The sequence below is a fragment of the Ictidomys tridecemlineatus genome, chromosome 3 (assembly GCF_052094955.1).
Source record: "Ictidomys tridecemlineatus isolate mIctTri1 chromosome 3, mIctTri1.hap1, whole genome shotgun sequence".
Taxonomy (NCBI): Eukaryota; Metazoa; Chordata; class Mammalia; order Rodentia; family Sciuridae; genus Ictidomys; species Ictidomys tridecemlineatus.
In genome coordinates, this window is record NC_135479.1 from 28,237,129 (window position 1) to 28,525,486 (window position 288,358).

Consider the following 288,358-nt stretch of genomic DNA (forward strand, 5'->3'; position numbering starts at 1 on the left):
TATTGCAAATTGTGCTGCTATAAACATTGATGTGGTTGCGTCACTGTGGTATGCTGTTTTTAAATCCTTTGGTTATAGACTGAGGATTGGAATAGCTGGGTCATATGGTAGTTCCATTACATTTTTGAAGGAATCTTTATACTGCTTTCCAGAGTGGCTATACCAATTTGCAGTCCCAATGTTTAAGTGGGCCTTTTCCCCTTCATCTTCACCAGCAAGTATTGTTGCTTATATTCTTGATAACTGCTATTTTGACCGGAGTGAGATGAAAGGTTCTGATTTGCATTTCTCTAACTACTACAGATGTTGAACATTTTTTCATATGAAGACTCATTTCTTGAACATAGAATTAAGCACAGATAATTGATCTGTACAAATTTATAAAGATTTATCCCAGATTACATAGTTGGAATAGGGCACGAAGCATTTTCTGTGAAGATGTTAAACTAAGAATATTTTCCATTGAGGCACGTGTGGTTACAACTCAATCTATTCTCTCTTGCTCCCAGAATCCACTCTTCCCAGTGTCCTTTTGCCGAGTTTGTAGTTATTTCTTTTTTTCCTGATGGATGGGAATATCTCTCATAGTTTTACTTATTCTCAACATTGTGAATAAGAAACCTCATGGCTAAATATTGTAGAAAAAAAAAGAAATTTCCAGGAAAAGAACAGAAAGGTTATAGGGAGGGAAAGTGTATCAGGAGGTATTTTAAAATACTATTCTATTAAAAATGTATTGTACTGCACAATGGTAAGAAGAGTTACTGCTCTATAATGTTATTTTTCTCTCCCCTATTAGTTTATCTAGTGGAACAGTGTACAACTCTAAAGCCAGACCAACTCTGTGGACTTTGGAAATTTACTTTATCTGATCTGTGACTCACTTTCCTTCTTTGAAATAAAGACCAAGATGGCATGGATACCTATTTTATTGTTCTTGTACCAGCTGTAATGTATATTAAGATTATTACATGCAAGGTTCTTAGGACAGTGCCTAACATACAGGAGGTACTTGTTAATTCTCTGTGTATATAGTTGTATGAAATTATCTTCATCAGCCTAGATAGCTCCAGGATACTTTTCTTCCATTTTCTAGTTCAAAATATTTCACGTTTTAACATTTTTCATGACAAAAAGGAAATACAGCCCTCTAAGTGTGTGATAATTTAAAAATGCAAGGGAATATGCAGTGAATGTGTTGCTTGCTTTTCATTTCTCATCTCTGCTGCTTGGTGCCACTCTCCTCCCTTGTGTACCTTGCTTTGTGCAAAGGGATGCTAAACCCAGGTGGAATGCATCATCTGGATGCCCTGGAAGGCTGACTTCTATTGCATTTGGCCAGTGGAAACCGCCAACAGCTACTCAATAAAAGGGGAGGGAAGAGAAGTTGGTGTACTTCCTCCTCTGTGGCTTCCCTTCTCTAGCATTGTCTCTGGCAAGGAGAGGTGATAAGTTCAGGATCTGGTTGGAGACGAGAGGCAGTCAGGTCGAGTGTGCCAACTCTTCCACACTCTACTCACCACTGGCACCTCGACAACTATTTTCTTTCTTGCATCTTTTACCCTTCAGGTGAAAACAGTTTCTCACAGTTTCTGGTTTGATAGAAGTTCATTCAAAATGCTTATCTTCATCCACAGTTAGTAATCCCTTTAAATTCTCTTCGTTTACATCATCTGGGACATTATATCTCTAATGGTCTATTTTTAGGTTGTAAGATTTTTGTGTCTTTTTTTTATATCATCATGTCAAAACCTATAAGTAAGTGATTTTTAAATATGCAATTGAATATGCTTTTCAGTTGCCAATTATTGTTTACCAAAAAGACTTAAAAAACCACATCCTGTTCCAACCACCAGAGCTGGATAAGATGTGTTTGCAACCAAAAACATCCTTCCAGTGTAACTTCAGACTTACTTATGTTTGTTATTATTTATAGCTATGCATACAGGTCACACTGGCAAGGGTATGAGCTCAACATTCAGAACTACTCATTATAAGAATACAAGTAGGGATGGGGGCTTAGCTCAGTGGTAGAGCACTTGTCTAGCATGCTCAAGGATCTGAGTTCAATCCCCAGCACAGGAAACAAAAAAAAAGTGCTTTCATTATAAGAATACAAGTAATAAGAACACAAACTCAGTTTCAGAAATGGCAAAATGTTATTCAGCTGAAGAGTGTCTGGAAGGCATGGTATTAATCCAGAGAGAAGGTTGATCTCTGGGAAGCTGCACATGAATTGTAGATCACAGATGTGCTGAACCTAGGAAGAGTGGTAATATTGAAAATGGACAATCTGTCACTCAATAGGGTGCTAGGATAATAATCCAAAAGAAATCCATCAACAACTCTCATAAATTCACAACTGGGAATTAAAATCTGATATGAGGCTGCTGAAAGTGGAAATGAGATTGTCCAATGGAAAGCAAATGCCTTGGCATTTGTGAAATTTCTATATTCCAAAGAAATAAAGATAGGGAGTGTGAACGAGGTACGGATTGACTTTTCAGAACTGGAATTCAAAATTATAAGTGGGTCAAAAACATATGAAAGGACTTGAGATTTAGCTCAGCAGATGAGTGCTTGACTAGCATGTATAAGGCCCTGAGTTCAAGCCTAGTACAATGAACACAGAAAAAAAAAAAAAAACAGAAAGATCCCAACATGTATTTTTTTTTTCTGGGTATTTGGGATTGCACTCAGGGGCACACGACCACTGAGCCACATCCCAAGCCCTATTTTTTATTTTATTAGAGACAGGGTCTCACCTAGTTGCTTAATGCCTTCTTTTTGCTGAGGCTGGTTTTGAACTCGCAATCCTTCTGCCTCAGCCTCTGGAGCCACTGGGATTATAAACGTGCACCATCATACCGGGCTCCAACATGCATTTTTATTATATTGATACATAAGATGAAGAAAAAGAGGTATATAAATATTTAGTAAAATAAATCACCTTCACCCGAGTGAAGAAATACATTTCTAGTACCCTAAAAATCTCCCTTCTACCCCTCACCAATCTAGCCACACTACCAAAATTCTGAATTCTAACACTATAAATTGGCATGTATTGCAGATTATATAAATGCACTCCTGAAGTATATATTGTTTTTCCTGTGACTTCTATTAATATTACATTTATGATATTAATTCATGGCTTTGAATGTAGGAGTAATCCCCTCAGATTCAATGCCACACAATATTCCACTCTATGGCCATATTAGAAGTCATGTATGCAATTTTATCTGTTCTATTATTTATGAATGCTTCTTCTTTTTTTAACAATGTTGAGCTATTAATAATATTTTGGCTGGACATGTGATACAAGCCTGTAAATACAGTGATGTGGTAGGCTGAGGCAGGAGGATAGATAGCAAGTTCAAGGAGAGCCTCAGCAATTTAGCAAGACTCTGTCTCAAAATAAAAATAAATAAATAAAAAGATCTGGGGATGTAGCTTAGTGGTAAAGTGCCCTGGGTTCAATTTCTAGTATAATAATAATAATATTATTATTATTGTAAAAATTGTTTACATATGCATTGGTTGAATTAGACTTAATAAATCTTGTATGCATATGAATAGCATGGGTGGTTCATTGCATATGCACATGTTAAACCACAGTAGATAGACTAGAATGTACTAATTTCCAAACACACCAACAACATATAGATGCTCTATGTTCTGAGTCTTAGACCTTTCTATTTTGATAGAATATTCTGATGAATTTGAATGGCATCTCATTGTAAATTTGATTCTTATCAAATAATTAATAAAGTCAATCCATGTTCCATTTTCTTATTGGATATTTGAGTATGCTCTTCTTTTTCAAATTGCCTATTCAAGGCACTTACCTATTTTTGTATTTATCGATTTCTCTTCTTTACTCATTATTATAAGTCCTACATATAAATATTCCCTGTGAAAATGTTGTCACTTCATGCATTATGATAAACATTTCACCATCATGTGTCTTGCCTTTATGATCTCTTCCTGGTTGAGGCTTAGTGAATTATCTCGAGGTTTTTAACTTAAATATAATCTAATTTTTCAGCAGCTTTTATTATGTGAAGATAAAAGTTATCCAGGTTCAAGAAAGAAAATGGGGAAAAAACAGATTTGCATACATAACCAGCCTCATAAACAGAGGCTAGTTAAGGAACTCCAAGTAGCCATTACAACACTCCAGCAATTTGCTTACATTAGAATGCTGGCCAGTCCCTAAGGGGACTCTTGCTGCTACTTTCACTTTTAAACTCAACCAGTGCTTGGATGTTGCCTGTGATTCCCCCAAGACTCTCTAGAGGAATCCTTTGATCTGTTCTGCATAGACACTTCTCCCTTGCCTGGCAAACAGCACAGTCACCTTGGTTTCCCATTCACTTGAGGTGATCTCCCTTAGCTGTAGCTGGCACTTATTGTGACGTAGCTGAGAAGTCTGTCAAGTATAAAAGTTACCATTCACTCATAACTTTGCCGGAAGCAGACTTCTAGCCTCATAAGTTGGTGAGTGACAAAAATGGGTGTTGGGGTAAGCTTTCCATTTCCAATCGTACACCGGGGAGTTTCTCTGATAAAATGAGAACGAGTGGAAGCATATAATTTATTCTTCAAATGGAACTGCTTTTATTCATTTTTAATTTTTTAATTAGTGGGGACTGAATCCAGAGTTGTGTTACCACTGAGTGACATGCCCAGCTTCTTTTAATTGTTACTTTGAGACAGGGTCTCACTAAGATTTTTAGGACCTCACTGAATTGCTGAAAATGGCCTCAAACTTGTGATCCTCCTGCCTCAGCCTCGCAAGTCACTGGGACTAGAGGTGTGCAGCACTGTGCCTGTCCTGACCCACTTTTAGACTGAAAGGAGACCTTCAATGATTACAATGGGATTGAAAGTACAAACTGAGACTATCTCTGTAAATCTGGAGTTTTGGCACCCGCTAATTGTAGTTTTGCTTACAGATTCTGACCTGATTTCCTTCTTTCCTTCTCCATTCAAGTCGTCATGGAGGATCTTTATTAGATTAGAGGGAAAGCTGAAGGATCCACTTGATCTATTCTGCTGATCTGTACCTCAATTCTTATTTACCTTTCGGGCATATACCTATGCCAGTATGAAGAAAAGGGAACTCTCTATGCTATTGGTGTAAATGTCAATTAATACACCTGTTGTGAAAAACTGTATGGTGATTTCTCAAAAAGAAAAAAAAAACCCTTGAAAATAAACCTAACATGCAATTCAAACTTTTACTTCTGAATATACAAGGGATTAAAATCAGTATGCTACAGAGATAGCTGCACTTCAATTCTATTGCAGCAATATGTGAAATAGCCAAGACATATAACCATTGCATGTCAATACAAAATGGATACAGAAAGTTTGGCATACACACTCATACACACACACACACACACACACACACACACACACACATGCACATATACATATATGATGGAAAACTATGCAGCCTTATAAAGGATACTGTGACAACATTGATGAACCTAAAGTACATTATGCTAAGTGAAATAAACCAGACATAAAAAACAAATACTGTGGGAACTCACTTATATGTAACATGCAAAAATGTGAAACCCACAGAAGTAGAGATAGAATGGTGGATCAAAGGTGGGGACAGAGAGGAAAGAAGGGTGTGTTGACCACAAGGTGCAAAGCTTCAGTTAGGCAGAGGGAACTCACTCTGCACCTGTTCCACAGCAGAGCAATGATAGTTAAAAACAATTGTCTATTTGAAAACTGCCAAGACAGCATATTTCATGTTTTCATCACAAAAGGGTAAGTGAAGGGAGAGATAAGAGAATTAGCTTAACGTTTTCATTTCACAACCAACACAGGCATATAGCCACCGGGGACATTGTCCCCCTGGGATAGATACAGCTATTACTTCTCAATAAAGGATGAGTTTTACTGACTGAATTAAAGAAACACCCCATGACAATTGTTATGAGGTATGTTCCTCTTCATCTCTGGATCTCTTATTTTATATCCTGATATCTCATTTATCAGTTACTGTCTCCCTCTGAAACACAAGCTTCTCAGGGATATTTTCTGTTCATTATCACATTCCTGGTGGGGAAATAATTACAGGATCCTTGGAAGGTGTACCTTGCATTAAGGTTTTGGTTGAATAAATGAATGTTTTAGTGTTGAACTTTCTTTCTGTTCAATGTTTTCAATCAACAAGTATAAAAATGAGAGGAACTTTTTGACTTCCAAATTTTTCTTCAACTCCAAGATCAAAAGAAAAAATAAGAAGTAAACCATTTTTAAAAATGAGTCTGTCCAATGCTCCCTCTTTAAGCTTGGTCTCTCCTGTTACATTAGAAAAGTATGTCTTCATAATTATTTTCTCTCATTTGAAAAAGTAGTTATTCTTATCTACTCTTCAGGCTTGTGTAGGATTAAATGACATGGTTATACAATGTACCAGGTCCAAGGCTGGGCAAAAATGATTATTCAACACATATCTTTGTTTAATAAATATTTCATATGTATCCTCTATTCCCAAACAATCTTTTTTGGACTAAACAAAATAATGCCATTACATATTAAAAGAAAAATTTCAGTATTTTCTGTATAGATTTCTTTAGGTACAGAAACAAAAAAAAATATGTTACTTCTTTTATGATGTCTTTGCTGAACATAAAGACCCATGCCATCGTTCCAATCTTTGAAATCCAAGAACAAATTTCCATACTGATTAATTGGCAGTTTTGTCCTCTCACACTCTAATCATTTTTTCCTGTAAATTCGTTCAGCCTCCAACTATCCCTCCCATATGCACACACCATCTTCATGTTTTAAACACCTCATGGGAAAGGACATTATTTTATTTGGTCGTCAGCTCTGACACTCAGCAAATTGTAGGTGTTTAACACTTAGGTCGATTTGTTGACTAAACTGGGATGGGGTTCGGTTACACATTCAGAAGCAGATCATCAAAGGAAAGCGAGTATTTAGAAAAGAAGGAAAATGCTCACTACCTTTAAAGTTTCCTTCAGATTTTGTCTAGATTAATTTATATTTGAGACCACTTAGCGAGCCTATCTGGGAAGTTTCCCCTGTAGTCAACATAATGTGTAAGTTTCTTTGACACCATGAACAATTATTCATGCAGTGAAGACAGGTGGAGCTGTTTGGGGAAAGGGCAGTCAGCTCATTTTTCTTTCTTTCCTACTCTAATTATACTTTGGGCTCAGGAAATGAGGAACAGTCTTTTGAACACTCTATATTCCCCTGACAATTGAAAAAAATCCCAAAGATTAAATAAGAAAAAGGAAAAAAGGCATTTTTCCTATTTCTTATTTTTTTTAAAAAAATTATCATCTTTAAAAAGAAATTTTATCATCTTCCCTTTCACTTTCTTTAAATCTGCTGGAAAAACTAGAAAACAGAGAGGTTTCTCTGGTTCTATATAATAGAGCACTAATTCTAGAAGATGGTACCTGAAGATTATAGATGAATTTTATTTTCAAAATAATACACCTTTAAATATACGTGACTGCATGACCAATGTGATTCTGCAACCTGTACACTCAGAAAAATGAGAAATTATATCCCATCTGATTCAAAAGTGTGATGTGTCAAGATCATTGTACAGACATGTGTAACTAATAAAAATCAATAAAAAAAATCTAGATCTACATTTATGATCAGAAATTAATTCTGTTGGTACCATTTGTATGATTTTCTTTACGCTATTCCTAATCTGTTTTGCCCATATATGCCCTATCTTCAGATTTAGATATGAATTAAAGGAGATGGAATCTACGATATGAAATCTAGATGTTCTAGATTAGCTTGATTCCATTTCATAAGGTGAATTTAGGGATCATATAAGAATCCCTGGAGAGTCACTTGTTAAATTTAGGTAGTAATTTTTAATGCTTTGGTGAAAAAGCTTCACTGAACACTTCAATTTTAAGCATTCTTTTGAAATTTTCTTTCCCTCTGGTTAATAAGATGTAATCATATAATGCTTCTATTTTGTTAAAAGTGCCAAGAACAATGATCTAACTTAATATATATATTAGACATTCATTCCCAGATCTGCACAATAAATTGGTTTTAAATCTTTAAGGGGATGGGGTGGGGTAGGAGAATACAATAGATTTTTAAAAAGTTGTACATTTTCATAATGGAATATTATTTAGCCATAAAGTAAATGAAATCCCATCATTTTTAACAGCATGAATGGAACTGGAGATCATGTTAAGTGAGGTAAGTCAGGCACAGGAAGACATGATCTCTCTTGTGTAATATAAAAAAGCGGATCCCACAGAAACTCGGAATAGAAGAGTGCTTAGCAGAGACTGGGAAAACACGGGGAAGGGAGGATAGGGAAGGTTCCTCAATAGATACTAGGTGGTACTTGGATGGCGGTAAGAAGTTCTGTTGTGCTATTGTGCAGGAGGGTGACTACAGGTAGAGATTTTGTATTATCAGTCTCTAAAAGATAGAGTAAAGGATCTTGAATGTTTTCACCATAAAATGTGATAAAAGTTTGAGGAGATCTATCCTCTAACCTGACATAAAACCTATGCACATGCCTTGAATCATCATAGAACCCATTGGCACACATGATTTCTGTTGTTATGCATTTCTTAAAAATAAATTTAGTTGGGCTGGGGATGTGACTCAAGTGGTATCATGCTCGCCTAGCATGTGCTGCAGTCTGGCTGGGCACAATTCACGAGCCACTTATCGAGCAGAAATGAACTTTATTTTTAGAACCACACATGCTACACCACACGAGCTCTTCAGGAATTCCCTCAGAGCCCAACTGCCACCACCGGCTTCCCACAAGCCTCTCAACCCCGCCCCCACTCCTCCTGCTTTTGAGGCCGATTGTCTGGGTCGTGTGGGCGGAGCCAAAAAAAGTCCCCCAATGAGCAGCTTCATGGTCTGAAAGGGTGGGGAAACAGCCCAATGAGCATCACCGCAGAGGAGCCAATCAGCTGACAGCTAGAAGTTTGCTGGGGCTTCTGTGAGCCAATCATCAGCTGGCAGCTGGAAGTTTGCTGGGGCCACTGTGAGCCAATCTTCAGCTGGCAGCTGGAAGTTTGCTGGGGCCCCTTCGGCTGTGGCTCTCAACATCTTCCCCTCTCTGTTTAAACAACAAGCATGTGGCGTAGGGACCGTGCCTGCCTTAGGTTGTCCAATAGTACATATGGTCCTTACCCGTTATTGGATGAGCTGACCTCAAGGCGTCAGCCTCCTGTCTTAGATTGGTACCATTACAATTAGATCTCACCCATCATTGACTACCAGTCAAGCATACAGCCACACCTGTGGATAGGTCTTTGTACCAGCAGGGGGGGGGTGAGGTTCTTTGCTTCACCTCTGTTGGCCCCCAAATTTTAGCTGAACGACCATCACAAGCAGAAGGGAGGAGGATACACCAAGCCAATTGACGGCTCCTTTTGGAAAAATTGTACCACCGATGACACCATCAGCAAAAATACCCCAACACTACCACAAGTCGCTGCACCAACAGATAGTTCACAGTACATACAAGTGATTTCACAATGCATACAAGTGATACATAGTCCAGGCAAGTTCTGCAAGCAGTTCAGTGATAGCTATTGCAGAAGTTGCAGATTGGTTTTATCTTTGTCTTCACTGGCACTGGGATGAAGATAGGAATTCTGGCAATAATGGCTAAAGAAAAAAATTATGTCAGATTCCAGAAGGCACTAAAAGAAAACAATTTTCTGAACAATTTACATTATCTTGAACAAAATTATTAAATATAATGAAAAGGAAAGGTGAAAGTAAACAAACAGATCTGTTAACCTTCTTTTTTGTTCACATATTAAAACAATCCTCAACAGCTGTTTACCCAATTTAAATTAAACCATTTAAATCATGTGAATAAAAAAAAAATATTTGGATCAATTTTTTCATGAGCGCTCATCATATATGATAAATGGACATACGTACATACAAACATACAACACAAAACAAGTGTGCACACATAGTATAATACATACAACACATAACATAATAGTAAAGGCCTTATAACTTTTTACAGGTGAAATCTCCATTGCAATGTTTAAAAACTCTATAATCAAAAAATAGAACTGATCAGCAAAACATTAACCTAGGTCTGTATGAGCTCAAAAAACAAAATAGAACTTCATGATGTGGAAAAGGGCAATAATAAAATAGATATTGAAAAAAGCATTCTGATTCTGTTGAAGATGTAAGGATAGCCAGACTGGAGTTCTGGATATCAGCTGTTATGGATTTGAGCCAAATCATCATCTTTATGGTCTGTAGAAATCGCTTTAGTTAATCTCTCTGGAATCCAAATTGGCTGCTGTTCTCCCTGTGGAAACACACAAACAGGCTCCCGACTCCAGACAATCACTGGATCAGGACCTTTCCATTGTCCTGTTAGAATATCCTTCCAAAGTACCTTGGGCTTATGTACATTTTTTGGACACATATGCCTTTCCGCAGCACTAAGCCCTGATGAATCCAAATTTTAAAAATTTAGAGTAAAAAGGGTTATTTTAAGTTTATCTTTGGGGAATATATACCCCTTCCCAATTCTGTCTTTTTGCTTTAATAAGTACATATTTTTAATAGTTTGATGAGCTCTTTCAACTATGCCTTGTCCCTGTGGATTGTATAGGATTTCTGTTATATGAGTAATGCCAAATGATGAGCAAAATTGTTTAAAAGAGATAGAAGTATAACCAGGGGCATTATCTGTTTTTAACTGTTTTGGAACGCCCACAGTGGCAAAATTTTGTAAGCAATGAGCTATAATATCTTTAGTTTTTTCTCTGGCATGAAGGGAGCCCATCAAAAATTCAGAAGAAGTATCAACTGTAACATGCAAATATTTTAATTTTCCAAATTCTGGCAAGTGTGTGATGTCCATCTGCCAAATATGGTTAGATATCAGTCCTCTAGGATTGACTCCAAGATTAACTTGTGGTAAAAAGGTCACACAATTTTGACATTGTTTTATTTTTTGTCTAGCTTGTTCCTTAGTTATTTTAAAACACTTTTGTAAAGTATTAGCATTGACATGAAACTTTTAATGAAAATTTGTAGCTCCTTATAGTGTAGAGAAAATATGTATGTCATGTGTAGTTTTATCTCTTAAATCATTGCCCAAACTAAGGTCTCCAAGCAATCCTGTATGTGCCCTGATATGTCCTATAAAGAATGGATCTTTTCTGTCCCGGATTAGACTTTGTATAGTGGAAAGCAAAGAGAAAACAGTAGAGGAAATTTCCCCTAGCATCTTCAAGGGATACTATAGCATTAACTATATACTGACTATTGGAAAATAAATTAAATACAGAATCTTTAAACATCACAAAAGCTTGTAATACTGCATTAAGCTCTACCTTTTGAGCTGATTGTTTGGGTACTAAAAATGTAAAAGTTTGATCAGGTGTAACTATTGCTGCTGTACCATTATTTGACCCATCAGTGAATATATTTGGAGCATTCATGATAGGTGTTTTTCTTGTCATTTTTGGAAAAATTACAGGATGCAATTACCAAAAAGACAATAAAGGATTAGATGGTAAGTGGTTATCAAATGAAACATTAGATTTGCACATGATTATTGCCCAAGTATTTAACTCATTAGCTAACTCATCAATGTGATCCATAGTATATGGAGTAATAATTTTATTGGGAGAAATTCCAAACAGTCCCTTTGCTGCTTTTATTCCTTTGAGTATTAATTGTCCTACAGCCTCAGGATACCTAGTAAGAATAGTGTTAGGAGAATAAGATAAATGTATCCATAATAATGGACCTTCTTGCCAAAATACTCCTGTATGAATATTTTTTGTTGGTTGTACAATAAATAATAAAGGCAAACTTATATCAATTCTATCCATATGCATATTTTCCATATATGTTTCAATGATTTTTAATGCCTTTCTTGCTTCAGATGTTAACATTCAGGGTGAATTTGAATCTGATGGACCTTTTAGGATATCAAATAAAGGTCCCAACTGTCTTGTTGGTATACCTAGATAAGGCCTTATCCAATTTATGTCTCCTAATAACTTTTGGAAGTCTTTAAGTGATTTGAGTTGATCTACTCGTATTTGAATTTTTGGTGGACGGACCATGGTTGAGGATAATAGAAATCCTAAACAATTAATTGGAAAATTTAATTGCACTTTATCTATTGCTATCTCTAGATTATAATTTTTTAATAAGTTTGTAAGTGTGGCATAACATTCTAGCAATGTGTTTTTAGTTTTGTGTGCTAATAATACATCATCCATATAGTGAAATATTTGTAGTTCAAGATTTTGATTTCTAAGTGGCTGGATTACTTTGTTAACATAAATTTGACACATAGTTGGGCTGTTAGCCATCCCTTGAGGGAGTACTTTCCATTCATATCTCTGATCAGGACCTTCATGATTCAGTGCAGGGATAGTAAATGCAAAACGTGGACTATCCTCAGGATGAATTGGAATTGAAAAAAAAAAACAATCTTTAATATCTATATCTAAAACATACCAGGTTTATGGCAAAGCAGACAATTGAGGAATCCCCGGTTGAGCAGGTCCCATAATGACCATCTCATTATTAATGGCTCTTAAATCTTGCAATAATCTCCATTTACCAGATTTCTTTTTGATGACAAAAATGGGAGTATTATGGAGAAATACAGAAGGTTGTATATGTCCTTCCGCTAATTGTTTTTTGACCAGGTCATGAGCTGCTTGTATCTTTTCTTTAGTCAGGGACCACTGGGGAACCCATACTGGTCTTTCTGATTTCCAAGTAATTTTTATTGTCTCAGTGACCCCTCCTGAAAATCCAATCCATGTCTGTCTGTCCCTTGATATATTTGTATTGGTGCTGCTATACCTTGTTCTTGTTCTCCTAATCTTTTTCCTTTCCTAAAACCTTGTCTAGCCATAATAGTGGGCGCATTTGGATTGATGTTATTTGTTAATGTTTGTCCTAATTAATCTAGGACATCTCGTCCCCATAAATTTATACGAAGGTGATCCAATACGTATGGCAGTATAGTTCCTTCACATCCTTTAGGATCCTTCCAATCTAATACCATTGCATTTCTATGGGGATTAGTCGCCACTTCTAGGCCTCAAAGCATTTGAGTGGCTTGTTGTAATGGCCAATGTTTTGGCCATTCTTGACGAGAGATGATGCTAAGGTCTGCACCTGTATCCAGTAGCCCATTAAATTCATGTCCTTGAATATTTAGTTTTAGCATGGGGCGAGAATCTAAATTTAAAGAAAGCATAGCCCAATCTACACCTGTACACCTGTGGAGCCTAATCCCCTGGAACCACTTTCTACAGTACGACTGGAAAATTTATCATGTAGGCTGAGTATTATTAGTAACTGTGCTATTCTATCTCCTGGTGAAATTACTGATATACCCTTTGGAGAACTGGCTATAATTTTTATTTCACCTTCATAATCAGGATCAATTATCCCAGGACTTATCATAAAGTCCTTTTAGAGTAGAAGAACTGTGTCCCAATAATAAGCCTACTGTTCCTTTAGGAAGAGGTCCTTTTACCCCTGTGGGAATGATTTGAACTCCCATCTCTCGAGTTAGTACTGTTCTGGCAGAGGCATAGATGTCCAATCCTGTGCTTCCTCTGGTTTGTCTAGTAAGGGATCTAATGGACAATGTATCCTGGGCACTACCCTGATAGGGTTGCTGGGTTCCTCCAGTATATTTGTGGTTTGGGCCCTGGAGCATTGGGCCCCCCTGTCCATTTTTTGGCAATGGAGCCTGATGCCTTTCTCCACGATATCATGGATAAACACCTGGTCCTTCTTCATTTTTTGATAATGGAGTACTCTCTATGATGGTTTGAGAATAGCATTCATTAGCCCAATGTCTCCTTCTACGGCATCGTGGGCAAATACTCAGTATTCTACTCCTTTGATACCTGGTTTTGTTAAACCCTCCTCCTATGGGGCAATTCCTTTTAAAATGTCCTGTTTGTTCACAATTGTAGCATGTTTTTGGTCTGGCATCTAAAATCTATTGTACTGCAGCTGCCAAGACTTGCCCTTGTTCATTAATGCTCTACATAATTTAGTATATGTGTTGAAATCTTCATGTTTACATGGTCTAATGACTTCTCTGCACCAACGATTCGCTTGCTCATAAGCTGGGTGTTTTATTAATAGACATGTACCACCACACCTGACTTTGCCATGTTTTCACTGTAATATTTTGGTAACCTCCAATTATTTTAATCTCTCATTTTTACTCTTATAACATTTATGCATTTGTGCACTCAAAGAAAACTTCCCCCATGGTTACTCTGTTGGAATTTCAAGCTCTTATTCTGACTATGTTTGTCTCTCCTCAAATATTTTCAAAAACTCCTCAGTTCCTGAAAGGCAAATCTAAAATGTATCATATAACCATAGGACTCTGTGATTTGATGACTTGAAGTTCAGCAACACTGAACTTCTAATGTTCCACATTTATGCCAAGACATGACAATGCCTTCATTTACTTTACCTTGCTATCTTTTGCTTCAAATGGTCTTTCTTGATTTTTTTCATTAAACATACTAAACTAATTCTTTAACTCTCACCTTAATTGTTATTGCCTTTGATGAGTTTTTTTACTTTCTCTAAGGAAATGTGGATCCCATATACAGTTTTGGTATCTTCATTAAAACAAATAGCATGTAATACTGGAGGGCTTGATTACCTGCTTACTTCTTTCTTCTGGATTTCATGGGGTTAATGGAGAGTTCCTTTCCTCTTTTTTTTTTTTATATTCCCAAGATGTAGCACTTAATAGGTGCTTTTAAAATATTACTAGAAATAACATGGACATAAATAGATGTTCAAGAATCTGTCCAGAGTGCCAGCTTCTCTTTTCTTTAGATTAGTTAAAAATGAGTTTCTTTTTCTCTTTCTATATAGAGAATCCTATAAATATGTTTTAATCATGCAAAAATTAAGAATGGGGACACACATTACTTAAGTTTGCTATACATTTTGACTATGACCAAATTTTCCAATTTCCTGATAGGTTAATTCTAGATATAGTGAAAGAAGCCAGAGAAGATGGATCATGATATATTTTAATCTACAATTCCCCACCACTCCCAAAACAACTTAAAGAACATTGTTTGTTTGTTTGTTTGTTTTACAATGAACCTGAACATAATCTTTTGGGAAGATTCTTCATCATATTTTAGATTAATTCCAAATGTATTTTCACTGGGAAATGTCTTATACTCATTATGCTGAATTTAAAAGCAGTTATCATGTTATGACAAAGTACTCCAAAACTGTTTGAGCACAAGTGTCATTAAAATTTGCAAACTGAGTGCTGAGCCTTTAGAGATATGGATGAACCATCTCTTCAAATTTCCAGAAGGCTCTGTTCTCCTAATAAAAAGGCAAAATGTGCAAATAATAAAGGAGTGATGTGCATATGGTTGCTATTTCAAAACACATATTGGCTTTTCACTCAAACAAAATGTAGTAAAGCAAGCTAAACCAGATAGTATGGTAAATACTTAAAACGTGTCCAGGGTGATCCATTCGGAAAGCAGAACAACATTTCAGTTTGAAGTTTGACAAAAGGGTGTTAAATGGAAACACGGATATGCGTTTATTCATGTGTAGAGGGATAGTTGAAAATCTGGATGTAGTACCAAAAAGTCATCTGGAGAAAAGGATACTGGTGAAATAAATAGACATAGAGATCAATGGAACAAAATAGCCAGCCCAGATATAGACAGAGAAATGTATTCAAGTTTGTAAAAAAAAAAAAAAAACACAGAAAATTGAAAAGAGGATAGTCATTTTAACAAATTGTGCCAAAATAATTGCACATATACATGCAAAGTAGATAAGCTGGGTGGATGAATATATGACACACATAAACAAATCTAGACACACTTTATACCTTAAAAAAAAAAGTAACTTACATGGAAGGTAAATCTAAATGTAGAACAAAAAACTCTAAAATTTCTGGAAGAAGTAATAAGAGAAAATTATGTGATGTTTCTATCTAAATCAACAAAATTATGATCTATAAAAGAAAACTGGTAAGGTACAACTTATTAAAATTTAGAACTTTTCTGAAAAATACACCGTTGAGAGAATAAACTAACAAGCTACATAATGTTTGATTATATTTGAAAGACACGCATTTGTTAAATGTTTTCTGTATAAAACACACACACAAAAACTACTCGCGTATAGCAATAAGGAAAACAAATTTAAAATGGGGAAAAAATGGACAGACATCTCACCAGTGAAGGTATACTAGTGTCAAACAAGCATATGAGAAAATGATCAATATAATTCATCATTAGGGGATTTCAAACTGAACAACAATGAAATAACACACTTATTATTAAGCAGGGCTGTTTTTAATGACAATGCCAATTACATTATGATGTAGGACAACTAGGACTTTCATACATTACTAGTGGGAATATAAAATGTTGTATTAGGGCTGAGGCGGTAGCTCAGTGGTAGAGCACTAGCCTCACACGTGTGAGGCACTGGATTCGATCCTCAGCACCCCATAAAAATAAATAAATAAAGAGATGGTTTCCATGTACAACTAAAAAATATTTTTAAAAAATGTTTTGTTAACTTTGGAAAACAGTTCATCAGTCTTTAACAAAATGAAGCATCTTCTTTTTATATGATCCAGTAATTGCACTAAGTGATAGAATTAAATGTAATGGTATGTTCATTTCCTGCCCTTGCTGTATCAGGTTCCCCCAAACGTGGGTGGCTTAAGACAACAAAAATGTTTTTGTTTTTTGTTTTTTGTTTTTTTTTTTTCTCATGGTTCTGGAAGCCAGAAGTCTGAAATCAAGGTATTACCTGAGCTCCACTACTTACAAGGCAAGAGTGAACACTCAACCCTGCCTCTTTCAACTTCTTAAAGATCTGGACATTTTTTGCCCTGTAACCCTATCACTTCATTCCTTGCTTCAGAGGCAGCATTGCTCCCTCCTCTTCTCTGTCGTACTCCCTTGGTTTATTTCTGGAAGAATATTTGTCATTGGATTCTGTCTTGATCTGGGTTGTCATGACACCCTTGTCAGAATTAATGCTCATATATTGGTTTCTACATCATTTCCAATAAAATAAATCAGGACTCATGGGAGAAATTTTTGCTTCCAGTACTAGAGGGAGAAATATTGAAATCCTTTAATTATTATCTGTGAAGACCCTTTTATCAGATATGTAGTATTCAAAATTTGGTGCATTAGAGCAAGGATATAAATTTGAGGAAGGTCACAATTGAACTCATAGGGATGATAAACAGTGATTACCAGTGGTTCAAGGAGGATAGAGAGGGTGCCTAGCTGAAACACAGGTGATTTTTGTAAGATCATAAAGCTGTTTTAAGATAATGGAATGGTAAAAAGAAAACACTATGTATTAATAAAAAAATTCATAATATGTAACAGTTCAAATAGTAAACCTTATGTGCAAATTAAAAAAAATTGAGGTTGGAGAATCTCAGAATGAAATGAAAAAACTGGGGTAAACTGATCAAAAAAGTTCATTAAAGACCTAAGAAATTTTAGAGATGAGTGAATTCTGTAAAACTAAAGGCATAAGCATCTTTACATGAGCTTTGTACTCTAATTGTTTCACATTTACTATGAGTTAATGCTGATATCACTGTTCATGGACACTGGAATTGAACAATTATACGTATGATAGTGGATTATTGGAACAGAAGAGCTGGAATAGAGAGCTAAATTGACCCCTCCTATAATAGAGTTGGACATATCAGTTTGAACTAATGCCTGCTTAATATAGGTACAGTGATGTATGTAAATATTTCTAGATGTATCTATATACATTAATGAGTAAACACATATATGTTTCCTTGCTGTTTTTGCTAAGAGACCATAAGAGTCACAATACTCTAGTAAGAATTACTAGTAGTCATATCTTGATTTCTAAATCTGTTTTCCAATAAAATGACTGAAGACTCATTGGAAAAATGTCTGCTTCCAGAACTGGGGCAAAAAATATACAAAATGAGCTTGGAGCATCTAATAGTACCCAAAAGTGATGAATTTCCAAACAAAGAAATGAAAACAAAACAGCAACAACAAAACTACTTTCCCAAAAAATAATTATGGTAAAATGCCAAGTGGCACAGGAGCCAACTAAAAAAGTTCCCAGTGGTCAAATCTGAGACAAGGAAAACAACAAAATTAATTTTTTCATTGGTTTATAATAATATATATCATGTCCTAGAGTCAACATTCATATAAATAAATGATTAAATAAATAAATATATATGAGAAATGGACAAGTCTGCCAGGAATAATTTCAAATTTATGTATATGCTATACCAATGAAAAGTATAACTCTCCACCACTAACATGGGTGGTACATAGTGACTTTTGTCACCATGTTTTGTCACTTGCTGTTTCCAAAAAGTACTGTATGGGGGGAAAAAATGACAGTATGATAGAGAAATCTAACAAATGTTACCTTGGCCATGTGATAAAGACTAACAACAGTGATAGGTCATGTTGATAGGAGGGTTGATAGTGGGTATATTTGAAAGGATATGATTCAAATGGTATTATGCTTCTGTGATCTTGCTTCCAAAAAATACATAAGCTCAATCTTATTGTGAAACTCAGATGAATTTCATTTGACAGACAATCTGCAAAATATTGGGCCTATACTCTTCCCAACTGTCAAGGTCATCAAAATCAAGGAAATTCTGAGCCTCTCTTACAACTGAGAGGTAGGTGCCTAACAAGACATGATGGCTGAATGCAGTGTGGAATCCTAGATGAGATTCTAGGACTGAAAAGTATGTTAGGTCTCAACAAAGGATGTACTTTCTGCAATGACCAACACATCCACACCAGTTTAAATTGGAACAAATACACACACTAACATATGGTACTGATAGTAGTAGAAACTGGATGCAAAGTATATAGGAGAGGGTTCTTTACTTTCTTGACAATTTTTCTGTAACTCAAACTCTTCTAAACTTTCATATGGTTTTATGAGTGCATTGTAATTATACATAATAGTGGGGTTTGTTCTGGTGTATGCACAAAACATAATTGCTCCAACACATTCCGTTTCAAATTGGTAAATAATTGAAGGAGGTTTACTTAAAAACAAAACATGGTGGAAGAATCAAAAAGAACATAAAACATGTCCAAATTGAAGGACATGCTGATCATTATATAGTGTGCATGTCCACTGTGATGTCACATTGTACCCGTGAATACATACAATTATTAATGCTAATTTAAAATAAAAAATATAAAACAATACAAAATGTTGACAAGAAAAATAAAAATCCTCATTGAAAGAATGCCAGCTATGTCCATGGATGTATACATTATTTTGTATATCAACACATGCTCAAGAATATGATGCCATCTAACTTTTCACAAACAGCTGAGTCTCTTACTATTGCCAACATTAAACTTTTTAAGTTTTTTATATTTTAATTAATCTCTGATATGTATATGATACATTATATTTTAATTCAGGTTTACTTTGAGTAATAATCAATTCAGATAAATTGGCATATAATCACCGTAAACTTTTATCATTTCTTTATGGTAGTACCTTTGAATTCTTCTCTTATTTAGAGAAATATAATTCATCATTGCTAATTATATTCACCACAGTGCTCCACAGAACACCATAACTACACCTGCTACCAAACAATAACATGTGTCTGTTGCCCAACATTTCTCCATTGTCGCTTCACTCCACTTCCCTCCATCTCTGGTAATCGCCATTCCACTCTCAACTTCTATGAGACCAATCTTTTATTTATTTTTTTAAGTATTTTTAAAATTCTAATTAGTTATAAATGACAGTAGAATGCATTGTGACACATCATATATAAAGGGAGTCTAATTTCTCATTGTTCTGGTTGTACATGATGTAGAATCCCAGCGGTCATGTAGTCATATGTGTACATAAGGTAATAATGTCTGATTCATTCTACCCCATAACCCACCCCGCCTTCACTCCCCTCTACCAAATCCAAAGTAGCTTTATTCTTCCCTAGCTGCCCCCTTATTATAAATTAGCATTTGCATATCAAAGAAAACATTCAGCCTTTGATTCTTTAAGATTGGCTTATTTTGCTTAGCATGATATTCTCCATCTCCATCCATATACTAGCAAATGCCTCAATTCCATTCCTCTTTAAGGCTGAGCAATATTCTCTTGTGTATATATACCACATTTTCTTTATCCATTCATCTGTTGAAGGGCACCTAGTTTGGTTCAATAGTTTAGCTATTTTGAGTTGAGGGGTTATAAATATTGATGTGGTTTTGAGTCACTGTAGTATGTTGATTTTTAAGTCCTTTGGGTGCAAAGTGAGGAGTAGAATAGCTGGGTCAAATGGTGGTTCTATTTCAAGTTTTCTGAGGAATTTTTATATGGCTTTCCATGAAGATTGCACTTATTTGCAATCCTACCAGCGATGTATGAGTGTCCCTTTTCCCCTCATCCTCACCAATATTTATTATTGCTTATATTCTTGTTCAGTTCCATTCTGACTGGAGTGAGATGAAATCTTAGAATAGTTTTGATTTGCATTTCTTTAATTGCTAAATATGTTGGACATTTTTTCATATATTTGTTGATCAATTGTGTTTCTTCTTCTGTGAAGTGCCTGTTGAGTTCCCTAGCCCATTTATTAACTGTGTTATTTGCTTTTTTAGAGTTAAGATTTTGAGTTCTTTATACATCACCTCTATCTGATGTGCATGGGTACAGATTTTCGCCAATTCTGTAGGCTCTCTCTTCATGTTATTGTTTCATTTGCTGAGAAGAAGCTTTTTAGTTTGAATCCATCCCAGTCATTGATTCTTGATTTAGATTTCCCTTATGATAAAGATCATGTGATGATGGCTGTTCTGTGCTTAACTTAATTCATTCAACACAATATCTTCCAGTTTCATCTGTGTTGTTACAAAAGACAGGATTGCATATTTTTTTTATATTGAATAATATTCAATCATGTCTATTTACCAAATTTTCTTCATCTATTTTTCCTTTGTGGATATTTAGAAAAAAACCAACCATATCTTGTTTATTGTGAATAATGCTGAAATAAACATGGGGGTGCAAGTGGATGAACTCATCATATTGAATGGCAATATTATCCCTTTTATTGCAACTATTATTTTTTGAAGTTCAACTTATTTTTTCAGGATTTAACAAAGACTTTCTGTAAGGGCTTTCATATTTACTACCTATAAAATTGTTATCTTTTCTTTCTCTGCATCCTAGGACACTCTGCTTATAAGAACACATTGTATCAATATGTGCAATTTTTCTCTCAAAGTATGAATTCTGAAACATGGTGCATTTCATGGAGTTTGGCATAACCCAAAGGTTAGAATATGGCACTCAAACAAAAGGACCTGGGTTTTCATCACAGTTACTCAATTTTCCAATGCATGATACTGGGCATTATCTAACTTCTTTGTGCTTTAGATTTCGTACTTATAATATGGATTTAATGAGTCTAATAATAGTTTCTTCCTATAAGAATTTTGTTGATAAAAATACATACTCACACACACACACACACACACATATATAAAGAAAAGATTTTGAAACAAACTATACATGGATGTCTATTATTATTAATAATATCATTACTTAAAGTATATTATTAATTCTTAGTTTATTGCTTACAGCACTATATACCATATATTAAAATAAGCAAGGTGTATTAAACTCAAGTTTAATAAGTGCCAGAGAGAGTATGATATAGTCAGTTCATTGATTTCATGAACCAATAATGTGACTTTTTTTTTTTTTTTGTATTCGAGATTGAACTCAGGGGCACTTAACCCCTGAGTTTTTTACATATGAATTATACCCTCTGCCCCTTTTATTTTTTATTTTGAGGTGAGGTTTTGCTAAATTGCTTATAGCCTAGCTAAGTTCCTGAGGTTGGTCTTGAATTTTTGATTCTCCTACCTCAGCCTCCTGATCCACTGGGATTGCAGGTGTGCACCACCACACCTGGCTGCAATGTGAACAATAAAGAAAAACAATAAAGAATTGGAAACTCAAACCTAATCCATAGACTAGGTTTTTCTGCCTGCTCCATTAAAGATAAAATATTCTAGTAAATAATTCCTTTCAGCATGAGTGATAGGATAATGATAGAAGCTGTTACATAAACCAGACAGGTTTCTATATTTTAAGTAACAATGTTGTTGGTAATTTGACATGATACCTTTCACATAAGTAAAACAATTGCCTTTAGTGAAGCAAAATGTTAATTAGCCCACATATCCTTTATACTTGGACATAGAATATACAGTATCTTATTCTTCAGATGCATAAGTCCTTCTATCAGAATATTAAAAACACCTAAATTTCTATTCCATGGGTTTACAAAATTCACACACACACACACACACACACACACACACACACACACATACACACACTCCTTCAAAATATCAGGAATTAGAAATGTATAGAAGTGTTTTATGTATCTTTTAGTATAGCAAGGGAGTAATCAGAACTTAGTCATACTAAAATATTTACATTCCCTTAAAGTCCTAGAGATATCATCTGAATTTATTTGTCTTGTCATTCAGTTATTTACCTTGGAAGAGCCAGTATGTGTATGAGCCTCTAACAAATAAACATTTACAAGGAGAATTTGTACTGCAACAAAATAAACTCCAATAACATAGAAAATCAAGCACTGTTGAAAATATTTTTATATATGACATATACATTTATATATATATACATATATATGTTTTAAATATAATTCAGAGAAAAATAGAGGCAGAGCAGCCTATTGACAGAGCATACAAAGAAGAGGAAAATGATAGATACAGTGACATTAAGAGATGAGAGCTTTGTGTTCATAGTATAATCTCTCCTCTCCCGTGTTTATCCAGCTGAGACTGCTCTTAACAGGCCTACACACTTAGACACATGCACACAGAGACACACACAGGTTCATATAAGTGTACAAACACACAATTTTCATGACTCCTCTTTTCTCTAGAACAAAGGAACACCTTATTCATTCAATACTCTCTTGCCATTTATTGACCTGCCATGGAGAGGATTGAGAGGGTTCTTCACTTCCTTAAGTATCCATTTCAACCTATGAGTGAACTAAAAGGAATTTCTCCTCAGGAATGTGGGGAGAATTACCAGAGGTCTTTGTGTTAAATTTCTTTGAAGAGAATATAAGTTACTGTTATTGATAAATTTCCTAAGATAAAGAGCAATGGATCATTTTAAACCAGGATTTATTTCTTAAATTTCTTTTGATGATAGCCACTTTGAAAATAGGAAGAAAATCATAAGCCATCTCTCCAGAATTGCCAACATACAAAACACAATTTAACAGAAATCCGGGGTATTTATGGATCACCTGAAGTTGTTTAGGGACTCAAAGATTCCAAATAAGAACTCTTGTTGAAAACGCTTCACACACATAAAAATCACTCAATGGAGAAGGGGCAGTATGTGATTTGTTCATCCTGATTTCATATATTCCTCACATTTGCCTTGGCTTCCAATACTCTTATTCAAAATGCAATATTAAAATGCAAGGTGTTCTTGGTTAGATTACAATTCGGTTCAGAATTTCTAAGCCCACTAATTTACTGGCGACTTTGACAGATTTTTTTGTATCTATTTTGTACAATATCTTACTCCTCTTACATATCACTTTTGACTCATGGTAGAATGAAAGAATGGTTTAGACCAGCAAACAATAATATATCCCCCAAAATAATTTGTTCTTCTTGACAGTTATCATTTCCCGAGAGCTGAGAGAAAGCATCATACACAGGAGTTAACTTCAAGATCTTCAGAAAAAAAAAAAAAAAACAAGCTACCTGTCTTTTTGAAAAAGAGAGGAAATGGAACCAACAGCTGTTCTGCGGGGCTGACTTTTAACTGCTGCCCCTTTTTTTATAATCAGAACATTTTGCTTATTGAATTTGCAAGTTGTAATCTGGCAGCACTTATGTAGGTTCTTGTAATGCGTAATCCAGAACTGGTGAGAAACCATGTAAAGATTTACAAAGCATTTTATAACATCTTACCCTGTGATTAGATTTGCATGTGTTCATATTGTGATTATCCCAAATGTAATTAGCTTTTTCTGTTTACCAATTATCTAGGAAGATTTGCCAAATGCATCTTGACAGTGTTCTGATGGGAACTAACAGAAGTTACAAATTATTCACCAAAAGTTCATTTACACCATAGTGTAATTCCATGCTATGTGAAGAATGAACACTATTTATTTGTGTGATAGCAGAAACACTCTAAGGGATTTCTGTCAACCAGAATTAGGTCATTATTTGTTGGAATGAACAAGTCATTAGGACATGGAATATATGAATCTCTACCAAGAAAAAAAAATGTTTTCTTTTCAATTATATCTCTACGACTTAAAGGTTTTGGAAATTAACAATTAATTTAACAATTAATCTAACAATTTAAGATTATTTTTACCAAAGCAAAGAATGAGCTATTCAGCTCTTGACAATCCATATTAGTAGTGAACAGTGCCCATATTTAAAACAGGTGTATGCTGAACGTTAAAGATCATGTGAGGATGTATATTTATTTAATTTTTTTTATTTTTTAAAGAGAGAGAATTTTTTAATATTTATTTTTAAGATTTCAGTGGACACAACATCTTTATTTTATTTTTATGTGATGCTGAGGATCGAACCCAGGGCCCTGTGCATGCCAGGCGAGGGTATTACTGCTTGAGCCACATCCCCAGCCCAAGGGTGTATATTTAAATAAAGTATTTAAATAAAGCTCCCATGGGAGCTCATGCCCATTCTCTTTACTTCCTCTAAAAACTGAAGATGCCAACAGAAAATAAGCTTAAGGATAAGCCAATCTTGTAGCTAAGTCCTCTTGTTATCTTTTATTTTTTTGAGTGAAAAATAATTGTTTATGTTTAAAATGTATTTTTTCTTATTGTACTCTTAAAAGAATTGGATAGAGGATGATATTTTCATGCCAACATACCATGTAGTTAGATGGAATGAATGACAGCAAAATTTGTTGTCAACAAAAGGAAAAAGGGTAAAAGAATGAAATGTGAATGGGCAATAAACCAGTAAAGGGTTCAAATTCACCAGTAACCAACAAAATACAATTTCATAAGACAATAAAATTCCCGGTTTACCTCTGGAAAAGACAGTTGTAGATAACTATATGAAACTATTCTAACCTGACTGTGTATCTAAGTCTTTATCTAACTTAATGCAGAATTTGAGATAGCCTAATAGAAATGTAAACTATAGAAGGATAACTTACATATGAATTTTAACATACATAAACATTTAAAATATAAAGGAGAAAAGTATTATTTACCAGAGAAATTAGTTACAAATATTATTATTCTATAGATATACAGATGATATAAACTTCTCTTGCCTTTAGGGTCACCTTTTACTCTAAGGATATTTGGATGGTGATATGTAAGATCCTATAAGAGAGAAGTATTAGTTGGGTTTGGATAATGGGCAGTTTTAGTTTCCAAGAACACAATTAGATAAGGAGACAATTAGAATATGCCAGGTGAAGGGATAGGTCCTTTGATAAATGCTCCATGCCTCATTTAGATCCCTAAAAAACAATAACCCCTAAAGATAATTCAACTTAAAAGGGAATGGCCATCACAGACACTGAAGAACAGTTTCAAATCAATTGTCTAATTAGTATAATCAGGATTGCTGATGCTCTAGCCACCTGCACATAAAGAGTTAACATAAAATTTATTGGGAGAATCCTAAACCTACCATAGTTTTTTAGATTTTTTTTCACTTATGTAACAAAATAACAAAACCATCAGGCATAAGAGGAGACATTATTTACAATGAAAATCCAAAAGAAGCTGTATGAATTCATTTAAAAAATATGATCAGATAGAGACTCCAACTGCTCAGATTAATATCTTCAAAGAATTCTTAAAATAATTTTTTTAGGGAATTGGAAACAATATAGACAAATGGAAATTTCCAGAATAATACAATAACTAAAATTAAGAAATTAAAAAATAGACCTGGGATTATAGCACAATGGTAGAGCTCTTGCCTAGCATGTGCGAGGCACTGGGTCACATCCTTAGCACCACATATAAAAAAAATAAATAAAAGTATTAAAGATAGAACAATAGCATGAAGAGCTAAAAGAAATAAATTTAAAAATAGGTTTGTTCACAAATTAGTGACAGTTGAAGAGAATTAGAAAAGTAAAAATATGAAATTAAAATATACAAATAGAGCAGTACACATTAGTTTCTATGGCTTCTATAATAAAAATACCAGACTAGGTCACTTAAACTGCAGAAATGTATTTTCTCACAGTTCTGGAGGCTAGAAGTTCAGGATCAAATAGGAAAATAAATGTGAAGAGAGCAGAAAAAGAAGACCATCTATAAGCAACATAGAAAGGGAAAATATATTTTTGGGAAAATTCAAGAAAAAGAGATCATGTGCTACTATCATACAGAAAAAAAATATATATCTAAAAGAAAGATGTGAAGAGAAAAATAGCCCTGTTTTTACTTTTAAAAAAGTACCAGGAAGGTATAAACTTTTAAATATTCATGCATTTAAAATCCCCACCTCAAAGTAAATGAAACAAATATTGTCAGAAATAAAGAAGAAAGGAATCCACATTTTTTTTCTGGAAAAACATATTACACCTATCCCAGTATTTGATATATAAAATGGGCATTATTGCATTACTAAAATAAAATGTTTTAAAAAACAAATTAACAATGATAAATGTGTTGCTACTTGTGAACAACTGAAGCATACATAGAATATATAATTTGTCAGTACTCAGAGAACATTTCTATATTGATGTATCATTTTCTGTAATTTTGACAGAATGCTCTTAACCATTTTAGAATTAGGCTAGGAAATCCCAATGTGTTTAAAAAATAATCAACACACATCTATACACCTTGAAGACAATGTGCTAAAATGATAAATTATTTAAAGTAAATATTAACCCACATGTGAATTAGTAAGAAATATGAGATAAAGCCATAGCAGGAATTTTAAAAATATACACTTATAAGAATTATATAAAATATATAGATAGATATATATGAGATAAGTATCTATTTTCAAAATAATGACAAAATTGAGAAAGGGAATTGCATGGAAGGTGGAAGGAGACTCTCATCATTATACAAAATACATGTGTAAAGATGTGAGAAAAAAAAGATTACGTCACCTTAGATTAGGTAGAGAGAAGTGATGGGAGGGGAGAGGATGGAGGGAAAGGAAGGACAGTAGAATGAAATAGATGTTATTATTACTGTGGGTATATACGTGACTGCATGACCAATGTGATTCTGCAACCTGTACACTCAGAAAAATGAGAAATTATATCCCATCAGATTCAAATCTATGATATGTCAAGGTCATTGTACTGTCATGTGTAACTAATTAAAACAAATAAATTTTTTTAAAAAGAAAGTAAATGATATACCTATGACTAGAAATTTCAAAATTAGAAATGATAACAAAAATAAGTAGACATCATAAAATAAGGCAAAAGTTATTTCTTTCAAGTTAGGATATTGAATAACTCCAAGTAGGAAAGCAGTAGCAAATGTCAGAGGTGACAGCCTTATTCTGAGGTGCTAGTAATATTGTATGGCTTGACATGTTTCCTTTGTAAAAATCAACTTGGCTCTAAAATCAGTGTCCATATACCTTGGTGTAGAAGTATAGTACTTTAGTAAAGATGTTTAGATTACTAAAAAAGAGGATTTTAAGTGTTCTTACTACCAAGAAATTATAAGTATTTGAGGTGCTGAATATGCTAATTGAGCAGATTTCATCATTCTAAAGTGTGAACACATAACAAAACATCATATTGTACCCTAAAAATATACAACTGTCAATTAAAAATAAACCATGTAAAAATTTTGCCCAGTAATGATTTTAATAAATATGAAATTGTATTTTAATATTATTGCCATGGCAAATTAATCAAAATGAATTAATTATCCTATTCTTCTTTTACCTAAACCATTCTTGATTATCAATGTAAAATTTTAAGTGCAGTGTCCAAGAGTCATGTTAGATAAAGTCATAGTTAAGACATTTGTTTTCCTGAAATATCTAGAGAGAAAAGGACATTACCACAGGCATGATGAAATCATGATTTTCAGGTGGAAAGATCAAAATACTGTAATAACAAAAAATTATTAGTTTTAAATTAAGAGTTTTGTGAATATGCTGTAATTTAGGCCATGCACCAATGGATGTATGATCAACATCTAGACTGCCTGAGAATAAAGGGAAAAACAGTACTCTGGGTTAGAATACAAGAATGATGCAAATGGATAGATCAGAGTTTCAAAAGAAAGTGGCAAAGCTAAAAATGTAACATTATGAGAAGGAAGATCTTGGAAGATGATAGTAAAATGTCATTTAGTTCTCATCACCATTGGACTTGATCAAGACAGAAAAGGCACACTGTCACTCTTGGCAATACATAGCTAATAATATTTAATAGAAGAAGATTATATATGCCTACGATATATATATATATATTATTTTTAATATGTAAGATATGTCTAACACATAAGAATATATTTAATTTATAAATTGTAAATTTATAATTTTATTGGACATACACAGAATGGATCAGATGGCTACAGAGTATGGCCAGTACTCCTCTCTCTAGGTTGTATATACTGGCTGTTTTCCAGTCAAGATTTATTGTTTAAACAGTAGACATATTTTTATTAGATGTAGAAGTAACAAAGTGCAATGGAAGTATGCCAATGAAATGTGTTTTCCAGGAATAAGAAATCCAAGGACAAGATCCACAGTATTGGTCATTTACTGAGGACACTGCCATTTGGGCCTCTACCACCACATGCTTCCTGAATTGCTGGACTCCATAACTCTAGACAAATGCTACCATGTCAAGGAGCTTTTCAATCCATAGCATCTTTGTATTATTAAATTCCCAAGCGGAAGCATTTAGTTGGCCATACTCTGGTTATATTTAAAGCTCTGGCTCCCAGCAATTGTATAAAGAAAATAAAAATGGGAAACTGAGTCTCTACTTTCACCAAGCTTATGTTGCAACACCATTAAAAATATATATTTAGATTCTGGTGTAAGAATGAACAAACACTCCTATAGTTGTCTTAAACCTATAAAACTTTTTATACTTTGGATTCCTACACACACACACACACACACACACACACACACACACACACACACAAATGTGTTCACTTAATAAAAAGCTAGATTTATCTATCTCTCTATCTTTCTAGTTATTTATTTATTCTTATCAGATATACATGACAGCAGAATGCTCTTCAATTCATTGTACACAAATGAAGCACAATTTTTCACTTCTCTGACTTTACACAAAGTAGTGTCACATCATTTGTGCAGTTATATATGTACCTAGGGTAATGAAGTCCATCCCATGTCACCATCTTTCCCATCCTCACATCCCCTTATTTCCCTCTCCTTTGGCCCATCCAAAGATCCTCCACTCATCCCATGCCCCCACCCCATTATGGATTAGCATCCACTTATCAGAGAAAACATTTGACCTTTGGTTTTTTTTTGGGGGGGGGGAGGGGAGATTGACTTACTTTGCTTAGCATCATATATAACAAGAAAATGCACTCTTCTCAAGTGGAAATAATAGTGATATTATTGCATACTATCCACGCCCAATATTTTTAGATAATTAGGAGTTTTAGAAGTTAGATAATATAACTGTCTCTTTAAATTCTGTTATCCTATTCTAAAAATTTTAGAACAATGCTTTAGCTAACTACAAATTTAATTATAATTTATAAATTTAATCATCAAAATATACAAAGTAATGAAGGAGAGGGAGCAAATATGAAGAATTTGCTGAAATATATAAATATACTTACAACACATTCTATCAACTCAGTTATTAAGAGCATGTTCTGATTTGGGTAACCTCAAAAACATTCTCAAAGGCAAAGCATTGGTGGGACCCAAAGTGACATGGTCTCAGTCATTCTTTTTTATCTGTTCTGTCAAGAAATTCCACTAAAATATGCAGCAGAGGGGTCTCCAGCCACAATACAACCTCAGCCTCAAAATTCAGCTGTTATCACAGCATATGGTGTTACATAAAACAACTGAATAGGAACTTTATTACACCAACAAAGAGCTCTAAAGAAATCCACATGAGCCGTGACTGTGGGCTGAAGGAGAACTAGTAGGACAGGAGAAACTGGCACCCAGAGAATGTCAGGAACCTACTTATGTGCATTACCCAATTAAGAGATACTTGGGTTCAGCCTTTTACATAACTTACATCCTTCTGATGGGAAAGTGCTACTGGAATGCTTGGTTCAAAAGACTGAGTAGATTTTTATGCATTTAGTTCGGGATGAGCTACTGAGAAAAATAGTCAGTTGATACCTCCTGGACATATGCTTACTCTTTAAAATGGTCCCTAGCAAGCCAAGAGCTATTTTCAAAGGATTATTACATAGTTACTTCGCTAAGTAAGCACTACAGAGTTTCAAAGCCTGAGGGACTCTGCTTGAGTTCTCTCGTCTTGGCTCATCATCAGTTGGCATAGAAAGCTGGAGCCTTACTGAATCCTTAGGATCCTAAGGGAAAAGTAAGTACAGCCTGAACAAGCTCAAAAGTCCTTCTGGAATGGGCTCCCTGAAGAACAAGCTGCATTTGGGGTAACTCAGATATTATGTTGGTGTATTCCCCTAAAATATATATTCTAGCAAAAGCAATCAGGGGCCACTTTCTCAGTGTTTGGGGGGCACAGGGTTAGATAACTTTGCTCCATTTCCTCAGCATAAAAACCCTGGCATATACCAAATCCTTAGGTCTTCTGAAAATTCCCCAAGGTGGCAGATTCCTTAATTTCTCTTTCCATCTCAGAATCCAAGCATGTTACCAAGCCATCAGAAAACTTACTGTTTTCTGTAATCATGTTCTTGAAATATGATATCATTTACTGGATGATGTTTTTGTTAACCAGTACAATGCTCAAAATCTCAACAGTTTAAATTATATTAAATAATTTGGTCTATCACATATGGTCGCACAGTTTGTGTACTGCATACAGGCACCGAGCTAAAAGAGCAAGAGAAAACAAAATTCAATCAGCACTGAGTTCTCCCATCTTTGGGCTGGAATTGGGATGCATCTGTCTAGAAAAAGGTATGCAAAAGTGTATATCTTATCAAATTGTCCCCTTCCCCTTAGGGTCAAACTTCTCTAGTTGTTTATCCCAATGATCAAATTTTTCTAATTTGTCAACATTTTTTCCCCTAAATTAAACCAATGGTAAATTAAAGACGAGTGGTAATCCTGGATAGAGGGTGAATCACCCTGAAGCAAATGACAATATTTTATTGCTTGGCTTGTAGGGTAAAAGCGATCCTCTTGTGCTGTTTTATCTTATTGAAATGGAGAAAAAGTATTTGTCAGGTCAATAGCTGCTTGCCAACTGAATTGATCTGTTCCTGTTATAAGACCATATCTGGAAGAACAGCTGCATTGGAATGATGATTAGATTAGACTGAAGATATTCCACTGTGTTTCTCCAAGATACATTTATCTTTTGTATTTTCCAAGATGCGGTGTTAAATGAGAATGTGATAAGGATCAACATTCCTGATTCTTTAAAGCATTCATGATGACTCTAACATCTGTGATACCTTAGTATGTGGTTTTGCTTTTTTGGGGGGTGGGGGGGTGGTTTGAGTGATCAGGGGCACTTGACCACTGACCCACATCTGCATCCCTATTTTGTATTTTATTTAGAGACAGGGTCTCACTGAGTTTTTTAGTGCTTTGCTTTTGCTGAGGCTGGTTCTAAACTCCTGATCCTCTTGCCTCAGCCTCCTGAGCTGCTGGGATTAAGGCCAGCACCACCACACTGGCTTGATTTTGTGTTTTTAATTGTGATTTTCACCCATGGTAGCTTTTACTTTGTGTGTCAGTGAGCTATTATGGTAATTCTTTCAGATTCCAAGGGTACAGGTTCAGATTATAATTTGGTTTTATGGATCTTATCAGGAGGAAGATTAAGGCAGACATCCTTTAATCATTTGACCCATTAATCTTGACTGCCAGACTGGTAATGTTTAGGTGTCCCCATAATTCATATTTACCAAGAGGTGATATCCAATACTACTTTCCCCCCATAGGCACAGTTACTGGATTGAATTACCTTGGGTCATTTGGGAAGATCCAGGAACATTTCCAGTACATAATGGGAATCATGCTATTGCAGTATTCCTCTTCAAGAAGTTCTGGATTTTTCTTTATTTGAAGAGTATTGATTATGATCTGACCCATACCCTGGAATAAGGAAAGTTACCAGGACTCCATTTTTATGATTTTTGGTTTTCTTTATGCCAAACGTAGAGATTTCTTGTTACAAACTGCAATATCAACTTTAGTGGGCTATCCATTTATTTTAGTGCTGGGAGCTAATTAATTATTAACCATCACTAAATGAATCTGTGGATCAGACTGTCCTGAGTACCACATTGGCGTTGCCACATGCAACAAAAACATCTGCTTTCATCTTGCCTCCTCTGCCCTCTTGATACTGTTACTGGTCAGCACCAGCATCACCCAGGGGGAAAGAGGCTGCTCTGCAAGGCTAGCTGTTCCAGAAATATTCAGTCAAATTAGTAGGAAAATAGGTTTTATTCAAAGCCATCCTTGAAGGAAGATAGGAAAAAACTTAATGCTCCCTGAAGTTTCATCTTTGAAATTCCTGAGCAGAACTTTTAAAGAAGTGACAGCAGAGAAGTGAGACAAAACGCAGGAAATGAGCATCTGCAGATTTGATTGGCCCATGTTTGACAGGCCGGAGAAGGGAGTATTATCTGTGCCCTGCTACTTTGGTACTGCCAGTCAAGATGGGGATTACAACTTCAGTCTAATTTTGCAATTAGAGTGCTAGGGGTGAGAGTCCAAATTCACTCTGTTTAAATACTCTACCCCCATGCCCAGCCATAGGCTACACTATGATGTTCAGTAAATGAGGTATATTAAATGCATTTTAAATTTCTAGTGGACCTAATCCCACTGTAAATCAAGGAGCAGCTATATATAAATTGATTGAAAACCATAAAGTTTCTGGCACAAAGAGACAGTTTCTTGATAAGGAAAAGAGAAAGAGAGGATGAGGCACTTGTATCTATGAACTCCAGTGGCCAAACTCCTGACTTACCCCTGAAACATGCTTGCATGGGGTCAAATTTAACATGCAGATTAGAGAGAGAGGGGGGGGGAGAGAGGGAGAGAGAGATCTGAACTGCTTCCCAAAAAGCCCATTATAATTTTTGTCAAACAAGTTTAAATACCTGCTAAAATAAAAGGAATTAGAAATCATTACCCAAAATATAATAATCACAATGATAAGGATACAAGAAAATTCTCCAACAAAGAATATAAGAAAAGTCACCAAGTACATCACCTGATATGCCACAGATGTTGCAATAGACAAAGATTATAATCTTTTCTGCTAAAAGAAAAGATATAGTCACATTGAACAAACATATAGGAAATGCTATTAGAGAAAAGACAATGATCAATAATCAAAATTACAGAACTGGAAAAAATAAATAAATTTAATTATGCACGCATAATGTCAGAATGAAGATGAGAGAGGTAAGGAATTAAATTTTTATCCTGAGAATTATTATTTTGAAGAACAGAGAAAATAATTTTCAGGGATATATGGAACAATGCAAAATATATTATTAATCAGAGTCAGAGACAAAAGAAGGAGGAGAGAATAGAAAAGATTTATTTCCCGAAACAGTAGATAACATACTCTATAGTTGGAGAAGATGTGAAGTGAGAGTGAAAGAAAGTTCTGGGAACCTCCAGCAGAATAAGCATGAGGTATCTGTAGGTTCCTCCTAGGAAGGAACTTATAAACCCCTGTATTTTATTTTCATGTATATAGCGGTCAGTTGTCAGCATTCTTCTTAGCAATGCCTATCAAGGTGACCCCAAACCTCCAGGTGCAGTTGTCCAGCAATTCTGGCATCCTGGAATTCTTCATACCCTAGTTTTTAACTGGGTTAGGCAACAAAGAATGCGCACCACTTCACTCAGACTGGTTATTCATAATGAGTCATATGCTCCAATCCAAGTGCACAGATGACTGGGAAATGTCTGGGAACCCATGGAATATTTGGTAAGCACAAATTGCCCCAGATTTGAGAGTTTCAAATGGGAAGAAGACAGTATCAAATTCTTTGGAAGAGATGATGAATAATAATCACAAATGAAGTATTTACCATTAACTAATAGTTTGCAATAATAACTCAGAGGCCAAATCCACCTGCTATATATATTTGTAATGTTTTACTGCAATACAGCCATGCTCACTTTTAAAATATTTTGTCCATGGCTGCCATAGTTTCAGAAGACACTATGACCAGCAATGACTAATATTCATATTGTCTGGACATTTTTTGTTAGTAAAACCTTGACAATTCTTGAGTTACGAAATGAAAATAAAAATTATTAATGATTTTTAAGCTCATAGTAGGCATTATAGAAAAAAATGAGCTAATAAATGATAGGTGAGGAAGCAGATTAATAAAGCAGAGGTAACTTGTTCTAAAAGTTTGCTAGAGAATACAAACAATGTATTTTTGAGCTTTTTTGTTAATTCGATTATTTATTTGTTTTTAATTTTATTTTGCCAAGTGTTTGTCAACTTAAGGACAATTGGTAAACTATGATGAAACCTTGAACATGCAGGCACATGATGAAATAGTTGAGTAATTAAACTCTGGACTACTCAGTATAGAAGGAGATCAAAATTGTCCCTGGAAGGACCAGCCTAGGGAAGGACAACAGAACTAAGACTACCTGAAGTCATGTTTACAAAAGAGAAGAAAAATTACGAAATAGTAATTTTATAAATAATTTTTATATCTACAAATTTAATTCAGTGTATATTACACAATTGAATACTACCAAACTTTAGTAAAAGAGAAAATTAATTTCTGCCTTAATGTCCCTCCGGGAAAACTGTGAATAAAAAGTTGGCATCCTTTTGTCTGTATTTTCTGGGCATGCATTAGCATACCTAATTTGTTACTATTTAATATAAACAGGATCACACAGGTACTATTCTTTGCTTTCTTAACCATGACTTATACTTATGTATAGATCTTTCTTTTAGGAGGTTCACAAAGGAGAGACTTCACACAGTTATTCCAAGTTTTATCTCAGCAATTCAAATTCTGTGCACTTATCAAAATTTTGTTATTATTAGGATACTACAATTAGTAGGCATGTGTATAAGTGTAGCTTTTATTAATATTTCTATAGAAAAGATACTAGAAGTAGAATTCAGTATAATTTAAACAACGGAGGAAAAGTTGTTCAGCTGCACCTGAAATAGCACTGAGACTAACCAGGATGAAGCAGCTTCATCAGCTACATGTCACAGAAAAGGGCTGTGTTATGGTTTGGATATGAGGTGTCCCAAAAAAGTTTACCTGTGAATCAATTCAAAAAAAAGGCTCAGAGGAGAAATGATTGGGTTGTAAGAGTCTTAACCTTATCAGTGATTTAGTCATCTGATAGGGATTAACTGAGTGGTAACTGAAATGGTAGGGTGTGGCTGGAGGAGGTGAGAATTGAGGCAAGGCTTTGGTTATATATTTGGTTCTGGTAAGTGGACCCTCTCTGCTTCCTGATCCACATGTGCGCTGCTTCCCTCTGCCACATTCTTCCACCCTGAGGTCCCGCCTCATCTCTAGCCCTGGGAATGAAGCCCGCCCTCTGTGGATGGTGAGCCCTCAAATAAACCTGTTCTCCTTTACAATTGTGCAGGTTGGGTCCTTTAATCACAGCAGTGGAAAAGCTGCCTAAAACAGGTTGTGTTCAGGACTTGAAGACAAGAGAGAAGTGTTAGAACAACTAATGCCATATGACACTAATCTTGCAGCATTTCAGTTTCAAATTCTAATACTGTTTTATTCTTTTACTTTGAAATCCTTACGTAGCTTCTGGATGTTCCATAGTTAAGCACAAATGTGTTTTTCATTGCTATAAAAATGTGATGATGAACAGCACAGCTAATCTTGTCACAGTCCCACTGGCTGCCTCTCTCTGGATACCATGTTGAGTTACTAAAACAGCCCTTTTAAAAGGCTTGCATACCATTAATCTGAAAGTGTCTGGTTGACCTGAATGGAAGAGATATGCACTGTTCAAAAATCTGATATTGTGACACTAGTAAAATAAACTCAAATAGACTTAAGTTGCAATGAACACCTTAACATTTTTTTTCCTAATATTCTCAAGTCAACCTGCATCAACAATTAGGAAAAAAATTACTAATTGATTTTAGCAGTCTTTGCAAAATAACCTTGCAACATTCAAAGTCTCATAGTAAATGTTTTTAGTTCATTATTTTCGTTTAATCTAATAGCTACATAGCTTTAATACCCTTTGGTTTATGCATTTGTTCAATGAATGTGTTCTGAGAGCCTACTGTGTGCTACAACTAAGAAGATGTGTTTAGGATACAGGATGGTTTATGAAATTTCCAGCCTAGTAAGAAAAAGATGCATTCCAAATACATTTTTATCATACAGGAATTCACGTAGTCACTGGGTCTTATAGAAAGTTAAAATAGGTAACATAAAATTAGAAGATTGAGTAGTTTATTTCATTGTTTTTAGTTTTGAAAGTAAGTGTGGATCACTTATAGAATGAGAATAGTTCAGAACAGGAAATACTATAAAAGGAGATGAGCAAAGCAGAGCTAGAAAAGATGTGGAATAGGACTTAATTTTACCTTATTTCTTCATGAAAATAATATACATCTCATTTATTTGAGGAAATTAAAGGATCTATGCAAATTTTAAACAAAAATTTGGAATAAAAGGGAATTTATTGGTATTTTTATAGATATTGAAAACCAGCGTGAGCATTTTTATTTACATTTGGCATTGATAGGAAAAGAGCAAATTAATTTAGTATTTTTTCAAAGCCCTATGCTGCCAGAATAGACAATTATAAAACAGGTTGTAAATCAGATGTGTTTTCTAATATACAGGTTTAGAGAAAAATTTTCTTGCTATTTTTCAAGAACACACAACACAAAATCCAAAAATTAATTAGGTGCAATATATAGCCATTTACAATCTAAAAGTAAAGCTACCAATAAACTTTTTTTTTTTTTTTTTTTTTTTTAGTTTTTTTTTTTTATTGATTGTTCAAAACATTACAGAGCTCAAGACATATCATCTTTCATACATTCGACTCAATTGAGATTTGAACTCCCCAAATACATAATACAGACTCACTTCTGTTACATACTCACGTTTTTACATAATGGCATATTAGTGACTGTTGTATTCTGCTACCTTTCCTATCCCCTACTATCCCCCCTCCCCTCCCCTCCCCTCCCATCTTCCCTCTCTACCTCCTCTGCTGTTGTTCAGTTCTCTCCCCTTTTTTCCCCCCACCCCCTTTCCCCTCATAACCTCTTATAATTTTGTGTATCACTGAAGGTCTCCTACCATTTCCATATGTTTTCCCTTCTCTCTTCCTTTCTCTCCCCCCATTCGTCTTAGTTTACTGGTAGTCTTTTCCTCATGCTCTTCCTTCCTGTTCTATTCTTAGTGGCTCTCTTTATATCAAAGAAGACATTTGACATTTGTTTTTTAGGGCTTGGCTAGCTTCACTTAGCATAATCTGCTCTAATGCCATCCATTTCCCTGCAAATTCTATGATTTTGTCGTTTCTTAGTGCTGCATAATACTCCATTGTGTATAGCTGCCACAATTTTTTTATCCACTCGTCTATTGAAGGGCATCTAGGTTGGTTCCACAGTCTAGCTATTGTGAATTGTGCTGCTATAATCATTGATGTGGCCGTATCCGTATAGTGTGCTCTTTTAAGGTCCTCAGGGAATAGTCCAAGAAGGGCAATAGCTGGGTCAAATGGTGGATCCATTCCCAGCTTTCCCAGGAATCTCCATACTGCTTTCCAAATTGGCCTCACCATTTTGCAGTCCCACCAGCAGTGAACAAGTGTGCCCTTTTCCCCACATCCTCGCCAACACTTATTGTTGTTTGACTTCATAATGGCTGCCAATCTTACAGGAGTGAAATGGTATCTTAGGGTGGTTTTGATTTGCATTTCTCTGATTGCTAGAGATGGTGAGCATTTTCTCATGTGCTTGTGGATTGATTGTATGTCCTCCTCTGAGAAGTGTCTGTTCAGGTCCTTGGCCCATTTGTTGATTGGATTATTTGTTATCTTATTGTTTAATTTTTTGAGTTCTTTGTACATTCTGGATATTAGGGCTCTATCTGAGGTGTGAGGGGTAAAAATTTGTTCCCAGGATGTAGGCTCTCTATTTACCTCTTTTACTGTTTCTCTTGCTGAGAAAAAACTTTTTAGTTTAAGTAGGTCCCATTTGTTTATTCTTGTTATTAACTCTTGGGCTACGGGCGTTCTATTAAGGAATTTGGAGCCCGACCCCACAATATGTAGATCATAGCCAACTTTTCCTTCTATCAGACGCAGTGTCTCTGTTTTTATATCTAGCTCCTTGATCCATTTTGAGTTAACTTTTGTGGCTGGCGAGAGAAAGGGATTCAATTTCATTTTGTTGCATATGGATTTCCAATTTTCCCAACACCATTTATTGAAGATGCTATCCTTCCTCCATTGCATGTTTTTAGCCCCTTTATCAAATATAAGATAGTTGTAACTTTGTGGATTAGTCTCTGTGTCCTCTATTCTGTACCATTGGTCCACCTGCCTGTTTTGGTACCAGTACCATGCTGTTTTTGTTACTATTGCTTTATAGTACAGTTTGAGCTCTGGTATCGCTATACCTCCAGATTCACACTTCCTGCTTAGAATTGCTTTTGCTATTCTGGGTCTTTTGTTTTTCCATATGAATTTCATGATTGCTTTATCTATTTCTACAAGAAATGTCTTTGGGATTCTGATTGGCATCGCATTAAACCTGTAGAGAACTTTGGGTAGTATCGCCATTTTGATGATGTTAGTTCTGCCTATCCATGAACAGGGTACATTTTTCCATCTTCTGAGATCTTCTTCTATCTCTCTCTTTAAGGTTCTGTAGTTTTCATTGTATAAATCTTTCACCTCTTTTGTTAGGTTGATTCCCAAGTATCTTATTTTCTTTGAGGATATTGTGAATGGAGTGGTTTTCCTTATTTCCATTTCAGAGGTTTTGTTGCTGATATACAGGAATGCCTTTGATTTGTGCGTGTTGATTTTATATCCTGCCACTTTGCTGAATTCATTTATTAACTCTAGCAGCTTCTTTGTAGATCCTTTTGGGTCTGTTAAGTAAATTATCATGTCATCTGCAAATAGCGATAATTTAATTTCTTCTTTTCCTATTTTTATGCCTTTAATTTCTTTTGTCTGTCTAATTGCTCTGGCTAGTACTTCGAGAACTAAATTGAATAGAAGTGGTGATAGAGGACATCCCTGTCTTGTTCCAGATTTTAGAGGGAATGCCTTCAGTTTTTCTCCATTTAGGATGATGCTAGCCTGAGGTTTAGCATATATAGCTTTTACAATGTTGAGGTAAGTTCCTGATATCCCTAGTTTTTCTAATGTTTTGAACATAAAGGGATGTTGTATTTTGTCAAATGCTTTTTCTGCATCTATCGAGATGATCATATGGTTCTGGTCTTTAAGCCTATTGATGTGGTGAATAGCATGTATTGATTTCCGTATATTGAACCAGCCTTGCATCCCAGGGATGAATCCTACTTGATCATGGTGCACAAGTTTCCTGATATGTTTTTGTATTCGATTCGCCAGAATTTTATTGAGAATTTTTGCATCCAAGTTCATTAGAGATATTGGTCTGTAGTTTTCTTTCTTTGAAGTGTCTTTGTCTGGTTTTGGGATCAGGGTGATGTTGGCCTCATAGAATGAATTTGGAAGAGCTCCTTCTTTTTCTATTTCTTGAAATAGTTTGAAAAGTATTGGTATTAGTTCTTCTTTGAAGGTTTTGTAGAACTCCGCTGTATACCCATCAGGTCCAGGGCTTTTCTTGGTTGGTAGTCTTTTGATGGCTTCTTCTATTTCTTCCTTTGTTATTGGTCTGTTCAATTTGTGTGTGTCTTCTTGTCTCAATCTGGGCAAATCATATGCCTTAAGAAATTTATCGATATCTTCGCTATCTTCTATTTTATTAGAATATAGGGTTTCAAAATAGTTTCTAATTATCTCCTGTATTTCTGTAGTGTCTGTTGTGATATTGCCTTTTTCATCCCGTATATTAGTAATTTGAGTTCTCTCTCTTCTTCTTTTTGTTAGCATAGCTAAGGGCTTGTCTATCTTATTTATTTTTTCAAAGAACCAACTTTTAGTTTTATCAATTTTTTCAATGGTTTTTTTTGTTTCAATTTCGTTTATTTCTGCTCTAATTTTAATTATTTCTTGTCTTCTACTACAATTGCTGTTGTTTTGTTCTTCCTTTTCTAGGTTTTTGAGGTGTAGTGTGAGTTCATTTATTTGTTGGTTTTTTCTTTTTTTGATGAAAGAACTCCAGGATATGAATTTCCCTCTTAAAACTGCTTTCATTGTGTCCCATAGATTCCGGTATGTTGTGTCTGTATTATCATTTGACTCTAAGAATTTTTTTATCTCTTCCTTTATGTCTTCTGTAACCCATTGATCATTCAATAACATATTGTTCATTTTCCATGTGGTGTAGGATTTTTCCTTCCTTTTTTTATCATTGATTTCCAATTTCATTCCATTATGGTCAGATATGGTGCATGGTATTATCTCCACACTTTTATATTTACTAAGATTTGCCTTATGGCATAATATATGGTCTATTTTTGAGTAGGATCCATGTGCTGCTGAGAAGAACGTGTATCCACTTGATGATGGTTGGTATATTCTATATATGTCAGTTAGGTCTAGGTTATTGATTGTGCTGTTGAGTTCTATAGTCTCTTTATTCAGTTTTTGTCTAGAGGATCTGTCTAATGGCGAGAGCGGTGTGTTGAAGTCACCCGTAATTATTGTGTTATGGTCTATTTGACTCTTGAACTTGAGGAGCGTTTGTTTTATGTAGATTGCAGCTCCATTGTTTGGTGCATACAAATTGATAATTGTTATGTCTTGTTGGTGGATGGTCCCTTTTAACAGTATATAGTGTCCTTCCTTATCCTTCTTAATTAACTTAGGTTTGAAGTTGATTTTATTTGATATGAGTATGGCCACTCCTGCTTGCTTCCGAGGGCCATGTGAGTGGTATGATTTTTCCCAACCTTTTACCTTCAGCCTGTGTATGTCTTTTCCTATCATATGAGTCTCCTGAAGGCAGCATATTGTTGGATTTGTTTTTTTGATCCAGGTTGCTAGCCTATGTCTCTTGATTGGTGAGTTTAGGCCATTAACATTTAAAGTTACAATTGAGATATGATTTGTACTTCCAGTCATGCTTCTTTATTTATTTATTTTAGTTTGGCTAGTTTTACTTTTTTGGTTATTTTCTTCCTCCTTTACTGAGATACCTCTTGTTGTTAGTTTTGGGCACTATTTTTCAATTCCTCTTCTTGTAGTATATTGCTCAGAATGCTTTGCAGTGCTGGTTTTCTTGCTGCAAATTCTTTTAGCTTTTGTTTATCGTGAAAGATTTTAATTTCGTTGTCAAATCTAAAGCTCAATTTTGCTGGATACAGTATTCTTGGTTGAAATCCATTATTTTTCAGCGTTTGAAATACATTGTTCCAGGATCTTCTCGCTTTCAAAGTCTGTGCTGAGAAATCAGTCGTTAACCTAATTGGTTTACCCCTGAATGTAATCTGTCTCTTTTCTCTGGTAGCTTTTAATATTCTCTCCTTGTCCTGTATGTTGGCTATCTTCATAATTATGTGTCTTGGAGTTGGTCTATTATAGTTTTGAATGTTTGGGGTCCTGTAGGCTTCCAGGATTTGGCAATCCATTCCATCTTTCATCTCTGGGAAGTTTTCTACAATTATTTCATTTAATATGCTGTCCATTCCTTTGGTTTGAATCTCTGTGCCTTCTTCTATCCCGATGACTCTCAAGTTTGGTTTTTTAATGGCATCCCATATCTCTTGAATAGATTGCTCATGGGATTTAAGCATCTTTTCTGTGTTGACTATACTCTTTTCAAGTTGATAAACCTTGTCTTCATTATCTGATGTTCTGACTTCTACTTGATCAAGTCTATTTGTAATATTCTCGTTTGAGTTTTTAATTTGGTTTATAGTTTCCTGCAATTCTAGGATTATATTTTGATTCTTTTTTAAGATCTCTATCTCCTGGTAGAGCTCGTTCTTTGCCATTTGAATTTGTTTGTTTAACTCATTTTCAAAATATATTTTTATTGCTTGGACTTGCTGTCTCATGTCTTCTCTAATATTCCTTTCCATTTGAGTTAGGTATGCCTTGAGTTCTTTCCCTATCCCTGCTTCTGATGTTTCTATGTCCTCTTGTAGAATTAAGTTGTCTTGCATTGTTTGTACTCCTTTTTTCCCTTGTTTTCTCATGTTGTCCCCGTTGCTTTCCAGCTCTATTTGATTGTCGTGTTTCTGTTCTCTTCTATAGATTTGTTTCGGTTCTGTATTACTCTGATGCCTCTCCTTAGTGTTGTTAAACTATGCCTGCTGACGTGGGTTCCACTGTGAAGGCAGATCCGACGTCCGAGCTCCAGTGACGACACTACTTCGCTATGACTGGCCCCAGTTCCTTGCCGGGGTGTCCTGAGGAGGTGGTATGACTGAACTGTCTCTGTTTGATTTCAGCTCCCAGTCGCGGCAGGCAGGCGGTCTCCAGCCGCCCAGTATCACAGGCCGCAGGCGGGTGATCAGTCACCTGCGGCCGGGTGTTCTCCTACCGCCCACCTATGCGGGCAGTGGGTGAACTGTCGCCGGCGGGCCTGCAATTTCCAGCTGCCCAGTCTCGAGGGCCTTGCCTCTAGCCTCCTGGTTTCTCCTGCTAGCCTTCTGTAGCTGCAGGGCAGGCCGCACGAATCAGTCGGCCTGGATCTCCGGGGTCCCACAGTTGGCAATTGGGATCCCAGGCACTCTGTCCTTTGGATTTTTCGTGCTTGCCCCTCCCCCAGCTCTAGCTAGACAGGTTTCCTTTTGGCTGCAGATGTGTAGGGGGGGTTGCAGGTCAGGTGCCTCTAGTTCCCCCCCTAGTCTTTATGCAGGCTCACTCTGATTCTCCCTCCCCGGCAAGCCTAGGAGAGATTTTATGCGAGTTCCCAATGTATGGGGGATGGGCTGAGTGCCACACACCTGTTTTGTTGTTGAGATCTGTCGGAGAATGGCGGTGGATATTTCAGCTGTTCAAGATGCTGACTGCTGATTGCCTTGGCGGAGTGTCCGCTGTGGGGGATGGGACTGTACCGCTTCCTTCCCCGTCTAAACTCCCGAACTCAGCCCGGGGGTCAGTGTGGGCTTGGCTGGCGGGATTCCACCTGGTCTCAGCCAAGCCTCTCCCTGCTTGCTAATTAATGGCTTCCCTGGGGCGCCACGCCTTCTGTAGCCGCAGGGCAGGCCGCACGAATCAGTCGGCCTGGATCTCCGGGGTCCCACAGTTGGCAATTGGGATCCCAGGCACTCTGTCCTTTGGATTTTTCCTGCTTGCCCCTCCCCCAGCTCTAGCTAGACAGGTTTCGTTTTGGCTGCAGATGGGTAGGGGGGGTTGCAGGTCAGGTGCCTCTAGTTCCCCCCTAGTCTTTATGCAGGCTCACTCTGATTCTCCCTCCCCCGGCAGGCCTAGGAGAGATTTTATGCGAGTTCCCAATGTATGGGGGATGGGCTGAGTGCCACACACCTGTTTTGTTGTTGAGATCTGTCGGAGAATGGCGGTGGAAATTTCAGCTGTTCAAGATGCTGACTGCTGATTGCCTTGGCGGAGTGTCCGCTGTGGGGGATGGGACTGTACCGCTTCCTTCCCCGTCTAAACTCCCGAACTCAGCCCGGGGGTCAGTGTGGGCTTGGCTGGCGGGATTCCACCTGGTCTCCCAATAAACTTAATTAGTCTAAAGACTTGTTTGATTCTTACTGCTGACCTTAAGGAGCACATATTTGGGGTTTGTAGGTTTTGTATATTTTGAGCAAAGGGGTTAGTGAAGCCAGTGAAACAAAGAACACCATAGCTGTATATTTAAAACGTTCGGAGACTGCTAAGACTTGATTATTGTATAAACAGGAACAATGTACATAAAGACTGCTAGGACATTATGTAATAATTGTAATCTGCTTTACTACCACATTTCCCATCGCAGTGCAATTACATTTAGAAGACTATTTAATCACATTTATCTATCTACTGTTAAACTGGGCATGACACTGTCAGCTCTGCAGAATCTTGTAGTGGGATTGTGGCTTGCTCTTGGAATTTGGGAATTGCCAAACAGGTTGAAAACATTTTTTTTTCCTATAAATTAGTGAGGTTCAGATCATCTGCAGTCCTCATCTCCATTGAACAACTACCCAAAATAGCAAAAACAGCAAAGTGATAATGGTTCTCAATGTTGTATATTAAGTTCAAATCATAAGGTACAAACAAAACCACAAAAGACTGAGACAGCTGTTAAGAGATCTAATATACAGCAAAACATAAAGTTTGACTCTGAATAAGTGCATGCAAACTATCAACATTGTTTCCACTAGATTCTTATGCAAAACAATTTGTTTTTGATACTTAGGAAAAGAAACACATGTATGTAATTCAGCCAAATTTATTGTTTTAATTTTATTAAATGCCACTGTGTGAAAAACAGCTTGCTAGGCACTGGGGATGCAAAAATAAACAACCCCTTGAGGATATTAACATTTCATTTAGGCAAATTGCACTCTTAATAGTTTTCCTCTAACTTTTAAGAGCTTACATATTTATTTGCTTACTAATTCATATTCTGCTCCCATATAGGATCTGTTTTTTTTTTTTTTTGAAACAAGGGAATACCTAATACTTAGAAGTTTCTCAAGAACTTTCATGAGAAGAGGAGGAAGGAAGGAAACTGGGGGCAGGAGGAGATGTGTTTAATGGAATTTTGTTAGGATTTGTATGCAAAGATTTCCCAAAATCTAAGAGAGAGCATAGGATGACATCTAGTCCCATCTGGGAAAGATTTAAAAGGAAAAAAAAACTCGATGGAAATAAACTGATAAGATTTTACATTTATGAAAATATTCTTATTTAGTCTTCATTTGGACTGTTAGGCTACGTATAATATAACATTCTAGGCTGGGAATGAAAAAGACTTTATTGTATTTTTCTACATTCCAGTCTTGTTAGAGAGTTCAGTGACACTCTGCAATCTTGAAATGTGTATATTTAAATGTTTATCTAATTTCTGTGACAGAAAACTTATAGATAAAAACACTTTGGGGATGGTCATCTTTTTCCATTCTTTAGGGACCTTAATAGGTATTTTTAATCTGGGAATACATTTTAATTCTAGAAAAATGTTCTTAAATACTTCAGTTGATAATCTTCTCCATTCCAGTCTGGTGTAGCAGTTAATAGCACACAATTTGCAGTCACAATGCCTGATGGGCTATACAAACTATGTCCTTATTAACCACTGGCCTAAGGACCAATCAGCTTAACATCTCTGTACTTAGAATTACTCACCTGCCAAATGCAGATCATAACAATAGATTATCCACAGAAATTTTTTTATTTGAATTATTTCTTTGTGTGAAATTTTACACTAGTGAGTTGTATTTGGCATCTGCTCTACAAAGGTATGTTAGTATAATTCAAATCTTTCAGAATGATTTCTGCACTAACTTGTATTCTCCTTGTTTTCCATATATGTTTCTTTTTTGTAGCTGCACTTTCTGAGAGATTTTCTCAAATATATATTCTAGACATTTTATTGTCTGTGTCTTCTAGACATTTTATTTGCCTTTCATTTGAATGATCATATTCAATCTTGAACAAATCTTTCCTACCTGATACTAGCATTCTCTATTCATGTTGCACTTGTAATATCATTGATCTATCAGGAGATTTTAATGGGATATAATTTTGCATGTAGTTTTATGTAGTGCAGGTTCATTAGGAAAAAAAAAATAGCCATCTTCTTACATATCTCTCCCCATCTCTCACGTCACGAAAATTGCTTACAATGCTTTTAGCCATTTTTTTTATATTTATCTATGTATTTCTACTTAATATGATTATACTGCCCTCCTCCCCCTCCTCCTCCTCTTCCTTCTCCTTCTCCTCTTTCTCTTCCTCCTCCTCCTCCTCCTCCTCCTCCTCCTCCTTCTTCCTCTTCTTCTTTTAGAAATTTCCCACTTATTTACTACACAGGGATATAGAAAGTTATCTTTCCTTATGGTCAGTCCTCCACTTCTTATTGAACATGCACACACACATATGCACACACCCTTCCACTAATCCTGGTATAGTTAAATAAAAATTGTGTATGGTTATGCAAGTTCTACTCTTAGGTGATCCATATAATATTCTATGGTTATTTTTACTTTTAAGAATAAATGCTTATTCTCTCTTCCTACACTTATTTATCTTTAAATTTTGGTTTACTTGATTGTTTAACTGTTTTTTGATTATGACTAATTATTTTCCCCAATTTCAAAAAGCACCTTTCCAAATTTCCCAGCATATCATGCACACCTTCAGTTACTTTCATAGCTCTCCTGCAGCCCTATGGAGTCTTTCATTGTGGAGATATGACTGTCCAGGCCTTCCACAGAGCTGTGATCTGGGAACATTCCTTTATAGCTATCCTGGGGCTTCTGTTCAATCTATGACAGAGATGAGCTACAGGTTTAAATTTCACAATAAGCCTAAAATCAAAACATAGCTGGTTCAGACTCAGAAATGATGCCTGTTCTTATGAAACTTTGAGCTTTCTGTATTTCCTTTCGGAAAATTAAATCAAAATTGTGAGTTAAAAATTAAGTACCACAAAGAATACTTTGTTGGGATAAGAAATGGGAGACCATGCAGGCTGGAGTTGTGACTTAGTGGTGGAATTATTGCCTAACATATGTGATGTACTGGATTCAAGTCTCAGCATTGCACATAAACAAATAAATAATATAAAGGTCCATCAACAACTGAAAAATTATGTATTTTAAAAAAAGCTAAAAAAAAAAAAAAAGAAGAAGATGATACAGGAGACCATGTAAAGTACCCAACCAAAAGAGAGGTCATGAAACTATATTACCTTTAAGATTAGACAGTATCTGCAAAGCATGTTATTTAGAAATATGGAAAAAATATAAAGATAAACATGTAAAGAGTCAAAAACATTTGCTTTTAATAGGGAGGAGGAGGAACACCTGCTTTTTGTAGAAAGTGCTGAGTAAGAATCCACATCTTTAAATGATGCACACATTTAACTTTGATGTAAAAGCAAGGATAAAATGTATCTCTTAAGGAAACGACTAGAACATGTAGTTAAGCACACAGTAATATCCATCTGTGGCAATTAATCAAAAACAATTAAGTCCAGGGAATTCATAAAATGTAAACACAGTGAGGAAAGTGGTCAGTCGAAATGTTTCACAGGAAAACCCTAGTGCTAGAGTCTTTTCATTTTGGCCTTAACCTTAATCTTTATTGACTGATGATGCTTTTAAATCCTTATCCAGGAGTGGCATAGCAGAAGTTAGAGTCCTACCCTTTTATCTGAAAGCAGACTGTCCATATAAAAATCATTAGAATGCATTTGTCTTGCTCTTCCCTGAAAAGGGAGCCCATGATCCTTTTCCAGAAAAGGGATCAAAATGCAAACACTTAACAGGACATTAATTTGAAAGGCAGAATACCACTTGTCAAAAAGTAAAACCAACTCTAAGCTATGACTTGATGGTTTGTTTTTAAATCTATACATATAAACCTCAAAACAGTTCTTTATTAACTGATTAAAAGCTAAGGAATTGCTCAATAGACTTTCCCTGTCATACATGTGTAAGCTTGAAAGATTCAAATTTAAAACTTTGTAATAATTTTTTTAAAAATATGAGTTCAGGCTTTAATTCTAGTGATGAATTTCAAGGAATTTAGCAATATTTTTAATTTAGTAATAATTTTACAGGCATCAATGCTTACTATAATCTGTAACCTAAACAGAGAAACAAGAAATTTTCAATGAAATATCAATGTTAAATATTTCTAGCTGCACTTTGAAATGCCAAAGTATGCCATTTATATATAAGTTTTTAAAATTATTTTTTAGTTGTAATTGCACACAATACCTTTATCTTATTTATTTTTATGTGGTGCTGAGGATCAAACCCAGGGCTTTGCACTTGCTAGGCAAATGCTCTGCCGCTGAGCCACAACCCCAGCCCTATAGATCGGTTCTTATGATATTAATATCCTATCATTTTATATGAAGCATTTTCATTGATTGTTTTTCATACTTAAAAAATAGAGTTCATTTGCTCTATGTTAATATATATATACTAATGCTACCAATGGTGGTAGTCTAAGTCTTCTGATTTTTCCTTTTGAGAAGGGTGAGAGGATAGTTGGTTCCCATTTACACTGACTCTTGCGTTTCCCTCTTTGAAAGTTCATGGAGCCCATGAACATTTAACTATGGTACAAAAGTATTAAATGGAAAATTCCTGAAATAAATAATTCATGTTTTAAATTGTACATTATTATAAGTAGTGTAATGAGACCTCATGCCTTCTTGGTCCAAAACTGAGAGCTGACAGTCCTCCTTCTCATGTATCATCAGTACATCAGTAATAGCCTAATGCCACTACTCCTTCTGGCATGGGCATTGTATCATCAGAGGTCATCACAAGACAGGAGTACAGTACAAGTAATTTTGAGTGCGAAAGAAAAAGGTCATGTTCCCATAAACTCTATTAAGGTGTTATTATCATTCTATTTTTTTTCAGTAATTATTGTTAGTTTCTTACTGTAATTAATTTAGAAATAAAACTCCATTAAAGATATGTATGTAGAGAAAAAAAGTGGTGTTTACAGGGTTTGGTGTTATCCTCAGTTTGATGCATCCACTGTGGATCGTGGAACGTATGCCTCATTTATTAGTGGGCTATTCTATACCTTTTATTTGAATTTCCACTTATGTTCACAACTAGACCTTAATCCAAGCAAGAACTCCATGATCAGATTCACTGTTATGGAATTTAACAAAACCAAAGTCCACAATCTGTATATAACTATTGTCTTTTTGTTGATCTCTGGGTCTCCTTTGTTACAGATTTTTTTTTTCTGGAAACAAAGATTAATTGCCTGATGCCTAATTTTTCCCCCAATAGTCTCCTAAATCATTCAAATATAAAGGGCATCCTATGAACTGTTAAATAGACTCTAATTTTAAAGAGTTTTGAAATCATAGCAAAATTGAGCAGAAGGTACAGAGATTTTCTTTATGTTCTTGGCTCCTATATATACACACAGCCTCCCTCACTGTCAAGATCCCACACGAAGATCATATATTTTCACCATCAATGAGCCCATGTGGACACATCATTATGACCTGAAGTATGTCATGGACACAGGGTTCCGGCTTGGTGTTGAATATTCTACAGGTTTTGACAAATGTAAATTACATGCTTATCAATCTTTGTCCATATAGTTGCTTCTCCCAGGACACTATATGAGTGGCTGATTTCTACTAAGATCCCTGGAAAGAAGACCCCTTTTCTAATCTTGGATTTCTAAATCCTGCTTGCTCAGTATTACCTTGCATGTACTCTCCTAACCTGCCAAGACCCTGAAGCTTCTTTGTATGATGACTTTTGTAGAATTAGAGTTCATATTCGTATGTCCTTTGAAAATTGTGACTTAAATTTCTATCTCTATCCCACCTTCATACAGTGCAAACGGGTCAACTTCTGTGTTCACTTATCTAACTCCATTGATCTCAGTGTTTGGGAATGACCTCCTTTGTCAAGAGCCATTCATGGGCTGTGTGGACTAGATGGTACATTGTAGCCTAATGAATCTGAGAATCTGGTGTCTGGGAATTCAATGGATATTTCCTCTTGCTGACTACCCAAACACATTGTGAGCCCTATTCAGCTTTGCCTTGTCCTACACAGCACTTAAGATAGGGTGACCTGCTATAGCCACACAGCCCCTCTGAGATGGGCGTGACCTGCCAAGATGCCAATCAACCTGATGACTTTAAGACATCAAGAAGCAAGACTCCACCCTGAAACCTTATCCCTGCCTTTGATGTACCCCCTTAAATAAACCATGGGTGCCATTTTCTAATGTCTAACTCCAACTCCTGTGTGAACTGGACCTATCAGGGGCTCTACCTTTTTGAAACTATCTTTCCAACTCTGTCTTTTGTTCTTCACTAATTATTCTACACTTTAATTTCTTAGTTGGCTTACACCCTCCTGAGCAGGAAGAAGAATCCCTTAACGAGGTGCAGGCTGCCTCCCCATACTCCTTTTTAATAATTCATTGTCAACGCTGCTATGAGGAATACTTCTTTTCTGAATGATAATCTGATTTATTGCTTGAGCATACACTTGCATTTGATGCAGAAAAACAGAATAAAAATCTCTCATTTATTCTGAAATTAAACTTGCATGTCATCTTTAGATTTTATTGTAATCACTGAACAAAAGAGCATACATTTGTTTTAGTTATGAACATTAAAGACTCAGATTTTGTTCTAGTTACTGAGGGTGTGTTTAGATGCTGTGCCATTTTTATGAGCTTTCTCATTCGACATTGAGTAGCATCATAGAATTGTGGAACTCGGGTCTTAAAGATTATGTAGCTCTGTATATATGAACTCCATAGAAAAAGACTGAAATCCCAAGGCTAATGGAAGTTGCACAGTACCATTCAGATAGTGGATGGCAAAGGTCAGACTAACATCTAGCTCCTCTTATTCATAGTTTATTGTATTTGTCTTATATATTATCTATGAGGCGAATGTTGAAGTTTGAAGGTGAATGGAAGTTTGAAGGTAAATGGAAACAGATTGCCAGGGGTTACCTTCTAGAAAGCTTCATATTAGAACTCGGTTGTTAAACTCACCACATGCAAAGTGTGACTCAGAATTTTAGCTTTAAAACTTAACTTTAGCAACACCTCCTCCCAAAGTCACATTTTACGATAGTACAACACTTAATAAAAATTATCAGACAGTATAGCATGTGGATTTCTAATTTATAGCAAAACAATTGTATATTTGTCTTAAGTATCAGGTACTCTGTATGTAGGATTTCAAAGCATTTCTGAATAAAATTTTTAACAAGTTGTTTTTTAAAAAGTTGACATAGTGAGTTCTTATCAAAATGGTAGTTACTGTTGGCCTTCTTTATAAAGTAAGTGATTTCTCATTAAAAAATACCTACCCTGGGCAAAGTGGCTTAGTTATACTAAAGTATATAAAGATGCTGTTTTATTAAGTTTATTATAATGAAGAATTAAAGTCTTGGATATAAGGATACAGGCAAAAATTATTATAACCAAGTTCAGATATATAAATACAGGCACAATTGCATTGTGTCATTGCTTCTATTTTTATCTTTAACCACTGTGATTATGAGTAAATATTAAACCAGACTCTTTTTCTGTCTTGCTATTGAGCTCTGCAGTGGTTCAAAAGGGGAGGGGGTGTTGTTTGGTTAATTGATGATCATTTAATGTAAAGCCCTAATAGAAGATGGTACCAATTGCCAAACAGATTTCCTCTAGGCACCTGGAAGCAGCAGAGGTGCCAAAACATCATTAACAATGGAAACATACCAATCAGTGTGGCATGCTTGCCAATTTACCCCACAGCCAGGGATAAGCTGAGGAGCAGCACTGTCTCATAAACAAACCCCGCCTAAGACTCCATACAGAGCTCAACATCACATATGCAGAACAGAATCCCTGTGAGAAAATATTTTTTTCTTGAATCTAAACCAATTCACTTATTTAATAAATGCCCTAAATGTAATTAAAAAACAACTTCTCTTACATGAGCAATGCAATCTCCTAGCAGGCTCTCTGGCACTTTAACATACCCCAGATCATTTAAGGGTCAGTGGGATCCTTCTTAAACATTTTGTCTAACATTGCATACACTGCCAAGAAATGAATAGTAATTCCACAGTGATGGGTGCTGGCTCACCCTCGACACTTACTCCCTCCCTCCATGAATAAATCCAATTTGTCATCCACGATGTGGCTAGCATTTTTTAATGCATATTTGATCAAATCTATTTACCTATTTAAAATTCTTTGGTGCTTCCTCCCCCTTTCACCCTTACATTACCTATGGAAGAGTTCAGATTCCTCAGGCTTGTTAATGAATATCAGAAGCTGATCCTTACTTATTAAGAAAGAGATGTAAAACCCATCTGAAAAGCAGTTAATACCATTTATGTACAAGCATGGAGTTAACCATCCAAATTTTTGTGTTTACAAATCTTTCCTTCAATTAGGCTCGGATGCATTTCCATAGACTTGGTAAATTAAATGCCAAATGACACGCCATTTCAACCATTCTTCCTTTCTTTCTCACTTCTATTCATCCAGCTACTTATCTACTGCATCAAAATAAAGGATCCTAAATGTAACTATAAGATGTTATATGTTCTTGATCCTAAGAATTGTAGTACAAGATAGTATAAGAAAAACAATTCTCTTAAATGATATGCCTTTGACCAAATTGATATACACAGTATATGTAGAAATAATCAGAATGTGCACTCAACATCTAGAAGTTCTTGGTAGACAAATAAAAGCCAAAAAAAAAAAAACCAACATTCTGTAATATTCCCATGACAAGTTTAATCAATAATCACTTAAAGAGATTGATTAAATACCTACTCAAAATGTTTTACTTCACGTTATACTTTATAAAGCCATTGTATCATTCAGAGATTGTTATGTATGTTTATAAGCATCTATACACACGTATGTGTATGTATGTATATAATTATATGAGGGAATTTATTAGATTGCCTTATACTCTCAGAGGCTAGGTAGTCACACAATGGTGTCTGAGGCTGGAGGGATGAGGAAACTATTAGCTCCTCAGTCCAATAACCTGAAAGCCTCAGAAAAAGAAGGACCAATGAATCACTCCAGTCTGAAGCAGAAGGTCTGAAAGTTTCCTGGAGATTAGCTGGTGTGTCTATGCTCAAAAGCAGAAGAATCTGAAGCCATGTAGTGGTGCATGCCTATAATCCCAGCGGCTCAGGAGGCTGAGATAGGAGGTTGCAAGTTCAAAGCCAGCCTCAGCGACGGTGAGACACTAAGCAACTCAGTGAGACCCTATCTCTAAATAAAATACAAAACAGGGCTGGGGATGTGGCTCAGTGGTTGAGTGTCCCTGAGTTCAATCCCTGGTATGCCCCGCCGCAAAGTGGCAGAATTATCTGCTAGTGAGGACAATAGCAGCAAAGGTGCCCACTAAGGAAGAACTGAACTTTCACACCCAAGCACACTTTCCCCTTCTTCCACTTTTGTTCTCTCTGAGTCCCTAGCCTATTGTACAATGCGGTCTTATATTCAGGATGGCCTTCCCCTTCAGTTTGCTTACCTACATGCCAATGGTCTCTGGAGACACCTTTACAGATACACCCAGAAATACACTTTACCAGTTTCTAGGTGTGTGGCAATCCAGTCAGGTTGACAGGCAAGATTAACCATCATAGTCATAACTGCAAATCCATAAAAGATTTTATGCACAATAATATTTAGTTCATCAAAATTAGAAATGTCTTAAAGTTCAACAGAGAATGAGTTATATTATTGTGCAATCATAGAATATTATTAATTCATTTACAACTGAAAGCTATTAAAATAAGAATATGATACTACTTCAGTTAAAATAGCTTAAATTTACATATAAAGTATAATCTCAACTTTGCTAACAAGTATAATGTGAATTAACTGATAGAAATTATATTAAACTATGAGCAATGGTTACATTGGGTAGCGATGTGAACTTTTTTCTTGTTTTTATCATTACTAATGTTTCAAATTCTCTTAAGCATGTGTTTAAATGCCACAGTTAAAAGAATAAGCTTTACTTTAAAAGGAGAATGAAGCAGAACTTAGAGGATGTGGCAATTCTGCAGCCCAGTTTAGTGGGTCTTAACATTATCTGTTCTAGTCTTCTTAAGATTTTACTTTCTTAAATTATACTTGAACAGTTTCATAAACATTCAAAGTAAGCTTTATGACCTAGTCACAAGGCATTACTAGGTCTGAAACAAAGCAGCTGGCAATTAAGTTTGGCATCATGCACTGGCTTCTTTACTGGTGGACAGCTTCTTAAGTTGTGTTAGCAAAAGTTCTCCCAGCAAGTTAAAAACATGCCTCCCTTGCCTCATCTATTAGAATTTCAAACATAATCAGAGACACCATGTTTTCCAAACAGACAAATCAAAGGAATACTGAAATTAAATTTTATTTTTCACTTGAGGCTACTTTTCGTTTGAACTTTCCAAATTTTGGAAGTAATTGAGATTTTGTGGAGCGTTTTCTTGTTAAAAATTGAAGAGTTCACATAATATTATTTCTCTGCAGAAAATCTCACCAACATTAACCGTCAAATGTTATGACACTTTGCATTTGAAATATCTGAAGGAGCTTTGCAGATGTGTTGATTCAACACAATTTCTGAGTGTTCTTAATCAGCTACTCTTCTCCGTGAGGCTCAGTAAAAGTCCCAGTTAATAAGAAAAACAGACAATAAACTTATGCCACTAAATCATTCCCCAAAAAGCAAACTTTTGTAAGAGACAAATTGTACATTGGGATTAAATGGTAAAGCCCAAAGCTTTGGCTCAACCAATAAAAATAAAATAGAAACAACTCCACTTAAATTTTACAATTACGTAAAACAGTTTTCTTTAGAAGGACGGCCTGCGAGTTTATATTAAATCAAGACATAAAATAACAATAGTAACAATGACCATGTGCAGAGTGATTTCTATGTTTTCCTATTATTAGTCAGTTTTTAAAATAGTAAATGTATCTTTCCATTTAATTTTAAATAAGCACCTTTGAGCACAACATAACTATGTATATATACACATGTGTGTATATGTGTACATACATACGCAAAATCAGAAGAGCATAAATCAGAAGTACAAAATGCATAAATCAGAAGTGAAAATGTTGACATTTTCACAAAATGAAGATTTCTTACAACAGTCAGTGATATTAATAAATAGAACAGTTTTAACAGCAGCCTTGAAGGACCTTGATTGTCTCTTTCAGTCATTGTCTTCTCTACAGAAAAAAACCTACATTGTGCCTTCTATCACCATAAAGAGACCTAAGTGGTATATGTGATTGTGTGGCTGACTTTTTTCATTTATCACTATGTTTATGAGGTTCATCCATGTTTCGAGGTTGAGGCATAATTTGTGAGTTTTTATTACTTCAAGTATTTTGCTACCTAAAATACCTATTTTTTTCATTTTCCTGGTGATGAATATTTACATATTTCTAGATTTTTTTACTGCAACAAATAGCATTACAATGAATATTTATATATGCCCAAGAGATTTCTAAGGTGGTTGTGCAATTTAAGATTGCAAGGATGGTATGTACCAACCCTTGGTATTGTTTTTTTGTTGAAGAATTTGCATCCTTGATGGTTAATAAGATTGAGAACATTTATCCTTTTTTGGAGTATGCCTCTACAGTTACTAGCAATGCTTCTTTTGGTTTGTATATGTAGTACAGATCATATTCCCGAATGTTAAATCCTATAAGATTAAAGCCTATTATTTAAAATCCCTAACAAACAGGACCCCCAAATAAACAATTCCTAAAGATTAAAATCTCACCTTTGAAATCCTTAAAGCTAAAATCTTCAAAACTGCCATTCTATTGAAAAAGACTCTGTAGGATAGAAAGCCAGACCCTGGCCAGGGGATTATTGCAATTTGGGTTGTATGCAGGGGAGCTGTATAATAGAATGATGTGTACCACACAAAACGTAAGCATAAGAAAATTGGTGGGGCTTTATTAATATTAATTAAGTTGACTTTTTGATAGGCTATTTCTAGAAATAAAAGACATATTTCATGAAGATAAAAATGCAACCATGACGAGTATAAATCAAATTCAGAAAATAAAGTTTTAAAATACATGAAAAAATAACTTGACAGGTATCTCACTATGAGTTTAATTTGCATTTTCTGCTGACTTCCAATGCCTCTATTTTCATACTCACACACAATTCTTGCTGCTTCTTTTGTGAAGCATGTATTCAATTTTTTTGTCTAGGAACTCTTAAAAATAACCAGTGTTTTGCCATTGCTGGACGTAGTTTTGTATATATCAATCCGACCACACAGTGTTTGATGGTGTTATTTAGATATATATTTGTTCTAAATATATTTTATATTCCACTGTCCTATCAGTGGTTCAGAGAAGGGATTATAATAATCACATACAATTGCAGGTTCATATTTTTCTCATTAAATTTTGTCCGGTCTGTAAATAATTGTGTGTGTGTCTCTGTGTGTGTGTGTGCGTGTGTGTGTGTGTGTGTGTGTGTGTCTGTTCCTGTGTCCCTGTGCTTCCAGGTTTATGACTGTTTATGTCAGGAGAACTTATCTGCTTCCAGTGACTTTATCATGCATTATGTCCTGAACTGTAGTGGCACCCCCTCCTCCACAGAAAATCTTAACTAAACTTCTCCAGAAATCTTCACCATAATTGATTTTAGGACTATCAGTAAAAGAGTCTCTACAAAAGAATTCAATATAGTTAAAGTTTCTCTTTTTCTGTTTTTCCATTTTATTTGGCCACTGGCCTGGAAGAGATCAGCACTCCAGGTGCTAAACACTCCTTTACTATTTTTTTCCAAATATTTATCCAGCATAATAGTTTGTAGAAGTGTGCTTACAAATGCAAAGTACAATAGAAAGAAAGAAAGAAGAAAGAAAGAAAGAAAGAAAGGAAGGAAGGAAGGAAGGAAGGAAGGAAGGAAGGAAGGAAGGAAGGAAGGAAGGAAGGAAGGAAGGAGACAATGCTTAACAAGGTCTCTGGCCTTGAGCTTCACAAAGATGTCTACATTTCTTTCTTTCTATGCAAAGTGCAATAAAAAGGAAGGAAGGAAGGAAGGAAGGAAGGAAGGAAGGAAGGAAGGAAGGAAGGAAGGAAGGAAGGAAGGAAGGAAGGAAGGAAGGAGGAAGGAAGGAAGGAAGGAAGGAAGGAAGGAAGGAAGGAAGGAAGGAAGGAAGGAAGGAAGGAGAGAGGAAGACAAATCTGTTAACAAGGCCTCTGGCCTTGAGCTGGAGCTTCACAGAGATGTCTCCATTTCTTTCTTCATTTCTTCTTTTTCTTTTTTTTTTTAAACCATGCAGTGAACTATTTATTGCAAAATAGTACTACAAACATAACAAAAATATTTAGGATGTTATTATTCACATTATAGAATTCTTCTTGTTTACTAGGCAAAGAAAAGTAATTCTGTTTTTTTTCCCCACACCTCATCAGGGATCTGTAAGTAATTTATTTATTTTTTCATGTCTTTACACATGTACTTTTTTGTTGTTGTTTGCATTGCAATTCTTATTACACATATATACCACAATTTTTCATATATCTGTTTGTATATAAAGTAGGTTGACACCCAATTCGTGTCTTCATACATGTACTTTGGAGATGTCTACATTTCTAAGATAGGAGAAGTTATGGGCTGGGGCTGGGGCTCAGAGGTAGAGCACTTGGCTGGCATGTGTGAGGCACTGGCTTGGATCTTCAGCACCACATAAAAATAAAATAAGGGTATTATGTCTACCTGCAATTAAAAAAATATATTTAAGAAATAAAAAGAGAAGTTACCAATTTGGCTCCATGGTAACAGCTGGTAGGGAGAGGGAAGAAAGGGGAGAAGAAGCTGATTTGCCCAGAGCAGTGAAAGAACAAGCTGCTTTTGTGTGAACTTCTGCAGACTGTAAACTTCTGAGCTCCTGCCCTTACATGCTCGGTGTAAAGTTCTGAAACTACCTGAACTTGGGGTTCAGGGGGATTGATTGATGACAGGGAGCCTGGCTATAGCTAAATAAGCCTGATTCCTGTTTCTGTTTGGTGTCATGCCTCCTCTTTCCCCTGCAACAGAACCTCCATAGGAAATGGAATATATGTCCTTTGTTTCTACTATTTAACATTATGTTTTACTCTTTTCTGTGTTGATGGCTTCTTTATACTTACTGATTTGGGGCTCTTACTGAAAGAGGAATGTTAATATTTCCCAAAAAGACTACAGATTATGTTATTATTCATTTAATTTTTGCCTGATGTATTTGAGGCTATGGTGTTAGGTACATAAAACTTGAAGTTATATGTCATCGATGGACATCTTTATCATCAAGAAATAAATATACCTTTGTATTTCCAATTTTTCCCTTTTATCTCTTCAAATACTGCTCTTTCCAATTCATTTGCTTTCAAAGATGATAGAATTAAAGCAACAGTAACAACAACAACAACAAAATCCCCTATTTACTTCACCATGTTCCATCTGATTATTTTCTGCCATTTTTGGTGTCTGTGTTTCAGTCAGGATATTTTCTACTGAGCTATCTTTTACATAACTAATTCTTTCTTCTATTAAGTCTGCTGTACTAAACCTATTTACTGCATTTATTTTGTTTGTGAAATCCATTTCATAACTCATTTGAGTGCAATTTGACTTGCTGTTGTGTATTGTTTTTACTCTTTCTTTTGATTTCAGTACAATTTCAAAGTTTTAGAAAAGTTACAGGAACAGTACAAAGTGCAATTAATCCCTAAAGGATTGGGGAACAGATTCCTTGCCGTCCTTGTACTCTGTTAGCACCACATACTTGTGCATGTTTCTCTACAGATATTTTCCGTTGGATCACAACTGACATTAGAAACCCAGAATTAGTTCAGTGCTCCTACCTCATTGATAGTTTCTCAAATAATACTCTCTGTAGGAAGTTTCCAAACCTGAATGAGGTTTTGTGTTTAGTTTTTATTTTTCCCTAGCCTCTTTCAATTTAAAGTGTACTTCTATCATGCTAGGAATTATATAACCTGGCCATAATTGAAAATTATCCAGCCATTTATTTTAAAGTATGTCCTTCAATCAGAATTTGTCTGCATTGGATTTATGATATCTGCTCTTGACAACTACATGATAGAAATAATACTGTGTCTTCCTTTGGATTTTTTTGCTAGTACACAATTTTGACTTGTCTCACTGATGATGTTGCCTTTAATCATTTGATGAAGGCAGTGTCTTACCTAGTTAATCCAGCATAAAGCTATGCCTTTCACTTTGAAATTAATGTGTGTTTTGTGGGTGGTACTTTGAGACTCAGTAAATATACTATTCCTCATAAAACTTTAAATTGATTTAATCACTAGTGTTTCTAGGCTGACCAAATTGCTTTTTTTATTGTATTCCAACATGTTTTTCTTTATTATACCACTCTTATTATGTTTATTAATTGCATTCTGCTTTAAAGAAAAATTCACTCTTTCCAATTCACTTATTTATTTTCACCCATGTAAAAAATCTTGATTCCTCTTTTATCCGATAGGTTGAAATTCAATAACATCATTACTAATGTTAAGGTTCAATTTTTTGAGAATGGGTAACTGGAGTCTCTTTCACACTGTTTTTGTGTTCTTTTAGTACTTCCTACTTTCTAGCACAAAATATTTCTACTTCATCTTCTTCTTGCCCCTGTGCTAATATAAACTATTTCTCCAAGAAGTGGATAGAGATAAGGCAACCACACATACAAACACACAAACACACAATGCATTTATATTTCTGAGACACACACACAAGCACATTTAAGAACAATGAAACCGAGTGCAAAGGTGCATACTAGTGCACAGCTCCAGATGGAAGGCAGGAGAATTGCAAATTCAAAGCCAGCCTCAGCAAAAGCAAGATGCTGAGCAACTCAGACCCTGTCTCTAAACAAAATATAAAATAAGACTGGGGATGTGGCTCAGTGGTCCAGTGCTCCTGAGTTTAATCTCTGCTACTCACTCACTCCCCCAATAAAAAGAAAAATGAGCTCACGCCCACACCTCCAATTTATAAAACACCTCCAATTATAACTATTGGCATCAGATCAATATTGGCATTAGATCCTCCATTTTAGCTCAGGAGCCATTTTATCTAGAGACTCCTAAATTTCAATTTAGGAGCTATTTTATCTAAAGATCCCAAGGCAATGCTGCTTAGCCTCCCATTAGAACATGTGCCTTGTAAAGCAGGGACCCCACCCCAGCCCCTGACATAACCCTAAGCCCTAAGCATGCTTGTGAAATTCCTCTTGCGGGCTATGAAGCTGCTCTGTAAGTGCCCACTTGCTGCTTCTCTCCTGGGAGGGACAGCCTTGTCAGTTTGCTCCATGCTCTGACAATAAATCTCTTGAGTGGAATTCCAGTGTGTGGTGTGGTCCTTGGACTTTGCATGGTCTCTGCGATTTCAATAACAATTATTAAAAAAAAAAAAAGGATTCTTTCAGATTTTCCTCTTTCCACCTTTGTGATTCCTTTATCTGGCTGTGAGCACCCTGCCTGCAGCTCCCCTCCATCTGCTTTCCTCATTGATCCCTCCGCATGGTATTTAATGAAACTGCTGCCCTTGTTGCTGCCTTTCAGTGCAGAGGCCTCCTCTCCCTCCTCAGGCACTGACAGCTCTGGTTTGCCCAGGTGCCCTTCTCAGCCTCTTTAGGTTCTAATGTGTCAGGGAGGCTGCTAGGAACATGGCCACTCCCAGAGGCAGCCAGGCTCCTGCCCTAGATCTTTATTCCTGGACAGACCTCCTCCTGAGGGCTCACACCCACCACTCTTTTGCCGCTTCTGCCCTCTATGAACGCCCCTCCCTCTGGTTCAGCCTCCCACATCTGCTCTGGGCCTTGGCAGCCAGAATCTCAGGAGGCACATGCCCCTCTTACTTGTCTTCACTTGTACGTTGCAGTCTTGGAAGAGCATTTAGCCCAATATGGCCCTCCTCCTCCTGAACTCCATTTCTTTTCTCTGTAGGAGATGGGGCTATTAAAACTTCAGTTCAGGTTTTCAGCCATTTCTTCAGGATTTTTTACTCTCCACCTTGCATGTTAACCTGTGGCAAACACCTTGAGATTCAGGCTCACTTCTCTGCATCTCTCTTTTTCCAAGCATCTTTGCTTTTCAAGTTCAGTTTGTCTTAAAAGACACAAATTCCAATATTTGGCTTTTTGGCTCTATGAAGTTATCAAAAGTTCTGCTGATTTTTCTTCCTTGCATCTCAGTTTCATGCAATCTACTGATTATGCCCGTGAAAGACTCCAAGGCACAGCATCATGTAGAATTCAGGGGTCCCCTTAATGACCTTCTTTCTGATTGGGTCTTGATTCTCAGTCCCTGATTCCTTTAGCATCTTTCCAATATCTTCAAAAGGATATCTTTTATTCCATTTTTCCCCAGGTGTTATTGCTGGTGTGTTAGTCTGTTACAATTTACTCCATCATAGCCTTATTTCTATTAATGTTTCTAAGACCCAAATGAATTTTTGTCACAGACACTTAACAGGTAAGGGGACTCAGACACAGGAAGACAATTGCCGCAGTCTGGCTGGGCACAAATCACGAGCCACTGAAGCAGGAACAAACTTTATTTTTGAACTGCAAGAAAAAAACCTCACACACGCTCCTGGGGAATCCTCCCAAAAGTCACACGGCTCCTGCAGGAACCCCCAGCCGGAAATAGCTCCCCGCGAAATCCCTCCTCCTGCACTTCGCCAACCAATGGGAACTCCCGGGGAATCCCCAGAAATCTCCATGAGAACTCAAAATAGCGCAAGAACTCAAAAGTAGCGGCAGAGGCGGATATTAATGCCTCGCCTGTCAATCAATACTTTTGGCAAAATGCCCAGGAGCCATACAGACTCGGCTGTGGCTCTCAGCAGACAATCTAACCCCAAGATCACACAGCCAGTGGGCAGCATCTGGTTCCCAAGTTTCAGGTCTATGATGTTAGAGCATTTTAAAAACACAGTGTCTTTTATTGTCATAATTTAGCGTTTCCAGTTACCTATATACACTGCCCTTTTTACCCTTGCATTACAAGTAGTCCGTAATTAATAGGGAGAATTAATAAGAATTAAAAGATTTTTGGAAATCTTCCACCTTTGAAAGGATTCCGAAGAATTGCCTCCCAACACAGTGTTGTTGAGGCTGAGGTGGAAGCAAGACCAAAGGTCAGGCAGTGTACTTAGTATAGATGGATGAATCCTCCGGTCAAGTCTGGAAGATGGAAGCTGAACAAGGTTGGGAAGGTAGAAACTGGTTCAAAGGGGAATGGAATGTTAATATCTTCAGGACACATCCCCCTCACTCAAGGCCAAAGTCACCAGCTTCTGGGGTATTGGAATATTAATACCTTCAGTACACTTCCCCCCCCACCCCCAAAAGTCACCTGGGAGATCCTCCCTCCCAGCAGGAAATTATTAATGAGTATTCACTGAGCTGCTCCCCCTGAAGGGGGAGACAAGAGAACTAAGAAACCTGGTAGTTATGAAAAAGGACAAGATTCACCTATCCCACGGACACCCAGCTATGGGCTCCCTTTCTCTGCAGAGAAGCCTGGGTTATATTCTTTAAATAAAACTTTTTTTTTTTTTCTATGTTTGCCTCTGTTTCCCAGGTGTTCAATCTTCACATCTGGGGAAAAGGAACTCCTCATTATGGGTAACCAGCCATATCAAGGTTAGCTGTTCTTTGTGGAAAGAGGGCTATCTCATGCACTAGGGTGAGCTGGGATGGGGGGGGTATTTATCTCATACCTTCTAGATGCCACAGTATCCCCCAGTTTTGACAACCAAAAATGACCCTGGGCAGTGGCAGACATCTGGGAGATAAAACCACCCTCAGTTGATAACTATTGAGCTACAGCAAAAAAGTCATCCTGTTGAGGTTATGGCACTAATATATGTCTCACAATTTCCCCTCTTTGTTGGATGGAATTGAAAAGTGCAATTTAATTTGTTTTTCAAATTCCCACCAACTCCGGAAAAGGATAAACCTTCAGTTGACTAAGGCACATGCAGCAGGGTCTGCCCATTCAATAAGACAAAATGGATGGGAAAGGGTGGCTAGTGTGTTCCTGGTTTTGTTCCTCTCTGAATAAAAATCTATAAAACAATAAATAAGCTGCCAAGTTCAGCATAGCTTAGCCTTGTCTTTCATAATTCTCCACAGTGTGCTTAGAGAAAGAGTTTTAATTCCTATTGAACTTTTATCCAAATTTAGTAAAAAAAAGCAACATCAGTCTTTTCCTAGTCCTCTGCTACTCCCCTGCCTGTCACATTGTCACTCTCTCTTCCCAGTGTTGAGTTTCACTTTCTATTTTCAAGAGGGTTGGAAACTGTCACTTAGGTAGCAATTATGAAAAATGTGCTATGAATTTATTTCAACAAAGTAGCAATCCTCGAGACCCTGACATGGGTAAGAACATCTCAGTTTAGAATTAATTCAGTTGCCACTTAGTTACTTCAGGGTAGAAACTTCTGTTCACCTTTCATATCTAACTCTCATCACAGTAACAAATCTAGTGCTAGCTGAAATCTATCGAGCCCTTTCATAACTAAAATGAATGAATACATATGCAAAGAATATATTTTCCATATTTATTTCCAGAAAAAAAATGTATTTGAATACATATACATAAACATACCTAATACACTGTGCCACACCTCCAAATTCCTCTTTTGATGATAAACTTGATATCTCAGGTATAGATCATTGTATTATAGAGGCATCCAGTACACTGTATTTAGAGTTTCTATCATATGATAATACCATTATGTTAGTTAATCTTTTATTCTCCAGTAGATATCCAGTTGTAATTTGTAATTGTTTTGGTACCAGGGATTGAACATGGAGGTGCTTAGCCACAGAGCCACATCCCAAACCATTTTTTTTTTTTTTTAAACAGGGACTTGCTAAGTTTCTTGCTAGCTCAGCTAAATTGTTGAGGCTGGCTTTGAACTTGGTGATCCTCAACCTCCGTAGCCACTGGGATCATCAATAAGCACCACTATGTCTGATCCCAGTTGTAATAATTTAAATAAATTCAAAACATAAGGACAGAAGACTATCCAGACAAATTGAAACAGGCTGTGCTATATAGCTATGGCAAAAAAGAAATGTCGAAAATAGATACAATTCACTTTATTTGAAAGACAAAAGAAAAAAACTCATATAAAGTCACTGTCACTGTACAATGAGCATGAAAGGCAAACTTAATCAACCCTAAGAAATAATTAACAGACTCATCACTTACATTATCCACCTGTGTTATGTGTCTCTAGTGAGGGTTTGCTTTTGAATCAATGGAGAAAGTAGAAATTCATGGTTAAAGGTGTATAATTTGGCTCTATCATCCATTTTTTTCTTTCTGTTTTTAAACTTCAATCTGCCTTTTAATTCTAATAAAATAATTAAAAGTAAAATTGAAAAGCGAAGTCAAATAATATGCAAAGTTTCACTATATACAACATGATTCATACATAGACACCATTTGGATTTGTGCATAGGCATATGCTAACCCTTGCATCTAATTTATATTTGCCTTTTCCTGTCTTTGCCTATATTGTTGTCCTATTTGGACACATGTTGCGGCTTATGATTTCATTATGTTATTTTCATTCAATTCATGTTTCAATGGACTGTCTTGATAAATTTTCTGACACGATCATGTTGAGTTGGATTTCTTTCCTATGAATCCTCACTGCTTCCTCTTCAGAAATTTAATGTGGTGCCCACTGTACTGAATTACAATTGGCAGTTTACTTGCCTGCCTCTCCAAAGTCTCTGCAGATTCCATCTGGGCAGGTATCCCTATTATATAATAAGGGCTTAATATATAAGGTGAAAAAGATAAATGAAATGCTAAGTGCTCAGTGTGAGTGCAGAGACAGGCCAATGTGTGTTGCCAGAAAAACCCAGTGTAACATATCTCCAGAGGTCCTTTGGGTTTAATGAACAAAGATAGGATGCTCTAAACAAAAAATTCTTCTCTACCTCTTTAAACATTTTTTTCTTTATATTTCATATGCATCTTAAAAGGAAGAAAATAATTGAAATGTATTAGTATATGCAATGCCCCAGGAGCGAAGATGATGCTAGTCATGTAATGCCATCTAAATTCTCAATCTAGCAGCATCTCTGATTTCCAAAGAGAAATTTAGCCCTCCAGCTTTAGAACTTGATATTTTGCCTAAAATGCATAATTTCTGGATCATTACCTGACCAATATCAGAACCGATTCATTAAATCCTCCAGTGAAGGAGTGTTTACACTTAGACATCTACAAAGGTAATTTGGCTCGTTGTGCAGTAAATATTTAGCAGCAGGGGTCTAAAATTGCCAATGTTTATAGACTTGTGCATTTGATGTCACTTCTTGCTTGCTTTCCGGTACTAATATTGTGCAGTGTAAGCTGAATTCTTAACTACTTGATTCTTTCCTGAATTTAAGATAGCTTTGGGGCTATACCAAATCTAAGAAGGAATGTTGGTGTTTGGAACTCCTCATATTAACCAGAAAATCTTTCCTAGTGTTTAGTAAGATTAATGCCCCTGTAACCTAATTCACAGCTGATGACAGCTTTAAAAGGTTCTTTTCTCCTGCTAGTGGAAGGTTTCCAGATTGCTATGGAGGAAACTCTTAACAAAATAAATGGTACTAGTCAGGAATTTTTAACCAAACTATTGCCTTTTGGGTGAAATATTTATACACTCACTTTTTTTTCCTGCCCAAATTGCAGAATTTCTCTCCTTATATTTAATTAATTTTGGGCGAAGCTCAGCAGCTATTCTAACAACATTTCTTTCTTTCAGTTGCAATTCAAAAGCAAGGAACACTTTTCTCTATCCCCGAAGAAACAGAAGAAGAGGAGAGAGTACAGTAATTTTGCAATTGCCATTTCTGAGACTCAAACATCTCTATAACTGGCTGCAGTGATTCATTCTTGTGTGGATGCTCACATAAATGACAATCATTTTTATTATGGACCTTGAGAAAGCAGAATTCATATTTATCTGACATATTTAATTCAGCATCTCACACAGTGCTTGTTCACAAGCCTCTGTGACACATTGCCACATAGATTGAAAACCACAAGGTACCTGGTGCCAGACGGTGCATACAACTACATTGGATAGGAACTGCTATGGATTACCTGCTGAAGTCCTTCAGGAGGTACTGAAATGTGGTTTTAACTAGCTTAGTTCCCTCAACTCACCAAGAGGTGTGTGAACCCTTATTTTTTCTTAGGATCTCCTTTATAATTAAGTGACTATGAGGCAGTATTTATTTAAGCTAAGCTAAAACGACTCTCTTGAAAACAGCGTAAGTCTTAATAATGCAATATGTTTCAACACCTTTAGAACTAGGATGCACCTGATACAAACAAAAAAAATTGACATTATCTGTACAGGTGAACTCTGAATCTAGTATTTTTTATTGCTTTAAATAAATCCCATGTGCACACTCAGAAACTAACATTCCACATCAATTTCAAGATACACTGTAGCTCAACAGGAGATTAGTGAGCTTCTATATGTGGGATACCTTATTGCCAGTTGTAAATTTCTCTTAAGTTTCATGTCTGGAGAAGTGTAAAACCACTACCACTAACTATTCATTTTTTTAAGAGAGAGAGAGAGAGAGAGAGAGAGAGAGAGAGAGAGAGAGGGAGGAGAGAGAGAGAGAGAGAATTATTTTAATATTTATTTTTTAGTTTTCGGTGGACACAACATCTTTATTTTATTTTTATGTGGTGCTGAGGATCAAACCCAGTGCCACGTGCATGCCAGGCGAGCGCACTACCGCTTGAGCCACATCCCCATCCCACTAACCATTCATTTTAAGAAATGTGTGTTGCTTCATGTAACTTGAAATGAGAAACTCTAACAAATAGGGAAAGAAAGAGGGGGACAGGGGGAGAGGGGGAGAGGGTACTTTGTCACCTCTAGTTATGCTTACTAAGCAAGTGGAGATATTCCTTTGTTCTAATAGCCAAAGTATATGATTTAGATAATGTTCTTCAAATTAAAGTATATAATAGGAAAACCTGATATAATATTGAATTGTTGGAAATGAAATTATACCAAAAACAGTTCCATAAAAAGCCTAGGCTAGAATTTAGAGAAAAGGGAAATATGTGAAACCTAAAATAATTTTAGTTTCCAATGGCTTTTCATTTTATACAATAAAGAGTCATAATCCTATTACATATGGTTAATTTATAAAGGGGTCCTTTATAGCCTAGTGTAAATATTTATGTGTACCCATCTATGTATGCACACATACACATAGTACTCATTATAGATTATGACTATGATGGTCTTCACTACATGCTTTGGACATAATCCCTAAAATCCTAAAGTAAAAACAAATTACCATAAGTTATGAGTAACCACACATGTGCTCATATGAACATGCATACACACACACACACACACACACACACACACACACACACACACTCCTTACTTTGGTTGTGCAGTATTTGTGTATGTGTTGAAGGATGAAGCTTCTGACTGCCTATGTTGGATAATCTATATAGCTACTACCTTTCACAAAAAGCATATTCAGGGATGTCATCACATCTATTATTGCTTTTTAAATTTTTTATTTGTTTTAATTAGTTATATATGACAGTATAATGCATCTATGGACTTTGATATATCATACATAGATGAGATATAATTTCTCATTTTTCTAAGTGTACATGTTGCAGAATCATATTGGTCATGTAGTCACATGTGTACATACAGTAATAATGTCTGTTTCATTCATATATTGGTTGATCCATTGTATTTCTTTTCTGTGAAGTGTCTAAATAATAGAGAGAAAGAGGAAGGAAGGGAGAGAGTCAGGGGGAGAGAAATCGAGCACAACTGTGCAAACTTTTACACAGTTACTAAATACATGAGCTCTGTGTATATTTAGATAGACACAGTGTTCTGATACATTTGGAATATACCAGCTTTATAATTTTTGAAATGATTTTTTTTTCTAATTCTTGATGTCTAGTCTGTAAAATGGGGCTAAAGATATACCAAACATCCTAGAACTGTCATTTGGATAAAAAGAAATAATGTTTGCAAAATACTTAGAGCAAAACAAAGTAATTAACACCTGAAGTAGAAAAAATATTCAATAAAAGTTTAATATAATAATTATAATGAGAGGACTAAATATAATAAGAAAGTAATTTGCCCTAAGGAAAAAAAATCACCATGAACTTGAAATTTTATCTTCAAATATGTATTTTTATTTCATTCCTTTAGTCTTAGGAAAATTTATTGAGTCCTTCCAGTTTTCCTGGACTGTGCTTGCATTGAGAATTCATGGTAGTCAATAGTGACACAGTACTTTCCCTTTGGATCCTACAAAGTAGAAAGAAGAATGACAGTATTTAAGTATGATTGTAATACATGATATTTTCCAAAAAAAGAAATAAAGAAAATGCTAAAGGAGCATTTAAGAAGGTCTTACCCAATCTGAGATGTGGTGACCAGATAAGATATAGGATACCTCATAAAATATTTGGGACGTGGTAATACTAAAAATACCTGCTATTTATTCTAAATTCAAATCTAAAAACTGGTTGATATTTCTGTACTTTGCATATTAAATCTGGTGATCTAATCTGAGATTCAGTCAAGATTTCCCCAAGATAAACTAGGCACCACACTGAGTATTAAAGATGAGCAGGCATTGACAAGATAAAGGGGCTCAGAATAATGGAGCTTTCCTAAGGCAGAAGAGACAGCATTGAAATATATCCTGAGTTGGGAAGGAACATTAGTGCCTTTTAGAAACTGAAAATGCAATATAGTTGGAGCTCAAAGAGAAAGAGAGTGAAAGGTGGTGTTCCACAGAGCTGGAGAAGTAGGCAGGTCTAGATAAGCAAGAGTCTTGATCCATTTTGAAAGACTGGCAGTCAGGGAGAGGTTTTAACACAGAAAAGTAACATGGGATTTGCATTTTAGCTGTAGGCACTTTTCCAACCTCACTTTTCCTGTACAACACTACTTGGCAGGGCTGCTCCAGTGTGCACTTTTTGGGGAATTCAGCCCCTGCGAGAAGGAAAAACACAAAATATATGGACATAAACAGCCTCTTGGAAAGGGTCAGCATTGTTGAGGTGCTGTAACGAGAAGGTAAACTGCAGAGTTCCAGAGGTAAAATGATGGCGGGTGGCAAGTACTCTGGACAACTGTGAGATGACGGTGGCTAAGCATTCATGATTTTATTTTATTTTGCCAGTAAAATTGCCCTAATACATACATTAGAACTGAAATCTCCAGTTTTAAGTTTCTTGAATTGAAGGTGAGATGTTTGGGCAGAAGAGTTTTAGAATAAATATCTTACTGTCAAAGGGAAAATATGTTTGAAAGACTGCCCTACTCTCAAGAGGAATGCATGTTTGATAGAATTTTGATTTATATCATCATATTCTAAGGAGGTGAATTTTGGTGTTAAAATGGCATGAAAATTAGGTTGGTATGTTTTGTCTTATTTTTAGCTTATAAAAGGATTTTGTTTTACTATTGCGTGTCCAGAAACAACTAAAAGAGTATTAGAAAGAGGATACATTTTTCAAAACACTATATTGAATTTAAATTTCAGGTCTACCTGTTTTTACCCCTATAACATAAGAATTAATCCCAGCTAAACTTACTCTTAGTTCCAACAAAAAGATTATTCCTGTCCCCTCTGCTCCTTTGCCTAGCTCACTTAGTTATGGGAATTGGTCAGTGAATTGTTTTTGAGATTATATGATGTAATAAGTATGCTGTGTCAGCTATATGGATACAGTGGATACTCATTTGTGTTTTAAAAATATAAATTCAGAACATGAGGGCAGAAATTTGCCCAGATAAAATTGCCAGATAATCTAAACAGGGAAAACATGATATGTAGAAAAAGAAATAATCTTGAACAAATCTACAAATAGTTCACTTCATTTGAAAGAAAAAAAAAACAAATAAACAACAACAACAAATCCTAAGATGTAAAGGTATATTCATTCTATGATGACCACACAAACTTGACTATTTTGGAAAGAAATTAATGGATACATCACTATGCTATAATCTTTATCACTAGTGAAGGTTTGCTTCTGAATCAATGGAGAAAGCAAAAGTTAATAAAGAAGTTTGTATGTCTTGTATATACAAATATATACATCTATTTGTATATGTTGTGGCAGTATTAATAAATGTTATTCATCAACCAATATGATATTTAAAATCAATTTTCACGTTAAAAATATGATGTTATTAAACATTTGTCTTCATTTTATATCCTTAATACAAAGCCAATTATAGAAACTCAGTAAATGTTGGTTAACAATGAATGAGGCAATGGATGACTGAGGCATTACTGAGTTAAAGTCTAATAAATACACAACTTTTACATAGGTAGAGCTGACATAACATGCAGTGGTTTTAATGATCCCTAAATGAATGCAGTACTCTCAAACTGGTATCTATCATAATATCTGACATATGTGTATTTGCTCATGTGAGTGCATAGCTCCTGATATTCTATGCCCTAGATAGACTCTGCTCCAATTTTAAGACGTGTTGAAGTTTCAAGTTCATTAGGCTACTTCCTTGTTATTTAATAATACTTTCTATTAAATACAGCCTAATGAGTGCTTATCCCTAGAACACATACAACACTCTTCTATTCATCTGGTGAGAAGATTATGAACTAACATTTTTGTTATGTTGGTCCTGACATCTCTGTGATGTGAAGGTTGAAGGTTACCTTAACTGAGTGCCTAGTTAGGTAATTTGGACATCCTAGGGCCAGGCCTCAGTGGTTGTCTTTGGAGAAAATACTAATATCCTATAATGAAATAATGAAATATGAAGTGAAATAAAATAAAATAAAAATAAAGCAAATGTATTAAAAACTGAGATTCCTGGTTATAGCGGTCTTGAAATGAAAGTGGAATGTTTTAAATAGAAGGATTTTAGGAATAAATATTCTACTTCTATTTTGGAGACAAGTTTCCCATTTGGGTGGGGATTGGAGATCTTTGGACTCAATCCAAATACATTAGTATTCAGTTGTCATTCAACATAATTAACTCTAGAAAGAATAAAGGTCTGAAAAAGCTAAAAAGTCCCATAAAAGTAATCAATACAATGGTACCACCTGAAATGAAAAAATAAAAGATTTTTTTTCCCTTTGGAGACCTGCCGATGGAGATGTATATGATAATGACCACCATTTAAATTAACAAGAAAAACACAAGGGATACCAAAACAGAGTATCATTATGATAACTAGGTCAAAAATGACGATTTCAAAGGCTATTATTATAGTATCGGCAAGATGATACAAATGGCTCATGGTTAATCCATCATAGCTTTGTGGTAACAACAGAAAATTCACATACTTCCAAAGATAGTGGACAAAGAACTAATGATGATGTTAATGGCCATACCTATCCTAGGGAAGAGGTGAAATGTGAAGGACAAGAGCTTCTTTGGTATGATGCTCTTCTTAGAGGTAGATTTTGATATGACTTCTATCCTCCTTGACCTAAACTTCCTAAGTGCCAAGTGGAAATTAGAAAGACATAGTCTTAGATTTCATTTTCTGTAACTTGATTACAAATGTTTTGTGAGTAAAAGAAAACCAAACTATAAGGATTTTTATCTTAAATTTTTTTGTGGGGCAGATTGCTCAGAAAACACACCAAGTCCCAGTTATGTCTGAATTGAAGAGTCTTCATTCTGACCAGCTGGGACTGCTCCCTACAGGACCAACTTGTCTCTGCAGGAAACAGCCTGAGTCTCAACATTTTAGGATATTTAAATGCAAAAAAACACATCTTGGTTGACTAGTTGCAAGCAAGCAGGTGCAGAAGCTGAATTGGGCAGTTATGGAGACAATGCAATGGGTGCATTGGTATTTCTCACAGAACTTTCCAGGTTGGCATAGCAGCAGGCAAATAGAAGGGAAGTGGGTCAAAATGACCCTAGTTGAGTACCAGTTAGAATGGTTCTAACATCTAGACAATCAATATCTGACAAGGTACATTGCCCAAGAAAAATGGAAACCAAAGAGAACAATTTTACATTGTATAAGAATTGCTATTTTGTGTTGCCAAGGACGCTATGCTAGGTAACTATTAGAGGCGGGGCTTTCCCATGGGAGAAACTTTTTTTACATAATATGGAGTCTCAGGGTAAAATAGAGTCTGTTTGGTCATTGCCCATATAGCTTGGCCCATAACAAAATGTCTTCATGTAAGCATTATGTGGGTATGTATATATAATACCTATATATAATTTCAAAGAATGTTTCTGTTATTTCTGCTTGTCACTTTACATAAGATAATAAACTTAATTTGCTTTACACATAGGAAGTACCTAATAAATGTTAGTTAATTTTCCCTGGAAGTATTTCATATTTTATATGTTCTTAATATTAACATGCCTTTATATATTATAGTCTACATATGTGAGTGTTAAATAAATGCATCCAGGTGTGAATGATAATAGCTAAGTAAGTTTATTTCTCATTAACCAAACCTACGGAAGCAAGAACAAATGTGTTAAAAACATGCAGAGCAGAGATGGCTTATTTGGATTATATGAGTCCACGAGGGTTTTCCTGTGAAGTGATGCGGACTATCACGTCTAACTGCGTTAATTATATTCAGTTTTGTACAGCAGATAAATAGAAAGCCATCAGTGATCCCAATTTAATGTGGTGAGTCCAACATCACATTCTGATAAGTATCTATTTGTGAATGTGTCCTGACAAGGTGGAGAATCTCATCTCTGGACACATGTTGCATGAAAAGGGCATAATGGAATCACTGTGTTTCAAAATACATGCAAATTGAAAACTTGGATTTTTTTTTACATGCTACTAACTGAAATAAACTTCCATGAACACAAATTTCATTGGTCCATTTTATTTAAAAACACACCCATTGCTCCTCAGTACCCATCCAAGTCTAGACTTTGTCTTTGGCTATAGAGCCATACCTGTCTAGCCTTGATCTACTCTGTTAACCTTGGCACTACCATATTTTATTTAAAAAAAATCACTGAGTCTTAAAAAACCTTTTGGTTTATGGACCCTTATGAGAACCTGATGAAACATATGGACCTGTTCCCCGGAGGGTGTCTACTTATCCAGATTTAGCTCTGTGGCCATATTTACGACCAGACTTTACAACTCCCACAGGCAGAATACATTCTCATGACTTAATATGTACATATATTATATTGCACAAGAAAATAACCAAAACTGCACATGTGACTTTGAGTTCTCAGAGGCAGGGACCTGGTCTTGTCTTTAAATCCTAAGTTCCTATCAGAATTGTTTGCTAAAGTAAAGATGACCTCTGTGTCTTTATTTGAGCTATTTTAAAACAGTAAATTAAAAAAAAAAACAGATCAATGACAATGGTAGATGACCCCTTATGGTATGCCAAACTATGTCTTTAGGAAACAAAGTTACTTTTCAGCAGTGAATATAAGAGAGCTACATTCCAAGCATGTTATTTGCCTATCTTTAGCAGATATCTACCTGTCTTTAATGATTTTCCAAATATAAAAAGGTAAATAGAGAAGATTGGTCTTTTAATATTACTCTCCCTTGTGGAGGCATTTAGCTTCATGAGAAAAATAGGACCACTTATGACAGCAAGCATATATTTGGGGGTTCAGTTTCTTCTGTGTGATTTCATATAAGGCCTGCTGTTGGTTACATGTTTAATTAATTCATACATAAGTTGGAGATAATGGTGATAACCATGGCTATAATGTTGATGCTAATACCAATAGCAGTAATTCCATCTTTCTTTTATATCTGAGTGAATTCTTTTGATGACAAAAGAGGCTATAGAAAATAAGTATAAATTTAAATGATAGCTATCATTAAATCCTAGTGGTTATGAAACAATATATCAATCCTTCTAAATAAAGGTTAGTAAGCAGAAGAAAAATCCTTGTTTGACCTGATTATGTTAGAGAGAAACTATTTTAAATCTACTATAATAGAAAAAGAGACAGGTTATGTCAAATTTTAAGATGATTAACTTTTAAAAGAAGAATAAAAGGAAAACCCAAATACTCAATGTCCTATATATAGATAGACGCAGCTAATATTTAAGGATTATTGCATAGTTAAAACTTGATAGGAGTGTGTTGATTTTAATATAAATCAGTGAAGGATATTCTCATGTCCTTAAAACTGGAGATAGAGGCACGTAAAAGAGATGAAGTAATTCTTTTTATTTTTAAGTAAACTTTACAGTTTATTACATAGTGGAGTTTTAGTTACTCACAACTAAGGGGCTAATTTTTAAAATAATGAAAACATCCCCTTAGCTGTTTTCACTATTTTATAATTTTCTAAATGAATTTGTAGTAAATATGATAAGTAACAGGTTAGATAATTTTGGAAATAATCAGTGATGACTTTCTATATACCTAGTTCATGTTAAAATAGTTTGGACAAATTACTATTGCATATGAATTGGTGTTTATGAGGCAGACAGGGTATTTACACCCTAGGACATGTATTATTATTCCCATTTTGTAGCTGAGAAGGTAGAGGCTCAGGTTACTTGAGCATCTTGCCTCCTCCAGCACAATTGCGGAGCAGAAGCCTGGGATTTAAGCTCAGACCTCCCTGGTGCTGGCAAGAGTCCTCCTCCTCTGTCACTTCCATCTCAAAGAGAACATCCAACAGGAGTGTAAGTAGTTGTTCCTTAGTTCACATACTCTTTTCTGCAGGAAAATCAGCTGACCCTCTCTAACAGAGTCTGGTGATAGAGAGCAGAGCAGCAGTTTCCAGAATGCTCCGCCAGCCAGAAACTCAAAAGGGTTCAGGGTGTCAAATCACAGCTACTACACAGCCATGATTAGGAAGGGTTTGCTGCTGGTTAATAAAAAGGTCCAGGGTCCATCTTGATACCCTGGAGGTATGAACACTGAGGGAAATGTTTCAGCAACCTGCAGGGAATGTGTTATATTTGTCTTCTTGCCCGAGGAACTCACCAATTATGTGAAAATGTCAACGGGTCTCCTTACTTGATTTGAGTAGTATCACTCAAGAAGAGAAAAATGTCCACAGACAATTTACAAAAAACACAGGAGATGAAAATATGGAAAGATTTTTGGGAGGTCTTAAAGAGGTAGAGGCAAATTAAAATATTTTGAGAATTGGCAATTAAAAAAAACATGAGAAAAACAGAAATGAAGAAATAATCTATTCCTATAGAAGCAATATAGAAAATTTGAGATCAAACATCTTGTCTCCGTATATAAATAGTTAATCTAGAAACCGAGGATAAGAAGCAGTATATAGTATGATAAGCCATAAATATACCAGGACGGACATGCATATTCTTTCTACGATGACACCATATACACACAGGCATATCCATCTACAAGACAAGCCATTCACCTGTACTCATTGTCATTTGGGTGTGGTGGGATTATTTTTAATTTTCTCCCCCTCTTTGCAAAATTGCCTGTTTACTATTTCTACAATGATAATAGAACATGTACTTGTAAGAGAAGAGTGTGCTTCTTTCCAGAGATGCTTCCACAACCTTCTACAATGTGTGGAAAGTCCACAACAATCATAGGTTTAAGGAAATGTGTTATATATAACAAATGTATCACCTGTACAAAGTTGTGTAGGAATCCTCTTTGGAGAGAGCTATGTACAACATAGTCTGTATATCTAGCCTAATGGAGGAACATAGCTTGATTATAAAATTTTTGATCCGTGTTTTTTTTTTTTGTGAAACTACTTACCCAGAATCATAATATCCCTCTTCTTTGTGTACATACTTTATTTAGATGTGAATAGTAAACATTTTTCTTTTGTCACCTTCACCCCCTTTCATATTTGAAGACCTCTTCCATTATAAACCTGTTTGGGTAGAAGTGTCTGCCTTTAACTCAGCCTTTTGTCATTGGATGTAGGTATAGGACCCGGATTTGGTCACTCAGAAGAGTCCATCCCAGTAGGTGGCAGTAAAAACAAATGGAGTTTGCAGGGCACCGGTGTCAGAGCACAACATAAACCAGTACCACCGGAAGTGACACAAACACTGTGGTTCATTGTTCTGAGTGGATGGTGGTAGTGCTCACCCTCTATCACTTTTGTGGTATAATTTTGACTAACTGGCCTTCCTTATCCATTTGCAAAACTTGATGATGAAGCTTTCCTCTCATTTTGTAATGTGTCTGTTATGACTTTAATAAATTAATTTAATTCTTAATTACACTTAGTTTCTGTTGCTTGCAGTTAAGAACACTGGACTGATAATAAGTGCACGGAAAAAGTTTAAAAAAAAATTTCTGGAATGTTCCCTTTGTCATTTTGAAGCTTGGGGTTGAAATTTAAAGATTTTTAGTACACAGGTGGTATGTTATGTCTTTTTTCCAAGTGAATGTTGTGATTTTGGAAAAGAAAGGAGAGAGATTAATGTAAACACCCCAGACACACAGATGGTGTTGGAAAATTGCATTTGGTTTTCTGGACCATACTCTGTGGTATTATTACTGAAGTTTTTGGGCAAAAGGAATAGTACATACTTCAACAGAGTTGGTAGGAATGTTTGTATAGTTGCTCAAAAGTGTGAAAGCTTTAAAGTTGTTTTAGTCAGCATTCGTGGCCCTGTGACCAAAGGACCCAATAAGAATAATTAGAGGAGAAAAAGGTTATTTGGGGTTCTCATGGTTTCAGAGACCTCAGTCAATAGATGGCTGGCTATGTTCCTCAGGGCTGGAAGTGGGGGCACAACATCATGGTGGAAGTGTGTGGTGGAGAAAAGTAGCTGGGAACATAGTACTGAGAGAGAGAGAGAGAGAGAGAGAGAGAGAGAGAGAGAGAGAGAGAGAGAGAGAGAGAGAGAGAACACACCAGTTCTGCTCAACAAGGACAAAATATAAACCCGCAATGCACACCCCCAGGACCTACCTCCTCCAATCACACCCTACCTGCCTACCACCAACTTAATCCCTATGAGAGGATTAATGCATTGACTTGGTTAAACCTTTTATAACCAAATCTTTCATCTACAAACTTTCTTGTACTTTCTCTTATAATGAGCTTTTGGGGGACACCTCATATCCAACCCATAACAAAAGTTGACAAGAAAGAAAAACATACCTAATTAAATGATACATGATTATGAGAAAAAAAATAGATGTTCAGTCATACAATATGCATTTAGTGCTTTTCCTGTGTCAAGCACTATGCTGAAGAGAGGAAAACAGTTATCCCTAACAGTAGTTACTTGTACCTCCATAATTGTATTTTATTCATTTGCTTGCATCCTGTTCATTTAAGAATTCCTCTTGGAGGTGAACCTGATCTATGGCTTTATATTCCTAGCTTAGAACATAGTTTCTGATGTACAGTTGGCTTTCAAGAACTGTACATGCACTGAAAAAGTGAATGAGAGGATAAATGAATAGAGGAAAGTGACATTCCCAGAGAGTGGGCTGAACAGTCACCGTCTGTGAATGAATGTTCTTTGCTTGACTCAGACATAAGAAAACACAGAAGGCAAGCTTCTTAAATTCACAGATGCTGCGTAGGTGTGAGGAATATCCAAAACATTCAGTGACAATCAGAGAACTCAGTATTTATCATCTAGTGTAACTCAAGCAAGGATTTCAAAGAGTTCAAAGTACTCCACTGTGTTGTTTTTTTTTTTTTTTTTAAGAAATCTTCAACAGCGAAGAAGGGCTGAGATAGAAGAGGCTTAAAAGCAGGAAACAGGATGAAATAAATCAGTCAACCAAAAGTGGGGTGGGGGCAGGGCCAAATGGACAGCGCACTTAGAGTAAGACACCATTGCCACAGGAGTCCTCAGATCAGTCCTGTAAGGTGAGGAGGGGAAGAGCAGTCCACACCACCACACCAGCCAGGTCGTGATGAGACAACTGTTCTTAGCTAGTCTGAACTTGAAGGTCACTGGAAAAGTACAGCATATTCAGAAAAGGGCGATCTTTGCGGTGGAGGGTCTGAAAACCATAATGCGTAGTTTAAGGACCTGAAGATCTGGCACGTAGGAATTAATTATCCTTTATTGTTCTAAAAGGTCTGGCTCCTTTTCCAGATGAGGCTTGAGGCAGATATCAGGAAGCAAGGCACCAAATTCAAAGTTCAAGGAGGAAAGGAGAGAGGAGCAAGGATAGAGGGTAAACAAACAAATGATTGGACAGCCTGCGATATGGACTATTGGCAGTGTGACAGTGGCTTTGACCTGTTTTCTGTGCTTTCATGATTCGCCAGTACCACATTTATTTTTTTATTCACTCAAGTTTTTGGTGCATCTTAGACACATTTATTCATTCCACAAAGCAAAGGGTACTCATGCAAGTGTACAGCAACCTTCCAGTCTAGCAAACCTTCCCAACTTACATAGCTTCCTCAAATTGACAGATACAATGATATTTTATCTGATTTGCCCTCTGAGTAAAGCAAGTGCAATACTTGAACATTTCAAAGCTTTACTTTTATGAGTACGCCTGATATTACACATGAGTAAACTCATTAACCAGCTTACTCCACATTTCCTGGTAAGTTGGGATACAGCAGAATATCATGGGGTTCCTAACTTATTTATTTTTTTTTTAGTGGTACTGGGAGATCAAATCCAGGTTCTCACACATATAAGCAAGCATATGCTACCTGTACTATAACCCAAGCTGGATCAACTTTTTTTTTTTTCCTTTTACTGGAATGAAACCCAAGATTGCTTTACCACTCAGATGACATTTCCAATTCTTCTATTTATTTTGAGACGGGTTCTTGCTACACTTTGGAAACTGGTCGCTAAACTTTCATTCCTCCCTACCTCAGCCTCCCAAGTTCCTGGGATTACAGGTAGACTGCACCTTGCCTGGATCAAACATTTTTGGGGGAGTACGGGGGATTGAATTCAGGGATACTAAACCACTTAGCCACATCCCCAGCCCTATTTCATATATATATTCATATATATTTTTTCATATATATATATATATATATATATATATATATATATAATTTTTTTAATTTAGAGAAAGGGTCTCACTAAATTGCTTAGTGCCTCACTATTGCTGAGGCTGGCTTTGAACTCACGATCCTCCTGCCTCAGCCTCCCAAGCTGCTGGGATTACAGGCCCAGTTCAAACATTTTTAATAATACTTTGAAGCATCTCTATGCAGACCCAATGGCTCAGGACACTTTGAAGCCCTCTGAGAAAATCTATCCAATGTGCAGGTTCCAGGTGGGGCCTGCCAGTAAGGTACAGGGCATCACATTTGAAAGCACACATAGGGCAAAGGCATATGTAGAACTAGAACAAATAAATTAAAATCTTCATGGTAAATATTTTTAAAGCATGTCTTTTTTTTCTGTAGACTTAAAAAATATAAAGTGTTTATTAATTTCCAGAAATTATTGCAGTAGAAATATGGCACTGAACCCAGGGACAGGAGAGTCTAGTGTAATTCTTTGCACTGAAACTCCTTTGCAGTAGAAGGTAGATCATATCAGGAAGGTCATGGAAGGAAACCCTAGACTGGAGAGTTTATAATAGGAATTCATAATGTCACTTCCAACCAAAACACCTGTTTAATTCCTCAGTTTTTAGATTTTTTTGGAGTATGAATCACAAATATACTCTGAAATATTTTAAAAATTGCCTTAAAGAATGTTGAAATAAAACAGGTTTTGTGCATTTCTGTGTATCCATGGAGAAAAGCTAAATAGCATCTTCTAATATTTAAAAGAAAATATTTTCCCTGTTAAGAAATAATACAGACTTTTTATCTTCTTGAAATAAACTCTGAGCTTCCATGTAGTCTAGGCCTGTGATCATTAACAAATGAGCTAACCTACCTTTGCTTCAGTTTCCTTATCAGTTAAAACAGTGTAATAACAATACCCTAAATTGAGTAATATAAAATGTTGAAAAATAGATGGCATGTGGTAAGCATGGATGTTAGAAGAAATTGTCATTTTAATATGAACAATAGTATTTTAGTAATTGTATTTATGTATCTGAGAAGTATATTTGGTACCGCCTATGCATATTGTCATACCTATCCTTATATTCTCTGCATAGATAACTTACTGTGATGTTCAGCAGAAGTAGTTTTCATTTTCCTTTCTAATGCAAATATACTTTATCTTTTATATTCAGTTCAGTTGCCTTACTTTACACCTTCTAAGTGTATTTGGTTGGTTTACTGGTCAGATTTAGGGATGTTTTTGTGGATAAAAATAGACTTAATTACACTGATGCAGAAAATAGCAAATACATTAGCATATTTATGTTTTTAGTCAGTGTTTTGTTATACCAATTCCAAACACACACAAACATATTTTCAAAATCATTTTCTTCTATATTTAAAATCATTTTATATTAAAAAGTTTAACAAAGTAAAGTATACATACAAAGTGCACAAATTGACAGTGTATAGCTGGATGAATTTTCACAAACTGAACACCCTTCATGTGACCATCAAGAAACTGAATAATCTCAATGCACCAGCAATTCTGCCCCAGCACCTCCCAGTCACAATCTCCCCAAGAGTAGTAACTATTTTTGAATCTTACAAACATAAAGAATTCTTGTTTTGTGACTATGCATTTGTACTTAACAATTTGCTTGTTATATTCACTCATATCATTGTATTTATAAATATTTCATTCCAACATCTCTAAGGTATTTCTCTACATGCATTTGCTTTATTTTCCTTTCTACTGCTGAGGAAAATTTAGGTAGTTGTCAGTTTGAGCTATTATTATGCTGCTATGCTTATTCTTATACATAACTGTTAATGAACAGTCACTTCTAAATATTTCTAAAATTTCTAGAATATTCCTAGCAATAAAATACTAAACTATAGAACATGCATATGTACATCTTTCATGGATATTACCAGTTTTTCAAATGGTTTTGCCAATTAACACTCCTTTAGCAACTTATGAATCCAAGCTTGATGTCCCTGTGATAGAGATTACATTTTTTTCCACAATGTGGGCAGTGGATACTTTAAAGGGTGATATAACTTAGTGTACTTTGGCCTCAGGTTTAGAAAACCCCACAGATTTATTATTTTCTAATGTGGCTTTCTTTCCATCAATACAACTTCCCAGTCTCTGAACTTGACCCTAAGTTCCTGTTTAATTGTTCACAGTAGCACATGTAGGTCTCTCTATATATTTTTTTAGATTTAATATGCTTCTATTTTTATGTATTTTGTGGAATTTATAAAGTCTATATTGTTTACTTTGGTATTTCAATGAAACAAAATAATGGAAGTAATAGAAATCCCACAGGGAGCTATTGTGTTCCTATGGGAATTTCTTGACTATGCTAGATAACAGTTATAACAAGAATAAAAAAACATTGGAATTTCAACCTTCCTGAATGAAACAGTTCAGAAAAAAAGGTGATTATAATTGCAATAATTACAATAATTCTCATGATGAAATACAGTGAATGATAATGGCAAATCTATACTAATCGAAGATGGAAAGAGGGAAAGAATAAAGAAGGCTTTTGGAAAGAAGGGAGTGAGCTGAATCTGAAGAGCAAAAAAATGTTACTAAGTGTGTATCTGTCTCACCTTCCCAATTATATAAGTTTCCTTTTCTGTTGCTCTCCTGTGACATTTTTTTCAAACTGCCAATGTATGAGTAATGCTTGTTATACCAAGGAGATAACACAATAGAAATGTGTACAAAGCACAAGAACAACAAAATCTCCCCTGCCCATTACTTTCACTCCAGCTTATTCCCAAACTCCATTTAGTGTTTAAGACCTCACTAGACTCCTTCCCTAACTCTGCTATGTTCATGCATTGCATAGTAAGTAGAAACCTGCAATACTTGTAGCTTGGGTCTATACGTGTGTGTTGACAAGTTTTAAGTTTCTGTTTGCCTGTTCCTATTTAAAAATGAATCAAGAATACACATCCCTTAGTTGCTTGCTTATATATAACATGTAAAAATTTATTCTAATATTACGGTGTGTTTCTCATATACAATGCAGTATATAGCACTCATATATAATATGTAAAATCAATAACGTTATAACACAGTTGATAGATTTGGAGACTTCAAGTGCTCTTCTTCAATTGCATCCCCTACCTCTTATCTCAACCCATAGCCACATTGTTCCCGAGAGAGAGCCACTGTCTTGAATTTTAAGCAACTTGCTTTTGTTATCTTGAGTGTAAAAATATATATACCCATGTGTGTAGTTATTGATTAATTCCTTTTTCCTAACTTATAAATGTATATGCACTGGCACATGTATTGTTAGTTACACAGCATCATACTGTATACTCTATTTTATTCCTATGTTTTTTTCCTACTTACCTCTTACTCCCCTCTTTTCTTCTCTTCCACCAACTTTTAACTCCCCTCATCTCACCAATAATGTGTTCTAAAATCCTGGTGTCCATTCTTCCATTTTTCCATTCTTTGCCCCTAGCTCATTTAATCATATGAAAATATGGTGAAATTACACATTGTGCTAATATCCATATTTATTAATAAAAATGATATTATATGTTTACATATGCATATTATGTTGGAATTTAAGTGATTATACACACACACATAAAAATATATTATATATATATACACATATATACATACACAAATTATCTCTATACACACACAATTATTTGTGTTTTATGTTGTTTATTCAGTGGTTACTGAACAACTGATGGAATTTGCTCCTTGTCAACTGATACAAATATTTTATAATAGCTACATAACAATATTCCCTGTTATGGGTGTACACTATTCATTTTGCCATTTGGGGTTGGTAATTAACCACTATGGGTGTGTGGCTTACAGTGAGTATTGCTTGATGTACATACCACTGGATAAAGCCCTTGACTACAGCCATTATCTCCTTGAGATAGATTCTCAGGAGTGGTATTACTAAATTTAAAGGTAACTTTATTATAGTAAGTATTGCTTAAAAATGGGTTAATGTTTATATAACCAAAGGGCATTCATGAGAGTACACTTTTTTTTAATATCTGTGGCAGCTATAGTTCTTATTTTTCTTCTTTTAAATATTGCCACTCTAGTGGGTAAAAGTGATATTTCATTGTTACTTTAATTTATAAGCCCCTGATCAATACCAAATTTGACCATTATTATTTCTATTTTTATGATTTTCTTCTTCTCTTCGTTGTTTATTCTTTTTTCATTTCCTTTTGGCTCATTTACCTATTTCTTGATAATTTGAATCTTTTTGTAGTATAGATAGTATCTCCTTATCTGTCATTTATTTTACACTTTTCCCCTCAATAGTATTATTTTCTGTCAGTGTATTGTTAGAAAAAAACAGACAACACCACAAAAATGAATGAAAAGAACATGAAACTATTGTGTCATGTCTTCATCTTCACCACTCACTAGCTGTCTCCAACAAGGAAATAAAACAATTTCTGAAAGCATTCAAAATCTTTTTGTGGTTTTCTAATCTCTCCACAAGGGGAATTGTCTTTTGTGTCTGAAATAAAAGATTTAAAGATTAAACTTTCTGGACAGTTAACAAAGGAGATTTAGTTGTTTGCAACTGCTGAGTTTTCAAAAGAGAGCCCTTTGCTCCTGTTAGCAAGGAGATGTGCCCTTGAACAATATACCTAATCATCACAGCTGGAATTAGCACAACTCATTGTGCTGGTGAAACCACAATTATAACATTACTTGACCACTTGGAGACTCTCACTCTTAAGAGAATCAAAAATTTAGAATTGACTAATCCTTATGAATAGTATCAAAATGAATTCCCTAAAGCAGATAAATTTGGATATCTGCTACTTGGAATCACTTTATCTGTTTTATATCCAGGTCACATCCTTGGCCATTTTGGAGACTAAGTGGCCTCTAAGAAAAGGAAATTTAAATGACATCAAACACTAGGTGAGAAATATTTAAACACAGTCCATTAGAAACCACAAAACGGGATATTAATTGTACCTTACATGTGCCCTGATTCTTGTAGGGTTGGCAATTCTATTTCCTGGGAACCAACATTGAGCACTCTGCATTCTATAGACCTCCTAGGTCATTTAATGTTGAACCATCCACCCAGATTAGTCTTTAACAACTACAGAAGTGAAGATGAAGAGTTTTGAATAGTTTTAGAAATTACTAGAATATATAAAGATGGGAGAATGTCACTAAAGCCAATAGGTAAGGCAAGAGAGTAACCTGATCTGACCTGACAAACATTATTGAGAGGTGTTTTTAGAAATTGAACTCTGGCTCACTCTAGACCAAGTGTTTGGCTTCCGCTAAACTTAAAATATTTGATTTTCCTAAATGCTTTCAGTGCATCCAATATCCCTGTTTAAGCAAAACTTTATTTTATATAAACCTAATAGCCAGAAGAGGTATATTTAGAAATAAACTGCACACTTATCAGAGTAGGACAATTTACATGATGGATATCTTATTTAAGCCATACAGCAGGCCTGGAAATGAATTATTTCCACTATTGTACAGAAGAAACAACACAGCAGTGTGAGATTATGCAGCATGCCCAAAGGCCCACAGCTGATAAATACTGAAGTCGTGATTCCAGGCCAGGGCTTTCTGACTCGGGAGGCTATGATCTATGAAATAAGGACCCCTGCACATGCACACGTGAACCAGTATATTCTGGTCTCTTAGCTGTAATTAAAAAACCATTGGGAATTAAAGGAGATCATGATTTATGTGAATTTAGATGAGAAGTAAGAAAAAAAGTATAGAAAATTCAAGGTGACAAATTTGGACAGGGCATTGAGAAAAGGGTTGGAATGGATTAAGCAGAAAAAAATGGCACTAGTACATGGTAACAGTATTGCATAGAACACAAATGGCAGATGGTGAAGTTGCTCCATCTTCATCATCAAAGATATGAGATTTTCGTTTTATAAATTCTAAAAGCCAAGAAAATATTTAATTTAAAGTTAATAGAGAGTCTGGTTATAGATCTTCCAAGTTCCTCATACAAAGACTAAAGTCAGCTCATCCTGTGCTCTCAAAAAGTAATTGCTTGCTCCATATCTTCATAAAGTAGTCACAAATGAAGCATAATGACTTTTAAACTAGAGAATAGGAAGTCAATCAAGAAGAGGAGCCATAACACATGAAATTAATAGCATGTTGTACTTATGCAGAGAAGATGGGTAAAATGATCCCCACCTTTCAAATTATGTAGAAGCAGCAGTATCTGTACCTTTATAACTCCAAAGGGGAAACAGGCAAATAGGTACACACACACATACACACACACACATATATTTTACTAGAAATCATATATGCTAATATTTCCATTTGATAGAGATGCTAAACAAATGTTTGCATGTAGAAGTGGAAAGAAATTAATGGCATTCATAAGCATGGAAATACAAAAATTGTCTTCAAATCTAACATACAACGTTGCTCCAAGTTTCTGTGTCTCTGAGGTTGGAACATTTCTCACATTCTCTTTTCACATTACAAATACAAATTTCTCTACTATTTTTTTTTCAGATTTAATTGTCTCACTCTTTTTTGTTCTTGAATCCTCATGGCATCCAGATATCATTTACTATTCATAAAATGAGTGAAAAACTCTCTGGAAAGAAAGTTGATAATATATGTAGAAATGTTTCTTTTTAAGTTCACATTCTTTTTTTACTTATCTGTCCTTATCCATCTCACTCATAAAGAAGGTATTAAGGTATTAAATCAAAAGTGTCAAACACTTTTTTTTTTTTGGTACCAGGGATTGAACTCAGGATTACATAATCACAGAGCCATATCCCCAGTTCCTTTTATTTTATTTTTATGTTTATTTTTATTTTTGAGACATGGTCTCACTAAGTTGCTGAGGCTGGCCTCAGATTTACAATCCTCCTGCCTGGGTGTCCCCAGCCACTGGGATTATAGGTATGCACCACAGTGCCCAGCTTAAACACATTTTTGAAAGAAAATGATTGCAGGGGGAAAAAAAGAGAGAAGGGAGGGGGCAGGCAGGCAGAGGGAGAGAGAAAGAGAGAAAAGAAGAAGGAAGAAGGAAGGAAGGAAGAAAGACTCATAAAGACAGGAACATACTAACATTTTTTTAAAATTTTAACTCGTATTTATCAAACCAACCTTCCTTCCTTTCTTCCTTCCTTCCTTCCTTCCTTCCTTCCTATTTCTTGTGTTTTGGACTAAACCCAGAATTTGCTCATGCTGCTCAAGTGCTCTACCACTGAACTACATGCCCAGCTCTCATCAACTTCTTCTTTTTTTTTTTTTTTTTAGTTGTCGATAGATCTTTATTTTATTTATTTATACATGGTGCTAAGATTCAAACCCAGTGCCTCACACATGCCAGGCAAGAGCATTACCACTAAGCCCCAGCCCTAGCCCCTCATCAACTTCTTTATAATAAAATAATATAGATTTTTTTGAGGGGTGGGTACTGAGAATTGAACTCGGGGTCATTCGACCGCTGAGCCACATCCCCAGCCCTGTTTTGTGTTTTATTTGAAGACAGGATCTCACTGATTTGCTTAGTTCCTCACTTTTACTGAGACTGGCAGTCATCCTGCCTCAGGTCGCCGGAGCTGCTGGGATAACAGGAGTGTGCCACCGCACCAGCAATAATATTGATTGTTAACCCGAAAAAAAAATTAATATCTATGCAAACCTCTCAAAAACAGTACACTAATCAAATTTGTTCTTTTTGTTTGTTTGTTTTCATAGTCTCAGTACTAAGTTTATTAGAAGGGGTGGGAAACGTGACATTCCTCAAGGAAGAGGGTGAGTCTTCTCAGAAAAGGAATCTGAATAATCTTATTCCCACTGGAACACCACACAAACATTTAGTCATTTCATTTCCCGAGTCTTCTTTAGTACGCAATGTTTCCAAATGGTAAATTTAACATGAGCAGAAATTTGATTACGGTTCACATTCCCCTGCTTACTATGGGTTATCTAGCATCTGTGGTCACCATCCTCAAAGCACAGTAAAAGCCTTACGCGCATCGTTGGAAACCAATGGTCACTGGTGAGAGGCTGAATAATGTGGCATCAAGAGTATGAAACCAACATGAAGTAAATGATGTGAGAGACTGGACAGGCAAGGAGATGTATGTGTTTCAATAGAAACAGTCTCCAAGAAACAGTGTCACACTGATCAATATCACTGTGTGAGAAATAATAATATCGCTACCTTTCTTTTAGGGAATATCTGAAATTAGCTAGAAACTGTGTAGTTGACCATAAAGAAAATAGAGTCCATTCCTGGACTAGAAAAGGAAGAGATCTTACTTGGACACATGTATTACTGATGGGACATATACAAATGCCACTTTATTCATTTTGCTAACTCTTCACCAGTAAGTCATTATGCCTCAGATGGCCCCTAAATTTTATTATACTTTGAATGATCAAAATATTTATGTAGTCAAGGGTCCCCACTGAAAAGTTTACTGGGATACAGAGAATTTAGGCAGTTATCCTTTCTTGACTCTTCTCTTTTCTCCTATATATAATTCTAAAATGCTATATATTTTAAGGTAATTTGTGTGCAGTATATTATGGTTTTGTGTCCAGCTCAGTGACTTCTAATAATCTCCAAAATAATGATCAGAAACAAGAGAAAGAAAGGGAAGATGGCCTGCTGTGTTTCCCTCTCTCCCTTTTTTCCCCAATAGAACTGACAGGTGAGGGTCACTTGTTTTTCCATTAAAAAAAATGCCTGAGGGTTTCTTGAGGTTTGACACCTTGTATTTCACTGAAGGAGAAGGAAACCACTATCCTTATTAGAGAAACCTCTACTGAGTTGTGATGCTGGGGGTGATGGGAATGTGAACTCCTGTGGAGTGTTAGCCAGCTGTTGTCCTTTGACCAAATCCAGGCGCAAATGGTCTTAGAACACTGCTTTTTCTGGTGAAATCCTGAAATTCTATATGTGACCAACTCATGCAACCCACTTGTAATTTTATGCACACTGTGTTAGATAAGGAAGGCAAAGTATATGCAGAAACTTATAGAGGGTAACTCATACTTTAAAAATTAACCTTATTAGTAACCCAAACAATATAATATATAAGGTGTTTTGCCTGTTGCTTTGGCAAAGTATAGTTATTTTTTTGTTTGTTTTTTTTGTTTGTTTTTTTAAAATCTAGCAGCTGGGCTTCTAGGAAATAAGGTCAATGTTGCCCAGAAAAAGTTAAGTGCCACGTAAATATATTTAAATCAAACCAAAGGAGAAATAATAAAGACATGAAAATAATGTAAACATACCTAAAATAGAGGTGATATAATACATATATCATTAAATAAAAATAGTAAGTTTTCCTAGCATGATATAACATTATTAGAATACATATGGAATATATATGTATGTGTATATGAACAAAAAGATTATTTAGAAAACATTATGACTCATTATTTTGGTGATGGGATTTTAAATTTTTATTTCACAATTTTTCTACCATGAAAATAACAATATAATCAAGGCGAACTATATGTTTTAAGTCTGTCACTTTCTCACATACTTGGGCACATTGTCTTCTACCTGCCCTGGATCATTTTTTAATACTCTCTACTAGAATATCAGTTTTATTGAGATGATCACCCTGATGTTTAGGGAAATGGAAGTCAGAGGAATGAAGTGGTAATACAATGCTTTCTCACACAGCACACGTTTTAAATGGCAGGATGCCGACATCACAGCTCAATGAACTTTAACATATACTTAAATGACTCAGGTCAAAGTGCAGAGCATTTTCTAATTTCTAATAGCATATCTATATTAAGATACAGAACACAACTATCACCTCAGACAGTTGCTTCTAACACCTTTTGAGTAATTAACTACACATTGAACTTTAATGATGGGTCCTACTAATTTTCAGAATCATAAAAATAACAGCACCCTCTGCCATTTGTTCAACTCTCGCCATGTGTTTAATTCTGTACTAAATATTCTTATTTATTGATAATAGATAAGATAAATTAATAGATACATTAAGATAAACTAATAGATAAATTAAGACACGAGGGATCATCAGTATTACTTGACTCATCCATCCAAGTTGCAAAAGTGGTTAATCAAAAATAGGACATGAGCTGTTCAGTCTAACTCCAGATTTGAGAACTTTTTTTTTTCCAAATTTTGTGAGTTCTAGTTTAGGTGAACAATGGAATTCAGCAATGACTATGTCCTCTAAAAATGGCTTGCAAGTGACACCAGCAAGAAAGCTGACTAGATGGTTCCTGCCCATCTGTCTTTCCCCGAAACAAAAATTTAACAACGCTCCAACAAAAATTGCTCCAGAATATCACTTCAGCAAGTGAATGCAACAACACTCACCACCCCCACAACAAAACCTTACCCAATAGCACAAACAACAAACCCAAGGCTGGCAGCATATGAAAAGGTAGAAATTATTTTACATGTGTCCTCCCATACTGGATACGAACACAGTATCAAGAGGGATCCAACCAGATATGATGTCTCTCAGAGGGGTGAAAGGAGAGTAGGAGTACTCCAGCAGCCTCTGTCCCTGAAAACCTAAGCAGACCTTGCCAACCCATGAACACTGGTCCACAAGCTGCCACAGAGGACGCCTGGAGCATTTATAAATGCTACAGCAGCTGACAGAGCTTCCTAAGCCCAAGCTGCTGAGTGCTCACCAGCTAGAGCTTCCCCTGTGTCCACTCCGGGAGCTGGAATTGACTCCAGTTGGAGCCCCAGAACCACCTGACTGTATGTAAGTGCATACCCTGGGATCAAATTCTGCTGCACACTCCATCTGGTCTGCATTCCTCTAGGGGTAGCCTCATCTATCACAGGTAAAGAAAGTCTGGCGTCATCAGAGCCAGTCCATAAATTGAGGAAGATGGGACTCCTTCATTTCCATGGACTCCCATATAAGACTATAGGAAAGAAAGGCAGGAAGAAGAGAGAGAAAGGAAGGAAAGAAAGTGTTAAGTCCCTAAACATTAATAATTCCATTTTGGTTTCTGGGACTCTATTTTGACCTGAAACTACAACTTATAAACTGTCAGGAAAAAGAAAAGAAACCTGTTCCTATAAACTCCCTTCCCTCCTACACACCAACAAGGATCCTAAACACACACAAAGAAACTGTAGTCACCCAACCACCTTCACCCAAGGTCAAATCTAGCTGGCTCTTGTTCTTTGTGCAAAAGATATATAAGCTTCCATTCAAGTGATACTGGCTGCTGTGCCTTGCAGAAGGGCAGCCTGGCAGATATTCTCTGTCAATCAACCTTTGCTTGAACTCAGGGCTGTGTCTCTCATGGATAATGGAAAGAAAGAAGGAAAGAGAAAGCAGAGAGGAGAAAAAAAAACTGAACCAAACGAAATATAATAATTCTTGAGTAACCTGCTCCAAAGAAATGAAGATCTGTGAAAAGTGTAAAAAAGAAATAATGTGTGTATTTGTTTGCAAGTGTGAACACATATTTGTTAAAAAAGCAAACTCCCCAGCTGAGGTAGGAGGATCATTGAACTTATAAGTTTGGGACCAGCCTAGGCAACATCATAAAACCCCGTCTCAAAACAGCAAACAAAATCGAAACTCATCAAGCCATAAGAGCTCACAGAAAAGCAACTCAACAAAAGTCAGGAAAATGATATGTGAACAGACGAAGCAGCGTTACAGTGACAGAAATCATAAAAGTGAACCAAACAAATTTGGAGCTGAAGAACACAGGGAATTACATGAACTTTGAACTAGCTTCCACAGCGGACTTGATCAAGCGAAAGAAAAACTCAGCACACTCAGATACAAATGACTCAAAATGATCCTCTCAAAGGGAAAAGAAGAATAAAAAAAAATGAAGAAAGACCACATGATCTTGCAGTTCCACTCTGCATATATATATATACAAAGAATATGAAGTCAGTATGTTAAAGAAATAGTTGCTTCTCATGTTCTTTGTCATATTATGCATGATGGCAGGACGCGCAAACTAAATGTCAATCAACAGAAAAATGGCAAAGAAAAATGTGGAGAGTGTGTGTATACACACAATGAAGTATCATTCAACCTTAAATAAGAAGGAAATTCTGCCATTTGTGACAATATAGATGAACCTGCAGAACTTCTTGCTAAATGAAATAAACCAGATACAGAAGGTTAAATGCATGTTCTCACTTTGTTTGTGAAATCTAAAATAGTCAAACTCACAGAGGGTAGAATGGAATTTGCCAGGGGCTGGGAGAGAGGAAAAATGGGAGACATGAGTCAAAGGACTTAGAGATTCAAAAATTATGAATTTCTGGGAATCTAATGCACAGCAGTTTCACTATGATTAGCAATATTGTATTGGATACTTAAAATCTGCTAATAGATCTAAAGTGTTCTCACCACAAAAAGATAAAATGGTAATTATACGAGGTGATATATACATTTAATTTTCAAATATTCTGATTTTTTATGAGGACATTCATCAAAACATCAAGTTATACACAATGGAATATTACTCAGTAATAAAAGAGAATAAAATCATGGCATTTGCAGGTAAATGGATGGAGTTGTAGAAGATAATGCCAAGTGAAGGTAGCCAATCCCCAAATGCCAAATGTTTTCTCTGATATAAGGAGGCTGATTCATAGTGAGGTAGGGAGGGGGAGCATCCGAGGAATAGATGAACTCTAGATAGGGTAGAGGGATGGAAGGGGAAGGGTGAGGGCATGGGATTAGAAATGATGGTGGAATATGATAGACATTCTTATCCAAAGTACATGTATGAAGACACGAATTGGTGTGAATACACTTTGTATACAACCAGAGATGTGAAAAATTGTGCTCTATGCATGTAATATGAATTATAATGCAGTTTGCTGTCATATATAACAAATTAGAATTTAAAAAAACGTCAGGTTACACAGCTACAATGTATACGTTTTTTATTTGTCAATAATCTTATAGTTGGAAAAAAAATCCAAAAATAAATTTGGACATGAAATACTATGGGGGAAAAAGAAGTCTGTAAAACGAATTGAAATGTCAAATAATATAAAGCTGACAGAGCTAAGCTCTGGAAACCTCCGAGTACCTGAGGATAGATAATCCTAAGGTACCCTGCCACTCAGGGACTAGTTTGAAGAGGTTTTAGGATTAAAGTCACTATGGTACATTATATTGTTCAAGAAGAGCCCAATCCTCAAAAATAAGATTATACATTCTTCAGGATTTCCTGACAATGCTGTAGCTTTTAGAATGTTTTATTTAAAAGATAAGAAAGTTTAAAAAATAACAGACACAGCCAAAAGGGGAGAATTTTTCAAGGGAAACACCCATGCTGTGGATTTACCCTGTTGTCAAACTTAAGAATTTATTAAAAAATCCTATAGAAAAACGGAACAGAACAAAGATTAAATTAACAGGGATATTATGAATCTGAAACTAAATTAAAATTCATTTTAACAACTGTGTATACACAAGTCCTCAGTTCATTACTCTTCCGACAGTTTCATTACTCCACAGAGCTTCGTGGAAATTTGCATTTCCCCAGGCTGTGCTTCTGTCAGTAACTGACCAGGAGTGAGACCTACTCTTGGACTTCCAACTAATGGACCACACACCAATTAGCAGCCAGAGCCAAGTAGCCTTTACAGGGAATGTTAATTAGGTCCACTATCAGCAAGCTTTTCATCTTATCTAAAGTCTTTCTATAGGAATTTGTACTCTGGAAACCTTCTCTCTATCCTTTGCTATAGAAAACAAAATTAAATTGAAAAGAAAAGGTGATTCACCCTCAATTTCACCTCGGAGATAAATTAAAATGGCTATTGCTATCAGGTGGAAAAAAGAAAGGGCGATTTCCCACATCAGGGAACCACCATTAAGGATTCAGAACTCTCTCCTCTGGGTGTGTTACTCATATTTATTTCCTGTGGGTTTAGAGGAGCAAGAATTAGCAATGAACTGCATTCTCTCCTGCTCAGGAGGGAATCTCCTCAAGCCAAACTCCCGCTTTGACTTTACATAGAGATTTTTCTTCCAGATGATGCATTTGAGACTCTTCTGTCAGAAATCTTCAGAGTTGTGGCAGACCCCCCAACAATGAGGCAGGGAAGTCATACAGGTTGGGAGGGAGAAGCAAGATGAAACAGATACTAAAGGCCCAAGGGACTGGATAATTCCAGGAGGGGAATGTTAGGAAAAGAGGGTGACCTATAAAGACCATCTTGCTTTCCTTGGACCACGGACAGCTCTCTGTTACAGTCAAAAGGACTCAAGTCCATAATCAGAACAAGCCAGCTAACCAACCTCTGAATGAAATATTGCCACTTTGGATGATATATTCTATATTCCAAAAGCAAAAAAAGACTCATCTGTATTTCAGTTTAGTCATACCCTGAGAGTAAACATTCCAAAGCTTTGACCTCTGTTAGAATCAAGGGATCAGGCATGCAAATTAGCATTGGCCCACAGGCCCTTAGCTAAATCACACTCAAGCCAAGTGCAATGTTAGAGTGGACTATAAAATACCAGAAATGACTTTAAATATGCCTAGTTTTTCCTTCCACTCGGTTTAATGGAGACTTTCATACAGAAATCTTGCGTGTAATTTCTACTTTGGGAAAATTTGAGATTCTAAAGGGTTTCACCAAATTCTCCATTCTCCTACTCTACTTTTAATCCCAAAACATTTTTAACCTACCCACTGTTGAATACTTTCTTCTCTGCTTTTCATGTCATTGGATTATCTTCATTTAGCAAATCTTGGAGGAACTTTTTTTAAAAATTATTTATTCTAATTTGTTATACATGATGGCAGAATGCAACTCATTTCATATTACACATATAGAGCACAATTTTTCAAGTCACTGATTATACACAAAGTATTTTCACAGCATTTGTATCTTCACACATGTACTTAGGGTAATGATGTCTAACTCTATCCACCATCATTCTTACCCGCCCCCCGCCCCATTACCATTATAACTCAGCATCCTCATATCAAAGAAAACATTGAGCCTTTAGTTTTGGGGGGATTGGCTTACTTCAACTCCATCCATTCACCTGCAAATGCCATTATTTTATTCTCTTTTAATGCTGAGTAATGTTCCATTGTGTATGTATACTAAAGTTTCCCTATCCATCCATTTTCCGAAGGGCATCTGGTTTGGTTCCACAATTTAGCTACTGTGAATTGTGCTGTTGTAAACATTGGCTGTGTCCCTGTAGTATGCTGTTTTTAATTCCTTAGGGTAAAAGATAAGGAGTGGGATAGCTGGGTCAAAGGGTGTTTCTATTTCTAAGGAATCTTCAATCTGCTTTGGGGAAACTTTTTGAAGCAGTTTGGGTCTGAAGAGGTGCTTGTCAAACTTTTGAAGGTGTTCCAAAACCTATTTAGCCTAGCCCTCCTCTGTTGTTAGAACAATGAATCCCAATCCTGGCTGCACATGAAGTCCTGCTTTGAATATTACCTAAGACCAACAGGATATCTAACAATGAAACCTTGACACTGGAAAAACTCCCTAGATGATATTCATCTTCGCCTGTATTCAGAACCCTGCACTAAAAGTTTAATGCTTATATCAGAGGAAAAGCAACAAAATACATCTGACCCATGGATCATTTTGAACTGACGATTCTTCCTTTGTTGCCCATCACAGATGAAAACTTTGGGCATTTTGAACAAAAGTTTCATATGACAAACTAAGCAGGATACAAGGGAGCATCTCAATGCCAGGGCTCTAATCCCTGAATCACTCTGAGAGATTACAAACTATACTTTTATCTCTTTGTAGATCCCCACCCCAAAAAAGCAATTTGGAGGATGAAGCTTCAAAACAGAAATAATCAAAATGCTGCAGCAGGAAATCTGATAGGAAACATCCTGCACAAAAAAAGAAAAATATCAGGTGGCATTCATTAAATTCCCAAAGCCCTGAGAAACAGTGATTTGAGAACTAGAAAAATACTATCAATTATAATGGCAGTATGTCTTCTAACCTGAAAGGAACTAGCATACTCAATATGATGCAAGCAGGCAGAGTTTCTGGGGTTTGTTGTAAGAATATGTATTTTTCTATAAAAACATCAAAGTGTTAACACGCAAAAATTTGCCTTTTGAAACTTCTTACTCCCAAGTCTCAAGTCTCAGAGCCAGTGACCTACTAATGATGAATAGCATTGTTATCTGTGGGTCGGAACACCAAAGATATAGTCCAGCTTCTTCACATTATAGATAAATAAATGGATGTTTGAGTTTTTTTTAGGACAACTATTTGTATAAGGTTTCATGTTGACAGAGAAAGTTAGAGTAAGCACAGGTTATTGATCAATAACACAACTCACCTGGCAATATTTCGGTGCAATATTGCTTTCTGGTTTTGAAAAGATGCTGGCCTATTCTTCACAGTAGCTATACCAAAACATATGCCCTCCATTAGAATATATAACACCCAGACCTGCAGCTCATGTCTTGGCTTGTTTATTCCTAGTTGTCTTAACTCTTGAGAATTCTGTCTTGCCGATGCCATATAGTGCCCATTAAGACCTGTCTTTTCATCAGGGCTTTTCAGTCTCACTAGCAACTACAAATTTCTTTCTCTCCCCATTTCCCCTCTCCTCCATCTCTGCTTCTCTTTCTGTCTCTTGGTCTTCAATCTTTTACTGGCTCACAGAAACCAAGTTTCCTATGGTTTAGATATGGTTAGTGTGTCCCCCCAAAGATCTGAGTCTTGAAATTTAATTCCTATTTTGAGGTATTAAGTGTGTAGATGGGCTGGGGTTGTGGCTCAGAGGTAGAGCGCTCGCCTACCATATGTGAGGTACCGGGTTCCATCCACAGCACCACATAAAAATAAAGATATTGTGTCCACCTATAACTAAAAAATAATTTAAAAAAAAAAGTGTGTAGAAACATCAGGTCAAGCAAAGTGATATCCAACTGCAATCCTGTGACTTGGGAGACTGAGGAAGGAAGATCCCAAGTTCAGGAGCAGCCTCAGCAAATTAGTAAGTCCCTAAGCATCTTAATCAGACCCTGTCTCAAAATAAAAAAATACAAAAGGGCTGGGGAAGTGACCCAGCAGCAGGAGGAAGAGGAGAAAGAGGAGGAAGAGGAGGAGGAGGAGGAGGAGGAGGAGGAGGAGGAGGAGGAGGAGGAGGAGGAGGATGAGTTATAATGGCAGGAGGAGGAGGAGGAGGAGGAGGAGGAGGAGGAGGAGGAGGAGGAGGAGAGGTGGACGGGGGAGGGGGAGGGGAGAGGAAAAAAATCTGGAAAGGCAGTGGCATCTACATACAAGTGGGCCTTTTGGGAGATGATTAGCATTAGATAAGGTTATCAATGCAGAGTCCCCAAGATTGAATCTTCTTCCCTTTATAAGAAAGGAAGCGAGACCAGAGGAGGTTCCCTGTCTATCCTCAGATGGTGTGTTATGCTGCCTTGGGTCTCTCTGCTTGTAAGGTTGGGAGGCCCCTCAAACTTGGGCCTCCTACCCATGAGCTAAAATACACCTCTTTTTCCTCTTTATAAACTTATGCAGATTGTGGTATTCCATGAATAGCAACAGAAAACTAACTAGTATGTAGTTCACGGCAAATAATTTTTGGTACCAATCCTCATAAAATGTCTCTGAGCAAGACCTTGATTCACCAAATAGTTTCTCTAGAAGCAACAATCTCCCCTGAAAGATGTTTTAGGAGAGAGTAAAATAGCATTGAATCCCTTTGTGTGTTCAGATTAGACTGATTCCAGTAATCACCCACTCTCTTTGGGCCCAAGTAATTCAGATATTCTGCAGAAATATGATCATTGTATCCATATTTATTGCTTAGCTGACATGGTAAAATTTTAATTATACTGCCTTCTTATTTTTCCAATAATGCCTCACAGGTAACATTCTGGAAATGTTGAACAAAGATTCAGACTCATAACAAACTAATCAGGTTAATTTACTGAATAATAATTTTTTATGGAAACATTTGTATCAGTGAACAGCTTTATAAATGCAATTGTGTTAAAGCCTGTTTTCCTGAAATGTTAAAAAAAAAAAAAGATTTTCCATATGTTGAAAACATCTTAAGCATATGATGCAAGTGAAAATAGGTGTTTGCTGTAAATGTGTTAGTTGTAGAAAATGAAAAAAATGGATTCTAATAAATACATTGAATTTAGCAGGTACAGAAGGTACATTTGATAACTTCTTTAAAAGATAAAGATGAGCTAGTGAAAAATGAATAATTCATGTATTCTCCTGGGAAGTCACCACTATTGCTAATGTTTTCAAATTTACCTTTATTTGTTAGAGTTTTACAAGTACAATTATCATTTAAACCCCAATGATATTTTCAGGCTTATACCAAAAAGAGACACTTCCTTTCCCATGACATACCATGGCCAAGCCCTAATTCTCAGAAATAACCATTTCATTATTTCAAAATGGTTTGATTATACTGCTTTTTGCCTTAAGTTTAGATTTTGTTCAGGGTAGATAGATGCTTCTCTCTCTGATTAGCCCATGTGATCTCTATTCCCTTCCTTATGTCTTCCAAAGTTGATTCAGATTTTGACATCTCACAGTCAAAATAAAATTCTATGGGAGGGATGCTGGGGATTGAACTCAGGGCCTTGTTCATGTAAGGTAAGCACTCCACCAACTGAGCTATATCCCCAGCACTAAAATTATTCTTATTATACAAATATTATTAACTATTACAGAAAGTATATTATACTAATTCTATTTCCCTGTACAACTTTTTGTTCTTGCTAGGTTTTATGGGTGGTATCTGATTTCTATGTGAATTTTAATGTTAATGTTTTTTTCTTCCTAAATCTTTAACAGATATTCCAAACAGATATTATGATTATTTTCCAAATATTTAAATACAATTTAAATTATGTCTTCTCCTAATATTTAAATATGGAAATTTCTTCTATCCATGCTTATATTCCTATCCCCCACTCTTCTGGATTAATCTATAGAGAAGTGTTTTGTATTCTGTGTTCCAATCGAATGGGCTATTCTCAAGGTGATAGCTACAGACCCTACTATGGATAGTTTTTATCAAGTGCAGTTTTCTCTGGACAGGTTGGCTGTGTGAAACCATCTATTTCTTAGACCTCATGTTTGCCTTTCTCTTATTTTTGACTTTTTTTCATAATACATATAAATTAAGGGTGCATCTGAGGCGACATTTTTGAAAACTTGTCTTTTTTCCCCTTTTTATGCTTTATTAATAATTTCTTTGATCAAGTTTTGAAATTACTTTCCTTAGAAATCTTGAGGTTATTCTTCCATTATCTCTTAGCTTCCAATGTTTTGTTCCAAAAGGATAATACCATCCTGGTCCTTTGCCCTATTCTGAATATTTTAATTTCGTTCCATGTTTTAGAAAATTTGACTCTGATATACATTACCCCGTGAGTCTTTTACTTTTCTTCATTTATTGTTTGGGGCCCTTTATGCCACCATAAATATAGAGATTCACATCCTTCAGTTTCAGACACGTGGATTTTTAGAGAATAACCACTTCCTTTGATGAGGGGCGAGGGAGGCACACTCATCCATTGCTAGTGGGACTGCAAATTGGTGCAAATAATCTGGAATGCAGTATGGAGATTTCTTAGAAAACTTTGAATGGAACCATCATTTGACCCAGCTATCCCACTCCTCAGTCTATAGCTAAAGGACTTGAAAACAGCATACTATAGTAATGCAGCCACATTAATGTTTATAGCTGCACAGTTTACAATAGCTCAACTATGGAACCAACCAAGATACCATTCAATAGATGAAAATGTGATATATATATATACACAATGGAATATTACTCAGAATTGAATGAGAATAAAATTAGGGCATTTGCAGGTAAATGGATGGAGTTGGAGAATATTATGCTAAGCAAAGTAAGCCAATCCCCCCCCAAAACCAAAGGCACAGTTCTGTGAAACTAATATAGTAATTTTTTTTTGTCTGAGCCCATAAAAAACTCCTCAGTCCATAATTCTTTAAAAGTTGATATTACTTGAACTTTAGAGTAAGTAGCAAATAATAAGTTCCTTGAAATTAAAAACAAGAGGGATGTTACTGCTAACCCCATAACTGAACTCCAGTGGTATTTATAGATTAATTTTGATTAGTCTATACATGCTCTATGGTACTTTTTTCTTCTTTTAATTTAATTAATTATGTGTATATGACAGCAGAATGCATTTTGATTCATTGCCCACAATTGCAGCACAACTTTACATTTCTCTGGGTATACATGATATAGCTTTGCACTATATGTACAGTCATATATGTATCTAGGGTAATAATCTCTATCTCATTCCACCATCTTTTCTACCCCTATGCCCCCTCCCTTTTTTCTCCCTCCCCTTTGCCCCATCAAAGTTCCTCCATCACCCCCCCCCTCCATTATGGATCAGCATCCACTTATCAGAGAGAACATTTGGCCTTTGATTTTGGGGGATTGGATTGTGTCACTTAGCATGATATTCTTCAACTCCATTCATTTACCTGCAAATGCCATCATTTTATTCTCTTTTAAGCCTGAGTAATATTCCATTATGTATATTTACCACAGTTTCTTTATGGTAATTTAATAAATAGCAACATTCAGTTTGATCATCAGCTCCACTAAGACCACAATAAAACTAAAAATATAAAAAGGATCAAATCCAAAATTGTCTTTATAACAGTGTGATATGGAAGATGTACCCCACTGGTGAGTATCAACTATTTCAATAGAGAAACAGACCTGCTCTCTTCTCTGGTCAGGAAGTGGTTTTTTGTTGTTGTTGTTGTTGTTGTTATTGTTCTTTGTTTGGGTTTTTTTTTTTTTAGTAAAACCAAAAAGCAATAAAAATTCAGTTGCTATAAAGCATGAACAATGTTGTGGTGTGAAGAAAGCTCAAGTGAAAAATGAGTTTAAAAATATGTGTTTGACGAATGTTCTTTCATTCAAACTTATTGAAGATATTTGAGGCACAAATGTTTCATAGGTATATACTACCAACATTTAGAAATGAATTGTACCAATTCTCTACGATCTTTCCAAGAATGAAGTTACACATGGAGTATGTCTTTAGTTATTTTATGAGGCCAACATTATCCTGATATCAAAAGCAAACAAAGACATTACAATAAAATAAAAATACAAATAAAATCTAATGAATGTGGGTGTGAAAATCCTCAACAGAATATGAGTCAATATTAGTAAATCAAATCTAACAATGTACAAAAATCATTATATACTATGACCAAGTGGAATTTTTTCAGGGATGCAAAAATGAAAAAATCAATTGATGTAATCTATCATATCAACAGGCTAAGAAATAAAAATTTTATGATCATACAAATAAAATAAACATTTGAAAATAGTTGTTTCTCAATCATGGTAAATAGGTACTGCAAACAACTACAACTTGACAAAGGACATATTGCAAAAATGCCTAAAGCTAATATTGTAAGTATTGGTGAGAAACTTGGAGCTTCCCTGATAACATCAGGAATAAGGTAAGTATGTCCCTTTCACCACACCTTTTCTTTATCATCCTAGCTAGTGCAATAAGAAGAAAATGAAGTAAAAGATATACAGATTGGTAAAGAAGAAGCAAACCTATTTGTTTGAAGGCAACATGGTTGTTGATGTAGAAATACAAAAGAACCAAAAGAATTGACAAATTAATCCTTGAATTAAGAAGCAACTGTAGATGAATAGGGGGTCTGAAATACTCTGACCCTACCAATCTATATTTTCTCCATCACCTTTCTTGGAAGCTTGGGGTAGCGAGGGGGCATGTAAAACCTGGGCTGGATTGGAATTGGAGACACCATGAAAGTATATGATCTCATGAGATTGAGCTGCCTCCTTCTACCAAGCAACAGCTATTCACCTGAAAAAGAAAAAAAAAAGGAATTATTACAAGCTGGTAGGATACAAGATTAATAGACAAAAGTCCAATCAGTTTCTTATGCACAAGTAATAAACAAATGGAATTTGAAATTTAAAATAGAATACCCTTTACATTAGCACACAAAATGAAATACTTAAGTATGATCCAACAACATATTCATAAGATCTATAAGAAAAACTAATGTAAGAAATCAAAAAGAACAAATATTTGGAGAGCTAATCCATGTTCATGGATAGACTAAAAAATCTGAAGATATCAGTTCTTTTCAATTTGATCTGTAGAAAGGTCATCCCAATCAAAACTCCAACAAGTAATAGAAAGAAGAAACTTATCCACAATAGCCACCACAATATTGAAGAGATGAACTGCAACTACTGCCCAAATTCTCATCTTACCTTAAAGCTGCAGTAATCAAGACAGTGCTATAGACATACAGTTAAGGGAAACAGAAGAAAGTGTTCCAAAATAGATCCACATTTTGGAATACAGACAACTGACTTTTTAAAATATTTTTTTATTTGTTGTTTTTAGATATATATGACAGTTGAGTGTATTTTGACATATTATACAGACATGGGGTGCAAACCATTACAGTTTTTATCCCATTCTTGAGGTTGAACATGATGTGGAGTTACACTGGCTGTGTATTCATTTATGAGCATAGGTAAGTTATGTCCAATTCATTCTACTATCTTTCCTATTCCCATCTCCCCTTCCCTTCAATCCTCTTTGTCAAGTCCAATGAACTTCTATACTTCTCCTCCCCACTCTCCCTTTTTATGGGTTATCATCCACATTTCAGAACATTTGACCTTTGGTTTTGGGGGACTGGCTTATGTTACTTAGCATGGTATTCTCCAGTTCCATTCATTTACCTGAAAATACCATTATTTCATTCTTCTTTATAGCTGAGTAATATTCCATTGTGTGTACAAACCACATTTTCTTTTTCCACTCATCAATTGAAGGGCACATCTGTTGGTTCCAAAGCTTGCCTATTTTTAATTGAGCTGCTATAAACATTGATGTGGCTACATCACTGTAGTATGCTGATTTTAAGTCCTTTGGTTATAGACTGAGAAGTGGGATAACTGAGTCAAATGGTGGTTCCATTCCAATTTTTTAAAGAAATCTCCATACTGCTTTCCAGAGTGGTTGTACCAGTTTACAGTCCCACCAGCAATGTATGAGTGAACCATTTCCCCCCACATCCCCACCAACATTTATTATTACTTGTATTCTTAATAATTTAGGCAACTGATCTTTGACACAAATGTAAACAATACAGTGGGAAAAAAGCAGTTTTAACAAATGATTCTGAGACAACTGGACATCTGCATACACACACACACACAAAAAAAAACAGACAGACTACATTCATTATAAAAATTAACTAAAAATGGATCATACACTCTTATGTAAAATGCAAACCTACAGAACTTCTAGAAGAAAACATAGAATAAAAAATTATAACATTGGACCTGGTAGTGGGTTTTTAGATACAATACCAAAACATGGTCATGAAATAAATTATCAATGGTATAAACTTCATCAAAATAAGAAACTTCCACACTATGAAAGACATGGTCAACAGAATGAGAAAGACAAGCAAAAGACTGGGAGAAAATGTTTATGAAGATACATCTGATAAAGGATTGTTTCTCAACCGTATACCAAATTCTTTTTGTAATATTTATTTTTAAGTTTTAGGTGGACACAATATCTTTATTTTACATTTGTGTGGTACTGAGGATCAAACCCAGTGCCTCATGCATGCTAGGCAAGCACTCTACCACTTTCACCTCCATTTACCAGATTCTTAAAACTCAACATTGAGAAATCTAACGACCAGATGAAACAATGGGTGAAAGACCAGACACCTCACCAAAGAAGGTATACAGGTGGCAAATAACCACATAAAAAAGATACTCAACATCATCTGTCATTAGAGCATCAAAGACTAAGGTTATGATATACCACTACATACCTGATAGAATGGCCAAATCCAAAGCACCAGTAACATGAAATTCTGTCAAGGATGCATAGAAATAGGAACTCTCATTTGTTACTTGCGGGAATACACAATAGCCAGATTTGAAGATATTTTGTCAGTTTTTTACAAAGTAAACAAACTTGTCGGATGAAGTGGTGCATGCTTGTAATCAAAACACCTCTGGAGGCTGAGGCAGGAGGATGGAGGGTTCAAAGCCAGCCTCAGCAACTTAGTGAATCACTGAACAACTCAGGGAGACCCTGTCTCTAGATAAAATTAAATAAAAGTTGGGGTGGAGGGCTGGCAGCTGGAAATGTGGTTTAATTGTTAAGTGCCCTTGGGTTCAATCTCTGGTACCAAAACAAACAAACAAATAACAACAATAAAAACTTAAACAAACTCTTCTTATATGACCAGAATTTTTGCTGCTTGTTATTTGCTCAAAGGAGTTGAAAATCTATGTGGATACAAAAACCTGCATGTGACGCTACATCGTGTACAACCATAGAAATGTAAAGTTGTGCTGCAATTGTGTACAATGAATCAAAATGCATTCTGCTATCATACATACTTACTTAAAATAAATTTTAAAAAGTCAAAATTAAAAAAAAAACAGCATGTGGCATGTTTATGGCAGCTTTATTCACCATTACCCAAACTTAGAAGCAACTAAGTTTTCCTTTTCTATGGATAGATAATTCCAAACAACTGATTATTATTCAGGGTCAAAAGGAAATGAGCAATGAAGCCATAAGAAGACATTGAATTAGGCTTATTTCAGCAACACATATCCTCAAATGAGAAAGCCTTTGAGGAACCTGAAATATGTGTCACTAAGTCCATCTGAAAGGTCTACAAACTGCATGATTGCAATTGTGTAACATTCCGGGAAAGGAAAAACAATAAAAAAGATCAGTAGTTGCTAGACACTGGTGGTACAAAGATGGATAGATACTCAGAGTGTGGATGATTTTAGGGTAATAGAATGATCTGTAAGATACTCTAGTGGTCAATACCTGTTTTTAAAACTTGTCAAAACCAACAGAATATATACCACCAAGAGGGAACTCAGTTGTAAATTATAGACTTCAAGCAGTAATGATATATTAATATGGATTCATTGATTATATCAATTATTCCACTGTGGGATCTTGCTAATGGGTGATAATACCTATGTGTGAAGACTCGGGTATATGGGAGCTCTTTCTACTTTTTTCTCAATTTCATTGTAAATCTCAAACTACTTTCAGATTCTTAATATATTAAAAATTGGAAGATACAGGTAAATAAAATAAAAAAGATACAAGTTTAAAAGAAAAGAAAACTAGTAAGACATGAACATAATATGCACTTTAAAAATTGGTGTTTCCTCTCCCTCAGGAATAAGAGCAATCCAAAGAGACCTTGAAGAAGGAATTCTTTGCGGTAAGAAGAATGGGTTTGTTAACTTTGTATGAGTCTGTTAACTTTGAAATATGCTCCCATACCTCTTGGCCCAGGATATAAAATCTGTGGTCTTTGCTAAGACCTTACTTGAGAGATTTATTTATAGTTTTTTCATATGCACTTCAGTCACTCTACTAAGGTTCCATCAGCCATAAACTTTCCACTTGGAAATTCTCTCAATTTCTAAACATGAAACTACTACAAGCTACGGGTAGTTTGGGATTTCGGTTTCAATTTCCTCAAGTCCAAGGAATATGCCATACCACTTAGACTCTAGCCATGTATTAGCAGTTGGCAGTTTCTGCCTTTGACAGCTGACAGCTCGGCGAGGGAAAGCGTATTTTGAAAGCTGTGGGAATTCAATCATCAGCGATGCTTGCATAGACTCTTTTAAGGTATTGGGCCTGATTAAAGGAATGTGACTTTTGGAAGTGGGTATTACTATTTTGCAAAAGCAAAAAGAAAAAAAAATAATCCCTCAAGATCGAAATAGCCTATGGTGAGGAATCCTCTGTGTTCTAGCTCAGATAACTTCCATTTACCTATTTGTTTACACTTAATTTTCTTCATATTGTCCTATATGAGATTGTGTGGGCGTGTGTGTGTGTGTGTGTGTGTGTGTGTGTGCACATGCATATGTGATCTGTAGTTTTTATGTTGGGAGAAACCAGGCCAAGTGTAAAATTCAGATATAACTCAATTACAAAGTCCCCTCTTTTATGATCAGAAGGTACCAAATACAGGTGAAGAGATCCGTACCTGCATAAATAGGCGGAGGCCAAATCTAGCAATGCTTATTGATATAGGAAGGCACAAGGTAACTATAGATAGAAGAATATAAGTCCTGGTCCTGTGTTCATAATTTGGATGTTTGGAAGTATTTTTAAAAACACCAACAATCCAAGGTTAGTGATAATTGACTTCCTCTCATATTTACCTTAAAGAAACAGGAAAAAGGGAAGAACACAAGGAAGGTGAAATGGATGTGTGAAAACTGGAAGATTCCTCAGCCTCAAATCTTCAGGCAGATGAAGGCAGATTTGTTTTTAATGGTAAGAGGATAAGTAGGTCTCTCACACAGAAGGAAACAGGAGAAAAACGTATATTTTAAAATCAGGAGCGTGCTAGAGCTCCCCACCTGGTAAAAGAAGTTTAAAATAACAACAAGGGAAACTGACACACGCTAGCAGAAAGGATTGGCATATGTGAAAACAGTTTTCCAGGGAGCTGAACAGGAAACAGGTAAAGCTCCAGGACCTCTGCGGTCTTGACTCAGCTACAAGCTGGGTTGGGATATTGTCCCTCCAGGTAAAGCCTGCTGGCACTCCTCTGAGACTACGCTAATGGGATGTTATCACCCATAGATTTTCTTGAGAGTTACTACAGGATGTACTTCAGCATGAAGAAACATCCAATGTGTAGGAATCTGATGCAAGAAAAGTAGTATAACAAACTTCTGAAATATATTTGTAAATTTAATATTGACCATAAAATAATAACCAATTTCATACTTAAATTTTTTAGAAAATGAAAAAAAAAATGACCATGGGGTAAAGTGTTAAGGGAAATAAATATTAAAAGAATAGGGGAGAAAGAAAACTTTATCCAAGCAAAGCAGAAAATTAGAAAAAAAAAAAGTATGTCTAGATATACTAGTCACAATAAATACTAACAGAGTAATTTTGTTACCCACCAGTCTCTTAGAATGGATTTTTAAATCCCAGCAACATTTGCAAGAGTTACTTCTAAAAAATATTATGGGATCCCTAAAAATAAAATAAGCAAGATAGTAAATGTAAACAAAAGCTGGTGTAACAATATTCATAACAGACAAAATAAAACCTTAAGGAAAAAATAACAGTGATAAAAAGAGATATTACAAAAAAGATAATTTAACAAATGTGAATTAAAACAGTTATTTCACTAATAGCCTTACCTAGTTATCTAAATACCATGAGATACAGTTCATTTTGCAACCTGAGTTCAATGCTATCAAAACTTCAACTTCAGGGGACAACTGTGGGTCATCTTATTCTACTTCTTCTCAGGCTCATGTGCTTCAAACCCTGGAATCTGCATTTGTTCAGAAAGCACAGATTCTCCCATGTCTAATAATCCAATTAAAAATGTTTAAGCCACTCAGAGCAACAGATCAACTGGACTGAGGTACTAAGACATGAAAGGGCCAAACAGTAGTCTTCCTTTGTAAGGTTTGCTTCAGGCAGAGAAGCACCTCATGAATGAACAGCAGAAATAATTTCCCAGAAAAGGAAAAGAGAAAGGGATTCTTTTGATATTTCTTTTTATGATGATAATTCTTGACAGAATAGCCACTTTATCAGTAAATGAATTCCTAAAGGGGAGAAGGATATTGAATCGCTCTTCATTTCTTTTTGTTGTTCATAGAATTCTCACATACAGGATGAAATTTAGAATAAAAAAATAAATAAACTGCAAAGAAGATATCATACCAGAGCCATTTAATCTCTTTTTTTTTGCTAACACACTATTTTTCTCTCTAAAACTCCAGAGTAAAAGCAAAATAAAGTATTATTGCAGGGACTGTGAAAACATTTTCCTCTTCATTCTTTTGCATAAAATGTGATTCAGATGCAAATATAATTTATATTTTCAAATATTAACTTTAGGATGCACTTGTAGACCAGTTGTTCTCAGGGGATACCTACTGCAGAGTACAGTTCAAGAGCACACTAACCTCATCCTTGGTGTCCCAGTTGCTCTAAGACCCATGACTCCACATTCCACAATAAACATCAGTGTCATAATGTGTCCCAAACAAATCTGCCTTTGGTTATTGGCATTGATGGGTCTCCTCCAAAACTTATATGTTGCCCAACAAATTGCTCTTGGTTTGGGGAATATATTCTGCTTTTTCATTTGCACTTGATTTTACCTCTTTATTCAATATTTGTTTTGCTGTTGTTTTGCTAATGGCATTCAGGTTTCATTTTTCAGCCTAAGTTCTTACATTAGTGTCTCATCTTTCAAAAAAAAAAATATATATATATATATTTGGAACTGGAGATTGAACTTTGAACTCAGGGGTGCTTAACCACTGAGCCACATCCCCAGCATCCCCCTATTTTTTTGTTGTTGTTGTTGAGATAGGTTATCACTAAGTAGGTGAGGGTCTCCATAAGTTGCTGAGGCTGGCCTTGAACTCACAATGCTCTTATCTCAGTCTCCTGAGTAGCTGGGATTACAGGCCTGCACCACAACACCTGGCTTTCCATTGCCTTTTGGATGTAGAATTATCTTTCATATGTAATGGAGACCATAATCCTTCTTTAAAATGTATTTAGATGCAAAACAAATAAAAAAAAAAAGAAAGTTGCAACCCCTTGTAATAATGTGAAAAGACTTCAGTGATCTCACATTTTAATATGCCCAGTTTTTTCTTCTACCCTTGCCCTAAATGTATCTTCTTCTTTAGTCATATTGATTTACTAACTTTTCCTTTGTATGTTTCTGAGTACTGTTTTCAAAGCTGAAGATTTTTTTTAATAATTAAAAATTTGCTGGGGCTGGGGATATGGCTCAAACCATAGCGCACTCGCCTGGCATGTGTGCAGCCCGGGTTCAGTCCTCAGCACCACATACCAACAAAGATTTTGTGTCCTCCGAGAACTAAAAAATAAATATTAAAAAAAAATTTGCTATAATTGCATTAAGATCCTGCTATGATTAAATGTCCTCCAAATTTCTCCAGGTTAAAGCCTCGGTTACTAGAGTGGCACTATTGAGAAGGGATGGAAACTTTAGGAGTTGGGACCTTGTGGCAGATTCTTAGGTCATTGTTGACATGTCCCCAGAGGGAACCTGGGGATCCCAGCATGTCCTTTCTCATTTGCCTCCTGATCCTGAGATAAGCAGATCAATCTGCCACAGACTCCCTGCCAGAGACCCAGTGGGGCCAGGTAATCACCGTATACTTGGACCTTCAAAACTGTGACCCAGAATGAACCTTTTCTCATATCAGTTGATTATCTCAGGTATTTTGTTATAGTGACAAAGACTGACTAATGCAGGCAACTCTGGCGAAAGATCTTTCCCTTCACAAAAGAGATTCTGTAGCTCCACATATGTTCCTGCTTTTTAACACTCATCTCATTATTAAATACATCAGTTGGGTGGAAAATCTGTAACTACGTGTGAGGAGGAAACAAACTACTCACAACTATTAACTCCACACAGTAAAATTGACATTAAGTTTAGATTTTTGAGTGGATCTCTCATCCTAGAACTAGTATATTCAATTGCTTTAGCTTCTCCTCCTTCTGAGGAATGGGCTGGTCATGAAGATGTGCCAAGCAGTAGAATAAATTTCAGAGTGGGGAAGAGGATTTAAAAGTTCAGAACAAAGGAGAGCTCCCTTCGAGATTAGATCTGCATGGAAGAACATATATTGAACATGACACTAGAAAAAATGAGCTTTGAATTTACAGTCTCTCAGTTACAAATCTTGTGACCTGTGAACAATTTACCTATTCCCTTTGAATAATTTTTATAATTGATTTTTTATAATTATGTCCATAGTAGTTCCTATTTCAGAGTTTGTTGTGAGTATTAAAAAATAGTTGAGTGCAAATATAATTATTGCTTATTTAAAGCTTGACTCCTATTGAGGCTGAGTAGAGACTAGTCAATTCCCTTTCTTAAATAACGGATTAAATTCATACACCAACCATTTTGTTGTTGTTGTTGTTATTAGGTTCTCACACCCTGGAGCCACTATGCACCCATTCTAAGTATCTTGGGCCTGTGTTCTAGGGTGGAGCGATGTTTCCTATTCTATGAAACCTATGAACTCATTCAAGTTATCTATTTAACAGGGAATATTGGAGCAGGGAACCTAGCTAACTATACCTCATGTGCCAAATATGAGTCACCTCTGACAGTGGCAGCTTGCTGTGGCCCTATGTGGAAATAGGCTTCTCTCCTATGGAGTTCTTAGTAACAAAGAAATCTGCTGATAAGCAAATTCTTAAAAAAAAAATGATAAAACAATAATATATGTTAAGAAGCATGCAGGAAGTTGATCTCTTTCTTTGAAAGTGCAAAAAAAAAAAAAATGGTGCCTATCCATACACATTTTTCTCCCGTGAGTGAATTCCACAGCAAGGCCAATTGAAATGCAATCCAGATAAGCTGGGAGTATTCTTTACGTCCTTTGACATACTATTGAAATCCTTACCACTCGGTCAATAGACCATAGAAACGTCTACTTTGTCATCTACATCTTCTCAAAGGGTACTTCTCCAGTACTGCTCCTAGTAGTTTAAGAAATAATAGAAGTGCCAGTCACAGAAATTGACAGGGTACATTTTATTTATGGCAATTGAGATGATGGATGGCATTCAAGTTCTTGTCCTTATTCAATCCTACATTCCGCACTAAAATATGCATAATTTACATTAGGAAATCATTGTGAAATCAAAGCAAGAGCACTGCCATTCAGTATAAATAAACTATCAACCATTATTCACTCCCTGAGAAAATAATAAGCAAAATATCATTACCATGGGAAATATTTTTGATAGAATGTTTAGCCTAAAATGTCACACAGTGTGCTATTTACATTATACATGGAAATTTATCTTAATTACTATTTTCTCTGTGATGTTAATTTTGGTTAGAATACAAAATATAAAAGCAAACCTCCAAACATTGTTTTACGTTGTCTATAGCTATTTAAATTTATTTACGTCTGACTTCTTTTTCTTACATGATGATATTCATTTTAGCAATAGATGAACTACTGATTGAGCACTAAAAATATTGGATAGTTTGTGTGAATTTAGATCTACTGACTCCAGAGACTAATCTCATAATTGCTTTTATACAGTCTCTCCATATGATCTACTAAATACCTCTGATGACAGATTTTCTCCCATACCTGATGTTTCTCTGCAGGATTTGTTATATTTGAAATTAGCAGCAAATATCTCTCTAATAATTACTGCCTTGTCCCAGCAAATGTGTCTCTAATAATTATCCTTTTGTCCCCTTGAATCTCACTCTACCTTGTTCCCAGGTCATTGAATTTTTTTTTTTTTTTATATTCCACATGTTTCCATTTTGTTCATCTGTTTCTTTCCTTCCTCTTTTCTTTCCCACCCTACAAGGACTTCACCCAAGATTAAGTCCTTGATTTGTACTCGAATGTCTGTTCTTTTCTATTTGACGCATCCTCATTTAAGGCTTCAGCTCTGTGCTTATGGCCATTTTCTAAAGGGACATTTTTGCATCTCTACTTCCACCAATACTCAATCTGACTTCTTAGTCTCAACTCAAAATCTACTTCTTGGACTCTTATTTTTTATTTCATCTTCCTATTAGAAGTTTTGCTGGCAGGCCCTAAACCATTGCAGCGTTGTGCTCTTTTGCAGAGACATGCAGCTTGAATATACAGCGTACTTTGTGATTTCTTCTTCACCATTCTCCATCTCATGTACAGCCTTCATTAAAACAAAGAAACCCTTCTCAATGGATACCTAAAAACTCTGATGATACTCATTCTGCAATAAACTTTTAAGAGCTTTCCTAATATACTTATGTCAGTATGCTACTTTCCTTTATATACATACAACTCTCGATTTTTATTGATTACCTAGAGTCATAATTTCAAAGTCTCCTGCATCCATTGTCCAAATGTATCTCACTTTTCTTCTCAAAACATAGCCAAAGATATTCACTTTGGTCAAGTGTGTCTTCCTAACGCTCCCCAAGAAAGTATAAGGAACTCTGTAGCAGAACCCTAAGCCCCAATCTGAGATCTCTCTTCAAGTAAAAACTTGTGGCCTTGCCATTTGGAGTGCAGTTCTAAGAAAACCTTTAGTTTCCATTGCATTCAGCATTGACATCAGCAGCAAAGCCTGCTTGTTCAACCTGATAACCTTGCCTCAGTGGCCTATATCTACCACTGATGGGGCATGTATACAGTAGTACCAGTCACTTTTTAACATTTGGATTGATATTCCTTATAGATCAAAAATATGTTCTTTGAAAATGTAAAATTCAGTTATTCCTAGAAAATGTATACAGCTGTGCAACCATCACAGCAGTTCAGCTTTAGAATATTTATGTCACCCACAAAGATCCCTCCTGCAAAACTTCAGTCAATCTGCACTTTTGCTGTAAGTCCCAGGCAATCGCTGATGATTTTTCTTTCCTTATAGATCTGCTTTTTATGGAAATTTTTATAAATAACTATAACCCTACAACCTGAGGTCTTCTCTGCCTGGCTACTCTCATTCAGTGATGTTTTGAACTTCGTCCATGTCTCCACCTGTATAGATAGTTGATTCACTATTATTGATTGATAGCCTCCCGAACTGAAGAGATGAGCTACAATTTGTTTATTCATTCATAAGTTAATGGAAATTTAAATTATTTCTAGATTTTTAGATAACAGGAATAATGGCCCTTATTCACTTGTAAGTCTGTGTGTGGAAATATATTTTATTGATTTCACATGGATACCTAAGATTGAAATTTTAGAGTCATAAGGTTAAATTTATACTTAATTTGAAAAATCCTGCTAAATTCAGTTCTAAAGTGTTTATTCCAATATGAATTTCTACAGTAATATTTAAGGCTCATAGTCTTTTTTTCATATCAACACCAATACTTGTATTGTCTTTTAAAAATTATAATTGTAACCATCACACTAGATGTAAAGTGTTGTCTCATTGAGGTTTTAATTTGCATTTTTCCAAATTACTAAAAATCTCCCCACATTATTAGTCATTTATGTATCTTCTTTGGATCAATATGTATTAAAAATCCTTTTCTTCTTTTTAAATATTGTTTTAAAGGTTACTCTTGTATGCATTATTTACATATGCTGTATCATTTCCTTCATAATATATGATTTTAAAATATAATCTCTTAATCTGTGTTTTATCTTTTCATGTTCTTAAATGTGACTTTTAAAGCATAGAATATTATAATTTAGATGGAATATTCTTTAATTTTTAGGTATCATTTATCTGTGTCATATATAAATAATTTCTATAGTTTTTTTAAAAATAATTTTTATAGTTTTAACTGTGATCCACTTAGGTAAATATCCACATTGAAATTATGGGTATAGTGTGACATGTTTATTTTTGCACATATATACTTAATTATCTTACCTTTAATTGTTGAAAGAATTATTTTTTTCCAATGAATTGTCTCGACATTTTTGGTGAAAGCCAATTTTTCTTTTGGGCCATCTACTGTGTTCATTGATCTGTATATCTGTACTAATGCCAACACTATACTCTTGACTACTGCAGCACTATAGTAAGTTTTAGTAATTAGTATAAGAACCCCTGCCCTACTCTTTTTGTTTCAACTTGATTCTTTGCAGTAAGAGCTTTCTAACTGGTCTCTCTCCTTTCAACTTCCCTATCTTAAATCTATTCACCTGAATGCAATCAGTTACATTTTTAAAACAGAGACCTCTCTTTATTTCTCTCATATTTATAATTTTTGGTGATTTTCCCATTGACCGTATCATACAAAATCCACTATATGTAGAACATGAAAGTCTATTCGTGGACTATTTGGTACCTAACACACTTCATCCTATCTGCAAGCACTCCTTCACAATCCAGGGTTGGATTGTACACCTGGGTCCACCTCTTACTATTTATATTCATTTTCAGATGTTTCTTCTTCTGTGAATACTCCCTTGCCTCAAGACATGACATTAAGTACTTTTACTTTTGTGTCTATCTAGTATCCACCTGTATTTTAGCACCCAAGACACTATATTTTAATGAATATTTGCATAGTAATATTTGGATAAGGGTCTCTATTAATCTTCCATTGCTACCTTAAGGAATTCACAAACTCAGTGGCTGAAAACAGCATCCCTTTATGTTTTCTCTCTGTACAGTGGTATTTTGGAGAGTAGATGTCATAACCTTTGCAAATATTTACCTTCCTCACCCCATCATCTAGTAGAGTTTTTAGCCCATGATAGGTACTGGAGGAGTGTTCAGTGACTGAAAAAATAAATGAATGAAAATTGAAAGTCATATACTGATGATATTAAGGATGATGAAAATAGAATACATTGTTTCTGAGAATTGATTACTTGCATTCAAATCAACGCCCTAGATTCTGAAATTCTTAATGTTTAATAGGGAGCAACTTGTGTGATAATTTAAGATAGTTGTCTATTTTCCTGTCCTAGAAGTAACTGGGTTTTCATGATATAAGAATTATGATTGAATTTTTCTTGGACTGGGCTCTTGAAATTTTTCTGAGAGCAAACTATACAGCTAAAATGTCTCCATAGAAGTCTTTAAACCATTACTGAAATTACCATTAAAATTCAACTATAGTAAATGATATTTTAAAGAGTGACAAAGAATATATTTCTCAGTTATATAACTAGGGCTTATCACATTGAGAAACAAATGAAACCATTCAAATTCTTTCCTCATGGCTTCTGGGTAGAAGAATTACTTTCACATCAGCTGTTTTATATTGGCTACATGTACAGAATCAACACATTGAAGACAAAGTTTAATTTGTTCATCCTCCGGAGGAGCATAAAGGCTGTATATTAAGAGATTGAATTCAAAAGTATATTCCAATCAAAGATAGTTTGGCTTTATCTTTAATGCATAAGTATAACATCATGATATATATTCAACAAAGACATATTACTGTGTCTGCCACAGTCTAGGATATAAAACACAGAAAATAGTTGCTCCAGCAATGATGTCTTTTTGTTCTCTCTGTAATGTAACATATATATGAGTTCATAGGCAGATTGCACTTGAAAATCTCTCATTCTGTCATTTTCAGTGTAAAACAGATTCGATGACAAACACAGCAAAGCTTGTCACAACATTATAAAACTTTGGGTAAAGGTCTCTATTAGACTCTTCCATTGCTACCTGAAGTAATTCAGGAACTCAGGGGCTTAAAACATCATCCCTTTATTATCTCATATTTCCCTGGGTTAGAAGTGTAAGCACAATTGAATCCTCGGTGCAGGGTCTTGCAGGGTCTAAGGTGCCTCTTCATTGGAGGCTCTAGGAAAGACAGCTTTTATGCTTCCTCAAGTTTTTGGAAGAATTCACTTCTTTCAAATGGCAAGACTGAGGATCCTTTCATTTCTAAGCAAACAACAGCATATTGAATCCACATTCTACAAATCTCTGACTTCTGCTTCAGCCAGGGGAAAATCTTTTAAGAGCTCATGTGATTATCTTAGGCCCACTTAGATAACCCAGGACAATCTTTCAATTTGAAGGTCAGGTAATTAGTAATCTTAATTACATCTGCCATGTCCCTTTTGTTATGTATTCATGTGAGTAGCACCAGGAGGTCAAGATTCTGAGGGCCAAAATTCTTCCTATTATGGGCTCCTGCTCTTAATTTGAAATGAATGTAAGAAATTATATTGAGCATAAAATTCTCCTTTTGTTATTTTTTGAATTATTGCCCCTGTGGCCAGTTGATCTCAAGAATTGAGATAAATGAAGCTTAAATTTGCTGTGATTGTTTTTTGGCCCATTTTCTTCACCATGCAACCTCCATCAAAACATCTCTAATCCTATAAAGAATTCAAATGGAGATATTAGGTTTGATTTTTTTTTTAAATTAACTTTGTACGTACTTGTTTAAGAAAATCATCCATAACCTTTTTTTAATCACTGGGTTTTGGAAGTTATTACTCCCTTTGATGATGACTTCAGGCCATATTTTTAGTGCAAATTAATTTTTAAAAGGCTTACCAGTTAGAAAAGCATAGTAAGAACTCTCTGAATTTCTCTTTCCAAGTGCATTTAAACTTATGCATATACATTGTCAAGACAGGTAAGTGTGCTTTGTTAAAGTGAAAATGAGATAATAAGAACTTGATTATAACAAATGATTGTAAGAAGGATCAGAGAATAATAATTAATTTAGCACAAATTTATGTAATATTAGGTCATAGGTTCTTAAAAGTCCTTTCATATATACCATAGTAAAAGCTGAAATAAATCAAACCTATAGAAATAGTTTTATTTTTCCTCAAAGTGATATTCTTTTCTTTCTTCACCTCATATAGTTTCCATTGAAGGCATAGTCAATATCAATTATATATAGTGTCAATTGAAATTTGTTTCTTTATTCCTTGAAATCTTGAAGTGTGAACTTGGACAGTTCAACATGGATATGTCCATCTCCCTTTAAGGTTGAAGAAAGTTTCTGATACTTTCTAGTTCATTCAGTTATCTTTCATTATACTAATTAAAAAAGGAAAATTTGGGTGTTTGAGAACTGGAGCCTAAATCTGTCTCATTATAAGATTGTACTTTGCTTACAGTTTGGGGATTGAGAAAGTTTACTGGATTTGGGCATTAAGAGGTTATGAGAGGATGAAATCCACGTTGTGATGGCTTGAGATTCTGCCTAAGTGGGATTTGGAAAAGTGGAAGCATCAAGCGAATTCTTAAAAGAAATGGAGCAGCTATAGAACAAAATGGAAATCAGTAGTAGATGAGGAAAGAAAGGACCCAGAAATGATTATCATTTTGTTGTGTTTTTGCCTTCAAGGTAAGATCACCATTAGGAATGTTTGGAGTCAGAGGATAATCAGTAGAATTTCCAGAGAAGAGTCAATGATGGAGCAAAGTCAGAAGAGGCACCAGAGGGTGGAACCAGGAAGCCTGAGTGTCCAAGCTTTCTTTAGAAAAGAGAGATTGGTTTTTGTCTCTACAAAAGAACAGGAGGCAGTGGGCTTGCCCTTTTGATGCTGAGCAGAATTAATTTGATAGGCAGAGCACTACCATTCAGGGGAAGGTAAAGTGTAAAAGGACCTGTGGACACTGTTTTGATAGTGGCCAGCTGAAGGTGGCAATTCCCACCTATTAGTAAAAGAGGTTGATTATTGGTTTCAAGTTCAGGGCTACAGTCAGAGGGAGTAGAAATCCTGGTTCCATCATTTAAACTCTATTGGGATTGATTTCACATACCATAGAATTCACTCATTTAAAGTGTTTTACTGAATCTTTTAGAATACTTATAGAGTTGTGGAACCATCCATCATAAAAATTTAGTTTTAGAACATATTCAGCACCCCAGAAAGGAATGAGTTAGCAGTCATTATCTTTTCCTCCCAATCCCCCTTCCATGCCCCAGCTCCAGGTAATTGCTAATCTACTCTCAGTCTTTTCAGATTTGTCTCTTCATGACATTTCACATAAAAGCAGTGATGCAATATGTTCTCTTTTGTGATGCCTTCATATGGCATCAAGGTTAAGTTTATTTAAACTGTAGTTTGTATAATGCCTCATTTATTTTTAAATATATCACATTTCTATCCATTCATAAGTTTATTGACATTTAGGTATTTCCAATATTTGGCTTTTTTGTGAGTAATGCTGCTATGAGCATTTGTTATGAGTTTTGTTTAAACATGTTTTTTGGTTTCTTTTAAGTATATTCTTAGGAGTGATTTGTAGGGTCATATGATAACGTCATGGTTTACAAAGTGTTCTACAATTTGCTTTGGTACCTGATTTTTAATGCCTCTGAGATTCACACTTTTCATCCCAACAAGGATGTAATAATTGTATCTAAATTCTTAGGGTTTAGAGGAAAGACCAGATTGTATAACAGATGTAAAACTTGCACACAAAAAAAGTAGTAGGGGTTAGTTTTACTTTCACAACATGACCTAGTGCAATAATAACAAAAATGTAGAATATGCAAATAATAATAATAATAATAATAATTGGGCTTAGAGCATCAATTAACAATATATATATTCTCAATCAGGCTTAAACCTAACTCCCATTTTATGTCTACTCCTTTGTCCTAAAATGTTGTATCTTATATCTCTATGTGTGTGTGAGAGAGAGAGAGAAACAGAGAGCAAAAGAGAAAATGAGACTGAGATTCAGGAGCCTGACCTTGCACACAATTGCTAGCCACATCCCTGCAAGCATTGTAAGAATCCCTCTTTAGAATTTTTTACTGGTCCAAATGCCTTTCCATTTTGCACAAAGCATTATTGCCTTGTCCATTTACTCTTGTCTATCCTTCCATCTAACACTGACTATAGGCCATTTGAAAACCAGGCACTAACCCAGAGAGGCTCAAGTAGCCATGTACTTCATCTCTGCTGCCATTTTGATGAGGACAGTCCTTTCTCTGCTCCACATTTCTGAGCTTTGGCATTTGTACCCTAAGCTGACTTTAACCAAGAAATCGTAGTACTGGCTTGACATTTTCCCAACCAATCCCAAGGGGAATGATATGGAAAGAAGAATAAGATCTTAATCTTCACTATTACTAAGATAAAAAAAAATTAAAAAATTAAACAGGTCATCTTAAAGTCCTAAAAGCAGATTTAGATTACTGACTTGTCTGTTTGCTCCATATTTGCATAATCTGAACATTTCTTATAGGGTGTTCTCGTAGGAGGAGCCAGAGACCTCACAGAGCTATCACCTCTGCTTGGACCTTATTTTATTTTGACTCTTGGCATCTCCTGGATTACATTAAAACTTCTCTTTAGTCCTTTGGGATCATGACACCAGTTCAGGATGTTATCGAAGGTCTGCAAGCTGGTGCAGTACGCCTTGTATAATCTTGCTCTTCTTTATTTCTGTTCCCAAGACTCTGTACCACACTTCCGTTAACACAGGGACGTGCCATGCCCGTGAGCTCTGGGCCTTGTTCTCTTCCTTTCCATGTCCTGGCACACTTTGCTGCCTCTCTCAGGAATACCCATCCTGGGCTTTAAGCATCATATTGATAGGGATATTCCCAATTTGGAAAGAAAGAAATTCTTGTGGTATATAGTCTTTTATATATACCACTCATTAATAAGATTAGGAATAAGTGACCTGTCGAATACAATGGCAGCTGCATAGGGTATGAAGTGTAGGTTGTGGCAAGGGATCCTCATTAGCATTTTCTCTGTACCCTGTGACTTGTCCTGGTTAGCCAACCTCCCAGTTGTCCAGTTGTCCTGTTCTCCAGTGACTTGCTAGGTTCCCCTATCACTCATCTGCCTTCTGCCTATTGTTACTTTTTTTCTATATGCAGGCATGGGGGAAGGGGGGCTGCATCCTACTTAAAATCCTTCCATTGGCTTCCATTGGCTCATGGTAAAAATCCCCAACTCGTCGCAGCCTCCCTACTCCTTCCGATCTTCCTGTGACATTCTCCCACCCTGTCTTTTTGAAGCCCACATGCATGATGAATTTTAGCCAGACTGAACCCAACATAGTTTCTCATGACTCTGTCTTCGCACATTCTTCTTTGTAAAATTCACCCACATAATTTTCTAAACAGCAGTAAGTAAAACAAAGAACCCAGTTAACCTGTTTTACTGTTATTTCTTTTATTTGGGGAGGGGCTGAATTCTAATTAATTCTGATAATTAGGATTATCTTCTGATACCTGAATCCGCTACAGGATCTTATGCTGTATGCTCATATTGTTTGGATCTCTGATAAGACTTATTGATTTTTGATTCTGTATATGGATCTTCTCCCCTCCCCCTCTCCTTCCTCCTCTTCCCCCTCCTCCTCCTTCTTCTTCTTCTTCCTCCTCCTCCACCACACATTCATGTTTGTTGACAAAAACTTGTCATTCATTTGTTCCCAAAGCTCTTGGTAAACTTTATCACTGGTTTCATTTTAACCACAGATGTTTAAAAATGCATTTAACCCCTGAACTAACTACGGAAAAGTCACCAATGCCACTTCTTCTGGGAAAGTATTAAAGGATGTTTGAAGAGTCCTGATGTACCTGACATAGAAAAGAAATAATCTTTACCTGCTGTCTTTCTTATAGTTGCTTTTTGGTTTGTCTTGTCTAAGGTCAAGGTACATGGGAAGCATTGGTGTCCACTTTTATCTACAGTGATTTGGCAGAGAGAGCTCCAGCACTTTCCAACTCGACCATCTAGATTCTGCAGAAAGATGCTACGGTTGAGGTAGGTGGAGAGATAGGAGCCTGGAAATGACTTAAAACGCATACTATCTGTTGTAACATCCTATTTTAATTAAATGGACCACAAGGGCTGCAGAAGAGCAGGTCAGTTCGCAATATAAACATGAGAAAATACTTAGGGCAGAGTACAGGGTGGACTATGACAGAGATTTGTTTTCTCACAGAAAAAAAAATGTGGCATGATCTTTGGGGTAAGGTTGTTGCTTTGCAGAAAATAAATTGTGTGATTCGGGAGTGAGGAATCAGAATGAGAATCCACGTGCTACTTCATAAATCACTGTGTAAACCAAAGTCATCTCCCAAGCCCCCGAATGTAAGAAATGTGACCACTTCTATTTGGGAAATGAGAGAAACGAGGCACCCCTTTAAGTTTTTTCCGAGGTCTTAATAAAGGTCTTCAGCTACATTCTTAATTTGTTCTAAACATACCCTCAGGCTGTATCATTACAATCTACCACAAAGTGGGCAGAAGTTTTCTGGCTTTTGTTCTGATTGATATTGGAAGTCCAATCAAGTTTTAGACAGAAGACCCTTTTTAAAGGATAGCTCTATTTGTTAGGAATTGTTGGGGTCAGTAGAATTCTGGGATCCAGACGAGGAGTGAGAAAGGGATGTAGTTATAAAAACCCAAGCAGAAGAAAATGGTGGCTGGCACTAAAATAGTAGATGTTTATGTGGTAAGGAATACGTCTTGGATGGATTTTACATTTTAACTCAGTGGAATTTGCTGGGGAATTAAATGTACAGGGAAAAAAAAGGAGTTGAAGATGATATCAAGGATTATTATCTGTGAAAGCGAAACCACCAATAGGAGCTATTTTTGTGTTTGCAATTAAGAGGTGGGTACATTGGTGAACTTTGAGAGTTATTTATTAGGTACGTGGAGTTTGAGAGGACTCTCAGATATCCCAGTGGAGATGGTACCAGACAGCTGACTGAGTTCTGTAGGTTAGGAATGACGTCAGGATTCTCTCTGGTCACTCTTACATGATTTTGTCAAAGCAAAAATTGCACGGGGAAAAATCTGAATGGACAACTAAGATATTACTCCAGCCTCTTGCAATAGGGAGAAGGAACAGAACCTAACTCCACTAGTACCAAGAGATGGAGAATTTTTAAGAGCTGAGATATTATGTTGGGGGCCCAGCAAATATGTGTGTGGGTGCACACACCCTAAGTGACCTTATGCAGAGGAAAAAATCGGCTTTCTCATATCTTAACCACAAATAGTTTTATGACATGGAACAAGGTGCCCACTGAAAGGAAGTTAGGCTTCTTCCCTCCCCAAAGACTGGGGGATAAGGTCACCATCTTCCTGGATATGACATTTCAATGGGTGTTGCTCAGAGTCTAGAGAAAGACATGCCTGGCTTTGGCTTCTAAAAATGACAAGAAAGAAATTACAAAAAAAGATTTACATCTCAAAGTGGCAGAGAAAGAATTTACAGCTACAAATTTTTGAAAGTAGATGCTCAAAGAAAAGGGAGAGGAGAGACTCTTTTAATTAGACCATCCAGATTCTCTAAGGGTAGGGTATGATCAGGAAATTAGAGGACAGGTCTAGACACAGGGAAAAAGCCCAACTAAAATTTAGTCAAGCTGGGAGAAACACGAAGGTCATCTTGGCCAGTATTTATTAGAACATGGAATTTATGGTGTAAGCCAAAAATACGCTAAGGGTGGATAAGAAGTATAGATCAGGACTTTCCCATCAAACTCACAGGGATAATTTCTCTACTGTTAACATCCTTCATGCCACTCTAATGAAGCTTGGAAGAGCATCACAAAATATAATATTTCTGTAAAGATACATAAAATTTACCTTAATAACTGGGGCCCGGTGCAATGGTGCACACCTGTAATCCCAGTGGTTCAAGAGGCTGAGACAGGAGGATTGTGAGTTCAACGCCACCCTCAGTAATAGAGAGGTACTAAGCAACTCAGTGAGAACCTGTCTCTAAATAAAACACGAAATAAGGCTGGAGATGTGACTCAGTGATTGAGTACCCCTGAGTTCAATCACCAATACCCCCCACACACACCAAAAAATAATAACAACTTGGCAAATTACCAAGACAAAGTGTATGAACTCCATATATTTCTAAAAGGTCAATTACAAAGATGGCTTGACCTGGGTTCCTCCTGCAAAAGGTAGCTCCAGTAACATTTTAGATTATTCTTTGTCTTTTTCAAAAGTTGAACTTAATGTTTTTCTAGTTACTTGCCCCTCTCACAGCAAAACGTGGGCACATTGAGAGTATGAACTTTATCTTTTTATATTGCTATTTCAGCACAATGACTGTGCACTTCATATGTATTAATTAATTAGATCCTCAACAAATATAGACTGATTAAAGTAGGAGCTTTAAAAAGGGTCAAAGCTGGTGCAAAAATTTTAATCTTCAAAGACTACAAGAACAGTTGAAAACAGAAGGTGTGAAGTACTAGTTTTTTTCATATGGGATTCAGATTGTAATACACAGGCGGGGGAGAGGAGAGACCAATATATTTGCCTAATGGTATCTACAATGCTATTTGTTGTATTCTGTTCTGTATTTTCTTCCTCTGGAATGTGCTTGTTTCCCATTAGTGCTTCATGAATTAACCATAACTGCCACCAATGTAATTAAAATATTGATTGCCAAGAGGAAGTGAAGATTCAGCATTAATTCATTCAGCAAAAACTTATTGAGTCCTATTATATGTCATTCTTGCAATAGGTTCCAGGAATATATATATAATAGCAAGTAATTATCTTGGCTGTGCCAACTTGGGGGTAGAATTGAATTATGAAGTACTTCTAAACCTCATTTTATAGCTCTGAACCCACCAGATATATTCTCTTGTATGGCCGATTCTGTGTGGTAAGGACTCCCCAGGATATTTCACAAGTGGCATCTGGTACCAGGTCAGTGTTTGTAGCTGACTTTCAGTGGGGTTCCCAGGAGCCCTGCCATGCCCAAAGAATCCAAGAACTCAGGACTATGTTTAGTGAATGTACTGTGCCTATGCCTATTCTATGAATCTCCTTTTTTAGTAAACATTATTCATCTTTCCTTAATCCCCCTAATATATTTTTATACACCTGACTCTATCTTAGCAGGGTGAGTCCTTCCCACACCTGTGCAATGGTGAACCTGGTTTATAATATTCATATGAGCTAACATATTAAGAACATATGATATGAAAATCACTGCATTAATCTTTGCGATAAATGAATAAGTTTGACATTTTTCTCATCCTTAGTTGGCATAGAGGCATTTAAGTCACTTCTTCTGAATCAAACAGTCTGACTCCAGGGCTCATAATCTTAAACAGGCTCTACACCAAGGGATTTGCTGTCAGTCACACATGCTCAGTTCTTGTTCATTATCATCAAGCACCTTGGTGCTTCTGCTAGAAGTATATAGGTATTCTCACCACACTTCTCTCCAGGAATATCTAGAATCCACCTAATAATTTGGATATGCAGCATAGAGTCACAGGAAGTAAACACTCTTGTGACAAATAGGAACAACACAGAATCCAATGCCTACAGAGTATCATACATTACAGTAAAGTACAAAATACCATTGGAGAATGATGGTACAGAGGTCTGGTATTGAAAAAAAAAAGCCATTAGTCAATTCAGATGAGTTACTCATAGGCTGCTACAGATGTAGGAAAGAAAGCTGGGGATGAGGGCATCACCTGCAGATAAAGTTGAAAAATTAAATTGAGATGAAACTTTTCCATGTCCTGAATACTGCGCTAATATTTGAGCTTCTTTGTGCTTCAGTGACATGTGTTTAAAGTGCTTTTGTGGTTGGGAGTTGGGTATGAGAAACACATCTCTGGTATGAAGGCAAAGGATGGAAAAAATCATGGTGCCAAATTTGACAACTATAGTTACTGTACAAGCAAGAGATGCGGAGAAATCATATACTTCAGCAATGGTGAAAAGTGAAGAGAAGCAAGAGAAATTAGACAGACATGCCTGGAGTAGCTCCATAGAATTTAATTAACTATTGAATGGCAGGGATGAGGAGAGGACAAGGTCAACTATGCTTTCAAGTCCTTAGAATGATTCCCTATGATGACTGTAATCCCCTACCCAGTCACCTCCCTCAACATCAAAATATGCACGATTGTCACACTGCTCACATCCTCCACCTACCATGACCTTCTAACTTTTCCTGGAATCTATCAGATAGGACAGGCTTTCATTGGAGGGCACGTGACTTTTCCCAGGAAGTATTTTTCTCCCAGTGATCTCCATGTCTTAGGTCCTCAAATCCTTTAGCTTTTTCTTTACAAGAAAAAGCCCAAACTGATCACATATGTAAAATGTGTACATCCACACACTCACACACATTCACACTCACACATCCAGCTGGGCAAAGTCTGAATACTTGCTTGTATCAATCTTAATCTGTCTTGCCATTTGACCTCCTACTTTTTATTTTAGTGTTTTTATTTATTTATTTATTTTTCTTTTCTTCCACTATAAAGACAAGCTTGTTAATTCAGAATTTTTTTTTTTTTGCTCACTGTTGCAACTCTGGTGTCTCTGAGTGTCTCTAAATATTAATTTAAGACAATAAATTAATTCATAGAACAGCCAAGTCAGTGAGTGGTCCCCACTTTTAAAATGCTGGTTTCACAAAGTTAAATGATTTCTGACTACCTTACAAAAGCACTTGTGTATTTGAAACAGGAGAATATACAAAAGGACTCTTAGCCCTACACACCCTTATATACATAAAATGTTTCCCTTCTCTTGAAGTCTTCTCTTGGGACTGAATACGGATTTGGGGTTATGGCATCAAAATATGCATCGTTGTCAGTATGAATCTTTGAAGTTGCATTGAACACCTGCCTTATGCCAAACCTTAGCAGACACTTGGCCCTTCCAATTTTTGAAACAAGCTATGGAAGCAAAAAGATTTTGAAAGGGTCATAGTTATGATCTGTGGATTGTGAGAATTCTGTCAAAAGTTGGTGATTGAATCAAAATGGTAACAGAGCTAAAAATTGGGCAATCCCATTTGGAAGCAAGAAATTTTTAATTCTCTGGAACTTGAATAGTTTTCAACAACAAGAACAATAAAAATGAAGGAATAATGTGCTAAATTAACATTAGGGATTATCTGAGGTGTCATCTACCCTTGGCATGATGTGGGACCTCTGTGTGGGAGACACCCACAGAATTCAAATTGTCCCCCATCCATCTATGAAACCAAACCAATTTGCTAAAAATAAAGTCACCAAATCAAATTACTGAAATTCAGTTTGCAATGTAGTAACTCTGCCAAAAACCAATCTTCCTGATGAATACTTTGCTAAATGACTGATTTAACAAATTTATAAAATTTGGTAATTATAATTTTTAACAAATAAACAGAATGATTTGAGAGCTTCAAAAGGAACATTTGTGAAAATTCAACAAGAATATACAATTTAAGTTGCTACTATTGAACCATGATTTTACGAACATTGCAATTCAAAGTATTACGTTAAAATTCTAAATATGTGTATATATTCTTTTCAAAATGAAAATTGTATGTCTGTAACCCAAATTTTATTACTCTATATGGGAAATGTTCAGTTTCATGTAATTAAAAAAAACCAAACTTTATTTTGGTTTTATAATCTCTAACAGCTTTAGGAATCATTTGACATTTTCAGGTGGAGTTACAATTCATTTGCACTGTCTGGAAATTAGTTGCCGTGATTTATGATGTGATGTGGTTGCTCCTGTCACTTCCTAGTTTATTTCTATTCATAGAGTCAATTATAGTTTCCCCTTGAGGGCATCCTCACCTCGCTTCCTCACTTGGACACTTTTAACCTTTGATATTGAATCTTTCTCCTTACAGCTAACAAGTTGATGCTTCTCATTGCTTCTTGTTAGAAACCAAACATTCAGCAATTCATTAATGATGTGATCCATTCAGCCGCTTTAGATTGCTTTGAGAGGTTTTGGATGTTATTTCTTTTATTTTCCAAGTTTAAGGCACATCAGCTATAATGTGTTACTTTTAGCAACTACCTCAAAGATAAATTTAACATCATTATTAAAAGTAAATATTTATGTACCTACATATGCATACTAGATATGTGTGTAAATATATGTGTATATATATCATATTCTGTATATAGAGGTGTGTATATATGCATGCATATGTATATATATGTATAATATATATGTATATATATATTTCTGTATCAGTAGAGATCAGGATTGTATATTCCAACAGAACTATTAAGAAATCATCAATCTGTGAAATATGTGGCAATATTTTTGATAATCAGTATATTTGGTGATATTGACAAAAATCAATTGAAAAAATCAATCACTTAGAAAATGGCTTTTCATTCATTTTGTCTGAATTAACCACTCATCCAATTGATTAATCTGTAACCTTCATTTCTATGAATGTTTACAGTAATAGCATTCCACATCAAAGCATATCCATGACTCTCCACAGAGAAAATTTGTTCAGGTCTAGACACCTGAATCCAGCTGATCACATCAGTATCTTTCCCAGAACTTTGGTTACTGCAACCATAAAATGAAGCCAATCTGTCATTTGGGTCCTATGATTGCTTGGCTATTGGTGGAAGCCAGGTAGACAAAGAAGACACAGGGACACTGGAGTCGAAGAAATCCAATTTGAAGAAAATAAAGAAGATAGTCATATAGACAGAAAAGAGCAGAAATAAGGCTAAGACAATCTTGAATGAAATCGAGAATGGGTTCCAATTGTTCCTGAGACTTAACAGCATTTACATTTCTGAGTGTCTTGAGTCAGGGAGATGCTTCCATGTGCTAAAATTGGTCTTCCTTTTGGGTAAACTGAATAATTTTGAGTTTCTGTTACTGCTATAATTTGGATATTGAATGTCCCCCAAAGGCCAATATGTTAAAGACTTGAGATTATTGGAAGGTGATAGCATCTTCATGAAGTAGGACCTGGTAGGAAGTATTTAATTCACTGTGACTGTGCCCTCTAAGAAGACTGTGGGATTTGAATTTAGTAATTAGTTTATAATAATATATTTTTTTAAATTTTGTTAGATGAATTAAAATTTGTTTGTAAATAGTAGCCTCAAATTTCAGTGTGAATATACCCCTAAAAGTTTCACCTATTGACAGTAATCAAGTTACGCATTCTGTATACCATAAGTTCTATAGATTTTAAGAGAACTAGAAAATTATTAATGAATGACATTGTACAGCATCATGGATTTATATTCATAATCAAGTTACACATTCTGTTTACCATAAGTTCTATAGTTTCTAAGAGAACTAGAAAATTATTAATGAATGACATTGTACAGCATCATGGATTTATATTCATAAGAGATTTACTGAATGATGTTAAGAACCTGCAAGCTCCAATTATGTAGCCATATATATTAACTTCATTCTATGCAGGTAAAATCAAAAAACAAAGCCAATGCAGACTTTGTGTGCAACAAAGGGCTGATTCTTACCAAGTCCTTGCAGTAGGTAGGTGGGATGTGTGCCAAACATGAACAAATCTTTCCTTCTGAAGACATCCATAAAATCATAGTGTCTGTATTTCTTTTTCTATACCAGGGATTGAACCCAGAGGTGCTTAACCATTGAGCCACATCCCTAGCAGTTTTTATATTTTGAGAGAGGTTCTCACTAAGTTTCATAGGGCCTTGCTAAGTTGCTAAGGCTAGCCTTGAACTTGTGATATTCCTGCCTCAGCCACCTGAGCCACTGGGATTACAGGCATACACCACTGTACCTAGCTATTTTCTATATTTCTTTCCTATATGAGTGTGTCTCTCATATTTGAGTGGGTTCATGCAATCCTGGACTCTTGAGTTTGAGTTTTGATTTTCTTAATATCAGTCTCACAGCCATAAGATATTATTATTCTCAATAAGTATAAATACACATAAATTTTATGAATATTGAGATACTCATTCCCTAGAAACTGAAAAAGAATTTTAAAAAGTCTGCTGTGTTCTAAGGTATAAAAAAATGGCTACTAATGCACTCATGCAGAAATGTTCACCAGTAGAACTAGAACATTTGTGTAGGGCAAGTAGGCCATATCATCGCAAGAACCACGAAGCAACAACAAAAACAAAACCTTCATTTATCTTAGCCCTGAAATTTCTCATGAGAAATTTATACTTAGAAAATAATCATGAATGTGGACATTAATTTGTATCCATCACATAATTTGTAATAGCAAATAACAAAGCATGTTCATCGTATCATTTGCAGTAGCTAATTGTTAGTACCAGCTTAAACATCAAACATGAGAGAAATAATGCAGAAGAAAAAAAAAACATAATAGTAGATTATTTTGTAGTCAGTAAACAAAAATTTGTGAAGATTGCTTAATAGCTGCTTAATAGAATTCTCTTAGAATAGAATATTTGGTCATAAATATTCCATATTAAGTTTAATAAGATTTAGTAAATAGCCATACAATTATAGTTATAAATATAAGCTTGTCTGCATATACATATATGCAAATGGGATTCTGATTTTGTCTACTCCAATTCTGTATATTCTGGGAGATAACTCTAAGGTCTCTGGAGAGTAAGAGTGGTAGCATCAGCAGAGGTTGCCAGAGGTCACCACCAGCCACACAGCCAGACTATACATGCCTATATATAGTCCTTAGTAGTCAAATGATGTTTGACATCTCTTACTCTCCCTCTTACATGTCTTTCTGAAGTGCTAAAGGACAATTTTGTGGGTTTGGACTCCTGCTGATGTGTCCACACACCCATATCATTCCCCTGTTTGTTCCCTCTTCTGTCAACTTGGATTCTGTGTCCTGTGGTATCATCTCAAGACTGGTTGAACCCTGGACAGGAGCTTCAGTGGGTTAGTTTTGAGGGTTCACTGGGTCCCAGCCATTCTTCTGACCATATCTGAACTACTTGAACTCAGCTTCACAAGCCCTGGCCGGCTCTGTCTGTCAGTCTCAGGTCGCACTCCTGCAGTTTCCAGTGAGGACTCCAGGCTGTGTTGGGTCTGTCTGGATGACGTGTCATCAGGGGTCCCCAGGACTCTCTTCATTTCCAGCTGCACCGCCACTGGTATCATGCAGGTCTTGTTGCCTTTGGTGATTGGCTTTCAATCACCCATGTTTGGGAGTTCAGGGGACTCCCTTGCCATCTCGCATTTTTATAGATCTAGGGCTTTGACTTTACTCTCCTAGTTTGTGTTTCAGTTTTATAGGGGAATATGGAAAAAAATTAAAGAACAACGAAGATTTAAAAATGATATCAGAGCCACCATAATCACATAATTGGAAACAGTTCTTCTAGTATAAAGCACCGGTATTGAACATGTCATGATAGAGGAATTAAGAATGTAAATAAAAATAATAATATATAGGATTATAAGACATAATTCATAGCATTGAATAGGAAATGGAAAGGATATTAATATATCATGATATCTGAATTTTTATTTTATAATAACATCTGGCTATTTATATACTCTTTGGTGAAGGATCTGTGATCTTAGGTACAGCTTTCCCATATGTAAAGTAGTTGGATTGTGATACACATTCGCTTAGACATCTTATAGTTTTATATGAGAGGGACACATACCTTTACATTTACATGGCCATCCATCCAGCCCTATTCAAAAACTTAAAGGTTTTTCTTTCCAGAATAAAATCTAATTTCTTTATCATGATACACAGTATCTAGTGTCCACATTCAGCCTCTCCTTTATCCTGCCCATTTCCAAACCTTCACTAGGATCCTGAAGCTGCAATTCATACACACACACATACACTCTCTCTCTCTCACACACACACACACACACACATTCACTCCTCTGTTCTTGCTCATATGATCTTGTAATCTGTTCAGATATAAACAAAATGTATTTGCCTCCAGCTCTGCATATTGAGAATCGACCTCTTCATTTCACCACCTGCTTCCATTAGGACATCCATAAATTTCTTCAGCTACCCCTACCCCAGTGTTCTTTCTGAGATAGAACTTTGGCCATACCATGCCTTAAATTATAACACAAACCAATCATCTAAGTGTAGGAGTCAGACCAGAACTGTGATTTTTGTCAATTAATAATTGTAACAGTGTCACTGTGTTATTTTAATGTATGGACAATAATATAAAACATTTCATAAATATTTAAGATAATCTGTAACCATCTATTTCAGAATCAGGATCAGTTACAAAGATGTCCACTTGACATCTTAGAGTCATGTTTACATGTCTCCAAACCAGGTGTCAATCGACCCTGTCTTGCCCATTGGGGGAATTACACAGGCATTCAGTTTCTTATGCCAAATGCCTTGGAATTTTTACTTATATTTTTGTTGTTTTCTATTTCTACCTTTCCTCCTCCTAATTTATCAGCCAGCATATTCTCTCTAGTTTCAAAATGTATCTCCCTTTCTACTGCTGTCTGAGCCAGTGTCCATCACTGGGCAAAAGCAGGCTTGGAATGTTCCACTTTTGCTCCTAAGAACTATTCTCTGCTCATTAGAACAAGCAGATGTCCTCTGAAATATGCAAATGAAATAACATAACCTTCTTTATCAAATCATTGTTTCACTACTCTTTGAACCAATCCAGACTCAGCATACTCTACAATGCCCCACAGAAACAGTGCTCTGTATCTGTCTGAGCCCAGCTGGTAAAAATCATCCACCTGTGCTTTGCTTTAGCCACCGTGGCCACGTTGTCCTTTCTCAAACACTCCAAGATTGTTCTCATTGCAGAGCATTAATATTTCTGTTTCTTCTCCCCAGAGCACTGTGTCCTCAGGCTTCTTAAAATTCCTTGTGAATTTCTGTATATCAGTTATGCCTCTGTGAATTCAATTCACATCGACAGATTTTTATGATGCCATGTACATTTCATTTAAGCTATATATGCTATTTTTTTCAGATATATACTTCAAAGGGTCATCAATAATAAAAAAAGACCCTGCTTTCATGCAGAGGATGCAATGGGAGAGTTAGGAATCGAATATCACAATAGCAAACATGAAATTCCAAACCAAAGTCTTAGTATTTTAAAAAAGAACCTTCCAATCTTCACACCAAAATCCCTCCTGACTTCCATGATATCAACAACTGGAGCAGGAGCTCCCTCTGCCACGGGTAGAAGAGGGATCGGTGGCAAACAAATTTTATTTCATAAGATATTGTCATGATTTAACTCATATCCATCTAATGGGCATTGTGACATATCACTGCATATCTCATAGCCCTCACCCAATTTAAACTTTATTTATGTCATTTCTGCATTTGAAATGCCATGCGTATCATACCATATTCCAAGTTTCCTGGGATATTTCTAATTTTTTTTTACCTAGGTAGTATCTATGTGTTGTGAAATTACTCTATAAGCTTTTATAAAGTATTGTCTGATCAATTATATAACATTTTATTGTCCCTTTTTTATGGAATATATTACTAGGTGGGAGTATCTGGCATATTTATTTTATATGTGGCTAAAATATTTTAAGTGTTTAAGTATTTTAAAGGATAAATAAAAAAATAAAAACTAAGCTTGACAGTTTAAAAATCACCCTATACTGTTATGCAAAAATTAAAATTAAACATGAATGGATATTTTTCTAATTTCTATCTTATAAAGAATTTAATGTTTGATTCCCAAATAATTTGTGCTGCATTTACAGGAATCAGGTATTAGTAAAGATCCAGAAGAACATGTTAATGTTTCCAACAATCTGGACTTGGGAGGCTGGCTACCTCTAATCCATCCATCGCAAAAGTTCTGAGGCTGAATTTCTGCTTTATATATCATGTGTGTCCATCATCTGGGACAATCATTAAAGCCTTTTTGAATATCTTTGCTTTAAACAGTAGCTATAATTAAATGGGAAAAAGACCAAATTGCTTATTTTTATGTTGAGCAAAATTTTCTTGCATGCATTGTTATCACAATTGCTCTCTTCTTTGAAAAATGAGGAATTTCTAAGAGATAGCTGTAACTTCTAAAGAACAGAGCACATTTGTTCATATTTTATATTGAAAAGTAACATTAGGGGCTGGGGATGTGGCTCAAGCGGTAGCACGCTTGCCTGGCATGCATGCAGCCCGGGTTGGATCCACAGCACCACATACAAACAAAGATGTTGTGTCTGCCGAAAACTAAAAAATAAATATTAAAAAATTCTCTCTCTCTCTCTCTCTCTCAAAAAAAAAAAAAAGAAAAGTAACATTAGGTGTTTATTTTCTAGTTTGTTCATATATTCACATATTCTTTGTTTTTGTGCAATCTAGTGGTTATCTTCTAACTTCTTATGCTGAACTTAATAATTTTAACTTTGATATTTCAATGTTTCTCCTTAATGCTTTAAAATTTTCTTTAATAGAACATTAGCTTATCAGGTACTTTATTAATTTTATTGCTCAATTATAAATCACACTGTGATTTTCAAGAATGGAACATTCCCATACAACTGCCATCCAGATTATGAAAACACATATCAGTAATCACACAAAAGTTACCTTCTTCCAGGTTCCAGAGGTAGCCACTACCCTGACTTATATTACCAAAGATTTGTCTTACCTATTTTTCAACTTTTTATAAATGCAGTGATGTGGTATTTTAAAAAAAAAATGTTAAAAAAAAAACTGTAGTAGGAAAATAGATTCTGGGGTTAAGAGAGGGAGTCTGAATTTATTGAAGAGTAAAGTGAAGAAGCCAAAGAAACAATACACAGAAAGTGAGCCAATCTCAAAAATTAAGGGAAAAATCCAAGAAATGACAACTCTTGTGGATTTGCAGTAAGAGCTTACAATACACACACAACATTGGATTTTAGTAGATATTGACTACTATCATCTTGTAAGAAAAGTGAAGGAGTTGTTACAGTATGAGCTGTCAAATATGATGAGCTTTGCTCAAATTTTGGTTTCAGAAGCTACTAAATGTGTGGATTTGGTCAGAGTGGGTAAGTTTGCTGAGCCTCAGTTTCTTTACCTTTAAAAATAAAAATGGTGATACTACTTTGTACTATTTGAGCATCGAATAAGTTAATGGATATATCTTGGCATTTATTTATATCTATTCAAAATAGTAAACACTTTTTAAAAGTACTTATTATCCACTAGGCATTATTCTTAGTGTTTTCTTGTGTTTTAATTCCAACCACATGAGAGTAGTCCTATTGATGTCATCATTTTAAAATCACAGAAACAACAGGCCCAAGATCACAGATTTTATGCCCAGCTTTGTTAGCACTTGGGCCAAAACCAAGTGGTTCTTGCTTTAGTGCAATAAAACCCAGTACTGTACTACTTCTCAAACTATGTTGGTCCCCTACATATTTCTCCTTAAAAAATTGTTTACAAAAATAATTGGATGGAGTATGTTTAATTAATTCTGTGTGTTCAATTAAAAATATGTCTAGATTTTTCCCCCCATAGTGCTCCATTTGGGTTATTCCAATAAATATTATCTTCTCCAAATCCCCTAAAAAGGAACTGCTTTTTGCATCTCAAAATCCCAATGTAATGGCAGTGTTACCAATGACGTCCCTGCTAGAGCTCCGGTATGAACATGTAGTTCCTGATTGGCCTTATTTCTGCTCTGTTGATTAAGAGACATGCGCAAGCAAAGATGTACGATATTTGAATTGGAATTAGCACTACCACCTAGCAGCATGTGAAAGGTTCAGCACAATTTTTAAGCTTTACACAACTTTATTTCATTGTTTATTCTTATATTAAAAATAATATAATTCTACAAATACTAATTTAAAGAGGACATGTTCTTTTCTCCTGAAGAAAGTGTTTCTAAACTGAACAGAGTTCTAATTTGTGGAGATATGGGTAATTGAGCATTGGCCCCAACTTCACATCTTTATAAAAAAAATATAAGAACAGCTTGCTTATTATTTCTGTATTTTATAAGCATGGCCAGAGGCTTATCCATACCAATTAGAAGACCCATGCATACGGATTGTAAAAAAATAAACACACTTCAAGCTCTTGTGCTGAGAGACTGGAAGCACATCTATCGCAGGTTATTCTGATACTTGCTTTCCCCATCACTGCAGTTTAAATCAGCAAATGTATTTTGAGCACAAACATCAGTTACGGGAAAAGCAGATCTAAAGTGTACTATGTCGGTAGATGGCAGAAGATGTAAGAAGACCTCATGCAACATTAATGTTTTTAACAAACTCAACTGGACTACCACCGTATCTCCAGCACTATTTTAGGTACAAGTTCTTAGCCACAAGGACCTTACATTGTAGGAGGGGAGAGAAAGAACATGACTTTAACAGATAAATAATTAAAATAATGAAAACCATCACAGATAGTCACATGGGCTCTGAAAATAAAAATCTAAATGAGAAATGGGCAAGGAAATAGAAATTGATAATCATGTATTTATGAATGGTATTATTTTCAATGGCTCACATGACCTGTAAGTAGTAAGTTTGGCTGTACCTTTGACTTTTCCTTCCCACCCATATCTTCACTCCTCTTCAACCACAAGGCTCCTGTCTATTCTTCAGACATACTTGACACTTTTCTCCAGGTTTGGTCCTGCACTGAAAGTCCCCTTTTTCTGGATCTTTCTTTACCCAAAGTTAAGATTCTGTCTTCTCCATCCCATCATTGTTGATATGGCAGCTTATCTGTGAGCTCCTTTCTGACCACTCTTTAAATTTTGGTTGCTATTATTTCTCTGACCCCGATGTGGTTTTTCTTCTCATTTTGAGATTACTTTCAGAAATACCATCTAATTATCCTATCTAGTGTTTATTGTTTATTTTAATTACCTTCCTAACCCTATTTGAATATAAGATAGTTGTGGGCAGAGGTCATTGTCTATTTTATTCATTGATGTATTCCAAATTCATAGAATTGTACCTGATTAATAGGCTTTCAATAAGCTATGGGAGTTTCAAATAACCATGTAATAGCCATAAAAATAAGGGAGCTCCAAAAGGAGAGCTTGAGGGAGCATTGTATTGGCATCAAGAATTGAGACAGCTATACACACATATGGTTTGCTTAGAATTAAATAGAACACTTGTAGAGGAGAAGTGAAAATGAAGAGCATAGTCAACAGTGCTTGGAATGAAGAATAACGTGACATTTGCAATTAGGTATAGAGGTAGAAGAGCAGATCCAGAGAAGATCCACTGCTATACTAATGAAAGGAGAGAATGCCACATAGTCATGCTTTGCAGGAAAAAGACTGTTTACGTCCATTGAATGCAGGACACGCAGAATGGCTTGATAAAGCATATAAGTGATGCAAACAGTAATGAAATGGCCATGGCAAAAGTAGGTAATTCATTTTGGAAAGTTTAAAAGTTTAATCTGCCATATTATGCAGTGTCTTTAGACTGACATTTTAGAACCTGGATACCCACTTGCAAAAAATTTTGAGTTAACTGTTTTGAGGAGTAGATTCCTGTGATGAAATCATAGTCGTGCCACTTTGAGAAGCTGATGTTGTACTTAATATTTTATTGGACTCTGGATGCAAAAAATGAGTATCACAGATACTCTATAGTATCTGAGCTCATATTTCACATGTAGTATTATGTATGTTAAAAAGTAATAGGAGATGTTTTGAGCTGAACTGAATTTCCCTTAAAAAAAGGCATGCTGGACTCCTCACTAGCCCTAGTTTCTGCAGAATATGATGTTGATTGGAAATATAATCTTTCCAGAGATAATCAAGTTAAAATGAAATTATTAACTGGCACCTGGTTCAATGACTGGTATGCTTTATTCAAATGGAATTTTTTCCACAGAAACTTGCTTATGGAGAGTGTCATTTGCAAATGAAAGCAGATATATTGCTAATGCTTCTGTAATTCAGGGAATGCCAGATGTTGCTAGCAAACTACCAGAAGCTAGGACACAGGCATGAAGCAAGTTCTCCTCCATAGCTCTCGAAAGGAAACAACCCTGAAAACATATTAAATTCACATTTTTGGTCTCCAGAACCATGTGTCAATCAACTTCATTTATTTAATTCATCCAGTTTGTGGCACCTCCCTATAGCAGCTCCAGTAAACTCACATGGGAAGTAGGGCTGGAAGTTACAGAAGACAAAGATAGAAAGGCGTGGAGGGGAAATGTGGTTATCAAGATTGTTAGGGTGTCAGGGTTAGATTTTGGTGGCTCATAAATACCTTCAGGAATGAGAGTGGAATGATGAGTTTTGCATTTTACAAAGAAATTCTGTCATCCTTGAGACCAATGCATATGAGCCAGATGAGAAGTCAGGAAGCTAGAAAATAAGGTATTGTAATTATGCAAAAGGACTCAAGTTGGAAAGAATGGTTAGAATGAAGATGCATAGATGGTTTGCAAAGATATTGAGAGGAGAAAATCGATAAGATTCAAATATTGATGAACTATGTTGAGGAAGATAAGAGAGACTTTGTCATACCCAATAGGAGAATGGTAACACTAGGTTTATAAAAAGGTAATAATCATGATCTAAGGTTGGGTAAGGAGATGGATTATAGACAATGTTATGATCAATCTATGTATATGGTTTCCAGTGGACAAATGGGCTTGTGGGTGGTCTTCTGTGAGATTTTTTAATTATTATTTTGAGAGAGGGTCTCCTTAAATTGCTTAGGGCCTCACTAAGTTGTTGAGGCTGATTTTGAACTTTTGATTCTAGTGCCTCAGCCTCCTGATCTGCTGGGATTATAAGTATGTGCTACACGCCCAGTGAGTTTTGAATTAGATAAAAAAATATGATGAAATTAAAATTTTATCAATAATATTTTTGTACAATTTGAAGGCTTAACAAAGAGGATACAAACTATAGAGTGTATGTATTTGGGGTGGGGGAACAGGAGCTTGGTATAATTTTGGCAATTCTGACACTAGTTCAGGAAGGATCAGCTTCCAGTAACCAAAAGAAAGCAATAATGACTCTTGCAATGAAATAGAAAGTTTCACTTTATCAAAAAAAAAAAAAAATAATACAATGAGGACAGCACAGAAGAATGACAGCTTTAATAAGAGATCTAACCTTGCCATGACCTTCTAAATAATAGATTTGATTTAAATTTCCAATGGATGTTTACTATATAAATAAATACAAACATGCTAAGAAGAATTAACTTCAATATTTTCATCTAATATAAAGGTATGAACTTTCTGGGTGATCTTTTATTGATGCACATAAAGATAAAATAGCTGTCGAAAATTTCTTAAATTATGTAGAGTAAAATGCAAAATGAGAGAGATTTGACCCATACCATTTACTCCTTTAATGTGATATTTATAACAGGAAAAATAATGCACCACAATGCTACAGAGAGTTACCATTTGCATATTTCCCTGCAGAAAGAAAAACAAAAACTAAAACAAAACCAATAAATATTTTTTTGTGCAATTTATGGCTGGCAATCCTATTGATTTATTATGTTTGTGACTGATATTGAACTTTAATTGTAATCCAACAAAACTTACTAGCCTAAAACAAAAATGTAAACAAATCAAGCATTTAAAAAAATGGATAGCAAGTGGAAAGGGGTGAAGAATAGTAAACAGAAAAGAAATTAGTAGCTTGAGTCAGAAAGCCTGCCTTCAAAATCTATTTTAAGAAATAACTAGTTGTGTGATTTTGAGGAATTTATATGACTGAATTTTCTCACTGGAAATGTAGTCTAGAGATTTGCCACGACAATATGGTGTTTACAGAGGGAGGATAAGAAATCATAAAAACTCACATAAATAAAATTGATAATTGATTGCAATAATGGCACCAATTTTAAGACTTCCTCATATCCATTATTTTGCTAATATGCTCCTTCATTGATTTGAAGCCTATCCTTATTGACTTTCTTTAGCCAACTGATTATTAGAAAATTTAATAATCAGTTGGCTAAAGAAATTTGAAAATGCACATGCACATTGCCATTTCTATTCTTGTGCTTTTGTTACTAATACTGAAACATGTACAGGCCAGCCTAAAAGAAGTATGTGAGAAAGAAACACAAAGACTGGCCCTCATTCACGTAGCCAGTCAGGCACACGTGAGAAACCTAGGCCAATATTAGCAGGACCAGCTTCATACTTTTCACTAGACTGTAGAGGAATGCGTGAACACAGAAAAACTAGGAGTTCTACCTGCTACCCTATTAGTTATGTAACAAGTAAGACATGGTGATTGCTCTCAGACCCTGAATGTCTTGGAAGTTTGTAACACAGTATTATTATGATAGATAATTTCAACATCAAGGAAGAAACAACAGTAAGGATAAAAAGTAATAAAAGTTTGGCTCTATTGTGGTAGAACTATGGAGGAAATCCTTGCCATATCTGTATATTAGTGTAAATGATTCCATCTGTACCCATTTCATTCTTAAAATACATGCTCTTAAAAAAAAACTCATGTACTCCCAGGCCTTAAGTAGTCAATCAATCAATATTCTTTAAATATGATGACAAAGAAGTTATTCTTACGTTCTCATAACCAGTTACAGAAAACAGAGAAAGTTGGGTCTAGATATCAAATGCAAAAATGGCCTTCATCTGTTCTTCCTACAAATAAACTAATACTGAATTTGTATAACACTGTAATAATAACTATGAGGTTATAATATATTCTAATTGCCTTTTTAAATTACCACAATTAGATAGATGATCCAATTTTTCATTGGCTGGAACAGTAGAATGATATTTCAATGTATTTGAGAATTTTTCCAATTTATTTAAAAAGTTGTCAGGGGAGAGCTTTAAAACACAGTTTAATTATTACTGATGATGGAAAGGGGAAAATATATTTTCTTTTGGAGAGCGTCTGCACAATTTTAATAGAGATATATCTGAGAGAACCTATAAATTATTCTTAAGAAATGTTATGAACCCAAAGGATCATAGATATGCTCAGCCAATTATTTTTCACAAGTATTCTTGTACAAATAAATGGGTAAATATGTTCGTAATTAATAAATAAGCACTGGACATGAATAATACAAAGTACAAATAGTTTATTGATACTTATTGATACTAAGGCAAGACATATATTAACATATCAGGTAAAATAATGTTGAAAGAAGTTAAAGGAGATCAAAATTAAAGATAAGATCTGCTGTTCTTTCAGTATAATTGAGATAAATAATTTTATCCTTTATTACATATGTGAATTAGAATTTAAGCATTAGCACTTGAAAATAAAAGAATTAGAATATATACTTTTGAAACCAATAGCAAAAGTAAAAAATAAGGTAGAAAACCAAACCAAACTTAACAAAAATAAAGAAACCAAGTTTGGTAGATTGAAGTCAAAATTTCAGGGGATTGTAAAAACAAAACAGGATCAATAATCACCTATTAATATAGATGGAATAAAGTTACACCTTGAAAACAAGGAGTCTGAAATGGGATATGAAGCCATCAGTCATAAGAATACTTATAGATAAAGTGACTCAAATATATAAGGACTCAAACAATAATGAATGGGGAAAGTGACACCCGGAAAGTATTAACCCCAAATAGCTGGTGTTCACCTGTCCTTGAAGACATTTTTAAGGATGGTGAATCCTTATTAAGGACACAATGATAAAATGAATTGTTTTTCCAGAAAGACATAACCACTCAGGCCCAGGATTCATCTAAGAGATTTAATGAAAAACAAAAGGCAAAATTGCAAAGAGATCTTGATAAATTCATAGAGACAGATTTTAATATCTCTCAGCAATTAACACATTTTTAATAACCAATGATACTTTTATAAATATATAAAATCTTATATTTAACAATTAGAGAAAATGTTGGGATCCATTATAGTAAAGATTTGTGTTTCTATCTCTGTATCCGAAATATCATCTCATTCCTTTTAAATAGACATGCAAGTTTCGTAAGAATTAGCCATATAAAAATCCACTTAAGTAAAATGGAGAACACCTTAAAAAGAAAACTAACTTGTAAAAGTGGACTCAAGTAGGAAGGATATCAGACCAAGCTAATAATTATAAGAATATAAATGATACATTAAAATCCACCCAGTTTTCCCCTCCTCACCTACATATACCAGACACAGATTGTTTGACAGTATATTTCTACTAAAATTTCAATAACCCAGTAAACCTCACGTTACAACATTATTTCACAGGATACAGACAGAAAACATGTTCCAGACACAGCTAGTATAACTTGATATAAAAAGGAGATGCAAAGATTAAACAAAATAGCATTATACACTGATTTTACATACAGAGGTAAAAATACTCTACATAAGATTTTTATCTGATATGGCAATACTCTAAAAGTTGTATTCCAATATCATAGTAATGTCTTATTTCTACCATACTTTTTAGGCTCTTGACCTCAATCTACCGACAAGATAGAAATTTTGTAAACAGCCATGTTAGTATTGCTCTTAACTTTTTATATGATCCTACCAAGTTCGTGTGTATTCATAATTTTGAAGAGTTTGGCAATAGGGACTGTTTTTAATGATTATAGGTTAGCAGTTGATAGTTTTTCTAAGTATCTTTCTATAATTTCCTCAAAAACCACCTCTGCAGTAAATAAATAAAGAAATTAAGGCTTTGTAAAATTAAATGAAAATTAGAAGAATGGTTTTGAGGAGTTACTCCATGACAATTAGAAAACCTCTTAAGGAGCAGAATATTTTACTGTTTCATTTAGGTTTCACATTTACATTTTCCCTTTAACATACTAATCCATTCATATCTTGGGTGGTTTCCTATTATGCAATGTCACTGCCTGTTATAGTTCATGAACACACATTAAGATGTATTTACTAAAGTGCAGTTCCAGAGTCAGAATTTCAATAATACCTTTAATGTTATGAATATGCTAATTTTGCTATAAAATCAAGCGACGAAACCTAATTTTATGTTTAAAAATAAATGTGCAAAACAAATCTGTTGAAACATACAAATACAACTGGATAACTAGTGAAATATTTTGCATAGTAAGGATACCTTCTGAGACCAAGGTTCATATTCCTGTAAAATGCATACTATAAATTGTATTAGGTAACTGCATTAAGTAACTGTATAAGGAAGATCAGGTCATAAGTTTTAAGCAGATGTACATTAATCTCTGCATACCCCAGTGTTACATTTCTGAATTCTAAGTAATTTGACACTCCATCACACTCACAAAAAATTTTCTAAATCCTTATACTTGAGTTTTACTTTTCAACCTTTCTCTGGATGAGAAGGAAAACCCAAGTAGTACAGTAACTTCAAAGTTATTATACTTGAAATAGCATAATTAAGCGATGAAATATTCAAGGAAGTATATAAAGCCGTGAATAACCTCACATTGTGACTTGCTATAATATAGTGATATAAAGTATTATTTTGTAACTATATATGCTTGCTTAACAGCACATAGTCTTGATTTGGATAGAATAGGGACCTTTTTAGTGTATTTGCCACAGTATTTATTAAGTTATCTGTTACATGTTGTGTGACTCATTTTCCTTTCAGAATGTTAGGAATTAACTCTTATTTTCTTCTCTCTAGTCATATTTAATCTCTTAGTCTCCCTCTTCTTACCTTCCATTTTATGTCCTTCTATTGATGTTATCTATGAGTGTGTGTGTGTGGGGGGGTGAGATCAGTGATATATTTCACTCTCTGATCATGGGAGTCAGGTTTGATTTCCCCATGTTTTCTTCTTCCAAGTGCCAATTGAGTTTCCTTAAAGCTGGAAGATAATGATACTGCAAGATGAAAGTATTCTTGTCCTGGAGTCCCAAGTTGTAGGAGAGATTCTTATAGGATAGTAGAAGTAAGAGCTCCATAACCTACACTCATTATAAAGTGACATATACACATGTGTTGGTTGAAGACAATGAAACATTTTTTTATTAGAGCAAATTACCCATTTAATAATCTCCTTCTCTCTCTTTTTCTCACCTTTTTATTGGATCATGTTAGTTATACTTAACATTAGGATTTATTTTGACATAATGACAAATGCATGGAATATATTTTCTCCAAGTAAGTCCCAGTACTCTTCCTTCCTCTTTCTTTTCTACCTCCCTTTATTTTCTTTCCTCTACTGATTTTTCTATTTTCTCTATTTTTTTTATAAAGTTAGTGTCTTGTGGGTATACGTAACGTTGACATTCTCTGTAGCATATGAATACGTGTAGATTGGAAGTTAGCTCAGATTCATACCACTGATTTTACCTTATCCTGTCCTTTCTCCTGCTCACTTAATTTCCTTGTTCTACTTCCCATTTATTCTTTCAGTTTGATAGAATCCTTCCATCCCCCTGCAATTTATTTAGGAAGGAACATTGTCAAATTCATTTTGTGAATCTAGTATAACCCTGATACCAAACCCAAGGTATCAAGGAAAGAAAACTTCAGGCCAATATTCTTGATGAACATCGATATAAAAATTCATAATAAAATATTGGCAAACCATGTATAAAATCATATTTAAAAAAAAAAGAGTACATTATGATCAAGTAGGATTCATCCCAGAGATCCAAGTTTGGTTCAACATACACAAATCAACAAATGTAATTCATCACATAAATAGAGTTAAGGACCAGAATCACATGATTGGATCAATAGACCTAGAAAAGAGTTTGACAAAACGTAGCACCCATTTATGTTTGAAACGCTAGGGAAGCTAAGAACAGAAGGAACTTAACCTCAACATTGTAAAGGCTATATATGATAAACCCGAGGACAACTTTTAAACTATTGATTATTCTTTTGGTGGATTAGGTAATACTTCAAAGCCACAGGGGTAAGACTCTGTCAACAAGAAGCTCACAAAATAATACTGAGTAGAGGATAAAAGTCAACAATTACAATGCGTTTTGGTGAATGATGTTCTGGGGTTATCTTTAAGGACCCTGTGATATGCAGGAGTCCAGGGGAGGCATCCTAAGATCAGAAATAGCAAGTGTTCCTCAGGGTTCCCACTGAGGTACCTCAGAGATCTCTTAATTTTTGAACAATTTCATGAATGTGTGAGTCAGTTTGTCTTCCCTGTTCATACAACAACAGACAAGAACAATTTTGGGGAAGAAAGTTTCACTTTGGCTCATTGGTTCAGAGGGTGGGTCCTGGTCTGGAGGCTCTGAGGCAGAGCCTGTCATGGTGAGAGAGGAGAGCTGCTAAGATTCATGGAGATTGGAAGTTAGGTAACTGGGAAGCAGAGAGAGAGACACCGGAAGGGACCAGGGACACATACAGTACCCTTAACCTTACCACAGTTGATCTACTCCCTCTAGCCATGTCCCATCTGCCCACAGTGTTCACCATCTTCTTGCTGATCCACTCAAATTATTAATTCAACAAATGGATTAGTACACCTGTGAGGTCAGAACCCTCATGATGGGAATCATTTCACCTCTGAACATTGCTGCATTGCCTGATGTGTGAGCTTTCGCGACGCCTTTCAGATGCAAACCCTAACAGAGATCTTCCAGTCATTCAACTCTCTACGTTGAATGAATCATTTAATCCTTTCATTTTTTTTTCTTCTTAATAACCCATTGGATCCATCCATTATTTTTCATTCCACCTCCTTAGAATTTAACGTGGATCACCAACATCTCCCATCTCCATGACAATGACAGCCTTGTACCTGGACTTGAAGTTCATTTCACCTCCCCCTAATCATCTTCCATACAGTAGATAGACCTATCTAACTATAGCTCAGATATAATAATCTCCCTTCCATGGTTAAAACTCTTTGATGATTAATCATTGCTGTGAAATTTTAAAAAGAAGTTCAGACTCTTTAGTGTGGTATATAGTATGGTGTGCTATGACCTTGGCTCACCTCCCAGATGCCAGTGGCCACCTCACAATGTATGATCGAAACATGCTAATTCTCTGCCTAATTCTGTAATACCAGTTATGATAACTTATTGTCTGTAATTTGTCTATGTACCTGATGCAAATAAAATACAACCACAAAGAACATCCAAGTACACGTTGTGCAGAGAAAATGAATGCAGTTGAGACCTATGCCATGGAAGGCCTGGCAAACCATATTATAGTGTCTAGACATCTGAGTCAATTTTCAGAATAATCCCTAGGATTTGTTACACATCAGCATTAATCCCAAGCAAGTTATGGATTGTTAAAGACAATTCTGTTAAAATGCGTCCTTGGGTTTTTGATTCAGTTATCTTCAGGCCATATCTTTAGAAACTGATTTATTATTATTATTATTATTATTATTATTATTATTATTATTATTATTATAAATCCTAAAGAAAAAATAAAAAAGGAAATTGAAAATTCAGACCTACTTCTCTCTAACTCCTGCCTAACTTCTTATTCCCTAAGAGAAAGGGAGCTGCTAACAAATTAGTGGGGATCTAAGATGCTGACTGTGTCTTATTGGCAAGAGGGCAGTTTTGCTGTGGTTTAATAGTGGAGGTTGTCTCTTGGACATGCCCTTTGTTGTGCTGGGTGAGTGCATTGGCAGCTGCATTCTCTATAGTCTTTGCTGAGTTGAGCCCCTTCCCTCCTGTATTTACTTTCTCAGTGTTGCTATTTGGACTACCAAGTTTCTCGTGGGCATGAGGGTATGGCAGGTGGTATCATATATACTTGATTTTTTTTTCTTTTAAATGCTGTCTTGACCTAGTTCTGGAGGTCTTAGTTTCTTGTTTGAACAGCTAATTAAATCCACATCCCAGCTACTTCCTTTCTTGGGTTCCAACCCACTAGGGCTACTATGTACCTGCCTGCCCTAGTGGCTGCAGGGCCATGTACTAGAGAGGGACAGACCCTAGGCACCAGAAACCCCCACTCCCCAATTTTTTCAAATTAGCCACTCTGCAGGGAGCTCATGAACTCTAACTGTACCCCAGTTCCTATACAAAAAAAAAAAATCATCTTCTACAGCTGTAGCTTGCTGCTATTTTGTCCCTGAGAGAGCTTCTGTGTCCCTGTCTGGCAGCCTTCTCTATTCAGAACTGTAAGTAACAAAAATAGTCTGACTTTCATCTATCAGTGTCCTTGAGTTGTGTCTTTCAATCAGAAAAAAGAAATTGAATTTTATAAAACAGATGGTAAGAGAATAGAAGGTGTGATTATCCTATATTCAAGATTAATGTTCTAACTCAACTTTTACAAAGTCTACGTAGGCATTCCTGAGGGTTGGTGAGGTTTGCCGACACATTGTGTTTTTTGTTTCTCATCTGATTTTCCTTCCTTATATATAGTTTCTACAATAATCTCAACAGAGATTTAAAGAGCAAAGTCACCATAAAAAGGCAGAAAAGTATTCTAGTTTTTCTGTCTCCTTAGTGATAACATTATTGAAGTATCAAGAGGTTCACCATCCACCCTGGGACAGGAGTATAGGGCTGGTGGCTTAGTAGGTGTATGCTTTAGCATAAACAATTGGGAACAAAGCAGGATATAGAAAAATTAAGATACTTGTAGGATTCTGGTAGCTAGTGTAGACATGGGATTATGAGGCATTTTTTGCTTTTATAGTTTATCACTTTGTTCAGCTGAATCTAAAGAAAGGATATAAGGTTCTGTTATAGAAGAAATAGGTAATTAGTTAAGACTATTATTGGAATACAGAAAGTTAGGCAAAACCCATGGAGTTTCAGGTAATATTTGGAGATAACTATATAAAGATTCATGTTGCTTCACTTTGGGGCTCTGAGACAATTCCAGAAACATGTGTGCAGGGTGAAATAAGCACAGAGTTTCTTTAACATCTGAATGGTAACTCAGTCACTAACTGAAAGTAGTTCACAATACATTGGTATTATCTCAATTATATATGATGAGAGGATAATTCGATTGATTCATGGTATACCATATCTACGTCAGTGAGTGAGGAGCCAGAGAATTCTCCAGAGAAGAACAATAAGTATTTTGCTTTGAATTATGGCTTTACAGTGTTATTAGCTCAGGTCTGGAAAGAAATTGAACTGTGAAATAGAAATGTAAAGATCAGAAACTGAATGGAAGAATTCTATAGAGTTCTGAAGAATGTTTTATTCTAGAAGGTCAATTTCTGTAGCACAATGTTAATAGTCTTTCATATGTAAAAAACTGGAGAGAGAAAATTAGGGAAAAAATCTCTTGAGTATAGGTAATAGTGTTTTTCTCCTTTTAAAACATTTATTGAGCTTTAATTTCATACTGTATCCCATTTGAAAATTATAATAATCCTACATAATTCTTTCTTTTTTTTTGCTATTTTTCAAGAAGAAAAATGTTTATTCAGGGAGGTTAAAGAACTTTGTTAGATTTGCTCTGCGTGGACAGTTCATGAGACAGAATCAATACTGAATTCTCCCATTTCTATGACATCATGCTACCATTAAAGATATGAAGCTATTTTACAACCATTTTACTTAGAGAAGGAACTGAAAGTAACAGGAGGAACAGAGAAGTATGGAAGTTTATTCTACATGAGTTTCCATTTCTATACTAAGATATTCAGTCTCTGAACTATGAACCAGTGGGTTGTGTTATATAGGCTGCCATTTGTAATCCTTTAACTTTGGCAAAAGTTGTGCCTGTCATATTCTGTAAGAGAAACCCAGGAGAGGAGACTTTGCTGTGAGTCAGGAGTTTACATTTGTGATCCCAGAAGTGGAAGTTTTCCAAAGAACTACCAAGGATGGTAACATTCAGAAGCAAAGCCTAAGGCGGCTGATCCAGTCTTTCCAATTGGCAAATCTCTTCTCAATCTTCCTTCCCCAGGGCTCTGGATAATGACTCTATTTTAAAAATAAAGATTTCTCCACATGGGACTCTTATAGGCCTTCTCCATTCTCATTTTTCATTCTTGTCTGCCTTTCTGGACTAGCATTCATAATTTTGTGACTGAACTTTGGGAGCTCTAGTAAAATTATGACAGTTCTTCGAGTTTTATCAAATCAAAGTGGCCAGAAGAGGATGTGTTGGACATGACTAAGGAAGGTAAATTTAGTGATTCAGAAATACAAACAAATTTAGTCTCTACAGCATTTAAATTAAATCATACTTCTAATGAGACTTTTTCTTGACTTTAAGAAGCAGTTTAATGACTTTATTTAAATATTTTGAGTGAAAGTAGAAGTGGTATTAATGAATTAAATATTAACTTTCACTTAAAATGAATTCTTCAAAATGATGCTTAGAATATTTTAATAAAATGCTATATTCAAATAATTGAAATGAGCTTGAGGTAGGTCTTAATGTACTTATGAGCTAAGAACATATGTCTATAATTGACTTATAAATGCTAACAAGACCAATGTGGAAAATTCATATCTGAGGAATATCAATTTAAAACTTTTTCATAATTTTACTCCATATCAATCATAATTTTGATAATTCTACAAATCTCATTAAAATAGAACTATTATTTAAATGTTTACAAAAACACAAAGGTGGAGCAAGCCAGTCCCATAGATGTTTCAGTGACTGTTATACTATACATTTCAGTGTTATAATTGTGGCTGGTGGCATTTTAATTTGTTAGATGAAGACTTAGTAATCACACCACCATGGAACTAATAACAATAATAATAATAATGAAAATGCAAACAACAACTACAATAAAAAATAACCTTGCACCTATTAGAATAACAACTGTAAGAAAATCTAAAGATAATCACAACTCATTATTAAGAATGTGGAGAGCTGGCACAGTGGTGCATGCCTGTAATCTCAGTGGCTCAGGAAGATCACAAATTCAAAGTCAGCCTCAGCAACATAGTGAGGTCCTAAGCAACTTAGCAAGATGCTGTCTCTAAACAAAATATAAAAAGGGCTGAGGATGTGGCTCAGTGGGTAAGTGTCACTGGGTTCAATCCTGAGTACCAAAAAAAAAAAAAAGAAGAAGAAGAAGAAGAAGAAGAAGGAGGAGGAGGAGGAGGAGGAGGAGGAGGAAGAGAAGGAGGGGGAAGGGGAATAAGAAGAAGAAGGAGGAGGAGGAGGAGGGGGAGGGGGAGGGGAGGGAGAGGGGGAGGGGGAGGAGGAGGAGGAGGAGGAGGAGGAGGAGGAGAAGGAGAAGGAGAAGAAACAACCTTTGAACACTGTTAAAGGGAACGTATATTGTTAATAAACATTATGGAAAACAGAATATATATTCCTCAGCAAATGAAAAATATAACTACTAGTGAGATCCAATAATCCACTTCTGGGTTTATATGTAAAGAAACTGAAAGCAGTATCTCAAAGACATAGATGTACTTCCATGTTGATGCAGCATTATCTATAGTAGAAAACATAGAAACCATTTATGTGTTCATTAAGATAGGAACAAATTAAGGAAATGCACGCACCACACACACACAATAGCATATTAGTCAGTCTTTAAAAAGGTGATTTTGCATTCACAACAATATGGGTGAACCTAAAGGATTTCATTGTATGCAAAATAAACCAGACACAGCAAGGTATATACTGCATAGCATCACTTATATTTGGAATCTAAGTGAAAAAAGATGAACCTAAGTTCAAAGTAACAAACAGTAGAATAGTGGTTCTGGAGATGAAGCAGTGGGAAAAGGGGTGAGGGGTACTGGTCAGAGGGTATAGACTTTCAGTTATAAGATGAATAATTACTTATCATTTAGTCACCATGCTGCACATGAGAACTTATTATTCATTAAAATTTAATAGCAATGTATTGTATATTGGAAATTTGCTGGGAGTTGATCTCAAGTATTCTTAACACACACAAATAATGAAAAAAATCCACAAAAATATGAACTATGTGAGATAATATTATATTAATTAGCTTGATTTTGGTGATCTTCTCAAAAAGTGTGTGAGTGTGTTTGTGGGTGTGTATAAAAAAACATGAGTTGGTCACCTTAATTGAATTCCATTTAACTTATACCTCATTAAAGCTGAGAAAAAATGGAGCATTACCTTTACAAAACTTCTTTGTTTATTATACAGGATTGGCATGAATGGCTTTCATTTATTCTGTTAACGTGTCCATCTGTTGTTTACATTTGAATTATAGTCATCATAAAAATGAAATGATGTTTTGCATTTCCAAATGGGTGTGCCTTAGATTAGGCAAGTAGGATATATAAAGAACACCATGTAGAGATTTACAGTCAAAAACATTTCCAAAATTTTCAAAATTTTGTCCATGTATTTTCCAGCTCGACATCTTTGTCGGTATGAGTCCTGTGTTCCTATTCTAGATAGGTATATCCAAGAATGGGTATTCCTAGTCTCCTCCACAAATGTAAATTGGTTAACAAATGTTCCCAAGACATGACCTCACGGATTGTCTCAGTGCTTTTGCCTGGAAAATTCTTCTTCACTGAAGAGACTACTCAATCATTATCTTTAACAGGAGTCCCTGTCTTTTATTTTTTTCAGTTATTGAATTTTAATTATGCAAAATCTTGGGTTTCATTGTAGCATATTTCTACATGTAAATAACATAGTTCCATCTCATCTACCTCACCTTCTTAACCTTCCTTGATCCTCCACTCTTTGTTCCCCCTGTCTTCCCATCCTTTTCTTTAATAGTCTCCCTGCTAAATTCATGTGGCCCCCTCCCCAGTGACCACATATGAGGCAAGCCTGCAACACTGTCTTTCTGTGTCCTGCTTATTTGTCATAACTCCATTCCATTCATTTGACCTCAAAGGACATGATTGAATAATACTCCATTGTGTACACACACCACATATTGTTTATCCATTCATTGGCTGACAGGCAACTAAGCTAATTGGATAACTGCTTTTGTGAACTGGGCTGCAATAAGCTTGTGTAGGAAAATCTCCCTACAGCGTGCTGTCTTCATTGCCATGAGGAAGGTAACAAGGAGTGGAATAGCTGGAGGACATGGTAGTTCTATTTTCTTTTTGAGACACCGCCATCCTATTTCCATACTGACTGTTCTAATTTACATTGCTACCAACAGTATTTAAGGGTTGCTCTTCTCTGCAGTCTCACCAGCAATTATTGTTTTTCTTTTTTTTTTTTCTATTCTTGATGATATCCTGGGGGTCAGTTGGAATCTCAGTGTAGTTTTGATTTGCATTTCCTAACAGCTAAATATGTTGAACATTTATTGCATATATTTATTGACCATTTGTACTACTTCTTCAAGAAGTGTCTGTTCAATTAATTTGCCCATTTATTGATTTCATTGTTTGTTTTTTAAGGTGTTCACATTTTTGAGTTCCTTGTGTAGTCTAGTATTTATTCTGTCAAAAGAGTAGCTGGCAAAAAATATTTAAAATAACATAAACTGTCTTTGCTAGGCAGATGATTTGTTTTTCACTTTTTAAATTTGTTCTTTTTAGATATATATGACAGTGGAATTATTTTGACATACTTTACATATGTGGAGTATAATTGATTCTAATTAGGATCCCATTCTTGTGATTGTACATGATATGGAGTTTCACTGGTTGTGTATTCATATGTGAACATAGAAAAGTTATGACCATTCTACTGTCTTTCCTATTCCCATCACCCCTCCCTTCCTTTCATTCCCCTTTGTCTAATTCACTGAACTTGTATTCTTCATTTCCTGCCCCTTATTGTGTGTTAGGCCTTTGGTTTTTTGGATTGGCTTATTTCACTTAGAATGATAGTCTCAAGTTCCAACCATTTACTGGCAAATGGCCTAATTTCATTCTTCTTTATGGCTGACTAACATTCCATTGTGTATATATACCACATTTTCTGTATCCATTCATCTGTTGAAGGGCACCTAGTTTAGTTCCAAAGCTTAGCTATTGTGAATTGAGTTACTATAAATGTCAATGTGGCTGTGCAGATGACTTTTAATTTGATGCAGTCCCTTTTGTCTATTCTTACTATTTTCTTAGCTATTACAGTTCTATTCAGGAACTTGTTGCCTGTGCCAATGTCTTCAAGTGTTTCTCATATTTTCTTCCAGCAGTTTCAAAATTTCATGTCTCATAGTGAAGTCTTTGAACTACTTTGGGTTTATTTTTGTATGATATGATAGGGATCTAGTTTCATTTTTCTACCTATGGATATCCCCTTTTCCCAGTACCACTTGTTAAAGAGGCTGCCTTTTCTCAATGTATGCGTTTGCCTTGTTTTCAAGAATCAGATAACTGGCTGGGCATGGTGGTGCATGTCCATAATCCCAGGGCCTCAGGAGGCTGAGGCAGGAGGATCACAAGTTCCAAGAGAGGCTCAGCAACTTAGTGAGGCCCTACAGAACTCAGTGAGATCTTGTCTCTAATTAAAATATAAAAAAGGCTGGGGATATGGCTCAGTGGTTAATCACCCCTGGGTTCAATGGGGGGGGAATATATATATATATATGTATATATATATATTACATATATTAAAATATATATTTTAACACCTTGGTTAGGTGTATTTTTATTTTTTGCAGCTATTGTGAATGGATTTTTTCTTTATTTCTTTCTTATGGGGTTCACTACTGGTATACCAAAAAAATCTATTCAGTTTTGTATATTTATTCTATATCCTGCTATTTTGCTATATTTGTTGATCAAATCTAATTGTCTTCAGGAATATTTAGTCTTTAGAGGCTTTGGTTCATATCATCTGCAAATAGGGAAAATTTTATTTGTTCTTTACTGTTTGCTTTCCTTTTCTTTCAATCTCTTCCCTAATTGTTCTGACTTAAATTTCAGATACTATATTGAATAGGAGCACTGAAAGTGAGCATTCTTATCTCATCCCTAATTTTAGAGGAAATGCTTTTAGTTTTTCTCCATTCAGTATGAAGTTGGATGTAAATTTTTAATAGACAGCTTTCATTATATTGAGTTAGGATTCTGCTGTACATAGTCTCTTTAGGAGTTTTATCACAATAATGTTGAATTTTATCAAAGGCTTTTTCTGCATCTATTGAGATGATCATGTGACTTTTATCCTTGATTCTATTTATATGGTGTTTTATATTTACTGATTTGCATATGTCCAAACATTCTTGAATCCCTAAAATAAAACCAACTTGATCATGCTGTATGAACTTCTCAATGTGCTACTGATTTCAATTTACAGATATTTTATTGAGAATTTTTTTAGTGTACGTTCATCATGGATATTGAACTGTAATTTTTTGTTGATGTGACCTTATCCGTTTTGGGTACCAGAGTGACACTGGCTTTATTCAAGAATTTGGAAGTGTTCCTTTACTTTCTTTTTCATGGAATGGGTTGGGGAACATTGATTTTTCGATTGTAAAAGATCTTTTAACATGTAACAATGAATTCATCCAGTCTTGGGCTTTTCTGTGTTTGGAGACTCTTTATTACTATTTCAATCTCATTGCTTATCATCTCTGTGCCTTGCTTCACTGGTATTCTTCTGGGGCCACACTGAGCCACAGGGTAGATTCCAACCAAATTGGTGTGGCAGTATGTGCTGTGGTCTCCAGAGTTCCCAAAGCAACAAGTTCAGGCAGGACTTCCATAAGATGGCTCTTTGCCTTCTTATAAGCACTTCATTTATACGTTGAGAAGCTCAGTACTTTTCCAGCTGTGCCATTACCAGATCAGCTAAGTTCAACTGCCTTTTAGTTATGCAGTTGTTCCAGGACGATTTTGTCCACTCTGTGTCTGCCTCTCCCTTATCCCTCTCCTTCGCTGGACCACAATTGCAGCCAGTCTTGGTGCTGACGTATTCTTTCTTGACCTCTGTTCTACAGACCAGAATTTCTGGGTCTCTGACTGTTCAGTATTGAAGATCAGTGAATTCCCTCAGTCACCCACCTTTCTAAATAGGCATCCTCCAGTTGCCTTGATTCCTAGATACAGAGAAGCTACAAGGTGCTGCTTGCCTCTATTCCACCATCTTGGATCCCTGGAATAATGCCTTTTTGTAAATGGGGAGGCTCTTCTTCTTTTTCTCCCTCTTAACCTCTTCTTTTGTTCTGGGGATTAGGGTCTAGGGGTGCTAGGCAAGCACTCTACCACTGACCCATCTTCCCAGCTCCAGTGGACGCATTTCTTTAGTGAACACACCAAACCAGATTTTGTGTCCATGCCCAGGCAGATCTCTATGTTGATTGAAGTTTTTCTTTGTATATTTCTCTCACTGGATTATGATACTTTTGACTCTACCTTTTTTTACTGTATTATACCTAGGCATCAGTGAGCATCTAACACATGGAGTATTCAATGTCTGTCTGTTCATTGAATGAAATGAATGATTTAAGGAAAGAAGATATGGAATTCTTGTCACTCGAACCCTAAGCAGGTGACCATATGTCTCTATGGCCAGGTCATTATTACAGAAGTTAATATCAACAAGTCACTTAGGATGTTATGACAATATATTACAAGCATCGTTTATCTATTCCTTTTGCTTTGAATCATCCTAGTATTATCAGTGCTACACTGGAGACAAATGAAATCAAAGTTCAGCAATGTTGAATATGTTGTCTGAGCCTACATTGTTTGGAACACAAGTTTCTTTGGTTTCAAAACATGGGCTCTTTCTATCATGTTATGTCTTCCTTCGTTTATTGATGGCCCATAAATTCGGAGTGCATAATTTGGACATTCACATGTTGATGAAACATCAAAGACATGATAGTTTTCTTGTTTTGAACCATATAACTTTTCCAAAGAGAGAATCTCACTCCAATAAGAAAACAACAAACACAAAGTCTCTTTTCAACCATATTATTTCATCTACTGTGTTTCATTTTTAGTTAAATAATAACTCAGTTAGTAAAATTTGGTGTGTCATTTTCATTTGTTTGTTTTTAATGTTGGGGATGGAATCTAGGACTTCTCATATGCTCCTCATGCTCTCTCACTGAGCTACCCTGCCAGCCCTAAACGTCATTTGCTGATTCGTTGTTTAAAAAAAAAAAATCACTCTATGCCCAAATCACAGTAGACAACAGATAGAGAAAAATTGCATGCAATAATTTCAAAATGTGCTCAGAGTCTCAGAATCTTACAGTGCTTCAAAGCATTCATGATAACTATATTTATACTGTAATGTCATGAAGGAGACAGGTAAATGAATTTATTAATTGTAATTGCTCTTAGCAACCCAATCTTGCTAAGTTAGTCCTTAAAAATGACCCAAGCTCAGGATTCTCATAATTATTTAAATACATGTCCTCCAACACATATGTTTGTATACAGATGAACATCTTTATCATATTTCAAAAATATATACTTATTTGAAGAGATGACATCTTCTTTTTGATATTTTTCAATCTTATTGAGTAGTATTCACAGAAGGGAATCCACAGGCGTTTGTCTTCAATATAGTCATTTGTAACCTGTTTGGATAATTGAACTGTCAACTTGGCTCCAGCCAGAATCCCCTGGCTATTCGACATTTGTTTGCTTTGCGGTAGTCAGTACTTCTGTTTTAATATGCCTTGTTAGTGCAAATAGCACTGCCTCAAAACTACTATTAAGGAGAAAAAAATAGGGTTACACATGAGAACTAACTGCCAAAATAATGTATATATAATTGAAATGATAAGTAATCTGTCATCAAATTCAATGTATCAGTTTTATTTTTCTTACCAGAAATCTCCAGCCTGTCTTTCTTATGCTTCAGCTGTCTTTGTTAAGCATAAATATTTTAAATTTTAATTTTTTCATGTGTATTAGATTGATGTTTTATAGCCTTATTTGTTCCAGAATAGTACCAGAAAGCATTCACAGTTGGATGAAAATATAATGCATTTGTGCAATTCTAAGAATTATTTATGCTCTTCTTGATGGTAGATGCATTCTTAAAAAAAACAGCTAAACATATTCCACAAAAAAAGCATATTCTCTCTCTTGACACATCTTTCAAAAATGAGTTCTTGGTTCAGTTTGATCATAGCTGACTCTAGTAGGCCAAGATGTCAAGAACTTCAGGGATCACAAATAGCTAATACTACCTCAGGTTGACCAAGAATACAGACACGGTTTCAATGCAGAAAGGCGACAATATAGTTGTTACTTCCATCAATCCACAAGCAATAAAAATTAAACTAAAATTTATTATAAGAAACACTTTCCTTCCAAAGTTTAAGAGAAGAGTTGCTGTTTGAACAGCCTCCAACTGTCTTAGATACTTGCTCAACATTACATGCATGCAAACTTTTGTGTTAGAAATTGCTAAAGTTGCAAATACATGATTGATCTCATCAGAATTAGAAAGCAAAGAAAGTGAAATATAACCTGATTCCGTAATTTAGGACAATTCTCTTCCTTTTTTTTTATGACCCTCTACAGGAATGTTAAAAGGAAGTTTCCTTCTTTGATTACACATTAAACTGCTCAATGCATTCTTCAATAAACAGATAATAAAATATAGGACTTGAAATAACTTGTTTTTCTTTCCACTTATTTAACATTTATACCTTACTTAAAGATTTGTGTATATATTGACCTCCAAATAGCATTCTTAGACCTCTTAGGTGATGTGATCTTTAGATTTTCAGGAAGCCACTGTTTCCAGCCCTCACCAAGTAATCTCACTGTAGTTTATTGGGATGGTTGTGCTCATGATACTTTGATTACTCTTAATCCATAAACTGTGCTTAGATTTACAAGGCCATGGATGGCTTTTGCACATTAGCAGGGAATGAGGAATCCAAGAGCAGGCTTGGGAAAGTATAATTTAGAGCCTAGAATTTCTAGAACTGAACTTTTTTTCTCATTTGGAAACATAAATACAAAACCTGACTTTGATTATCTTCCTGGAGAAACGTTTGCAATTGTCATGTTAAAAATATAATCAGAGATGGCCACAGGCCCTCTGGAAAACTTGGTCCTGGGTTGCATTAGGTAGCAAAGGTGACTCTGAGTTAATCAGAAATTGAGGATTTAGAAGCAATTATTCAGGTGGAAAGAAGAACTATCTCAAGAAGGCACATGTAGTTCTGGTGGGCTTTGCTGAAGTTCTACACAATTCCTTCCTTCATTCATTTATTCTGACACTTGTTCAGTAAGGACCTACCCGTTACTAGATAATGGAGATCAAGGCAGGGGCATGGAAGCACCAACCCAAGCACTGACCCATCAAAAAATTAAGAACTGAGGAAAGTGATCAATAATAGGCTCCAAGTGAGAAATAATTTTGGAGTCTTGGAACAAAGAAGTCCAAGAATTAATGCAAAAAAAAAAAAGTATTTGGGTGGGCATGACTAGAGAGAAGAGAGGTATAAAGTTGGCATACAGATACGTATCCTTTAATGGGAGAGTGAGTAGTTATTCCCAAATAATTCCTGATTCAAAGTCATGATAAAGTCAGTGCCAAAGAGTTGTTTTAAATATTCAACAAATATTTACTAAACCAAGAGTACGAAAATCAGAAACAAGAGCCATAGAGTTAAGTAGAACCTAAAGGTGAAGTTGGTTTTTCAAGCTGGGGTCAGATGTCAAGAGTTTGAGCTCATTAGTTTTAATAACCAGATAGAAAAGTCAGAGAGAGCATTGTGTGTGGTAGGTGTGAGCTCGCCCTGGGGCGTGCCTATCTTCATATTTGCTATAGACACATTCTCTTCACTTTGGGTATAAAGGGCATAATCCATGTTTGCTGGCTAAAATTTGCTAAATTCTAAAGAGTTTAGACACTCCAACCCCAGAGTTAGTCATTGCTCATAAGGCCGCCTTCCTTCAAGTACATGTTACAAAGTAGAACAAGTCCTACATAACCATTTGGTCACTTTATTCATGGGACATGACCAATATGTTAAATGTTATACTTTCATTCACTATATCCTTAAATGTTATACTTTCATTCACTATTCAAGAAAAGTTCACTTTTAGTTGTGAAAGCATTTTCTCTGTTTCCAATAATATCTCTGAAAAGTTTATGGTCTGTGATCTTAATTATCATCATTATAATAAACTATCATCTTTATTTTTGCTTCTGATTCCATATCCTGTTTCTCACTGAACATAATTTGCATCAGCCACAGTTCTACCTAGAACAATTCATCAAGGGTAAGAATCTTGGGGTCTTATACCTTCAGATCCTTGTTCTCCACACTCCAAATCTATCTAGATATAAGAAGAAAATAAACAAAATGTTCATTACAAAAAAAAATTTACTAAAAATGCACATGCATTCGGGAGTACCTAATGCTCAAGGAGCTGTATATGGAATTCTGTATGCAATCCACGTCTTCTGTATATCTAAAAGATACATTTCTCTATTGTACATATCACATAAAATAAAAATCTTCTCACCAATAAGCCTTCTCGCTAATCAACTATGAATAGCCACACACCCATGCTTGCTAAAATTATGTGCCAAGTTCCTAGTTGCCATTTCAAGAATAATTGTCCTAAATAGCATACTTGATTTTTTTCAGAATACATGCTTTATATATGTAAAATCTATCCAGTATTAGATACTTTATAATATTAGTATTAATAGTTATGCTACTAACACTAATATGGTACATTCAACTGACATCTTTGAGAAATGCTATTTTTACACTTGTATACAGCATAACTATTAAAAATGCATTAGTTGGAAATACAAAATAATGGAAACACAGTTCAGTTTTTCTTTGGTTTAAGAACATTAATGAATATATCTTTTAGAAAACTTGTGATTTAGCTACCCAGAACCACCTTCAAGGAAAGTGGTATTCCTCTGTGCTACTCAAGACCATATATGAGTTTTAGGTTGCAAACCTTTCATTAAAATTTTATGTAACCATTCTCTGGAGCATGGAACTTGCATAATACCTTTCTATCAATGAATTATGCATGTCAGTTTCTATACTCACCCTATTTTTATGTTTAGTCTTTAAACATATTTATAGCAGGATTCCCATAAACTCATTATGCTGTAAATGTGTTAAAATAAGTATACTATGTCCCTGATTGAAAACAACAAAAAAGTATTATGGAGGGTTAAATTTACATGCATTAATATATAATTAGAAGCCCCCAACAGTGACTCACCATCAAAAATTAAAGACATTCAGAGACATAATCTGAAGATTTCCAGAAATTTCTAGAGTGCCTAATGCCCAGATGCTATAAATTAAAGTTTAGAGTCTAGGGACTAAATTTTTAAAAGTAAAATACGTGAGATGATGTATGTATCAATTAGTTCAATTGTGGCAATCATTCCCCAATGTAGACATGTCAAAATATTACATCGTACACCTTAAATATATGTGATTTTTATTTGCCAGTTATATACTTCAATAAAGCTGAGAAACAAAATTGTAAATATTGGTAGTATCAAATAGGAAAATAGTTCCTAAACTTGAGAGCCAGACTCAAGAAATCTAAGGTAAGAATTTACTATGACAAAGTCACCTTTATGTCCATATATTCTTTTGACTAGCTAAGCTTATATAATGCTGTCTTGGGAGGTGCAATACCACCCTGAGTTTCAGTCACTTTCTAGAAACACTCACCAAAATCATCATGAAACACATCAAATGATACAAAGTAAACCCAGCAAAGAGCAAAGGTATTGGAATCAATGTCCAGAAAAAAACAGGTGTAAGCTTCTATGGATCTTCTTCCTGTAGTATCAATTCCTCCATGATTAAATATAACAACACGTGTGTGGTGTTATCTACCAGTGAAACTCATTTGCATTTAATGCCCAAGATGTTTATGGGGTTCAGTTCAGTCACATACCTTTTGTCTTAGCCACTATTCCTAGTTCTGGGAATCATGGGAAGCTTCCTCAAGTCCAAGTTCTCAGACACTAATCAAGGTGCAGCCTAGAAACAGGCTTTCCTATGTAACTCATTTCTGCACAGATGCTATATTTGGAAATGACTTATTTCAATTTACATATATTTATTTCACATTATTTATATTATTTTCATCTTCATATTGCCAACAGTGTGTTCAAATGTAAAACTGGAAAGAGATGTACAGTAGTACACTCTTACACAGAACTCACACCCAGGTAGACTTAATGAATGCAAATAAGCTGAGAGCATAGATAACAGAAAAGGTAATAACATAATTATGAAACAGTGAGTTTTTAGAATGTATTACTATTGCTACTAATTTTAGTGACTTTTGATGATGGTTTCCTTGAAACCTGGTTTGCCAAATTCCTGAAAATTTAGATTCAGTGTGAGCTGGCTTTGGCACAGCCCAAGAACACAAGCACCTATAAATCTTCTGTTCCCATAATGTCTACTAATACCTTATTGACCAGTTCTTCATATTGAGGGCTGGGTCTATGGAGTCCACATGTAGAAGTGAAGTAGAAGGACAGAAGGTTAATTAAAAAAAAAAAACCTCTATCTGCCACATAATCTTCTATTCTGAGTGTCATTGTACAAGCATCACAGTGTTTTCACCTCCCATATCTTATTTAATCCCAACTTAATTTTATGGAAAAGGAAATTAAAGTCCCAGTTTTATTCATTTTAAATAGTTTGATTGACAGTGTTTCCTTAACCAATGCCATTCACAGGGAGAGACTACAGACAAGGCAGAGGAGGCCGTCTGTACTCAGGTTTTGATTTATTTAGGGAGTCCCAAATTTAAACTTAGAGCAGTGTTTCTCAGCAATGAATAAAGCTAACCTTGCCAAGAGGCTGGTAACTTTTCACAGGATTTTTTAGTTTATGGTTCTGGCAATTTCTATACTTCTTTCCATGATTCTGTTTAAGGTCTCTTCCAATGTGGTCTGTGGATTGAAATGGAAGAAGTTCCATGTTGTTAGTCCATGGAATTTGCTTACAATGTCCAAGTACCTCACAGACTCCAAAGGCTCTGCTATGTATGTGTATTTGTATAGCTGGGTCATTTAAAGCAATGGTCCAGACCACTGCTACTTTCATTTTTATTCTGAAGAAACATAGCCCACCCTAAGGTCAGTGAATATATGCTCTACTATGCTGGAGAAACCCTGTTGCTTTCATAACATTATGCCCACACTGGTAATGAAATAGAAACTGGGAGTCACCCCTTAACAGAGAAATCCTTGTGTGATTTATATATATTTCCCCACCATCAACAGAACCTCTCTTAAAAATAAACTAATTGCCTCTGAGCTGAAGTCTTTGAAAAGTATGGAGGCTCAAAGAAATGACCAGCCCCTGTGTTCTAGTGCTGAAGAAGGTCTCCAGGTGATGCTTCATTAGGAAGCACCCTACTGGTGCCACATCTGTCTCTTCCCCATCTTCTCTTTGCCTGCAGGTACTTTTCATGGATCCCACCTTGCTTTATGAGTCCCTTCAGAATAAGAACTTTATCTTTGCTGCCCATTTTATTTTTTTTTAGACCTCAAAGCCTGTAGTGAGAATAAGGACAGAAAAACGGGACTAGCAACCACTGTTTACAATTCACTTGTTAGAACCATTAGAGTGTTTTTCTCAGGGATCCATCACTCATGAAATCATTAATTCAATCTGCAATTATTCCATGCCAACAAATGTTCTGGGGTGCTATCCCAGGAAACCCTCTGCATTCTTGCAGTAAGTATACAAACCTGTTCCCCTACCACCACTTACTTGGCTGCTTTGAAATTATCCCACCAAACCCGCTTTCCTGTTCATCACCTCCCAGTTCATGCCTTCGTGTAGTGGATGTAGTGCCTAGAGTTGCCATCCTTAACCTGGAACTACTTCAAATCTCAACTTTATTATTATTTTCCTAGAAGATTATCCTTGATCTCACAACCTGGGCTAGAAACCTATTAGCATTTCTACCATGTTCTATGGGCTGTGCTATTCTTAAATATATACTACACCATAATTGCTGATTAATTTGCACATCTCTACCAAATTTAAGCATCTCAAACAGAGGAGACCTACTATTACTAGATTGTTGTTACCAGAACAAGATAGGATCTATCACCCAACAAGCCTTCATTCCTGCTTATTGAGTAATTTAATGGACATTTAAAAAGCTGCAGAGGCTGGGCACCATGATGCGCACCTGTAATCCCAGCAGCTCAGGAGGCTGAGACAAGAGGATTACAAATTCAAAGCCAGCCTCAGCAAAAGCAAGGTGCTAAGCAACTCAGTGAGACCTAAATAAAATACAAAATAGGGATGGGGATATGGCTCAGTGATTGAATACCCTTGAATTCAATCCCTGATACCCTCCCCTTAAAAAAAATAAATGCTGCAGAGACATATTTCCCCACTTGAAATTGTCACTGTCAGTACCATATTTGCACATTAGAAAGTTTGGCAACCATCTCCACTCGAAGTCCCAGTGGAAATCTACAAAGATAAGGAATAATGGGGGAAAAAAAAAAGCTTTATCCTTTTTGAAATATAATCCTTTAGTACAGCTAAATCTAATGTTTTCAAAGGATAATTCCATGAATCCCATAAACATCAAAGAGAAACTCCAAAACATAGGGGAACCCATATGAAATAGATACCCATTGATACTAAAAGTTTAGATTAAGATAAACTCTTCCATTTGTAGCCTTTTGAATAGGTAGAATTTACCAATGTGGTCTGTCTGTACCTGTCAAGCAATGGTAGGATTTTGTTGCTGAGGTCACTATATTCTTTTCGATTTTATCACATTGTCAAGGGCACCCCTCTGGCTTTCTATTTCAGATGCGTTATCTATATTTGACAAAATAATGATTATAATATGGCTCAAGTAAAATGTGCCTCATTGTGAGTTTTGGTTTTTTAATACCCTCTCTTCTCACTAACCTTTGAATATTCCATAAGTTCTGATTGCTTAATATGTAACATGTTACATTCATTACACAGTGTTTAAGAGATTCTATATGATTCCCAGCTGACAAGTGTGGTGCTAGGATTTTTCATATTCATAGTAAGAAAAATATACAATAAGAAGGCTTAGCAATACATTTCAAATATTTTATACAAGTAGGTTTTTAATAAGTTGAACAAATAAGTCCATGAATAAATAGGCGTAAAGAGGTAAGATTAATGACTTCATGGAATAACTGCGTTAAAAAATAAATGGGTGTGAAATTATTCTAATTGTCCATATTGAGCTGTAGCAGTGTATCAACTAATGGATGCCCAGATATTGAACATTGAAATTTTTTTAGAACCCTATTTTAATTAAAAATATATGGTTACCAATATATCTTGAGTCATTATACTTATTTTATGAGAGATTGTGTATATACTTGCTACTGTAAGATCCATTGTTCTCCCCATGTGAGTGATAGTCTGCTAACCTAAACTGGCAGTATTTCTCAGAAATTCCTTCTGTACTCTGGGGTGAGGTTGACTACAGAAGAAACCAGCATGGGTTTTTGATCACTAATGTGAGAAAGAAGCCCTTATGTGCTGAAGGCTAGAATAAGAGACCACACACTATGGCTGAGATCATCTCTGTCCCGCTGACTTAATTTGTTGGGATAGTGTCACAGCTGTGTCACTTTTTCTCCTGTCTCCGGATAGCTCCTTCAACTTCTGAGTCCTGCAATGGGTGGTGGATATGTCTATGGAGCTCACAAGGAACTCACTGCTGCTGTTCATCACTTCATCACATGTAATAGAGACCATAAGGACCAATGTGGCTTTAGTTTGTCCCCACAGATACCAGTTTGTATACATTCACTCTTGGTTCACATCCACTACCTCTTTCTGATGACTGGTCTTCCTGATCTATGGGAACATCAGGTTCTCCATTTGAAAAAGAGGCAATGGTTTTAATAGACTTATTCACAATTCCATATGGACTAATCTCTATAATCAATCTCTTATTTCATGTAGATCATGGTGATCTTGATTCTTTGAACAAAACCTATTATATCACCTTTTATATCTTGACTCATATAGGTTTTTATATGGCCTTCATGGCGCACGTGCATTACCACTGACATGATTGATTATAATGATCCAAAGATCCTGTAATATGCATTCTATAGTGTGAGAACTTGGAAGTGCATGTAGCATGAATGGTGAAATTTGGGGCATGCTGTCACTCTACTATTCACTTATAGGCACTTATTTATATGGTTACTAAGAAACTAGAAAAAAATATGCAATTGTAACAGGAAATTTCAGCACTTGGTAATTGGTAGAATGAGTAGAAAGTCAGTGAAGTTATGCAGACATGAGTAACACTGTCAACCCATTTATTTTACCAACCTAACATAACTATGACAATGATAATGTGCTTCAAGAGCCTAAGACACATTCTTTTTAAGTGCACATAGAACATTCACTAAGGCTACATTCTGAGCCTTAAAACAAGTCTTAAAAAATTTATAAGTAGTTTCTACTTTTGTAGCATTGGTAGATTTTGGAAGAAATGAAAATTGTTGAAATCAAAATTCAAATGCAGATTTGTGTGACTCCAAATCCCACTTTCTTCCACTAAAACAAAAAAAATAGAAATTTTTTGTGCACACATGTGAATGCTTTTGTGTGTGTGTGTGTGTGTGTGTGTGTGTGTGTGTTATATAAGACAAATATAGACTGCCATGGGAGATTGCACAAGGAAGCATTTAATTACTAGGGTCAATAATTAAATGGTGGGGATGAAAGAAGTCCTTAAGTAGGAATTAATCTGAGAATAGAGTTTTGAGATATCAAAGGCAATTCATTGAAATAATTTTAAACATGAGGTTCACTATGTGTAATATTGAAGGGCATAAAAAGTCATGTTTGAGAACAGCTCAGTGTGACAGGCTATTTGAAGCTGTCCAAGAAGATGTAGCTACATGGGGATTTTGCAGCTGCCCTGTGAAAGGCCTTAAAAGCTATATAGAAAAGGTGATATTTTATCATGTAAGATATGGGAGCTATGAGTTATTTTTTTATGGTTTGGCTCTCTAATAAGAGATTCATGTTCTAAAGTGATCATTGATAATAATGTAGGAAACAGTTTGGAACAGGGAAAGAATGGCATGACCTCAAGATAATGGGGGGATGACATAGAAATTTGTGGTCCACAGACCAGTAGCATCAGTATCACCTTGGAGGTACTGTGAAATGCAGAGTGTCCATCTCTTCCAAAACTTCAGTGGACATGCAAATCACCTTAGCATATTTTTGAATTAGATAACAATTTGGTATTCGAGGGTTAGAAGCAAAGATAATATTTTTATGCAATTTTCAGGTGATGAGACTGTTATATGAATGCAAAATATGTTAACAAAGTTTTTGTCTATTAGAAAAGCAATATATGCTTGTTATTGTAAGTCTGCACAACACAGAAATGTGGAAAGGAGCAAAACCAATTTGCATCCATTTTTTTTTATACCACAAAAAGAGCCACTATTAACAGTCTGGTCATTCAAGTCTTTTTTTTTTTTTTTTTTTTTTGCTCCATATTATAGAATCTTCTAAACATCAAAAAAGGAACTTGAACTGAATGGTGATCAAATGCAGTTAGATTTAGGGAGCTTCAGGAAGAAAGCACATGTTTATACTGTTTTATACATGCCAGATATCAAAATACAAGTTTTGTTTTTCTAAAATGTCTCCCTTGAGCCTGGAGGAGTCTGTTATCCTGTGCCACTGTCGTATAAATAATGTGGTACTTCAGATGTCTGTGTAGAGCCATCGGGAAGCAAGTATCCTCCATCATTCTCAGTGGGTTTACACAGAAAACATCACGGCATAGTCACTTCAAAGTTAACAAGAGCACTGTTGATCTGCTTAGGGACAGAGCTCAAGAGCACAGTTTGGTGACAATTCTGAGAGAGACATGGCTGTGGAGTTGGGTACAACTTGATGATGAACTAACTTTTCGATCATGATGTGGTAAAGCAAACAACAACCATAACAACAAAAACAAAAACAAATAAAAAAACACTTACACAGGGCTACATGCTTGCCCAGCCCTTTTTATGGCTTAGACAATAAACTTTGTTCTCAGTCCTGGAAAGCATCCATTTCCTTTTTCTTTTCAGTTCAAAGGAGCCAGGCAAACTGACAACCTTCCTGTCCTTGCAATGTAGGACTTAGGGCTCCACTTGTCTTTCACCTTGATCATGATTCAACTCCATAAACTCCAATTAAAAACAAACAAATAAATATAAAACCATGAAAGTGGAAGACAATGGAGAAATGCCACATTCACATCATTGCCCCACCCCACCCCCCAACTCTTTCGGTCCTACTTTCTCTAATAGTATTTTTGTGTTGCATCTAGGATTTTATTTGTCTTTGTTTGCATATTTTACTATATTATTTTTAAATATGAGGAAGTTTCCTAAATAGGTTGTATTTGTGACCACACTTTTTTTTTTTTTAAAGGAGGAGCCAGGGCATTATCCTGACAAGTGAAAAATATTTCTGGCTCACAAACAAACCCCTGTAAGAATCAGGAGTTTCTTTGTATCTATTAAGTAGTTTACTCTGTTTCAGTTGACAGGAATAAGTAGCTATAAGTGAGGTTGTCAAGTTTAACAACAACAACAACAACAAAAAAACCCCACATAAAACACAGGTATACTTGAATTTCAGATAAACAACAAAGAGCCTTTGTGGTTTACATATGTCTTGTGAAATATTTAGGACATACTTACACTAAAAGGATATCCCTTTATTTTGAATCTGAAATTCAAATTTAACTGGGTATTGTGTATTGTTTTTTTTCTGAAGATCCTTTCTACAAGGCAACTTGTCCCTGACAAATATCCTAGGCAATGGTGACAAATTTTGTTCAAAGAGCATTCCAGAAATCTCCCAATTTGCTTGTTCCTCCTTCAGTGCCTCTTCCCTTTGGGACCAAGGGGGAACAGGGAGCCCAGTGCCACTGGGCAGCTTGCTGGCTTCACGAGCACCATGGGGCTCTGCTTCCCCATAGATGCTGCCTGCTGCTTTAGAGGTATCTATTCTCTTAAAGAAACTTCATCCCTGCTTTCCCCTTCCTCCATTCTATTGAAATTCCTTCTGTTTTTATGATATGCACACTGCCTTCTGCCTTGGCTTTCCCTAGCTTCCACATGTAATAGAAAACCTAGGACCCTTGACTTTCTGAGTTTGGGTTATGTCACTTAATCCTCCCAAGTTCCACCCATTTTCGTGAAAATCATTTCATTCTCCTTTAGGTTTGAATAAAATTCCATTGTATGTGTGTGTGTGTGTGTGTGTGTGTGTGTGTGTGTGTGTGTGTGTATCAGGTTTTCTTTGTCTATTCATCTGTCCATTAACACCTAGGCTGGTTCTATAATTTGGCTGTTGTGAATTGTGCTGCTATAAACATAGATATCCATGTATGCCTTTAGTATTAGATGATTTTAATTCTTTTGGAAAAAACACTGAGGAGGGACTTAGCCTGGGACGGATGGTGGTTATATTCTTAGTCTTTTGAGGATGGTCCATACTAATTAGTGATTGTCCTAATATGCAATTCCACCAACAGTGTAAAACTGTTCCTTTGCCCCCATATCCTCGCCAGCATTTGATCCCAGTACCCTTGATGTCTACCATTCTAATTGGAGTGAGAGGACATCTCTTTTTTTTTTCTTTTCTTTTACATGGGGGTCTATGTATTCCATTTAATTGCTCCATCAGTGGCTGTTCAGTTTAATCTTTCTTAGAATTTCTACTTTCAATCTTTGAATTTCCTCTTTTTTTCCTAGTTTATAGTCCTTAATATCATAGCTATTATTTTTCAGTGTTCCTGGTCTTGGAATTATTTCAACATTTCCCTTTATTTTTTATTAACTTCAGTTTTTAATTTTCAATATTTTTTCCCATTATTTCAATGCCATTATATTTCATTTTTACTTTTCTATCTTCTTTGATTAAATGCTGACTTTATTTTAACCCATTTTTTTAAAAAACAAAAATACGTAATACTAATAATTATTTCTGAGATAGGACTCATATTCTATTCATTTGAATATACAGTGTTATTACTTCCTGATCAAACTATTTTTCATGATTTAAATCTGTGTTTAACAAAATAATGATGAATCAGCGTTTCCCCTCACTAAATGCTAGGGAACTAAATATTTTTAACTTAAATATTATTAACCTATGGCTTACTCATTTCTTCGTTTTTGAATTGTGTCTTAAAATATGAACTCTTATGTAATTTTTAAATTAGTGGCTTTTTTTTTTGGTAGGGAAATAGTAAGAATGAAGCTTTAATATAATACTGTAGAAAAGAAGAGGCTATACATTTTCTCCTGGATCATTTGCTCTTGGTTGGTGGGGGAGGATAATCTTCCTAATATTTTAGGCCAGCAATGTACTATTGATATCAGATACTCTCCCCCAGCATCTCATGTTTCAGAAGATAAACATCTAAATCAAGATGAACTAATTTGGGGACAGAGAAAATCAATGAGTCTTACCCCTTTAGTTTAAAATTGGGACATTAAATAATTATTCCTGTAAGCTGTGGTTTCTGAGAATAAAAAATAAATTGTAATAAGGTACAATTTTGGACTGTCTCTATTGGGAATTGCTGAAAACAAGCCATCAAAACACTCAATGTCTTCCACAACATCCATGTCTTAGCTTATGATTCTTTAGGGTCAGCAAATTAGGTGCTTTTTGAATTGGCTTCCTCTTAACACTTTGATCATCTGCAAAGTAGATGGGCATCTCTCTTTCTGGAATATGGCTGGGTGTCAGCTGTATTGCCTTGGTTCTCCTTTCTTTGTGGTCATCTTGTGCATGTCTTGTAACCATCTAGCAGTCTATCCTGTCAAGGTTACTCCAAATACAAGAAAGCCTTAAAGTGGAAGAAAACATGTAAGAGTATAAAGCTTTTTGAGGTCTAGGATCAGAAGTTGCTTATGTAGAAAAGCTATCCTAGAGCTTTGGAGAATGCAACAGGTACAGATCTAGGGAGATCATTAATTCCTACCATCATCACGATTACCAGGATTACCATAGTCTTTGTTTACAACCATTCATTAATGTGCTTCTTTACATGTAAAATACTCTCAATTTCTCTCCAAAGGACCAAAGTCTCAACATTTCAAGGCAGGCTGCAGGCATAAAGACCAGCAATTTGAAGCCTATGTTAGTTGTAGATATGGACCTCCTTGATAGAGAAAGGTATAAAATGAAAAAATATGTTATTCAATGATTCCTAACCTACCCAGAGTAGTAAAACATGGAAAGACAAGAAACCAGCAATAAATATTTTCATTTGCAAGAAGTATGAATAGGGGGCACAGAGCAGTCACTAATCCTTAACCATTCTAAAACTTACCAAGCAAATATTTCCAACTCTTGCGATTCAGAGGATGAATAGCACTCTTGATTGGGCTCCAGTTCTTCATCTTGCCTCATACTTCATCATAGTTCCATTCAATTTGATTTTTATGCTGAATCCATTGTTTTTCTTGGTGATAATATTTCACTTGCTTAAGATGCTAGATAGGTGAGAAACAGTGGACAGAAATTAAGAAGTTGGAGCGCTAAGGTCCCAGATAATGTGAGGCTTTAATACATAGTACCATGAAAAGATAAATTCACACAATATTCGAGTGGAGTTTTTGCTAACCCTGAGAAGAAACCAGTCAACATACAAAGAAATAAGTAAGAAAGAATATTGCAGAAAGAAAACAGTCACAGAAGTGGGACTTAAGGGCAATAATGTTTGTATGGTGTGTGTTTAGAAATTCTAATTCCTGGTTAAAGCCTCCTAGGAAGCTTCATTACATTCTTGGGTTTAAAAAGAAAATTGTGGTCCTTTTGTTTACCCTTCATTCTTTTCTGGAAGCTAATTTGGGCAGCATCTTAATCTAAAGTAGCAGGCACCTAAACTCTTTGTTGAAAGAGAAATTTGGTCTTCTATTTTAATCTTTGTTATGTTGCTGGTTTTCTCTTTTCTCCTTTTATATTGATGTCCTTGGGTATATAAATGAACATATGCCAGCATGCAACCATGTTAACAATTCTACAAGACTATTTATATCATTATAATTGCAATATGAATCTATTAAAAGAAGCAAATACAAAAGAAAGGTTTAACTGTGGTAGTTCCCAGGTGGTCATACTATAAATTATTTTTCTTGCTGCTATTTGCTTATTCTTTAACTGAAGATTACCCACAGATTCTTTTTGTTCGGTTTAATTATTTTCATCAATTCTACATGTAGTTGAAACCTCACAACAAACAAACAAACAAAAAAAACCAAAAAAAGAAAAAAAAGAAAAAAGAAAACCAGAATGTTTTGATCACATGAGCAAGTTTACTGGTTGGGAAATAAATTAGTCTTACCTATTTCTAGAGGTTATATGAATGGAATAATACAATTAATATTGCGTGTGTATGCCTGTGTGTGTGTGTGTGTGTGTGTGTGCGCGCTCATGTATGTGACTTATTTTGTTCAAAATAATAAATTGAGAATTTAGCATAGCTATTGTCTTAACTGTTTTCACTTTCCATCTATGAACTCACTTGTACTCATGCTAGATGATTTGATCTATGGATCTTAGACCTTCTGTTTATACCTTTCTTTCTCTTTATGTTTTCCTTTTATATTCTACTGTTGTGTGTTCAAATTCTGTTTTATATACTTAGTCTAATCTATCAAACTCATCTAATGATTTTTTTTTATTTTAGATAATTTTCATTTTTAATATTCTCATTTTAAATTTTAAGTTTCTCTGCTGCTTCTAAGAATATCTATGTATTTATACATGTCATCCACATTTTCAATTAGATCATTTACCTTTTTATCACAGTGTTTTAAAGTTCCTGAATGATAATTAGAATATTTGAGCCATCTCTACATCTACTTCTATTACCTATTTCATCTCTTGATGATGACTCCCATTCTCTCTCTTCTGTAAATTTCATATTGTACATTGATCATCTGTATAAAAGAACCAAAGAATTGTATCTATATTTATAAAAGGGAATACACCTTTAAGTGATAGGCAGTTATAATTGGGGGCCATTTCATCTGTATCAAACTAGCCTGAGTTTTGTGGCTTTCTTTGTATTACTTCATTGCTGGTTTCAACTGTTTAGACACTGAGCTGAAGTCCCTCTGTTCTGTATGGCTTAGAATCTAAAAACCTGTGAGATTCTGGAGGTATATATTTTATAAATGAACTAAAAGCTTTCCAAATATTGTGATTCTTCTCTTTGCTTTCTACCAACACAAAGGCTTTTTTTTTTTAGTTTCTGGAGGGCATCATTTGATCTCCAAACTTGCTTCAGTTTTTTCACACCTAGGAGAAAGGCCTCCACCTAATTTGCAATCTCTGCTTTGTTTCCAGCCCTTTTCAAGTGAATCACAGCTTGTTTTGGCTTTATTACCACCACTATCCTCTGTATCCACATTCAGTTTCCTGGTAGTTGTGAGAGACCACAGGAAATAAGAGATCTTTATGAGCTCTCAGTTCTGCCTTTGTCCTTCTGCCACCACAACTGGTGAAGGTCCATGAGACAGCTGGTGAGTGACTGCAAACTTGTTCAGTATCTGGGGCTCCTTGGAATTGTAATTTGTTGCACAAGCCAGGATGTAGCTCTTAAAAGTCATTAAGCAATTTCAATACTTTAGCGTGTTTCTTCCTAATCCTATTAACCACAAATTCTCCATTCTCTGATCATTCTGCCAAAGATGTGTCTAGATTCCCTATTATAAAAGACTCATTGCTTTCTACAGTTTAGATAATGGTTTATTTGCATCTAGAACTCTAATAGGCTCAGAGAAACTATAATTTTATAGTTTATTTAGCTTGTTTTTGTTTTTATCAAAAGAGGGATAATCTCTTCTGACTTTCTATATACTAGTAATATGTTACTGTTTGTATTTCATTTATTTCCAAATTTTATTCCAAATTAGTGTATTGCTTCATTTATCACAATAACATAGAGATGAAAAAAAATAGGATAAACTCATTAGGTGGATCCCCTTGTTCAAAGAACCTAGTTGAAAGTCTGTAATATTAAATGTTAGAGCTTAAAAGAGATATTTCCATCATATTAAGAGGTAATTTACTTGTTGGAAGCAAGCAAGTCCTCTAGTCTTGCCTTTTTTATCGCTTTAATGAATGTTGAATTTATAATAGAACTCTGGGTTTCACTCCTCTGTGATTGTAGATACTTGGCAAAAACATTAGTGTATTAGACACAACAGCTAAAAGATACTCTTTCATTCTCATATACATAACTAACTTAGAGAATCAACTGAATTCCAGATTTTCAGTAATGTGTGATATATTGTGATTCAAAAAATAAAAAAAAATTTAGCATAGTAAAAACAGAATCAAAGCAAAGTAAAATAAAGCTAACTAACCACCACAAAATTATATACATTGAAGTTGTAATTTACATATAACAGATTTATCAGTACCATATTCATCTCTAGACAAGCATACAGTTCTACCTCATTCTTCTGGAAGAAATACAGACTCATGTGCTTTATAAAAATTGCTATGATATACAGTGAATTGAAAAATTAATGCAGAATCAATATCACTACCAAAGAGTCAATCTGATTTATCTTACAATCATCATGGGAAGACCATTTTGATGTTATGACTCAGCAGATGTCAAGACCTAAACATCTTCCAAAATGATTCCAAGGCAGGAATTTACTTGCTGACTTTGCAGAAACAGGTTAAGAGAGAAAATGTTGGGAGAAGTTTGCCCAAGGATGTACCTCAAATGTATGAAGTGTGCTCTTCTTCTTCCTCCCTTCCTCTCCTCTCTCCCCCCCCCCCCCCGCCCTGCTCTCTCTCTGTCTCTCTTTCTCCCTCCCTTCTCCCCTCCACCATGGAGTAATTTCTACAGCCACTGCTCCTGATCACAAATGATGCTGTCAGCAATAAATTGAACAGAATTCCAGTGCCCTGGAGAAATTATTTAAATGTGAAAGGTCTAAGTGAACCACTTAACCAAAACTTGCCTGGAATGAATCAAAGATACCAAATGAGATGTAGCTATTACAGCTATTTAAAATTTACAAATACAGTTTTCTCTCTGAAAGTTATCCTTCCGGACTTGGACTATTGGAGCCCACCACACTACCCACACCTCAAAAACAAAAGGACCTACTGAAGTGTGTCAACAGTAGGTTAGCCAAAGCTGCAGAAATTTTAATGCAGCCAATAAAAATTCAACAGGCTGAAATAAATTGCTCAGGGTTCTGGAAAACAAAATATAGCCTGTATTTTAAAGTACCCCACAAGTTTTATAACATAAAATTATTTCAACTGCAGTAAAATCCTTTGCATCTCGTTTGATATAAACATTTGCATACTACCACCACACACATTCATATAAGTATTCCCTCTCTTTACCCTAGTTTTTGCATGGACAGTTCCTTCATGTCCTTTAGCTGGAGTATAAATACCACCTCAGAGAAAGCCTACCCATATTTCCCATTCTCAGCATCCTGTTTGTTTCCTTCATACTCCTTGTGTGAATATGATACTTAAAGAGATTTTTTTTATGATTGTCGCTGCCATGACTATGTATTGATGAAGACAGGGGTATGTCTCATGCTTTGGTGTATTAGACATTTAGCATCTTATACATTTTAATGCACAGGAAAGGAATTTATAGTTGTTGCATAAGTAAGTACACTAACAAATACATCCTTCCTGGAGTATCCTTTGTTTCTTTCTTGTAGTGGTATCCTCTTTGTTCCTATCTTCTTTCTTCTTCTTTTTCTCTGAGTCTTCTCTAATAGACATTGTTTGCAAGTAAGGCAAACCCCACCAGGAACTAAATTAAGCCCAGAAAAGATATGGATTCTGGCAATAAATATGTGGAGATTGTTATTCAGAAGTGGCATGAACCAGGGTTTAGAAATTGTGTTGGGATCTCAGATACTGCTTTCCTCTTCAAATTCCAATTATGTTTTCTACTGTATCAGCTTTATTCTCAGGAAAATTCTGTGCTGGTAGGAAATGTAGTTTCTAGCAGCTCTAGTCCAAGGTTCAATCAGCTTATCAACCACAGAATGACTTCTTCCTTGTTACCCGAGTAAATGACCACCAAGGATACCATTCAGTCTGCTTTGGATGAATTGTCCAATTTTCCATTGCTAAGACAATGAAGACATTGATTCAGCAAACCTGATTCATTGTCCAAAGTCAATCATTCAACATCCAATCCCTGGAAGCTTCTTGGGATTTTTCTTTTTTAATATATGAAAGAAAGGTTATTTTACTGAAATTAGAAGGCAAGATCATTAGGTACCATGAAGACTAAAAGTACAGCTAATCTGATTTTGCTTGTAACTGTTCTAGAACAGCTGAGATTTTACCCTGTTTATGCAGTAGCAGATATGCAAGTTCAAGGACTAGCAGCTTTTTTCCTGGGTGTGTCCTTTGTATTAGACAGAGCCCCTTGCTTCCCGCCATCTTGCATTTTTTTCCATTTTTTTTAAATTTAAAAGGAGCCAAATTTTCAGTTAAATTTAAACTATAACTTTATCTTATGAGAGTCACCATTTTGCTGGATAGATATAATGGGTAAGAAAAGTTGCAAAATACACACCACAGAGACTCACACACACATATTTAGATTCATATGTTATAGGACAACATTTGGGTCAACAATGGACTCAATGTACAACATGCATCCCATAAGATTATAATGAAGCTGAAAAACTCCTATCCCCTAGTGATGACATAGCTATCATAACATCATAACACAATGCTTTACTCACATGGTTGCTGATGTAAACACACCTAGTGTGCTCACAGATCTATAAAAGTATAGCACAAACCAGACACAGTGGAGCACTTCTGTAATACTATCTACTTAGATGCTGAGGTAGAAGAATCACAAGTTCAAGACCAATCTGAGAAACATAGTAAGATTCTGCATCAAAATCAAAATAAAAAGAGCTGGGCATCTAGCTCATAAAATTATGTACAGATAATGATAATCAACGAGTATGTTACTGATTTATGTATTGAGTGTACTATAATTTTTGTTGTTATTTCAGTGTGCACCTCTCTTCTTTGTTAAAAAAAAAAGTGAATTGTGAAACAGCCTCATGCAGGTTCTCCAGGTGGTGTTCCAGAAGAAGGTAATGCTATCATAGAAAATAGTAGTTCCATTCATGCTGTTATCCCTGAAGATCTTCTATTGGAACAAAACAGAGGTGGAAGTCAGCCATGTTGATAAGCCTATGATCAAGACCCTGTGCTTATCATGCCATCAAAAAGTTTTAAAAGTACTACATACAAAACTAAAATTTGAAAATAATTTAAAGTAGTTTTATGGAGTATGGTTCAGTGGTAGAATACATGTTCAGGGCGCTGGATTCAACTATGGCACTACAAAAAAAAAATCACAAAAGATTATAAAATAAGGATAGGAACTTCATGAAGTAAAAAGTTATTGAATGAGGATATAAAGCTTATGAAATGAAAAGTCAGTGTAAGCTATAGTCAATTTATTATTGAAGAAATAAAAATTTTTAATAAATGTAGTGTAGCCTAGGCATGCAGTGTTTGTAAAGTCTGTAGCAGTATTCAGTATTGTTCTTTGCCTGCATATTCATGCACCACCCATTTTTTGACTCACCCATGCCTAGATGAGTTGATCATTTTTTCAAAATTTTAAATCATATTTTAGTACATTTTCTACTTATATACAAAAATACTTGCCACTGTGCTACCATTGCCTGTGACATTCAGTACAGTAACATGCTATAAGGGTTGTAGCCTTGGAACAATAGGCAACAGTGTATAGAGTAGAAGTGTTTAGGTTATTCATTTTCACTTGTGTGAATACCCTCTATGAGGTTAACATGACATCATCTATCAAAGCATTTCTTAGGATGCATCCCTGAGGTTAAGCAATTCATGAGTACATATAACATTTGCAAAGTTCATAAATATCAAATCATCTACAATTTGAGCATGTCCGAAATGATGTCGTGATGTTTACTACTTTTTGTAATTTTCTAAGGCCTCAGAATGAAACAAACATCAAAGAGCTCATAGGATCTTTATTAATAAAAAAGCAATCAAATCAGCAATTTTCAATTACTTATCATTTTTGCTTCCTCTATTAAATACTATAAAGGGAGCAATATCCAAAACCAATTAAAATATACATTTCAGAACCACATGGAAAGTTTATTTATTCCTCCAAATGATTCTTGTGAGAGATGGTTAATGCAGTTATGGAGGAATCTAGATCTATGAGAAATTTCTGCAAAACCATAATTCTAGTGTCCAGGTCTTATCATTTAATTACTGCAACTGCTATCTCAATTTAACAAACACTTTCAAGTGGAATTTTCATAACACATGGATTTCAACAATCACAGAAAAGTATAAATAAGCAGATGTAGACAAAAATTTTTAAATTAAAAATTTTAAATTAAAATATTAATATAAGAGACTCACATGTTATCAGCCATCAAAATATAAAGACATTTTTAATTTTTTTTATTTCTTTTAATGTTATATATGACAGTAGAATGCATTTATGCACTTTGATATATCATATATAGATGGGATATAATTTCTCATTTTTCTGAGTGTACATGTTACAGAATCCTATTAGTCATGTTGTCACACACACACATATATCTTCTACCTTTCCTATCCCCACCTCCCCTCCCCTTCCCTCCCATTAATTCCCTCTATCTAATCTAAGGTAATGCTATTCTTCCCTAGTGCCCCCCAACTTATTTTGAATTAGCATCTTCATATTAGAGAGAACATTTGGACTTTGGTTTTGTGGGATTGGTTTATTTTGCTTAGCATGATATTCTTCAACTCCAACCATTTACTGGCAAATGCCATAACTTCATTCTTCTTTAAAGTTGAGTAATAGTCCATTGAGTGTATATACCACATTTTCTTTATCCATTCACCTATGGAGGGACACCTAGGTTGGTTCTATAGTCTAGCAATTGTGAATTGAGCTCCTATAAACATTGATGTGGCTGTGTCTCTATAGTATGCTGATTTTAAGTCTTTTGGGTATAAACCAAGGAGTGGGTGAAATGGCAGTTCCATTCCCAATTTACTGAGGAATCTCCATACTGCTTTCCATAGTGATTGCACCATTAAAGATACATTATTATAGATATTTTGATGACATGTGTAGCACATTTTTTTCTTTGTTATTGTGTCTTTCTATTACTTTCCCCAGCCAAAAATGAGATATCCATATGCTTTGACTGTGACTGAATTGGCCCCATATCAGTCAGTATTATGTTGTGGGTGTTGGTACTGGTATCTTCCTGTGTTTAACTTTGTAACAAAAGATCTGGAAGTGTACAGTTATGTGACTACCAGGAGGAGAGTGACTCTAATAAAATCAACATAAAGGAGTTGAGTTAAGGTATTTTCTGAAAATTGGACCATTTCCCATTTACCCAATAAAATCATCTTCATGCAGACCGCCATTGTTTAAACCATTTTAAATTACATGTTCTGTAATATGAAAGAAAATACCTTGTTATGTCATATTAATAACACATATAAAAACTGAAACAGTATGTTCTATGGAAAATTATCTTTAAAAATGGTGAGTAAAATAGAACAGAGCCCAGAAACCAGTCTAAAAGCCACAGAAGAACTTTAAAAAATAAACATATGTTGAAAGAGAACCACTTAAGAAATCTGGAAAAAAAAAATCCAGGATTGATGTTTTTCTGTTGTACTAAAATATTTCATACCACCAACAAAAGTAGAACATTTTAAAATTGATTCTATAATGCCAGCATAATGTTGATTTTAAAAGGAGAAAATGATGGCTCAGAAAAATTAATTATGAATATAATAAAGTTGAATTTAAAACAAAATGAAGTCATAAAAAGAAATTCCTGTGAAATATATGCCATAATTAAATATATAGAATCCATTTTAGGAAATTGAGGATGGTTTGATGGTTTAAAAAATTCTAATCTATTAGTTCAATTCACCACAATAATACATTTAAAAAAAAATACACCAGCCAGGCTCGGTGGCTCATGCCCATAATCCCAGTGGCTCTGGAGGCAGAGGCAAGAGGATCCCGTTTTCAAAACCAACATTAGCAATTTAGCGAGGCCCTAATCAACTTGGCAAGACTTTGTCTATAAATAAAATATTGAAAGAAGACTGGGGATGTGGTTCAGTGGTTAAGCACCTCTTGGTTCAATCTCTGGTACCAAAAATAAAATAAAATGAAATAATAAAATAAAATAAAATGCACCATACTTAAGAAATTACTATTTACAGATTTTTCCAGGAATACTTTAAAAGTATATAGAAGAAAACTTTATTTAACTGATTAAAAAAAACATAATATTACGTGGTAATAAGCATTCACCATTGTTTGTGTCTAACCAATGAAGTAAAAATAAAACCAAAATAATAAAATTGTAAGTATTAGAAGAAAAGGGGAAATATATTTATTATTTAAATAGTGTAATAAAATTTAATAGTATTCCAGGAGGAGTAAATTAACATCTCTACAACTAGGAAAATATTTTAAAGGTGAGCAGTTATAAGACAAATGTCACAAAGCAATTTATTTTTATATAATAATAATAATACATTAAACAAAGAATGCCCACATGATATAAGAATACAAAAATGAAAAAAATCACTTTTACCATACATAAAGATGACAAGTAGGAGGAACTCTTCCATGTTACTGGATAGAAATAATCATTGCTCACTCCCAATTCATTTATGAATTAATATTTTTTTAGTAAAATGGTCAGCATTTTTTTTATGTTTGGTAAAGTAATGCCATTTAAAAGAATTATGGTCAAAAACTGCCATTTACTTAGTTCTTAGGATTAAAATTACGGCTTGACACATGCTAGGCAAGAGTTCTACCCCTGGGATACACCCCAGCCCTGAGAAGAATATTTTGGAAAAAGAAAAGAAAATGTAGTGGTGATCTTTGTATGAATGTATAAAACACAGAAAACATACAAGAAAAGATACCTATATCAGTGGAATAAACTAATCATGTGTGCATATACATAAAGTAGAAAAAAAATATTTTGTCATATCAGGAAGTAAATTCTTCAACGCATGCTATATGATCAGTTGGGTATTCATTTAGACAAAGCTAATATACAAAAGTACAAATATATTCACTATCAAAATATGTATATAAAATTACAAGAGCATTTGAAGGCAAAATAGGAAAGTTGGTTTCTATTATCTAGAAATGTGAAAGACTTCAGTTATGACAAGAACATTACCAAATATGACTGGAAAAAATAACTTCAGTGATATTAAAAAGTTATACATAAATAAAGGTAAAAAACAAAAAAACAATAGGCAGAGTAAAACAAGAAAAGAGATAAAGGTCAGTGTCTCCTATATAAAAAGATTCCATATAAATAAATAGGAAAATGGTAAATAAGCAGAAAGAATATATTAAAATGATAGGAAAGAACTTAATAGAAAAATTAAAATAACTGAAGAATGGATATAGGTTCACAAAGTCCCTAGTGAATAGGAGACTTCAAACTAAAACAATGATATGGCATTTATATCTTATAAGATTGGCAAAATATAAGATGTTTTACCTTCAGTATTAGCAAGGGTATGATGAACATATACTCAAAAATACTGTAGAATATACATTATTACAAAGATTATCAAGGTCAATTGATGTAACTATCAGCTATTTATTCATTTATTTTTAGTGAGTAAATCTGTTGTTCTAGAAAAGTTTACATGAGATATGTATAACAATGTACATTATAGCATTACAAGCTACCTAAATACTCCTCAATACAGGAAGATTAAATCACTTTTGATACAACAATTCCCTGAAATGCTATGAGCTATGAACCAAAAAGTAATAGTGTCTATATTTTTCATGAAAAATTAGAAGTATGAAATAATATGATTCCATATTTGTAAAAGTAATCAAATATATAAAGTATATGAATGTGCTTACTGGAAATTTTAGAAGTATAAATATCACATTGTTGACAATATTTTTGTGGTTATGTGGTTCGAAGAAAAAGCAAAAACTAACTTTTTAGTAGTTAAGTGTTTTGCTACAACATGTTAAGCAATCATGCTATTTTTTTGTATTTTTAAAATTTACTTTTAAAATCACATTCTTATAGTAAAGTATTGTTACACATCTTTTAATTAACATTATATACATAGAAGTATAAGACTCTGCTATATTAAGAAAATATATCAAGGAATTAAGATACAATTTTTTAATAAAATTATTTGGACAGTATATTTTTGTTTGTAGTGATTAATCAAGTTTCAAATCCTTGCATTTGAGAAATGTTGCTATATTGGTTAATGTATCAGTATATTTTCATTTGTTTATTGCACTCTTTAACAGGTGAAGGTTTGATCTTATAAAAATTATATCATTTATTTTTTTAATGAATATGCATTGTATATTGACATGGTGTATTTTGTCCATTAACAAAAATACCTATTAACTATGTGTTTAATATCATCAATATTAACTTCAAAACACAACAGATTAAAATGAAATTCTGAGATTTCCTCTTACTATGCATCTTATAGTCCAATTAAGTATGAAAATGAAGTTGAATCATATATACAAGGCAATATAAAGCTATAGTAGAATTTCTAAATTTTTAATAAATGTTACTAAAAAAAGAAAGATATTTTCACTAATTCATGATTGATCAACATAAAATTTAGTTTTCACTTATATACTTATCTGAAGTAAACCATAAAGTGTATATACAGGATTATGTATTTTATATGCATATATGTGTATATATTACACACAATGATATATACACACACACATATATATATATATACATATGTACATAAATCCTGTGGAATAGGTAAATTTAGATAGCATCTATATGATAATGATGAATAAATTTAAATAACTACATAAATTTTAAAAAAAAACAGTGGCATTTTATCAACCTTTAATTGTGGTTAAAGTAAAGCAGAGACCTGGAATGACATCTAACATAGACTACAGCATTTGCAGTAATTATCTTCTTCAAGTTTATTCATAGATCACTTTTAAAGTAGATGAGGGACAGAAGGTATTTATCACACATCAAAAATAAATTGGTTTCCCCTCTTCTCCAGGCAATATTGCATACTCTTGTATTGAAAACAGTAGTATTCTGGAGCTAGCTTGTGCCTTAATCTACTCATCTATTATACAAAACTGTCAAAAAAGAAACACTCTCTAGATGCTCTGAATAGTATCATCAATATACATACACTTATAGTGGTTGAAGACATCAATTTAAGAATCAGATACACTAGAATTTGGCTCACACATCTGCCATACTTCAGTTGTTCAACTTTGGGTGAATTATGTGACGTTTAAGCCTCAGCTTTCTCATCAGGAAAACAGAACTAGGTAATAGTATCTAGCACATAGGTTGCATTCAAGATTAAGAGAGATGCTGATGCAAATGCCTAGGTTTTGGCATATCCTAGGTGATTTATACTCAGATATTTACACTCCATGTCCTTCTGATGTTCCCATCCTCACCTCTACCCAGTGAGCCAAGATCCTAGAAAAATTACCTTATAAAGAAATAAAGGAGAGGAAAGGAGGAAAGGAGGAAGGGAGGGAGGGAGGGAGGGAGAGAGAGAGAGAGAGACAGACAGAAACAGAGAGAGAAAGAGAGGAAACTTTGAGGGTAATGATCAGTTTTTTCTCAGATCAGCATATACCAGCACTCTTAGAATAATAATTTTTAAGAATTAATTGATGATGATTTTTTTATCATCTCAAAGAATTTATGAATAAATTGTTCCTTGATGTCTAACTATAATAATTCATGGCCAGCAAACATAAATCTATTTTGAAACTTTCCCATATTAATGCTCTCAGCAACCACAAGACAAACTGAAAAGGTTACAGTACACAAATTCCTCATCTTGCCATTGGGAAACATCAGAAGTTTTAAGCTATCCCAAGTTACTCAAGACACACTTTGTATACAACATCCCTCATGGGGTGTGACTTGAACCTCTTGACTACATGTCTGACCCTCTCATGGTGCTGTCTTCATCTTTTAATGGTGCCACTCTATTCAACCATCATGTATCTCGTACAATATGACAGTACAATATTTAACTATTGGTATAAACTTCAAATAGTTTTTATTTCCTGTTACTATTGCTTATATTTCTCATGCTATTTCAACATGTATTTAAACAAACCTAATTTTCCCCATCCTAGATTGGGGGGAGAATCCAACTGACATCTCCTGTGAGCAGGAGGACATCTCCTGTCCTCTTCTCAGATTCCATAAAATTGGTGAATGACAAAGAATGTGAATTTACAACAGCAATGAAAAGGGTGACTAGTAAAATAAAGTGAAGATTTAAAGATTAGGCACACTATGCTATAAAGTCCTTAGACTCCCAAATCTGCATCTATATGGCGTGGTGAACATTTCAGGGTCAAAATAGCAGAGAAGAGAACACTTGTAGAAATTAAACCCAAACCTGCCCATTATTTTGTAATAATTAGAGTTAAACAATTTACAGATCTCAGAAACAGGTAGGGCATGTTCTCTGTCTCCGTGTAAGCCTTTCACGTAGATTTGTGGACCATGATAACAAAAGAAAATCCTTTGAGATGCGGTTATGTTTTTATTGACATAGTAAACTACCCAGCATCCAAGATGTTCTGCCTGAGAATTGATCCCTCCGTAATGCTTTTTATAGAGTCTTGCTTCTTTTCATCACTGTGATTTACTATACTACATCTTGAAAAGTAAGTATGTACTAAGATACCTCTGTCTAATAAAATAAAGGGCTTAAAATCATGAAACTTATTTTCTTCCTGGAAAATTTTTCTTAATACATGTATGATGACTGAATTCAACATGTACTTGTCTACACCTATTTGATGAAAGTCTTAAGTAATGATATTAAATATTTAAAAACATGGGAGATCTGTCTAAGTGTATAAACCTGCCTCATCAGCACATGTGTAAACATATAATATTCTAATATGCTGTTCTGTTTCTAATTATTGAATTTCCTATACATCAATGAATTTAAAAATCTATTAGGCATAATTAAGCATGTCTTCACTTTTTCTTCTTCTAAGTCAGTATATATTTAATCCTCTTTCATAATAATGAAAATATATTTACTTCAATAGAGCATGTCTTAACTATCATCCCAACTGCTCAAAAGCATGAAATTAAAGAACATATATAAAAACATTCTTACATATAAATCACATGCTAACCCTGGCCCATTTGTGCATTAAATTTTGACAAACTTCCCACTGTTTAATTTTGTTTTTTTAAAGGTCTGATACTTAATTGGGTGTTTAAAATGTCACTGGAGACAGGGTAGAAAGTTTAGCAAGAGGGTCTTTCAGCAGCTTCTCCAAGACCACGGAACAAATTTAAAACCATACTTTATACAACACATCTGAAGGGAGAGAAAATTCACAGCCCCAGGAGCTCAGTGCGTTATTGAGTGGGGTCCTCTGTCCCTTTAGGTGTCCAGAAGAGCTGATGGCAAGTCTAGGTGGCAGGGACTGGACTTGCAGCTTTGCTCCTGGTTGATGCTGCATCAGTCCTCCAAGGGGATCAGGCAGGAAGATGTGATCTCCGCTATCAAAACCATCCAAGAAGTGTCCTCACAAGCACCACCACTTAAATTTTTTGAAAAATGGGTTATTTAAAAATTTTGTCGCAGTGCCTCTGTTGTGGGGTAAGAATAATAAGCAATTTCAGCCAGTTATATGAACACCCATTCAGCAATGTTTCTTCATATTTTAGCAGTTACATTTCCAAACCCGAATTCCTAACCAATGCCTTTTAAAAGGATACAACATTTCCATTTATTTGCTTTGCAAAATTACATACAACTCTCCAACCTCCCTTTTAATAGGTCTTATTCAAAGTATGTTTTATTTTAAAAACTAATTTGTTTTGATTGATTTTCATCACCAAAGGACAGAAGCAGTATCTGAAAGGTCAATTTCTGCTCTAAAGCATTATTGTACCTAATGCATAACCATAGAAGCAGGTTAATACTCAGATTAACCCCATAAATGTAGCTAAAGTCAGGTGCTCCCCCCCCCCGCCCCTCTGGCTCACAAAACTAGGTCATTTCTAACCAAAGACAAAGTCTAGTCTGTGATTGGAGCCTTGCATCAGGCACCTCAGGGAATAGCCAGACCTATTAAATACCCATAGATTTAAAATGAGCAAAGACCAACTGTAAGGCTCATTTATTTTTAGAGTATTAGTCCTGTAGGTGATTCACAGATTCACTTTTTCAAACCTTTGCATAATCCTGACTTTCCTTCTGAAGGTTGGCACTCTACATTAGAAACAATGTGTTTATTTAAATTTAAATGAATCTTTGTGTGTTTCTAATTCTATTCAGATTGTTTGTTAATGGTAGATGATAAGCAACCAGAACAAAGATTATGATGATGGAATTAATGAAAACAATAGTTACCTTTTCCTTATTAGATTAGCTTATTGATCTTTTACTTACACATATTTGTATTAACTATCCCTGAAAGTAGATAATAATAAACAACCTGTGTTACAGCTGAGCAATCTGGTTTCAGAGTGATAGTGACTTTACTCAAAGTCCCAAGCTAACTAAATTCAAGGTGCAAGCTCCTTAAACTATATTGCAATCCCTTTTATTGTTTTAGAAAGCCTCATGCTGCAAATTTGAAGCTCCTGAAGTCAATATACATTCAAAATGTTGAGTAAGCTTTTTTCCAGGTGCCCATGTGTGACTAAGATGATGCTAAGCACAGAGGGGAGAATTGATGAAATATTAGATAGAATAATATTTTTTTTAGCTAAATGCAGATGGTCTTGCTTTGAAACAAATGGAGAAGCCATGTAAACAAGATATTATGAAAATATCTCAGATGAAAGAGTTCATTTTCTACGTTCCACATTCCTTGAAGAAAGAGATTAGGCCTAACCCCTCACTTTTATCTCAGGGAATGCAGTCAGTTCTCTGTAAAGGGAATACTTAGCTGAAATTGATGTATGAGTGAATGAAGGCTACTCTTTGGTTCTGATGACAGACTTTTTGTTTATTTTTATGTGTTCTAATTAGTTATACATGACAGCAGAATGCATTTCAATTCATTGAGTACAAATGGAGCACAACTTTTCATTTCTCTGGTTATACACGATGTAGAGTTTCACCATGTGTGCCGTCATGTATGTACCTAGGGTAATGATGTTCATCTCATTCTGCCAACTTTCCTGCCCCCATTTTCCCTCCCCCACTTTGCAATCAAAGTCCCCCCTCCCGTTATGGATCAGCATTCACTTATCAGAGAGAATATTCGGCCTTTATTTTGGGGGGATTGTTTTACTTCGCTTAGCATGATATTCTCCAACTCCATCCATTTACCTGCAAAATGCCATCACTTTATTCTCTTTTAATGCTGAGTAATTTCTATTGTGTATGTATGCCACAGTTTCTTTATCCATTCATCTGTTGATGACAGTCTTTTTCAATCTCTCTTGAACATGCCCCTTTTCCATTTCTTCTGTCACTGAGGGCTCATACCACGCCAAACTCAAGCAGACATATAGAAACAAGTAAAATGCCTCCTATCAGTAAACAAAATTCATTCAAAAATGTGTTTTTCAGGAATTTCCAGGACTTATTATAAGCTCATATTGCATATTAACTCTGTAGTTTTCACCAGTCAATGAAGCTTACCAAAGGAAAAATAAATAAATAAATCATGAGATAGTTGGTGGGGAAAGTATGGTTCTTGGAGTTTTAAGACTGAAACAAAGGTAGACTGAGAGTCAACAATGATCAAAGTATATGTCAGCTACAACCCACAGGTTCTGATGTTTTACTTGATGTTGGGAGACACACAGTAAAGGAAAAGAGGGAGTTGAAGATGGCTCTGTGGCTTTAAATTCAGACATGTTGATGGGTGCAGATGTCATTCATCAATGTCAATATGGAGAAGAATGAATTCAGTACAAAAGTTTCATGGAAGTTACTTACATAAATTCAGATATGAACACACTGGATTTAAAGTGCTATGGAACAGTGAAATGCAAATGTCCAATATTATTCTTCGTGGCTGACTGCCTATGTAAGAAGAAATCAGTTTCTTCACATAAAATGCTCCAGATTGATTAAACTAGAATTTCTGGGAATATTTGAAATGGGCTGTCCAAGTATAAAACTAGTGGCACAGTCCATGCTTTTACCCTGGTTGGGATCACTTTTTCTAAAAAACAAAACAAAACAAAACAAACAAACAAACAAACAATTCAAAAGTTGTCCATATGCCTTAATTTTATTAGTGGTCAGACTTTGCATAATTTTGTATCTCAATATTTATAGCTGGTAATTTCAGGTTTCCTTCTAGAAACAAAATTATTTTTAAAAAATAAATAATACTTAGCATTGTGATATTTGAATCTGATGTCTAATTTCAGTTCTATTTTTCCAGGTTTTAAGAAACAGAACTTCATTTCTGTTTTTCCCACATTGACTCAACCCATGACTTGTAATAAAATGCATGCAGGCAAAGAACTTCCAAGAAAGGCAGGAAGGGAAAGATGGGCTAGCACATGGTTTCTTTGACAAGGAAGATTGAAGACTCCTTTTAGGTTTAGTAGAATAAAGAGAGAAGAGTTGCTCTGGCCTTCAATAGATTTTTTAACTACTTTGTGGCCTCTAATTCAGCAGGTCTCATGCCACTTTAGTTTTCAAATTTAAAATAATGACACTTTTGATAACTAACCTTATTTAGAGCAAAAGTGGTATAAATTTATGCTGCCTTATAAAAGAATTTAAAGATTTTTTGATATGCAGCCTTTACAAATTTCCCAATTATGCCTTTATGTAATATTCATTTGTTTGAGAAGTTTGAATAACTTGCTACATTGTGTGTTCTGTGCTTTATTCAGTTAACAAAAGATAAAGATTAAATCTATATATTTGACATATATCTCACAATTAGTATTTTGTCATTTTGTTAAAATTCTTAATGCTGAACAACAATTCCAAAATCTCATGCTGTGATAGATTTTATAAAGATCAGAAACTTTTTTCTAAGATTTCCCATGAAGCATTGGTGACAAATACTTGGGTAAGCCAAGTTAGACTGGATCCAGTATTCAAGCCTTAATTCTCCACCATGACTGCACAGTAGAATTCATCCTCACTACCACCACTTGGGATACTTTTTCACTTAACCACGGCTTAAGCCTTACCTCAGAACTCATATATCTGGGATGAGTCCCAGACAACAGTTTTGTTTTACAGGTAATTAAAATGTGCATTAGGTTTGAGAATTCCTGAGGCAGATCAAGATGTATAATAACAATAAAGGGGGATAGGGGCAGATCCATATGAACTGAAATATCTAGTGAGAAAATGAAATCCAAAATCCTGGGAACACAGTTATGGTGTCAAAATATGGTATAATTAGTGAGGTTTCAATAGAAAGGTATCATGGCTTAGAGGTGAGATGTCCTCTAAAAGCTCATGTGTGAGATAGTGCAAGAAGATTCCTAAGAGAAATGATTGGTTTGTAAGAGTATTAACCCAATCAGTGATTTAATCCCCTAATAGGGATTAATTTAGTGGTAACTGAAGTGGTAAAGTGTGGCTGAAGGAATTGGGAATTGGGGTGTGGCTTTGGGTATATATTTGTATCTGGGGAGTAGAGTCTCTTTGCTTTCTGATTTATCACCATATGAGCAACTTTCCTCTGCCACACTCTTCCACCATAATGTGCTGACTCACATCTATCTAACCCACTCGTTGGGTTAGATAGATGTGAGTCAGCACATTAGCCTTCTATGGACTAAGACCTCCAAAACTGTAAGCCCTCAAATAAACCTTTCCTCCTTTAAAATTATTTTGTCACATCCTTAAGTCACAAAAATGAAAAAGCCAACTAAAACAAAAAGGTATTTCTTTAGGGAGTCTATCATGCATGGCTAGTGAATCCTGCCAAGGAGTGGGCTTAAAATAAACATTTAAAAATTATGGCATGTAGTCATATTTCACACATGAAATTGAGAGACTTCTGAATAATAGAGAACTCTAGGGATAAAATGTCATGCAGATGATTATTTGCAGTTAAATCACATATGATAGAACAAATTTTGGAGAATACTTAAGTAGAGATTAGAAATTAGACCTTCAGTAGCCATTTGAGAGCAAAAGTACAATCGATTTGGTAAAAGTTTAAATAGTTTGCTACATTAAAAGATAAAGAACTATAACCAGATTGTTCAAAGCATCTAAATGAAACTCTTAGTGCCTTAAAAATTCGTGATTGTAACACAGACATCTTGAATGTGGGTTATATGGCTCTCCAATACATTTCTATATCAAGTACAACACCTCCAAAATATTTACTCTTTCTCATTTAAAATGGGGAAAGCCACTGGGGACAAATAAGGATAAAATGATAGAACCTCTACTGGAATGACAAGTTTCTTGCAAATGAACTTGTGGCCAGGCAACTTGAAGTTAAACCCTCTGTCAACACACCTGGTTATGCTTCTTTGTTATATAAATGACACTTCTCTATATTAATGATGGAGTTTGCTGCTGTACTCTCAATATCAATGAATATGAGCTTAACATTTTTGTTCAAAAATTTCAATTTTGCCTGTAAGTTAACTGTTTGATTGTTAAAACAGTCAATTTGGTCATTTTTGGAAAAAAAAAGAAAAAGAAAAAGAAATCAAACATTATTTCATCATTCCAACATATTTTTGTATGTTTCCACCTAGTTGATTTTCAAGGATTTTGCATATAATCAACACAAACATGCTCTACAAAACTTTTACATCTTGCTGTTTTCAAAATAAGTTTTTTCCTCTCTTAGTGATTGCATAGCCAGTATTTTAATGACAATACAGTATTCCATTGAATGAATTCTTTACTCTTGCTTGGCATTTCAGTTCATTTTCTTAAAGATCAACTCTTAAAAGAATTTTCACTTCTTTCTGATCCAGAGTGTTATTCAAACAAATCAATAAAAGAAATTAAAAATATCTTCACAATACAAATTTCAAATACTGTAGGAAAAAGAGATTCCTACTATTCTTGTTCTTATGTGGGCTTTTTGGCTAGACCTAGGATCCCAATTAATATAAGAGATAATTGATGAGAACAAAGCATCACAGTTTTTTTAATATATTGGGGGGTGGTGGTATCAGGGATTGAATTCAGGGGAACTTGACCACTGAGCCACATCCACAGTCCTATTTTGTGTTTTATTTAAAGACAGGGTCTCATTGAGTTGCTTAGTGCCTTGCCATTGCTGAGGCTGGCTTGGAACTCGTGATCCTCCTGCCTCAGCATCCTGAGCCACTGGGATTTCAGGAGTGCACCATGATGCTCAGTGCGGTTTGATTAATTTTACACATGCATGAGGATGTTCAAAAATATAGTGAAGTATGAAGAAATGACCAAAGCTTGATGCTTACTACTTTTTAAACAAAGCACTATTTGAAAAGACATGGAAGGACAAATGGATGTTGGGTCTAAAGTAGTAATTCCTTGGGAAAGTACTAAGAGATATCTAGGGAATGTAGAAGCTAGATGAGGGTTACATTGGAGTTTGTTTGTTCATGTTCAATCCCACCCCAATTATCAGTCTCAGGTGATTGAGGCTGTTTTGTAGCCATGATATGAGAATAACATCTTTACAGCTTTCTGTGTGTAAGGAAGTCAGGCCAAATGTCCTTTTGTGAAATTATAGTTCCCCAAGTGATTTCAGCTTTAAACAATCAATATGTCAGGTTGGCATGTTAACACCTTCAATGTCTTAGGCAAGGCAAGACATTGTGGGGAAGAGAACGTGTCATGGGGACTGAGGTTTAAGAATACAAGACCTAGCTGTTCATGAAAAAGAAAATTTGACATTTTTACAATTCCCTCTCTCAAATATTTCTGACAAGTCACTCAAATGATGATATAACTGAGTACACAAATAATCCATACTGTTGTATACCGTTTTGCAGATACCCACAGCCATTGAAACTGAAGTGGCTGGTGCCACTTTCAATCACCTTAGGGGTACCAGCAGATCTAGAGTTCTCTCTTCCAGTTGTTTTGAGCTATTTTGGATATATATTAGGAAATTAGAAAAACATACCCTTGAAACTTATTGTGCCACATCAGTTAGGCAATGTATTTTGAAATAAGATGGATAATTTCTCTCCCCATGGGCCAAGTTCCTTTATTGAAAAGGTCCTACAACGAGGTTCCTTGAGTTTGAAAATTCTGCAGTGTTTAGTGAAACTCTTCTTTTAAATTGTAAAACTACTTCTAGATAGATTTATTTGCTTTCTGTTTTAGAAATAGTAATGTGAGAGAAAAATTCAATTTTTTCTTAAGTGCTATGGTTAAATTTGGTTCCTGAAGCCCGACTATTTACTTCAAGATAAATACATTTCTCAGAATACTTCTTAATTCTTTTAGAACTCTGGCTTCAAATTCTTCTACTCAGTGTTGACACTTATCATTAATATCTATATTTGTTTGAAACCCAATTGTGGTCAAGGTTTCAATGCTAGCTATCTGTTTATTGAGGCATATTTACTATATATACTTAAAGTATGCAGTTCAATATGTGGGATATAAATGTGATGTAAATGTGAGGTACATGCAGTGTATATGAATATATATATGACATAGAAATTTCTATAGTTTAAAAATCATTTCTACAATAAAGATACTGTATATTCATTTCCCCAAAAGTTTTTTCATGGCCTATTATAATTTGTCTCTCCCACTCACCTCTTTCCTGCTTATCCTGTCACTAAAGCAAACACTGATCTATTCTCTATCACTATAGATTAGTTTGTGTTTTGTAAAACTTTATATAATAGAATCACACTGTGTGCACTGGTTTTGCAGGATGTTTTTACTCAGCATAATTATTTTGAAGATCATCTATATTGCAGTCATCAAGAATTCGTTGTTTATTGCTTAGTAGTATTCAATAGAATGACCTTAGGAATTTGTTATCCATCCACTCCACTTGTTGCTGAATATTAGCATATCTAGGTTGAGGCTATTACAAATAAATCTGCTATAAACATTATGTCACATATCTCTATGGACATCTGCTTTCATTTCTCTGGAGTAAATATATAGAAGTCGAATATCTATATCATATGATGCATGTATGTTTATGGGTTTAAGAAACAAAAAAAATACTGTTTCCCAAAAATGATTTTACTGTTTTATATAACTACTCTTCCTAGGATCATTCAAGAGACTGCTAAACATTCATATAAACCAATGGATGGAAACAAACATATGGGAGAATTTTGTAACCTAAAGGACTTACTAGGAGTTAATCCTTTCCCTGAGGCTTTGCCATGAAACCAAGTTGTGGTCTGGGTGGGTTAGGTAAGGCAGAATGTGTGTCACAAAAAATCTTTTCCTGCACCTATGTGCAGTTTTCATTTTTTCCCTTAAGACCTATACCCAAATCTAGACATGTTGGGGTAAATGGACAAAAATAAAGCAAATTAAAACTTTATAAAGGGAGCATATTAAGATAAAAATAAAGAGAAAATGGATTATTTCTACAACTTAAAGCATAATTAATTTTATCTATTCAATTTAGGTATTTGAACAAATAAGTGGAAGATGATATTCCAAAAAGGGAGCTAATGTAAGAGAATTCATAAAGTAAACACAATGCATAAACCATAACTTTAATTATTTTCTCTTGCTTCTTTGATAGCCCAGCCTTTTAATATTATGATACCAAATGCCCTTTGTATGGATGCCAGCTTATAGGTACTTCACTCATTTCTCTAACTAGAGCAAGGGCTAAGATGTCTTCAGTTATAGAAATGTAGAATTCACATAATTTTCTTAATTTAGATTATTTCTTCACATAGATTTAAATGGACTGGAATATTGATCATTACTCTCCATGTGACATTGTTTTTATGCTATTTAATTTGCCTTTTTTTCTCTAATATTTGTTGTACATATTTATTCACATATCTTTGTTTGCATATTTCTGTCTCCATGAATTTTCTATGCTTATTTTCTCTATGCTACTAAATTTTGTACCTGTTCACAATGCTGTTCTTTCTCATATCTCTTATAAGATTGGATGACCTATGTTATAAGTTAGATATGAGGTGTTCCCTAAAAGCTCACATGTGAGATGATGCAAGAAGTTTTAAAGGTGAAATGATTGGGTTATTAGAACCTTAATCCACTGAATAAATTAATTCCCTTATAGGGATTAACTGAGTGGTAACTGAAGACAGACTGGTTATGGCTGGAGGAGGTAGGTCATTGGAGGAATGCCTTTTGGATATATAAATTATCCCCGGTGAGCTGAACTTGTTTCTCTCTGTTTCCTGGTGTTATGACCTGAGTTGCTTTCCTTTGCCACACTTTTCCACCATAATGTTCTTCCTTACCTCAGGACCACAGAAATGGAGCTGTCAGACTGTGGACTGAGATCTTTGAACCCATGAGCCCCCAAATAAACTTTTCCTCCTCTAACTCTCTATGTATGTCAGTTCTTTTAGTTTATAGCAACAAAACAGTGGACTAAAACATCAATATTTTTCAAATATTTCCAATACAGTTTGTGAATGGCAGAGTACATTGACAGGATAGTTTAGGGGTTGAAGGGACAATCTGAATTTGCTATCACATTCTTAGTATTTTAAATCATATAAAGATATTTTGCTATAATATAAAAATAAAGATTGTTTGGAGTGTTTTTTGTGTGTGTTTATTGCAAATGGGTTAACAAGATGCTCCAATGAATTTATCATGGCATGTGATGGCTGATCTACTCTTAGTACTCAGTTCACTGTAGACTTCTATTCAAGTAGTTGATTGTTATCATATTGTCTTTTCCTCATATGATTTAGCTTATTGCAGATCATCAGTAATATCAACCTAGAGGGAAAGGATGAAGTGGATAATGAAGAGAATAGAAATATATATTGAAAGAGAAAAAAAGGAGAAGGTCAAAGAAACCTCCCTTTTATCTAATCTCTTCCACTCTGTAGAACATCTGGGCTATGCTCAGTCTCTGTTGATATGCTCAAAATGAAAATACTCTATAATAGTTGAATTTCTTAAGCAAGCATTTCATTTACATTTAATATGACAGTTTATACATTAAGCAGAGAAATCAGGTAATCAGATATCTACAGTGTTAGAAGATCAATCTAAATGATTTTTAATTAACCAGGTTTGCATCAAGAATGAATATATTGCTTTAAAATGGAAGAAAACCAAGGAACCATATTATCTTGCCTGTCTTGACCCTGGGCCATTTGTCCTGATATACATTATATGGACTTTAGTATACTTAGGAGACAGAATAATTATCAGGTCTCTGAACTTATGTCTTATTTTTTCACCACTGAAGAAAGAATGGTACCTACTGGCACAATTTCCCTTCTAGATCCAAGGCATCCAAGTTTTAGAGAGTTGAAATCATGGCTCCTTTTGCTAATGGTGATTTCTAATGATTTGTGAGTTTCAAGAGTAAAAATGGAAGTTGTCAAGTAGTTGAACATTAGTCCCACTAGGATATCTGTAGAGTTGAGGTCCCTCTGCAGCCTAAGGAAGAAAGTTAATTGTTCTCCAAAAAGAACATTAAGATTAGAGGGTATGCAAAAGCCTGAAAATACAAAGCAAGTTAACCTAGTCATGAAAGTGAATTGCTATTTATGATTTTCTCTGACTGATGGAGTGCTACAAATGCATTGTTTAAAAATTTGCTGATGGATCAAGCAATGACTGTGAGCTGCCTGAGAAGGGTAAACACTAATGCTGTGGCTTTGAGGATGCTATTGGTTTCCTTTTTTTTTTTTGAGAGAGAGAGAGAGAGAGAGAGAGAGAGAGAGAGAGAGAGAGAGAGAGAGAGAGAGAGAGAGAGAGAGAGAGAATTTTTAATATTTATTTTTTTAGTTTTCGGTGGACACAACATCTTTGTATGTGGTACTGAGGATCGAACCCGGGCAAGCGCACTACCGCTTGAGCCACAACCCCAGCCCTGGTTTCCTTTTTACAAAAGGTAAAATCTAAATCTAAACTGCATCTGGGCATGATGGCACATGTCTATAGACCCAGTTACTCAGGAGGCTGAGGCAGGAAGGTTACAAGTTCAAGGTCAGCCTGGGTGATTTAGCAAGATCTTGTGCCAAATTTTTAAAAAGATGTGGATGGGAGGAATTGGGTGTTGGGGATGTAGCACAGTGGTAGAGCACACACCTAGTATTCAAGGGGCCCTGCGTTCAATCCAGAGTAAGTAAGTAAATAAAAAGGAATTTAAATAAATATATCACAGTGGAAAGTGCTCCTATGGAAGGCATCTTTGAGCCCATGGAAAAAGTGTAGCTCATCAGAAAGTCAATCATCTCTTGATATTAGCAATGGTAGAGTGGTAGATTTCTCATGATGGATAAGAAACTGACCCTTTCATCAGGTGTTTGGAACCAGAGAATGCCAGGATTCTTCTGTGAGTTTATGGAGAGAGAGAGTTTCCACAGAAAGACTGATGCTCTTGCTCACACTGATGAGTAGGGATTCTGAGCCAGAGTCAATTTCCTTTAGTAAAGGAATGATAGGTAGCATTTTCTAGATTCATATTCACTACATTGCTGTGCATCTTACGTGTCATAGGAAGTCTAGAGTAGGACTGAACAATCATTAAAAAAAATGCAGTTCTGAAAGAAATTGTGAGAACAATTGGCAATTCCTTCCAAACCAATTTAGATACCCAAACATCACAGCAGAGTCTTAATCTTTTCACAGTGAAAAACAGTTGCCAAATATTACATTAAAAGTCTAGAATTGTAGTAAGCACACATGCAGATTGCTTCTTTTCAATTCACTTAAAAATGATGTATATTCATATGCAAAAAGTAGACATGAATGTCTCAGATTATTTTGCTGTATTGAAGTGGCTAATCTTGTTATTGTTTTGTTTCCAAACCATCATTATATCTCCTCTCCTATATTTTTTTCTTTTCTTTCTGTAATACAAGCAGTACTTAAAGGAATGGGGAAATAGAAATAATTTATATCTGAATTGTTCTTTTGGTATAGGGAAACCCTGAAACACTGCTCAGCACATGCTTTAAATATCTGGTCCTGGCTTTTCCAAGGTGTTCTGTAAACTGTGTTCAGGCTCCTATGACATCTTTTCCATTGGAAACTGACATAAAGAGGTAGAAAATAATTTATTGTTTTCATTATAATGTCTCTGACTACAGCTTTAAGTGCAAAAATGTTTGGTATGATAGGCGAGCACTAAATTAAAATGTCACTTTGTCACTGTCTCAGGAAGAAGGGATGGATGGAGAGTAGGAGGTATGGAATAACACAGCTTCATGATCTTCATGAATTTCTATCGAAACGAATGCAATCATCCATGCTGTGGTATTTAACAATAAAGATCAATAGTTGAGCCTCTTTTGATATACTGCATAAGCTTCAAACAAAAAATGTATTAAGCTAGCCCATTTTATGGGATTCTATGTGTGTACTTATTGACTTTTCTTCACATTTTGAGCAGTATAAAAGACACCAGTAAATAGCACCATAGTCAAAGGGGAAAAAATGTAGTGGTTGTGCTTACTGAAATAAAATTGCTTCATATTCTAAATGCGTACATCTTTATCTACTGAAAGTTTAAAAGAATATGATCTTTTGATGTTTAAAGATGAAGCATATTTTGAAAATTATGCCTATAGTTTTATCTACATCTTTGAGTTTGCTTACATATCAAATTTCCCCCACATTAATTTAATTAAAATTGTGTGTAGCTTTTGGATTATTATTTCAATTTGCCCTAGAATGTACTTAAAATTCCAAAATAACATTATAGTATAGAGCAATGGAATTATTTGAAAAGTAGGGAAAAGACCATTTTCTAATTATGTGTCATTTCATTAAACTAAAGGAGAAAGAATGACTATGATTATGTTAACAGTGCTATAATCAGAGTTTTTGGAGTTTGCTTTAGTAAATGAATAAGAATATACTTGACATTAGTCATACAGAAATGACTGCTTATAATTTCTCTTGTTTCTTAATCAAGTAAGTTTTTCTTTTCTTTTCCCTAACAACTCATGGATCTAATTATATTGTCATTGCTTTTTGCCCTACCATGCAACTGTTAAAATTCAAGAGATTTTTGTCTTAAAAAGTTGTGCTTTTAAAAAAGTCACCAATTTTAAATCATGAAGGATATTGATTCCATTCAATTGAATGGCCTATATGTTTACTATAGATAACCTCCAGTAAAAGAGAATGGGTACAACATTATATCAGAGAACTTAAAACAGCTCAAAAGCTTGCAGAGGATAATGTGTGAGTTTTATGATTAATAATAAGGTAAGTGCTATATTAATATTATAAAGAATATGTTATAGAGATGTGAATATGGGCTCATTTTGTTTTAGCCTCATTTTGTTTTGTAACTAATACAAAATGGATTGCTATAAGAAAAATCAAATCAAAAGGGCAAAAAATAGGAAGAAATTTGAAGTAATAATGCATCTAGAACAGAAGAAAATAATTTAAAAATGGTAACCTGAGAATATGTCTAATTTTGGAAATATGGGTTCATCAGTATGATAAGGACTCGTTATACTTTTTAAGGTGAGAGACAGCGGACTTGAATAGTGGGAAGACAGAAAAAAGAAAATGTGGGCCTTTTATTGACATTACAAACATGCTAAGGACTTTGAACTTTGTCTTATGACTAAATAATCTCATGGCGAATCACCAAATATTTTTGAAAATAAGATAATCTTTATAAACACAACTGTAATGATTATAAGGAAATATTAGAGGATTTTAAAAGAGAATATTCATAACAACAGCTAAAATGAGGTGCTAAAGGCTTATATAATTTGAGGTGGATAATGCCACTTCTAAAATAGGTATGTCCTCCAATTTTGAAGGCTTATCAAAAGTAACATGTACTTCTTATTCACTCAAATTCTAATGCACATAGATTGAGAAGCCTTCTCCATAGTTATTCAAGTACTTTAACTGTTTTAATCTTAAGATGCCATTATTCTCTAGGACCTGGGTTTCCCCTTCTATTTTTTTCTGAATGGAAGATAGAGAGAAAGGAGAACAGATTAAGAACATGAGGTTCTTATGGGCTATAACTGAAAAATGGCCAGATCCAAATTGCAGTGTTCATCTGGATATGTTTTGTTGCAAGTGAGGTTGAAATCATCGAATAGCCATGCACAAGTCAATAGATGATACAAGACTTGGTGAGCACATTGCAGTTTCTGCCAGTCTTCCCATCTTGTACTAAATAGCTATTTTACTCCTCTTTGCACATGGAAAATAAACTCATTCTCTCCCTGAAGGGAAAAATATAAAGTCCTATCAAGTCAATTCTTTAATTCAAAGGCTAAAATCTCTGATTATACAAAGTCCTTCTTCTAGCGAGTCTGAATATGGATCCTTGCAATCTTATGAACTGTGAACTAAAACAATCTCCCTCTCAGAGTCTCCCAACCATTGTAGGTAAACCATGTTGCTTCAGCTTGCCGTGACGTGTTACAACTGTTGGCATGCTGGGAAATGCTTCAGAACCAGCTCTCCAGGGCAAGGAGAGGGAAGACGTGGTTTGTAGTGTTCACCAGTTTCCCTAGTGTAAATATACCCATCATATTCGACTTCAAGCAATTATCTTTATTGAAGACAATGAAGATGGAGTGGGGACAAGGGTTCCATGAGGAACTCTCACCAGCCTACATGAGCTGGCTCCTAACTAACATTAGTTCATCTTTTAAAGTAGAAAAGTAGCACAGAATAAAGAAGTAGTTCTCTACTTTGGAACATAACCTGAGAAGAGTATAAATCATAAATAAGTAAATAAATAAACATGAACCACAGGGAACAGGGACTGATCAATATGGCAACCATTTGAGGATCCAGTTCTGGTGAGGGATTAATACTGAACATGTCATTTTGACACTGCTGTGGAAACCAGAGAAAGAACTTAAAATTGCACTGAAAATGTGTAATTTTGATGGAGCATTGAGTGACATTCCCTGAATTTGTCAAGCATTCTCTGCATCATTTTTTTTTTTTGTTAATTCAGTTCTTCATCCATGTACTCTGTTTACCCATGGTTTTGGTCAGATCTTCATTATTAGCTTACTTTTCACTCATATTTTGTACAAAAACAACTGAGAAAAGGGTCACTATCAACAGAGAACTGAAACTATAAGCTATGTTCACCCAAAATAGGTAAAGATTTGGACCGTTGTGACTGTTCCAGAATATTCAGAGTGTTCAGTCACAGTGGGACCCACTGGCTCAAACACTGAGAAAGCCATGATTATATCATAAGCATGTTAGAATCATTTCCTCAAGAAAAATATTTAATGTTATAACTGGGGTCTACAAGACCACACTCTTTATCAATAATAGACCTCAAATAAAATCTGTTACACTCCCAACAAGTTTCTAGGTAACCTGTTTCTGAAACCCAGACCCATCCTACCAACACCATGAGTGGTATTATTATATTCATCCTTCACTTTCTTTCCAAGCTAATGGTAAAAATGGCTACTTTTCCTTGAGTCCACAGATGGTAGCAAACAGGTTCCAGTTCCTTTCTCCTCTTCACTACATGATGTGAGCATCTCACTGACAGACACAACAGGAATTCCAGGCTTCAATGTGCCTGAGCTTATGCACACCATTGATGCTGAGTACAAGGTAGCTCTCAGCATGAAAACCATATCACTCATTGCCTCTAACCACCATTCCTGGTTTCCACCCACTGAGGAATGTGAAGGAAGTCAATGAGCAGTTTCTCAGCATGCAAAGTACTGAACAGATCCTCTGTGAAATCAAGACATCAGTTTCTGGAATGATTCATTAAGTTACCCAAGAGGTTTTTGGTTTTGTTTTTTTTTTTCCGCATTCTCTAAGTGGTGCACTACAAATTTCATCAAAAAACCATCCTGTACTGGCACACGTCGGGATAAGTGAACAAAATAATGGTGAAGTTCATGGAAAGTGAAAGCAATGTTAAAAACAAATATCTTCTTAATTTCAGAAAGAGAAAGTTTTTGATGAAGACTTCAAGGAAAACATCTAAATTCTTTAGCCTTATCTGTCTTCTTGAATTGTTTCTTTAGCTCCCTCAGAATTTGCATCTTTTTAGCCTATTGTAACCCCAATCCCAATCCGAAATAGTTCATGTACATGTAAAGCACTTAGTTAATAAACATGTAGTTTTAGATGGAAAACACCACATATTCCTCATGTCCCAAAATGCATGCTTTCTCTCTTCATACATACACACATATACCATGGTAAAGCAGAGCAAAGGTATCATAGTAATAACTTCTAAAATTTAGTAAAGAGAGAGTAATAAGACACAAGAGAATCACAACAGTTACCAAATTCTACTGTGCATCTACTGAGATTATCTCTTACCTGGGTTGATGAAGTTTCATTAACAGGCCTTAATTCTATTATTTGGCATGTCCTTATTTATATCCTGTCTTGTGCTCCATCACCTAGAAGTCTTTCTGTGACTACTGAAAGCTTAGGCTACACTCAGTATCTGCACTCAAGGCACCAGTGAGCCTGAAGGAGTCCTGTTTGCTGATTGGTGACTCAGTACTATAGCAGTTTCACAGATGTGTTACATCACAGTAAAAAATTAGGTCAACAGGATGAAGCAACTTATTGTGATGAGGAATATAGAAGAGCAAAAAGGGTCTGTAGGTTTTAGTCATTGCTTTATTTGGTAGGAAAAGAGCAAATGTCCTATTTGGTCTTAGACATATTGATTCTGAAGGTGCCATTAAGACATTGAATGAAAGAAGACATTCTCTATAATATTAGGCAAAAGGATTTAACAAGCAGGAAAGATAAAAATAAAGTACTATATAAGCAAAAGTATACACAGAAGTATGCATCTCACTGCTTTCTTAATTCAGAAATAAAAACATTATTTTTAATCCAACCAAATTGATACTACACAAAGACACAAACTAGCCAGATAAAATTAAAATAAAAGCAATGACAATATCCTTTCCTTTCCCATCCTTTCTAATCACAATGGGAGGAGTAGGAATTACCTGAAGATTCGGCGTATGAAGTTTCATCATTCTAGAGATTATGGAACAGGGCAAATGTACGGCAAAATAAGGAAGAGTGTAATGCCTCACCCCTTTCTTGTAGTTGCTCAAAGAAATTATCCTCATTGATTAGTCAAGGGATGCAGAAAAAAAAATCTGCCATATTTCTCTGCCACAGTTTCTAGCCTACATAATAGCAAAACAGAAAACTTGATATATGGCTCGTAATATTAGATTGCTGTCAACAGAGGACAAAAGAATCTTCATTTTTATAAGGTTAAATGAGAGTTATCATGTTTCTTATTGAGAGTAGGATAGCACACACCCACACCTTACTTGATCCACTAATTCTTCAGAATTACATTAGTAAATGTCAATACAAATATTATAGTTCAAAAGCCGGGTGTGACAGTATGTGGCTGTCACACTCAGGAGGTAGAGGCAAGAGGATTGAGAACCCAAGGCCAGACTGGGCATGGGCAATATGGCATGATCTTATCTCAAAAAATATTGTAATTCAAACAGAAGTTATTTCTGCCTATATTATAATCACTGTGCTATAAGAGGGTTATATTAGCTTCCTTGTCACTTAAGACTTTCTGGTAGTTAATGTTTTGATAATTTGGTGATTAAAGCCAAATTAAAACCCAGAGAAACCGGAAACCCTCTCCCATCATGAGAACTTTTCCTGCTTATACAGAGGAGGGTAGAAAACAAGGTGATTGTAGAGACTAGATATTGAGATTATATTTTTCACAGATATAATATCTGCTTGAAAAACTCTTAAAAACATTCTTATTTATAGAAAGGAAGGAAAAAACCAAACTTATTTTTAAGAAACAATGAACTAGGATTTGCAAACACATGTCTACACACACACACACACACACACACACACATATATGTACAATATTATAATGAATATTTTGTTTTAGTGGTCACCAATTATTTGCTAATTACCACATCCTCCTGCGTGTCTTCAGCCCTAAATCTTTGTGACCTCTTGTGTTCATCAGACCATGCTGATTTTCTGGCACAGCTTCTTTGTGCTTAGTCTCTCAGATTCCCCTCTTTATTAGGCAATTTTTTGTTGCTATGACCAAAAGACCTGACTAGAACAACATAGAGGAGGGAAACATTTTGGAGGCTCATGGTTTCAGAAGTCTCAGTACAAAGACAGCTGACTCCTTAGCCTGGGTCAGAGTGAGGCAGAATATCCTGGCAGAAGGATGTGGTGAAGGAACACAGCTCAAAACATGGCCACCAGGAAGGAGAGTGTGAGCAAGAAAGTGCAGGCTCTGCTCACCAGAAACAGAATGTAAGCCTCAAAGCCACACCCCCACTGAACTACTTTCTCCAGCCATACCCTACCTGCCTATTAGTTACCACCTAGTTATTTCATCAGTGGATTAGTGCACTGAATAGGTTAAGGTTTCCTTAATCTCATCATTCCAACCTCTGAACGTTTTTGCATTACCTTTACATAAACTTTTGGGGACACCTCAGTTCTAGACCATAACACACTCATTCCTAAAGTTATTTGAATGTATGCCCTTTTGTGACATTTCACACATTATAAACAGAATCTTTTGGCAGCCTCTCTCTTCCATCCAGGGGGTATTCTAATTGCCTTTCTTTTTCATACATTGTTTTCCTCTTTGTATTAGAAAGTTCTGTAGGTTCTGCGAAGTCCTTTTTTTTGGCAACCATAATTGTCCCAAATAAAATACATGACATTGTGTTCTGTAAATGAGAATTAATTGAGTTGAAGATAAGACTAGAGAGTTGAAGTTAGTTTTGAAAGTTTTGGAATAGCTGTTATGTGGTTATGAAAAAGGGATGGAAAGATTGTTAAAGAAAAAAAATTGCTTCACTAAAGTTGTAATCATAAATGTATAATGGATATAATAATGGGAAATGTGAGATTTTGTCCAGTAGCATTTCCCAACCTGGGAAAAATAGAGATGGTTGGATTGGTCAATACGTGGGCATGGCCAAAGAGGAGCCATCAGCAGAAGGTGAAGAGAGACCGAATAGATAAAAATTAGTAGGAACAAAGTCACCAAGATAGCAATCATGAGATTGGTCATCCTTGGACCTGGGAGAGAAGTAAGACCAGAAAGGTTTGACATTCTAATGCAACAATAGACTAAGAAGAGTTGAAGTGATTGGGGGCCAGAGAAGGGAGTAACAGCAGGTCTGGCTGAATGGAAGAGAAGGACTTATTATTAGGACATTTGTTCTAAAATGGGTAATTTCAAGTTCTAGAAAATGATTCATTAAGCTGATTCATCCCACCAAATTTACGAAAAAGGAAAAAAAGCATATGATTATATAATAAAGAGAAAAAGAGAACATTTGATTTGGGGAACATCAACTTGATTTATCATTCATGCTAGTTTCGTAGTAACAAAACTGTTAAACTGAAAAGCTCTAAATCAGCAGCCCAAGTAGATTTCATTTTGGTGGCTGTGTAATTAATTAAGGCTAATTCAAATGTACTCTATAAAAATAATCAGAGGTTAAAACTCATATTTAAACCCAGTTATTAATGGATGGATGGCTAATAGTCATGTTTAAATACATCTGGGCTTTAAGTTCAGAGAGAGTGACAGAGTGTACCAGTCATTTACACACTGATGTGTCTCGAGTGTCAAGGCCTTCAAAGTACTAACCTCTGACTCACCTTGGGTTTGCTGAGCTTGAAGAACTTTAAAAAGAACATGCTGAAACTAAGCAAAAGGAAACAAATCAGCTAAATATCACCTATCATTTAAATAACTGAATCATTGTTCATTGAGGGTAAAAAAATAAGGTAATAAATAGATAAATAATAAATGCTATTTTGGAATCTCAAGCTAAAGAACTAAGAAAGCTAGTAAAAAGATACTCCTTCTAAAAATTTTTCTTTATTTTTAATCTATCCTATGTCCCACCAAGTTTCTTAAAAAATATGTATCCTCTATGATTTTGGTTGCCTTTATCTCTTAGTATGTGTGAAATTCTTTCTTTTTATTTATATAATTTTAGCCTTTATCTCTTAGTATGTGTGAAATTCTTTCTTTTTATTTATATAATTTTAGCCTCTTGAATCAGTTACTTACCTTTCTTTTCTACTGCTTTTGTCTTAAAATAATACACAGAAGAAACTCATTTATTCTTGGAGGATAAAAATAAAGATGAGCACACAGTAATGTAAAATGAAAGCCATCCCAACTGTTGTTATTGAGAGGCATGTGAAACCTATGTGTTGTAAACATTAATGCATGGCCATATGTGTTACATTGTGAGCAACAATCTTACAAGGTTTACCTGCCTTTTAAGGCTTTTGCACATTCTGGTTCTAACCTTTGAAATCACCAAGGAAATCTGAAATTTTGACAGTGCTCTATGGTGAAATCTGAAGCTATTGGCAAAGAGTCCTTTAGAGAATCAACACTTTTTCTACATAGATGATGGTTTTTTAAATCGTTCACAGTCTAAAGATGGACTTCAATTAACTGTCTTATATTTCAGAACTGAGATTAATTTGAAAATATAGTAAACATGCCAACTGACAAAGATTATAACTCACTGTAAACTATTTACCGACTAAAACTCATTAGTCCTTTTTAATGCAAGCATGTTGCAATGTTAATGGTATTAGATGTTCAATAACTGATATTACTGACATTCTGAATGAAGATGTTATTTAATCTATCCTCATATCTTAAACAAGGATGGATGCTTCTCTGTTATAGTGAATGTCACTGACTTTAAGACATTTGATTCAAGGCAAACATTTTCCCAGAGGAGAAAAGTTTTAAAAGGGAACATGAAATGACAACCATAGAAAGAAGCAAATTGAAGGGCTGTAAATAATGTCATATGTGGTATGATATAACATTTCCAAATGTTGAATTTAAACTATGTAAGTTGCATCATTAATCCAGAATTCTCCAAGAACTTTTTCCGAACTTTAAAAATGGATTATTATCTTATAAGAAATATGTAGTTTAAAAGATTTCTAATTTAAACAAATTTGAATGCCAAATCTCATGAAAGACTTATGAGCGCTATGTGTCTATTATTCAGGAATCTGTCCTGGAGAAAAGGTTTCAAAGATGTAGCCATCAACAAAATATGTGTTTAAGCATATAGCAAGCACTTAGTATTGTGTGTCTAAGATGTGTTGGTCTAGAAATTTGGGGTAATGATAAAATAATTATTTAGTGATTGCCTTTTAATATATATTTAGAATGTGTAAAACTCTAAAAGAGAAAAAATGCATTGTTTGTATTAAGAATTAAAGCTCATTTCCTAGTAACATCCATAACTATAAACTCTTAGTATGCCTCATTAAGGTTTTCAGAAACTAAATTTCATAAAATTTCTTAGAATTCATCTTTAAGATTGTCATGTCAATCAAAAGGAAATAGGATTAGTTCAAAGACCAAGTCCGACTTCAGAAACACTTAATGCCATGATCACTTCTATGTGTACATTGCTATATCCCAAAAAGGCTGCTCAGAGAACTCCCTTTTCCTTACCTATAAGATGAGAAAATCAAATCCCATCATACAAATAACAAGACTGACATGAGAAACAAAAAGTAGAAAAATTCAAATGTTATCCACCTACTGTGTGCCATGTGGTGTGCTAAGTATCCAAAGCAGGATAGAACGTCGATTATTTTCTCAAGCAATTTAGAGATTTAATGGAAAGAAAAATTACCTGTGTCAATAATTATAATTTAGAGTAAAAAATTATCAGTGCCTTAAAAAGTAAAGGTAAATTAGAAGCAAATTTCTTAGAGGAAAGAAGTTACTTTTAAGGGCCTTCAGCGTGGTTTCATATACTAAGTCTCATTTATCTTGACCTTCAAATAAGTATTATTTGAATATATAGTGATCAGAAGGAAGCAAGTTGGAGAGTGTGGATACTAAAAGCAAGCACAATAAAATTCAAGCATTATATGGAAATACAGGAACTGTAAAGGAATGCCCTGTTGAGCTGGTCAGTTCAGCAAAGTATTCTTTCCTCACATATGTGAATCTTCAAATGTTAGATAAATAATTTATCCTTCTCATCTGTAAAATGGGTATGACAACAATTTCATTTTTACTAAAATTTGTTTTAAAGAAAAAGAAAATGTACAGAAAGTTCCTTGTGCACATATTATTCCTGTTATTTTCAATGCATTTTTTTTAAAACATAAGGTTGGGAAAATACTACAGCTTAATCGAGATTTCAGTAGTTAACCTTGCTGTACCATGGAATAAATTGGTAATGGTATATCAATCTCAATTGGTATATTTCTATCTAATATGGAAGTGAGAAAAATAACTGACATTGTCACCAAATTTATATTTACATCTAAACATGTATAATTAATAACTGATACATATGGAGTAATGCATGCTAGGGGTGTGCTTTATATCACTGGCCAAATTTAACCTTTCCAACAATGCAGCCTCATTTTACAGATCAGAATAAGAAAGAGAGTTCATGCCCTGAATTCACCAAAGTGCAAGAAAAATTGCCTTAAGAACACAGAATACAGAATCTCCCCATCCTTATTAAACAAACCGTTGGAAGATACAGAATTAGTCAGTGTCAGGGAGATGTATTACTTACACCATTTATAACAGTGTTGTGCGATTATAGTTTTGGTTAATGCATTCTGTAGGCATTCACTATGTACTTACCCCTTTGCACCAAACCCTGCTTCTTGCCACTGTAAAGGATGCACCAATTTCTCTCAACTCAGGAAATCCTATATTTACATGCTTTGCTATATAAAATTGTCATAATACAGATGAAGGTGAAGTGTTAAATTAGCCAAAGTAAGAAAAAAACGATGAACTCTGCACGATTTTAGTCAGGGAAAGACTATGTAAAGAAAGGATCATATTAGCATTCGAATTTGAAGGAAGAACTAGGATGGATCTTGTGGAGAAAAAAAAAAATGTTCTACATAAATGAGAACAAGCCAGTGTCTGAAATAGTAATTGACTGGTTACTACAGAAAGAAATAAGGTGATTTGTGGAGGAGATGTAATTAGGGAAAATGATGGAGGTTTTAGAGACTGCTAAATCTGAGATCATTCTACAGGCAATCAGGATCTAAGAAAAAAACTTTTCTGCCTCTTGATACCTGTGACACAACTACATATAAATTCTCTTTACATTGTGGAGTGGCAGCTCCATTGAAGTTATGACTGATCAGAGAAAAAAGGATGGTGAGGAATAGTTCAGACATTGTTTCATGAATCAAGAAGAGAGACCATGAGGACCTGCTCTCAGAAAATGGCTTGGGGAAAGAAAAGGATGTGATGGAATCAACAGAATTTGAGGCTACAACTCAATTGAGGGAAGGATAGGGCTTTGGAATCTGTACTTGTACAGAAAATTTCAAAATCATGTAACTGTGGAGAGGAAAAAGAGTCAAACAGGCAATATGGCGGGTATGTATTGGATGAAGTTGGGTGGGTATAATAATGGCAGGGTAGTATTTATTTTCCTAATAGATATGTGTCTTTACAATACACTCATGCATTTTATCTGTATAAATTGGAAAAAAATCAATTCAAGCTGTTGTAAATAAATTAAATGGCTTTGAATAAAATATGAATTCTACTAAAATCAAGAAGGACTGAATAGCACAGCGGGTGTATTAAAAACCAGGGGGAAATAAAAGAATGTCCAATGCTGTTTTGGGCAGTGATGAATTAAGCAGAGGTCTTGACTGGACCCTATTTATTGGGAGATAAAAACCTCTGTCTGCTCCATTGGTTATGAGATGACAAGCACATAAAGTAAATTGTAAAATGGTGTGAGACATTTAGTAACAAGGACTTGATGGAAACTAAGAGCAAAGGAAGGCCCCGGTGAGAAATTTTATTCCACAGACTCACTTTATTTAAAGTGAACTCCCAAGAATATTTTCAAGTCTAAGTTTGGCAGCATTGGTAATGGACTGTCCAGGAAGATAAGGAAAGTCAAAGTGGAATCAATAAAAGCAGCTCCTGCTTCCTGTTTCCAACCGTGGATAAGGAGATGACTGCCTAGGGATAAGCAGACTAGAAAGTAACTAGTCCAGAATTAATTAATCCTCAACAATGTGAGGCATGCTGATGGCAGGTGGCTCGTACACCAGAGGCACCATCTCATGTTCTCATTGTTAAAACCTTGGGAGGTAAATATGGACCCATTTTCTTCACAGTGTTTCTGGACACCAGTGAGACAGGCATGAATTCATACTCATCGCCCTATTGGCCAGAATTTTAAAATGAGACCTGAAATTCAAAAATATCAATTAAGGGAGAATCTCTAAACCTTGTAATTATTAAAAAAAAAAAAAGCTTCTAGTTGAAGTCATGAGATTAACAGAAGATACAAAACAAGAAGAAAATAGGTCTAGAATCACAACCTTGAGTAGTTCTCAATTCTTGTGGAGCTTTTAGGCTATACCGCAGATTGCAATCAGGATTTTTAGTATTAAATGTAAATATATTGAGACTACCAGTTCTGAGTTGTTCATCTATTACAGATAAAAACTTAGCTTATATAAGTCTTGATTGTCCTTCTAAACTCAACAAGATGTTGTAACCTTGATAATTTCATGCAGTTTTTCTTGACAACATCTTTGGTGCTAAAAAGAAAATTGGGTAAAGAAAATAAGAGTCTTGGGGACTTCCTGACAGGTGCAAGAAAAATTGGAACGGATCTACAAGCTTGGAGAAAGAGTTCTTGCAAGAAGGAGGATGTGATTGTCATTTTCAAATATTACAAAGAAGTTAAGCAGACAATGGATTGAGAAGACACTTTGGACCTTTAGAGAGGGCAGCTTTGGTGGAGTGGTAGTGAATGAATCCAACTAACAAGAGGCTGAAGAGGGAATGACTTAGAGAATCGTCAAGTGCTATTGGTAGTGTTTTATTTGCTTTCTGGGGTTTTGTAAATTCTTAAAAGGACTGATTTGTATTCTGCCTTTGAAAAACTGCAAAGAAGTTGCTCAGAGATCTGTCTGGATGAGGAAGGGAGGGAGGGAGGGAGAGAGAGAGAGAGAGAGAGAGAGAGAGAGAGAGAGAGAGAGAGAGAGAGAGAGAGAGAGAGAGAGAGATCACCCATATCTGAGGCCTAGTCTTAAAGAAATGATTCAACATAAGGAATCATCATCATTCTGTGTGACCAGAAGGAAAAGCCAGAGTGTGCTGAGGATTCTTCTAACACTTGGCATCCCTCCCAATATCTACTACCCTAGAAAGCAATGCCTATTTGTGTACTTTACACATACAATTTATTTATGAGTGGTGGTAAAGGACGGTAGGTTAAAAACAATAAAAATGCAAACCAGAAATAAGTCATGTAAAATAAAGAGAAAGAATTCTTAGCAAGAACAAGAAGAATGTCCAAGTTAACAATGCTGACAAAATTCTAAAGCAGTACCCAAGCTAGGTATGCATTAACACCCCTCCTGTTATCATATAATTAAATGCAAGATAGCTAGAGAACAGAATTCGGAGGTGAGCAAGCATATATTCCACTTGGCTGACTTTCCAGCTGAGCAAATGTTTCTCTTGGCTTGAACACAGACCTTCATTTATTTTCATTGTGAATTATTTTCCTGGAAGTCACTGTAGCATAAAAGGTGCTTCCCTGACTCCTGATCTACACAGACAGCCGATGTCAGTAAGTGTGCAAATAAGCTTAACAGGCAAAGTTGTTTTTTTTTCTAAGATATTTCCTGTAAATTTTCTTATTCTGAACTGTGAAATGGTCTTTCTGCAAAGATCCCCAAGCAGTAGTTTAGAGTTTGTCCAGATTACCTTTCAGCTTTACATTTCCTGCTCATCTGTGCTCCTGACCACCTTTGGATCTGGTGGGAAGACCTCATCCACTTTGAGATGATCTGATGACCTGAGTTTCCCCCTCTACACCTTACACCAATGGTAGAACTTAGAAAGATGACAAGGAACTCCTATAGACATGCAGAAAAGAATTTTAAAACCACTACAAAACCTTAAAAATAAATCAGAGCTATCTGCATAGCTAGAATACACATTTTATTATCATAAAAATTCCTTATAAAGTATCATTTCCTATAAAATGATAGAGAGCAGCCAATGCTAAGATGTTGACTATTCATTTCTGGAATGTATTGTTTGAAGTAACTGTGATATGCCTTCTTTGTGGCCATTGCTACTATCTAAAATTTCCACAATGATTAAGAATTGGACTATATGTTCAAAAATTAAAAAAAAAAAAACCAATGTTACCTAGAAAGTTATAAACATAAAGCAGTCTGATATAAATCATGTAAACTTTGGATTCCTTGAAATCACAGAATGCTGCCTGGAAGAAACTTAGAGATCGTGTCCCCATTGTGATTTGTAAATGAAGAAAGTGGGTCCCTTGACAGGGTGTGAAATGACTTGTCCACTGTCACTAACTTGAGGCAGATATGTGTATCTTACCTTGAAGATTAACCTCAGTTTCAGAAATATCTCTATTGTGGTGGAGGTCAAGCCTTCGTTACCTAGAAAAAAACTGGAACGTCTGCTGCTCTGAATGATTCTGAATACTCTAAATATCCCCTGATGTTCAGCAGAGTGTCTGGTGTACACACCATGTTCACACAGTGCCCACAGTGCAGCTGGAGCTGAATGGATGAATGAAAGCCAAGTGGTTCAAAGGGATGATATGTCACAGGACGTATGTGTTTCAGCAGAGCTCCTTATATCACAGCACACTGGCGGAAAGGGACATCAATTTGGAAACTGAGGACATGTGCTTTCTTTTATTTGCTGCCTGAGATAGATGCTAGCTCAAAATGGCAAGGAAATAAAAAATTGGAATGGAAAAAAAATTACCAGTCATAAACAAAAGAGACTGCTACCAAATTAGTAACGATGTCAATAAAGCTGCCTAGTGTTACGCTTTAGCCTCATTTGACCCATCTAGAAAAATTAAAGAGGGAAAAATATAATGGCAGAATAGGGGATATATTACCCTACGGAGACATTTCTGGCTCTGAATCTACATCTAATTCTGCTTTTACAAAATATCCTACTTAAATTGTCTCTTTCAGCAAGCACATGCTAATACTAATAAATTGGATTTGAGGCTCGGAAATTAGTGTGTGTGTGTGTGTGTGTGTGTGTGTGTGTGTGTGTGTTTGCATACAGCCCCAGTTGGAGGTGTCTACAGAGCATGAACCTTAGTTGTGAGGATGGCAATGTGTTCGCTGCATCAGGAGATGCAATTTATACATAAACCAGTTCAACTGCTGATTACGAAAGTGGCACAGGACAGGTTGACATGCCTTTAAATTCAGCAATAAACATGAATTTGATACCCTTGCTCTTTGCATGTTTCCAGATATCTAGTTTATTTCCACACATGGCTTCCTAAGGAAATAAAGGTACATTTTACTTACTGATCATTAATCAACATTAAAGAATAAAAAGCATAGAAGATATTCATAGTACATAATTTTTAGCACCCTATGGACTGTGCTGCATGAATGATAATGGAGAAAATCAAAATATAAAAATTGTTTAGAGCCAAAAAGATAGGTAAATGCTGTAGCCATGTGACCTTGAGCAATTTATTTACTTTTTTTTTTATGGCAGGCAGTGGCATCAGTTTTCTAATCTGTACCATGGACATGACAATCCCATATATCTATTTCTAGACATTATATATCAATTGAGATAATGGACATAAAAGACTCATAGCATCTAGAAAGCAGTAAGCTCCCATTAATCATTATCATGTTCAGAAATAAGTTATTAGATGTTTCCTTGATGTTGATGTCTGGTGGCTGTTAAAAAATGAGAGCTAGAGCTGATAGTCTGAGGTGAAACTGATAGTCCAGAAGGGTGAATGTTATTAATTACATAAAGAGTGAGCATAAACCAGGTATATGCACAGCACGTCCAAGGGTCAATTTGAACGTGGGACTGAGACTATTCCTAGAAAAGACTATAGGAAGAGGTTTGGGACTTACTTAGTTTTAAAATCATGAGGTCAGAGAATGATTTCTTTTTTATTGTTACTTATGTGTGTGTGTGTGTGTGTGTGTGTGTGTGTGTGTGTGTTTCTCTTCCAGAATATATCCCAGGTCTTTCATTTAGCTTTGACCTTGGCCCAGTCCCCGTGCATTCAATCACATTCGTGCCCTCGGGTGAATGAAGACTAGATGTGAAAGAAAAAGGAAGTAGCCATGTTATGAAAAATTCTGTGTGATTCTTAAGCACACACAGCGGTGCTTCTGTGCTCCCATTACAGAACCAATTATAAGAGAGAGAGAGAGAGAGAGAGAGAGAGAGAGAGAGAGAGAGAGAGAGACATAGTTCTGTCCTTTTGCCATTAACCCCATGCAGCGCTGCAATCTGAGAGGCATCTACACACTAATGACTGGGCTGCTCCCCAAGGAGACTACAGAAAGGTCCAGGGTGTAAGGGTAGATTGGAGTGAGAGGGGCAGCGCCCATGCCTAGTAGGAGCGCTAAGTGTGTCAGACACAAAGTAGGCCCTCAAGAACTAATTTGCTACGACAGCATGGTCCCTGTCATATATTCATGCACTAACCCTCACTAGTTGTGAATGCAACCTTATTTTGACATAGGGATCTTTGCAGACATTGTCAAGTTAAAAAGAGGTCATATTGGAGTAGGGTGACCATTGACTGCTGTCCATATAAGAAGGAGATTTGGGTACAGATGCATAAACACAGGAAGAACACTAGGTGACTGGAGGTGGGGATGGGAGTTAGCCATGTACAAGCCCAGGGATGCTTAGGATTGCTAGCAACTAGGAAAAGTAGGAAGATGCACAGGAGAACTCCTCCCAGAACCCTCAGTGCAAGCACAACCCTGCCAACAACTGGATTACAGACTCCCAGTTTCCAGACCTGTAAGAGAGTATATTTCTTTTTTAAAAGGCATTTGGTTTGTGGTGCTTTATCATGGCAGCTCTAGAAAACTACAGTCCCAAAGAAAAAATATTTTGCAAGTACCTAGCAAGGTCAGCAGTGCTGTGGTGGGGAGTTAAGATACCTATTGGGAGAGTCCCTGGTATCTGGTAAGATGGTCATACGCAGTGGCAAGCAAAGCGTCGTGGAATCCAAGGATCTCCCTGCTGGGGACCAGAGTAGTTAAAAATGCACTTGGAGAGCTGATTCCCAAGGGGCTACAGTGGCTGAATAAGACTAAATAAAGGTTGGGGGGGAGCAGCTTTGTGGAAAATTGGTATTCATGGACAGATGAAGGCAAAATTCATCTCTCAGTGGCCATATTTAGGCTGAGAAATGCAAGCTGCAAGAATATAGAACAGGATCCACTTAATTACATGAAAAATTACATTAGAGAGTCTCTTCCTGCACAGGGATCTCTTTGACTTGTAACTGTTTTAGGGTCACTTATGACCCAGAAATGTGCTTTTTGCTGGAATGATGATGCCAAAACTGCTCCACTTAAAAGTCTCTTGATCACTGAGCACAGTGAAAAAGTGATTCAGATATGCTGAGTCTAGAAAAACGTTTTGATAACAAAAGTTGCCGAGGCAAGCCAGAATGAAAGCTTTCCTTAGCCTCAAATTGAAAATATGTAAAAGAACCCCAGTTTTAAATAAAAACAGTAATAATGAGCCTTCAAGAGCTGATAACAAACATACATTAGAAGTCATGATGAGATGAATTTTGATTAAACAAGATACATGAAATATCGATTACAAGGCCTGGGTACATTAAACAACAATGACAACAAAGGGTTGAGAGCAGTAAGAAGATAAGAAATATTAATGATAAATTGCATATAGAGGCATGGTGTATGTATATATATATATATATATATATATATATATATATATATATATGTTTAAATTGTATTTCTATGATGGAGCACTTAGAGTAGATAGCAAGTCAGCCAAGACCTAAACCACTACAAAGAGATGCAGGCAGACTTTGTAGGTTAGAAAGGTTTCACATGAAGAAAAGGGATGGAAAGCATACCCTATGTAGAAAGATATGTAAGTAGCTATTCATTTTTAAAAAGATATGGAAGAAAGTATTGAACCAAATTCATTACAGAACTAATTTTTTTTAAAAAAGTTAGTCTTTAAGGAAGACTAACAAGAAAAGAAGGATGCACCAAATTTCCTAGGCATGTGGAAATTCTTAGGGCTCAGCATGCTATATAAGATGGTCAGAATAGGAACACGGATTATATGAACAGGATACACCTGAAGAACTGAATTTGGGGACAAAATATAAGCAAAAGCACATGAATAACTGAACAATGTGAGAGCCACAGGAGCAGAGTTTCATGCAAGCTAATGTCATAAATCTCCTAGGTGAAGTCACTTAGTTAGAAAATATTTTTGGAAAGCATGTGATGTAATACTACTACACTACCAATGACAGGTTACTTCTGAGCATCACTCAGTGAGTACTACAGTAACTCACACCCTCCTGTGGTGAGTAGAATAATATCCTGACAGATGACCATATCCTAAACCCTGAAATCTATGATATGTCACCTGATATTGCAATAGGGACTTTGAAGATGTGATTAAGTTAAGGATCCTGAAGGAAAATATTATCCTGAATTATCCAGGCCTTCCATTGCAATCACACAAGGGTCCTCTTAAGTGAGAGAGCAGCAGTAGGGTCAGATTCAGACACATGCTAATGAAAGAAGATGATGTGGCCAGGAGCTAGGGAAAGAGGGCAGCTTCTAGACAATGGAAAAACAAGAAAAAGATCCTCCCCTAGAGTCTCTCTAAAACCTACAAATCCATTTTAGACTTCTGGACCTTTACAACTGTAAGATAGTATATAGGTGTTTTTTTTCTTTGTTCTTTTTAGATAATCATAGAGTATATTTTGGCATATTACACATACATGGAGTATATCTTATTCTAATTAGGATCCCATTATTGTGGTTGTACATGATGGGGATTTTCACATGGTGGTGTATTCATATATGAATATAGGAAACTTATGGTAAGAAGATAATTTATTCTACTACACAAAGTGTTGGTAGTTGTTACAGCAGCAATAGGAACCTATACACCTCCAAATGTTGATTGTTTGGAGAAAGAGCAATTGTATAGGTACTATATTTGGTATATGAGATAGATAAATAATTGATAGTTATAGCTGCCAAGAAACCCATTACAATGTGAGATTAAAATCGAATGGCTATAGGGAATTTAGCAGTGTTCTTCATAGTCAAAGTGATTTAACTGTGGACATTGGTGAAATTTGTGAATGGGATCTGAGACAGGTCTTTATGTTTAGTTACACCTTAAGGATTAGAGGAATAAAAGCTTTCCTTCAATTAAAAATGTTAACAACCCTCTTCAAGAAAAAAAAATGAAACCATTTGATTGAGTTTAGGGGTCTGAGAAGAAAGTGGCTATCGATGTCCATCTCATTGAGCACAATGTAGTCCAACCTAGAATCATATTTAGCCTGGGTTACCACAAAAAAAAAATAATTTCACATATTTCTTCAAATTTCCTTACATACTTCCAGTGGGTTCCATGAAAATTATCTTTTGCCAGATTCAAATCTGAGATTTTTTTTTAGTTCCTTGAGAGTTTTTAACACCTTGCCTCTGCCATTTAGGCAATATTTCAAACTTTTATCTAAAAAAAAAAAGGTCCACCTACTTACTGAACATATATTTGGTCTTTCTAGGACCTTTCAGGACTTTGAAAGCATAAAATTCTCTCTTTCCTCAGGTTCCCTCATGCTTGATGTCTTCCCCTTTCTTCTGAACACAATCCCTCCAACTTCACAAACATTTGTGGCCCAAAACTCACAAAGCTGTGACACTATTCTAATCACTAGGTGTGAACTTCTCCTAGTAATGCCCTCAGCATCCCTATGTTTTACTTTGTTCTTTCTATATTGACATGACAGTAGAGTGTGTTTGGTGTATTATACATACATATCCTAATTGTTCCAATTAGCATAGCATTATTGTGGTTTTACAGGATGTGAAGATACATTGGTCACATATTCCTATGTAAGGATAGGAGAGGTATGTCCAATTCATTCTACTGTGTTTGCTATTCCCATCCCCCATCCCTTCCCTTCATTCCCCTTTGTCTAGTTCAATGAAGTTTTAATTTTCTCCTCCCTTGTTATGGGTTAAAATCCATGTATCAGGGAGAGCTTCTGCCTTTGGTTTTTTGGGGACTGGCTTATTTTACGTAGCATGATTTTCTCCAGTTCCATCCATTTACCAGAAAATGCCATAATTTCATTCTTCTTTATGGCTGAGTAACAGTCCATCCTGTGTTTGTGTGTGTGTGTGTGCTTGTGTGTGTGTGTGTGTGTGTGTGCATCATATTTTGTTTATTCATTCATCTATTGAAGGGCACCTAGGTTGGTTCCAAGGCTTCGTTATTGTGAATTGAGCTGCTGTAAACATTGAAGTGGCTGTGTCACTGCTGTATGCTGGTTTTAAGTCCTTTTAGTATAAACCAAGGAGTGGGATAACTGGGTCAAATAATGGTTCCATTCCAAGTTTTCTAAAGAATCTCCATATTACTTGCCATAGTGGTTGCACCAATTTGCAGTCCCTCCAGCGATGTATGAGTGAGCCTTTTCCCCCACATCCTCCTCAATCTTTATGGTTACTTGTATTCTTGATAATTGGCATTCTGGCTGGGGTGAGATGGACTCTCAGTGTACTTTTAATTTTTATTTTTCTAATTGCTAGAGACGTTGAACATTTTTTCAAATATTTTTGTCTATTCATATTTCTTCTTCTATGAATGCCTTTCCAGTTCCTTAGACCATTTATTGATCAAGTTATTTGTTTTTAGAGGGGTGTTTTGTTTTTTGGTGTTAAGCTTTTGGAGTTCTTTGTATGTCCTGGAGACTGATGCTCTGAGGTGCAGATGGTAAAGATTTTCTCCCATTCTGTAGGTTCTCTGTTCATGACCTTGATTGTTTCCTTTGCAGTGAAGAAACTTTTTAGTTTGATACCATCCCATTTATTGAATTTTGGGGGGGTTATATCAGGGGAACTCAAATACTGAGCCACATTCCAAGTCCTATTTTGTATTTTATTTAGAGACAGCGTTTCACTGAGTTGTTTATTGCCTTGCTATTGCTGAAGCTGGCTTTGAACTCCCTATCTTCCTGTCTCAGCCTCCTGAGCTGCTGGGATTCTAGGCATGTACCACCATGCCTGGCTCTATTTGTTGATTCTTTATTCTACTTTTTGCACATTACCATTTATTGATTCTTTATTTTACTTCTTGCACATTAGGAATCTTATTGAGGAAGTCAATTCCTAAGTTGACATGGTGAAGAGTTGGGCCTTCTGTTTCTTCTAGTAAGTGCAGAGTATCTGGTCTAATGCCTAGGTCCTTGGCCCACAATTTTTTTTATTAGTTGCTCAAAACATTACAATAATCTTGACATATCATACATTTGATTCAAATGGGGTATGAATTCTTATTTTTCCACATGTACAAATTGCAGGATCACATTGGTTATACAGCCACGTTTATACATACTGCCATACTAGTGTCTGTTGTTATTCTGCTGCCCTTCCTATTCCCCCTCCCTTCCCCTTCCCTCCCATCACCTCTCTCTATCCCATCTTGAACAGTGTGAGACACAGAGGTTCAATTACATTCTACTACATGTGTATTTCCAGTTTTCCCAGCACCATTTGTTGAAGAAGCCATCTTTTCTCCAATGTATGTTTATGGTGCCTCTGTCTAGTATAACTGTGTTTATGATGGTATAACTCTGTGTATTTTGTTCTGTTTCATTGTTCTTCATGTTTGTTTTTGTGCCAATACCATACCATTTTTGTTACTATAGCTCTGTAGTATAATTAAAGTATGGTATTATGATCAGAATCCATATTGAGTTGATATTATTGTTATTATTATTATTATTATTATTATTTAATGGTAGCACAGAGAAGTAACTCATCCAAAGTCACAAATCTAATAATAGGCATCAGAGCAGGGGTTTAATTTTATACTGTCTGCTTTCTGAGTTCACTGATTGCTCAACCAATATGCCACCCTGCCAAATTTCTTGAGGATCCACTTAAACATCATTCTACAAGAAAGATTTTCCAGCCCCCTAAAATTGGTAGCACTGTACTGCCTGCTTTTGTGACTCTGGTCACCCATGATCCCAGAATACAAAAATTAAAAAAAAAATACATACATTCTCTGTTCCTGATTGGGGCAAAGTTCAAGTTGTAGGATTACTACAATATTCTTTAAATTCTTGTAAATAAAACCAGGCTAATAATCCCCTTATGGTATATGAACAGAAAGCCTCATTTCCTGCAAAGATTTTTCTCCTTCTAACTGAGTTTAATTCATACTGTTTCTCCTACTGACGAACATGTCAGTCTATAGGTGAGTAACAGGTGTTCTAGGGCATGGATATAAGTGGGTATTAGAGCTGAGATTTAAATGCTTCACATCCTTGCTTTGTCCTTGCTATGCACACAAATCAAAATGTTTTCTTGAAAAACAAATCAGAAATTCATATCGGCCTTTATTTAGATGGAGTTCTTAATAAGTGTTACTGACATAAATGCAACTTTTCTGTCTTTGACCCGAGTCCTAGCCTGATATTGTCCTGGGATCTATGGCCTTTGTATAAATCGTGATGGTGAATCATCTGTATCCATTTGGAGAAAGCACAGTCCTGGTGCACTCTATATTCTGACTCACGACTTGAGGTGAAGTGGAAATAGTTTTGAGTCTTTAATTCTCATTCCTTCTGCTTCTGTGGCATTTGGGGAGGTTTCTCACAATGTATTCTTAAATCTGAGCTTTTTCTTGGTTTGGTTTCTTTTGCTCCAAAGTGTTAGAGACAGCCCCAGCTACCAAACGTCAGGTAGGCTTAAGCAGGGTGGAGGAAAACCTATTCCCAGTTTTGGATTATGTCTTCCTTCCTCATATACTGTCAGCAATCTCGTTTAGTTGTTTTTACAATAAAAATGCCTTCATTGCTGTTTCTAAATTGAAAACCACATATGTGGCGTTGAGGAAAAAAAAAATCACTCTGAAAAGTGTAAAGAAAACCTCACTTTGCTAGATCATCATAGTTAATATTTTCAGATCTGAGATAAAGATGGGCATTGTCTCTGTCTGATGTGTGTGAACATGTGTTCATGGGTGTGTGCCCGTGTGTGGGAGTGGGGTGGATGTGTGTACCGTACCATGCTGGGTCTCTTCTCTGTGTCTCTGTTCATGTTTACTCTGTCCCCAAAGGCGGTTCTCTAGACTTCCTTGGCCTCTGGCTTCAAAGGCATTAGGGCGACTGAAGCTCCAACACAAATGAGCTGAGGGATGAGAGTGGGATCTCAAGAGTGGTTGCTCTAGTTCCGTTTCCATTTGCTTGCCTGATGCAGGCTGTGCTCCTCTAAGACTACTCCCTCAAGGCAGACCTCTCTCTGAACCTCTTGTCCTCTTGGTTCTGACCACTGCCGCTTGCTGCCTTCAGGCATAGAGGTAGGAAGGGCTCCACAGAGACTAGTCCCAGGAAATAAATTATTTCTTGTTTCTGTGCCCTCTCCTTCAAATTTTGTTTGTTTGTTTGTTTCAGGGGCTGGAGTCGTAGCTCAGTGGCCAAGTGCTTTGCCTACCATGTGTAAGGCACCTGATACGATTCTCAGCACCACATACAAGTAAATACATAGAAGAAAGGTCCATTGACAACCAAAAAACATATTTTTTAAAAGTTCTTTTATCAGATATTTCTGAAGTAATCCTGAATGTGCTATCTTTTGGTGTAACTCTTATGGACAAGTCCCCGTATACAACGTGTTCTCTACACCACCACCCACACACAAGCTTGTACTTTTAGTTTTGTCTTGATTGACATTTACATTATGATTTTTTTTTCTCATAGAATATTCAATGACAAGTGAAGTTAGCCAATCCACAAAAAAACAAATGCCGAATGTTTTATTTTCTATAAGGAGGCTGATTCATAGTGGGATAGAGAATGGGAGCATGGGAGGAATAGACAAACTCTAGATAGGGCAGAGAGGTTGGAGGGGAAGGGAGGGGGCATGGGGTTAGCAATGATGGTGGAATGTGATGGTCATTATTATCCAAAGTACATGGATGAAGACAGGAATTAGTGTGAATATACTGTGTAAACAACCAGAGATATGAAAAATTATGCTGTATATGTGTAATAAAAATCATAATGCATTCCACTATCATATAAAAATAAAAAAGAAAGAATATCCAAATATCCAATGACACCATTAACATTTATATATATATATATATATATATATATATATATATATATATGATTTTTTGTAAGATTATTTCATGGTACATTCTTAATAGTTGAGTTTCTATGTCAAAGGGTACATATAACTTTTAATCTGAAAAAAGACTTCTTTTCCTTTTAAATGGTTGTAACCCATTTGTATCCTGTCTTAGTTTGGGCTGCTATCACAAAAATATCACTTGGCCCTGTAAAGAACATTTAGTGTCCACAGTGCTGGAGGTTGAAAGTCTAAGATCAAGGCACTGCCAGATTGGATATGTTCTTAGAAGGTTCACTTCTTATTGTCTTCTCATATGGTAGAAAGAGTAAGAGAGCTATCTGGGGTCTGTCTCATCAAAGCCCAAATCCCATCAAGAGGACCCCCACTTTTATGAGCCAGTCACCTCCCACAGAACCCAGGTCCTATAACTAACTCTCACATTGAAGGTTGGGATCTCAACAGGAATTTTGTGAGGACACAGACACACCATCCAACAGAATGAAAATTTCTTTTTCTCATACGTGCTCACCAATACTTTATCAGACATTTTAATGTTTGCCAAAGTAAGACATATCATTATCTTTGTAATATTCATGCTTTTGACTATGAGCCATGTTGAAGATGTTTCCTGTCTACTTAGCCACTTGTATTTGTTTTCCTGGAAAGTCCCTATTCTTATACTTAACTCAGCAGATTATGGTGCTCATTTTCTAGTCAAGAAGCAGTATGTCTTGAGAGGAAAAAAAAATGTACAACCTTAGAGTCTTCTTGAGGTTACCATGACAAATGACTTGAAGTCATATTAGTCTAATGCACTTTTCCTTCAGACTTCCAGGTTGTGTACTTCTAAACTTGGCATGATTGGAGCTCCAGGGCCTGGAGTCCCAGGGTTAGGCTCTCTGATGGGTGAAGGCTGCCTTGCTGCTTCTCAGACTCTGTAATAACCTCATTTTTCAAAACCAGTCAAAGCTTTATGTTCTTTTCCTCCTCTCCAGTTTCAGGCAATTGTCTTGCATTTCTTGGCCTGGACTTTGCCCTTCTGAAGTGAACTTTAACCAGTAGAGCTTATCATCGTGTTTCAAAGTCCTAGCCAGTTAATTTTTGACAGTCAAGGAGATAGCAGCATAGAATACATAACTACATGTGTGAGCAGTGGGGTCCAGTTTCAGAGATACCTAGAAATATAAGGAAAATGTGTGCAATCCTGTTAGGCTTTCATCAATCTCGTAGGTTTGACTTGTATCCAGGTTTTCACATGAATGGTTTGGAGCACCAGGGATAACATTATCCTTTTACTAGTGCTTAGATCTTGATGGCAAAGAAAAATAGTGCTTGGACACATAGTAGGAAGGATTTAAGATTGGCAGTATATTTATCAGACTTGGGTAAAAAAAATTACTTAAATATTTTATATATATATATGTTATATGTTTACATATAAACTATAAAAATATGTAATATATATTTAATACATATTTAATATATAATATCTAAGATATATGTAAAAATTTTGTTTTCTCTATTTTTATGCTAAGAATTTCAGTCTACACTTAATGATTATTCTATACTGATTTCATTAGAAATGATGCTTCCTATGAAGGACTAGATTTGACCATCTTTACAGTAGTGGTGTCTTCCTTAATAGGAAAAGAACTACAGGAACTGAAGTTAGTTGGATATCTGTGAAGCCTCACTGAGTCACTGTGTGTTAAAGTCAAAGAATTCCATTTAAAGTTCTCAATGAACTTTAATGACTATCTATCTATCTCTGCTTTAGTGGCATTCTCGGGATTACATGAGCTGAAGAATATGGCGTTAAATCTTAACTAAGTTCTGACTCCAAAGTTTATGCTCTTCTTAGTATGCCAGTGTTTCTCAAACTATTTGTGATACTGGACAATTTTTTTCCTTCCCTGTTACAGACCAATACATGTTCCACTCTGCATAATTAGTATGTGTCTCCTGCTATATGAAACTTTTCATGCAAGTTCAACAACCCATAAATTGGTCTAGGTTGTATTGAAGGAGCAGAGTTCACTGACCACAGGTTAAGTTATATCACAAGAATGTCAACTTGCTCAAAAAGTCTTAAAAACTTGTACTCAATACATTCTGATAAAATAAATAAATAAACAACATGCAGAGCAGCCATGGTCTACCAGGGTGGCTGTGCAGTCTGGGTCTCTCTGCCTTAGGAAACACTAGGAAAACCCACTTTATCATCAACATTCGTAAAAGACCACATGTTATTGTTGAATTAAAAGTATGGAAATCAGAATTCTGCCTTTTGGTGAAGTAAACCTAATAAAAAAATGGTCATTCAAAGCCTTTGGGGGAATAAATTACTCCTTGCGGGATGTGATTGATAAGTAATAAACATGGAAAGCTGTCGTTTGTTCTCCATTAGGCAGAGGAAAACTAATTTCACAGTTTGTTGTAGCTGAATGTTTGACATTTGTTATCTTTATTCTTATTCTATGTTGCGGATATTTAATCTTGGAAAATTACTTTTTATTTAATGAGACATTTTGCTCAGTCCATTTGTAAATAAAGCAACCATATTTAAATAATTCAGATTTCTGTGGTTTCCATTTTACATCTGATTTCCTTCTTGGCGGATCTACCAGTCTACATGACTTGATTATCTCCCCAAATTATCTTGCCAGGAATACCCCATAGGGCTTTTCCTATGGAAACTATATTAAATCTTTAATAATTCAGCAATTTTGGCACTACCACACCTTCCCTATAGTACAATTATCTGCAGCCCATTCTTCCATGAAGAATATCTAGTATTAACATAAGTAGTAGGAGAATGATCCCTAGATACTTACAGAAATGCCTTTAACTAATTAGAAAGATGTTTTCATATTTACCTCCACATTATTTCTTCTCAATATGTTTTGACCTACACAATGGGTTTCCTCTTAGAAAATTCATTTACTTTGTAACTAAAATAATGCACATTCCCTTTGTTTGATGAGATTTTCTGTTGGTAGTAAAGAGAGGGTTCTGTAAAGCAGCATATCTTTATAAATATAATATCCAAATGCCATAAGTAGTGATTTTTATTCTTTGGGTGGTCATGAGATCCATTGATTTGCATTCATTTCCAAGGTTCTGAATTTGAAGGGTCAGTGGTAAGCCACTGAGTTTGAGGAGGCAGTAATCTAATATTTTGAATTTGCCTACAACATCATTTGGATTAGCAATAAGCTTGAACAGAGATAAAGAAAAAAATGTTCTGACAACATCATCTACTTGAGTAAATGATAGGGAAAAGACACCAAATAATAAACAGAAGAAAAATATCCAAGTCTAAATCAATTCCTCATGCTCCACATAAAAGGAGGGCTACGGTCTCTGTACTACAAGGGATATATTTCTTTCTTGCAATTGTCACTTCCTTAAATGGCTGGGAACCATGCTTCTTTGAGTGATTCTGCACAGCCACCCAGAGTGCCAAAAGCTATTTCCCACTGATTTCTCCTATTTGTATCTAACCTGTAGGTCTGTATTAGTTTCCTAGGGCTGCCATAAGGAAGGATCACAAGTTGGTGCCTAAAAATAACAGACATTTATTCTCTCCCAGTTCCTGAGTCCAGAACATTCTGAAATTACGGAAATCTAAGACTATGGTGTCAGTGGGTTTGTGCACCCTCTGAAACCAGTAGGAAAAACCCTGTTTGCTTCTGCCCAGCTTCTGGTGACGTGACAGCCATCCTTGATGTTCTTTGACTTAGGGCTGCATCATGCTGATCTCTGCCACATGGCCTTTCCCCTGTGTCTGTCTTCACATGGCCATATCCTGAGGACATCATTCATATTGGACCAGGGGCCCATGCTACTCCAGTATGACTCTATTTTAAACTAATTATATCTGCAGTGACCTTATTTCACATAAGGGTGCATTATGAGGTTAACACTTTAAGACAAATGTATTTTGTGTGTGTGTGTGTGTGTGTGTGTGTGTGTGAAAAGGCCACAATTGAATTTATAATAAGGCCTAAATGACATTTTTGTAATTTCAAATAAGTATTCTGAATAAAGCAATGGTTTCCACTACTAAAGAAGTATTTTGTGAAAGCCTCACTCAGGGAAAACTTTGTCACATACACACCAGATGTATCTCACACACATAATCACTCACTCTTTGTAGCAATATCAATCTATGTATCCTGATTCCTTCTATATATACATTCTAAATGGACTTGATAAAGCTTGGGTGGCTTATCCCAAAGTGGTGTTTGTTTTCCCTGCACATCAACTGGTGGTACAATTACTGCCCTGGGCACACTCATTATCCATCCCATTTCATTCTTATAAAAACACTAGAAGATATTATAATAATCAATTCTGTAGATGAGGAAGAGACATGCATTAGTTGTAGAAAATAAACTTATTCTAGAAAGCTATTATCAATAAGTCGGTATCCAGACTATACCACACAACCTTCTAGATTTGGGGGGACCAGGAAGAAACAGCTGAAGTGTGCCAGACATAATGGCAGTTTCTTTGTAACAATGCTCGCAGTATAAAAATATACTAAAACTACTGATTTTATAGGTTGCTCAGTATTGCTCAGAGAACAGGAAACGCCATATTTCTTAAATCATCATTGAAGTATGTTGGTAAATTTACTTAATTAGTTGCTGTGATTTAACTTCTAATATCAGAATTGAATCAGATTAGTGGAGGCTCCACTGAACAGATGAAGACTTAAGAGCATCAAAATACCAACAGTCTAACTCATGGAAAGCAGTGAGCACCTAGCAGTATCAGTGATAATGATTGCTGTGTAATTGCAACCATATACTTGTAATTATTTCAACAAGCCTTATTGACCATCTAATCAGAAGCTGTCAATATGCCAAAGGTCAGTTGCCCTGTGAAGCTCTTACGGTAAGCCTGCTAATGCCACAGTCGGTAGGGGCTATAGTACCAGACCGCCATGCCCTCCAACTCCAGTGCTGTGGCTTTTACCTGGCTTCACTGTAGATGGCAAGCACACACGCTCACTGCCACATGCCCTGGGTTACTCATTCTTGTTTCTCCAGAGGTTATCTGTGTATTTTTCAAATATATGAGCAATCAATCCCAGAGTCCCATTTAAGGATTTTCCCTTGGGATCATCCCTTATTTACTGTAAGCTGTAGCTTCCCTGTGTTCCTAAAGTTCACAAGTAAAAAACTTGATCCCTAAGACAACTGCTTTGGGAGGTGTACTCTAATGAGAAATATCTGGTCATGGGGACCCTTACAGATGGATGAATGTCATTATCAGGGAAGTGTATATGGTAATACAGGAGTGAGTATCTTCTAAAAAAAAATGTTTTGGGATCTCTCTCATGCTTTCTCTTTCTCCTCTTCTACACTGTTCTCTCCCTTTCTTCCTCCATCTCTCTCTTATTCTTCCACCCTCCAACATGGAGGACATAGTCCCTAGTCCCTCACCTGATGCTGGGCTCTCAATCTTGGATTTCTCAACCTCTGGAATTGTGAGCCAGTGCAATTCTATTCATTATAAATTGCTCAGCCTCAGGTATTCTGTTGTGAGAGCACAAAATGGACACAGATGCTGCATTTATTACTAATCTAGCAGAAAACAGCTTACCTAAAGTAGGTAATTTGGGAAATCCATTTGCAAATCTGTGGGTAAGGTGTAGGGTAACTATAAGGTATAACACACTATTCCAGGACTAGAAAGAGTGGACCATCATGACTACCCATAGGCTTGAAAAGCAATAGCAAGAGATAATTAGCAGAAGATGGAAGATAAGAAAGTTGTGCATAAAAAAGCCACATAGCAGATTCTATAATCTTCAGTTTAAAAATAAGATTGTTCATACAGAGCTCAATTAGGAGACTAATAGGGGAAGTAAAACTTTTCTGTCTTCTTCTCCTCCCACGTCCTGTCCTGTCAACCAGATTCAACCAGTATGTAGAGCACAAGGAATGCAGTCTGCACAAATCCACCACAGGTGCACAGTGTGGGGTGGGGAAAGGTGAATAGCACAACCAGAGGGACACACATTTTAACAAGGTCAAGTATTTTCTCTGGTATCAGTGGAAGTCAAGGGCACAGAACCTTTAGGGAAACATTTGCTCTCTCCTTGTCAGAGACTCCCTGACCTTAATCCAAAGCAGCATCAATAGCATATACCCCAAGTGATATAACAACTCCTCTTTATTCCACCACCATGCAAGTTTTAAGGGAGGCCACTGGGCCCTGCATACATGGGAATGCTTCCCCACATGGTCCAGCCTTGCCCAGAGCAGTGTTCAAGGAGTTCTTCAGAGGTACTGGTAAGTTCTACAATCCATCTTCCTGGCCAACTTTCCATTTTCATCTGGTTTCAATAGTTAGCTGCCATACCAACCTCAAAATATTGATTATTCACTTTTGACCCCACTGTTGGAGAACCCCAGTTTTTCATCAGTAGAAAACATTGCATCATTCTCTTAGGAAATGGCTATTACAAGTCTTTCAGGAAATGATTTTGTTTTCTCAGACTTTTATTTTATGTAGAGGACTAGAGGTGAGAGAGCATGTTTCTGTTTCTTAGCTTGTGTTTCCAGACTTTTCTTTCTTTCTTTTCTTTCTTTCTCGGCTCTTCTTTTTTATTTTGGTACTGGGGATTGAACTCAGGGGCAAACTCAACCACTGAGCCACATCCCCAGCCCTATTTTGTATTTTATTTAGAGACAGGGTCTCACTGAGTTGCTTAGCACCTCACTTTTTCTAAGGCTGGCTTTGAACTCATGATCCTCCTTCCTCCACCTCCCAAGCTGCTGGGATTACAGACATGCACCACCACACCCAGTCTTCCCCCCCTTCCTTCCTTTCTGACCTCTCAGAAGTATCTGCAATCAAGTATTCTTCATTGATACTATCAGTCATTTCTCATTAATATACACCAGCTTCTGTGTCACCTCATCCAAAGTTTTAATACAAACCTTGCTGATCTCATGTCTATGCTACTCGTGGTATTATTTTAGACTTCAGTATTATAATCCTTCCACTCATCAGTTACAGCTATTTTTCCTACCATGGTAACCAGACTTCATCACTGATCATCAGCATCATTTTCAGCATGTCAATCACGCCAATATTAAGTATCTTTTTCTCCAACTAACCTCTTCTATAGTTCCATCTCATTTTTTCTGTGCTATATCTATTCCCACAATTCTTGAACTCCACCAGGACTTTCTATCCATTGACCTACCGTGCCAACTCTATTATGATTTTTGCATTCTTTATCCAGCCTAGATTCTATATTCTAATACTATAATCTCTCCCTAACATACACTCTCAATTCCCTTTGCTTTTTACCTTCCTGTTGTACATGCCCAGAAAATAATCTTTACCTTAATTGTATGTATTGTGGTCACACTATGCTTCGATCCAAGCATCTAAAGTTTGTACAGAGCAGAATACACCATCATTCTAACAGATAACACTTTGAACTCATGACCATCAATCTGAAGCAGACTCTCTACACTGCTAGGTAACCATATTACATTATCTTAGTGAAACTTCTTTCCCATTTCTGTAAGGGTACATCTCCTACCTGGAGTCTCTCACAGCCTCCTTTTCCTTTTCTGAACATCAGCTGATGCCCTTGGATCTTTTTAAATAAAACATTGAAACAGTAAGTAGAGAATGTCCTTATTCTTCTGTCATGGAATTAATAGACATCTACTTCTGCACTCCTATACTTTGCCTTCTGCCTTTTTTTTTTTTAACTGTTGAAATGTCCCTGTTGTTCTCTCGAACTGTTCCATCTGTGCATTGAATTCCATGTCCTCTGGACCACTCAAAAATTTGCCTCCTCAATCATTTCCCTTCTGTTTTACATTAAAAGTAAATATTTCTTCTTTCTTTGACTTTAAAATAAACAGATGCCTGTCTTGATTTCTCACCTCCTTCCAAATGCTACTGTTTATATCGGTTACTTTTGATGACAAGACTCAAAAGGGAAAAAAAACTGCCTATATTAGCTGTCTCTGTTCCCTTGCCTCCTTTCCATCCTGAATTTATGCTTACCAATTTGTCTCTCTATTCTTTGACACAAACTTTCCTTGTCAAAGGCAACATAACTTTTGACAATATTAAGTGCGGAGGCCATTACCCAATACTCATTATATACAATCTTCATTTACATGGGATCTTTCTGAAAATTATTTTATCTCATTTCCTGGGGCAATGGAATCTCCTAGTTTCTCCCTCCAACTATTACATATGTTCCTTGGGGTCTTTTTTCTTCTTGATCTCTTCATGTCACATGTGCAAAAGATTCTGTCCTTTAGACTCTGACCTATCTTCTACTCATATGTATTCTTTAGGTTACTCATCTATTCACGCAGCTGTTTTGTGAAGATTCTATTTCCGTGCCATACACCTTGTTGTTTGCTTGGTTTACTCTTACTTTCCAAGGGGAGATAGCATGGAGCATTATTACCTACTAAGGTCAAGAAAGTGCATGCTCAAAATAGAACTGTGTTTCTTTGCTATCCACTCCAAGCCTGTTCCTCATCTTAGAAAGCAATACTACCTCTTGTCCAGTTGTCCAAAACAAATTTGTCTCTTTCTCCTAGAATTCTTATTCAAACCATTGGCATCTTCTTTACCTGTAGCTTAAAAAAAAATTCCATATGTGACCATTAAATGTCATGTACATGGCTTTCAGCTAGTGACATTTACCATTATCCCACACCAGGATTCTAGAAAAAGATAGTTTGCTGATCTTTCTACTTTTTATTTTTGTTCACTATACTTCACAAAGCATCCAGAATAATTTTCTCAAAACATCTATCCGATCTTGCAATTTTCCTACTCAAACTCTCCAATGTTTCCAATTATATTCACAATAAATTTGCATCCTTACCACTTCCCAGTACCTTCAACCACTCTCCCTATGCTCATTGTACTATGAAGAATTGTTGCTGTTTGTGTTCATTCTTTGCCCTGCCTTATAGCCATTCCCTTTCTTGGGGATACTATCTGAAATATCCATTTAAACTTGTTTCCTCCATTTACTCAAATGCATCACTATCAGAGAAACCTTGCCAAAGCAACCCATCTAAAATGGAGCCATCTTCTCAATTTATAAAAATTAAAATCAAGAACTTTTTTATGTTCTTGACCTAAAGGAATAATGATGCTCAATTCTAACTACTCCATGGAAGGTAAAATAAAACCAAATGAGCTATAAGGATTAAGATATTAAAGTACAATAATGATTCTAATTCTAAGCAGCTAAAGTTAGTTTCCTATCTAACTTGTTATACCTCAAAGCACCACATGAACAACTGAAGGCCATGCATTATAATTATGCACCCCAACATATAAAGCATAAAGCATGATATTTGTAAAAATTATGATTGTGCTGTGCATTTTGTGGAATGGAATTTTTACAAAACAGTTAAAATATGCTAAGCGCCGCTTTAAACTTTGCGATAGTGAAGCTATGTTGACATTGATTTAAATTTTGCTGTTATAGGTCCAAGCCATGCCTCAAAGGAATACAACATTTCTCGGTGGGTCTTTATTTTACTTCCAAAGGCAATCAAAGTACAGAAGCACTTATGAATGGATTAGAAACACCAAGCATCAATCATTGTCATAATCTTATCAACAAGGAAACTAATTCCCTGAAAACATATTTTTGTTGAAACAGTATTAGAATTGAAAGTTATATCAAAATAGCAGACATGAAAAATATGTCCACTTCTGAAAGTATTGAAAACACATGCCACACGTCTTAGTCTGCAGTGGCAGAAAAAAAAATGGATTCAGCTGCTACATGCAAGGTTCACTTAATCTGGGAATGCTTAGTGCAAAAATAATGAGGCTATTACTTTTTTAGCTTTGCCTCCGATCCAATAAAGAGGGTATTGTTTTCTACTGTCAGGTGTCTCATTATTAGATCACTAACATTTTCAAAAATGCTTCTGTATGAAGATAAGGTTAAAGCAATTCAAATAGAGCCAAACAACTTTCTAGTCTCACTATATAAAGGACAGTAATGAAAATTTATCCAAAGCATTTTCTTCTCCCACTTGATGCCAGTTTCCTCACTTCATGACTCTAGATAGTTATTATAATAGAAACACACCTGATCTTTCAAAGGAAAAATAAAAACACATACAACTCTTATCAGATACCCATGAGTGTAAAACAAAGAAAATAGTTTCTGGAAAAATAATGTCCATGTAGCCCCAGGCGAAGGGAATAAAGGACAACTTAATATTAGAAAAGAATATATTTGAATCTTCTCTAGTTTCAGAAAAAGTTACACAATAAACATTATATGAGTCAGAATTTTATTAAATCTATCCCATTATTTTCTTTCTTTCTTTCTTTCTTTCTTTCTTTCTTTCTTTCTTTCTTTCTTTCTTTCTTTCTTTCTTTCTTTCTTTCTTTTTAATCATGGATGTTTGCCTGGGTTTCCTGTTCTCATAGTTCTAAGTAAATGGCTCTCCATCTGTCCTTCATTCAGAACATACCTCAGTGTGCATATGTGCACTCAACAATATTTGCCAATCGCTTCATGTTTTGACACCCCCAAAAAATTTAACAACAAAAAGTGATGAAATAAATCAATGTTTCTCCAATTGTTGTTCACAAAGCATTAGTGGGACATTAAGAAATGTTTCATGGTACACTGAACAATTATTTGGGTTTCATTTTAGAAAATTTTACTTATTTTGATATATACCAAAATGCTTATAAATTCTTTTATTTCATTTATATTAAGTTTATGTGTATTTATTAAATACTTAGGGCATTTACTAGAAACTATAGCAATATGCATAAATGGCACAAATGTTATGCACCCATCTTCTTCTTACTGTTTCTGAATGGACCAGTGTTGACTTTTATTCCGGTCAACTCATCTGCTAGCTATTTTGTGAGCTCAGCCTAGTTGTTAATTATTGTGCTCAGTGCAAAGCTAAATATAAAACTATGCTTTCAAAGCAGTGTATAGTCCCCGATAGAAAAAGAAATATGTATTTGGTTATATCAAGAGTCCCAATAGATGTGCAAACACAATTCTCTGATAGATCAGAAGAAGTAGAAATAACACCCAGGTGGAGGATATTAAGGAAGGCTTTATGGGAGAAGTAGCAATGATAGGACACTTGAAAGAGATGAATTCTCACCATCTGGGATGAAATGGGAAGGTCCCATTCCAGGCAGCAAAATGTATCAACAAAGCACTTGGAGACATTTGCAGAGAAAGGAAAATCATCTTTAAATACCACAGTGGAGTTGAGGAGGGCTTAAATGAAGTTAGTTTTTTAGAGAGGGCCAAAAAAAAAAAAAAATGACTTCCCTCTCTACTTATCTGAACAAAGTGTTTCTTAACTGAGATTTTTACTTAGACCTGATTGTATTTATTTGAGATCTCATCTTTTGACTATGGAAGCATTTTTAACACGACCGGCTCATTTAAAATCTATACTTCGAAATGTCATATTTTCTAAATCTCAACAGGGATTTACTATGATTTTAAAAAATCAATTTTTAGGGGAAAGAGCTTTTATATATAAAACTTAATCCCTTAACATACATCCACAAAGATGAAAATTTGGCATTCATGAGCATGTTGGTATTTCTACTGCTGGTATTTCTGTCCTCTTAGATGGTTTCCTTGACCAGAGTAGTATAAATGGCCCCAGTTCATCACCAGTAATTTTTAATAACAGGTATATTTTAAAAAAAGAAAACTGTTTTAACCTTTGACTGCAGAGTTCATATCACGGATTCTTGACAAACTGCTGCCAGTATATGGGTTCCCCCCCCCCTTGGTTCCATTTTGTTCTAAAAAATATTTTGGGTAGAAACAAAAATTATGCAGATAATGAGTTAAACTGAAATCCATTAATAATGGCTTTAATCTGTTTGTAATCATCTATTATGAAAGTGATACATTGCATTTAATGAGAGTATGAATTTTCCAAAAGAATGTGTTGCTGTGTAAATCTCCTTGGATTGTTTCTACCTAAATACCCACCAGCTGCTGAAGTTGACAGACCATGATGCTGGAGCTCATTCCACAGAGCTTAGAATACTGAGGGACAGATTCTAAATAATCCCATTACTGCTGGTTATCCTGAGGCTACACATATACCCATACTACATTTAAAGAAGCACTGATTCTTGGCAAAGTTAGAGTTCCAACTTGAGAGACATACTGAACATACTATTATTTTTTTTATAGTTTCTTAATACAAATTAAGTTCTTTGAGAACTGAGAATTTCTCATGTTTTCATATTATTATTATTCATTTATTTATGTTACAAACTGTTATTCATTTCACTTATACAGGTGGAAATACACATTAAGATTCTCTTTCTTTCTATTCTAAATTTCACAGCTGTACGGAGGGTGCGGGGGTGTTGCTAGGGATTGAACTCAGGGGCTCTCAAACACTGAGGCACATCCCAGCCCTTTTTTTTATTTTTTTGTTTTGAGACAGGTCTGAGTAAGCTACCTAGGACCTTGCTAAATTGCTGAGGCTGGCTTTGAACTTGCAATCCTAGTGCCTCATCCTCCCTAGTTGCTGGGATTACAGGCATGTGTTACCATGCCTGTCTACACATGTAGTGTTTCAGCATGGGTCTTCTTTCATCCAGTAAAACCAATTCATGAGGGACCATAATAACATATTTAATTCACTGCCATTTTTATTTCATCCTAGACTTTAGAAATCATTCAGAAGGAAAAATAACTAAAAACTAAAATCAAGTCTAGAGGTAGGTGTATGTATTATGGTTTGGATCTGCGCTGCTCCCCAAAGGTTCCTGTGTTAAAGCTTTGTTCTTCAGGGCAGCAGTATTCATAGGTGTGGGGTTGGAGAAATGATTGGATCATGAGGGGCTCTGAGCTTATCAGTGGGTTAATCCATTGAGTTCTCATAGCTGATGGTATTATTGGGAGGTGTAGAAACTCTGAGAAGTGGAACTGAGTTGAAGGGAATGAATCCTTGGAGTGATCCCATTGAGAACTATACTATGTCCTAGGCCACTTTGTGATTCTCTATTTTCCAGCTGCAAGGAGGAGAGCAGTTTTCTTACCACACCCTTCTGTCATGTTGTTCCACCTCAACCAAGGCCCAAAGCAATGGAGCCAGCCAGCCATGGACTAAAACCTCTGAACCCTAAGCCCAAACGAATTTCTCACCCTAAGTTGTTGTTCTCAGGTATTTTGGTCAGCAATGGAAAGCTGACTAACATAGTGTTTTAACAATGTATATCCCTTAAAGAATCTTTGAGCATTGACAAAGACAGGACAAAATTAAGTTAAACTTTGAATTAGAAATTCAGAAAGGGCCATGGGTAATAAAAATGCAAATAAGATGAGCGTAGGAATGACATAATTAAAGTTGTTTAAAATAATACAATAATATTGTGTGACTATTTTTTTTGCATAACTAAGGGAGGAAAAGAAAAATATTTATATTTGTTTTCCTTACGTTTGCAAATAAAAACCCAATATGTGCACACATAACCAAGAAATGTATTACCTTTAGGCAGAAAAGGACAGAGTAGGGCACAGTAGAACGAGACAGAGTTAGAACAAGATAATTCTTTTTTTTATTATTTAAAATTTTTTTTAGTTATAGATGGACACAATGCCTTTATTTTGTTTGTTTATTTTTATGTGGTACTGAGGATTGAACCCAGTGCCTCACATGTGATAGGCAAGCACTCTATCACTGAGCTACAACCCCAGCCCAGGATAATTCTTGAAGAGTACATTTTAAAGTATTTTGATTTTTGAGTCACATGAATATTTCAAATTAAAACAAAATGAGATGCTATTGCATTATTAATACAAATAGTTTATTTGCTTAGAGGGGAAGAGTTCAAACTTTGAATATCTCATAGTATTCTATGTTCATTTAATATGTCTTTTTTATAGCATAAGAGAGCAATATATATTGAAAAGTTAAGAGGAGACAGTAAAAACTGGAACTGTTTTGTGGGGCAACCATTGTTAATTTATAAGAAAGTGGAACCGAAACTTCTGGTGAATGTAAGAGTTAGCAGTGATTTGCTGTGTGTTGGCCATCACACACAGCAGTAGCAGAGAGATTCCAAAATGATAGTGGAATGTGATGGACATCATTATCCAAAGTACATGTGTGAAGACACAAATTGGTGTGAATAGACTTTGTATACAACCAGAGAAATGAAAGATTTGTGCTCTATATGTGTAATATGAATTGTAATGCATTCCATTGTCATATATAAATAAAAAATTAATAAAACAAAAAAACAAATCCCCCCAAAAAAAAGAAATTTTATAATATATGAATAGTAAATGATGCTATTACATTTTTCTTTTGTTATTGCAGTAGATTTGATCTTGGCACTTGAAAATTTCCAATTTGAACTGAAAGACTTGTAATGTGGAAGATCATTACAATTTCTGCTATAATTGTCTTCTTCCTGTGAGTTTATCTGAATAAAAAATGGGTGGCTTTAAAAAATAAAAGAGTGGAAAAAAAAGGCAATTATATTTTAGAAAACAGAAGACAAACTGTTGAAATTGTTCTTCTTCAAACTTTTGAGAATTAAATTGTTGAATTTGATCTATCCCTAAAATGATCTGTTATAAACGATACACTGTTTGGAGGTGCAGAAAATGCACCTATGCACACGCCCAAAATGACACATAGAATTGGAAAGTGAGTATGAAAGCCACGGATCTCAGGGGACAGACCACCACAATTTAATGGGTAAGACACTGAGTCAAAGAGAATGTGGATTAAATTCCAGCTATACCACTGATTGCTAAATGAACCTTCTCTAAGCCTCAGTTTCCTCATCTTCAAAATGTACTTTACTGATCTCTGGGCTACTAGCAAAAAGGTAAAATTCAACACATGCTAAATATTAGCACTGTTTCTGTAATGTGATGGGTCTCAAAACAGGATGAGGAGTCATGTCACTCCTTGGAGAGATGGTTTGCTCATTCCCAGGAGGGTAACTGATATGTTCTTCTTCAACAACTTGGGGACAAACTGATATTAAGAGGCAGGTACTCTGAATCATTTTGCTCTCTCTTTGAGGATGTCTTTTTTCCCCCCTCCTCACTTTTCCTCCCAGTTTAATCTCAGGGAAGTTCAAGAGCATCTTCCAACAAATGGTGTTGGGCTTGACTCTACCATTGGAAGAAGTGGATATTCACTTAGTCTGAGTTCTGGAATTTGCTTTTATTAACTGATAGTCTTATGATCTAATTAAATACTTAAGGCTCATGACAGCGTTGAGAGTTTGGCGGTAATTTGGGTACAAAGAACAATTTGGGGGGAGATCATTTGTTGAGGTAGTGCTATTTTGATTGCTGTAAAATACATGATAATAGGGAAACATGATTTCTGTGTCACTGATAGCCTGAAGAGACAGGGTATTTTACAAAAGAACAGTATGCTAAACCTCCCTTTACTTGAAGGGGACAGGAAAAAAAATCAAATCCTTTTTAAATAGGACAAATAAAAAAAAAAAGATATCACCTTTCCTTTACCTTTTAAACTGCCAGGGAATGTTTTTCCTATCAAATCAGTTTTAGTTCTAACATGCTAAAATCTTAGAAAAACTCTTAGAGAAGCATTCATTTATCAATTAACTATTTCATTCTTTGACCCACTTTGCATAATTATGCAAAGAGCATAATTACATAAATAAGTTCACAACTCAGCTTCACCTTAAGTCTGAACTTGCTTCCTGTTAGTGGTCATCTGGTTTAAAATAGTATAGTGTTGCTTTACTCTCTCTGCATTACCCTTTATGTTTTCAAAGATGAGCTAACAATGATTGAGATGAATACTTAATGGGTTCGATTTTGAGGGCAGCTGAATGGCTATGTAGTTTACTTAAAGAACAGGAGCAATCAACATAATTCTACCTACTTTGTGTCCTGCTGTACCATTAGTCTACTATAAAAAAAAATGGTTTGAGGTTTGAGATTTAAATGACAAGTAACAAATTGATGACATGTACTCTTGACTAATTAGATGAAGCTCTCATTCTGTATGGTTCTTGACCTTTAATAACCATAATAACATCAGCATAATACTAGTAACCTGAAATGATGCATTTCAAGTGTCCACTTCACTGCCATTGAACATAGTAATTAGGAGGACAGCTCCTAATGACACAAGTATTTAGCTAGTGCTGTTTCAGTGATAGAGACCTTTCAAATCGGTTCATCTTCACTTCTTCCTGAGAATGGCTTTTTCAGTATCATTCCACACTTTCCAAAACTTAGTAAGCTTCCCACTTACTTTATTCAAGTAGTTCTCCATACTAATAATCACCCTATGTTCTTCACAGTTATGTCAAGCAGACTTGCTTTCCACTCTCAAACTGCTCTCTCAATGCAGGGACAGTCATTAAGAAATTACTGGATTTAGTAAGGAGGCTCTCACTCTGAATCTGATCTTTCCCATAAGACACTCAAATTTTTACAAGTAGAGGCTTAGATCATTCTCTCCCCCACCCCCCACCCCCTTTTTTTCCCTTCAATGTTTTAGGAACCTGAATTTCCAGAGTTATCTATATCCTTTCTGCACACATCCTGGCCCATCTTCTCCTTCTCCATCTCTTGCACAGATTTCCATTCTGTGGACAACCAACAGTGACGGAGGCTTGGTTTCTCAACTTCCCTTTCTTTAACTTTTCTGTTAAAAAAGGGAGGGCATCTGCAGTCCAGGCTACAGTTGTATCAAAAGTTTTGCTACAGCATGACATCATTCTTACCTTTTCAGTCTTTAGTATTAGTACTGCTGTACCAAGGTTGTGTATTTTAGATTTTGTTCGGATAGTCCCCCACCATCCAGTACCAATTTGTCTTCTGATCAGAATAGGTGAGGCTACACTGAGGTGACAGCTCTGAAAATTCAGCGGCTTAAACGCATTAACATTCTATTATGTTTCTGGATTCCTGCTGCTCTATGTCCACAGGCTTCCAGGACTTTCTTGCTGGAAGTCCCTTGGCTACCCAGAGTAAAACAAACCCTGTCATTCCTGAGTTGTCCTGCCATTGGAAATATTTGGCTTCTCTGGAATTCTCAGCACAAGAATGCAGGGCATACTGAATTGATTTTGTTTTTCGGTGGCTCAGTCCACAATGATACATATCCCTTCTGCCATGGACTTATTGGTCAGGAATAGTCCCTTGACCCTGTGTAACTGAAGGAGAGCTAGTCTGTGTAGGGCAGTATGTGGCTATTGAGTGGTAAATACGTCACAGCGTAGGTAAAACAACTTGATTATTGACTTTATAACCTTTTTATATAAGATTCCTTTGGTTTCCTCTGTTCTCCTTAGATGATTATAGCTGCTTCAGTATTTCATTAACAATCTATAAATATTCAAATTTCCTTTTAAGTCCTAATGTCCAATCCAATATAGATTTAATTTCTAATTGTTTAAAGTCTAAACCTCATTGTTCAAACCATTTATTCATTTTATTTTATTATTTTTTGAGTATTTTTTAGTTGTCAATGGGCCTCTATTTAATTTATTTGTACGTGGTGCTGAGGATGGAACCAGTGCCTCACACGTGCTAGGCAAGTGCTCTACCACTGAGCCACCACCCCAGTCTCCAAACCATTGATTAAGTGCCTGGATAGCTGTTGTTATCTAAGAAAAGAAGTGATAAGAGATAAAAATATTAGAGATATGCTGGTAAAGAAAATGTGGAACCAGAGCTTCTAAGCCTTGAAGCACTGAAATGCCAACACCTGGAATCAATTATACTCTTTGAAATATGAACACCAAGAAATGCATCTTGAGAATGGTCACTGATGTAACATGTTAATAATAGATTACAACGTCTCTCAGAAGTTTTTAACTTTTGCCTGTCAACCTAAAACATTGAAGTAAAAAGTTAAATATACAACCTTCTCTATAATCCATACATAATTCATGCTTGTGAGATATATTATAGTCATGAACGTCCTGTAGAAGATGCAGATGGAATTCACATGCCAATCTGAACCTCAGAGGCAAATCTTACCCAGGAAGGAAAACATAGTCATGATAATACTACTTGGAGAGGGAGGATGACTGAATCTAAAGCCCAAATTCAATATCTCAGATATTAACATTGGGGGGGGAGCACCATGAATGTTTTAATCATCAGCAGATTTGAAGACTCCAGTTCTCAGAAAGAACAAATTCTCTAGTTAATATTTCCGCCATGATCCTTGTATGGAATACCAGTTTTAAAAGAACTTGGATACAGTGTAAGTCTCTATTTTTTTTTTCACTTGCCGTAAAATCACTCAGTTTTACTTTGATGATTCAAAAGGCACATAAGGATCTCACCGAACTTACCCAGTAAACACCAACAAACACTTCTCTGAAGATTAGGGGAAAAATGCCATTTAATTAATGTTCCTAAAAGTATATCATTTGGGGAATAATGTAGACTATAGCTTGTTTTCTTATCTTGCTTCTTCTTTGCTAAATATTTTAAGCAATGTATTCTTTCTGAGGAGATTTCCTTCCCATAGCAATATGTAGCTATTTCTTAAGATTATCTGGAATATTTTTGAATTGAGTGAATTCCATGGTTATATTAGAGCAAAGATATAGATTGTTCATCTTTTTAATTTTAGTTTATTTTGTTTTGTTCCATTTAAAATCTACTTAATTAAACTATTCTGGCTATTTTTTCTTTTTTGGACCAGGAGTGGACATTTGTTTAGCAGATTGAGTTCATTTGGTCTCAGTCTGTAGAAACTCATAACATTTCAGGTCAACGTTGTACCTCAACATAGGTCCTTCAGTTTTCATCAAAATTCACTCTCCAATTGAGGAAATTATCTTTTTTGCTTTTAATAAATTCTGCAGTGTCTCACATCCACACTTTTGTTTCTCAAAACAACAACCACCAAAAAAGCAGGGTCTCCCCTATTCCTCCCCCATCCCCTCTAGCTGATGAAGTTCTCTGCATCTTTCTAGGTCTCTCTCAAACATTTGGTCTTCTCTGAATTGCTCACATTGAAGGCATGCCATGTGTCAAGGAGAGTCAATGAAGAAAATAGCAAGATGAATGGGATAGTCACTGACTTGGGGCAACCTAAGGTGTTATGGAAGAGACCCATAAAAAGATCATTTCTACATAAAATGATTCTAGTGTTAGAAGTGTGCAGGGCATGTTTCCCTTACTTATCTGAACCCTCCAAGCAAGTTACTGATGCCCCTTGTATAGCAATAGTCTTATTCAGTAGTAAACTACAGTAGAAAGAGAAACTTCACTGAATCAAATTTTAATCTAAGTTTGTTTACTTACTTTTCATTCTACAAGGAAAGCACTGAAATAGTTGACTCTTATTGTTTTTTTTGCTGTTGTTGATTCTGGTACTAGGGAGTGAATCCAGGAGTGCTTAACCACTGAGCCACATCCCTAGCCCTTTTAAGTATTTTATTTAGAGACAGGGTCTCACTGAGTTGCTTAACACCTCACTTTTGAGGGTGGGTTTGAACCCACGATCTTCCTGCTTCAGCCTCTATAGCCCCTAGGGTTACAGGTGTGAGCCACGATGCTCGGCTCTTCTTGTTTTTTAAAGGTCTAATTGTAATAAAATAAAATGTAAAACAGACATTTTTACCACCAGAAATGGACAGTTCTGTAATGTTTAGTACATTCCTAGTGTTTTGCCACCCATCTCCAGAACTCTTTTTTCTCCTGCCAATGTAATATTTTTGAATGATGGAAATAATGATAATTACAGGTTATTCCAGTAAGATAGTATATATAAAATGCCCAGTTCAGAGCCTCCCATAGAGACAATGTCCAAATGGCAGTCTCTTCTCCAACCATGCTTCCTCCCTCCCCTTTCCCTTCTTTCCTTCTTTCCTTCCTCTCTTCATTTTTTTTCTTTCTCCCCTACCCTCCTCTCCCCCTCCTTCCCTTCCTCTCTCTCTCCCTGTCTTTTTTTTTTCCTGAAAATTGAGCCCAGGACCTCACATATGTTAGGCAAGTGCTCTACCACTAAGCTACATTGCTAGTCCATTTTATTATTTTCATTTTTGAGACAGTGTCCTGCTACATGTCGAGTCTGAACTTGCTTGAGCTTGGGATCCTCCTTCCTCAGCTTACTGAGCAATTACAGAAATGTGCCACCATGACAGGGCAATTGCCGTTATTTTGGTTTTCCTGCAGTTCACCCATCATGAAATAAGATTGTTCTCTTCGAGGACTTCTCTCCATGATGTGTCTAATCTAAATCTTATGTATTACTTTATGCCATGCATTTTTAACAGGTGCTTTGTAGATATTCTAATACAGTCAATGAAGAGAAGTGTGCAGAGAGAGAAAAGCAGATGGGTAAACAAAGGTAAGGATTGGAAAACTGCTCAAAGCAAAAGTTCCATTCCAGTTCTGTTGCAATGGAAAGGACCAAAGAAAAGCACATTAAAAAGAAGCCTCATGGTACAGAGTTTGAATCTGAAACTTGATGAATTAAATGAAATTCTAAGTCTAATAATAATTATTATTATTATTATTACATCCCAGACAACAAAGAGTGGACCAAGTTGATACACAGAAGAAGCAACTCTGCTTATTGCTAGAACAATCTCACTCTACAACCTCTTCCTCTGAAAATGTTTTTTGTATTGTTAAAAAAAAAAAAAAACTCTTGGTCTGGGGATGTGGCTCAAGTGTTAACGCGCTCACCTGGTGTGCGTGGGGTGCTGGGTTCCATCCTCAGCACCACATTAAAAAAAATAAAGATGTTGTATCCACAAAAAACTAAAAAATAAATATGAAAAAATTCTCTCTCTCTCTCTCTCTCTCTCTCTCTCTCTCTCTCTCTCTCTGTCTCTTAAAAAAACTCTTAATTTTGACTTTTAATTTTTATACATTTCTATTAAAGTTGTCTAAAAAGGATGCTAATAATCCCTGCCACTTCCTCTTTTCTGGTTATGGAATATAAAGGAAATAGCAAAAACAAGTAATTAATTCTTCCTCTTCCTTTCTTAATAATACCATTGAAATTGAAGCAAAGGGAAATGCTTTTAGGAAATCTCTTGGCTTAAAATGCTTCAAAGAACTTCACATAAGACTTACACAAGGGAACTATTCAACTTCTGCCCAAATTATTTAATTGTATCTGGGAGCCTTAGTGTATTAAAAAATGTAACAAGGAGGTGGAGATGTAACATAAAATCTGTATTTTAAGGAAATCTCTAGCTTAGAGTAAATGAAGGAAACAGGGAATCAATTACACTGGGATATGTAATTTGAATAAATAAAAATGCAAGAATGATTGAAGCTTATATATACAGAATGGTGGAAAGAGTCTGATAGCGGGTGACTGAATTTTAATTCTATGAATACAGGAGAACAAAGAAGAAAGAACATGCAAAATTGCAGGAGAGAATAAAAGTTATATCCCTGCCTTAAATATTGGAAATGAAGGATCAGTATACAGTTGCAGAAAAGGTGTCATCACTGAAAAATTTAGGATTGTCCCTGACAGAGAATAGGAAGCCCACTTACATTTTCTGGAATAACACTGAAACAACTTAAAAGGATAAAGCGCTCGTAGATTTTATGTCTTTTTAAGGAGATATCTTGGTATCATAAAAAATGGCTTAGTTGAAGTTGGGCAGTCATGAATTATCTAACTAATGAGACACACAGGTAACATTAAAAATGTCCTTTACTTATTTTTATATATACCTCCCCAAATTTATAATTATAAATCATCAGTAGTATCTTAACTCCCATACATATATACTCCATAGAGGTATGTGTGTGTATGTCACTTAACGCACCCACAATTTTGTATTTCTGTGTGTTTATTACTATTTGTGTATGTATAAGGTGCTTCTTGGTTTATGATGGTATTATAGCCCAACAAACCCATGGAAATTGAAAATATCATTAGTTTAAAAATGCATTTATTGCACCTAATCTTCTGAACATCTTGGCCTAGCCTGTCTTCAATGAACTCAGAACACACATTACTGTATAGTCGGGCAAAATCATCTGACACAAGCCTATTGTATATAAAGTGCTTAATATCTAGTAAAATTTATTGAATATTGGTGTTTTGGTCAGCTTTGCATTGCAACAACTTAGAGGGGGGGAAGAAGTTTATTTGGGGCTCACATTTCAGAGGACTCAGTCCACAGAAGCCCACTCCATTGCTTTGGGCCTGAGGTGAGACAGCATATCATGGGAAATGTCCAGTGGAGGGAAACTGCCCAGCTTATGGTAGAGTCAGAAAGCAGAAATAGGAGAGGGGTAAGGACACATGGGAAGAACATCCCCTCCATGGCACGCCCCAGTGACTTTCCCTCTCCAGTTACCACCTAGTCAGTCCATTCAAACTAAGACACATTAGAGTACAGTTCTCATAATCTAATCATTTCACCTCTGATAGGAATTTTGTATTAGCAAGAACTTTAGTGGGGCACATACCCAAGCCATCACTTCTCTGCAGTATACTGTAGATCACCTGTCTCTCACCCTAATGATCATGTGGCTAACCAGGAGCTGCAGCTTGCTATCACTGCTTGGATCCCAAGTATCTGTCACTAGGCCTAAAAAAAGATCAAAATTCAAAATATGATCTCTACTAAATGTGTCTCACTTTTTGTAGTACCATAAAGTCAAAAAATCTTGAGTAAAACCATTTTAAGTTGGACTGGCTGTATTTGGTTACTGGTAAAAAAAATAAATAAAGCTTTTCTTACATGATTCTTTTGAAGATTAGATAAGATCATATATGTAAAAAAAAAAGACTAGAATTCATGAGAATTTATAAAATGTCCAGAAGAAGAAAGTTAAAGAGGAAATTTCAACAGTATTCAGGAGAACACCATCGTGTTACATCAAATATAGGGCCATTGCTGTATTTGAACTAAATTCAGCTATGGAAATTATTCAGAGCCAGAGGAAAATTGTGAGGAATCACCTTGCTCTCATAGACTAACAAAAATAGATACTTAAAACTTTACTGGCATAATTTAATTATTATACAAAGGGACTGAAGCAAAACTGATCTCATTAGTGTGATAACACTGAACTAAAATTCAGAATACATATAGTTGGACATAAAACAGAGGGGTAAAAAGCCTCTGCAAAGATTATTGATTCATTTTACCAGAGTTAGAATGAACAGAGAAGGTAGAAATAACATGGCATGGAAATGAATCCATAGAGCAATCAATCTGTTATGGAGAATAATGAAAATAGAATCCTCGATTTACCTTACCTTGCATATCGAAAGTCATCTTCTTTAGCCATTTTATTTTTATCCTTGATCTTTTTATTTCAGAACAAAGAATAAGTCAAAACAAGAAGTAGTCAAAAGAAGCACAGTGCTGAAATTTTCAGAGCAGATAGAATATGGTAGCCACACAGCAAAAGAGGGACATTTTGCCATGAAAAATTCAGAGGTTTCTGCCAAGAAACCTCAGTGTTGGGGCAGGATCTGTAATTTACAAGGGATTCCACACAATCCTTCACTGGGGATCAACATGGCGGCTTCTGGGACAGGAAGTCTATCTCTTATTTTTCTCTTTAGTGTCCATGTGTTTTATCAATCTGAACAGACAGAATTATAATGGAACTCAACAATTTAGCCTTGTTTTATAATCTGTGGCTACAGCGTTCATTGTTTCCCTTTCAACTGAATTGCTGCCTTTAAAATTAAAGTAGTTATAAAATGGTGCAAATAAGACCAGGGCTGGCTAAGGCAAACTTTTAGGATAGTAGACATTTTTATGAATATTAGAGATATTCTATCATAGTCTTGTAGCAGTAATAACTAAAATGAAGATTACATGTAAAAATATTCTTTGTATTGCTTCTACCATTTATTGCTAGAATTTCCTTTATAACATTCAGTGTTTTCATTGTTACTTTATTAAATATGTATGGAGTATTAGCTCTGTCCACCACTGTTGTAGACATTAAGGATATATTTTTGAGTAAGACAAAAATGCCTAAATTCATGAGTTGTTTATTCAAAAAAGGGAAACATACAATAAACAATAAGTACATATAGAGTACATTGAATTTTAAATGTGGGTAAATAAAGAAGCATGGAGATAAAAAGCATCATACTATTTAGAAAAGTCTTATTGAAAAAAAAAAGTGATGGTTGGCTGAAAACCAAGTGATGGTTGGGGAATAAGCAAAGCAGATATTCAAGAGAAAAGTATTCCAAGAAGAGGAGATGGCTGTACCAAGGTCTCACTCTACTATACAAAAAGCTTCATGAACATGTTAAAAGTGCAAATTTTAATTTTTTGGTCCTTCCTTACATCTATAATGCCTGATTACATATCTGCACATAGACCAATGTTTGATATGTATTTGTTTAAAAAATATCAATCTGAACAACTTTTTTTTCATCTTACTAACTACTCCTTTGTTCTCAGTTCAAATGTTGTACACTTCAGGAATCCATTCCCTCACCATGTCAGGACTCTAGTCATGCACTCACAATAGTGCATACCTCTCCATTAAGAACATGTATCCCTGGGGCTGGGGATGTGGCTCAAGTGGTAGCGCGCTTGCCTGGCATGCATGTGGCCCGGGTTCCATCCTCAGCACCACATACAAAACAAAGATTTTTAGTCCACCGAAAACTAAAAAATAAATATTAAAAAAAATTCTCTCTCTCTCTCTCTCTCTCTCTCTCTCTCTCAAAAAAAAAAAAAAAAAAAAAAAAAAAAGAACACGTATCCCTAATCCTAAAAACCCAAAGGCCCAATGTTCTCTGTGATATGTGGATGCTAACACAAAGGGAAATTAGGGGAAGAAGGAGGGTATGGGAATAGGAAAGATAGTAGAATAAATTGAACATAACTTTCCTATGTTCCTATCTATATGAATGCAACCAATGTAACTCCCCATCATGTGTAACCATAAGAATGGTGAGTTATACTCCATGTATGTATAATACGTCAAAATACACTCTACTGTCATGTATATCAAAAAGAACAATTATTTTTAAAAAGGTTAAGAGAAAAGAACATGTATCTCAGAATCAAATTTGATTTGATGAGCGTTTACCAAACTTTACTAGAGATCTGATTTGATGCATATCATTCCCGAAGACTATTGTTTAATGTTTAATGCATAATAGATCCTCAATAAAAGTTTGCCGAATAACTTCTCACACATTTAGAGCTTTTCCTCTTTGTATACAAAGAGTTATGTTTTGACATATTTTACATACATGGATAACCACCATCCTGAAAGTAGCATGGACTAGGTCAATAAATGGTTACAGTACCAGATAGAAAAGTTACATGAAGCAGCATTGATGCACCAAACTATGAAGGAAGGCTATGTGGACCATTTAACCCAATACCACCAGCAAATAAGTGCAGCTGATTGTCTCCAACCAACACCAGGTGGTCCAAACAAGCTCCAAAACCATTGTTCTTTATCCATGGAATCATGAAAAGTAAATTATTATTCACGATCCTCATTCCTGTATCAAATTCCTTACCATTTACATAAATTCTAATAATAAACTTTTGGGAAAAGGTAGTCTACTTATGCATTTTGGATATCCTCTCTTTAAGAAAAGAATGAACCTCAGATCTAATACATTTTCTTACCAAGAAATAAAGATAAGTCTGTGCTGAACTTAATATATCTTGTGGGTATATTATAAATGTTTCTGTTATTTCTGTATATTGAGTTTTGACATCTTACAAAACCATTCTGACAAGGGAAGATCTAGCTAATTTTTGAAGATAGGAAATAGTCCATCCAGTAGCATGTCTTAGATATTCAAATGAACCATTCCAGAGTCATGCTTCCTTTATCTTACCTGTATATCCCAGGATGCAGCACTCCTCTGTTTTAATCATCCCAGAGCCAGGTACCAGGTAACTAGAGATCACTTCTACAGTTCACACATCTCCAAAATTATTCAAACTAGCCAATCTTGAACAACCTTCCTTGTCTTGCTTTTCTTTTGGAAATCCCCATTGAGGCAACAGTTTAAACCTTCACCTTACTTATATCATCTGTCTCCTGACAATCTCTTGTATAGTCCTGGGTGGCATCATGTCACGACACTTTGTCTCTAGGATCTATGAGTAAATACATCATTTAATTTCATATGCTTCTTCCGTGGAATTTCTGCTGCCATGTTAGAGTGATCCTTAGGAACTATACAAGAACTTACTTCTCCAGGTATAACACACGAGAATATATTTTCTTTTTTCTGAAACTATGTGTATCCCTTCATTCTATTTCAGTGTGCATGTCATGTGGTGTCTGACCAAACCTGCAAGATCTGTCCCTGCCAGGCAAAGAAGAGAATGCTTCTTTTGCAGAACAAGAATTGCAATGCCTATAAGTCAACTACTGCCTTGTGTTGGTCTTTAGAGAGACTCATCAGACACAGAGGACTGACGTCCATTACTACAGCTGATCTGACTCTGTCTTTTCTCTATATGAGTCAATTGTTGCTCCACCCAGAACCTGACTGTGTTATGTTCTCCTTGGTGACTCCAATACCAAGATGCAGTAGGTAGAAGAGCTTATACCTTTTCCTCCTGATAATAGGCTACAGATGCCACTTGCTCAATTACTATCTTTTTATCCCAATAAACTGAAAAATCTAGGAGGAAATAGACCATATGTTTTGCATTCTATTTTATCACCTGGACTTCTTTGGGCCAGACTTATAGAAAAATTTTTGATTGACTGAATTAGTGATTATATGATTATCTTTGAAGCAGTTTGCCCCCGAGAGTTGTACTTCTTTGGGGGATTTCTTAACATGTATTTACTCTCTAGAAAGTCCTAAATATATGATATAATTTATATAGACATTGTGAGTTGGCACATATGAAATAATAAATGTCCAGAGTTATCTCCTATTAGATAATATCCAGGATAGCTACATGAAATGTAACAAATATCATTTTAATTGTATGATTAGGTTCAAAGAAATGAAGAAAGATTTAAAAAATAAATAAAAAGATAAGAAAAAAGACAGGGAAAAGAAAAAAAACTGCATGTGGGTATGAACTGTTGATAGTAGTATGGTCATATTTTACCAATTCAACAGAATGACTGGTTTTGGTAGTCAGAAACTGTCAAGAAATGAATACATGAACACTATATTTGAAGATAAGACTCAGGAATTTTTGGAAAGGTGTATATATTAAAAATATCTACCTGACGGCAAAGAGAGGCTTGAAGAAATTTGATTGTCTCCACCTGGCTGTCAATGGTAAAAAAATATGTTCCCTGGAAATCTGAAATCACATGTAGGGTCTTACCTGGAGTTTGTGCTTTAATTTATACTGCTTGAAATATCTGGGAAACTCCATGCCAAGAAATAACCATGTAGTATTAGTCATATTGCAGCAGAAAACACAAATATCCTCTAAAAGGACATCTCTCCAAGTTATACCCAATAGGATTCCCCTAGAAAAATATGATCCCCACATCCAAACACAAGTTCATAACCAAATATTGAAAAAAGATGCAGTCTTATAAGAGTCATCAGCAACAATACGTAACAAAATTAGACTCAGAACTACCCAAAGTATTTTTGCTGTAGTAAAGATATAAAAATATTCAAAAACATAATGAAAGGTAGGCCCTGTATCAAAGGAAAATAGTCAGATTTGAAAATGAAGCAAAATTCTAATCACAAAGGTTATAGTCCCTGGAATTAAGAAACTCCATAGGTTGTTTAATTAGCATCTCCGATGGAGCCAATAGAGAATTCCTGTGGTAGAACACAGATGTGAAGAAATTACCAAGAATGCAGTGCCAAGGGTAGAAGAAACAGTGTGAAAGAAGATCTTAACAATAAGAAGACTTAAGTAACAAGTCTATTCAGAATTCAGGAGCAGAAAACAGGAAGAAGAGAAAGAGAAGAGCAGTATTTTAGGAGATAATAATAACTGGCCATTTTCTACAATTAAAGAATGACCTAGTTGCCCTGACTCCAGAAATATAGTAAATTAAAGCAGAATAAATGAATCCACATATAGGCATATCATAGTTGAACTCAGTGACAAAGACAAATGTAAGATTCTGAAATCCATTAAAGAAAACAAACTACTTGCTAAAAGAAGATGATTTGACTGTTATATGATTTTTTTTCTGGACACTGGGAGACAGGATAATGCCATCTCCAAAATATCAAGAGATATTGATATTGGGCCACAATGGTGTAAGTAAGCACTCCATCATACAAAACAGTGTTGAGATGAAGAAATCTGCAGACAGAAATAAACTGAGAATTTTACCATTAATAGATGCCATAAACAGTTTTAAAAAGGTATTCTTTGAGTAAATGAACAACAACAATAAATGAATCAGAGGAGGAACTGAGCTATCAGAAATGGTGGACAAAAACACTGATTATATTGATAATATAAATATTATAGTAATGTGAATTCTGTTGAAGAGGAGAAACAAAGGTAGGTTGAAAACACTAAACAGCAGTAATATAAGACAAAGTCCAGGATGACCTGTGAAGCACTTTAAGTTCTTTCAGTTGTTCTGGAAAGAGTAACAAATAAACTGTGCATGTTAAATATTTAGATATTGCATTAGAAAAGCAAAAATAAATATTCTTCATATTACTAGGGGTGAAAATGGAATGAAAAACTATTACATAAAGATAGAAAAAATAAAGAAGTATAGAAAAATCAAGTTTAATAAAGCACAGTAAATGAATGGGATAGAAAATAATCTAAGTTAATTAGTAAATGATAATATTGTAAGGGTCTGGCGAAACGTCGGAGGGAGAGACCACCCAAGAGACTGACTCCATGCAATTGGCAAGAGGGGATATTTATTGGGGATCCATTCCAGCGCGCTGGGACTCTGTGCTCACTCAAGAAGGGAGAGCAGCCCAGAGCCCAGAGCAGAGTTCAAGCGGAGCTTAAGTACACTTTTTGGAGAGGATGGGGGGCTTTGCATATATCAGAACAAATCATCATGAGGCGCGGGAAAATTGAACAACAACCCTGAGTCAGGATTAGTGCATACATTGGCGGGAACAATCAGGGCAGGAGTGATTGGTGCTCCTAGGTGGGGTACACATTCAAACTGATTGGTTTAGGTCCTGCAATGCCTACGTGCCAAGCAACTTGGAACCCTTAGCTATTAAACAACCAGAAAGTCAGTGGAAATATTTACTGGGCAGTTCCAGTATTGTCCTAACAGCTACAGGGATTACAGGTTTTGGGGGTAGCAGAGGGACTCTAACAATACCTAGTCTTTTACTTTTTAACCCAGTCTCTGCACTTTGGAAACTTTAGGATGCCTGGTCTTTTACACTTTAACTCAGGCTCTGCGACTTAGAATCAGCTTGGAAATTTTACCTTTACAATATAAATATATTAGCAAATGATAAATTTAAATATACCTTGCATCCTGGCTAGGAGTCAGAAGTAATCATATGAATGAAAAATACATACAAGTCTATGAAGGTTTTTTCATTTATTTATTTTAAAATAAATGACATCAGAATGCATTGCAATTCTTATTACATGTATATAGCACAACTTTTCATATCTCTGGTTGTTTATAAAGTATGTTGACACCAATTGATGTCTTCATACAGATACTTTGAATTATGATGTCTATCACATTCCACCATCCTTTCTAATCCCCCTGCCCTCTCCCTTTTCCTCCCACCCCTCTGCCCTATCTAGAATTCATCTATTCCTCCCATGTTCCCCCTCCCTACCCCACTATGAGTCAGCCTCCTTATATCAGAGAAAACATTTGGCATTTGTTTTTTGGGGATTGGCTGATTTCACTTAGCATTATCTTCTCCAATGCCATCCATTTACCTGCAAATGCCATGATTTTGTTCTCTTTTATTGCTGAGTAAAATTCCATTGTGTGTAAATGCCACATTTTTTAAAATTCATTTATCCACTGAAGGGCATCTAGATTGGCTCCTCAGTTTAGCTATTGTGAATTGTGCTGCTATAAACATTGATGTGGCTGTGTCTCTGTAGTATGCTGTTTTTAAGTCTTTGGGGTATAGACCGAGGAGAGGGATAGCTGGGTCAAATGGTGGTTCCATTCCCAGATATCCAAGGAATCTCCATAGTAAGGCTATGAAGTTTTTGAGGGGTATTCCAAACCAAACAGTCAAATAAATTTTGAGGAAAAAGGACAAAAAAAGAAAAAAGAAAAAGAAAAACAACTCCCAAAAATGTGAACAGATTTTAATGACTCAAAAGAGCACCTTTCAATATTTTGAAGTAATTCTGGCAACAGAGACAAAGGTCCACAGTGAATTGAAATCAGCCCTCCCATAAGACAGGTACACTTAACAGCCTAATCTTCAAAGCGCACCTTGTATTCTTCTTTTTCTTTTCATACAAAATATTATGTTTTTCTAGATTGCTTATTGATGCTATATTTTTCTGAGATATTGTCTATTTTATTTATTTTTTATTCTCTATCTCAGTCCAATAGAATGGAAGCTCTAAATGACCAGAGGTTTCTGTGTGGTTAATTTATTGCCATATCCTGGTGCTTTAGAGTACCTGTGGAAATTAAGCACTCAATGCATTTGTATTACAGGATTGTTAGTAAATCTGGAAATCTGGCCACCATCAATAAATCAGTTTTAGGTGATAAAATGCTTATTATGCAATTTCATTTATACTCAACATTTTAAGCATAGCTAATTTTTGAATGAGGCACTACTTTTATTATGGCATTTAAATATATACGTAATGGAAGGATGGAAGGAATCGAGCAATCTGCCTTTAGTTGGTTATTCTGTGTTAATTGTTTGTACTAAAACAGTTTCAATCTCTTAACTAATAGGACGCTTTCTAATCAGAAAGAACATCTTTATGTTATAAAAAAGAGGAAGCTGTTTGATTATTTACGAATGAGGAATGTATTATTTATTGCCACGGCTGTTGTAATGTTAACTCCTTTTAATTTTAGTGAGTGTTACACTGCAAAGACTCTAGCAGTTGGCAGACATCTTTCTGACACTTAAGGTTTCCAGAAAAACTAATATATCTTAGGCAGTTATAATAAAAATAAAACCCAGACAATAAAAATGACTCTGATAAAATTTTTCCATGTTTCTAGCTCTGCTTTAGCATTTAAAGGACTAATAGTTCACAGTACTGCAGTGCTTAGTACTTACTTATACTCTTTGTATATTCAATTGCTGTGCTAGAATATATTATGAAGATTAAAACCCAAATGTAATCTATTTTAGGAACTATTCATAACCAGGAGCTCACATCTGCATAAATTAAAGCTCAAAAACCATGTCATACATATTTTATATATAAGCTATCTTTTCTCAATACAAATAAACTCACTAACTTAATGAATAAATTATGTTTGATTTTATCATTTTGACCTATGAATACATACATGTGTAGCTAAGTAATAAGTTAGTTTTTTTTTCTTACACATTTCCTGCTTTATTATCTTTACTCATTGGCAAAAGGAAGATTCTAATATGTGCTCAATGGCTCTTTGACCAACTGTCTCATTTGAAACTCACTGAAAAGGGAGAATTAAACTGTGAAAATGTTGTTCTTTTGGCCTGAATAGTTTCCATTCTCCTTTACTTTAAGAAACAGTCATTTGGTTTTTCTAGTGTGGATCCACCTACCCCTTCTTATGTTAGCAGGTTTCATAGTTTTGGAAGGGTGAGTCCCACTCTTTGGCCATACGGATTGGCATATGACCCAGATCTAGCCAGTCAGAGAGCTAACTTTTGTGAGATGCAAAGATGAGCACTTGATCCAAACTGAATCAGTGAAAGCCAACTTCCAATCCTCACTAGAGATATTAGAAAGGGAGCATTTTGTTTTTGCTCAAAGTGCAATCAAACAGGACATGGGACTGGTGGGAGCCGCAAACTTTACCGAAGTCCACCTGGGAGAAATGGCAATTAAGCAGGGACAAGAGAAAGAGAGATCCTGATGCCTGTAGCTTCCTGCTCTCACTCTGCCCCAGGTACATGACCTTGATTTCTACTTCTCTCACACACAGGACCAGCTCCCTCTCCTGGGCTTCCGCACTTGCTGTTACTCTGCTAATGATGACCTCCCAGTAGGTATTCATGGAGTTATTCTCTCACTTCTACCAGGGCTGTATTTAAATATAGACTTCTCAGGAAAACCACCCTGACTATTCTAGCTGACATACAGATGCCCTAACCTGCTTTGTTATATTCCATAGCATTTATCCTTAAAACCATGGAATTTAGAATTTAATACTGTTCTTGGTCTTTTTCTCTCAATAGAATGAAAATTACTTGAAGACAGAGATTCTGGTCTCTCATTTCTCTAAGCTAGCATCTAGAATAGCAGTTATATTTAGTTTATAGTAGTCATATTCAGGTCTGTTGAATATATTCAACTATAATAAATTTGGCTTCAATGGCCTAAAATAGCCTCTGCAGGTAATGAACTATTACCTAGTTTGATGTAGAAATAAGTTGTACCCTAACATAATAGTATGTTCTTGTAACCAAGCATAATAGCTAAGCTTTGAGCAAATCACAGGCAAAAAAAAAAAAAAAAAAAAACCTGTAGAAAATGACTGTATTGGGACAAACACCCAATACAGCCAATCACTTGCTTTTCTATGGCTATAAATGTATAAATGTAATCTGTACATGTAATAGCATAGAACATTCTGGATCATCTTTGGTCTGGCATGCTGGCAAGTTCTAGAAACATTTTTGAAAGAAAAGGAAGGAGAAAGAAAATAAAGAAACTTTGTTATCTATAACACTTTGGAAAAGAGTAACTGGTCTCAGTTTTTTATTTAAGAATGAGTATTACTTTCAGGGCATCTATATCCAACTGGGTTGGAAGCTTCTAGACTTCTCACTCATCTAAGTCAATGAGTATTCTTGAGCCAATTATTTCATAACAGTTTTAATTTTATATGTTCTTAAGTACTTAACAATTTCATAGATATAGTTGTATAAATTTAAGAATGATGTCTTATTTCCTTAATTGAAATCACTAAAATGCTTTAGTGGCTTTATTATATATAATATATATATTACATTGCTATTGCTTAGCAATATAATAAGACGCCCATTTATTTCTCAGTACCTATTTATCAGAAAGCACTGAAATTTTATTTTAAAAAGAACAAAGATTATGCAACTGGTAAACAAATAAACAAGGTATACCATATTAATAAGGGTTTTACAAATTAGGGCAAAAAATAGTTTACAATGTGGGAGACAATATGTGTTAAGGAAAGAGGTATATGGTTACGAGTAAATGGTAATATAAAATGCACTCTATTTAAGAGGAGCTTTCATGCTGCTTGAGATAGAGGGCTTAGTGAGCAAGCAAAAAGTGGAGTGACTTAGCTTGCTAATATGCAAATGTGGAAGACCCTCTGAGCCATTTGAGAGACAACATGACTCAGCCACTTCTCTGCCATTTTTAGGATGAGGGGCTGAATGTTTTCACGTTACTACCATAAAATTATCTACTAAGCGTCTTCATTTGCATAGGATGGCTTAAATTCATGCAGTCTTGATGTAGTGACATCTAGAGTCACAGACAATTAGAGGAGTTTTCGCAACACAATTTCTATTATAGTCTTCATGAAATTATACTACAAACTGCTGAATAGTAAGGGCTTATTTAATTCCCAATTTACACAATGATGGTGTTTAACAGTTTTGAATGATTTAGTAAATCTTTAATCAATAGATAAATACATAAATTTATGCACTTCATGGGACAATTTTACATTTATAAAAAATGTGAACTCATTGAAAATAAAACCAGTGCTAATGACATTTCTGAAAGAAAGGATTTTGATGTGCTGATATGTGTTTTAGAGATATTGAATTTCTTTTCCAATCATCTTCAAATTCATTTCTTTAAAATAGAAATCTTACTCAATTCTGAACATAATTTTTTTCTAAATAAGTCTTAATAATGATAATACACCAGGAACACAGATAACATATCTTTTTATACTTATGTATTGAATACTTTGAAATTTTTAAATGTAATTTCAATTGGTCTTATTTTATGTCATGCAACATTCAAAATGCATATTTTTATTCTCTTGAATTAGTTTCTCTTGATTCTAAAAATAGAATGTAATAAGTTTTATAAAGTAGATCCTTCCACTCCCAAATGCATTTGAGTTTTCAAATAAAATCTAAAATATAGGTAGCTGAATGTTTCCTTTCAGAAAAACATGTGCAGAATGAAATAAGAAACTCATGCCTATGATATAAAGGGAATGAATTTACAGTCATTCAGGGTTTTGTTGGTTTGCATTTGTTTAGTTTTGTATTAGTGACTTATATGCTGAATGTTATCCCAACAGGTTATTTTTACACTATTTCTCCTTTGCAGATTTCCAATTGATCTGCTTGCTTCTGAGACTCAAATCTAAATCAACTGACTAAAACACCAAACAAATATACAAAAGTATACACAGACACACACACACACACTCACACTCACACTCACAGCCGTATAATCTAGCAATGGGCTTCTCAGACTCAACATGCAGATAAACCACCTGGAGATCACAGTGCAGGCAGATTCAGGTTCAGTAGGTTTGAGTCTGGGTCTGGATTCTGCACATCTGGCAACATCCTAGTCAATATCCCTCCTGCTGCCTTTGGATCACACTTTGGGCATCAGAAGCTATTTAACTGAATCCAAACCCCAACATGTTATTACCACAAAGATCTTTTCTCCCTTGCCCTCTTCTTTTTAATATTGCAGAAAAAGCTTAAGATGCTATATTTCCCTTATCTTTTTGCTTTTCCTCTATGATTGATATTTTTCTTATAATGATAATGTTAAGATTCTTTAGATTTGAAACAAAACCTTTTTCTAGTCATGTCCAAATATGCTTTTACATACCTATGAATCAGTAAGAAATTTATCTGTAGAATCAATGTTTTCCAATTTTAAGGCTTTCTGAATTTTTTTTATCATTTTCCCAATATTCTCTATTTCATTGGATCTCCAAATGTTATCATCCATTCTTTGCCACTTTAAAACCATTAGATCCTTCCAATTTTCAAGCATTTTTATAAATTTATTTAATAACTTGGCATATTGATTATTCAATTATGCAGTCATGCATTGAATAACCTGTACTCTTTAACAACTTAGGATATAACTAATTTATAGACAGAATAACCATTGAAATGCTCAGTGTCCCAGCGACATAGATAGCTTCATTCACTTACCTTTTGCTTCTTGAAGCTACTACCCCTGAGTCTTTTTGTTTGTGCCAACTGCTGATCCTTGAAGAAGATCTAATTTTCCAGCTTCTGATTATTATAGCCTTCAATCGGGTGAATACCACTCTGTTTGTTTTGACTGTTACACTGAAAAACAGTTCAACAGCTATGCCTTTCTAGTTCTACTAAGGTCATAACTCCAGAGACACACTTCAAGTGGATGTGATGGGGAGCTCATGAGCATATATAAAAATTCATTTCCTGTTCTTTCTACCCTGGAGGTTAGAGCAGTTCGGCCCTTTAATTAATTCTGCCTTTTGCTATCTCGTAGTCTCAAGAGTCTCATAGGTAGATAACACTGTTCTTGATTTCTATTTGGACCCAAACAAAAATTGCCTCTACCGTTATATTTTATTGATCACAATCATGACAGTCCAGAAGCAAGTCAGGGATATCTGAGTGCACAATGCCATCTTAGTATGAACTTCAGGCAAGACAGTAGCGTGCCATTGGGCCTGAGAAGACTTATTCAATTGTTAAGGATGTGAACACTGACAAGACAAATTTTGAAAACAAACACACTTTTCTAATGCTCAAAGACTGCAAAAGTAATACATGTTATATGACAAATCAATTTGTGAGCCATACATTCATTTCTAATTTGTGAACTATAAAGAGATAACTGTAAGATATGTGAAACCACGTTTCAAGATGTCTTTGTAAATTCTCAAAAATATATATCAAAAAGATAGAAATTCCTACTAGAGTATGTTAAATAAAAAAACAATTGCATAACTACTTCCAATTCATTTACATATGCTCAAAGTATAAAGACAAATCTGAGTGTAAGCGTAAAACTTCTAGAGAACATGCTTTTTCAAGGAAGATCTTAAAGTCTAAATATTTGTTCATTTGTTGACAATGACATATGTGTTATGGATTATTTTGTTTTCTTTCTGTATTTGTATTTTTTTCTGTAAGAAATATAAACAACTGTTACAGGTAAGTGTTCAAATATTTTGGTAAGTTTGTGTGCTTATACATATTATGTAGTTAAAATACCATTTATGTTTAAAGAATAAAGGAGTTCTATTTATATGAAGATTTTATTGTCTTCAGATCTGTGCTCCTTCTTACTCTGTGCAAAATAACTAGGAAAGAAAACTGCAATAAGTATTCAAATTTTATTTTCTGTAAATCTACTTATCAAATGTCATATATATAAATAAATTGTCTGCGTTTTCCTGACGTAAATATTCATTCTAAAGTAGGATTAATAGAAAATGATCATTATTTGATGAATTTAATATATGTTCTTAGAAAATAGAAGAGATTTTATGCTATAAGCATTTATATAAATTTTGACCACATTTGGTCAAATATCATAGAAAATTATAAAGGTAAGAGATCATAAACTTCACAGAAAATTACAGAATCACTTTTAGAACTTTGTCCAATATTAGCATATTATATGTTCTTTCAAAGAGGAAAAAAAATCTCTACAATCCAGCAAGTTAACTTAAGCATGTCAAATAAAATATAAGCATGAGTCCCTTAGCTTCGTTTCATTAAACAATATCAAAACTTTCAGAATTTATACTTATAATTGCTCATTAAAAGATACCTCTAATACTGTCAGAATCAAAGCAAAGCAGATTAAAAAATAAAATAAAGTTCCAAAATAAACTGGTTCAGAGAATTTATACATATGGGGAATGCAGGTCAGAAATCCCCAACTATGTCCATCAGAGAAATATAACAGTTAGATGATGGTGGTGGTTTGTTTGTTTATTGAGTTATCCACATAACATAAAGTTAACCACTATAAAGTATACAGTTCAGTGGTACTTAGTATTTTCAGAATGTTGTCTAGTTGTCCTTCTGTTATTAATTTCTAATTCCTCTATCAAGTCTACAACATTTTCACGATCCTCCAAGAGAATCTTGTACCCATTAAGGAGTCACTGCGTGTTTGCCATTCTGCATGGGCTCTAAAAATCACTAATGGGCTTCTATGTATATGGAGCTACCTCTTCTGGCTATTTCATATAAATTGAAATATATACTATGTGAACCTTGTACCTGGCTTCTTTCATTATCTAAGGCTTTAAAGTGTACCCTTCTTGTGGCAAGTATCACAAATTCAATTTCTTTTATGCCTGAATATTATACAAATATAAATACTGTTCCATTATTATAGAATATATATTTGTTTTTCCTTTCATCCTTAATGAAAATTTAGGTGATAGTTATTTCAGTCTTTCATTTTTAGAGTCAATACTGTTAAAGGTATATCAATTTCATAGATATTTTCAGAGAGTTAACTTTCATATTTGTTTATTTTTCTCTATTTTTATTCTAGTGTGGCTTTTAAAAAATCTCTGCTTAAATATTTATTATAACTGATGTTTTGTTGGCTTTAGATTTAGTTCACTCACATTTTTGTAGTTCTTTAAGGTATAAAGTCAGGTTATTGATTTGACATATTTTCTCTTATTTCATATGGACATTTACAACTGTAAATTTCCCTCTAGGCGCTAACTTTATGGTATCCCATAGTTTGGGGTATGTTATGTTATCATTTCATTTTATAAGTATTTCTAAATGGCTCTTGTGGTTTCTTCTTTGATCTATTGGTTAAAAGCCGACTATATAATTTCTGTATATTTGTGAATTGTCCATTTGTCCCCTTTGTTATTAATTTTGAATTCCATTTCATTGTGATGGTAGAAGAAATTTTAAATTCTTCAATATTTTAACATTTGCTGAGAGTGTTTTTTGCTTATTTGGTCTATCCTGGAAAATGTTTCATTCATTCTTGAGAAAAATGTGCATCCTTGTGCTGTTGGGCAGAGTGTTCTTTATACATCTGTGAGGTGTGATTAGTAATGTTCAGGTACTCTGCTTATTTTTTGATCTTCTGTTAAGTGGTGCTATCCATTATGAAAAATGGGGTAACAAAATTTCCAGCTATCATTAAAAATTTTTTTTCTCCCTTCAATTCTGTCAATTTGTCATATCTTTTGGAGCTCTTTTCTTAGGTATGACTGTGTTTATTGTGTTATATATACTTAATGGATTGGCTCTTATCAGTATATAATTTCCTTCATTGTCTCCTGCAAAAGTTTTTGAATTACAGTCTCTTTTATGTGATATTAATATAGATCCATGCTCCAGATCTCTGTTGGTTACTTTTGGAATGAAATATCTTCTCCCTTGTTTAATTTTCAGTCTATTTGTGTCTGAGAGTCAAAGGACTTCCTTGTAGTCAGCAGAGTTCAATGATATTTAATTATCCATTCTTCAAATCTCTGCCTTTAGTAGGAGAGATAATCTGTTTATAGTTAAACAAAGATAAAAATAAACTTCCTTTATATTGCTATTTGTTTGCTATTTGACTTCTGTGATTTTTGTTGCTCAATTTTCCTTGGTTTCTAACCTTTTTTGTTGTTGTTGTTTATTTTTCTAGTAGTATATCATTTTATGATCCTAATTTTAATTTCTGTGTATTTTAAGCTATTTGGTACTAGTTATACTGGATATTACAGTTAATCTCAAACTTACAATAATCTCTTTTCAATTAATATGACTCTAGCTTTAGATGTATATATAAGTGCTATTCTTGTGCTACCTTATACACTCGCCTTTGTGTTGCTGTTGTCACAAATTTTATTTTTACACTCATTGTCCATTAACATAATTTTTAAAGATGTTGATGGACCTTTATTTTATTAATTTATTTTTATGTGGTGCTGAGAATCAAACCCAGTGCCTCACACATGCTAGGCAAGTGCTCTACCACTGAGCTACACTCCCAGCCCCCATTAACATAATTTTGTAATCATTGTTTCATACATTTGTCTTTTAATCAAAAGGGGAATAAAAGAGAAAATTCCAACCAAAATATAATAATATAATATTGCCTTCCTAGTTGACAGGTTTTTTTTTCTTTTAGCACTTGATATTGTTTGACTGCCTTCTGACCTCAGTGATTTCTGCTGAAGCTGTCTTCTCACCTCACTGAGTATCCTGTGTACATGAGGAATTCCTTCTCTCTGCTGCATGCAGAATCCTTTCTTTGTCTTTGCATTTTGACAGTTTGTGTGTTCCAGCGTATATGTTTTTAGATTTGTGTCTTGTATTAAATTTGGGAGTTATTCAGTTATTATTTCCTTAAATACTTTCCCCTGATTCTCTCTGCTCTTTCTGTGACTTCTAATATGCCTACAGCAGTATGCTTCATGCTGTCCCACAGGAATCTATTCTCCTTATTTTCCATTATTCCTTGATCCTTATTCTCTTCACATTAAGTGATTTTGATCGACTTGTCTTAAAGTTTGCCGAATTTTTTTTCTTTTGCTTCTCAAATCTGCTATTAAAACTTTAATAAAATTTTTTATTTCAGTTTTGCACTTTTTAGCTCCATAATTCCTGGGATTTTTAAAATAATCCTTATTTGCATGTTGACATTTTTATTGGTTTATAAAATGCTTTTTTGGTTTTCTTCAGTTATTACTTTTTCTTTTTCTCCCAGTGCTAGAGATCAAGCTTGTGGCCTTGAACATGGTAGGCAAGTGCTTTACTCTTGAACTATACCCTTAGCTCCTTCTTCACTTATTCCTGCATGATTTCTTTTAGCTTTTCAACCACACTTAACAGCACACTTACCACCCAACCCCAGTCTCGGGTAACCACCATGCCACTCTCAACTTCTGTGAAATCAATTGATTTAAAATTGTTGTCTAGCAAATGTGATGTCTGTGTTTCTTCAGAGACAGTTTCTTTGAATTTCTCCTGTAAATGGGCAATGCTTTCTTGCTTGCTTTTATTTTATATTTTTGTTGAAAACTGAACATTTTCCCAACATTTTGAATTATATTTAAAACTAACACATAAAAACATGAAAATTATATGTATTAAGGGGGTACCAGAAAATATTTATGACTATATTGCCTAGTATTTAAATCAATTTAAACATTTTTCTCTTTCAACACTTATCATTTTCTTTATTAAATAAAGTTAAATGATTTATTAAAATATTTATTTATTCTAATTTGTTATATATGATGACATTTTTTACTTTATTAAATTATTGTTTGTATACTTATCATTTTTTAAGTTGAAAATGTTCAATTTTTTTTCCTTGTAACTTTTTGAAATATGCAGTACATTGTGGTTATCTCTAGTCACCCTCCTTTGCAGTAGCATATCAAAACTTCTTGCTCCAATATAATGGTGATTTAGTACCCACTGTTCAGCCTTTCTCTACCACCCAACCTCAGTCTCCAGTAACCACCATGCTACTCTCAACTTCTATGAAGTCAACTTTTTTTTAGATTTCGTATGTAAGCAGGATCACACAGAACTTGTTTTTCTATGAGTTAACAACCATCTTCAGTTTCATTCATGTTGCTATAAATGACAGGACTTTATTGTTTTATGGATGCATAGTATTCCATTGTTTATGTATACCACATTTTTTTAATCCACTCATCAGTTGATGGACACATAGGTGCATAATTTAGGTCCATTTCTTATCTTTTGTGAGGAGTACTGGAAAGAACATGGCAGTGCAGATGTTATCTTCAACATATTGATTTCATTTCCTTTGTATATGTACCCAGTATGGGCCCACTGGGATCATATGGTAGTTCTATCTTAGAACTCTGCATGCAGTTTGCATACGGCTGCATTGACTTACATTCCCACCTAAAGTGTCAAATGTTCCTTTTCTCTATGTCCTCACTAACACTTGCTATCTTTATATATCTTTATAATGGCCATTCTTATTGGCATGAAGTGTTATCTCATTGTGATTTTGATTTGAATTTCCCCAATCAGTAGTGGTGTTGAGCATGTTTCCATGTACTTATTGACCATTGTATGCCTTCTTAATGTTATAATGTAGTAATTCTGAAAATCAGATTCTTTTTCTTCCTTAGGGTACGTTTTTATTGCTTGCTGTGGGATATGGTAGTTTGTTTAGTGCCCTTTTTAAGTATTTCATAAAGTTAATATCTTCAGTCATGTTATCATGAGTGACGTCTGAATTCTCTGTTGTTGTAGCTTGTCATGGTTGACTTACAGTTAACATAGATTTCCTTTAACAACAGGGATCAAAGTATTAGAAAAAAAAAGAAAAGAAAAAAGGATAACTTTCCTAATCTTAGCAAATAGGCTCTGTGTTGGAGTATGATTTCAATGCTCGGGCCACTTATAATTCTGCCTAGCCTTCATTTTCTGATCCTAGAGATCAGCCCAAGGTGCAAATTAAGATTTCCTCATGTTTTTCTGAGCATGCGTCTTGCTTTGGGCTTGTGTGTGCCTTTCAAAATACCAAGTTTTCCTTTTGTCACCAGCTTGCCTACTGTTTTCTTTTTGCTCAAGTTGGTTGTGGGGTGTTCATTTGCTTTATAGTGTTTCAAAGGAATGTCCTGTATGTAGAATTTTCTGCACCAAAAACATTCGCAGAGGAAACAGTGCTCCCTCTTGATGTGGTTCCTTCCTGTGGCCCCTAGATGGGTCAAAACAGAGAAGTATACTGCTTGGGCAATACTGTTTGCTTTCTTCCTTTCTTAGCTGGGGTCTGTGTTCCACTGTAGAAATGTGTGTTGTTATCTTAAGACTGCCATTGTCCTAGGGAGATTTGCAGGACCAGGGAAAACGACAATGTCACAAAGATTTCAAATTATTTTTAACTTGCTTTTCTATTGATTTAGCATTTGGTTTCTAAAAGTTTTTGTTTTACTTTTTGGTGTTTCTTTGAAGGAATAAAGCACTTGTTTCTACCTATCTGCCAGTTTTGCCAACATTGTATATCACTGTGTGCCTCTGGTGATAGATTTGAATTGGAACAAAGTATATACTTTTTTTTTTTTTTAGCATATAGCTATTGTGAACAGTGCTGCAAAGGATACGGGAGTACATGTTTTTTGTTTTGTTTTTTTTATCTTCCCTGGCACAGATGAGTAGCTGCAACTCTCAAGTAAAAAGCCTGTAATATTTATGACCTGGCTATTTGAAGAAATGTTTAGTGACCTCTGCTCTAGGTCAGAGATATGGACCTTCCACCTCAGTGTTAGGTGTTATCTAAAGTAGAAAGATGACAGAGTTTTGGAAGCAATGATAAAAAGGATCAGCCAGAGAAGTACAGAGTTGTTTAATATCGCCAATAATATTTCAAAATGGCAAATGGGATTGTAGTGGGTTACTTGAGCTTGGCAATTTCATGTTATGTGGTATGGAATTCTGTAGCTATGCAGACTTGCCTTAGTTTGAAAAGCTAGGATAAGGCACCAGGAGCGTTGCTGTAATTTCAACTGGAATATTATCATTCTTATCTGTCTGGAATATCAGATTGTACATAAATTTCATTTGAAAAGATGGTTGTTTTGATTTCTGAAAAGATTAAGAAAATCACTTCTTTAACTGACTTCAGTCTTTAATTCCATAAAATTTATGTCTAATTACAGAATTGCCAGAACTGAATATATAATTGCCATGTCCTTATTTTACTTCATTACTCTTTTGAAATCCCACAGATCATTCTAAAGAATTATGAGTCTCAATTAAGGAATTATGGGTCTTACCCACTTAGAATTATTTATTACCTAAATTACTATGACTTCTTATTTGTCATTCCCTTTACCATTCTTTTGAAAATAAAGTTGGTATATAACATGTTATTATATAAATACTAATGTGTGTATATAAGTAAAATGGGTAATAAAATGAAGCAAATTTAACATATCCTAGGCAGAACACCAACTTTGATAATATTTTGTTACTTCCTTCCAGGCCTCAGCATTCATTAGCTATTAAGATTTTTTTAAAAATCTGAATATCTCAAAGGACTGTTTTGTGAATTCACTGTTAAACTGATTTTTAGGAAACCAAGTCCTGAGAGTTATCTCAAATTATAGCCATACCATTTACTCACGTTTCAATGATAATTTTGCCATCTTCTGAATATAAAATGTACAAATGCTAGGTAATTTGACATTTCACTCCCTAAAGCACATGAGTCATAGAAACAGAAGAGTGGAGTGGGGAGGGGCTCCAGGAGAGTCCTTTGGAAGGGGCATGCGATCCGATCCCTCATTTGACAATTGATGCACACATGGGCTTACATCGCTCTCTCTTCTTCCCACCTTCTCATTACCGTATCCTAACCGTCCCAGATCTTTGCAAGGTCCTATATTCAAGTGTGATAAATGAGTCTGGCTTTCTCTAGAATCTCATTTCAGACAACACTTAGCCCCTCTGCATGCTGCTCTATTCTAACGGAGGGGTCAACAATATTTTTCTGCAAATATTCTATAAATATTTACTGAACACAATAAATAATTTAGGCTTTATACACCGTAGGATATTGGTTGCCACTACTCAGATCTTCCATTAGAGCATAAGAGTAGCCACAGGCAGCATGTCAACAAATGTGTATGGCCGTGTGCCAATAAAATTGCTTTTACATGTAATCAAATTTGAATTTCTTATAGCTTTCAAGTACCGCATAATATTTTTATTTCAATATTTTTCAACCACTGAAAAATGCAAACACCCTTCTCCGCTCACTGGCCATGGAGAACAGGTAATAGACTGGACTTGATCCAGGGTGTGCGGTTTGTCTACCATTGCTTGTACTTACCTTCTACATGTATTACAATTTTATTGTTCACCTTAAACATTTACCATTTCTTTATGTTGGAAACATTCAAAACCCTCTCGGCTAGCTGTTCTGAAATATAAAATTATTTTTGTCAACAGTAGTTCCCTACTGTGCCACTGAGTATTATAAATGATTTATCACACTCAACTGTACCCCTGTAGCTTCTACATGAAAGTGAGAATATATGGTCTTTGTCTTTCTGTGCCTGATTTATTTCACTTGACATAATTTTCTTTACTTCTACCCATGCCACATCAAATGGATATGCCAATTACTTTGGTGTGCTTATTATATATCACACATGTATTGAAATATCATATTCTACCTCATATATTTGTATAATTATTGTTCATGAAATATATTAAAATCATCTACATCACTTACTTGATGATATCTTCGATAAGGCACCAATGGGCACATCACCAGGAGAACAGAGTGATTCTAACTTTTAGGAGAAAGGCTTACAACTAGTTCCCTAGATAACTGTGCAACTGATGCACATTAACACATTCAACAAAATTACAAACAAAATTGACCTTTTCTTTTATGATTAGTAAAAAATAATCACAAGTCTGAATATCACAGATAGATTACCAAAGAACTATACTTTGTGAATTAGTTCAATTGAAGACTCTGGGTTCCCTCTTACTTAGTTACATATTGCAATAAAATAAGGGTACATGTCAACTAAGGAAAGTGACATTAGACTAAGACAATTATCACATAGATTTCAAAATTGTTGTGATCTTAATAACATATACAAACTCCATAGGCTAGTACAGCTTGCATATTTTCAAGCCATCAAAAAGCATGGATTGTGCAGAGGGGAGTGAAGGGAAGGGAGGGAGTGTGGGGATGGAAAGGACAGTGGAATGAGACAGACATTAGTAGAAACATTATTACCATATATACATGTGTGATTTCACTACTGCTGGGACTCTGCAACATGTACAGCCAGAGGAAGGAGAGGTTGTACTCCATTTGTGTACAATGTGTCAAAATGCATTCTACTGTCATTGTAACTAATTAGGACAAATTTTTAAAAAAGCATTTATTGAACAATTACCATGGGGTAAGCTTTCTGATAGGAGGAGGGAACGGGTGTTTTGTTTTGTTTGTTTGTGGTGCTAGGGGGATACAACCCAGGGCAAGCACTCAACCACTGAGCTATAACTGGGAAGCAAAGGAGTAATTTTCTAATGAAGGAGTGATTAATGTGTAGCCCTCTCATCCTCAAAAAATTACAAATGAACTAAAAGGCAAGTTTATAAATGTATGAAATATGTTAAATGATGTATTGAAAAAGATAACAAGGTTGAAGGCCATTGAGAGAGCCTGATTAGATAGACCTCTGAAAAAATGAAAGTCAAGTTGAAGTCGACTCCCTTTGAACAAAGATGATTTTTACAATAATGATTTGATGATGATAACAATTATAACGGCTTACCTGTGACAACCTGATATCCACAAGGGTTACATCTTTTAATTCTCACAAAAACTCTATGACAGAGAAAGATATTCATGGCCATGGCAGTTTGGATGATTTTTCCAAAATCACTAATAGAATACGGTGGTCAAATCATTATTTGAACCCAGATGGGCTTCACTCAAAGTGGACCTGCTGGAGCTAACTCACCCTGACCCATTCTTCCAATAGGATTTAGATTAGTCACAAATCATTGTCCATCATTGACTTTTAAATGAGTTCTGTAACTTCTTGTTATACTTGGTGGTCATTCCTGGAACACTTCTCTTCTAAACTACACATTTGTAAATAAATATCTTGTACATTCTCTTGGGTTACCATCTACAACTCATGCAACAGAGTGTAGGTTCCCTACTAATCATGGAGGACAATATTATATGCCCTTATTGCCAATATTTTAAGAGAAGCCACTGTAATGTATCGTGGGGTATTTTTCCACCTTTTATCTAAACCCTGATAATCTTGCCAAGTAGAGTTCTAAATCTATGTTCTCATTTATTTTCTGGGCTTGATGTTGTATGCACTGCACAGAGGATTCTTAATACAGTTGCCGATATGAGGACTGCAGCCATTGTCCTCAAATTTACTACAGATGAATCTTAATGCTAACTCAAATATTGTATTGCTTTTATTATTTGTTTGTGTTTTTCATTGATTCTCCCTGCAGTGGCAAAAGCTGGGATGCCGGTTAACTCTCCCTAGGTTACTATTTAGAGTTGTAGTTTTATCTATTTTGTTACTCCCTCGTTTGAATACACATTGATTTTAAGCAAGTTCACAGCTTCTTACAATTCTTCTAGTTTACCATACTTGATGCTTAGTGTAACAATATTGATTTCCTAACCAAACATTTTAACTCCACGATGTGAATATATTGAACAATAGGCTTCGGAACATATGTTTCTATTATTTCCTTCAGATGGTAGGTAGTGGAAAATCAGTACAAACTCTAGGTTAGCACTAGTAATTTATTTATATGATGCACCTGATAATTTATGGAAGCAAGCAGCAGCTTTGCACATCTGGAAACATCTCAAGTTCAGCTACAGGCTGAAAAGCAGAGAAATAATGTGTGATTCTAGGGTGTAGTCGGTTATAGGACATTCTCTTTCCATGACAAATTCTTTACCTTGGTTCCCTGAAAGTATATAAACACAAGAGGATTTACTTATAACCTGTTTCCTGTAAGGGCATTTCCCATGAGGATTGCATGTGAGAATTTCAACACTGAAAGCCCTGTACCAGAGCAAGGCATCAGGCAAGAAGTGACTTTGCAGATTTTTCTTTCTGAAAGATAAAATGAGTGGATTGAAGGTGAACTAGTTTTTTAAAAAAACTATTACTATTACTACTGTCAGTCATAGATATCCTGTTTTTAAAAGTATTTTTTGCCATAAATTACATATATAATACAGTCAGCCCTTGATATCTAGAGGTTCTGCACCAGTGGATTCAATTAATCATGGATCAAAAGCATGAAGTAAAAATGACACATGTCCTGAACATGTATACACTTTTTTTTTGTTATAGTACTAGGGATTAAACCTGCAGGGGTACTTCAGCACGGAGCGACATCCTCAGCCATTTTGTTAAATGTTTATTTTTGAGACAGGGCCTCAACTAAGTTTTGGAGGCTGGCTTGGAACTTTTGATCCTCCTGCCTCAGACTGGGATTACAGGCCTGTGCCACTGTCCCTGGTTCAAACGTTTTTCTTATTGTTCCTAAACAATACAGCATAATTTGTATTTATATAGTAGTCACATAGGACTAGGCGTTATGAAAAGTCTAGAGATAATTTGGCATATACAGGAAGTTGTACGTGTATTATATGGAAGTACTACACCTTTTTATATAAAGGACTTGAGTATTTCCAGATGACAGTATCTGTGGGGATCCTGGGGAAGAAAAATATGCCCAATGGATATCAAGGGAACACTGTGCAAAAAAATGTGCTTTAGTATCCTTTTGTCTGATAGCCCATAAAACTTATCTTTTAAAGACCTTGTGTAACATGAGCTTTTACATCTTAAATATCTATAAGATATACATCTCACAAATTTCACATAATTTTCAATAGTTTTTAAAAATCTATAATTAATGACAATACATTATAGTCCTATGCACCATGTTTGATATTTATATAGAAAGTAAGTCATGGGTTCATGTATGTAGACAGAATTGCATCCCCCCCCCCACCCCCAGATATGTATATTGAAGCCTTACCACCAGTATTTCAGAATGTGACTTCATTTGAATAGGGCCTTTCAAGAGACAATAAGGCATTCAGGGTGGCCTCCAATCCAAACTGACTGGTGTCTCTAAAGGGAGAAGAGAATAGGACACACAGGGAGACACCTGGATTCAGGGCTCACTTAGGAAGTCCACGTGAGGACACAGCCAGGAAATAGTCGCCTGCAAGAGAAAGACCTCAAGAGACAACAAAGCTTACACCTTGATCTTGGATTTCTAGCCTCCAGACTGTAGGAAACTATTTTTACTCCCTAAGAATGCTTTGAATGATTTTTTATTTTAGCAGAAAATAAGTGCATAACAAACATTTGGGGGGAAAAGGGAAGTTTCCCCAGAGGCAGCTTTACCTGCAAACTGAGACAAGAACTGGTCCTTTGCTTTTTCGATGGGAAGAGGATATGTGATGATCTGACACTTTCTGGACTTATGGCTGTCACTGTTTGCTCATTTTTACTAAATAATTAAGTCTGCAGCAACAGAACTACTTGGTATTTTATGATCAGAGTCCACATTTTAATGAATTCACCAGAGAATATTAAATACACTTTGTAAACACGAAGGTGAAGTTATCCCTCCTGGTAACATCATTTCACTGAATGGTCAAGAATTTTCAGAAACGTTATTTTTATGTTCTAGTGATGCTTATTTCAAAAGCTATTTGGCAGCAATTTAAAAGGGAGGGGAAAAAAGAGGAAGGGAAGAAAGGAAGGGAGGGAGGAAGAGAGGAAAGTAGAGAAAAAGAGATGGGGAAGGACAGAAGGAAAGAGTGTAGGAGGGAGGGAGGCTTTGATCATGTTTTGCCTGAGTTCTCCACCTGGCTATACCACTTAACAGCTCTGTAACAACTCTGGCAAATAACTTAATGTTTCTGAGTATTTTTAAACATGGGAAAAATAAGAAAAAAACTTTCTCTGACATCTATTGACTCATTAGTGAAATACTCAGCATTATCCCTGGCATGTGTAAAGTCACAATAGTCTGTGCACTGTTAAGGTTACTACATTTTCACCACAGCAATAGGTAGTGATTTGTGTTGCAATATAGCATTACAGCTCTAGGGTGTGCTGCCATTGTTATCAGAGCAACTCCAGGACACAGGACTCTTCCCATCCATGCTGGTTCTGGTGATCTCCTAAGGCAGGTCTTGGTGGGGATTTGTAAACATGGCACCTCTAAATTCTCTCTCTCTCCCCATAAACTTCTCACACCTGCCACTATGGCTAGCATGTGCCTCAGTTACAGAATTTGTGATTATACCTAGGCCTAATTACTGAGCTTCCCTTTAGAAATTAGCCAGAGATGGTAGCCCCTGGTTGTTTACCCCAGACTCAGGACACCATTGTTGATACTGTTGCAGGCATTCTCAAACTTACTGAATGTAGTACCCTTCCACATCCTTAAAAAGTTTTAAGAATGTGAAAGGGCCTTTAAAAAAAAAAAGCGTGGTTTGTGTCTTTTGACATTCCCTATATTAGAAGCTAAAGCTGAAAATATAATACAATGTTCTTATTACATGTTAACACTATAACATACTTTATGAAAAGAAGCTATTGTTTCCCATAACAAAAGAGGTGACCTACGCTGCCTTTTCTGGGACTTGATACACACACATAAAAATGTATCTTCTCATGGCATCTGGAAACTATCCTTTCAAATAAGTTAGGTTGTCTTAGGACATTATCCCAACTCTTTTTTGTTCCGAGGCAATGCACCCACATTGCTTTTAACCCTTGTGAAAAGGTACTTGAATTTGGATGTGCTGTTGCAGGCATTCTCAAATAAGCACAATGTCTCAGTGTCTTCAGGCTCCCAAGTTCCTTAGGTATGGCTGAGTTTTCAAGCAGAATTGAAATTCTTTGCCACTGGCCTTGGCAGCTGCCTGGATTAACTCTTTTGCCAATTGTTCATTTGACAGAAGAGTTCACATTGGGGACTTTCCTCGGAAAACAGTAACAATTCAGTCTATCCAGATGTAGTGGCCCCTGACTATAATCCCAACCAGATGAGAGGTTGAGGCAGAAAGATCCCAAGTTCAAGGCTAGTCTTAGCAACTTAGTAAGACCCCATCGCAATAAATAAATAAATAAATAAAAAGGGTTGGAGGTATAGCTCAGAGGTAGAAAGCACAATTGGGTTCAACCTCCAATACAGCTAATAAATATAAATGTTAAATTAATTCAGTATTAACTGCCTTTCTTTCCCCAGTATAATTTGTCTATTTTATTTTCTACTGTCTCCTCAGTGTCTAGGATGGTACCTGACATATATTAGGCACTCAATAGAACCAATTGAGTTAGATGAAATAAGATGCTTCAATATGAAGGATAACTACTTTCTTTTGAATCAATTCAAGGACATCCTGGATGAGCATGGTCATTGAAGAAGATAAGAAATAGATAAGAAATAAAATAGTTTTGCTAAAAATGCCGATTGTGTTCGTTAAAGGAGTCAGGAGAGAACCTGGAATTAAAATATTCATAGCTAAACTTAATTCCATTTTTAGACAAGATTCAGTGTACTGCAACAATGAGAGTAGCCTATGATGGTCACAGAATTCACTTTTAAAATAGATGCACTTCTAAAAAAAGATTGGTAAGAAAAAGAAATGAATATCAAATCCCATTTTCTCATTTGATTTTCATCAAAACATTTGAAATAGCTTTTTAATGCCCCTTTACCAATCTATGAGCAAAATGAAACCAGTAACAGATAAAATTTTAGAAAATGCTAATATGGAATTCTGATGTGTGTCATAGACTGTAATTAGAGTGCTCCCTGTTTCTATGGCTTTGTGTAAAATAAGTGGTCCAATAATTTAAAGTGCAAAGGAAAACACTAAATCTTTTTTAACAGAAAAGAACACAGCACACTGAAAAATCTATTTTACTAAGCTCTCTTCATAGTGCTCTCAACAAAACAGCCACTGTGACTATTCTGTAGGTAACGTTAGAAGAAGGAGGACATTTGCAAAGATAGAAATATACAGGTAAGCTGGGGAAGCGAGGTTTGAGAACAAAACAGTTCTCAAATTGACTGACTCTACACAGGTAGGGCAAATGATCTGGCAGCCCATCTAACCTATCAGATTTTGCAAAACCCTATATATTTAAAAATAACTTAAAAAGATGTGGTTGGGGAAATGTAATTTTGAATATATTATGCTAACTCAGAAAACCTCTCTACAAGGGTAGTAGAGAAAGAGAACAGTTCTGTTACTGAATAAGCATTAAACCTGAATATAATACCCATCATAGGCAGTCTACCAAGAGATTTCATAGATGGAAAGAAATCTCACCCTATTTTATAGCCAAGAAAATAGAGTCTGTTTTAGTCAGGTTTTTCTTTTCTTTTTTTTTTCTTTTTTGCTGCTGTGACTGAAAGACCCGACCAGTACAATTGTAGAGGAGAATTGTAGAGGGCTCACAGTTTCAGAGATCTCAATCTATGGACAGCCAGCTCTATTCCTCAGGATTCCAGCAGGATATCATGGTGGAAGGGTGTGGTGGGAGAGTGTGATGGAGAGAAGCTGCTCACATGATGATCAGCAAGCAGAGAAAGAGACTCCACTCACCAGATACAAAATATATACCCCAGAGCCAAGACTCAGTGCCCACCAACTCCAGCCACACCCTACCCACCTTTAGTTCCCACTCAGTACCCATCAGGGGATTAATTCCCTGATTAGGTGAAGGCATTTATTTTCCAATCATTTCTCCTCTTAACCTTCTTTCATTGTCTCACGCATGAGCTTTTAGGGGACACCTCACATACAAACCATAACACAACCCATCACATATATATTTTGAAGATAAATAATAACTAGTAAGTCAAGCAAGAGGGAGTGACACAACCATTTGATACATTATAGTTCATTCCAGATTCAATTAGTAATTGGGACAATCATTTATGTTAGTTAATTGGATTTATTTAAAGGAAAACACACATTTCAAAATTTTATGATAGGAGGTAGTCTTGCAACTTGAAGCAAGCACCCAAGGCACCCACTGAAATTACACTCCTATCCTCTCACAGGAATTGGGAGATAGGGGTACTGTCTTTCATTATATTTACATTTCAAAGAGATGGCTCCAGGTACTTAAGACTTTACTGGGTGATAAAGGCCTAAATTTTCAAAGAGATTTATGTACATTTCAATGACAGCAGAAAGGACTTCTAATTGTACATTTTTTCTGAAGTTAATGCTCTAAGAAAAAGGAGGGGAGAAAAATATCTTATTTTTAACATGGAGAATTAAGCATCTCATTGTTAATTTATATTTATCCTTACAGTTGTTACCATTATTTTGATGGCATATTGCAACATATGAAAAAAATGAATTCATAGTCAACACATCAACACTGAAACAAATAAAATTTCCAGACTATATAGCATCACCTTTAACAACAGGTTTTTGAAAAACTCATGCTATAAGTGCAAAGCATGTATGTATTATTGGCACAAATATATCATCCATGGAAAGAGCTAGCCAAAATACCGACAACAGCTTGGTTTGACAGTGATGAATAAAAATCAATCATATTAGTTATTAGCAAGGATAGCACAAACTTAAAATAAGTCTGATAGTGAATAGGTAATAAAATGTCCTACAGAAAAATATGGAAATTCCAATTATCTGTAACACCCTTGCAAAATTATCTGGCATTTGTAAAAGCCAGATTTTTTAGTAGAATACAGAATTAGAGTTTTCATGAAACTTTAATAATGCCCTGCATTTAATTTATGAGTAGCAAATGCTATTATGTCTTAATAACTCAGTAGCTTATTTGTAAATAGCTCTTGATTGTCATTAAAAATATGAGTCTATGAAATTGCATTAATTTAATACCTAATGAAGCTAGTACACACACACACACACACACACACACACATTCTTTCTCTCTCTCTCTCTCTCTCTCTCTCTCTCTCTCTCTCTCAAATCAGACTAAGCCAACCTCAGATTTTATTTAATGGGATTTCCAATTGTCTAGAAGAAACATTCTTAGGATGCTGAAAGGCTTTCTTGATTTTAAATCTCTCCAGTCATAGGTTCTAAGTCAGTTCCTATAATTATCATGTCATTTATTTCCTCAGTCTAATACTGAAAAATCCTTTTGAAATGTACCTAAACCAGATATTAGTAGTTATTAACCCCTAATTGATCATTAATTCAGAAGCTCAATGACTTCATTATATCCAAAGAAAGTTAAAATGGAAAGGAGTGAAATAGATTTGTATTATCATACTGCTTTTACAATTTCATTATCTGAAGATGAATTATTTGGGTCTTGCGAATCTGTTTCCTTACAGGAAAATTAGGTTAGACACCTGCCTCATTTTTTTTTCATGATTACAAAAGGTATGTATTGGGTTCAGAAAGTAATGGTTTATTATTCCATCCTCACTTTTCACTGAAGTATGAGGAATGGGACATAAATGAGGAAGATTTGATAAGAAAGGAATGGAATTCTACAACCATGGAAATAATCTTTATATTTAGAATTAATTATGCAGGTATATAATGGCACTGGAGAATTCTGTAAAGAAAAAGAAACTAGAAAAATTAACAAAGAAAATGGTACCAACCATGGAACAGAAAGGTTTTGGTCTTTTGAAGAATTCTGGCTGAGAATAATTTTAAAAAGCAGATCATCTAGTGAAAATATGGAACCAAAATAAGTATCTATCACCAGATGAATAGACTTAAAAATCGAGTATATAAACACAATGAAATTCTATTAGGCATTTTTTAAAAAGTAAAATCCTATCAATTGTGGCAACGTGGATGAATCTGGAGATTATAATCTTAAGTGAAATAAACCAGACACAGAAAGACAAGTGCTACATGATCTCACTAATGAGTGTGTTAAAAAAATTCTGGGCTTCTAGGTGTATAGAGTAGAATAGTGATTACCAGCTGCAGGAGAGGGTACAGAGGCGGGGGCTTTAGGAGAGATCCTTTAATAGGAACAAAAACACAGCCAGATGGGAGGAATAATTTCTGGAATACTATTACCCAAAAGCATGACCAAAGTTAACAATGTTGTGTAAATCAAAATAGCTGCAGGAGAAGAATCTAAGTGTTCTTATCACAAAGAAATGATGCATGTTTGACAGAATGGTTGGCTTAAAATCCGAGGTGATCCTTATGCCATCCATGCATGTACAGAAATATCACACTACACCACATAAATATTTACTATTATCATATGGCATGTAAAAACAAATTAGTTTTTCAAAAGTAGACCACACCTGGTTGAAAGTCCTTATCTGTTAATTGTTGTCCTTATATTAAAATATGCATGCAGTAAGTTCAGTGTGTCTATATAATCAATCTCTAGATTAGGAAATATAGTATAACCAATGTGTGAAGAACCCTCTTCATGCCTTCTTCTTCTTCAAGACTTTCTGGCCACCCTGTATATATGTGAGTTGGGTCAAGTTTATTAATTGTACTGTCCAGATATTATCTGGATTTCTGTAAATTATGGAGTGGGAAGAGGGCATGAAAAGGAAATTCATATTTTTCTGAATGGTAGGTCCCTCTGCAACCCCGGTTACATGCCTCTTAGCCCTTTGAGAATATTCCACATGTCTTTAATTGTTTGGTTTCATCCATTCTATTTTGTTTCATGCTTCACTGGGGGTATTTTTGTGTGTCTTTGAGTTTACCACTGGTTTGTATTGTCTTCATCCAGGCTGGCTGCTGTCAACTATGTGCATTGGCTTCTTTGTATCAGATGTCACAGTTTAGTCTTTTAAATGGCCAGTTTGATGGCTTTTTTTTAAAAAAAATTTCCTACATTCTTTAACAGTAATTTTAGTTAATTTTAAGTCTCTTGTCTATTATCTCTAATACCTGAATCATTTGTTGGGTCTACATAAAGTGCTTGACTCTTCTCTGAATTACTGATTATATCCTCTCAGCTTTTCACATGTCCACATGTTTGTTTTTTCATTGTATGCTAGATATTAAAACAAAACTCTGCTGGTTTCCACTTTCCCTCTGTAATCTTAAGAGTTAATCAAATAATTGACTAGCCATGGATGCAAGGAGGCTTCAGCCTTGGTTTGTCTCTGCTTTCAGCATAGTTCTCCAGTTTCCCACAGGAGTCCAGAGTTCAGTAAATTTTCTGTAGGAATACAGACTATCATTTCCAATTAGTCATGCCAAGCACCAGCAACCAGTAAAAGTACTGCTATTTTCTCTTTCCTCAAGAAGAGGATCTTTGAGTAGGATCCTTCCCAGATCTGTGTCCAATGCTGGCAATTACCCTAGAAAATATCTCAGCTGAGCACCTTAGGAATGCTCAATTTAAAATCATTTAACTTGGACTTATAAATTTTTATTCTTGTTCACATGAATGAAAAAAAATTTCAACTATGGGGATTTTGTTTCATACTCTTAAATCAATATAAATATTCTGACAGATATAGGACCAGGGATTAGGTGAGAGCAACCATTCCCTAGAAAATGGTCTACACAGGCTATAAAGGAGCCATCAACTAGACTTGTGGTGGGGTATCCTTTCATGTCTGGTTCCTCCCTGGTTCTCTCATTCTGTGCTTGGGAGCAAATCTCTTGAATATCTGGGAGTCTGCACATCCATATCCATGTCCCATGATGCACCCTCTTGCCATTCCTTTGTTGCTGATTACTTAACAGGATCCATTTCTTAAAAATTCACAAGTGCCCAGTATTTTTCCTTCTGCTCATGCTAGGAAACTATCTTTACATAATTAAAGAATAGTGAAATAACTCTTCTCATTCTCCTTTTTTTTTCCTGCATAGCTTCCTTAACCACATATGGCTAAAACTCTTATATAGATCCAAAACTTTTGAAAAAAAATATATTTTAAAAGGACCATTTCTCATAACCCCAAAGATAACTTCTGTGAGACAATAAAATTCAGATTCAGCTTCCAATTTGAATAGGAAGATGAGAAATCATGAAAGAAAAAACAAACAATTCAGTACTAAAAATTAGAAGGACGTCCCCACTGTACTCAAATGAAATGTCACAACAACTCTATCCAGAGACTTCTTGCCTACCTTAAGTCTTCATCCAAGATCCAAGGAAGCAAATTCATTTTGAAAATTCATTTTGCTTGAGATTATTTTGGCAGTTCAGAGCTCTGAGATATAAACCATTGCCTACTAAAAAAGAAAAGAAAAGAAAAGAGAGGGGGGGGGGATGAAACCTTTAAAATTATTCTACCTTACCTAATTAACAACAAATAAAGTTAATTTTTTGAGATGTAAAGGCAGCCATGTGATAGAAAAGGGAAGAGCAAAAGCACAAATGAGGAATATATTTTTAGGATATACTTTTGTTATTGTCACATAATAATCCATTAAGGGCTTTGTGATCATGGATTAAGAAGTTTCCTAAGATCAAATTTTATACATTGTATTACTATGATATTTTACCTTATCTACATAAGAAAGGACAATGACTTCTCAAACAAGTGTTCACATCATGTCCCATAATCAGAGAAAATGAATCTGGGTACTGGAATATATAGAAAAAACGTAGAAACATTATTTAGTCATAGAAGCTACCTTTTCCAGTAGATTACATTTCCCCATTAAATAAACTTTATCTCCACCTTAAACTATTTATATCTATTAATATGCAGTGGCCCTTACACATACACATAATCATGTAAAGAAGTTGATTGAATCTATTTGGTAATAGATCAGACTAGAATGACTCATCTCGGGATTTCTGACATGAAATTTAGACAGAAAAACTAAAACCCTCCCTCTTAGGCTTACCCTAAAAGGAGGGCTAGCATAGAGAATAGATTTTCAAATTTTAAAAAAATATTTGTAATGTCCTTTATTTAGGTAATCCAATACTTATCAAAATTGTCTTCCTTTGGAAAAAATAAAACCAGTGAAATAATTTTAATGTTCACATTCGGTGTGTTCCTTAGAGTTCAATGCTTTTTTTTTTTTTTTTAATGTACACACTACCAACGGAAGCATGGTGTGCATTCAGAATGTGAACCTCGTAGGTGCCAAAAGTATATAGGAAATATACTTAAATCAACAGTAGATCATTAATAGGAGGAAGATACTCTTTTTCTTTCCTTTACTTTAGAGATGTAAATATATGACAGACCACTTGCACTATTTTCTTGTGTATTCTGTAAGTCTGAATTATGTTTGAGCTCCAACCCAATATTTTTGTGTGTGTGTTAATTTTCCCCAAATATCACAGCATTAACCTAAACTCAGTATTATCCAAAATGCATACATTGCATATCTTCTTTACTTACAACCTTGTTGAATTCTCAACATTATAAAATTAACAAAAGCAATAACAACAACAAAACTATCTTTGATTCTGGAAACCAGCATCCCAGGTTACAGATCCTGGCTTTGCCTTTAACTCCTACCTTCTCTTTCTCCCTATATTCAATTTTACAACTATCTCTCTATTTCTGACCGCTCTCTTATCAATCTGTAGCAACATGATTTTAATTTCTCATTAACTTTTGAACTAAAGTATTTTATTAGTTATCAACTGGCCTTTATGTTTCGAGTGTACTATCTTCTAACAAATTATTCTCAAGGCCACTTCTAATCAAGAGAAGATGATTTCCCTCTGATAGTCTCATCTACATTGGATCATTCCCAAACTGTGTTCTCCAATTTCCTTCCCAAATATTTGTCTCAATATTTTTCACGCTTCATCCTCTACTCTAGTTTGTTTTAAATGTCAGTATTTTCACTCTTTTTCCAATGCTTTCCTGCCATAGAATATACACTCCTTGTTCCTGCTACTTGGAAGATTACTTCCAGTACTTTGTAATCTGTCACTGTATCAACTCTAACTTATCTTCCTAGTCTCCCTGGCTTACCTCCTCTGAGCTATTACACTTTTAAATTACCATTACAACAATCCCATACTTCTCTGACCAGATTTGTACTGTTAACCAGCTGTTAATTCTTTATTTTATTTTCTATAACAGACCTTAAACATATTTTAAATGTTAAAAATAGCAATATCATAAAATGTCAATAAATCTGACTTCAAGTGTTTCACAATCAAAAAAGAACCTTAGTAATTATGAGATATTCAAAAATCATAAAGAAAAATCATGTCAAAAACAATCCCATCAGAAAGAGGTTATTCTATATATTATAAGTATTCTGCAATAAACAGTCTTAGATCTGAATTTTGTGCACAAATTTTATTGTTTTCTTTGGATTCTCTCCTGTGGAAAAGATTGTAGAGCAATAACTTTTTTAAAGTTGACTTTCCTGGATTTACTTAAGACTTCTGCTGCAGTTTTATTGAGAATCAGAACAGGCAGGAATATCAGGTAAGTTAAGTCTCCTGTTGCTTTTTCATTTTTGTTAGTTTGAAAGCAAATTTTTTGATGACCCATATATATTTTTTGCAAGTTGATATTCAGAAAATATTTTTATCAGTTTATTTTCATTAAAGCATTTAGAAACAAACATTAATTATTATATAACATTGATTATTATAATTTTAAGAACTATTAAGTAATTGATGAGATAAAGTAGTATATTATTCTAATTTGAATTTATTTAATTTAAATGCTATGTTTTTATTAATTTATTCAACATGTTTATAAATTGACTACTATATTTCTGCAGGCAAGACTCAATGCACAAGGGAACAAAAGTGGACACAGTTACTGTTCGCTAGAAATTTGTAATCTAGTATAACAACAAAATTAAAAATAAAAATGGCACCAAATGACTTTATAATTATACATAATAATAAATGCTGCGTAGTATTAGCAAAGTGTATAGGATAGTGACCTAACCCTCAGGAATGAATGCAATTTTCCCTGAGGTATTATTTATTCTTGTTAATTGGTTATTTAAATTTATTCTTTTGTGAACTAGCTTTTCATTTCCTTTGCCTATTTTTCAATGGAGTGTTTATCTTTTTCTAATTAAATACATTATAGAAAATTTAAAGGCAAAATAAATTCAGTGTAACGTCACAACCAAAATAAGGCTATGTTCTTTATTGTGAATTGCTTTCAATTCATTGCATATATGTACATTTTATAAGTATCTACATAATGTGGTGATATAATTTCAGGTCCTGTTGAACATCTTTAATAATAATAATAGTGAGAATAATAACCTATAATTATTTAACTTATTTTCTTTTCTGTTGTCTCTATTTTTTATTTTTCGAACTGGAATATAAATATAAGAATAGATGGCAGGGCTGGGGTTATGGCTCAATGATGAAGCACTTGCCTAGAATGTGTGGGGCACTGGGTCCAATTCTCAGCACCACACATAAACCAACAAATAAATAAAGGTCCATCAGTAGTTAATACAAATAAAAGAATAGATGGTACTTGTGTATCTTTTTCTGTATTTTAACAAGATTTTGGCAAAAATGTTAAACTTACATTTTTATCAACATGCTAATAAAATATACACTGCATAGGAGGTATAAATATTTTCAGTGTACCCAATTCTGATATTTGACATATTTGCTGATAGGCTGATATTATAGATACTGTATATAACAATAGTTATATTTTTATTTATTTGATAGTGGTTTCAAATATCAAATAATTAATATATTCATAAACAGTAAAGCATGTAGGATTTTTTTCTGATTTACTTCTGAATTTTCTTGCTAATTGATTCAATGGAGATTTCCAAATTTTCCGACAATTAGCATAAAAGTGGAGCTTGCAGAACTCAAAGACAGATTACTGTGAATTCAAGGCTGTGTTACTTAACAGCAATGTAACACCGTGCCTCTGTTTGTCATCAATGTAATGGAGTCATTAATGATGCACAGAAGATCATTGGAAGAATTAAATAAGTTAGTCAATTGTTGTGTTCATGGTGTGCAGTAAGGAATATATATGTTCCTTTTGTTGTAGTTGTGATTACTTTCATTATATACATCATTTTAAAAGCAGACTTATTATTCCTAGTAAGCACTAGGGACCCAAAAGGAGAGAAGCCTAGGGCTGAGTATATGGTAAAACTAATTTGTCAGTATGCACTAAAATTAACAAGCTCAAAAACAGTAAGAACCGAAGATGAAAGGCCAGTGAGACTAATGAATGCCATATCATAATGGTCAAATTTAGGAGTGATGAGTTAGAGGCATGGAATGGATGAATGTTACAAAATTACGAAGGGATATAGCAATAACTTGACCCTGAGAAATAGCAATAACATAGCATTAAATGCAACCTAAGGAAAAATTATGTTTGCATATTTATTTCTTTTTAAAAAATTGTTCTAATTAGTTATACATGACATTAGAATGCATTTTGATACATCATACATATATAAAATATAAATTCTCATTCTTCTGTTTGTAAATGATGTAGAATTGCACCAGTGGTGTAATCATATATGCACATAGGGTAATAGTGTCTAATGCATTCTACTATCCTTCAACCTCCATTCACCACTCTCCCTCTGTCTAATCCAAAGTACCGCTATTCTTCCCTAGCACCACCTTATTGTGGATTAACATCTTCACATCAGAGAGAATATTTATTCTTTGGTTCAGTTCTTTGGGATTGGTTTATTTCAATTAGCATAATGTTCTCCAGCTCCATCCATTTACCAGCAAATGCCATAATTCCATTCCTCTTTTTGGCTGAGTAATATTTCATTGTGTATGTATATCACATTTACTTTATCCATTCATCTGTTGAAAGACATCTAGGTTGGTTCATAGTTTAGGCTTTGTGAATTGAGCTGCTATAAACACTGATATGGCTATGTTACCATAGTATGCTGGTTTTAAGTCCTTTGGGGTATAAACTGAGGAGTGGGATAACTGGGTCAAATGGTGGTTCCGTTGCAAGTTTTCTGATGAATCTCCATACTGCTTTGTATCATGGTTGCAATAATTTGCAGACCTACCAGCAATATATGAGTGTACCTTTTAATCCATATTTTCACCAATATTTATCATTTCTTATATTTTTTATAATTGCCATTCTGACTGGAGTGAGATAAAATCTCAGTATAGGTTTGATTTGCATTTCTCTAATTCCTAGAGATGTTGAACATTTTTCCATATATCTGTTGATCAGTTGTATTTCTTTTTCTGTGAAATGCCTGTTCAGTTCCTTAGCCCATTTATTGATTGGATTATTAATTTTTTGGGTGTTCTTTGAGTTCTTTGTACATCTTGGAGATCAATGCTTTATCTGAGGTGCAGGTGGTAAAGATTTTCTCCCATTCTGTAGGCTCTCTCTTCACATTATTGTTTCCTTTGCTGTGAAGAAACATTTTAGTTTGATTCCATCACCTTTATTGATTCTTGATTTTACTTCATCTTGTGCCTTAGAAATCTTGTTAATGAAGTCAGTTCCTAAAGTGACCTGATGGACAGTTGGGCCTATTTTCCTTCTAGATGGCTCAGGGTCTCTGTTCTAGTGCATAAGACTTTGATCTCCTTTTAGTTGAGTTTAGTACAGGGTGAAAGACAGGCGTTTAATTTCATTTTACTACATATGGAATGCCAGTTTCCCCAGCACCATTTGTTGAAGAGGCTATCTTTTCTCCAATGTATGTTTTTGGCATCTTTGTCTGGTATGAGATAACTGTATTTATGTGGGTTTGCCTCTGTGTCTTCTATTCTGTACTATTGACCTTCATGTCTTTTTTTTTGTGTGTGTGCCCATACCGTGCCATTTTTGTTACTACAGATCTGTAGTATAATTTCTTTTAAAATTTCTTCTGGAATTGCCAACTGTGGGACCCCGGAGATCCAGGCCCACTGATTCGTGCGGCCTGCCCTGCAGCTACAGAAGGCGTGGGGCCCCAGGGAAGCGATTAATTAGCAAGCAGGGAGAGGCTCGGCTGCGATCAGGTGGAATCCCACCAGCCAAGCCCGCACTGACCCCCGGGCTGAGTACAGGAGTTTAGACAGGGAAGGAAGCGGTACAGTCCCATCCCCCACAGCGGACACTCCACCAAGGGAATCAGCAGTCAGCATCTTGAACAGCTGAAATATCCACCGCCATTCTCCGACAGATCAACAACAAAACAGGTGTGTGGCACTCAGCCCATCCCCCATACATCGGGAACTCGCATAAAATCTCTCCTAGGCTTGCTGGGGGAGGGAGAATCAGAGTGAGCCTGCATAAAGACTAGGGGGGAACTAGAGGCACCTGACCTGCAACCCCCCCTCCCCATCTGCAGCCAAAAGGAAACCTGTCTAGCTAGAGCTGGGGGTGGGGCAAGCAGGAAAAATCCAAAGGACAGAGTGCCTGGGATCCCAATTGCCAACTGTGGGACCCCGGAGATCCAGGCCCACTGATTCGTGCGGCCTGCCCTGCGGCTACAGAAGGCTAGCAGGAGAAACCAGGAGGCTAGAGGCAAGGCCCTCGAGACTGGGCAGCTGGAAATTGCAGGCCCGCCGGCGACAGTTCACCCACTGCCCGCATAGCTGGGCGGTAGGAGAACACCCGGCCGCAGGTGACCGATCACCCGCCCGCGGCCTGTGATACTGGGCAGCTAGAGACCGCCTGCCTGCCGCGACTGGGAGCTGAAATCAAACAGAGACAGTCCAGTCACACCACCTCATCAGGACACCCAGGCAAGGAACTGGGGCCGGTCATAGCAAAGTAGTGTCGTCACTGGAGCTCGGACGTCGGATCTTCCTTCACAGTGGAATCCACGTCAGCAGGCATAGTTTAACAACACTAAGGAGAGGCATCAGAGTAATACAGAACCAAAACAAATCTATAGAAGAGAGTAGAAACACGACAATCAAATAGAGCTGGAAAGCAACGGGGACAACATGAGAAAACAAGGGAAAAAAGGAGTACAAACAATGCAAGACAACTTAATTCTACAAGAGGACATAGAAACATCAGAAGCAGGGATAGGGAAAGAACTCAAGGCATACCTAACTCAAATGGAAAGGAATATTAGAGAAGACATGAGACAGCAAGTCCAAGCAATAAAAATATATTTGAAAATGAATTAAACAAACAAATTCAAATGGCAAAGAACGAGCTCTACCAGGAGATAGAGATCTTAAAAAAGAATCAAACTATAATCCTAGAATTGCAGGAAACTATAAACCAAATTAAAAACTCAAACGAGAATATTACAAATAGACTTGATCAAGTAGAAGTCAGAACATCAGATAATGAAGACAAGGTTTATCAACTTGAAAAGAGTATAGTCAACACAGAAAAGATGCTTAAATCCCATGAGCAATCTATTCAAGAGATATGGGATGTCATTAAAAAACCAAATTTGAGAGTCATTGGGATAGAAGAAGGCACAGAGATTCAAACCAAAGGAATGGACAGCATATTAAATGAAATAATTGTAGAAAACTTCCCAGAGATGAAAGATGGAATGGATTGCCAAATCCTGGAAGCCTACAGGACCCCAAACATTCAAAACTATAATAGACCAACTCCAAGACACATAATTATGAAGATAGCCAACATACAGGACAAGGAGAGAATATTAAAAGCTACCAGAGAAAAGAGACAGATTACATTCAGGGGTAAACCAATTAGGTTAACGACTGATTTCTCAGCACAGACTTTGAAAGCGAGAAGATCCTGGAACAATGTATTTCAAACGCTGAAAAATAATGGATTTCAACCAAGAATACTGTATCCAGCAAAATTGAGCTTCAGATTTGACAACGAAATTAAAATCTTTCACGATAAACAAAAGCTAAAAGAATTTGCAGCAAGAAAACCAGCACTGCAAAGCATTCTGAGCAACATACTACAAGAAGAGGAATTGAAAAATAGTGCCCAAAACTAACAACAAGAGGTATCTCAGTAAAGGAGGAGGAAAATAACCAAAAAAGTAAAACTAGCCAAACTAAAATAAATAAATAAAGAAGCATGACTGGAAGTACAAATCATATCTCAATTGTAACTTTAAATGTTAATGGCCTAAACTCACCAATCAAGAGACATAGGCTAGCAACCTGGATCAAAAAAACAAATCCAACAATATGCTGCCTTCAGGAGACTCATATGATAGGAAAAGACATACACAGGCTGAAGGTAAAAGGTTGGGAAAAATCATACCACTCACATGGCCCTCGGAAGCAAGCAGGAGTGGCCATACTCATATCAAATAAAATCAACTTCAAACCTAAGTTAATTAAGAAGGATAAAGAAGGACACTATATACTGTTAAAAGGGACCATCCACCAACAAGACATAACAATTATCAATTTGTATGCACCAAACAATGGAGCTGCAATCTACATAAAACAAACGCTCCTCAAGTTCAAGGGTCAAATAGACCATAACACAATAATTACGGGTGACTTCAACACACCGCTCTCGCCATTAGACAGATCCTCTAGACAAAAACTGAATAAAGAAACTATAGAACTCAACAGCACAATCAATAACCTAGACCTAACTGACATATATAGAATATACCAACCATCATCAAGTGGATACACGTTCTTCTCAGCAGCACATGGATCCTACTCAAAAATAGACCATATATTATGCCATAAGGCAAATCTTAGTAAATATAAAAGTGTGGAGATAATACCATGCACCATATCTGACCATAATGGAATGAAATTGGAAATCAATGATAAAAAAAGGAAGGAAAAATCCTACACCACATGGAAAATGAACAATATGTTATTGAATGATCAATGGGTTACAGAAGACATAAAGGAAGAGATAAAAAAATTCTTAGAGTCAAATGATAATACAGACACAACATACCGGAATCTATGGGACACAATGAAAGCAGTTTTAAGAGGGAAATTCATATCCTGGAGTTCTTTCATCAAAAAAAGAAAAAACCAACAAATAAATGAACTCACACTACACCTCAAAAACCTAGAAAAGGAAGAACAAAACAACAGCAATTGTAGTAGAAGACAAGAAATAATCAAAATTAGAGCAGAAATAAACGAAATTGAAACAAAAAAAACCATTGAAAAAATTGATAAAACTAAAAGTTGGTTCTTTGAAAAAATAAATAAGATAGACAAGCCCTTAGCTATGCTAACAAAAAGAAGAAGAGAGAGAACTCAAATTACTAATATACGGGATGAAAAAGGCAATATCACAACAGACACTACAGAAATACAGAAGATAATTAGAAAGTATTTTGAAACCCTATATTCTAATAAAATAGAAGATAGCGAGGATATCGATAAATTTCTTAAGACATATGATTTGCCCAGATTGAGACAGGAAGACACACACAATTTAAACAGACCAATAACAAAGGAAGAAATAGAAGAAGCCATCAAAAGACTACCAACCAAGAAAAGCCCTGGACCTGATGGGTATACAGCGGAGTTCTACAAAACCTTCAAAGAAGAACTAATACCAATACTTTTCAAACTATTTCAAGAAATAGAAAAAGAAGGAGCTCTTCCAAATTCATTCTATGAGGCCAACATCACCCTGATCCCAAAACCAGACAAAGACACTTCAAAGAAAGAAAACTACAGACCAATATCTCTAATGAACTTGGATGCAAAAATTCTCAATAAAATTCTGGCGAATCGAATACAAAAACATATCAGAAAACTTGTGCACCATGATCAAGTAGGATTCATCCCTGGGATGCAAGGCTGGTTCAATATACGGAAATCAATACATGCTATTCACCACATCAATAGGCTTAAAGACAAGAACCATATGATCATCTCGATAGATGCAGAAAAAGCATTTGACAAAATACAACATCCCTTTATGTTCAAAACATTAGAAAAACTAGGGATATCAGGAACTTACCTCAACATTGTAAAAGCTATATATGCTAAACCTCAGGCTAGCATCATCCTAAACGGAGAAAAACTGAAGGCATTCCCTCTAAAATCTGGAACAAGACAGGGATGTCCTCTATCACCACTTCTATTCAATTTAGTTCTCGAAGTACTAGCCAGAGCAATTAGACAGACAAAAGAAATTAAAGGCATAAAAATAGGAAAAGAAGAAATTAAATTATCGCTATTTGCAGATGACATGATAATTTACTTAACAGACCCAAAAGGATCTACAAAGAAGCTGCTAGAGTTAATAAATGAATTCAGCAAAGTGGCAGGATATAAAATCAACACGCACAAATCAAAGGCATTCCTGTATATCAGCAACAAAACCTCTGAAATGGAAATAAGGAAAACCACTCCATTCACAATATCCTCAAAGAAAATAAGATACTTGGGAATCAACCTAACAAAAGAGGTGAAAGATTTATACAATGAAAACTACAGAACCTTAAAGAGAGAGATAGAAGAAGATCTCAGAAGATGGAAAAATGTACCCTGTTCATGGATAGGCAGAACTAACATCATCAAAATGGCGATATTACCCAAAGTTCTCTACAGGTTTAATGCGATGCCAATCAGAATCCCAAAGACATTTCTTGTAGAAATAGATAAAGCAATCATGAAATTCATATGGAAAAACAAAAGACCCAGAATAGCAAAAGCAATTCTAAGCAGGAAGTGTGAATCTGGAGGTATAGCGATACCAGAGCTCAAACTGTACTACAAAGCAATAGTAACAAAAACAGCATGGTACTGGTACCAAAACAGGCAGGTGGACCAATGGTACAGAATAGAGGACACAGAGACTAATCCACAAAGTTACAACTATCTTATATTTGATAAAGGGGCTAAAAACATGCAATGGAGGAAGGATAGCATCTTCAACAAATGGTGCTGGGAAAATTGGAAATCCATATGCAACAAAATGAAATTGAATCCCTTTCTCTCGCCAGCCACAAAAGTTAACTCAAAATGGATCAAGGAGCTAGATATAAAAACAGAGACACTGCGTCTGATAGAAGGAAAAGTTGGCTTCGATCTACATATTGTGGGGTCGGGCTCCAAATTCCTTAATAGAACGCCCGTAGCCCAAGAGTTAATGACAAGAATAAACAAATGGGACCTACTTAAACTAAAAAGTTTTTTCTCAGCAAGAGAAACAGTAAAAGAGGTAAATAGAGAGCCTACATCCTGGGAACAAATTTTTACCCCTCACACCTCAGATAGAGCCCTAATATCCAGAATGTACAAAGAACTCAAAAAATTAAACAATAAGATAACAAATAATCCAATCAACAAATGGGCCAAGGACCTGAACAGACACTTCTCAGAGGAGGACATACAATCAATCCACAAGCACATGAGAAAATGCTCACCATCTCTAGCAATCAGAGAAATGCAAATCAAAACCACCCTAAGATACCATTTCACTCCTGTAAGATTGGCAGCCATTATGAAGTCGAACAACAACAAGTGTTGGCGAGGATGTGGGGAAAAGGGCACACTTGTTCACTGCTGGTGGGACTGCAAAATGGTGAGGCCAATTTGGAAAGCAGTATGGAGATTCCTGGGAAAGCTGGGAATGGATCCACCATTTGACCCAGCTATTGCCCTTCTTGGACTATTCCCTGAGGACCTTAAAAGAGCACACTATACGGATACGGCCACATCAATGATTATAGCAGCACAATTCACAATAGCTAGACTGTGGAACCAACCTAGATGCCCTTCAATAGATGAGTGGATAAAAAAATTGTGGCAGCTATACACAATGGAGTATTATGCAGCACTAAGAAACGACAAAATCATAGAATTTGCAGGGAAATGGATGGCATTAGAGCAGATTATGCTAAGTGAAGCTAGCCAAGCCCTAAAAAACAAATGTCAAATGTCTTCTTTGATATAAAGAGAGCCACTAAGAATAGAACAGGAAGGAAGAGCATGAGGAAAAGACTAACAGTAAACTAAGACGAATGGGGGGAGAGAAAGGAAGAGAGAAGGGAAAACATATGGAAATGGTAGGAGACCTTCAGTGATACACAAAATTATAAGAGGTTATGAGGGGCAAGGGGGTGGGGGGAAAAAAAGGGGAGAGAATTGAACAACAGCAGAGGAGGTAGAGAGGGAAGATGGGAGGGGAGGGGAGGGGAGGGGGGATAGTAGGGGATAGGAAAGGTAGCAGAATACAACAGTCACTAATATGCCATTATGTAAAAATGTGAGTATGTAACAGAAGTGAATCTGTATTATGTATTTGGGGAGTTCAAAACCCAATTGAGTCGAATGTATGAAAGATGATATGTCTTGAGCTCTGTAATGTTTTGAACAATCAATAAAAAAAAAAATTTCTTCTGAGCTAACAGTACTATTGCACTGTGGTCTACTTGAGTCTTTATATTGAGAAGGGTTTGTTTACATATGTAGATGCACCATTATTTGGATATAAATATTTACAATCATATCTTGTCTGGTGATTTCTTTAACCAGTGTGATGTGACTCTCTTTGTCTCTTTTAACTAATTGAAGTCTACTTTGTCTAAGAGTAGCTATCCCTGCTTAACCAGTTTGCTTTAACATGGTGTATCTTTTCTCTTCTTTTCAACCTTAGTCTGTAGATGATTTTGCCTGTAGGGTGAATCACTTGCAAACAACATATGATTGTGTCATTTTAAAATCCAATCTGCCAATCTATGTCTTTTGATTGGAGTTTAGACCATTCAATGTTGTTATACAAATTGGTTTTAAAGCTCTGTCATTTTGATTTATTTCTAATGCTTTATTTGGACTTTAATTCTCTTTAATTAACTAATCTTCTAATGTTATTCATCCCTAAGCTGGTTTTTCATTTCTTCTACATGAAATATTTCATTGAATATATTAGTAGAAGAATAAAACTTGATATCTGTCCCTCACCCTGCACAAAAGTCAACTCAGAGTGTCTCAAAAATCTAAAGATTTAAACCAGATACTCTGCAACCACTAAAAGAAAATGTGGGCTCAGCACTCCCACAAATTGGCACAACCACCAACTTCCTTAACAAGACTCCAAAGCACAAGAAATAACACCAAGAATCAATAAGTATCAGCATCAAATTAAAAAGCTTCTTCACAGCAAAGAAAACAATTAAGAGCATGAAGAGAGAACTTACTAAATGGGGAAAATTATTTGTCACCTGCTACTCCAATAGGAATTAATATCTGGAATCCGGAATATATAAAGAACTTAAAAACTTAACATAAAAAGTACAAAACCCATATAGCCCAATAAATGGATTGAAGAATTACAATGATACTTCTCAAAAGAAGAAATGTGAATGGTCAAAAAATGTATGAAAAATTATTCCACATCTCTAACAATTAGGGAAATGAAAATTAAAACTACACTAAGATTGTTCTTATACCAGTCAGAATGTCAACTATCATGAATATAAATAATAATAAATGCTAGTGAGGATGAGGAAAAAATGGTACCCTAATACATTGTTGGTGGGACTGCAAATAAGTACAACCACTCTGCAAACCAGTATGAGAGACCTCAGAAAACTAGGAAGAGAACCATCATATGACCCAGCTATCATCAATCCAAGGTATATATCCAAAAGACCTAAAATCAGTATTTTATAGGGACACACTCACATCAGTGTTTATAAGCAGCACAGTTTACAGTAGCCAAGATATGCAACCAACCTAAGTGCCTGTCAACAGATAAATAGATAAAGAAAATGTGGCAAATATATACAATGGGATTTTACTTAGCTATAAGGAAGACTGAAATTATGGCATTTGCTGGTAAATGGATGGAACTGGAAAACACCATGCTAAGTGAAATAAGCCAATCTCAGAAAAATCAAGGGTTGAAAGTTTTCTCTCATATATAAAAACTAGACAAAAATAAGGAGTACAAAAAGGGGGATCCCATGCAAATAAATTAAAGATCAGTGGAATAGAGGAAGGAAATTCAGGTGGAGAGAGAAGGAATGAGTCAAGGAAGGAATGGTGAAATGAAATTGACCAAACTATCGTGTGTGTGTGTGTGTGTGTGTGTGTGTGTGTGTGTGTATTCTACAGGTCTTTAATTAATGTGTGAATTATAGCCATATATATATACATATATATATACACATATATACACATATTTATATATACACACACACACACACACACACACATATATATATATATATATATATATATATATATATGGCTATAATTTACACATGAATGAAAGACCTGTAGAATAAAGGATTGGGAATGGGGGAGGAAGAATGAGAAGGAAACAGGGAAGATTATTTGGAACTGAATTGGAACCAATTATATTCCATGCTTGTATAATTAAGTCAAAATGAATCTCAATATTATGTGTAACTTCAGTGTGCTAATAAAAAAGAAAAAAAAATGTTCCGAGTGTGTAGCCACATGTATCCATTGGAATATGATTATACCACACTGCTTTTCAAAACAAATGCTCCAATTTGACTGCAAGATCTAGAAATTAATCTATATCTGATGTATTTTTAATATTCTATTGCATTTAACTTTGGTGTTCATTAAGAACTTGGCTCGGTCGGCAGATATCATGCATTAGCAATGCGACTTGGGTAAGATAATGCATCCCTTCGAGCATTCAAAACAAAATTTTCATTTGAAAAATTGCAATACTCTAAGTGTTATCATTATTGGATTGATATGACGTTCAGTGAGAAAATCAAGCAAATTGTGTAGCAAAGTGCTTGAGTAATAGAATGCCAGCTATTATTGTGTGAGATAAAATGTAATGGAGATGTTAAAAAGCACTGCCTCCATCTTCCTCTCATCTTCATTGAGGTCTAAGTGACAAGCAAAACTTGTATATTAAGATGTACAACCTGAAGTTTCATATAGGTATGCTTTGTGAAGTCATTGTCATAAATTAATGTTTCTACCACTTCATGTAGTTACCATTTTCTTTCCTTTTATTATATTTTTGGTCATAAGAATACTTAATATTTGAACAAATTTCTAGCACACAATATAACATTCATAAGTATAGCCATATTAGATCCCCAGAACTTTTCATCTTGCATAGCTGAAACTTCCTATTACTTGACCAACGTCTTCATTTTTCCCTCCTCCTAGTTCCTGGCAGCCAGTATTTTAATCTCTGTTTCAAGTAGTTTGACCACTTAATATTACACATGTAGATGAATCTTATAGCATTTCTCAATTTGGATCAGGCATATTTCACATCCTCCAGATTCATCCCTGTTGTCCCAAATGTAAATATTTCCTTCTTTTTAAGTGCTAGATAGCATTCTGGTGTCTGCGGGTGTCTGTTTGAGTGGCATCTTCATCCATTCTTCCACCAAAGGACAGTTTGAGAGTTTCTGTAGTTTGCAATTGTGAGCAAAGCTGCAATGATCACAAGAGAACAGATATGTCTTCAGCATTCTGACCCCATTTTTCCTTCGAATATATACCCAGAAATGAGATTTCTGGGTCATTAAATAGTTCTATTTTTAATGTTTGGAGAAATGTTTACA